Source organism: Falco peregrinus, chromosome 5 (genome assembly GCF_023634155.1).
Source record: "Falco peregrinus isolate bFalPer1 chromosome 5, bFalPer1.pri, whole genome shotgun sequence".
Lineage (NCBI taxonomy): Eukaryota > Metazoa > Chordata > Aves > Falconiformes > Falconidae > Falco > Falco peregrinus.
In genome coordinates this window covers 61,340,661-61,546,411 of record NC_073725.1, presented here as the reverse complement: position 1 = coordinate 61,546,411, position 205,751 = coordinate 61,340,661, and the positions used below count along the sequence as shown (strand labels likewise).

At 43.8% G+C, this 205,751-nt stretch overlaps 1 protein-coding gene across 1 annotated transcript; it reads left to right on the top strand.

The window, feature by feature from the left end:
* Positions 1 to 20,869: 20,869 nt before the first annotated feature.
* Positions 20,870 to 205,135, top strand: OBSCN (obscurin, cytoskeletal calmodulin and titin-interacting RhoGEF). Its single transcript, XM_055805894.1, has 118 exons — positions 20,870 to 21,989; positions 30,439 to 30,708; positions 32,977 to 33,237; positions 36,950 to 37,252; positions 38,294 to 38,560; positions 39,424 to 39,699; positions 43,270 to 43,542; positions 47,029 to 47,304; positions 48,008 to 48,283; positions 48,978 to 49,253; positions 53,760 to 54,035; positions 58,112 to 58,381; positions 59,473 to 59,748; positions 60,949 to 61,224; positions 62,365 to 62,640; positions 63,451 to 63,726; positions 64,848 to 65,114; positions 65,607 to 65,876; positions 66,110 to 66,373; positions 70,983 to 71,249; positions 71,619 to 71,731; positions 72,490 to 72,643; positions 74,047 to 74,208; positions 74,703 to 74,807; positions 75,482 to 75,748; positions 76,380 to 76,649; positions 77,481 to 77,747; positions 78,986 to 79,252; positions 81,744 to 82,010; positions 82,911 to 83,180; positions 83,980 to 84,246; positions 85,004 to 85,270; positions 86,855 to 87,127; positions 88,602 to 88,868; positions 91,132 to 91,398; positions 92,623 to 92,889; positions 94,353 to 94,619; positions 94,992 to 95,255; positions 96,184 to 96,450; positions 97,517 to 97,783; positions 99,165 to 99,428; positions 100,184 to 100,450; positions 101,312 to 101,575; positions 105,610 to 105,873; positions 106,213 to 106,476; positions 106,767 to 107,030; positions 107,557 to 107,820; positions 109,336 to 109,599; positions 110,950 to 111,216; positions 111,590 to 111,853; positions 112,449 to 112,715; positions 113,755 to 114,021; positions 114,716 to 114,982; positions 116,229 to 116,495; positions 117,667 to 117,939; positions 118,446 to 118,712; positions 120,631 to 120,897; positions 121,452 to 121,721; positions 122,254 to 122,520; positions 123,427 to 123,693; positions 124,558 to 124,824; positions 125,542 to 125,814; positions 129,280 to 129,546; positions 131,470 to 131,742; positions 132,334 to 132,606; positions 134,350 to 134,637; positions 136,095 to 136,367; positions 137,558 to 138,913; positions 139,522 to 139,800; positions 140,185 to 140,263; positions 140,634 to 140,752; positions 141,578 to 141,775; positions 142,214 to 142,246; positions 142,352 to 142,450; positions 142,906 to 143,124; positions 143,948 to 144,014; positions 145,609 to 145,637; positions 145,933 to 146,061; positions 146,877 to 147,016; positions 147,740 to 147,940; positions 148,265 to 148,347; positions 149,096 to 149,269; positions 150,720 to 150,879; positions 152,213 to 152,329; positions 153,595 to 153,759; positions 155,065 to 155,223; positions 156,457 to 156,634; positions 158,285 to 158,398; positions 159,111 to 159,278; positions 159,639 to 159,741; positions 160,294 to 160,423; positions 161,558 to 161,663; positions 177,964 to 178,212; positions 180,222 to 180,345; positions 180,678 to 180,820; positions 181,155 to 181,267; positions 183,136 to 183,304; positions 183,791 to 183,872; positions 184,494 to 184,694; positions 185,266 to 185,326; positions 186,411 to 186,488; positions 186,631 to 186,803; positions 187,349 to 187,375; positions 187,907 to 188,059; positions 188,810 to 188,855; positions 189,404 to 189,481; positions 190,352 to 194,006; positions 194,626 to 194,748; positions 195,857 to 195,967; positions 196,085 to 196,252; positions 196,720 to 196,842; positions 198,853 to 199,023; positions 200,311 to 200,431; positions 201,079 to 201,318; positions 201,984 to 202,207; positions 202,666 to 202,741; positions 203,159 to 203,308; positions 203,441 to 205,135. Exons 1-118 carry the CDS (start codon positions 20,870 to 20,872, stop codon positions 203,616 to 203,618), a joined length of 30,012 nt encoding a protein of 10,003 aa, XP_055661869.1. The 3' UTR covers positions 203,619 to 205,135.
* Positions 205,136 to 205,751: the final 616 nt, after the last annotated feature.

The following is a 205,751-nucleotide window of genomic DNA, read 5'->3' as shown; positions in this document are numbered from 1 at the left end:
AGTGTAGTCTCTACTGATTTTCACACCAGTGACAGGGAGAGAGATGCCTGTAGCGAGGGTATGTGGGCTCGAATTGCAAAAGCAGTGTTAAGAAAAAATTTGCTTGAATGTTTTAAAAGTTGTGTATGTTTTGAGTGCAACAGTGCATGTGTGTCAGAACAAATGTCAGCAACTGGCTACAAAGTGACTGACAGCTCACAAATACACCCCAAATCCACATTTGCTGTCAATTTTGCATACTCAAGCTTCAGGTTTCTCAAGGCAAAAGGTTTTCTCTCCTTTTCTGTTTCCTCCTTTACATGCATGATTGCATTAAAGCTCAGGTTTCCTGCTGCCTGTTCACTCACAGATGTTCATGTGCATTCTGATTTACAGAGAGAATTTATTATGACATAAGTTTTAATCTTGGTGACAAACTTGTTTTGAGAAATGTAGATGAGATTCAGAGCTACTAGAAGATGCTTGGTTATATTCCCATCAGTAATTAAAATATAGTGTGTCTTCTGTAGCTAGGAGTGAGTTTTGAATCTCACGTAGGCTATGTTGCATACATAGTCATTTAGCTAATCCTCTTCTATAAACCCCTACCTTGCTAGCTCTCAGGAACTATTTCTGATCTCTCTTGAATCTTGCTGTGCTACAGACATACTGAATGAGAGAGAGGTCATTCTGCTTTTTGTGGGGTTGAAGATGACTTGTCAGTTCTTGATGTGAATAAGGAAGAACTCAAGATCTGCTTGAGTTTAAGTCAATAGAGTTGTGTCAGTGTGGCACTAGAAGCTTGTGGATTATACCCAGTACAGGATGGACTATAATCACTTGGAGTGAAAAATAAAGACTGCTGAAGTTGTATCAGAACTTTAAGCAATGATGAGTGGGTTTAGAGGAGCAATCTAGCTGATTTGGTAGGGTAGTACTTAATTATTTGTGTGGTCTGCAAGTCCATTTTCAACATATGCATAACCTGTTAGCATTGAGATTGTAACGCAGAAGGTGATTTTTGCGTTATCCTGTTAGATCACTGGTATAGCAAAGCTTGTAGGGCAATTCCATCAAAACTCAATGTCCAAAAGAACAAACAACTTGTTAACGAGGGATTAGCCAAAAGAAGTCACAGGTATTAATGGGGGAAATAAAATCTGTCTTGCTCATGTCAGGGGTTTTTATCAGGATATGTGAATGAATGGTGCATTTTGATATGGTGACCACCTGAAAGAAACAGGGATGGAGGTGTGGCTAGAATTCACTCTGTGATTTACACAGCCTTCATGGCTTCTTTATAGAGTAAGCTACTACACTCTTCTTGCAGATCTTAGACCTGTGTTCATCCAACATAGTGCATGAGCAGCTTTTGGGAATGGTGTTCTTTTATTGTCTGGGCTACTGTTGCTTTCCAAACAGGACAGTTTGTGTCAGCTGAGACCACTATTAAGCTGAGAATGTATGGTAGCAACAGCTTCTGTTTTCCCTCTGTTCACTGTAGGCATCATTGATCAGTAAGCAAAGCTATATTCCATTTTAATTGGAATCACTTCAGAATTCAGTCTTACTATCCAATTTACGTTTTGAAGACAGTTGCCGGCAGCAATTGAGAAGAAAAGCTGGTCTGTAGATTTATAGGTGTGTAAGCGAAGGCCTTCCTGGATGCTTAATAACCCTGTAAATTATTGATCTGGGTTCCAGCTGAGGAGAATATAAGGACTGAATTCTGCTGTAATACGGAAAGAAATTGCCTTACTAGGATTATAAATCCTTTGTGCAGACACTATTTTTTTTTTCAAGTTTGGATGTGCATCCTGTTTTGACATAACCACACAAAAGCTCTGTAAGTGCCACTGACTACAACCAAGAGTTTTATCAATAATTTATGAATATATATATCATTAGATAACTTGCAAAAATATTGTCTCAGAGTTTAAGGAAACACTTAAGGTACAAAAGCCAAGCTTGCCCTGGCATGTAGATCAAATGACACAAAGTCACCCCCCAGGTATTTTAGGAGTGACTGCAGGAGTCTGTAAATCTGATGACACTCATCCATGTTCACCAGGGAGAAGAAGGAATACACTCTCCGAGATTTTTAAGCATTTAACACAGGAAGATTAAAGATTATCCTAATTCTTAATTTTTATAAGTTGTGCAATGTTAATGCCATTGCTATTTCAATACAAAGATATTCTTATGATTGAAATATGAAGTATTGCCACTGTTTAAGTGAAATTGCTCTTTTAATAGGTCCCTTTCGGGAGAGCAGATTTCAATTAAAACTTAGTGCTTGCTCTTTCCTTTTTTTCTGAGGCACCTTTGCCTGCCTTCCAGAGCATAATGGTAAAACCCAAACCCAATTATTTCTGCTTCCAAATAATTTAAAAAAATAAGGTAATTTTAATACAACTAAAATAATTAAGATAGCTTTTTTTTAAAAAAACACCACAACACCTGATTGTTGCCCTCTGATCTAAATCTTCCCTTACCTATCAACTGGTATATTTATAACCACTTTTCTTAATTCAGAGCTGAGAATGCCCCTTCTCTGCCAGGTTTGGCCTTTGACACAGGTAGTGGTCATAACTGGGTTGTACTTGGATAGCTTGAGAATAGCGGTGTTGGAAGAAATTAGAGGTTAGACGTCAGTATTGGCTTCTCCAACGTGTCCAAAATAAGTAATAGATAGGGCATGCACTCAGTTCGGTAATCCCTGGAAAGCAGAACTCACCTCATCCAATAATAATGTAGTCATGAAAGCTTTATTTTTGAGTAGAACATTCATTGTCATTGATCATAGGGCAGTGTCTTAACAGGAAGGAAAATGCTGTCTCTGAGGCTACAAGCACTGCTTGTGATAAAGAGAGGCAGAGAAAAGGCTGAGGTGACACTCAAGCATATTTTTTGGGTACCCGTCTATCCACAGCTGGACAGTGCTGATCTGTAGCCACTGGGATGAACTGAGTCACTGGGCAAGGTCTGCAGAAAGCTTGGGGTGAGGAAATAAAACAATTTTATCAATCCTGACAACTCTTCTGTAACTGAAACCACTACTAAGAGATTTTATGCATATGACTAGCTTAGAGCATCCATCTAATCCCATTGACATCAGTGGGTACTACCTGCGCACCTACAAATAGACATTACTTTTAGGTAACTTTCTGAAATGGATTTAACTTCTTGTGTAAAAGAAATTCTGTAAGGCAAATCAGCCTCTAACCTCTGAGGTTGTCTGCGTATTCACATACAAAAGCTTCTGACAGTCTCCCTGATCTCTTGTTGAGATTGCTGACTGTGTGTGATCCAAGGTAATTGTGTATTAAGATCTTCACTCAGCAAAGTTGTCCACAAACAAAAGAGTGCTTGCATCAGGATTAAATCCCAATTTATCCAGTGTAGTACCTTTTACAGCATGGTTAAAACCTTGCTGGGTAGCAAGGCAATAGCTAGCAAACTACTGTTGCTCAGCAATACAAAGCCTATGATGTAAATGCTTCTGGATCTAAACCTTCAGGAGGATGGTGGTTGGTCAGGGAGTGATACTGCTTGTTGCAAAACCCCCCTAGCACTTTAAGAATGTACGTGTTTTCAGAAAGGATGGGATATTTAAAGATGTGAAGTTGTAGCAGAGAGGAAGTGATGGAAAAGAAGAAATGCAAAGAAAGATATATGTGGGAGGCATGGCGAGAGCTTAAAAGCAATGGAAGAGTTTTTGAGAAACAGTTCTATGAAAAAAAAACAACACAGTGACTTGTTTGTACAAAGTATTATTTAGCTATGGCAGCTGCACTGTTCTCAGTGGAAAAGTAGTAAAGCTGGTATCTGTTGCTAGCAGCATGATTTTTTTCTTCACGGAGAGAATAAATCCATGGAGAAACTAGGGAAGCCTTATTCTCAGAGCAGGGAGGTTATTCTCTTTACATCAAAGGTGACCCACATAATATTCAGGAAGTACTAAGACAGCTTTCATGGACAGATTTAAAGGGGAAATCTCCAAGAAACATATTCTAAAAGAAGAGCTGGTAATGGTTTTAAACTGCAAGAGGGGAGATTCAGACTAGATGTAAGGAAGAAATCTTTTTTACAGTGCGGATTGGCGAGGCCCTGGCACAGGCTGCCCAGAGCAGCTGTGGGTGCCCCAGCCCTGGCAGTGCCCAAGGCCAGGCTGGACGGGGCTGGGAGCCACCGGGGCTGGGGGAAGGGGGCCCTGCGCGTGGCAGGGGTGGGACTGGGGGTTCTTTAAGGGCCCTTCCAACCCAAACTGTTCTGTGATATCTGATCAGCTCATAGGATCATAACATAAAATAACCAAGAGTGTAAGGGACTTCTGAAGTATCTCCTGTCCAGGCTCAAAGCAGGGCTGGTTTCACAGCTCAGAGCCTCATCCACTCCAATTCTGCCTACCTTGGGGTATCCCACTCTGGGCACGTGTTCCAGTGCTGCACCCCCCTCAAAAGGAACTTTTCCCCCCTTTGTACGCAGTTCAGGTACAGGTGAGTTTGAGTTGCACTCAGAGAAATGGTGATGCTCTTGTTTAGAGCGGAGCCGTGGTAATCAAGAAAAGTTTGTGTACTATTCAGAAAACATGGGTGTGACTGTGCTGTCCTAGCTGTAGATGCAAGTGCTCTAAAAGACAGTGTGTGCCTGCACAGAGCTGAGCACAGATACTCAAGCAAAGGCATGAAATAAAATCCAAATAGCAAGTGATTTAAGAATAAAAAAAAAAATAATTTTGAGGTTATATAAGGGATAGGAAAAGATTGATTAATGATTGGTTGAATGCTTGGTAAAGCAGGAGATCTGTTAAAAAATTTTGGGATTTATTTTTGCATGCTACAAAGCAGGCTGCAACCAGGTGTGTATCATAGTTAACGCCTGTAACAAAGGGATAAATACTTCTGTCTCTAACAGGTAAGAAATTAATTAGAAAGTGCAAAACCAAAAAATGTTTTAAGATGGGCTGGACCTCATGAAGTTTGTTGTAGAGTATTTGTGGTATTCCGGATGGTGAGGAGATCCGAGGCGATGGTAGTAATGAAACCCTTGATGGTGGCCAGCATGCCAGAGGATCGGTGAAAGGTAAGAGTACTTCTGTCTTGAAAATAGGAGAGAAAAAATAAAAAGGGGGGAGGGGGGGGGCGCAGAACCGAAGATAATTATAGACCAGGTATTTAGAATTCCAGTCCCAGAAAGATATTGGAACAAAAGTAAAAACCTTAAAAGTACTGAGAATGTGCTAAAGAGGAGAGCCACAGTTAACCTGTATGAAGCTTTGTCAGTCCAATCTAAGTCTCCTATATGGCAGCGTGTTAAACAGAAAGGAAACAAAATAATGCAAATTGAATTAAAAAATAAATAACTTGTCACTCTATGACAAGCTTGTAAACGGTTTAGGAACATCATCTAGAATTATGTGCTGTAGAATGGGTGCAGAGCTTTATTCAGTGTGTGGTTATTGAAGATTTAATGTCAAAATGGAAGGATTTATCAAGCAGAACCAGACAGGCTGTGCCATCAGTGCACTGATAATATTTTTACTGGAAATCTGACTTTGGCTGGGCCTCTTGAGACTTTGGTAAGTCAGGCTTAAAAGTTCCACAATCACAAATGTATGAATGAAAAAAATATATGAAGTTCTTTGAAAGGGTTAAAAAATATAGTGCTCAATGACAGCATAGGAAACTGCTGCTGATGACCAATTCTGTGAAGGATTTGGGGATTCTTGGGAAGCACAAGTGGATTTTGGATAAGCAACACCCGGCTGTTTTGAAATAGGCAAGAATCCATAATGGGATGTACCAGAGATGTGCTGCTGCCTAAGTAATCCTTCTGATCTTCCCTAGTAAGGCAGCAGCCGGAGGGCTGTGCCGGGGTTTGGTCCTTGCTCTTCTGGAGTTGGTCCAGCTGAAAGTGAGGGAAATGATCCGCAGGTCAGAAATGAATTAGGGGCATTCAGGGCAAAGAGGAGTGGAGATAGTGGTCTTCAGACATCTCTGGGCAACCAGCCAGAATGGAAGGGCACCGTGTGTCTTTCCTGTCCGGGGTATATGGTGTTAAACTACAAATTTTAAAATTTACGAATTTCGTTTAAATTAGCTACATAGAAGTTAAAAGCAGGAAAGCACACCAAAAAAAAAAAAAAAAAAAGAGATGTAAGAACCTTTACAAGGTTTTTGTAAGCCTCTAACACCAAGCCAGGTAAACGTGTCACTTCTGCTTTTTTGTTGTCTGTTCACAAATCAGTTTTTTCTAAAATTCTGAAAAGCTGCCTTTAAAAAACCAAATCAACCCAGCACCTCTGTTCTTTAACTCAATATAATACTTAGATTTTCCTTTTTAATATATTAATTTTCTGTCCCCCATGACTCTATTAATTGCCATTGCCAGGCATATTTAACCTTTTTGCGGGGGGGAATATGCTCCCTTACATTAGCAGTGCTTTAGGGAACTGCTAGTAATCTAGTGATGCTTAACACCGAATTAGGCAATCTTATCTATCAGAAATAGATGCAGTAAGAAAAATAGCTCATGTTGTCTGTGGGTTGTGTCTAAAATTTTTATTAGCATTGATTTTTATTTTCTGAATTAATGTTAGATGGGGAGACAAAATATCAGGATTTATTTTAGTTTTCTTCAAAAACTGAATAAATACACCAAGAAGAAGAAATGGTGTCAGCTCTTAAATTTTTGTGCATTATCATATGGGAAGAAAATTGAATTCTCCTGCAGGGAGAAGCAGGAATCCTTTTGACAAAATGCTCCCATTTTATGCAAAAAATGTAGAACTTAAGAGGAATATTGAAATAAGACCTAATGCCTCAGGCCTTGCTAGTTATAGTAATTCAAAGAATTTAATTGATTCCTGGAGTAAAATGAAGCACAGCTTGTTTCAGTGTCTGTAAACTATGGTTAAATCCATTTGGCATCATTTTACTTTTAAATTAAGAGTTTAGATGAACAATTTTGGAGCTCAAAAATACAGTTTTCCAAGTGCAAAGAAAGATTTTTCTGTATTTTAAAACTGCATGAGTATAAGTTGCTATTTAAAGCACATTTCCATGATGTTTGGAGTGGGAAGAAAAAAAATGTATGGCTTTCTGAAGTACAAGAAGGGACTAATATTGTGCCTGATGACATTTTATTAGTTTTCATTCAAATTCAGATTCCTTCAACCTTTTAATCATTCTCTCTGTAAATTCAAACTTTTATTAGCTCGTCATACACAGATTTTCCTCTCTCTTAAACCTGACATGTTGTAATTCCTGAGTAGATGAATAACTCATTGATACTGTAGATACTTCAGTTCACCTCATTTTGAGTGACCTTTCAGGGTATCTTGGACAGTCCAGTCATGTCAAGATCATAAGGACAAGTCACAGCATCCTAAAAGGGGTCGCTAGTGCGAGAACAGGGGTTGGTTATCGCTTGTCTGCTTGGTGCCTAGAGCGTGTAGTCCTGAGTAACGGCAGGCCCCCTAAGGTGAGCTGCAAGGAGCTTACAGTTAAATGATAGAATCCCAGAACGGTTTGGGTTGGAAGGGCCCTTAAAGAACCCCCAGTCCCACCCCTGCCACGCGCAGGGCCCCCTTCCCCCAGCCACGGTGGCTCCCAGCCCCGTCCAGCCTGGCCTTGGGCACTGCCAGGGCTGGGGCACCCACAGCTGCTCTGGGCAGCCCGTGCCGGCGCCTCGCCGCCCTCACAGGGAAGGATTTCTCCCTCAGCTCTGATCTCCATCTGCCCTCTCTCAGCGCAAAGCCGTTCCCCCTTGTCCTGGCGCTGCAGGCCCTTGGGAAAAGCCCCTCCCCAGCTTCCTCGCCGGCCCCTTTGGGTGCTGGAAGGTGCTCCAGGGTCTCCAGGAGCCTTCCCTTCTCCGGGCTCAACAGCCCCAGCGCTCCCAGCCCGGCTGCACAGCAGAGGGGCTCCAGCCCTCTGGCCATCTCCGTGGCCTCCTCTGGCCCCGCTCCAACAGGTCTGTGCCCTCCTTATGTTGGTGCCCCAGAGCTGGATGCAGCACTGCAGGGGGGGGTCTCACGAGAGTGGAGTAGAGGGGGAGAATCCCCTTCCTTCACCTGCCGGCCATGCTTCTTGTGAAGCATCCCAGGACTCAGGTAGTTAAATGATGAGATAAATGCTCCATGACAATATGCCAAGGGGGGGGGCGGGGAGGGGGGGCAATCTGGACAAGGGTCCTCTTTCCCATTAGGTAAAGAGGTGACAACGTGCCAGGACATTAAACCCAATTTGTGTTCTTTCTCCTCGTACCATGTGAAGCATTGTCCTCCCACTGTTTTGCACCATCTGCTGACCAAAGTATGTTTAAAAGCCTTCCTTAAAACAAGCACCAGCTTCCACATGTCTCACTTTCTGGCTAAAGGCAAAATAAAAAGATGGGGTTTGTTCATCTCTCTAAAAGGCACCAGATGAACCACGGAAACAAGCTGCACACCTGGAAGCCCTTCCAAAAATGTGCCTTTATTTCAAAAGTGAACAGGGTCAGAGATGGTGGTTTGGAAGCCAGGCTTTTGTCTCGTCATCACAGGGTTCCCAAGTGGAGTGGGTGCAGTTGCATTTGCCTTATAATTAGCATCTCCAGATAGTGATTACTGTGTATTAATTACTAACCCTTTTTCAAGGTTCTGGTGGTGGAGCCTGCATGGTGTTCATTCTTTATGTCTAGCTGTATGGTGGAGAATTTTTTCTAGGATTTGTTTTGTTTTTCAGAGAAGCTCAGCCATGTAAGTCCGGCCATCAGTTACCAATAGTCATTGAGCTGCTAATCACAGGGGTGAAAATGGAACTGTCCTGGCTTTGTAATTGTAGTGTGTGCAGGTGGACCCTTATACACATTACAAAAAAAAAAAAAAAAAAAAAAAAAGTGGCATGGGTAAAGTGTTGTTTTTGAAGCTCATTTTTGAGGACAGCAATGTGTTGTAAAGACAATGTTTGCTCATTTAATCCCGTAAGAATCCACCTCATGCCTCTGGCCATCAATGTGCCCTGTGGTTTGCTGGATCTTGTAGTGTGGGGAAGTGAAAGCAGGTGTCTGGGTTTTGCCTGGGGTAGGGTTAATGTTCTTCTCAGTAGCTGGTACAGTGCTGGGTTTGGGATTTAGTATGAAAATAATGTTGATAACACGCTGATGTTTCAGTTGTTGCTAAGTGATGTTTAGACTAAGTCATGGACTTTCCAGTTTCTCATGCCCTGCCAGTGAGGAGGCTGGGGGGGCACAAGAAGTTGAGAGGAGACACAGCCAGGACAGCTGTCCCAAACTAGCCAAGGGGATATTCCATGGCGTAGAATGTCGTGCTCAGTATATAAACTGGGGGGAGAAGAAGAAAGGGGGTGCACATTCAGAGTGATGGCGTTTGCCTTCCTAAGTCCCCATTACGCGTGCTGGAGCCCTGCTGTCCTGAGGAGGCTGAGCACCTGCCTGCCGATGGGACATGGTGATGAATTCCTTGGTTTGCTTTGCTCCTGTGTGCAGCTTTTGCTTTCCCTGTTAAACTGTCCTTACCCATGAGTTCTCGCACTGCTGCTCTTCCGATTCTCTCCCCCATCACGCTGGTGGGGAGCAAGTGAGCAGCTGTGTGGGGCTGAGCTGCTGGCTGGGATTAAACCCTGAAGCAAGGTTGCTTCATGGGGGCTGGAGAAAATTTAATTTGCTTTGGCTTGCTCCAGCTGGGACACTGATTTATTCTAAGTTTCACGTTGGGGATAGACCTTAAAGTGCAAAGCAGGACTTGATAGGAGATAACTTCTTTTAACGTTCAGCTGGTGAGCAAATCATCCTGTTTGGAAATGAAGTGACATTGATTCAAAGACGTGCTCAGTTTTGTTACTAACAAAACTTGGGCAGCCTTTCTGTGTCTTTGGGAGGTCTTTGTAGGTTTGTTGGTAGCTATCTGCTATTCCACCTGCAGCTGAAACTTTAAACTGTCTTCAAAACAGAGGGAAGAACTGAGCAGAATGGCCAGTATCTTTAAAAGGGGAGATGGGTTTCACAAGGCCGTCCCTAAACATCAAATAAAGTTACTCAGCCAATGCACAGGCAGTTCAGATGTCACCTGAGATCTAAGTATCTTCTTTTCCTATTGATCCTAAAACTTTATGGTTGGTTTTGACCCACTCTGGGTAAATTCTGACTCAAAAGGAGTGGGGAGCATGAGGCACTAGCATGCCACCTTTCTGCAGTGTCCCAAGTTTGGTCACCAGTGAGCAGCATGTTGCTTATGGTTAGATTTGAGAGGTGGTGGGTCCTTCTATCTTCCTCGTCAAAGAGCTGCCAGTGAACACTACCCTTTCTCTTCCGCCTTTGGAAGATGATGGTATATCACACTTGCTGTGGCTTTTTCTCTTCCATCCCTGGACCCATTGTCCAGCAGGTGACATCCCTGCTCTCAGCAGGTCACTGCATGGGATGAAAGATGAGCTGCTTCTAGACCAAACCACTGCCCAGCAAGAATCTGTGGAGAAACCAGCTCTAGGACAGCTTGAATGTCTCCTGCTAGCCAGTGTCCTTGTCCTTAATCATCCCGTTGTATTAAGTTAATGATGTCCTCCTGATCTTATTCATCCTCACCTTCTCCTCAAGCTCTGCTTTCAAGGAGATCCCACCAGCACTCAATTCATGCTGGATCTCTTCCACATTTCATTTTTCAGTAGCCAAATGCCCTGTGAACCCAATGCAAGACTCAGAGGCTTCAAGAGTTGAGATTCCTCCTGTGTGCAAGGCAGAAACGGCCCTTCCTCTGCCCTGATAATAGGACACCGTAGCTGCTGTGGTTCCCTGTTTGTTCCCTCTGATTCTTTTCACCCCCCTGCTTTCAAAATCTCGAATAAAATTGCCTTTTGCTCTCCTGCTGCTGTTTTTGTGCCACTGAAAAGTGGGTGAGCACAACATACTGTTGTATGCTGATCCACACCCTTGGACTGTGCAGCATGTTATCTGCTTTGTTTACTGCCAAAAATAAGCTTGCATTGTAGTTTACTCCTGATAGTCACGCAGAGGTAAAGTGGTTGTGGGGGAGCCTGCTGGACTCTGTTCTAGCTCCTGTATCGTTAGCAGGAATGACATTTAAATTCAAAATACTTGAGCCTCAGAGATGCGATGTATGTGCAACTCGTGCCATTTTTGCAGGCACTTCAGATTCATGTGGCAAAAAGGTAGGGAGAGATATTACATGCAGAAAGGGAGAGATAGACTAAGGTTTATTAACTTGCTGTTTGTTCACCATTGTAACAACTCTTGCCTGGGAGGTTATAAATAAACCTACTATTGATCTGATGCCTTTGGAAAAGAATTCCTGTCTAGCATGCGACGCTGATAAGTTGGCAGCAGCCTGTTCCTGAGTCCCCATGTCACATTTATCACTTGGCTTTGGGATGGACCCTTGAGGAGTGGTTCTGACCCACCCTGTCACCACAGCCTGTCGTGTCCCCCCCAAACATCCCAAACATACACACTTCTGATGGTTCCCCCCTGCCATCTCCTGCTGCTGGATGGTCCCAGTGAGTCCCTAAAACGATGCCCTTTCGCCTCTCTCCTGCAGGAAACCTAATCTCCCCAGCAAATGACACCCAGAGCTATTTTGGAGCTGGACTGCAGAGGGGAAAGCAAAGCACGTCAGCAATTTGACTGGAGGAGGACAACCCAGCAGAGGGGTGGGGAGCGGGGGCGGCACAGCCTAACCCTGAGCAGCAAAGCCACTGCCAGGGGACTTGGGGAGACCTTCCGCCGCACATCACTGCCATCGCTGGGGTTTCTGTTTTATTTTCCTGGAGGGGAAAGGGGGGGGGGAACAAAAACCAGCATGGTCTCCCCATGTCCCCTGATCCCTTTTTCCCCCTTCCCCCTTCTGTCATCTCAGTAGGAACTGGCTTTTTCCTTACCCTGCCCAGAGCTTTGTTTCTCCTCAGACTCAGACAAGACTCCAGGTAAGACCTAAAGAGAAGTGGACTTGGGGACGCTGGTATCCGGCAGAAAGCGGAGTGTTGTTTGTAGCTGAGGGAGGGATGAGGTTATTTCTGTGTCTGCTGGAGTGTGTCTTGCTTTGTGAAACCTGTGTGAAGACGGAGCTGAAGGTACAGGTAGTAAATCCATCCTTCTTCTCCTAACTGAATGTATATTGCTTTGCTTAATTACTTCTGGCCATGTTATCACAAGGGCAAAGATCAACCTCCAGAGAACAGGAGAAAAAAGAGGAAAATCAGATTTAAAGCTGTTGACTCTACTGAATACATTTTGTCCCCAAACTGGAGATGGCAGTATGCATGGAGAGCCTGGAAAAATCATGGTTCCTGTGGAGCGGTGGCACCAAGGAGTGTTTTCAAAGCTTTTATTTTCAGGGCATAATTTCAGTGCTACTTTTCTCTTCAGCAAGGGCTTCTTTACCTCTGAGCTTCTCTCCAGTGTCAATACCAATTGACACTGCAACCCCCCACTCTGCTCACTTTTCTACAAATGGCTCTGATGAGAGATGGAGCTCAACAGCTGAGGCTATTTTCAGCCCTACAGCTCAATGGGGTGGAGTGGCTGTAATGACAATGACGTCCACTTGTTAAAATACAAGGGCTTAGGTCAGAGCCTCGCTGCTAATTGCCACCAAGGGAATTCTTGGTCTCTATGGGAGTTGCGATCTTGCAACTCCCTTGCGTAGGAAATTACGTGCTAAAACTGGAGGCAGTGTTTCTAGCTTGATACAAGCAAATTTATTTTCCTGTTAATGTAAAGGATTGAAGAGTGGCAATGGTTTGCTTCGGTGCTGGTAGGAGCCTGTTTTATTTGTGCAAGGGAGAGAAACATACATGCACTTGTGCATGTCTGCACACAAGGAGGAAACGTGCTAGTGCAGCTGTAGCACAGTGCTGCCAGGTTCAGGCGTGTAAAGGATCTAGCTTCCTAAACCATGAGGCTGATAAAGTAAAATAAATCAGTGTGAAGCTGCTGTTTCTCTGAAACTGTAAAGCTCACCTGGCTCAAGCTGTCAATCTTTGTCATCCGAGCAAATGCTGGGGGGTACCTACAGCTGGGATTCTACCATAGCTGCTCCTCTCCAAGGGCTGTGTATAAAGCAAAATCCAGTTGGGTGAAATTTGTGATGAAATGGCTGGAATTTACATCACTCCTTTGCTGTCCCCAGGGTGGCAAACGCAGAATTTCTGTCTTTTCCCTCCATTTGTCTCCAGCCTTCTCACCCTCACAGAGCAGGAATGAGCACCACTGTGTGCCTGAGACCTCCACTATGCTGTAGCCTTTTCTTACACGTTGTCAGAGCAGCCTGGGTGCCTTTGGGCTCAGAAAAAGAAAAGGAAAAGATGCTGCCATGGAGTCTTGAGGGGCTGATCAGAGCAGGTTTAGCCCTCTGGAAGTTTCTGGGATTGTTTTGTAGCTCCATTTAGGTGGGAATATGAAATGAAACCCCTATGCTGCAGCAAAGATCAAGGAGGAAGAAGTTCCTTCCTTGCATGGAGCTTCTTGAAACTATTGATGTGTTGACAGAAATTGATTGCTGGCCATATGGTTAAAAGAGGAATGAGCTTTCTGAGCAATAGGTCTGTCTCTGATTCAAAGAGGAGAAATAAGTGCTTTAACCATATAAATCACCTAAGTGGCTTCAGTGTTCCATGTTTTACATGAGGTGTGTGCTTGCTTATGTGACTGGAAGGTGATCTGACTGCCTTGCCTGGTAGCATGCACAAGCCACGCAATTTGTTCTTGTTTCTTTTTGGAACTTTCTAGTGGTTTGTTTGACTTTTTTTGTTTGCTACCAGTCATTGGAAATGTTGATAGAGGTTTAATAGTGGGAGCATGAGGGGATGTAGGTCCCTTCCTAGTCAGTGGTGCGTATTTAGCCCTACCCTGAAGGTCAGAAATGTAAGATTGTCTTGCTTTGAGCTTAGCCATCTTTTTGCTGAGGGCTCCTCACCAAATTTAACACCATGTTACCCACTGACCTGTTGTGAAATTTCCCTTAACATCTCCTGTGGACTTTGACTTACTATGGAGGCAATAGGTGACAGGGAATGCAAACAAGTCTTACTGTGAACTGAGTTTGAACCTTATTGCAATAGGCTTAGTTTATTGCAGGTACTCCATGTCTGACATCTCCTACAGTGCATGGAGACCAATCCTGTAATCCACCGTGGAAAGCCCTTCCATCTGCTCATCAAATGACCTTTGAACATGCCAAAATCTGTTGTCCCTCACTGAAGTGGAAATCAGAGTAGCCCAAGCTAAGCTCTGAGTCCAGCTCCTGAGTGACAGATACCGTTCCTGCTCTGATGAAATGGGCATCAGATAAATTCTGCCATCTTGGATTAGTGCATTGGCGCTGTACTTACACCTGATTCAGAGATGTAACCGGCATGTAGCACTGGGTGTGCTGGTGTGCATTTCACCCCTAAAGCACGCTGTCTGGTATGATGGCTTGTAGGTATCCATCGGTGCCCATCTGATGTCACTAAGCTTGCAGCTGACACCGAATACTTGTGCTATTTCAAAGTTGTCCATTCGCTGGGAGGTTGTTGGAAGGAGCAGGGCAGCTGGGTTACTGCTGTTTTCCCTCAGCAGAACTTTAAATATCAAAGGAAATCCACACTTCCCATTTGATGACCCATCAATTTCCCTTCCCACCCACAGATTCTGTTTCCTGATGGGTTTAGGTGGAACAATACATGCAGCTTTGTCATGTAAACTACAGTAATACAGGTGCTGCCTTGATTTTTATCTGGAGCTTCTGTTTTAGTGATGTTCTTTGAAAGCTCAGGACCCAGAGGGGAGGTTCCCTGTGAATCTTGCCTTTCCCCTCAGGAAAGGAAGGAGTGCAAGGCATCGCTGCTGGCATTGCAGAGAATTCCAGGAAACAAACTCTAAAGGCAAGAAAAAGACCCCAAATCAACAGTTTGCTACTTGGGCAAAGAAAGGGTAAAAGGGGATTGAGAAAATGAGCAAGCAGGCATGTGGTGGGTCTTAACGTGGTGTTGAGAGAAACTCTGTGCTGATCTGTGCTTGGACTTTAGTGATCTTTTAGGTTTAGGTGCATGTCCTCTCCTGGGGTTTGCATTCTCAAAGTCTCAGAGTATGCAGGTGTGCTACTTGTGGCCACATTTGTCTTGGGAATATTTTATGGGCTGGATTGCACTGTGCTTTTGGCTCAGAGTCACGGTGAACAGGATTCCCTTTCCAACCCTTGAATTGAAAGATTTGGACAGAATAACCTTCCACCCCTGTCTTCTCTCATGCCAAAGAGCATCATTGCAGGCTTCTGACTGCTTGGGGGGGTCAGTATGCTGCAGTGTGGGACCCCTGTCTTCTCAGAGGCTGTTGAAGGCTCTCTAGATGCATCTTAATGTCGATGAAGCAATGTGAAGCCAACCCGTCAGCCAGTGCAGCGCAGTGAATCGCAGGAGGCCGAGAGAGTGATGGCAGCAGCATCAGGACTCCCCATCAGGACTTTCCATCTCCTGATGACTTTCCTGATAAGCACCACCTCAGACTACTCCAGCAGGAACTGGGGTAGTCTGTGGTTGTTCCCACTGCAAGGGGTTTGTTCGCTTGTCCGTGGGGAAGCAGCTGTAGGGCAGAGGCTGACAGCGGTGAGGACAGGAGTGGGTAGGAGGCTTTGCCCAGCTGCATGGCTGTGTGTTGGTTCCTGGGCAGTTTGATTCATTTGCGTTATCTGACAGGTCTGTGCACTTGTGCCTCTTTCCCCCAAACATAAAACAGTGAAAATTTGAATGAATAAAGACATAAGTAGAATTACAAGGGCTGCTGCTTTGCCTTCGGCATGCTCAGAAATACCCAGATGGGAATGTGCTCTCTGCTGCAAATGATTAATCACAGAGGGATTACAAGGGGAAATATGACACTGGTAAATGTCTGAGATTAATTGGAAAGGGCATCTGCGCTGACTAGGTTTATTCATTCTTTGTTGTCAGTCCCATCACTTCCAAGGGTGCTGTCCTGGCACTTGCAGAGAGTTACTATTTTTTTAAAAGTTTGAATGTACATATAAAGAATCTGAATTACTGTAATTGTTTACTAAAGTGACCAACAAGTTACACCATAGAAATACCACATCTTGCCCTTTCAGTATGTTCACAAGGCTATCCTCTCCCTCTTACTCCCAAAACTATTTATTGGCCTAATCTGGTGTGGTGCATTTTATCCCATTTAAACATATAAAATAGTTTATCTAGTGCAGCCTATCTAAACAGTTTGATCTGACTATTACTGATCTTCACCCTTGCTGTAGATGAGAGTTGCATGTCTGTTACTGGATTTTATGCTGTCAGCACCCATAAGGCAAGGTTTTTACCCCTCTTTTCAGAGGGGTATTGAAGATACGTGAGTCTGAGTGACTTTGTCATGATTATAGAAGTAAGCCAATGGCAGAGCAAGTAATAAACCCTGTTTTTCTTTCCTACCATGTCAGAAATTAATCTAAAATAATACTGATGAGCATGCACTGTTTTCACTGATCCCTGGATTTTCTTCTGGTGTCCTGGTCATTTGTAACAGTGTAAGAACGACAGACTGTGCGGCCACGTGGTGAAAGCTGGTAAAGAGCAGGCTGTAGGTGACAGCGTGGGATGCGGGGTCTTCACTTTGTACTAGCAGGTTTGTGGACCCAGTGGCTTGTACCTGATGGGAAGAAGTGAGTTGCAAACACCAGGCAAGTGTTTGGGAGCAGTGGGAGAGGGAGGCTGGACCTTGAGGCTGTGGCCACTGGAAAGCAGCATCTTGGATGGATTTGCTGCACCAGTCTGGCTCAGGAGCAAAAGCAGTAGGCACCTGATGCAGCAGCTTCCTATTCTTTTAACTCTTCTTAACTGTCAGAGATGCCAGTGAGCAGCTGGGTCTTGTTTGGGTGCTGTTAGCACAGGAGGGCAGGGGAGGAAGATGCACAAGAGCTTTAGGAAGTAAGCAGCATTCCTGCTCCCGCCCTTGTAAGAGCCAGGCTTTCAGAGCACCCACCATGCTCCCACAGAGCAGAGCTCTCCTCCAGGCACTGATGTGTCTCCTGGGGACCAGGCGAGGAAAACGACACACAGGTGGTTTGCGGGAAGCCAACTCTTTGCCGAAAGGTCACTGGCTGGCTCCCAAGCAGGCACCTCTTGTGTCTGTAGCCGTCTCTGTGCTCCAGGCACTTCTCCATGTTATGTAGAGCCCACTCTGAAGTGGAGTAACTTTATTTTATGCTCTATTTGATGCTATGGATTTGAAGCTGGAGATGAGTCAGTGTGACACATCTGTCAGGAACAGCTAGGGATCTAGGGAGGATGGGACATGGCAATGTCTTCTGAAGATGGATCCAAGTGCTTTAATGACATGGTGCATCCTGAAATTCAAGCTAATGGCTGGGAGGGATTAGGGCATGAGCTCTGAGTCTGTGTTGTGATTGTTAATTCTTGGTTAATGATACTACTGGATTCTCCAGAGTTGAATTTGAATGCCAGCATCCCCCTCTGAACATTTAAATGGTCCTTCCCCAAATTAGCAGAAGACTTTGATTGCCAATCAGTTGACTTCAGTGGAAATTTCCACTGACTTCAGTGTACTTTGGCTCAAGCCCAAGGCTCATCTCCTGCGTCTTCTAACCATTCATGCAGCTTCTTTGCTTGCAGCTTTGTAAGCGTTTACGGAAAATACATTTTAAAGCTGAAGTGAGGACAGAGGCTGAGGGTAGTAAGAGGGACTGAAGTGCAAACTGCTTCACAGACTTCTAGACCAGTTTGAGAACAAGGGAGAAATAGTTCTGTATATTCATTGCAACTAGTATTGAAGGTGGCTACTCAACAGAAAGCCAATTGATCTTAGCGCTAATGACTGCAAGTCAGTCATTCTTTGCACTCTTAGTGTTTACTAAGAACGACTTTTCCCCCCATTTTTTTTTCCAGAGTTAAGCTTTGAAAGAATTTTCTTTAATTTCTAAAGATTTGTGGTGGAATAATGAAATTTGCTTGATACCAGGAAAAAAAAGCAACCACAATTGAATTAGTTTAGAAATCTTTTGTTGAAAGAGAAAAGTTTTTGCCTTGTAAGTCTCCTATGTTCTTTGGAGGGGGAGAGACATCATAGGATAGGATGTAGTGCATTCTTCCTGTTAAATATAGAAAGAAGACTGGGGTTTTTTTGCCTTGGGTCTGTGGTCCAAATGAAGTTTGAAGGCTAGCTCAGCTATATCATCTTCAATGGTAATAATGATTATAATGAATACCATTTTGTGTTTTTGTGCCATCACTTTCAGAGTATTTAGTTTTAGTGGCAATTTGTGTCTTTCAATCCCCAGCAGCACAAATGGACTGACAAATTGTGATTTGTTATTGTTTTCATGCATGATTTGTCATATACTCCAGCAAGTGCATTGTCATATATGTCGTGCACATAATTATTTGTAAGACCATCCCTGTCTTGATATGACGAAGAAATGGGAGAGGAGCCAAGATACAGGGAAAATAAGGGATTTTCCCAAGGTCATGCAGTAGGTCAATCCAAGCCCTGCTCCCTGGTGCCATCAGTGATTTGCACATTAACGTTAATGCACTGCAACAGGAGCTGGAGGAGGATGGGAAAAAAAAATGACACCTCTGCTCGGATGGTGACTCAAGAAACGAAAGCATGTTTTTGGCCTGCTCCTCCTGATTTCTGCAGGGGGTGGGGGGAGATTGTGAGAGCATCTGCCATTGGGTGAGTGAGGGGGTGGATTTGTGGCCAGCGGGGAAGCCAAACTGCTGTAGGATTAAGAAGGATATTTCTGTCGCGGGGACTGGTTATTATTTCCTTTCTGAGTTACAGCGCAGAGAACCCTGGTAGTTTTGCTTTGTGTGGCACTTTGAAGGTGAAAAAGCACAGATGTGAGGGCAGCACCGCAGTCACCCCTGGGCAGAGACTGTTCATACAGCTTGGACAGGGCTGCACGAGCTTGCTAAGACAGCAGTGTCTGGCTTCATGAGGCCAAAGAGAGCGACTTGGAGAGAGATACTGTGCTCAGGTCTTCCAAGCAGGACTTCTAGAGAGGCCTGGAGCTGGGAAACTTGCTTTCCTTACAGAGCACTGTGGTCAGGCCTGATCCTGGTCCCAGGGAAAGTCAGCAGGCGCGTGGTTACTGCTGCTCATGGGTTTGAGACCAGCTCCTTAGCTGCGCTATACTTACATTCACAGAAAAGGTCTCCAGGGAGACCTTACAGCAGCCTTCCAATACTTCAAGGGGCTTATAAGAAAGACGGGGACAGACTTTTTATAAGGGCCGGTAGCAACAGGACAAGGGGGGATGACTTTAAACTGGGAGGGGGATTTAGATGAGATATTATGAAGAAATCCTTCCCTGTGAGGGCGGCGAGGCGCCGGCACGGGCTGCCCAGAGCAGCTGTGGGTGCCCCAGCCCTGGCAGTGCCCAAGGCCAGGCTGGACGGGGCTGGGAGCCACCGTGGCTGGGGGAAGGGGGCCCTGCGCGTGGCAGGGGTGGGACTGGGGGTTCTTTAAGGGTCCTTCCAACCCAAACCGTTCTGTGATTCTATGATTTGAAGTAGGCTCACTCCAGCAGAAGGGGAAGGACATCCAGGAGTCCATGTAAGGAGCAGTGAAGACACAAGACAAGTTTATATGCTATGTGGAATTTAGGAGGACCCTGAAGGTGGTGGTGTCTGTTGTATTGCTGTCCAGCTGCACAGGGATGCGTAGATTGTCTGTGTGCATGAACGTGGCTGTAAAGATTAGCGTCACCGATTACTTTTTACTTTCTCGGGACACAATGGCACCAAAATTGCTGTGAACTTTGGTTTTGGACACTGCTTAAGTCTCGTCTCCTTGGCTGGCCCGTGTCATCAGACAGCTGCAGGCTGGTCCACAGCTCTCTCTGAGAACAGCTGAGAATAAGCAGGCGATGAGACATCTTTCCTGTAAGTCCTAAGCCACGTGGGGCTTTTTTGGAGAAGGCTGGCACTGTCTGGATTGCTGCGTGCATTCCCCATGGCAGTTCCTTCACATGGCTTTGCAGTCCCATGAACGTGATGCACGTGCACCAAGCCATACATGTGCACAAACACCCATCCCCACTGCAGCTGTGTCTGGCCCCACACCACCTGGATGGGGCTGTATATAAGCCAGAGATACTCACTGGCTACCATTGCCAACAAAGTAGCTGTATCTCAGTGGTGGTGTTGAACAGAAGCTGGGAATAAAGAGAAATATAGTCAATAATACAAGAGGCATATCTGTGTGTCCTCCTAAAGGCTGGCCCCTACAAGAGAGGCGTTACCATAAGGTCTGTGTGAATGTGATTCAGAGAACAAGACATAGGGATGGGTGATGAACAGGGAGGATAAAAGGAGAGATGGAGCATGTTGTAGAAGCAGAATTAAAAAAAAAAAAGGAAGGAAAAAGAAAAAAGACAAGGAGAAAGAAAAATTAAAAAGAGCAAGGGCAATGAGACATAAAGAAAGAGATGAAAAGGAGATGAGCACGATGGAGGAGGTATCTTGACAGGTAGACACATCTCTCAGAATTCAATGCCCATTTGTTGCTCTGTGGCTACAGAAGTAGCCTGTATGTTGTACTGCATTAGTGCAGGTCACTTTGCTAGTGCCAAAGCTTAAAGGGACCATCATGTTATTTCTGTATGAACTGCCTGAAAACTTGTATTTTACCCAGTGCCCTCTGTGGGGAAGTGAGCTGCCGCCTTCATCAGGAGTTTGTTGAGCTCAAACTAAGAAATCTGCAAGACCTAAAATATTATGGGGGTGAGAAGGACTTGGAATGAGAAGGACAATGAGAATGTGACTCTTCCAGGTGCCAGACCGTGGAAGTGCAGCAATTCTTTGCCTGCACCATCTAATCTGCTCTCTCTTGATGCTTTTCTTTCTTGTCTTCTAGGAAATAAACCAACATGGATTACAGCTCGTTCAGTGGAGTCCCCCGGTTCTTGACCCGCCCTAAGGCGTTTATGGTGTCTGTGGGGAAGGATGCCACCTTGAGCTGCCAGATCATTGGAAACCCCGTCCCGGTTGTGAGCTGGGAAAAGGATAAACTTCCAGTCCAGTCTGGGGGAAGGTTTAAAACCACAGAAGATGGGGATCTCTATCGGTTAACGATCTATGATCTGAGCCTGGAAGATAGCGGCCAATATATCTGCCGGGCCAAGAACACCATCGGGGAAGCTTTTGCAGCTGTCAGCATCAAAGTTGGAGAGGAGACCACGGTAACGGAGTCAGCCCCATACTTCATCCAGAAACCCTCCTCCATCAAAGTAACACTGGGAGAAGATGTCATGTTCAAATGCAAAGTCCAGGGCAGCCCTCCCCTCTCTGTGAACTGGGAGAAGGATGGGAGACACCTACGGAACCGGGCTGATGCTGGACGCTTCCAGATTGAGTCTGCTGGGGAGTCAAACGCTCTCACCATCCAGCGTGCCCAGCTGGGGGACAGCGGCACCTACACCTGCCGGGCAGAGAACCCCATCGGCTCTGCCAGCGCTTCAGCTGCACTGGTGGTGGAAACGCAGGGCTCTTCCAACCCGGGCAGCAGCAGCCACTTTGATACCAGCTGCGGCAAGACAGCATCCTTGTTGTCTCACTTGCAGAAGAGGCGGGAGGAGATCAGGAAGATGGAAATCTCCCATGGGGCTCTTGATTTAACATCTGCCACAGCAGAAGGGTTGTCTGGCATTGGTTACAGCCTCTCCCGGGATTATGAGAGGGCAGCTGGACTTAGCACAAAAGGGGCCCACAACGCAACTTTTGGGACACTGACACGCATGTGCAGCGTGACAGAGGGGAAGCACGCCAAGCTGAGCTGCTATGTGACGGGCGAGCCCAAGCCAGAGATTGTGTGGAAGAAAGACAACGAGGTTATTACGGAAGGGCGGCGGTATGTCATCTATGAGGATGATCAGGAGAACTTTGTGCTGAAGATCCTCTTCTGCAAGCAGATAGACAACGGGCTGTACACCTGCACAGCCTCCAACCTGGCAGGCCAGACGTACAGCTCCGTGCTTGTCACAGTCAAAGGTGAGTGCTTATGTTTCTCACTGGGGTGGACATGTCTGCAAAGAGACAGCCAATGCACTTCTGAACTGGGGTGGGAGCGTGAACAAAACTTCTGCCACCAAAGTGCTGCAAAGGAGTGTGGGTTAGACATGAATAAAGCCCTCCAGCTGTAAAGGGGGTTAAACACTGGAATAGATGACCTGGGGAGAGCATCTCATCACTGGGGGGTTTTAGGAAGGTCAATAAACAGGCACCAGTCAGGGATGGATGGTGTAGAACTGGCTGGTTGTGAGGCAGCTGGGATGAACCAGATCTCTAAAGCTCCTATGCATCCTGGTTTTACTGTAATCTAAGAGATCTGTTACCATCCTCTGGACCAGTGACTGCTAAAGCCCCATCTTACCCTCTCGGCTTTAATCACATCTGGGTTTATATTCACCACAGGGTTTAATCAAACTGGCACACGCGTGCCATTTAAGCAGTAGTAAACTCCCCCCTGCAAGCTGAGTGCGTCAGGCTGCCGCAGATCCCTTGGGGGACCTACTCCAACTCTATTTACAGTCCATCTGGGCTTCCCTGTACAGGGTAACCCACCAGCAGCCTTGTTCTTGCCAGGTTCTTCAGCCTTTTCCCAGCTTGTGTTGCTGGACAGCCTATAGTCCTTGAATGCTCTCAGAACTCTACCAGGTCCAGGATTACTCTGTTTGCTGTGGTCAGTGGGGAAGAACTTGCCTTCAGAGGTTCCCTCACCCTCACTGCTGGTGGAGGTCAGACCAAGCTCTTCAGAATGGCAACAGAAAATGTGAACATATTTTCAGAAAGGAAGCTCTAAATTTTTGAGCTGCTCTCCCATTTGGCAGGGTTACAGCAGGCAGTTCACAGCCCAGGCAGCGCCTGTAAATTAACTTACAGATGCAAAAGGCTTTGCCACTTGAATGGCAAAATAGGTATTTTTGACTGGCAGCAAAATACATTAGAAATCCAAATAAGTAGGAAAGGTTCATGTTGATACCTGTCTTTAAGACTCTCAGCTTTTATCAGGTTTTCTGGTTTCCCTTTTCTGGACCTCTCCTTTCACACTCAACATCTTTCCCATCAGTAACTCAGTCTCTGTGTCCATCAGTGACACCTGCTCCGTGGAACTTGCTGCTGGCACTTGTCCCACCCATTGCTACCCCTTAGAGGTGCCGAGTGGTGTTGGGAAGGGTGTTTGTCCTCTTCCATAAAGCTGTGGTTACTTCATGAGTTGGGACTTGGAGCTGAAGACTGAGCCTGGCTCTCGGGTGAGTGTTCACTTTGAGGATGGCTCGAGTTCTTGCCTAAACACCTGTCTTGCAAAGACAAGCACCTTCCCCTCTGCCCATGGTTATTTGATTATTCTCAAAGGGTGCAAGCTGTTCCAAAAGAGATGGGGAAAGCAAGAAAAGCAGCAGGTCTGGGAGCCAGCACCATGGGAAAAGGTTATTGATCAATGTCCACTGTCAGGAGATGCCTGTGAGTCAGAGGGCTTAAGTGGAAATGTTTGTGGTCTGTTTCTTTGTTACGCTATACCATATTGGGCTTTCTGACCGGGCCAAAGCTGCCATGGAAAATCTACGTCTGTTGGTTATAATTAGGCCCTGAATAATGACTCTCCTTTGTGTCACCAGAAATCCTTCTCAGCCCTCCAAAGACAGCTCAAAATGATGTAGCAGTGTAGGGAGCTTTTAATTCTTTTTATGCCATCGGTGATGCCGTTAGCTCACCTGCCACTGGGTTTAGGGAGGTAGGTCATCTTCCCACACAACCTTCTTTTGGCTCAGTCGTGCAGAAGAGGTAAATTCTCCAAGCAGCCACCCATGGTAAACACCATGCTGCTGCGTTGGTCTTTCTGCAGGTAAGAGCCTATTTATAGAGCCTGTAACGCTGCACCCACACTGTGTGTCCATAGTCACATGTACCAGGAAAGACAGCTTCACGGGTTTAAATATGCTCTGGCATTTTGGTTCACAGAATGTCAACACAAGAATTTGAGTGAGGTTATTTATGGTTTTTTTTTAAAGGTAATAATAATAATAAAAAACCCTACCTAGCCCAGCATCCTGTCTGCCAGGTGTCTCTTAGCAGCTTCTCTGGGCATAGGACTGGGCACAAGTCAAACCTCTAGAAAGCCTTCTATGTGCTGTCAATCTCGATCCTAGACCTAAGGACCCAATGCATTTGAAGGCGCTTTGCTGAGCTCGTCCCTTTAAAGATCACTGAGCTTAAATAAAGATTTTTGAGCTGTTCATGAATGAGATGTCACGAATTGGATGTAAACCTCAACGGAAAAGTTACAGGCCAAGGACTTACTCTCACAATTAAGGAAAACCAAGAGTTGATTACTCTGATTCAGAAACGTGTCTGGAGCAAGGGTAAAATCAGAAGCTGTACACAAACACGAGCTGTAAAAGGAGTTAGGAAATACTTCCCAAGAGTGAACCTCTCTGACAAACCAAAAACCAGAGAGGATGGGAGGAACATGGATAACTGATTTGAATTTCCTGAAGGCTCTGGAGATGTCCCTATGCCGTGTGTAAAGTTAGCAAGAACAGCGTATAGGTCTCCATGTCAGGGCCGGGGCCAAGCTGTGTTCATCTGAGCCTCTGAGTACAGTAATTGGATACTGTATGGAAAGGTTAAAGGTTGCAACCCAAACAGGATCAAGACTGGAAAAACAGGCTGGTGCTGAGGCCACTTTATTCTCTCTCTGACCCTAAGTGATTTTGGGTGACTGCTATCACAGCAGTCCCTTTTGGGATCTCAAAGAGAGTTGCAACTTGAGAAACGGGGAGTTAGAAAGGGAACTTGGAAAGTATGGTAACTGGGAAGACCAAAGGCACAAGGTGGTAGAACCTTGTCCACGCACCTTTAGATAGCTTGTGTTGGGAGGATTTTCCATATTCTTACCCTCACTGGATCATTTTTGTTAGGCAGATTATTCCGTTGCCTCTGGAACTCCAAAATGCAGAATGTGTGAGAAGGCCAGGATAGGCAAGAGGGAAACGTAGGCAAGGGAGAAGACGAGGTCAAGCAGACAGATATGCCTTGAGAAGGTTAATGAAACATTGGCTCCTTTGCAGGCTGCACCTATTCTTAGCAAAATATGTGTTAGCAGGACCTGCTTTTGAAAAATAACATCATCTCATTGCTAGTTTGCTTGGTACGAACCAAACAAAAAAGCCCATGACACTCTGCAGAAATATGTTCTCAAGACAAGCAGCCAAATTCATAGCTGATCTAAGCTCTTGCAGTTTCCTGCTAACTTCATGAGCTGCTCTTGCTCCTGTGCTCCCCCAGGGTTTTGCTTTTCTGTTTCTATTTCACATTTTTCCCAGTAGGCAGGCTTTTGTAGCTCTTATATGATCTCTTATTTCTCCTTTAGAAATGTTCTTGCCTTTGTTATATGCCTTCATGGGTATTTCTGCTTTGGCTAAAATCAGATTAGTAGAAAAAACTGCACAGTCAAAAATAATTCTAAAAAATAATAGATCATCTTGATACCAGAGAGGAATTTGTGACCTTTCAGGGCACTGAAAATTAGCCATGACCTGGGAGTCCAGATGTAACAGGGACACAGCAGATTTGCTATTCCAATTCACACCACTGAGCTCTCACAGAAGTAAATGTTTCTAGATAACGGTTGATTTGAAGTGATCGGAAAAACAGTGTTTTGTAGTTTTGATTGGATTCTGTATGAAATGGCATCCACTTGAGCTGCTCTTCCAGCTTGCAAGACGTACAGTTGAGGTACCTCTTGCTTCTGCTCCCCCACTGCAGGCTGCACCAGCCGTGGCCACCCCATGTTTTGCACAGCGCACGGCGCTGGCTCTTCCCTTGTCCTGAGCTCTGATGACTTGAGCAGAGCTGAAAGTGCTTTGTGTTGTGGGGGACACAGCCCAGCTGCGAGAGCTTCCTTAGGAATCGATGTGCTCAGGAAATTTTGTATTGGTTTCCTTCTCTGTACTGCCTTACAGTACAACTGCACAATTAAGAGGATTTTTTACATCTTTTTGCTCAGATACACTTCTGCTAAGCAAGAGCGCTCACACTACTAACAGCAACACCAGGTACTACTGTAATTGGGAATTCATAGTTCACTGCCTTGCTGCATAATGGAATCTCATTCTTACCATAGAACTTTCATATTTTTGTAAAACATATTTTTTAAAAGATACTATTTCAATTGCTTTAAGCTTTTGTAGAAAAGCCAGAAAAAAATTGTGAAGTTTTCTTTTAAACTACTGCTACATAGCATAAACTGGTATTCCATGCATGTGAGGGGAAAAAAGATCATATTTATGTCTTAAAAGTACACAAAGGCTTTTTTTTAGTTTGGATTTTACATCCGTTCACAGAGATATTAACACAGTAAGTCTATTACCAAATGCAAGGGAATTTACAAAGTCAATTGTGGTGAGTAGTCCTATTTCAGCTTTATAGGACACTCTGCTCTAAAGAAAAAGATTATGGCTTTTCTTCTTGCTCTATTACCCAATTGGCATTTAAGTTGATCTGCTAAAAGTGTATCTGCTTCAGTGGCAGCTCAAATTAACCCATTAAAGGAATATGCAGATCTCTGAGAATTTTATTTATTTTTTTAATACTTCACATCAAACCGTGGCTTCCGAAAAGCACTGTGGCACATCACCTGGCCACAGGCAAATGTCAGACTGAAATGAAAAAAACAGGTTTTCTAGCACTCCTGAGTGTTTCCACTGCAGTCATTCTGACACAAACCACCTAGATATTCTCAAAGGACATTTGAATAATTGTTTTGAGCAAAATCAGCATTTTGCTGTGGAACTTGAGAGAGAGATCGGAAATCACCGTTTTGCTTAATGTTAAATAATTCCTAACCAGCTCTGATATTTACAGGAACTGGAGATGGGAATTAGTGGCACTTCATATCTGAAATGGAGGGTCCCTGGGAGGATTATGTCACATGTAACTCAGCTGAACATGCTTTTTGCTTACCTTACAAGGACATTTGCAGCTATTATTAACGTTTTGGATAGTAAGGAGAATGGTTGTTAGCCAAATGGTTTTCTCACACATTAGAGTCATATTTAACATGAGCTTGCACTGAGAATTACCCTGTGAAGGGGTAATACACTGCAAACAGGCACTGAGAAATGAGCAGTCAATATTTATAGACTTTATCAGATCAAACAAAGTTATCTGAAGCAGTCCTCCCCGACATGCCTATAGAAGTTACAGCCCAGAATATTTCTGAATTGTATTGGGTGCTGTATAGACAGGTAAGAGAGGATGCCTACGTTAGAGAATTTGCAATATAAATGTCAAAACCTGACAAGCTGCAGGCCAGTGTGGGGTGAAAGAGAGTAACAGAGGGCTCTGCTCGACTCACCGTGCTGGCCAGTGGAAGAGTAAGTGTATTTATTTGTTTTCACATTTAGCTGGTTAAGTGGTAAGTACACTGGAAGTCTGATGTAAAGTTTAGAGCTTCCTTCCTCAGAGTGAGTCTTTTTCGTACAAATACTATATGGTTATATATTCCAGTTGTCTTGATGAGTTTATTAACAAGGAAGATGAGCAGCTGCCTTTCACAGACCTTTCCTTGAGATCTGGGTGGCCTGTTGGTCAGCTGGAGACACTGTTCCCTCCTGGCTACCTCTCTGAGCGTCTCTCTGGGCAGGGGGCTGGTTATAGGCCAGGTGAATTGCTTGGGATGCTTACTCCCAAGAGACCTGTGGTCCTTCTGTAGTCCCCTGACCAAAATTAACCCCCCTCTGTCTGACCAGGTACGTGCTAGACCATGTAAGGAGCATGAAGTTATATTCAGGAAGAGGAGGCTGGTGGATTTTGGAGCCTCTCTTACATCTCCAAAGCAGAAAAAGCAGTGGGCTGGGTGAATCCTAGCCTTTGAGTCAGTTTATCAGCTGCTGTCTCTCTGAAGCCTTGTTCAGAGTGAGATAAGATGTGTGTGCACATGTCAGTAGGACAAAAAGCTGGTTTTTGAGGATATCTGTGACCCCAAGCTGCCAAAGATAGCCTTGCACCTACTTTCTTTGGCTGGAAAAGCTGTGCTGTTAACTGCAACATGTATGAAACAGTCAACCAACTCTTCTGTGTTTGTATATTTAAGAGCTTTTTCCTAGAGTAGCTTCTCTTCTTTTTTAACCTTAGCTACTGCTTAGTGAGTGTAAAGGGAGAGGGAGTGGTTAATGATATGGCCAGTTGCTCCAGGTATGTGCTTCTCAGGTGCATCTGGTATTTCTTTTTGGCCCTTGGACATGTATTTGTGTTCTCAGTGTCAGCTCCAGCCTCCCTCCTATCTCACACAGCAACACTGCATCCAGCTCCCGGAGGCTGGCATCCTTCTGATCCACGCTTTCTTGACCTCATCCTCTTGCTTGTTCCCGTGGCATGAGAATTATAACTGTTACATCCCCCCTGACTACAGGGGGTGTTCCCAGAGGTGATACATGGATTGCAGGTGCAGGAGTCTGAGTTGCCTGTTGGTTAAAGAAAAAAACATAATTAATATGTGGAGTGTGGGCAGAGCAGGTCTGTGTAACTGTACCTGAAGGCTTTCTAAGTCAAGGCTTTGACTTGCCTTGAACTGAGGTACAGTAGGGCAAAACAGTTTTTAAGAAAATAACCAAGCTGACATGGTGAGCTAGAGTCATCTTCCTGTTCCTAAAGGAATGATATGGGTTCCCAGCCAGGTTTTAATCAGGGTAACAACCAAGGTAGCAGATCGTATTGCTCCTTCCAGGTGTCCTGCCAAGCCCTGAGAGTCTGATATCTCTATCCAGGCTGTGCTCAGCTAGAAACCATTAGAGGGTTTTGGTATGTGACAGCTGCAACTGTGGCAGTGCCAGGGATTGAGTGAACAACCTGCAAAACTGGACGCATGTTTCCAGGGCTTGAGTTCAGAAAAGCACAAACCAGATGAAAGACAGCACTGCTCCTGTTGCAGCTCCAGTCCCAGTGGTGGGGCAGGAGGGGACAGGTAACAAACTCAGTTATATGCTGCGCTACCAGATCTGAATTTTACAAAATGAAGGCTCCTGGCCATCAAATTTTGGATGTGGGATGTTTGAGAGCATCAATGTGTGTTTTTCCATCTTCTAGACCATGGAGACTCTGAGTGGGGCGTGCCACCGTGGGCATGGGCTTATAAATCTAAGACAAGTCTACTCCTGCTTGAGTCCTAGATTCATGCTTGGCTGCTAGTGGCCACATGAAATTCCCAGCCTTGCGGGGGGGGGTGTGTGTGTGTGGTCAGGGAGAGGAAGAACGGAGCCACAAAAGAAGGCTGGGAGCTGGTGCAGCCGTTATTAGAGGATGACAGCACATGTCAAGACACAATGTCTCATGAATCGTGAGTGGTGATGCATCAGCAGTGGCTAATCCAAACCTGTGAAATGACTGTGGCACTAGTCCCCTGGCTGTGACCACCAGCTGTCCTCTTCAGTCCAATTCCCCTTTCTCCAGTTTAGTGCTGGGGTATCAGGGTGATTTCACAGCACAGCTGTCACTGGAATTAAACATTGTTCTCTTCATAAAATGTCTTCCCTCACTGCCATGCAGCTGTTTTGCGTGTTTGCTCTACACTTTGTTTTCTCCCTGAGCCAGAGCACTGCAGCCCCAGTGCTAGAGGAAAGCAGAGGCAGCTGGGACACTCGGGCTCTTTCTCTAGTTCTTTTATCATCATTGGCAAAAGCTGATACAGAGCCTTTGGTGCCAGCAGGGAGAGCAGCAAACTCCATCAGTTACTTCTGTGCTTTCCTCCCTGCTCTATCCTTCTGTGCACAGCCACCTCCCATCTTTCTGTGCCCTTGCAGATAGCTCCACTGAGCTCACTTCTGCTGCAAGACCCCTAAAATATTGGTTCTTGCCCCAGCTGACCAGCTTAGCTGTTCATGCATTTAGAATTGCTGCCCTGTGCCCTCTCCCTACGGAGATAGCTTGTTTGCTATTCGGCCACCTGTAGCATGATTGTGTTAGAGGTTTTTATTCTGACATGAAGTGGCTGTTGCTCAAGATAGGGTGAGACTGGGTGAGCCCTGCCTTTCATTCTGTTGGCATCACTAGGTGGCAAAGTGCAACAGAGACGTTCATGCTAGAGGATGAGCAGGTCACAGGAGGAGAATTTATTAACCTGATGCTTCAACAGCTTGTTCACATTTATTAGGATTGGAGCAAACTCCTCTGTCTGCTGCTGTAGTTCAGACTCGTACTGCTTTGTTTTTAGATAAGTCCTTAAAATACTCTTGCTGGGATTTAAGATTTTTTTTTCATGTGAGAGCAGAACACCTACTGTAGTAGGGCTTGATTATGGGTCTGGATGGAAGCTCAGGACAAACCAGCATCATTGATAAAATGTGTTATTACTTAATTTTTTTTCTATTGACTTTTTATTTGCACATTTCTTAGACAACCATAAACTTTTGCTTCTCCTTTCCGTTTTTCTCCTCTTAAGAACCTGCAATACCCTTCAAGGAAAAACTGAAGGATCTTGAAGTGAGGGAGAAGGAATCTGCCACCTTCCAATGTGAAGTGCCTGTTCCTAGTACAGAGACAGCTTGGTTCAAGGAGGAAACCAAACTCCGGCAGAGCAAGAAATACAACATTGAAGAAGAGGGCACTTATCGCCGGCTTACTGTTCAGAATGTCACCACGGATGATGATGCTGTCTATATCTGTGAGATGAAAGAAGGCAGCAGGACTGTCGCAGAGTTGGCTGTTCAAGGTAAGAAAGGTTCTTGCTACTTCAGATCAGCCAGGTCTCACCTACCAAGTGTGAGAGACTCGACCTTGTGAATGGCATTTGCTCCGTGAAGGTGTGCGGTGAAGAACAGCAGACTCCCTTACGGTGTGAGAGGAGAGCGACATGTGGTCAGTCAGTAGGTCTCAGGGTCTCCAGCCAGGGTGTATCTCTGGGACATAGGGTCAGAGATTGGGGAGAGATTGTGTTGCTGCACAAGATATGTCCCTTGGTGGGGACATACGCTTCAAGGGGCTTCCTAGAAGGCAAAGTCCTTGAGCTGTAGCCTAGCGCTGTAGACTTCCTATAACATGATCCCAAGCATCAGATGTGTTCTCTGGCACTGTCTCACACATGTCTTGTCTGGTGAACACAGTGGTGAATCTTGTCTGAGAGTGGTGCTGACTGCTGGGAAGCTGGCTTAGCAGCTGTGCTTTATGGTCCAACATGTGGTGCAGGTTGCAGTCGGTACCAGTACGTTTTCAGATTGGAAACTGGATCCATGCTTCAGATCCTGGACATCTGGAGCTGTTCTCTGGAGTTTGGAAAGTTGATGAGAAAGGTACAAAATGTGGATATAGATCCATGTCTTCTGAGTCTGGTGGTTTAGGGCTGAAGGGCTGGTAGGTGTGGAACCTGGTGTGGTGTGGAACCTGGTGTGGTGTGGGATGTGTCTCACCGTGAGTAGAGACATCAGAGATGCAGGCCTGGCTGCAGAAGGGACCATCTGTCCTGAGATCCCTGATTTGCTGTATGAGCAAGAATCTCCCCATGCAGCTCCAGGACATACAGTTTTGATTTTGATGATGCTTATGCTGGTGTCATTGACATGTCTCCTGTTGCATGAATTGGAGACCTGTTAGAGCTGCAGGATTCTACTTGTCCTGGCTCATTTGAAGCCTGACTTTACTCCCAATGAAACCAGAAGTTCTTTGCTACATAAATTGGTGCAAGATGTCTGGGTGAGGTGCATCCTTGTGCTAATTCCTTTTTGTATCATTAGCAAAGAGTTGAGAGTGCACACGAGTGGAGGCAGAAGGGAAAATTTAGTCGAGACGCAGGAGAGTTCAGGTGGACATCGTTTTGTTGCATCTTCTACTAGGTATAGACCAGCCAAACGCTGTGTGTTTGGTCCCAGCAGGACAGCTGGTGTTTTACTTGTTTGCTCTATGGTACTATGGCATGTTCCATTAAAAAGAGAGTGACTGAGCCAGGTGGAGCTCTCAGGAGGGAAAGGAGGCAGAGCCTTCCTGGGGAAGTCCTGTGCCTGCTCCGGGGGTGAGAAGATTCGAGAGAGCAGGGTGGTGGTGGGAAAATGTGAGAGCTTGGCAGGATGCAAAGGGCTGCAGTGCCATGGACGCTGCTGAGGGCAGTGAGGACAGACATGTGGCCAGGCTTTGGAGAGGGTGAGCAGAGAACTGAGGTCCTGTTGATGAAGTGTGTTCGATCTGTTGCTTTGTGAAGAAGCTCAGCATTGCTTCTCATTAAATAGCTGTAGGTGCTGTGCCTGGGTGAGGGCTTTTCTGCCTGACAGGGACTGCTCCAGGGCTGGGGCCAGTCACCATCTGTCAGGAGGGGTGGTCCCCTGATGTTTTGTTCAAGCTTTCCTGTGGATAGTCACATCTTGTAACTACGTGGTTATTCTAATAAGTGCTGATGATCGCAGTCACTGGGAAAGGAGACAGATGAGTGAAGTTCATTCCATGTGAATTTCTGGGTTGACTTTAAGGAGAAACCTGAATTTTTCAGTGTGTGTTCTATTAATTCAGCTGAACTGGTGTGTTTGCCGTCTTGGTTGTGTAACTTACTGGTAACTCTGATGGAGGCAAAATCCCGAAGACAGATGAGAGACCTGTCTGCTTTTAAGGCTGACCTACTTGAGCAAAGTTTTAATTTGAATTCCCATCATATGCAGGCAATGAAAGCTATATCACTGTCAGATCTCTTCTTGGCAAGGCCATGTACCTTGTGTTTACATAGCAGCAGACTCTGCATGGGTAGGCTAGAAAACACGAGCAACTGTAGTCAAACAAGATTACTTTTCTGTCTTTGAAAGCCGAAATGAGTCCTTGGGATTATCTGTCCTGTGTAACTCAGAGCCTTGGAATTCATTTAGGGGTGTCTGCATAGTGTCTATAATGTTTTGATTAGGTGAGAACTGTTGACTAGTCCTGTTGTAGTCTGGATGGTCTAGTGTTGCCAGAAACTTTAACATCTGCAATTTGCTGATCATAATTACTTTCTTCTTTAAAGGGAACATCATTAAAAAACTTCCACGAAAGACTGCGGTCTTCATAAACGATACAGCTATCTTCTGTGTGGAGCTGGACAATGACTGCCAGAACATCCGATGGCTGAAAAATAAAGAAGAAGTGAAATCCAGCGATCGAATCTCTATCACATGCTCTGGCAAGCAACACACCATGACTATCCGAGATTGTAAGATGGAAGATGCTGGTGAGATTGCCTTCCTGGCTGATGAAAGCAGGACTTCTACCCAGTTCACCGTGACCAGTAAGCTTCACTTTTATTTGGCCTTCGTTTTGTGTCTTCCCCAGCAAGCAGGTATTCCCTGCAGGTAGCACTGCTGTTTCAGGTACCACCATGGTAAGTTGGTTGTCCAAAGACAGCAGAAAGTTTGATGTCTGCCACAAAAAGTCAACAGCCTGACCGTGAGTGTTATGAGATGTTATGGAGAGCTCAAACCAGAGAGAGAAGAGGAGTCCTGGGGAAAGAGCACGGCACAAACATGTATCTTATCTGCACCATTCTCATTTTGTGCTGGCATGAATGTAGAATGATAACTCAGTAAGACATGGGCTAAGGGACATGTGTCTTCTCCCCTCTGGGAGATGCTTAGAAAACAATGTGTAAGTTGCGTACGTCACAGTTGCCTTGCTTCATTGTACACAGAGTGCTGCGGGTGCTCCATCTACACCCGTTTTCCAAAATCGTTAGTTTCTTTGAGGGGCATCTGTCAATTTTTGCTGTAGGGATAATACTATTTCTAGCAAATAGGGGCCACTTCTCTCTCCGTCTCTCTCTTCTGAGGATCTTGGGGGGTAGAGTCAGCCAGCATTCAATTCCTTCCTAGGTCTTGAGTCTACAGAGACATGAGGGTAGTTTGTGGGTATGCTGGCTCTTACTGGGAAGTAGATAGGTGCCTTAAACATTTTTGGCAGAGTATGAAGTTCATTTCGATTCTAGCAAGCAAAAACATCTGTGAAGGAACATCTACACACATGCAGATGAAGCATTTCAGGCGTAATCAAATGTTCATCAAACTTGAATTATCTTACTTTGATTTTAACTTCTTAAGCTGTTTGCATTAAAATAAATTATAAAATAAAAAGAAATAAAATTTAAAAAAACCCCAAACAACAAAAAACCTGCAAGCAAAAGGGGAAATGCTTCCCCCTGAAAACAGAGTTGCTTTTCTTTTGTGAAGCCCAGCAAAGCAGTGTCCTCTCTCATCCTCTTTGTCACGACCAAGCTGGGCAGACGCTGTGAATTGGTGGTAGCTCTGCTGAAAGAAGGGATCTGTGTCCTCTTCAGCTTTACTTGGGGAGACTGATGTAATACACAGGCGGGAGGATTCCTTCAGCTGGCACACCTGATCTGAGCAAGGATTTGGTTGACAGAGCAGTAGCAGCAGGTGCGATGTAGTTGAGATCGGATATGAAATGAAATTTTGGTGAAGTTGCGTAATTTTAGTTAGCTTTATTTTGATGGTGCTGCATTTCCCCCAGGCAAAAGCTGCTTCCTTTAAGACAGGGAAGTGCCTGTGGTTTCTGGCTCTGCTGCATTTCTGGTTTGCATGTGAACAAATTGCGCGCTGTAGTCCCTCTTTGGGAAGAATAATACTTTTCTCCCACCACCACCTCCAAAATGCAGTTACTCAGAGGTAAAAAGAAATCTTTAAATACAGGTTTGTAACTACTGTGTTATCTAAACTTCACTGCAGCATTTTGATGCTATTGAGCTAAAATGAGGTATTGTGTTTAGCATTGTGACAGTTTCTAAGATGTTTGGAAAACTGTAACATCCAACCAAGCACCTACTCAATGGGAACGACAAAGTTCAGTTTAATTTTGGACTCTGCTGTTTAAGTTATGACGAAAATGTTGATTCATGGAATAGAAAAAGGTAAGAAGCTGCCTTCCTGCAAACGGGTATCTCTGAAGAGAATATTACATTACCATTTCTGATGGTAAGGTCAAGTGATCCGATTCCAGGGTCTCTAGTATTCAGCTTAACGCTACACTAATGGGACCTTTGGCTTCTAGTTCTGACCAGCAGTAACTGACAGGCTGGTAACTGTGCACCCCACAGCACTTATGTGTCTATTTATGTAACGAAGGTAAACTATATCGCACTGAGATTTCCTATTTTTACACTTCACGCATATCTGATTAGCTGCTTGAAGAATCCTGTGTACTGTGTTCACATCTTTTGTAATTAGGTGGATGAGATTGGTGCTGGCTGTTCTAATAGCATTTATCAGGCAATCAATGTTTATATATTATTTGCTCAGTATCTTGCATTGTTACTATGCCTGTTTTAAAGATGGGTAAACTGAGGCAGAGAGAAGACTGGTTGTCCCAGGGTTCAGTTTTGGTCTAGGCTCGTTATACAGGCTCCCTCCATACTCATGAATACCTGAGTATTTGTAATGTGTGGTTCATTTCACCCGTCTCGCACACCTTCTTTAAGCTGGGATGAATTGCTCCTGAGTGTGCAGTTCTCCGTGGGATTACAGCTGGAGTCTGGTTGACTGATTTAAACCAGTCACCTTTCAGCCAAAATTAAACGAAATGAATCCTTTAGCACGTCATGAGATGTGTAACTAGAGCATATCAGATAATTCCTACCCCCTTGACCATATCAGTGGCAGCGCATAGTGAATAACCCTGATGGGACTTGAGCCTTCTCAAAAGGGTTCAAAAGGCTGAATGTAAATCTTCATTATACAAATATCTGCAGGGTTACATTGGTGACTTCAGGTACTGTAATACAGCCACATCTCCTCAATTGTAGGGGCTCATGATAGGGACATGTCTTTTGAAGTTAATTCCCCAACCGCAAAAAGCTGTCTCTGCATAAATTCCTAAACCAGAGACCCACTCACGGGACACAAAGTTATAATACACACCTTCTGCACTGGGAGAACATAAAATTCAGAAGCAGGACAGGTATCCAGCTGAAAGTGGCTGCAGAGAACAGCGAAGCCTGTGTAGCAAGCAACTGACATCTCCCTAACTCTAAAACCCGTGTGCTGTTTATTCATGTCTATCTTTTATTTTTGAAATATGCCAGCTGTACACTATTTAGCTGCTCTGTGTTGAAACCTGTCGAGGATCTGGGCTGAAATGTTTTAGTGTATGGTTAGAACAGATTCTCAAGAAGGAGGATGACATAGACTCCTGGCACAGGCTGCTTTTTACGGAGTAGATTTACACTGCTGCGCAGGACGCCACACCTGTGTGCAAAGCATTGCAAAATATCGCCGCGTTCTTCCTTGGTGCAATGGTGCCTTGCTACGCATCGATTCTCACAGGCACGCCTACGTTCCTGGCTGCGGGGATGTGTATGGTTGAAATTCTGACAGAAGATAAATACCAGCAGACTTACAGAATTAGTGCAACTGTCCCTGTGCAGTGATGTCTAGTAAGCAGGGCAAAATTGTGCCACCTTGCTAGGGTAATCCCATTAAGGTATTTTTGATTTTTGTTTTTTTATTGTTGTTGGTTTTTTGGGTTTTTAGTCTGGATTTACACTAGGGAAGTGGACTGGGAATTTGATGCATAGGATTTTGAACAAACTTTGGTGTTTTTACCCATCTTCTGGGTGAAAATAACAAGCTGATTGTTAGTCTGCTTTGCCCAGGAGTTGTATAGGAAGCAATGTGGGTCTGTATCTAGCACTGGGATTTTAAGCCTATGAACTGTTCATTGCAGATTCTTTGTGCAGACAATTGTAATAGTGTGTAGAAATCACATATGTTTAGCTGTGAAGGTAGGAGTATTATACATCTTTGCATAATACAGCCCCAAAAAGCACATTCTATCCATTCTCTTGCTTTTCCATCCTGCATCAATGTTTTATGGAGGTTTATTAAGCAAGAGTAGCTTTTAGTTCAGTGTAAGCTTTTCCAGTGAGGTACAGTGGCTTTTCCACTCTGACTTTTTTCTCTGCTTTTTTGCTTTTTTTTTTTCCCCTTGTGCAGCTCCCAAAAAACCTCCCACCCAACCCCCAGCTGACCCTGTGGTGAAAAATAAAACAGAAACCTCAGTGACGCTAGCATGGTCCCCTCCGAAGATGGACCGCCCCATTCCAATTGATGGCTACATCGTGGAACGCAAGAAACTGACTGGCTTTACCTGGGCGAGGTGCCATGAGTCTCATGTCCCTGTCCCAGAGTTCACGGTGAACAACCTGTCGGAAGAGGCTGACTATCAGTTCCGAGTGTCTGCAGTCAACTCCTATGGACAGAGCCCCTACCTGGAGTTCCCAGGGAGCATGCACCTTGGTGAGCTCAAAACCTTTGTAAAATGGGTCAGTCTGTGCTGCTCTGCCACATGGGTGCTCTAAAATGTTTCCCATGGCTTTGAGGAGGATAGAGCAATTGCACAGCAAAACCTTTTCCCCTTCACTGCTGGTTCTCCTATCTCATTTCAACCACTGACCACCTCCAAAGTGATGGTGGTTGGGTTTCTGCGATAGAGCTGTGAGTGTGCTTATATTCCAGTATCTCACATCGGGCTGTGTGAGAGGCAGAGCTCTCTGCAATGGACCTTAACCCTGTAAATACTTCTAGACCTGGTATGAAGTGAAAAATAGAGGTGGGCTTATAATAAAATTTTCAAGATTATTACCAAGCTTGCATCTAAAGAATATTTGTGGGTGATCATATTGTGATGAAAACCAAGTTCCAGTCAGTCTCTTTTTTAATCTTAGAGTTACTAGGAGAAATAATGGGGTTATTACTATATTTCTCAAGTGTCAGTGTGCCAATAGAATCATCGTGTGCAATGAGATTGCTTCTTCCTTTGATTCATTGCACTGGAAAATATCTGCACAGACTTTGATCATACTGTGTCTTGTTATTTTTGTCATCCTTTTCTCTAGCTGTCTAAACATGTCTGTGTTTTCCTAAGATATGTAAAAGTGACTTAAGGCTGGGTGGCCTCCTTATGATGCTTCTGAAATCTAAGAATAAAACTGGTTATATAAATAAATAGCTCGCTTGTTGGGGAACCTAGGTGTTTCGGGCTTTTTATGCCTTTAAACATCTTAGAGAAAAAAATATCAGTAAAATATGCCTGTTGTTCTTTCCTTGCAGAAACAGGGCTTACCCTAATGCCAGAGGTCAGTTACCTGCAGCTGTAGAAATCAAATCCTGTTGACCAACTGTGCATTGCCTTCGGTGCACAGAAATTGTATAAGGCTGCATGATTTTATTCTTACATCTTGATTATCTCAAGATCTTTGTTCTTAGGAAGACCTGTTCTCCAGCGTGGCAGTCTTGTGTCCTTTGGTCTCAGAGATACATGTTGTTCTTCTTCCCTAGAACCAGTCTTGGCTGTGAAAACCCCTCTGACAACTGTTGAAGCTGTACCTGGAGGGGATGCCCTGTTTACTGTTGACCTTACAACAACATGTTCCGGCACTTGGTACCTGAATGGTAAAGTCTTACATGAAAGTGAGACCTACATCATTAAGAGAACCCAAACTACTCACACCCTAATCATAAAGAATGTCACCAAGAACGATGATGGAGCAGAAGTGAAATTTGTTGCTAATAATGTTGACACCAGCACCACGATGAGAGTGAAAGGTATTTATTTTCATCTGTCCTTTCTTCTTCCAGTCAGGGGGCAGTTGCGGTGATGTGATGATTGGAACCAGGGCCGGAGGCTTTCACTGATGCCTGGTCTGTAGGCACTACTTGAAATTGCATCATACAAACTAACATGGGTCCTGGTAATGACCTCCCCGTGATAGCACAGGATTCAGTGAGTCAATCTGGCCAGCTAGTTGGTATCTGAACTAGACTGCTTAACTCAGCTTGCCATTTCTGCAGTCACAACTGTCACTGAGTGGATTCTGTCACCAGATCTGCCACTGAGTCACCTTAAGCCAGTAATTTCAAATCCAGGTTTAGCTAGTCTTTCTGACTGTAGTGGAGTCTTTCAAATGTAAAGGCGCATGAATTGCTAACAAAGTTTTTTTGCTTGGAAGTTTTTTAGCCTACCACAGTTGTGTGTGATGTGCAGGTTAATGTCGTGTAACTTGATTGAGCATTGAGAGTTGGGTGCTCCAGCTTTCCTCTATGAAATGTTGGCAACGTCTGTGTCTACCCATATTGCATGGCAAAAGGTAACGAATAGGCATTCATTCATTCTGGAAGGGTGTGTTTGACTTTGGGTGAAAGCCTTTGCAGAAGCATGTTTCTGGTATTATTTAATCAGTAGAAAGACATGCTTTTTTTTTTTTTTTTTTTTTTTTTTCTTAGTAACTCTGGCAATAAAAACAGATCAAGTCTCCTGAACTGGGAAAAAATGCTCTGTATTGACATGAATGTAAGGGCAGGAACAGGACCTAATACTCTTTATGAGATCTCACAGTCCACAACTGACTTATATCAGGGACATGTTTTCTTGATATAACTTGAAATAACGAAGGCTTTTTTCCTGCCAGGTGCTGCAGTGAGATTTACCAACAAGAGCAGAGATACAGAAAAAGTCTCTGTTCGGCTGCGGGAGGATGCCAAACTTCAGGCTGAGCTTTCGGATGCAGAGGTTACTGTGAAGTGGATGAAGGATGGGAAAGAGATCAAGGGCAGTGAAAAATATGAACTTCAAACCGTGGGGAAAAAGCACATCCTAAAAATCCGCAGCACTGCAGCAGAGGATGCTGGAGTTTATGAGTGCATCAGTGAAGGGGATAAAATGCTCTATCAGCTTTCAGTGAAAGGTATGTGACTGTCCGGGCTGCTTTGTGTTAATGGCCTGTTCCTGCCCTAAGCCAATAGATTGACCAAGGGACAGATGGGGAGTGCTCCAGAGGCAGTGTAGGGAGTTGTGGTACCTCCACATCAGCATCTAGTCTTGGCAGTGTCTGTGGTCCCAGAGTAGAGCGTGGAGTGAATACAAGATCTAACACTGTCTCAGTGGTACAAACTGTGCTTTCACTCAAATTGATGTCTTGATATTCCATGGAATGTCTTAGTGTTATTTCCTGAGATTAAATAGTGGGTAGTGAAAGGTGCTCTTGTGACAAAGAAATTCTTGTGACAAAGAAATTCACAGGGGCAGGGCATGGTGCATGTGATCTGCCCTATACTTGCTATGTGATATTGGACAAGTCACTGAAGAGTTCAGCTGTGATTCAAGTTCTGATGGACTGAGATCATCTTGGCATCACTGGATTTTTTTGTTTGTTTGGGGTTCTTTTTGTTTTCTGTCAGTACCCTGATGAATAAGAACAGACCTTTCAAGGGCACACTGGATAGCTCGGCTCATTGCTGTTTGCAGGGTATTCAGATGGAAGGCTGCATAGAACAAACAGTGAAATGCCACTTTCTTTTAATGGTTCCTGTTTGTCAGATTTGAACAAGTACTGTTTTACAGCTGCCCCGTTGTTTGGCTGTTCTTGTTTTCATGGCAGTCCCTTCCTGAGTGCCTGCTGCCTGGCTGGTGGGCACATCCACTCCCAGACCAAGGCTTGGAGTCTTGAACCTTTACCCTGCAACCAACAGCATTAAGCCTCCCTCTTGCAAGCCTTCCTGTCTGTGCAGGCTTTTAGGAACTAGTTCATGGGAGAGTTTCCTCTGCCTTGAACAGGACCAGGTTTTGGCTGAAAAGCCCCAGTGTATCCCCAGACCGTTCCTCATGGGATCATCTACATGTCTGCTAGGGTTCAGTATATACAGCCTGACTCCAGGACAGTCTAACCTGTTGTCACACATCATCCGGGGTGAGTTCAGTAGCTATATTGCTTTGAACTGTCAAGGTCACTCTGTAAAGCCATGTGATTTCTGTGTTCTGTCCCATAACTCACCACTTGCCTTCTTCCCAGCAAGGATCGCACTGTTCCTACACTAAGTATGAGGTGCTTCATCATCATGTTCTGCTGGCTTCTCACCTTCCTTGGTCTCTGTAGAAACTACAAAGCCACAGAGTAATGTCTGTGTTTTGCATTTGACAACTTGCATACTTGGTTATTCTCAAAGAGCAAATTCAAAAGAGAGGTGAAAAAATAATTTAAAAATGTGACTAAATCTGTGGAGGGAGGAATTGCTGTCTACACCTGGCAGCTGCTCTTAATTTTGGTTTTCTTCTCTCTCTTTCCACCTCTTCAGCATGATTTTTCATGCTGGCATGTCTACGCATAGATTTAATTGAATTAGCTGATGGACATCTCCATGTGCTTTTCACTGTAATGTGACTATGAGTAATCAATGCTATTATTTTCAAGTCTGTGTTGACAAGCTGTAACTTAAACGTCTGCCGTTGGTAGCTTGGTTCCTGGAGAATCAGCTTTGATACATCTCATCCTTGTAGGATGAGGCTCACAAGTGCTGTTCCAGTATTTTTCCTTTCAGTGTCACCAGCTTTTGTCCGTTCCTCCTGTAAATCAGACACAGCTAGCTGGTGAATCATCTGATGAGGAGGTCAGCTGTGTCTGGCACATGGGCATCACGTGGCTGCCGAGAGGCCACCGTGCCGAGCCGTGGCCAGAGGTGTGTCACTCGCTGGGCCTCCTGCCCAAATAAACCCTGCTAGAAAATGCACTGGCCATTTATCACTGCAGTCCCTCCAGTGCCGTGAGACTTCACATGTCAGGGGTTCTCTGACACGTGACCTCCTGCATCGAAATGGGACACCTGAGAAGTCTCCTTCGGACGGCTGTGGTTGTATTTCTCACTCTAGTTTCCTAAGGAAGTAAAAGGTCCATGAATGAACCCGTCACCCTCTTCCTCCCAAACCTTTAAACCTGTGGGCTGAGTCCTGGTAATGCTGGTGGAGAAGCAGAGGTCTCAGCAGTGTTCGGGCCCTGCAGGCTTCATGGGTGTAGGTGGTTCGGTACAGAAGAAGGACTGTGTGTTGTCCTACTGAAGGGAAAGCTCCACCACAATCAGTCGCTAGAGAAACAAATGGAAACAGAGGCCCTAAGAAAAAACAATTTAAAAAGGAAAAGGAGGTTTTCCCTGGATAAATGCTTCTGGTATGACTTCTTGACTCATAGATATTCTTCTAATAAGCAGACTTAGTAAACTCTAGAAAACTGGGCTGATAGGGACCTGGAAAGGTCAAATGCAAGCTCCGGTCCGTGCCAGAAGCTGGTGATTGCACAGAGACCCTTGGGGAGCAGAGCTTGAGAGGCCCTTGGCTGCACGGTCATGCCCTTCCCTTTCCCTGTTTATTTGCTTGCTGGGTATTTCTAAGTCTTAGGTTGGAGGAGATTTGGGTCTGGGGTTTTCTTTTCCTTTCTTACCTGTGCTCGGCAAGTCAATAATTCACTCTTCACTTTTAGGTCTCCAGACTGCCATCATATGAGCTGGTGAATGTTGTTTCCCTACCAAATAATTGCCTGTAATTAAAAGCACTACCACAGACTTGGAGAAATCTAAATATATTTAAAAGCAAAGAAACAAAATGCAAAATCCATCCCTGTGGCTAGGGTCTCTGAGCTAAAGGAGAAGCGCTGTGCGTTGCATCAGGACGTGGCACTGATTACACCGCCTTGGGAGCAGAAGTCTGGGAGTCACACTTAGCTGGTCCAGACCATGGACTGCACCTGCTTGTTATAGTGTCAGCAGTAAAAGCTAATAACTGCTTTTGCCACACGTTCCACAGGGAGTTGTTAATTTGTAAGCATTTTCTTGAAATTAAGGAAGAAACGTGTACATTGATTTTTAGTACGTTGACTGCACAGTCCCAACAAAGGACTTGGTTGTCTATGGTGTTTTAAAACAGTATGTTAAGAAGACATTTGAAAGTTAATTCCAATATCTAAAGTAAGACGGGACTGTGGTTTTAGGCTCATTTTTTTAGCTAGGATATTTGTGGGTTTTGAATCTTTGCTTTGGGGCAATTGGTGACTCAATTATTCCACTGCACGTTAATGTGGTGCCAGATCTATTGTTTATTTTCTATGCTGCAGTTAATTTCCAGGATTAAATTTATTTTCATTTCAGTTATATGTGATATCCGTATAGATTTTTAATTTAATATAATTTAATTTCTCTAGACTACATTTTCATCTCTTTTAGAGTTAAAGCCCTGTTGCCTAGGGCTTCCTCCTTCCTTGACTCAGCCTCCTGTTTTGTGTATCTACTGTTGTGTGATAATCCAGGTATATGGTTCATTAAGGACTGAAAATTTGGCTGCTTCTGCATTAGAATCTAGTAATGAGATCCATAATTAAACACACATATTTGATCTTATGATAAATGCGTATCTAATGTAGATGTAAGTGTACACATTTACTGATGTCCACACAATTCTTTACTGGCGGTGTGTGTGTCTGTATTTGTTTCAGCACTTGCTAACTTCATAAACAAAGAGAAGAGTGGAGGAGTTATTAGGGCCATTGCTGGAAAACAGGCTGAATTTGTTTCTGAGACCTCTGAGGCCAACGTCATGGTCAAGTGGTACAAAGATGGCAAAGAAATCACAGCCAGCAAGAAATTCACCATGGAAGATAAAGGAAAACTGCATAAGCTTGTGGCTTCAGCTGTGACGAAAGAAGATGAAGGAACATACACATGCAAAATTGGAGATGACACTCTTACTTTTGACTTAAAAGTCTCAGGTAAGTGATGCAACTATGGGATCAGAAGCTGTGTTAGAAACTCAGGACTTTGTTCATTTTACCTCGTAAATAGCCAGATTTTTGAGCCAAGATTGCACAGTCCTATTTCAGAAACTTTGACCCTGACTGTGGTCCTTATGCAAATCCACAATATGCCAAATAATATAGCGATGCTGTTCTGTATTCTAGTCAGTATGAGCTTTTAGTAGGCTTGGAGTCGTGACTCAAATACCATGCTGGCTGAATGGGCTGAGCACCACAGCTGGCCTTTATTCATTTTAGCTCAGCATGTACCTTGTCTTTGAACCTCCTGACCGAGGTGGTCCTAAAGTCTTACTGTGAAAGCCCTGTGTCCTACAACAAGTTTAACTCCTGATTTTTAGAGTCAAGCATCTCCTGCTATTCCCAAAGGACGCTGTGATCCCTGGGACATCTCCCTGCGGTACTGTAAATGAAGCTATTAGTTCATGGCACGTGCCTCTCAGCATAAACCACATGCTAAAGCACGTGGCTGTCAGGTCAAGCCCAGAAGAGAAATGTTTGTCACTGATGTGTTCCAGTCCAGGTTGGAGCCAGAGTATAAAATGACACAAGAATTTATCTGTGAAATTCAATATCTGTCAAATTCAACTGATTTAATTTGCATAGCCTGGTGAGAACCTTTCTTCTGAAAGTAGTTTCCTGGCTTATGTCTGTAGTCTGTCCTAAGCTACAAATTGAAACTCTACATCTACATACATGTATGTAACAGTACATCCATGTTACTAACATGAGGTTCATCAGCTAGCTAAAAACTCAGCAGAGATGATCAATCTAGTGCAGCAGTGGGCTTGAGGGGTTGCTACATGGTTTACTGAGCTAGAGGGATTGTGTGCAGTTTGTCGCAGCGCTCTCAAAACTATCAAGCTGCAACAAGGTCTTTTACCATCTCATACCAACACACCCTTCATGCCAGTCCCTCTGCTGCCTTCTCCTAGTCTCACCTCATCCAGGGCACGTGCTCTCTCTCTTCTCTCTACTTCTTCCTTGTGCCTCTTCCTTGGCTGCCCAACCACTTAGCAGGAACCAGCCACAGCTGCACCTAACCTACATCAACCAACCTGACGCCCCTGAAGCCAGCCCACAGCTGTGTGTTATCTATGATAATTAACCCTCCTTCATTCCTCTACAGCCGTTTACAACTGGTGTTTGCTCAGGTATTTACTCTGCATCTCACCTCCACTTTTCTTTGGTTGAGAATGCAACATTATGCAATTTAACTTTGAGTGTAATTCATAGTCCTGACCTCACCCATTGAAAAATTGGTCTAAAAGAGCCAACCAAGCTCTGAACTGACCCCTAAAGGGCAATTTATATCATCTGAGTTATACTGTCTAATGAAAGCTATCTAAGATGGATTTTAGAAGTGTCCTGGAGCTTTGTCTGAACACAAAGTACAGAGGAAGCCTGCATGACACATGAGACTGGATACCTAACCTTGTGATGGCCATGTGCCGGTTAGGGGAATCTCACCTGTAACTGCTATGACAAAACATCACAAGCTCAGGCAAGGAAAACATGTATCTGCTAAGTAACTGTGTATCCCCACAAACTTTCTGGTTAACAAGGATTTAATTACAACCTGTTAGTTAAGGCAACTTCTACCCTGTTTCACATGTCACCATAAAAACTTTCCAGAGTGATAAGAAGTAGTGCTGCACAGTGAGGGGATGGTCTCAGGCAGGGAAGTAATCTGTCTTCACGGTAATGAGATACCCCAATAATCTTAACAGCAGGGTTCTGGAGAGACTATCCTTCTTTGGTCACCTAAATTTTGAAGAAAAGATCAGTCCTAATGATTACAATTTTTAATGAACTATATGTTCTCTGATGCCGCAGATGTGGCTGGCATGAGTGTACCATAGCAATTGTCCTTGGACTACTCAGTGACTGAAAGCAACAGTTGCTGCTAAAAGAAATGCAATACTAAGCTAAGATCGGTTATAACTGACAGCCATCAGCTTTTTCTTCAGGCAAGGGCTGCCTTGGTGGAATGAAGGGTATGAAATACCTGACATGCTCATCAAATATTGCTTGTTAACTTAGGCACAGGGTGTGTTGAATAGGTTTGCTCACATTTTACACACAAGGTGCCTGTCTCCTCTTATTCAGTTGCCTTTGCTTTTACCTTTACAAATATGATTGCAACCCCCCTCGCCCCCGAGTTGATAAAATGCTGTATTGCTGCTGCATACATGGCACATGCTCTGTGTGTGTGCTTGCACAGTTCATACGTGTGGCTACCCGTGTGCGCAGTCAGCAGGGTCTAGGCTGAGGTATCAAAGCAGGAGCCTCTACCACTTGAGCTATGAGTTCTGAGCAGTGGTGAGTTCTCCTAACGTGAAAATCAGATTCAGTAGAAAGATGTGACACTATTGGCTCATATATTAACTTAGTCCTCTTGAAATTGGTGAGTATCTTATCAATGAGATTATCCCATATGTGGGATAATAGATCTGGTCTGGGGAAGAATTAGCCCAGTGGGACTGATATTGTGAACATGGGGCTGCAGGAATGGACTCGGCAACATTTAAAGGCAACTCCTCATCACTTCCAACAAGGTCTTCTGAGACTTCTTAGATCTTTTCAAAGCTGTTTGTGTACTCAGGCATCAATACATATTCCCTAGAGCTTACCTGAAATCAAAACAAGGACTGGTGATTAAAGTGTCAGCAACTTGAGAGCATCTCATCTTGATTTAAAAGATCCAGAAGGATGTAAGAGATGTGATTGCACTGTAACTGAGAGCAATTATCTGAAGATCAGAGAAGGAGTTTGCACCATCTGTCAGAAAGTCAGGCATCAACTTTCACGTGTGATGAGACAGGAGCTGTGAATTAAAGCACATGTCAGGCTTTATGGTCTCATGATGTTGGGCCAGGTTCTGCTCATGGCTGTGTGCACACGCAGCTCTGGTAATAGAAACCACTGCATCTGTGCTCAGGTAGACAGTTTTCATGCCTGGCTTCTGAAGGGGATGCAGAAGAAGGTTGCACATCAGTTAGGTGAATTTTGCTTTTGAATACAGGTAGGCATAGATCCATGTCCATCTAGAACTTAATAAGGCTAGTATTAATGCCACAGTGCAGACCTAATAGGCTGTTGTAATGTAAAGGATACATAAATACCCAGCTCCCAAAGTGGAGACTGCTATGTACTAACTCTCTGGATGATTTAAAACTTAGATGACGAGTTCCCCAGTAGAGAGAACACTGCTGTATCTCAGGAGGGACTTTTCTGACTCATAACCACAGTTTATTGGCATAACCATTAACACTCTATCATACATTCCAACAGTACCATGCACGCGTGCGTACATTTACACCTCCAGAGGTGAAACTTGATCAGCCAAATGTGACTAGCAATGAAATAATGAACAGTAATTACTTAATTTTGTGCTGATAAGCCAGAATCAAGGTATAAACCACTTTCTCTTTTGCTTTCCAGATGAAACTGTTAATTTTGTCAACAAGCCCAAAACAACTCCAGAAATATTAGTCAGTCCTTCTGAAAACCTTGAGCTGCTGTGTGAGGTGTCAGCTGCGAGTGGAGGCGTGGTATGGAGGAAGGATCAAACTGAGGTGAAGCAGGACCAGAGGACAACAGTCATCTCCCAAGGGACACACCGCAAGCTCATCATCAAGAAGGTGACAAAGCAAGACCAAGGGAGCTATACCTGTGAAACGAAGGACGACAAAGTAACATTCCAAGTCAAAGTCAGAGGTGAGAAAGTGCTAGAAATGCCAAAGGTAAAGGAGCATTCCAGTTAGGGTAGCATCTTATATTTGGAGGATCTCACAACCTCTCTGGGGTGAATTATTTCAGTCATAGGGCTTGATTTTTTTGGTTATCCAACATGCTTTTGCACCTGTGACTATTTGTAACTACAAAAAAATGGTGGGCAAGGATGAAAACTTCTGCACCGCTCACGATTACCTGGTGCGTCTGCAGAAAAACTGCAGAGTCATAATGTAAGGCCATGGCAGAGGGGCAGGGATAGCTAAAAAAGAACGGGGAGGTGTCTGAAGGGTTCTGATTAGATGGAGAATGACTGGAGTGACCCAAATAGGCAGAAAAAGAGCAACAGTTCCTGGATATGAAGATACAAGGGTTGTTCCCTCTGGTTCACTGGAAGCTTGGAGAGATGCAGGAAGAGAAAAAGAGAGAAGAGGGAGAAGGGTTCAGGCAGCTCATGATGGTGCTCTAAGTCCCAGGTTCAAATCTGTGCTCAGATTGTGAGTTTATTAACTTTATCCCAGAATTCTCATACAGCTATTCACTTCCTATCAGTAAAATAGAGTTGAAGGTGCTTTCTTGTGTTAAGGGGCCATCATGAGGCAAGTATAATCAAGTAGGATGAAGTTAGTTCGGCACTGGAGGAGACAACTGCAAAAATCTGTGTGTGCCTATTGTGGCTTTCTTACAGAGACAGAAGACGTGTTTACGAACAAGGACAAGGTACAAAAGGAAGCGAAGGCTGTACTGACACAAAACGCCACGCTGAGCTGCGAGGTGGCCCAGGAGAAGACTGATGTGAAATGGTACAAGGATGGGAAACTGATCACCTCCAGCAAGAAGTTCAAGGTGGAGTCGGAGGGCAAATTGCGTCGCCTGGTGGTGTGTCAGGTGGAGAAGAAAGATGCTGGGGAGTACACCTGCGAGGCTGCTGGCCAGAAACTGACCTTCAAGATTGATGTCACAGGTGGGATATTTGTCTGGTCTCATCTCAGAAAGGTCCATGAGTTCCTCTCACTACAGAGCAAAATGAATCACTCTACACTCCAGGGTTTGGGTAGCCTAGGTCTTCCTTGAGTAGTGAAGTTGGTCAGGTAACCACCTTGCATGCAGCCACTGTCACAGATGCCTATAGCTGGTTATTTTTATTTGTGAGATGCATCCTGCTCAGCATTGTTTTCCGATTTCCCAGTAAAGAAAAAAAATATGCAAGTTTACATGTGCTGTTACGATTTATATGGAAAAAGATAGGGTCAGCTCCTAGATGTGTAGGAAAATAAGCCTGGAAGTAGTAGGAAAACAGGTCTGCTCAAGAAGTACCTAGACTGGGCAAGGCTTACAATATGGGTCCCGATGGCAGGTGAGATTGAGAGATAAATTGTGCATGACATTATCAAACAAAAAGTTGGATTTCGGTGGAGATGGGAAGAAGCTGGACTCCTGAAGCACTGAATCATTTTGCTCAAAACCAGCTGATGTGTTGTCCTCGGGCCATACGGAGGGCCATGTCCTGTCTGAGCGTACCTTTGCTGTGAGTGGGACCATTGCATAATAACACAACTGTGGAAACTGGAAACTGTCATATTTTTCACCTGGGTTTGAACACTTTGGGCAGTGTAAACGTATATTTGATTTTTTTAATTTCCTCTCCCACCCCACAGAAGCAGAAGATGCCTTTATCAACAAGGACAAAGTGAAGAAGGAGGTGAAAGCTGCACTATCAGAAAATGCCACGCTGAGCTGCGAGGTGGCCCAGGAGAAGACTGACGTGAAATGGTACAAGGATGGGAAACTGATCACCTCCAGCAAGAAGTTCAAGGTGGAGTCGGAGGGCAAATTGCGTCGCCTGGTGGTGTGTCAGGTGGAGAAGAAAGATGCTGGGGAGTACACCTGCGAGGCTGCTGGCCAGAAACTGACCTTCAAAATTGTCATCACAGGTGGGAGGCAGATTTTTATTGGTATTTAATTGCATTTTCTTTGTGTCTGGGTGTTTTCTACCGTTTTCTCTGTCAAAACATTAGGAATGCTGTTAAAGTACTTCCTGATGTTGATCTAAGCTACCATTTCCGGGAGGTTGTGCAGGACTGGGCCGACCTAAAGGTTATGTGTAGGTATCCTGCTGTTGGCTCCTCAGCAACCTGTGCTGCTGCTTTAGGCTCAGTGATAGTGAATCACGAGTTTTCAGTAGCAGGCACTGTGTTGAAGGACCTCTTCCAATGTGGTCATCATCATTGGTATTCCTCCCTTTGTTACTGCTGTTCTTCCATGAAAGTCACTGTTTTCTTCCCTCTTTGTTTCATCTTTTCTGTACACAGTGTCCTCCCTCCCAAAACAGGGAATTGCTTCCATTATTCCACAGTCTGTTGGGGCAAAGATGTCTGTGAGCACAGCCTCGTAACTCCACACACAATGAAACTTTTGTGGATGATGAGCACAAGTGGATACAAATATGTGCAATTTGAATTACGATTTGTATTTAACAACCTTTCATTCAGCTCTTCCTCTGCCATTTTTTAATCTGTCATTGGATAGCTTTACAAATCACAATTAGCTATGAGAAGTGGTGCAAATACTTTTCTACCAAGCGATATTTAAACAGTAGTGTTTACACAATCCCTACTTTATTGTGGCTGCATCGAGAATCTTTGGGAGTTGGTGGCAGTGTATTGTCCTAAAAATTTTGTATCAGCTGCACTGCACATATCTGTGATCTGCTGAAACCAAAGGTGATGACTGATCTTTATGATTTCTACATCTGTAATGACCAGTCATAAGCCCAGAAATGTTTGTCTGTATTTTTCTCATTAACAACATGATTTGGAGTCTGAGGTTCTAATAATGAGGCTGTTCTTTCATCCTGACTACACTACAGATTTCTTTGGTCTCAGTATATTTTGCAAAAGGTCCAGTAAATTTTATCTCAAGCTCCAGGCAGCTATGGACTTGTCAGCTACATTCTGAGTGATCATTTCTGAATTGGATGACAAGAAAGGGTTTGGCTTGTTTTTGATTGCATGTATAACACTCCACTGTCTTTGCAGTCAAATGCCTCTCTGTTTTCTTGTCTCATATTCTGAGATCAGAACAGGGAATCTATTTTCTCCTTTGCTTTCTTACAGCATCAGACACACTGGAACCCTAATGCTGGCAGAGGCCTGGCATTTTATCAGCTATGTGCAAGAGCAACTGCATTAGGACTCTGACTTTTGTGCTCGCAGTTGTGCTGGAGACCTGAAGTCCTTGCAGGGCATAGCTCAAGTGCTGTTCCCTTGTAAAGCTTGCAGTCTTTACTGCTCTTCGCTGCTTTGGGGCATCCTGCTCCCTCCATCTTACGTGTGCGGTGTGCAACTGCTGCTACAGCATAAAGCCTTGCTGCTCCCCGCAGCACATACTGTAAGGCACTGGCTGTTACGTATCCTTGCTCTGCGTCGGGTACACAGGGTGTTCTTGGGGCACTTGGGCTCTTTGTCATGAATTGTGTAGCATGTGCCTTTGGCCAAGGGAACTTCCAGCTTCAGTGAAGGATGGGTTACAGTAAGGCTAGATTTGAGAAGCATCTTTCAGAGAAAATGCAACAAGGGCGTTGATAGAAAGACCACTGGTATAAACCACGTTCGTGCTCAGCTGGTGAAACTGGCTCATACACTACAGAGGTGTAGTCAGAAAGCACAGAAATTTAACACCTTTACAGTTGAATTTCTGTAGCTGAGGGCTATTCTTAGTTGTCTGCCTCAGAAACCAAAGGTTTTTAGTTCTCTTTCAAACTGGATGACTTCACTGCTGCATGGGGTAAGGTAACACCTTTCCCCCTCTGTCGCAAGCAGAGTGCTTGCCTAGCTACTGTTGCCGTATTTTTCATGTGTACGACTGTAACGTGACATGCAAGTCCAGCACCGTCTGGAAAATGATCTAGTGTGAAAGTCAGGAGGGATTATGAGTACTCTGAGTGGTTGGCTCTTTTGCTGCAGAAATCCTCATCTTACTAGATTATCCCAAAGTGCAGTGGCTTTCTGGGTCTTAATTTATCCTGTTACCATTGCCCTCAGAAAGTTTTTCAGGGTTCCTGTACTCCAGGGCTCCACTGGTAGCACAAAAACTTCCCTATTTATGGAAAGCTTGAAGGTTAGATGCTCCGTGTTGAGCATTGGGATGCAGCTATAGCTTTTGGCTTTATATAAAAAGAACCAGGTGCTGTACACCTTGGGACTGGGCTCCATGTGTAGCAAAAAGAGCTGATTCTGAAATCTCATTCTTTCAAGATTCGTGGTAAGCAGTGAAATCCTTATTTGAAGCTGGTGAAAGCTCCATGTCCTGAAAACATGGTTTTCCTCATTTTCAGTGGAATTTCACTAACTGGTTTCAGATGAGGTTGGAAATGTCATCTGCATGGAACACTTGTTTAACTTTAATTTTCTAAGGCAAATTACTGGCTAGTGTAAATCACTTTGTAAGCTGATTAAAAGTTCTAATCACATTTCCTACCACTATAAAAGTGGGTTTTATAAAGGGCAAGAATGCAGAGAACAAGCAAGTAAATCATCTGGAATATTCCTGCTCTGCTAATTTGAAATTTTAAATACAGCAGCCATTGACACGGTCTGGTTTGTAACTCCTTTAGTGCACCCAGCGTTCACAGCCCAAGTCATAGGTGGAAGTTGAAATGTTTATAATTTTGCATTTGGTTTTAAATGCAAACCGTGGTGTGTGCTCGAGCTCTTTTCAGTTACCCAAACGCTCCTTAATCTGCAGTGGGCTGACGCGTGCCTTTGAGGAGTTTTGCATCACCCAGCATAGGCTATGTGCGCTGCCTTGTTAATGACACCTTAGTGACAATGACACCTCCTTACACCCCTTCTACAGCCACTATGAACAGAGGAGCTCAAAATTAGAGCGTATAAGCTGTTTCCTGCTTTGGCTTGCTCCCTGCAGGATTTCTTTTTTTCCCTGGACCGTGCAATATTGACGGCAAGCCTATAATACGGCTCCCCAGCTTGCGTGTAGTGCCACGGTCAGCAGTGCAGGGACCTGACCTGAGCTTACCCCTACTCCTTACCCTCCCAGGCAGCTGCTGCTGCTCAGAGTACAGACATGACACAGACTGTATGTAGAGGAGAGAGACGTCAAGGCATAAAGGATGGCACTAGGAAGCTGCAGAGTGACTGGGGGGGAGAAAGGCAGTAGCGTGGGTTATGGAAGGGGTTCTCCATGACTGCCAGGGAGAATCAGGAGTCCCAGGTCACCTTACCCAGGCAACCCAGATGCCTGAACCTGGATGGATGAAGTATCTTCCATGCTTGCACTGCAACTGAGGGGCAACAGCAACCCCAGACCTTGTGAGTCGAGCATTTACCTTTGGAGCTTGTGCTTCTGTAGCAGTGAAATCATGGACTGCGATGCTCCAGTACGTACCTGGGACCCAAAGAGGCATAGGCTGCCTGTACTAAATGCTGGATGGCTGTTGCTATGTAATATCCATCATGTAGGCATATCAGCATATGCTATACTACTTGTGCAGTTACTTCTTAAGGTAAATAAGTGGGGGAAAAATGTCCATTTTTTTAGGGTCTTTTTGTCCTCCCACATCTCAGATGTACGCTAATATAGCAGCTGACAGTGACTATACCAGTTGTTGGTAAAAGGAGAACAAGGTCAAACAATCATTAAAGTAAATGGTAAAAGATGCAATTTATCAGTCAGGAGTACTTAGTAAGGTGACAAATTAATCTTTTCAATTAATATGGCTGGCTAACTACTGATCACACTAATTACCCTTTTGATGCCAACTGCACTTGTTGAGATGGAAGTTCTAAGTGATACTTGAGAAGAAAGTGATTTCAAACACTTAATCCTTGTTCCTTGTATATAGTATGAAGAGAAGGTTCCCTACAGCAAGTTTTCTGAAAAATTAGAGATTTCTGAGGAAAGAAAACCATACTTCAAATTTTATAGACCAGTTTTATGTATAATGTAGGCAAGAACCTTTCTGTATTAAGAACTGTACCTTTGTCATTTCATTGGGATTGAGTTACAAGGTATTTTCTGAACGACACCCAGTCTTAATCTAAAATACCAAGATGCTGGTAAATTCCTGTAAATAATGTGGTAGTGAAGGTGGCAACTCATAATTGTGTTATATTTGGCTAGTTCCAAATGTGTGGTGTAGAAATATCATCAAGACACAAAGAGGAAAAATTAACCTTATCATAATTATAAGAAATTTGAAAATGAGGCGATTGAGCCATTCCTTAAGACTAGTCAGAGAGGTATGGCTATATGGGCTACGTTTTGAGGATGCATTCACTGCTCTGTGTGATAAAAAGGACTGCAAAGCAATGTTACAAGGAGTGATCCTGTAGAGCACCTATGCAAAATACCTGTAATATCTTATTGCTGCAAGCTATTTATATCCAACGTATTTTTCCCCTAATATTTCCCTGTTTCAGAGGCAGAAGATGCTTTCATCAACAAGGAGAAGGTGCAGAAGGAGGTGAAAGCTGCACTATCAGAAAATGCCACGCTGAGCTGTGAGGTGGCCCAGGAGAAGACTGACGTGAAATGGTACAAGGATGGGAAACTGATCACCTCCAGCAAGAAGTTCAAGGTGGAGTCGGAGGGCAAATTGCGTCGCCTGGTGGTGTGTCAGGTGGAGAAGAAAGATGCTGGGGAGTACACCTGCGAGGCTGCTGGCCAGAAACTGACCTTCAAGATTGATGTCACAGGTGAGGGATGATCTGATAATGTATTTTTTGCTGTAGCTATAAAGAAAGCTTCCTAGTGACACAGATTTACTTCCAGCCATGGTCTATATGTGTCTCCAACAGAACTTAAGCAGTTATTCTTAAAGGTTGGTATTAAAGGCATGTGTGTGGATGCTTTGGGAAGGAGGAAAGTCCAGCTAGGCTGGTATTCTTTCCCTAATTTTGACCAGAAGTGATTATTAAGAAAAAGGATGTAAGAACAGGACAAGCATACAACAGTCCTTCCACTCTTTAGGAGTCTGCAGTTCCACTGTAAGAATCTTTAGTTTCCATCACTTCTAGGACAGTTTTTCTGCCCTATGAGACATGGCTTGGCTGGGAGAATTTGCCAATGTGACTTCATGAGGAACTGCACAACATATACAATTTCAAGTGTGAGTTCAGATCAGCATCCAGTAGTTTGTGATGCTGGTGAATCATCAATACATACATTTCTGTCCTTGCTGCTAGTTATTTTCATGGAAAATATTCCCCAGTATTTCTTTTCTCATCTTCCTTGCTTCTGTCTTGCCTGAAAGAGTTATGAGGGAAGAGTACTTACATTTGATGTAGATGTTTCTTTTCTGATTGTGGACCAGAAGAAAACTTTAAATATGCATCCAGTTAAAAGCGTATCCCAGGAAGTGATGTGGGACAATACAGCTGGGACTGGTGCAAACATTTGCCCTTTTCTGTTTCAGTGGATTCACCCAGTGCTAGAATCTAACAATGTCTGTTTAAAGGTGTGCGCATCTCCGCAGCCTGGTGCACTGGTCATGGCCCTGAGCTTTTTATTTTGGACTTGGCTATGAAGGTGGTTGTGTATTATCCACACTGGATGTGGTTTGTGGCTGGCCTGCTCCCAGTGTGGCCTGAGTAAAGCATGGTGTTACAGCACTGAGATCCTTGTGACTGCCAGTTGTGGGTCTTGTTGAGGTACAAACGGTGGGTTTCTTTCTGCTTGCTCTGCCCTGGCTGCCTACTGTGGTGTATGTTGGTGGGGACTGAGACCTTACAAGGAAACTGGGGGCAAATCTGCCTCATTCTCCATGGTGTTTGGCAACTCTCCTTTGTGCCAGAAAAGCTATGGTAATACTTATTCCATGGATTAATTATGTGACCTTTTTCTGTGGCTCTGTGTAGGTTGTAGGAGCAGCAGAGGGTAAGACTGAGATCATTATTTCAAACAATGAATGTTTGAATAGCAGAAGCTGTTAGAAAAATCATAGCAGATTATAAATGAAACTGTGAAAGGCAGAAATTAACAAAGGATCTTACCACACTCTTTGAAGGAAGAGCTCTTCTTAGCTTCTTGTGGAGGGATCTTCTCAACTGGGACCAGGAGATATTTATCCTCTGCTGGATGCAACGAGGCAGGGAAGTGCTCTCAGCAGTTGTTTGTGCTGGCAGCTAAGCAAGTGAGGGAAGCTGCTGACAGCAATAATGGAGGGTTGCATGAGACACTTGGATGAAAACTCAAGGATTGGCTTGACTTTTAGGGCTTCTGAGAAACAGCCATAATCATGAGAGAAAATCCCATGGCTCAGAGACCGGGGTTCAGGTTTTTGGGAAGTAGCACTGTCCTCTACAGGTTGATGTGGGGGAGACCTCACTATCACCAACCTTCTCTGCATCCCCCATCCTCTCCGTAAGCAGGGGTGAGAAGAGACAAGATAAGAATACTTCCTCATGGAGGTATTTTTCCTGTCACAGGCTTTGAGGTACTTGGGTGTCATGGAAAATGGGACAGGCATTTTGTCTGCAAGACACAGATGGGTGTTGCCCAAGCCCATTGCTACCAAAGAGAAGTCATTACATAGATTTTGCAAATGGCTAACTATTAGAATGGAGAAAAACAGGCTCTGTCTTGTCACTTTACTGGTCACTTTAAAGGCAGAAATGGTGGGACCCATTTGCATTCTCCTTCAAGACTGCTGGAGAAGTATGCTGTAGAACCAGAACTGGAAAACGGATCTTCTGACCCTCTGTGCTTCAACCCTAAATCACCATTTTTTTTACCTTCCTGTTGATCAAGGTACAACTGAACGATAGTACTTTGTGTAAGAAGTGCCTTTGCCCTGAGGGAAAGTCAAACATCCAAAAGTTTTCACTGAAGAGAGTTGCCTAGGGTAGAATATAAGGTGTGAGCTTAGGAGTTCCTCACTCGGTTTACCTCCTTGTGGAACCTCCATTGCTTTGTACTGAAGGGCAAAACATCTTCCTGGAGTGAGGGTAAGAACCCAAAAGAACAAATTAGCATGTAGAACACTTTCTAGGAACACTGGCTTGTTTTCTTCAGAAGTGTGATACAAAGAGCTTTGAAACATGAAACCCACACTGTGCATCCCCAGTGCTTCCCCTGTCTACATGTATTTCTGGTGCTAGAGTGCCCCTCGCTAGGTGTCTTAACCTCCTGCATGAGCTTGGATCCAGCCTGACTTCGGGCAAATCGTGCTGTTTTACTACAGTTACGGGTTCCAGAGACACAGCTTTCCAGCAGAGTTGTCCTTTTTTCCTTTTCTTGTATGTGCTCTGTCTTTTAAAGGATTAAAAAGTGTTTTGGTTTGTGTGGTGTTTTTTTTTTTTTTTTTTTTTTTTTAACCTGGCCTTGCTGATCCTTTCCTTCCTGTTTTTCTGCTGGGTGAAGTACAGATTCTGAACACTTTAGTGTGAAGATACCATGTTCCACACTGAGTCCTGAACAAATCGTTAATCTGTTCTTCATGAATCAGTTCTCATAATCCACACAAGTTTGGTAGCTTCAAATAAGTGTGTTACAGATATATTTTTGTTAATCCCTCTATTTACTGCAGACTAGATCATCTTGTGATCTCTACATCCAAAGTTACTTCCCATGCCCAGCTTCTAAAATGATATCCTTGCAATTTACCAAAAGCAAGCCTAAAATCAATTTACTTTTCTGAAGTCAGTGCCTGCTTGATTGGAGAATCTGACAGCTACTCCATCTGGAAATCCAAGTTGCTGTTGGCACATCTCCAGTGGAGGCAATGAGGATGATTAAGGGGCTGAAAAGCACATGTCATATGAGGAGAGGCTGAGGGAAGTGAATTTGTTCAGTCTAGAAAAGAAAAAAGGGAGGTATTATTGCTGCCTGCAGCTGTCTAATGGGAGGGTGTAGAGTCCACAGCTCCACATTCTTCTCAGAAATGCATGGTGACAGAAGAGGCAAAGCATACAAGCTGGAACGTGGGAAGTTCTGAAAAGAGACTAGGAAACACTTGCACCATGAGGGTGGTCAAGCTCTGGAACATGAGCCTTGAGACTGTGGGATCTCCATCACTGGAAATATTCAGAACTCAATGGGACATGGCCCTGAGTAACTTGATGTAATTTTATCTGCTCTGAGTGGGGAAGTGGGACTGGATGACCTCCAGAGATCACTCCTAACCTAAATTATTTTATGACTCTGATTTTGTACTATTAGTAGCACATGATCTGTAGAATATATCTGGGAAGTGATGCTGTTCCATGAGGACACAGGTCCATACAAATCTTTGAGGGTACTCCAGTTGTTACGCATCTATTTCATAACCCTTGTAAGCTTTGTTGTGGTTTTTTTTTTTCCCCTGAATATTCCTTGACCCACTTATGGGGCAGCATTGGCAAATGAAGGATCCTGCCTGGAGTATCTGCTGTTTACTCTGAATATGCAGCCTTGTCTTCTCTGCAAGTGGCCAAAACACACCTTCCCCAAGAGAGCCTGTCCTGCTTGGCCTGCAGGGAGTGACCCTACAGAATGTGTGCAGGAAAGCTGGTGTAAGCCTGAAGATCAGGCATGGCAGTTCTGGCTGCCCAAGCGAGCAGCAGCAAGAAACTAGGCTGTCTGGAAGAAAGGTGTCCCTGCCAGTGCTTCCTCAAGCATTTGCTTAACTGATTCTGTTAGCCTTTTTGATTTTACGGCTGCTTTATTTAAACTGTAATCTACCAGGTGGTCTCCCATTGAAAACCCAATACCCTGTGATCTTGGAGGCAAAGCTTTCATTTTTATGGGCTTTTTTTTTTTTCTTCTAAATTTTTTCTTCTTTCAAATCTTGCAGGTGATGTGTTTGAACACAAAGACAAAGTTCAAAAGGAGGTGAAGACAGTGCTGAAGGAGAATGCCACACTGAGCTGCGAGGTGGCCCAGGAGAAGACTGACGTGAAATGGTACAAGGATGGGAAACTGATCACCTCCAGCAAGAAGTTCAAGGTGGAGTCGGAGGGCAAATTGCGTCGCCTGGTGGTGTGTCAGGTGGAGAAGAAAGATGCTGGGGAGTACATCTGCGAGGCTGCTGGCCAGAAACTGACCTTCAAGATTGATGTCACAGGTGGGAGAATTTGCTGCATCCCTGTTGCACGAAAAATTGGAAGGAGAGGGAAGTTACGTGTCTTGGCAAATTCCATCTCAGCAGTCAGTGACTGAGCAAACATTTAGGTTTTGCTGGTTTACTTGAGCATTTGTGTTCATGCTATTAGATCTGTCTCCCTTCGTTTAAAACTAAGAGTGCAGTGGATTTCTGTAGCCCAAGCCTAGGGCAGGCTGAAGGTCATCAGGAAATTTTCCCAGGATCCTGGTGAAGATGTACTGATAGCAAAATGAGAGTTGAATGATTGCAGGAGGAATTAAAGGACACAGCACACCTTCTGAGCACATGTATTCTCTTGTGAATGCCCCTTCCTGAAATAAAGTCTCTGTTTATTATGGAGGAAACCTATTTATTACGGCCTCTGTCAACTGAAATACTGGAACTCTTCTCAGAAGTAGTAGCTGAGGAAACCAGGTCTTTTCACCATAATATTAACAAGGACCGGTTTTACTCTTGACAACCCTCAGCTGGATCTTGATGAACTTAAAGCAAATTGAGCAGTTCATGTATTGAATTGCTTTTTGATTCTGGTGCTGTGCAGTGCAAAGCAAATACCACGGGAGCTGGCTAGTTTTCATTCGTTAGAGAAGCACACTTCTGGGATGCCACAACTTTAGAATATTTGGGAAATAAAGATATAGGCGCAGAAAAGGCTCATGAAGTTTGTTTCCCGAGGCTAGCTTTGCTTTTGCTGGCAAAGCAAATTGCAGCTCTTGGGTGGTTTCGACAGTTCAACAGACTTCTTATAGACTGTGTGCCTGGTGTGCTGACGGACTTAGGCGTAGGTGAACTTCTTTTATGCAGATTTTGGAGAATGGTTGTGGTGGAAATGAAAGCATCTTTGGGGCTATGTATCTTTGGGACTACCAGTAAAGGAGTCCTGCACCAGGCACTTATGTAATTCAGAGATTAACAGTTCAGTTGATGGTGGTGACAGGCAATGTGAATGGGAAAGCCATTTTCAGCACCGCAATCCAGATGTGCATTTGGGAAGGGGTGTGTGTGTGTGAAAGCTTAACTTTCTGAATCTGCCCCTGTACCCTTAATTCCAGAGGCAGAAGATGCTTTCATCAACAAGGAGAAGGTGCAGAAGGAGGTGAAAGCTGCACTATCAGAAAACGCCACGCTGAGCTGCGAGGTGGCCCAGGAGAAGACTGACGTGAAATGGTACAAGGATGGGAAACTGATCACCTCCAGCAAGAAGTTCAAGGTGGAGTCGGAGGGCAAATTGCGTCGCCTGGTGGTGTGTCAGGTGGAGAAGAAAGATGCTGGGGAGTACACCTGCGAGGCTGCTGGCCAGAAACTGACCTTCAAGATTGGTGTCACAGGTAAGAGAAGATTTTGGCCTATCATTCCTATTTCTAGAATATTTGAAAAATTAATATAGTTTCATAAGTTTTTTTCCTGTTGCCCTTCAAATTTGTAGAGAACATCTTTGGAATGGCCTAACTCTGATGTGGAAATGGGACAAAGAGTTAGAAATACAGTTCTATTTATATCTTATATGTAAAACTTCATAAAACCCTTAAAACAGCAAGCTACATGCTTGGAAAGACTTCGGGAACTATCCGTCTCTGTAGGAAAAGGGCTGTGGGAAAGAAAGTACTGATTGCACATCTCCGTCCTCACATGTTGGTGCAACCAGAACAGCTCTGCACCACAGCTGATTCTCAGTGCATTTCAGAGCAAGGTCATGGTGGAGAGCAGGCTGGGTGTCTGCCCAACATCTGCACTCTTCTTCTTTCTCTTGGATGGGTTCGTTTCAGCCTTGGCAGAGAATGTGGCAGTAAGGCTTGATATATGTCAAGGTCTATCAAGATATATAAGGCAACTAGGGAAAGAAGGTGTCGTGGAGACTCATTCCAGATTCATCACCCTGCTGGGGCTGTAGAGTGGTAAAATGGATTCAGCTTTTTCCAACTCCCTCCCTGCTTCCTGATCCTCTTGCAAGTGGTATGACTGAGGTGTCTTCTGGACAACAAGGGGATTTCACCATTTGGATGTAAGATGAGCTGAGCTTTTCTCAAGGTCACATAAGAAGTAATAAGAGTCCTGAATGTATCAGTCCTGGTCTAGCATGCTTCTCACTTAACAAAATGACCTAAAAGGCAGCAGAGGCAGCTATTGAGAACTAAAGAAATCAACAATATGGGACCATGACAGCATGGGCCAGCTCCTGCCTCTAAAAAATTGTTACTTTGCACTCAACTTCAACAGAAATGTACCCTGCCTTGACTGGACCCTGCCACACAACGCTCTTATGAACCATCCAGATGATCTGTCTTACTGTTGTCGAAATGCTAATCTTTGTGTGATTTGTGACAAAGCAACAGAAAGCTTTAAAAAAAACAACAAACAAACACCCCCCCCCAGACCTCTACCACAAAGCGGTTTGCATGTTCTGCCAATATGTTTAAACACCTGTTGTCAAGTCAGAGATTTGGTTTCCAGTTTTACCTGTAAGCCACAAGAAGGGGATTGGGCAGCATCACATCTTGGAGACACTTTGAATTTCTCTCTCTTTTCAGAGCCAGAAGTTGTGTTTGCCAACAAGGAGAAGGTGCAGAAGGAGGTGAAAGCTGCACTATCAGAAAACGCCACGCTGAGCTGCGAGGTGGCCCAGGAGAAGACTGACGTGAAATGGTACAAGGATGGGAAACTGATCACCTCCAGCAAGAAGTTCAAGGTGGAGTCGGAGGGCAAATTGCGTCGCCTGGTGGTGTGTCAGGTGGAGAAGAAAGATGCTGGGGAGTACACCTGCGAGGCTGCTGGCCAGAAACTGACCTTCAAGATTGGTGTCACAGGTAAGACATACTTGTCTAGATTACAGGAGAGGATAATAAAGTAATAATTGCAATAACTCTTACACTATGGTGCAGTTGCAACGGTGTGGGCTTTGTTGCAGCCTGTAGGGTTCACCTGGTTTTCTGTACCTTGTTGCTTGGATTCTTAGAAAGTGGAATATTTGGCTTTAACATGGCACAAAGGCCTATCTCATTCTTAGCCTGTCTATGTAATAATAGTTACAGATACAAATATAATAGTAATAATAATCTACATTTTATTCAGATCTCTCCCATTCCTGGGATGCCAAAGGGCGATTCTTGTGCATTGAACCTCTTGGAAGGGAAGAGGCATTCAAAAATCCTTTTCTTGTTAGACTTCTAGTCCCATTTCTGAGAACTCTAAGGCTGGAATATGTTTTGTCATTTGGAATTTCAGCAGTGGCACACCTCAAGATGGGTTGAAAACTCAGCACTTTTTCTGAATTTGGGCTGTTGTGCGTAGGAGATCTCAGCCTTCTGAGATACCTTACTACTTCTACCAGGTGTTAAATGTCCCTTTGTTGTGAAAGATTCCCAGAGATTACTCTTTTGGAACAGGTTTCACAAGGTGCCCAAACCGCTTTAAGCATGTGATGCTAAAGGGAGTGTTGACATTGCAACAGTCTTGGGTACGTTGCTGTCCATGATCTTGACCTACCTGAGTACTGCAGGGAGTTCTACTGATGTAGAAATACAATTGCATTTCCTTTGTCTCTTTGACAGTCACATTTGTGACAGTGGAAGAAACCATGAAGAGTCTGTTCCAGAAGCTCTTAGTCCCGTATTTCTATCCTAGGTCTTAAGTAAAAGCAATGTGGGAGCTTTTGGTGATATGTGGGACAGATGTTCTTTGGGAATGCTTTAATTAAATATTTTATGTATGATGGCTTGCAACCATAGGATGATTTCAACAACCCTCTTGGTCCTTTCCATTCCTAGGCTCTTACCCAGTTTTCCACATGGCAGTTCAGTCACACAGAAGGGCAGATTTTGCCCACTGAAAGCAATCTGTTTTGGCAGTTGACAACCTAAACATTTTAAAACATGTGCACAGAAATTAGTACGATTTGATCTTATTTTAATCCCTTGATCAATATTTTCTTCTGTTTCTGCACTCAGAACCAAAACCTGCATTTATAAACCAGGAAAAGGTTCAGAAGGAGGTGAAAGCTGTCCTGACGGAAAGTGCCACCCTCAGCTGTGAGGTAGCAGAGGATGCAACTGAAGTAAAATGGTACAAGGATGGAAGGCTGCTTGTTTCCTCTAGGAAATTCAAAATAGAAACTGTGGGCAAAACCCGGCGCCTGGTTATAGACCAGCTGGAGAAGAAAGATGCTGGAGAATACATCTGTGAGGCTGCAGGCCAGAAGCTGACTTTCAAGTTGGAGATAACTGGTGAGTACTCACTTTGAGGGGCGAAGCAGCAATTTGTGTGGCTTTAGAGTAAAACTGAATATTCCCTACCCAGCAGCCATGGTGCAGCAACCATTTCCCCTGGAGCAACATCCGTGAACCACACCGCATGTTAATTTGGCCTTTTTCAATCTAGCAGTGTAGAGGTGAGGAACCTGGCTGAAGACTTTTTTTGGGCTATGTACATGCTATGCAGTTTTTGCTTATCTTCTTTGCACACCCCATTGATGAACCTGTTTCACTGGTGGGGAGCTGAAAGAAGTGGGAAGCTTTGAAGTGCAGCAATAGATTTATGGAGAAAGATGACCAAGAAAAGCTGGTCCGTGTCCCAAAACTTCCCAGTTTTGTGGCAAAGGGTTGTACAAGATGAAAAGAGACTAGGAGAAAGGTAATAGAGCAAAGAGAAAAGAAAACAGGCCATAAATTCAGGTTTTGCACTTTAATATTTTTTAATTGGACCTAAATTCCTAAAAATGGGAAAGGAAAGAATTATATAGGTCATTTTACTCCTAAGAAACAAGTTTTTTGTGAGCAGCAGATAAAAATGGGTATTCGCAATTCCTTTCCTTTGCTTCTTTTCTAAGAAGCAGCTCTGGGTTGCCTGACAGATCATTTTCTTTCTTCCTGCTCAGCAAAAGATTGTACCAGCCACAAATACTCAGACATTGCCTGGGTCACTGCAGATCATGAATGAGCTGGTGTTGTGAGTCACGAAGAGAGAGTAAGAGGAAATTACTGTGTTACAGATTTGAGCATTAAGTTTTTGGTTTCCTATTTCAATGTCTTTCCTAGAACCAGAGGCTAAATTTGAAAAGAAAGTTGTCCAGAAAGAGCCTCTCATTGTTCAGGAACATGAAAGCATCACACTGACTACTTCAGTAACACCTGAAACTGCTCCAGTGAAGTGGTTCAAGGATGGAACGGAAATCAAGGCAAGCAAGAAATACGAGGTCAAGAGTGAGGGGGCATGCAGGACCCTGACGGTGACCCTGGCTGAGAGCACAGACACTGCTGTGTACACATGCCAGACAAAGAACGACAAGCAGGAATTCAAAGTGCAGGTGAAAGGTGAGCAGAGAGCAGCACACAGGTCATGTCCCAACCCAACAGCTACACTTCTGTCATGGTAGGATGGAGGTGAAGTCCAAACTCTTTGTAAAAGTGTTCCAACCTCAAGGCTTGAACTGTTGTTGTAGCTGCTGTGGCTGCCCCACCATGGGTGAGCAAAGTTCTCCTGCTTCCAGATGCCCAGGTTTTCACCTTTTCTGTCCACTTGGAGGAATCAGGAAGCCTACGATGGCTGCTTCTCCTGGTGCCTGCTCCCCACTTGCATTATGCTCTTTCTGTCTCCGCCCAACCCCAGTAGCTGGGGCATGGCAGAGACCTAGCTCTTCCCCAGTCTGCTCACCAGCACAACAAAGCTGTTGAGGATGTCGGGGGATGTTGTGTGAGGAGAAGATCTGTGAGTTAGTCACATGGGGAAGCAGGACCTGAGTTAGATCCTCCTCTATCTGTCGGATGGTGGACCTGGGATGCTGTTCCCTAGTCAAGGCTAAGGCTATAAACTGACGAGAAGGATGAAATACCACAGGAGATGAGAGGGGAGATGTCCCAGAGCAAAGGCCTGCTCCTTCCTCTTCAGTCACACTGGAGATGTCTGCAGCTAAGATGCACTCCCTCGGCATCCTTTGGAGCCATTGCAGAGGGGTGGTTGCTAATAGATCATGATACACCTGATCTCTTCAATGTCCCCTTCAGGATGAGAGAAATCACACCCTGGGTTTCTCTGACTCCATTGCTTGTGTCTCCAGTAACAGGAGAGATGAAGGTGGCTGGGGCTTATGCATTCCTACAGGTTTTCAGACTCTGATGTAAAAACTCTACATGGTCCCATCAGGTAAAAGATGAGAAAGAAAGGAAAGCAATACCCAATCATGTTTTAAGATGCTGTTCTTGCTTTACAGAATGATAGTGATATTAAAATACCATGTCAAAGGAATCTCCCTAAATTTCCACCTTTCTGGTTTGTTTTTGTCTACCCTGATCCCCAAATATGTTCTGGTTTTGCTTGGTTTTTTACTTATTTATTTATCTATTTATTTATTTATGTAAGTTGGCCAGACCCAGTTTCTTGGAACGGGTTTCTTATAATTTTCTTTCTCATAATTTTTCCTTCTTCTGGATCTCAGAAATCCCAGTGAAGTTTGCCAAAAAACTTGAACCTGTTAATGCTGAGATTGGAGGCAGCGTCTCTTTGACCTGTGACGTGAGCCACGCCAAAGGGAAGGTGATGTGGTGCAGGAACGGAGTTGAGATCAAGCCCAGCAAGCGTTTCCAGATTCATGAAGAGGGGGTCAAACGAACCCTGACAATAACAGGCATCCGGGCTGAGGATGAGGGAGAGTACTCCTGTGAGTCCAGAGATGACAAGAGCAGCATTACCATCACCCCCAAAGGTATGTTTGTCGTGGTGGCAATGTGGCAGGATCCTTGGGTTTGGTTCTTAGCCATTACAATTCTGCAAAGCTGAGTTGTTCATGTATTTGTGCTGTGTCCTGGGTTGACAACAACATCCAAAACTCCATTTCCTCTCCCAATGTCAGTGGAACCTCTGTTTGTGAAGAATATAATGATTTTTGAGACCTGTTAAGCTCAGGTCTCTTAATATGTGGGCAAATTGACCTTCATATTACATTTGAGGCTGAAATTAAGTAACCCAAATATAAGATGGGACCTCCTCCCGCCCCCTCTTTCCCTTCCCCCCCCCAGCTTTCTTTGCCCCTCTCTTCTGGCATCTTTATACACAAAACTAAAACATGGGAAATGTGATGACCCAGTAATAAAAATTGCTGCTTCTGATAACATCATAGAAGCTTTTGGCTCTTTGAAGGTGCTTATGCTGTGTCTCGGAGAACAAAGCTGCTAAATATTTTATTCCTATCCACCAGCTCCCAGAGTGGTGAAATTCATTACAAGCCTCAACAGCGTGGTCTCTGAGGAAGGCAACGAGGCTGTGTTCAAGTGCACCGTCTCTCCCAGTGATGCCGTGGTCACTTGGCTCAGGAACGGTGTCAAGATTGAAGCCAGCAAGAAGTATGTGATCTCGCAGAAGGATACCAGCCACAGCCTCACCATCACTGATCTGACACTGGAAGATGCAGCTGAAATCTCCGCCAACGCTGAGGGTGTAGAAAGCAAAGCCAATCTCAGAGTCCGAGGTAAGAGGTCGTAATGCCCCTTCGACAGGCTGTCACTGATGCTGTGACCTGTGTTGTTTTATATAGCCTTCCCTCTGACTGATTATGTTAGCAGCAGGGAAATTCACATCATTAAACAGAGACCCCCAGAATATATTGGGATGGGAGGTATGTGAGCTACCGCTTCAATTTCGTCCGAAATCCTGTTTTCTGGATCCTCTACATTCTTACTAATATTTCTCCTCCTTTGGCAGAGGCCTCAGTTTCGTTCAAGAAGAAACTGGAGCCCAGAACGGTTCAAGAGAGGGACACAGTGACCTTGGAGGTAGAGCTGACCAAGCCTGCAGGGGTGAAGTGGATGAGGAACAGCATCGTATTGAAGCCCAGTGAAAAAATAGAGATCAAAGCTGAGGGGACAAAGCATACCTTGGTGGTTAAGGACATCTCCTTTGCAGACAGGGGCTTCTATTGCTGTGAGAGTCCTGATGACAAGACCCAAGCCAAGATCAATGTGGAAAGTAAGTTGAACGATCTCCAGTTCTATAAATACCTGGGACAGGGTTTGGAGGTAGATTCTGGTCTCTTCCATTATCATAATGGCTGCTGCCCCCCCTGCTCCCCCATGGGGACACAGGGACATAACCAGGGGCTTGGCCATCAGTCAAATGGCAAGAGGAGGTTAAAACAAGGGCAGTAAACAGAGAATGGCTGGCTGGTTCCTGTTGCCTCCATCTCATCCTGCCAGCTTTCAGTCATGCTGTTGACCGTTAGGCTTCTCAGCTGATTCTTCTCTTTCCTCTGAAATTTCTCACTCTTTGGTATACTCTGGTTTTTTTTCCTTTGTATGGCTTTTAGCAAACCATTCCCCCTTCAGCCATCCATTACCCTAATTCTTCTCTGCAGACCACCTCTTTCTAAATGTCTCTTCATATTCAGTCAGGGTTAAAAAAACTACAAGAGCAAATCTATCTGAGGGTGCTGCCCTTTCAAGCAAGCTAATGATGTCTCAGCTGTAGCCCTGTACTTCTGTCCTTTTTCCTCCATCCTTTTGTCGTGATTGTTACAGGATAGATGAAGATAGGATTTAAGCTCTTAAGGACTATCTAATTTTGTCTGTAAAGCCCCTGCCACCAATTGGTGCTGTGTAGGTCATAAATAATAGGTAAGGATGGACTCAATAACAGACTTCAAGTACATAAAAAGCTGTTGTGAAGTGGAAGGGAACAGTCTGTTCTCCATGTGGAAATAATGACAGGAAATAATGGACTTCAATCACAATGAGAAAGATCTGGGTTATACAATAAAAAAGCTTTTTAATGGTTGGATGACTGAGTAGGTTGTTTGGAGAGGTCCTGGAGCCTCCATCGTGTGTTTAAGAAAAGGTTAGCAAACTATCTGTCTGAGATGACATAAAGAGCTGAGCGTGTCTTAGAGGAGGAGAGAAGGACTAGATGATTTTTTCTAGGTCTTTCCAGCCTTATAATCTTGTGGTCTTCTGATGGAATTGAATATATAAAAATGATGACAGACTATCTCATACAGAACAGGGTCTTTCAAATCACTTCCACGCACTGCTAATTTCATTTTCAAAACCTTCCTGGCTGAGAGCTGTTAAAACCCCACTGCTTTAGCATCCCGATACGGGGCAGTTATCACTTCTGCTGGTGGTTGCTCATCTTTTTCTCTGAACTGAATAGCTCTAGAATAAAACAGACATTAGCAGTGACTAGCAGCTGGTAGATTCATCTCGGATTCATGAGGCCTCAATGTAGCACATTACTTTCAACTCCCTCTGTAGTTAACAGAGAGATGAAAAGACCTCCAAGGAGTGCTTAAAGTCTTAGATGCACTGAATTACCTTCTGGAGTGTCTTAAATATTCAAGGAACCATGGGTGACTATGATCCTGATTTAGAGGTAGATTCAGGTTTACTATCTCAGTTAAATCAGATGAACTGGGTCCATGGAAGTTAAAGAAACACAGCATTTCCACAGTCACAATGTGCTGGAAGAATGCAATGTGGTACAGTGCAGTTTTCTGCTCCATCCTCTTTCACATGTTGCACCCCAAGGCATTTTTTTCAGACTCTGGGTGATATTCATATTCCTTCCAGCAAGAATTTTTAGCAGTTGTTTGTAGATTGTTACACCTATTTTTAGGCACTGGACGTTGCTACAGCCAAGTAGTAAAAACAAAAATGATGGACCAGTCTTTATATAGGAGGTAACTGGGTAGTCCTGATAGCTGTCAAGAGTGTGTTGTGCAAGGTGAGTCATGCAAGCATAAATGTGTATGTGTGTCTCGTTCATGAACTTCCTATTGTGATGGAGAGAGAGGATTTTGCTTTGTGCTTCCCAGGCACGCAGCTGCATTCTCATCGCTTACACTTAGTGTCACTGTAGAAAGTAGCTCCTCTGTTGATGGATTGAGATAGTTCCATGCAGTGATGAAAACTCAAGGTGATCTGAGAAGAGACCGTGATAAAAAAGGGGAATCGACTCACTGTAGCAGGGAATTCTTTCTGCATATGATCATCTAAGCGTTAGTTATGAGACGTTGGAAGAAAGGGACCGTATACAAGTATCTCACTAGCCCGTATGTGTGCTGCCTCCAAGTCCTCCAGCTGAGATGGCACCGAGCTCTCACGCTGCTTTACAGCAAAAGCAAGACTCTAAAAGGAGAAGCCTAAATTATGCTCTATTTTTTTATGTTTAAGCAAATAAGCTCCTTTCAATAGAACGTGTTAGAGCTTACATTGAGGTCAGCAGTTCTTTAAATGCTCGCAGTCTGGGGAATTGAGCTACTGTTATTTGGTGCTCAGCTTTAGGCTAAGGCGATGGATTTCAGAGGGACTTTTTAAAAAAAAACCACTGAGCTGGACCAGTACTGTTTGGTTTGAGATTGCTTTTGGAGCAATGTAAAGAAGGAATAGCTATGTGAAAATCTGTTGATTTGCTCCACTATAAAAGCTGCTTCATCAAAAGATAAGCATCCGTTCTGATTTTAAGATGCCAGGAGATTGTAAAAACAACTGAGCTACTTGAAACAATGACATATCTGGCTGAATATCTATTTTCAGTTGTAACCAGGTGGAAACATTTGTGGAAGACTTAAATAAGTCAGTCATGGGTAATGACATGGGTAATACACCTCTAAGCTTTCAGCAGGGAAAAGCATAATTAGGTCAATTAATTATAGCAGAAATCATACTGGGAACACAAGTATGAAATTTCAAATCTCTTGACAGAAAATGTTGTCTATTTAAATAAATCCTGTAAAGTTCTACCATTCCCCAACTGTTGCTGCTTTATGACAAGACTTTTGAAAAAGTTTGGTTGTTGTTTTTTTTTTTTTTTTCCATCCTATGTACAACACCAGGTGAGGATATAGCCAGGAGGCCACTCACTGAGTTATTTGCTATGGTATTTAGTTAATGTTTTTGCAAGTCCCTTTTGTAATCTCCTTGGAATAACTTCAGTTTGGTCCTTGATCCATTCACTGTTTGAAGGGCTGGTATGTTAATAGACATCCTAGAAGAAGGTTAGACAGTAGTAGGTACACTGTTCAGAGCATGAGGTACGAGGGAATAGGGACTGGCCACAAAAATCAGATCAGAAATAGGGGACTGATGCAACCTCTAGCGAGCAAAGTCAGGGTTTCTGGTGTCTGTCTTTGGGAAGCAAAGAGCAAGTTCCTGTAAGTGTCTGCACTTCCCTCATTTGTCTGGTTTGAGATCTGTCCTTGGGGCAAACTCCTTTTATGTGGTCATGACCTTGGAGAAGACCATGAAAGAGGAATCAGTGTGGTTTCTTTGAAAGAGGAATTAGACAGGATCCTACAGTGTCTGTGCTGCTCTCTAACCCTGCTGTGAGGTGTGACAAGCGATAGGGTGGCAGGGAAGGTACAAGGAGATGGCATTGCATGGAGTCTGCTGCTGCCCTCCCGGGCAGAACCGTACTGTGCTTCTGCCCGGCTTGTTAGTAATGCTGTAGCATATTCATAACACCTCTGTGGGACCTTTGGAGAAATAGTTTATTCACTGTTGTCCCCCATGTGGTGTAAGGACAGGTGCTATCAGGAGATGTTTGAGCCTCAGGGAGGCTGTGGTGTCCTCAGCCCAGGAGCTGGGTCCAGCCCTTGACCACAGAACAGAGCCCACAGCCCGCTCCTGTCAAGTCTGCATTCGGATGCTGGCTGAACGTGGATTACCTCTACTAAACATGCACTAGGAAGGTCAAAATATTCCAGGAAACCCATAGAATTGAAGGTTTCTGTGAACAATTCATGACTTTTTAGAGGATTTTTTTTGTTTGCTTGTTGTTTTTAATTGACAATTTCTTTTAAGAATGTAACACGTTTAAACACTAAATCCATTTTACTGGCTGATAGGACACTGATGACTTGTCATAGAAACAGGTAATACCCACCCAAACCATGGATGCTTTTTCCCCCAGGCTGTGAGGTGCCAGTGTACATCACACCATGTCATGAGCTGTTTTTTTTTCTTTCCTTTTACTCAAAGCTTTTTCCTCTTCCTGCTACTTCCTTCCCTCCCTGGTTTTATCCTGGTTGAAGAATTGTACGATATTTTTTATTCCTTTATGCTCTATTAGTCTGTAGTGATAATTTTCTTTCTCTTGAATCATGCCTGAAGAACAAGAATTTTCAGCAACATTGCTCCTGTACAGCACAGGGAGCCTGATCCCAGTATAAATAACAGTGTTATCTTCTTGAGTGGTTCTTCCTGGTGGTTATTGGTGACTACCTCACCCAGCACAGGAATGTCTCTAGTCTTCTGTATGTGCATACAATTCCAAAGCTTATTTCTGTCCTAGACAGCGAGTGTGGTGGACCTTGATAGGAAAAGGGTCACATTACCCTTTTTCTGCAATGCTTGCTTGACTTGTTTGTCCCAGCTGAAAGCATCCACCTTAAGAACAGCAGCCATACTAGCAGTATGGTCATGGACAGGTTTTGTTCCCTACAAAGGTGTTCTTTTTAATTGTAAGATACCATTTAATTGGCAGGTACCTGAATGAGGAATAGGGAAATAATTATTTTGGAAGTCCTCGGGGTATTTCATAGCTGTCGGTGTGCAATCTCCAACTTGCCCTTCTTCTTTTCCAGTGAGGCAGATCAAGTTGGTGAAGGGTCTTCAGCCCCTCGAAGTCTCTGAGAAAGGGACTGTCACCTTTGAGGTGGAGGTGTCACATGAGGATGTGGAAGGCACCTGGCAGAAGGATGGTGTTCGCCTGAAGCCTGCATCAAATGTCAGTATTGGTGTCCTGGGGAAGAAACATTCACTGACTCTATCTTCGGTGACTCTTGAAGATGCAGGACTCATCTCCTTCAAAGCAGAGGGCATTCATTCATCAGGGAGGCTCACTGTGACAGGTACGCAGACCCAGAGGTCTCAGGTCCTGGTTGGTGTGGGATATGTGTCATGTCCTGACCCAGAGGGTGAGCTTTTAAGAGGGCAACAAGCTTTCCTTGTGACTGCAAGTGATGCTAAGCACCAGGCCATCATCGGTAACGCATCCTTCTAATGTCAACAGGATTATTATAACATCATTGTTCACAGAACAACTAATACCAATGTGCTCAAAACAATATGATTTTGTTGTCATAAGTTTTATTAAGCATGGAAGTTAGGCTCTACCTATTCATAATTGCGTGTGCCAGATGGTCTTGGAGACCTAATTCCCTAGTAACTGGACTTTCTCTTTTTTTTTTTTTTTTTTTTTTTTTTCTTTCTTTTTTCAGAACTGCCTGTGAGAATCAGCAAACCTTTGGTAGACATGGATGTAACTCAGAAGCTCAAGGTCACATTTGAGTGTGAGCTGTCCAGGCCCAACGTGGACGTTAAGTGGTTCAAGGTACAGCACTTAACAGATAGCAGTATTTTAATTTTTGACTTCGCTGGAAGGGAATAAGAGCCTTTAATATCATTTCCAGGGGATGCGAGTCTGAGCCTTTGGTATACAGCTCTTAGCATTGCTCTCTTGTCCTTACGTTCATCTACTTGCCTTTACTTTTCCTTTACTTCATCACTTTCTGTTATTTATTTGCTGGGTGTGTTTACAGGGTTGAAAGTTAAATGTTTCTGTTCTTACACAGAATGTGAGCACTGCAGACGACAGCAATGCGGTCTGCGGCTTTACTTCATGCCTAGCAGTTGTCACCCAGGATTTATAACCTCACTGGGAACTGTGATTTAAGACGAAATCTCAATTCCCTTTACACCTGACAGTCATGTTGGGGATCAGGCCAGGCATTTGATGTACCTTCCTTGGGGCTCAGCTGATACTCCCCTTAAATGGGGATAACAGCATTTCTTCAGGGTAATGTCTGAAGAACTATTCTTCAGATTAATTAATTAAAAAAAATTAAATGAATTGTTGCCAACCATGACAGTGCCTTAAGCCTTCAAGGAGGTGTCATCCAGAAGTTACGCCTGTTCTTCAGCCATTTGTGCTTCTTGAAAACTTTGCACTGTGCTTAAGTTTCAGCATATAAGCACGATTCTGTGAAATCCAGTGAGACAGGTGAATTAAGCACAGGTCTGAATGTTCATTTTGTTCACAGCAGATGTAGAAGACTTGATGGTGATTTGGTTTGGCCTTTTCCCTTCTAGGATGGGAAGGAGCTCCAGCAAAGTAAAAAAATTGGGATTATTTCCCAGGGAACTAAGAGAAGCCTCATTATTCACAAGTGTGAATATGAAGACCAGGGAACCTATACATGTGAAGCAGCTGAAGACAAGACATCAGCTACCCTAAAGGTTCATGGTATGTTTGACTGAAGTAGGAAATTACACGTGTTGCAGTATTTCTGACTACACAGCAAGAAATGCTTTGTGGCGAGTTGGAGTATTTTGCAATTAATTCATTTTGGTTAACTTTCTCTTCCTAGTGAGAAAGCGCTGGCACAGCTGTCCTGTGCTTGCTCTGTCCTTAGAGGAGTATTTTTGGAAGAGGTGCTAACTGAGCTTTCCATTTATAAGTGCTTTCTGTTCTCTGGAATACAAATTGTCTTTCTAGACTAGCGAGTTAGCAAATAGCGGACAGACTGGCACAAAGCAGGGGCTCAATGGCTGGTGCTGACGGGGTTTGGTTTAGCTTTTTGGTTTAGCCATTGTCACAGGGGGACTTTGCCTGAACAGGGACTGGACAAGTCTTGGATGTGACCTCAAGAAGTGCCCTACTTTTCGTATTGCAAATGCTAAGGAAAGGGTTGTGATTTCTGACTGCACCTCTCCTTTATGCTCAAGACCGTTTTCCCCCTCTGTGTGCTGCACTGTGCAGCTGGTCCAGCGCCAGGCGTGTTTTGTTGCCAGGCTCTGAAGCACCGGAGATAAGCTAGTGCTAAACTGCAGTTACTGGACTGAGAGGTCTGCTGTGCTCTCACAAATGTTATTTTCCAGAGGGACATCTGAAAAGACAGATCAGCTCTTTGCTTACTAGATGCTGTCCCCGTGTGGCCACTTCTGTTCAGCAGTATCTCCCTGAGCACCCGCGCTGTTCCTTTGCTCTGTTGAACCTGCCCTTTTCTCCCTGACTTTGTGGTTGGATGGGTTGTTGTTTGAAAGCTGGCTGGTTTGCATTTGCACTCTCAGGCTAATCCAAGGTGCATCAAGGCCTTCCCTTTCAAAAGGAAAGGGCTGCAGGAGCACAGAAATATGGGTCAGTTCTGACGTTACCTCTGCAGCTTTGCACTAATTTAAGAGGAATATACAGAGTTCAGGGGACTCTGAAGAAAAGGTGTCTCCTAGGTAAAAGATGTGGCTGATAGAGTCCAGACACACAGGCAGGGCAGTGAGAGGAGAGTGTGCAGAGAAAAAACATGTGAATGCGACAGATTTATAGTGACACAAGACATTGTAGGCTTGTGTTTAGTTTTCCTTGGCAGATTTCCTTTCGTTAATATGTTTAACTTCTTTTAAAACCTGTATGAAGTTCTGGCATCCAAAAAATCCTCTTGCAGTGAGCTCCACTGTAGCTGGTAAATTCTACCTGTAGGTTCAAACATAAAATGTATTTACAGTGTTGAAGAGAGAAACTACTCAGGAAGGGAGGCTGATCTAGAATAAAACACAATCCCATTTGTTTCCATGCAAGTATGCAGAAGGTAAACACACCACACTCAGTTATGGAGAAACTCTAAATAAGTATTTGTTTCTATCATTTCACAGCCCGAGATATCAAGATTGTTAAACCACTAGAAGATGTGGAAGTGAATGAATATGAGAGCGCGTCTTTCGTCTGTGAGATCTCACATGATGAGGTCCAAACCCAATGGTACAAAAATGACAACAAGCTGAAGGCTACCGACAATATTAGAATGCGTCAAGACGGTAGGGTGAAAAAGGATTCATTCTTGAGTGGGAGTGGGTTTGCATAGGTGGTGGTATGGGAGACTGGGCAGATGGGTCTGACCTCCAAAATCAAGTTAAGAAGGTTCAGCAGAGTTTCTTTTTTGTTTTGGGGCTGCAGCTAGGCTGGGACAGAGACATGGTAGGAACTTTAATAAACAAACTTGGTGTCATCCCACCATCCCATGCTGGCAGCGGTGGGTAGGAATTTGTATCATCTGACGGTGGGTGGGATCCTTCTGTTTCAGGTACTTTCCCGTTGGCTGTAGGGCCATGTTCCATCATTCCTCGGAGGAGCTGAGGTTAGGTTGTCCTTTGATACAGGGACATAGGCATAGGGGAATGGTTGGCCTTGCTGCCATGAGAGCAGGTGGTGATGCCCTGAAGCCAGGTGGGTGATGCTGTGCCTGGCAGAGTGCCTTGGAGAGTGAAGCTGTTTGCTGAGAGGGGCTATGTCTGGTTTTGTCTGTTCTCAGGAAAGACCTATTCGCTGACTTACGCGCGTGTCCAAGTTGAAGATGCAGCAGAGATCAAATTTGTAGCAGAAAAGGCAGAATCTCGTGCTCAGCTTACTGTAAAAGGTAATTATACTTTTCATGCTGATACTGCTCAAATTCTGTTATGTTACAAATGAACCAACTTCCCTCACTCTTAATGTGAAGAATGTTAAACACCACCAAGAGCTTTCGGGGAAAGAAAACCTCCTGCCTACCTTACTGCATGTTAAATACCAGCCTGGGAATTTACTTTTGCTAAATAACACAGTTTACTTTCTCAGGAGGTTGGTTTTGTACCATAAGACGTTAAAAGCCATGTTTGAACTTTGAGGCTATAGCCTGACTTTCTCCTGCATTTTCTCTTTCCGGTGTATGTTTAAAAAAATACAGCATTTTTTTGTGTTTGACTTAAACGGTGTGATAGAGCCAGAGAGAAGGAGACTTTTGAATTAGCACACTGATGAGGAGCTCAGGAAATCAGGGATCAGTCCCTGGCTTTGCCATAACACTGCTGTGTAATGTTGAGTGAATTACCTATTACCTCTGCAGTTCACCCATTCAAGTGGTAAAATATGGGTAAAAGGTTTTCCTTTAATTAACTAACGCACAGCAAGTGAAGAGCTGAGTGCTTAGCATAGTGGGGATGCCTGTCATTATCCAAATAACCGAACATAAAAGAAATATTGTTAGTGAGTTTTTAATTGGCATCTTTCATGGAAACTATACTGATTATTCCGTCTTTTTTTTACTCCTTTTAGAGCTGCCTGTAAAAATTGTGAAGCCTTTGAGAGATAAGATTGCTCTTGAAAAACATCGGGGGTTCCTGGAGTGCCAGGTGTCTCGTGCCAATGCCGAAGTTAAATGGTATAAAAAGGATGTTGAAATTCACCCTAGTGCCAAATACGAAATTGTGAGTGATGGTGTCTATCGGAAACTCATCATCAACGATGCAGATTATGAAGATGAGGACACATACACTTGTGATGCCTTTGATGACAAAAGCAGTGCTAATTTCTTTGTTGAAGGTAATAAACCATTCCCCCCTGCCCCGCCCCCCCCCCCCCCCCCCCCCCAGGATGCACTGGAAGGAAGACTGGGTGATTCAAAAAGCTGTTGTCATTTACTTTGAAAACACAATACCACTTAAAAAGTACTTTAATTCAATATTGATTTATTCTGAAGTCCATTGATATTGAATCCTCTTAGGACTGTAAGGGCAGGAAGATCCTGGAAAATTAATATATAATATGTTCTCCTAAGGAAAGTGGTGAAATTCCTGTTTCAGAGAAGTTTATCAGATATACTGGAGAAAGTTTGTTGTTCAGAGAAAAAGTTGCAATAACTTGTCCTATTATCAACATCGGTGTTTCAGTGCACCATTTTATAGTGCCAAGTGTTTGATATCAGAATAGGAAGCTGGCATTAGAAATAGGACTGGGAATCAGATCTGGACTCTCCTGAGGCAGTGTCACAGTCTCATTGTCTGACCTGTGACCAGCCATGTATGTTTGGCTTTATATAAAAAAGGGATGTTTGAAGGCCTTTTGAGCTAATAAGTGTGGTATTCAAGTGCAGAAAAGATGGCATGAGTGTGCAGGTTGACAATGTAAGAGTTCTTGCATGACTCCTAAATTCCTGCTTTCTCATTCCATCCAGAGCAATCCATTAATATTTTAAAGGAGTTGTGTGATGAGGATGTGACTGAGCCTGAAGAAGCCAAGTTTGAATGTGAGATATCCATTCCATCCGTGAAACCTCCCAAATGGTCTCTACGTGGGGAAATCTTACAGGCTGGCAGAAACATTATCATGCAGCAAGAAGGCACCATCCACAGGCTGACAATACTGAAGACTAGTGCCGATATGACAGGCACCATTCAGTTCTCCATTGGGAAATCAAAATCCACAGCAAACCTGCTAGTCAGAGGTAATGCAATATGTCCTGCCTTGAACTGGATCATGAGAGATCCTCCCTCTCACAGTCCGTGGAAAATAATTTTTCCTAAATACTGTCTAATGTGCAGGCTCCACTGGCTGGGGTCTTGGAAACATATGTATGCGTAGCTGGAAGATCTGTTGAGTTCCCAGTTAGAAGTTGTTGGGCACAGTGCTGGATGCACTAAATGAGACAGCAGTGCCTCAGGAAGGGATCTGATTAAATGACTTTGTGTCTGGTATTGAAACCTTGTATTCAAATCTATTGAGCCAAAATTGGGTTGGTTTTTCTTTCCTTTTTTTTCCTCCTGACTTCACTGAAGAGCACAAAACAGATGAAATTTGCCAGGAGAGTTTATTTGGTCCCATTTCTGAACTAGACAAGTTTGATAGCTTGATTACTTAATCCACTCTGTCACCTGTTTGTCATGGGACAAAGCTTCAAGGTTTTTTATCTCCTGCTGCCTTCATAGTAAATATCTCCAATCACATCCTGAAGTCCTTGTTTTGTCTTTAATTTGCTCTTACTTGAATAGAAACCTCAATTAGAGAGTAATTTGGTAAGCACTTAACCAGAACTGGACCATACATTTGGTAGTTAATATACAGTTTTATCTTACAGAAACCCACATTCCCTGTAGATCACCATGCCATTCTAGTTTCAAAGCACATCAGCTCTGTAACAGAAACTTGTAGCACCATCTGAGCAGTTCACATAACAGTTGAGAACAATGTACATGAAATTAATTGGCATGAAATGCAGATTAGAAACTTTCCACTTCTTCAGATCGATCCTTTCTTCTTTCCCAACCCTGCTTTGCAGATTACCACATACAGATCACCAGGAAGATGGAGGACAAGACCGTTCTGGAGCGCCATTCAGTCATCCTGTCCTGCGACTTCAGGCCTTCTCCAAAGATTGTGAAATGGTTCAAGGGCCACGTGCCCATTGAACCCTCCGAGAAGTACAAAATTAAGCGGGAGCAGCATTCGGCGGAGCTCAAGATTTTGAAGGTGAAGCCTGAAGATGCTGGCATGTACAAGTGCAGGGCTGGAAACGCGGAGACCGAAGCCACGCTGACTGTTGAAGGTACGAGTGGTTTGCAGCAGGGAGGCTAGCCTGTTGCATGTCTTTATGGTTTAGTATTTCACACTGGGTTTTTCTTCCTGAGCAGAGGTAGGTTCCCACAGTTATCTTCTGCTAATGTTACGTAAATGCAGTATCTTAAGCCAACCAACTGTGTTATGCACTGTGCTGCTGTTCCGTGACGCTGAAATCCAGCACTTGCCATAAAAGAGGTAATGCATGTGGAAGGGCACCATCTGGGTAAGGCAGAAATTCAGCCTCTTGCATGTCAAGGCACATTATTTTCCATTTCCCCTGAGGAACTAGAACTCTGGTACTTCTAGCTAAAAATGTCCTTTGTGTTAAATTGCTGCAGGCCTCTGATTCCAGTGGTCTTGTTTGTGGCTTTCATTTCCTGACCAACATAGACCAGTCAGCTTTTGTATCTGCTATCTGTTTGTTATTCATAACAATGTTCTACCTCATCCGGGTATGTAACTATTTTTAGCCAGTCTTTCACATCTGGTGAAACGGTAAGAAAAGATGTTCACTGTGTCACTTTCAGCAAGACTTGGAGGTGAGCCACAGAATCATTTCCAGAAGTCCCAATGAGCAGCTCTTGGCAACAGCTTAGCCTTGCAGAGGTTCATCCAAATGACAGAATTATTTAATACTCCCAAACCCTCCTCTGAGTTAGCTAGTCCTTGAGAAACAGCATTTCATGAGTGGAGAAGCTGCAAAGAGAAACCTCTGGTCAAGGACTGGGAAAGAAAATAATTAAATTCCTGTTGCTCTCGAAACCCGCGTGAGTTGCATAATCTCTTTGTATTTCCTTTTTGTGGCCAAAACCATTGTCTTCATCTCATCCTCTGTGTCACAGTTTCCCTGGAAGTGAGTCAGGGACAATGTATTTATAGTGTGTGTGTGTACAGTGACTAGCACACAGGGACTGAAGCTCTGTGGGATACTTAGGCATCACTGTAATGTCATTACCCTTTTAGAAAGACTTATTTATTTTTAAATTAAAAAGAAAATAAAGCACAACTGTTTTATGCCTAAAAGAAAAAAAAATAAATAATACAAAGTTGAGGGCTGTAGGCAACATAGTCTTTTTAACGGATGTTTTTTGTTGGACCAAATGTAGAACCAAGTAAACGAAATGTGATGACCCATGGTGTACATGAGACCAGATTAAATCATCTAATAAACTCTAAACGCTATGAAATCTCTATGTGGTATTTGTGTACCTTCGTTTCCTACAGCCCGCAATGTAGAAGTACTCAAACACCTACAGGACGTGGAAATTGAAGAAGAGAGTTCTGCTGTCTTTTCCTGCGAGCTGTCCCACGATGACGAGGATGTGGAATGGTTCCTCAACGGCATCCTCCTTTACACCAACAATTTCAATGACATCAGGAATGTTGGCAATTGCTACATGCTGACGATGAAGCAGGTCAAACCTGAGGATGCTGGCACAGTGACGATGAAGTCAGACAAAGTGACAGAAAGCGTGCGTCTGAAGGTGATAGGTGGGTCGTGATCACATTCCTCCTGAATGTAAATAAGAGATGCAAAGGAGCTATTATTTAGCATGTCTGTGTATCTGGGGACAGCATAAGTTTCTACTGTAGCTGATGATTTTTCTAAGGAAGATGGTTTTGGTGTTCTGCCAATACTTTCCATAGCTCCTTATCATCCTTGTACTTACCAGAGTATTCACAAGGACAACTTCCTTTACGTGTAGGTCTCTTCAATAGTATATAGTCTATAAACTGTTGCTTCTAAAGATCTTTGACTGTAGGAACCTGAGCTCTACAGTGTACCTCCAAGGGTAGGGCACAGCTTTAGTACACCAGTTCTGGAGCTGGACTGAATCAGAAGAGAGAAGGCAGTTTGCTGCTGTCCTTCATGTGTTTTAAAGTTCAGTCACACAACTGAGTTGCTGTGGTTTAACAAGTTCTTGTGCACCCTTAGTTTGCCAACACCACCAAGCTGAGTGCAGTTGATGCACCTCAGGGGCAGGATGCCATCCAGAGGGACCTGGACAAGCTGGAGAAGTGGGCCCATGGGAACCTTGTGAGGTTCAACAAGGCCAAGTGCAAGGTTCTGCGCCTGGTTCAGGGCAACCGTAGTATCAATACAGGCTGGGGGATGAAGGGATTGAGAGCAACCCTGAGGACAAGGGCTGGACGTGAGCTGGCAGTGTGTGTCTGCCGCCCAGAAAGCCAACTGTATCCTGGGCTGCATCAAAGAAACATGGCCAGCAGGTTGCGGGAGGGGACTGCTCTGCTTTGGTGGGACCCTTACTGGAGTACTGTGTCCAGCTCTGGAGTCCTCAGCACAGGAATGACATGGACCTGTTGGAGCGGGTCCAGAGGAGGCCACAAAAATAATCAGAGGGCTGGGGCACCTCTCCTACAAGAAAAGGCTGAGAAAGTTGGGGTTGTTCATCCTGGAGAAGAGAAGGCTCAGGGACCTTCCAGTACCTGAAGGTGGCTTAGAAAAGATGGGAACAAGCTTTTTAGCAGGGCTGCTGTGATAGGACAAGGATTTTTAACTAAAAGGGTTTTTTAAAGTTTAAGTTTAAAAGTTAAAAAAGGTTTTTACTTCATATTTTTTAACTACAAGAAGATAAATTCAGACTAGATGTAAGGAAGAAATTTTTTATGCTGAGGGTGGTGAGACACTGGCTCAGGCTGCCTAGAGAGGTGGTCAATGCTCCATCCCTGGAAACATTCAAGGTCAGGTTAGATGGGGCTCTGGGCAACCTGATCCAGCTGAATATGTCCCTTCTCCCTGCAGGGGGTTGGACGAGGTGACCTTTAAAGGCCCATTCCAACCCAACCCATTCTATGCGTCTATGATCAGCTAAGCCACAGTAAGTTGTGTAAATTATTTTAGACATGTTAGAAACATGAGGTAAGACTCTTACCAGAATTTCAAGATCACATTTTCTTTAGTGACACACCTGTACATACATGCTCAGGTAAATCATAGTGATTTGTTATCTTAAATTAACTCCATCATGTGTCTGGAAACATGAGTGGAAATGATCTGAGCCATTCTCTCAGAAAGTCAGTCTGACGTCCTCCATACCCTCTTGGAGAATCATCTCTTGGATTTCCTTTGCATTTTGTCTTCTGATCATGACTAATTTGTTCTTGCCAGAGTATGTGAATAATTCAGCTCTTCTACCCACTTAGAGGGCCTGAAGAACTTCCTCTTCTTTCTTTTATATCTGGTCAGAAATTTCCCCCTTTACAACTATCTTCTCTGTCAAATATGTTTTAAATTAGATAAAGGGATTCAATAAAAAGGCAAAAGTAAAAATGTTCAGGAGAGCGAGGAGAGTGTGCAACATACCCTTTTGTTGGTGCTTCTACTGCCTGAATCCTGCTTCGTGAAAAGGCAGTGCCAGATCTCTGGCTTTGGAAGACCAACATCCCGATTTACTTGTCTTCACACATTTTTCCTTTAACCTGGGCCCTTTCCACTTGCAGACTGCTGCAATGTGGAAGGATGTTCCCAGAGAACATTTTCTGTTCCTCCATGATGCAGACAAGGTCTTCCTTAAACTTAGTCTATCTTGTTGAGAAGCTATTCCATAGAAGCATGAAGCTGTCCCTCTGGCCTTCACTGGGGGCCCTACATGCCTGCTCCAAGCCCTGTTCCTTGTGATGGGATCTCCTGTGCCTGACAGATGCCCCAACATGGAGAAAAAGGAGTTCTTGCAACCTCATAGGTGTGCAGTCAAAAGAAAGAGCATGATTACAGCATGAATATCAGCACCCACCCATGGCAATGCAGGCTGCCTCTCTCCTTCCCTGCATCCTCCCCCTAATAAGTTCTGATTTCCCTAAAAGTCATTCCAGTCACGAGGTGTGAGACTACTTCAGGTTCTGCAGTGGTATCAGCAGCGTTGTCAAAGGTTTACTTAAGCTCTCTTTAAATATTTGGTAGCAACTGAAAATATCTTGACTTAAATATCCTGGTTGTTCTCTTTTGCCTGTTAACCTTCAGAGAAGCCTGCTGTCTTCATGAAGTCCTTGGACGATGTTTTTGGTGAGGAGCGGGGTGTGATTAAACTGGAATGTGAAGTCTCCAAAGAGAAGGTCAAACCTGTTTGGAAAAAGGATGGAGTGAAGCTCAGTTCTGGTAACAAGTATGAGCAGATACAGTCTGGGAAGACCCTGTGCCTCCTTATCCATGACCTTGAAAAGACAGATGCAGGTTTATACACCTGTGATATTGGCACTGATGTTGCCAAGTCAAAGGTCAGCATTCAGGGTAAGTATTGTAGATGATGGGCATTCAAGGGGTGCTGCAAATACGGGCGGTCTGGGTCACTGGCTCACATCTCACAGCTGTTCCTCCATAAGCCTCACATAACACCATGATGTCGGAACAGTCCCTGTTGCTCTTTGATGTACCCATATCTAGTATTTCGGTAAAAACCACGTGTCAAGAATGTAGTGACAATGCTTCCTTCATGAACATCCCTAAGGTGCAGAAATCCTCCCAGAAGAGCAAATACTTTCTCAAAACCCCCACCCCAAAACAAAGCCCAAAAAAGCCTCAGGCATCTTGTGTTTCACATTTTTGAGCTATTAATTCAGTGTCCACTGTGGGAACACAAAAGTAGGACAACACTGTCTGTTGGACAGCCCAGCAGTTCAGCCTGTCTTCTCATCCTTGTGGCTATTTGAAGGAAAAAGAATTGTTCATGGCTTTCAGACTCATATTGATAATGAGACAAATTCTGAATCTGATTTGAACACCAGGAGGGGTAGGATGGTGTCAAGTTAATGAATACAAACATCCCATTTCTCATATCAGCATGGAGGAAAAACCTCACACAACATCCCAGAGGCTTCTCATCCAATAGCTTTTCTCCACTCTAGCTCATTGAATCTAGACTCTTCTCCACAAAGTGAGCTGTTCTTCATTCAGTCCTTCCAGAGCAGAGCTGGGAGATTCACATTTCCCCTTTTCTATACCTTTGTGGTGATTCTGAGTGGATAATGTCTAAGAAATCCGTCCCATATCAAATACATCTGTAAGGAATGCAGTGGTGTCCTGAAAATCCGGTACATAAACCAGTCTGATGAACTAAAGATGTCAATGCTACTACTCATGTCAATCAGAAAAGCCTTTTCTCGTTTTATCAACCTACTTTTTGTCTTCCAGAACTGAACATTGGCATCACAAAACGTCTGAAGAATACTGAAATCCAGGAGGGAGAAGATTGCACTTTTGAGTGTATTTTGTCCCATGAAAGCATTGATGACTTCAACTGGACACTGAATGGGAGCAAACTGGAAAGTGGTGGGCGATTTAGAACCTCTAACATGGGTCGGAAATATATACTCAGTATCAAAAGTGTGATTCCTGATGATGCTGGGGAAATAATTTTCACTGCCCGTGGTCTAACCTCCAAAGCTGCTTTGGTTGTGAAAGGTAATGAGATCAGAAAGGTTCTGGGGTTTGATTTCTTGGGTGTCTTTTTATAAGGTCAGTAAACTATGTAACATGTAACAGTAAACATAGTAACAGTAAACATAGTAACCTATGAAGGCAAACTCTTGTTATGATCACAGTGATTCCCTGTGAGCCTTGAAGTGCTGAGATATTTCCTTAACAACAAGTGAAAGCCTGAACATTTTTATTCATATTTGAGAATTACAGGATGATACACTCGGTAGTGTATTTGTACAGATAATTACTACCCAGACTGCATGTATCAGAGATAATCACCCAAGGCTCCCTGGGTAGTCAGTGGAGAGAAGAAATAGTTTTCAGATATACTTTGCCATCCACTGTTAGACCTATTTAAGACAAAAAAAATTGTTCCTTGAAGTCTCTTGCCCGTGCTTAGCAGATCACTGCTGCTTGCAGAGCAGCCCTGGAGCGAGTGCCGCCTCTACACATCTCTGTGGCACAGATGTCTCTATTTAGGGAGACAGATCCCACCACAACTGCACACCTACAGTAACTTCAGTGATGACAAAATGACATCCCCTGAAAAGGATGCCATCAGGACAAGTTCTCAGTTCCTGTAAGCAATCATTCATATTTGCTGAGAGCCCAATTAATATGTACTAAAGAGCAAGACTATTTCCCCCTCCCTTCCCTAACATATTACAAATCATTCATTGGGGAATATGAAAACTTGCTAAATATTTTAATTGCAAACCCCCAATCATATAGCGATCATGATTTTTATTCAAAGTTCCCTTTCTGTTCCCCCTTTCTTCAGAAAAACCTACTGAAGTTATAAAACAGCTGGAGGATAAAACATCAGCAGCGGGGCAGGACATCAGCCTGAGCTGTGAGTTGTCAAAACCTGATGTGAGCATCAGGTGGTACAAGGATGGCAAAGCAATCCGAAAAAGCCAGAAATACGACTTGCACCAAGAGGGAACACGGGCCATACTGATCATCCATGATTCTACGGTCAAGGACAGTGGGGAATACACCTGTGAGACGGAGGTCTCTAAAACGAAAGCAAGGATCACAGTGCAAGGTCAGTTGAAGCATGCATAGGGGCTGGTGTGTACAGAAGTTGGGGTAAATATCTACAATCTGTGGGAAATGTTCTTCTCATCTCCCTAAACAGGATCAATTTTTAGTTTTCAAAAAACATTGTGGATTAAAAGCCTTTTTAAAAAAACCTGAAAATCCACCTAGTAGATACTGAAAAATCAATGTGCTATGTAATGAGCCAATCATAACTGGCAAATTGAATTAGTCTTTTTTGAACGTGGGTGATCAAAACTGTATGTGGTCTGCAAGATGAGACCTCACCAGTACCTGTACGATGCCGTTAAACTTTCCTGGAAATATCTTACCTGATATGTCCTGGGACAAGAGGTGGACCTGGTGATCTTCTTAGACCCATTCCATCTGATAGGATGAGAAGAAACAGCCTCAAGTTGTGCCAGGGGAGGTTTAGACTGGATATGAGGAAAACTTTCTTCCCTGAAAAGGTGGTCAAGCACTGGAACAGGCTGCCCAGGGAGGTGGTGGAGTCACCATCCCTAGGGGTATTTAAGAGATGTGTACATGTGGCAGTTAGGAACATGGTTTTAGTGGTGGACTTTGAACTTCATGATCTTGAGGGCCTTTATCAACTTAAATGATTGTCTGATTCAATGATTCTGTATTCTGTGATTATTTACAAATGGGGTGGAGGGGATTCAAAACCATTCTCTATGTGCAGCACTTGTTTACAAATCTGTGTGTGTCTTTTTTTTTTTTTTTCTTTTTTTTTTCCCTTCTAGAAAAACCGAATTATTTTGTCAAGGAACTTTCAGATCTGAAAGTCGATGAAAATGGAACTGCAGTTTTTATGTGCCAGAGTGAGAAAGCTGCATCCTCTGTGGTCTGGAGGAAAGGCATAGCTGAACTCAGGGCTAGCAAGAAATACGAGATTACACAGAAGGGACAAGTCCTCCAGCTGACCATAAAGAACTTGGAGAAAAGTGACAGTGACACTTACACTTGCGACATTGGTGATGCTCAGTCCAGAGCCAAGCTAGTTGTGCAAGGTATGCATGAGAGGGATATGGTTGTACAGCCTGTTTCTCCAGCAGGAAGCACTATATGCATAGGCAGATCTATCTCTCAGCAAATGGGTGCCAGATCCACCAGTTTCTGGCTCTGTCTCACTTGTGATGGACGTACGCAGCACAGGACATGTGGACAGAAGCCTAGCAACGTGGAGCTGGACGTGCAGAGCAATTTGTCAGTTTGAAGCAATTACACCTGGAGTACTTTGGGTATGATGTAAACCTCAAAATACTGATGTGAGGAGAGGCTGGTGTTCCTGTGTGAACAGACGATGGATATGGTTCAGGGGGCCTGCTATTAGACAAGGGAAAAATTATTCTGGCTCCAGGCTTTTCACCATGTCCCTTGATGTCTCGTTCTACTAGTGCTTTCTAAGAGGGGATGGGTGAATGAGTGGTCTAGGCGTCCTTAAGTGCTTAATGTCCTTTTGCTCCTTGGAGATGAAAGGTACAACCCAACCTCCAGCTGAAGAGTACAACCCAACAGCTTTTATTTGATGCTATGGACAGTAAATGAGCGGTGGTGGGCAATGTTAACAGCAGGGCAGTATTCAGGGGGAAGGAGTGAGGTCTGGTTGTTACTGTGCCTCACCAGTTCCCTCACTGATGCCCTGACTGGGAGAAACCCTTGAGCTAAAATTGATGAAACAACAAGAGAATGAGAGGAACAATTCAGAAATAGTCACGTGGAGATGCAGTGGTGGTGTCCACTTATTAATCATTATAGTTAGTCATTAAAGACTAGGGGGTAGTGTCAGACTCCTCCACCTCTGATCATCTGCTAGAGCAGCCTTGAGAAGCAAAGAAGTGTGCTTCATCCTCATTATGGCCTCAGGGTCTGAGCTACCTGAATTCACTCTGAGGTTTCTAACACCAATTTTTCAGTGTGAAAAAATACTTCTCTGTCACAAAGCTCAAGGTAAAAGTAAAAATTCCCTGTACTGGTTTTGTAAGTAGGAGCAACATTAGGTACATCTTTATGTACACAGATAACCTTATCTTATTTATTTATTTTTAGTTAGGTCTATATCTATGTAGGCAGTTTTTCAGGATTGTTGTTTTATTTCTTTTTACTAAAGCTGCAGTCAGACACTACCCACTGTGTTTAAGGTTGGACCAAGCTCAAAGAAGGTGGAGGCTGGGTGTTCCTGTCCCATAGAAAGCAAGTTATATTTGCTCTAGAAAAACAGAGGGGTTTTCGTGGGAGGGATCATCTGCTTAGTGACATCTACAGCCCAAATGATGCTGTCAAGAGACTTTCTAGGTAGTTTCATTATGTGAACCTTTATAACACCGGCTTTGCATTGTACTGGCTACTTGTTTTGCTGTATGTGTTCTGGTGCTTTGAAGTTGTCTTCATCCTAATTTGGTGTGTGTCCTGTATATCTTATCATCTTGGGTGGTTTTTGTGTTCAGTAACGGGGGAATTGCGTTTCAGTCTTCTGTATCATGAACATATTTCTTCCTTGAAATGCTCACGTGGGAAATCTTGGAGTTTTCCGTATCGATTTTCATGCTAGAACCAGAAGATTCCAGTAATTGATGTATCTATGTTCCTTTCAGGCCAGAAAGTGCTAATAACAGAAGACCTGGAAGATGTCACTGTGTTAGAAGGAGAATCTGCCATGTTCAGATGCAGAATCTCTCCTGTAGAGTATAGCAAAGTGCAGTGGTTTTTGGATAAAACCCCACTCCATACCAATGAACTTAATGAGATCCAGTCTCAGCCTGGTGGATATCACTTGCTAACGTTGAAAAAACTCTCACTGAAGGACTCGGGGGTCATTACATTTGAAGCTGGTGATAAGAAAACATCTGCCAGTTTGGTTGTTAAAGGTAATTCAATCATAAAGACTGCAGGAGAGGAAAGAACGTGTAGAAGTAAATAGGGGTTAATGTGGGTAGGTGAAAAAATAATAAAAATGCTACAAATTTGGCCCCACCATATGTATTTGTGCATATGCTCAAGAATAACATTGCCTATGTTATGACATTAGGGCTGGGGAATGAACACTTTGTAATCCTGGATAACTCTCAGAGCGTTTATTGGACCTTAGGTGGGAATGTTATACTGCAGTGATGGTACATTGGGTGCCTTGTCCAGTTTTCCTTAAGCCGAGCTGATAGGATGATGATAAAGGAGAAGAAATCAATTAGTTTGAGAAAAAAAAACAAACAACAAACACCAAACCCAAAGTGCAACAAATAGGTTTTTGATTTAGTTTTCATTGTTTGATAGGCAACGTTATGTGTGTTCTCTGCTATTCATTGTTGACAATGAATTGTTTTTTCTGGAGAAGTTAAACAGAGTTAAAACTGTAGTGTTAGTCTACTTCCATGGAGAGGGAGTAAAATGCATGTCAGACAGCCCAGGAGGGCAGGGTTGGAGAGGTGTTTTCTTACTGGAAACATAAATAGTTGTTATGGCCCACAGAAATAAAATACGGTCTCCACTGTGTCAGATCATATTCTCATTCTTTGCAGAATTGCCACATTTCCTGTGAAACTTTTTTTTTTTTTTTTTTTTCAAAATTTACCCAAATTTTGCCATGCTACAAAATGCAAACAGATATTTTGGTGGCTTTTTTTTTTTTTTTTTTCCTGAAGGCAAATTAAAGGTCCTTTTTTGAAAAAGGCTGACTCCTTTTGGTAGTGCTAATATATGGTGCTATACTACCAAACCCAAGTTTGATCTCCTGATTGATTGGATTTTTATGAATTAAAAACCATTAAGAGAGCAGTTCATCTTCTCTGTCCTAGTGGCCTGATTTGGAAGTGAATATTTGGTCTTTGGAGGTGTCATCTTCCAGCGGCTATAGAGACACCTTATGTGACCTATCTGAGCTATCTGCCTGGTTTTTAGAGGACTCATACTGATGAGATGAGACCTGCTTTAGGTGACTGGCTTTGAAAAACCTGTAATGTGCCTCACTTCGTGCAGATTTAGCTTTTCCACATTCAGTTAGAAGGTTCAAACTAATCAGCTCATGGGGAAAACGGCTTAGGAAAATCGTGCCTCTATCTTGTTCCTATTTGGAGAGATGTGAGAGAGATCTTACTTATGGTCTTCAACAGGCATGTTGTCTGCTCTGTTTCTCCCAGATGGCATTAGGTATTTACTAACAACACTTTATGGTATGACTGGTGCCTTCCCAAGGGCTTTATAGTCATGAACACAAAATTATTTGTCACTAACCTTGACCTGTAGTTTTGATACAGGTAGTCTTGGATGTAAATCTCACAGATTACTTGTGATCTGAAAATCCACACCTCTTCTGAAAGATCTCAGATGGTTTTTATGTGATTCTAGAGAAGCCCTGCATCTTCACAAAGGAGCTGGTTGATACTGAAGTCACTGAGGGAGAGGATGTGATCCTTCACTGTGAAACCTCCAAATCAGACAGCGCTGTAAAGTGGTGCAAAGATGGGAAGAGCCTTAGGAATTCTTCCAAGTATAACATCAGCCGGTCGGGATTTGAAGCCAAGCTTGTCATTCACAGGGCAGAAGAAAAGGACAGTGGCAGATATGAGTGTGAGGCTGGAGCAGCTAAAAGTAGTGCGGTTATTACTGTCAAGGGTAAGAACATTTGGAGTGATGGTTTGGGTCCTAACTCGTCATCTAACACCAAGGTCAGAGTAATAAACTGAAATGATAAAAATGTGGAACTATACTGAAAAGGAGCCTCGTGTCATTGCACCACAGTGCAGGAGAGCTTCTCATCAAGGCATCTGGAACAGCACCCAGAGAGGTGATAGAACGAAACAGGAAAATCCTTCATCTTATCTGTTTTAGCTCTGTGAAAATCAAGTGTCTAAGCTCTTTGGAGAAGAGAGCAATGGGTCGGTAAAGGACAGTGGGTATGTCTGTAGGAGATCCACCCAGCCTAAGATGTAATCTAGAGAAAGGATGAATCACCTTCTGAAGGTGTCTCCACTGATGGCCCTCTCCAAGGAGGGAGCTCCACCACCACGTTTGTCTGGGTAACTGCTTTAGGCAGCCAAATTTATTGAGAGGAATGCACCCAAAAACTGTGATCGAGCAGAAGGTGCTGTCTAAAGAGTTGCTGTCTGAGCTGAAGCAAAAGTTCTGTTCTTAGGCACGGGAGACCTTAGTGTCACTTCCCTGAACATGCTGGATAAGCACCGAGTACGTTAGGTCAGGGTTGGGTCTGAGCCGTGTCGGAACAGGGCTTATCTACTACCCGTGTTGTAATAACTCCTGCCTGCCTTGAGTGACTACCCCAGCCCACGGCTGAGGAGGAGCTTGGTATCTGTGAGCTAAATCACCCCTTCACATGGGCAGGTTTGAGCAGGTCCAGGTTGTTACTGGCACAGGCTATGTTTAGCCTGACCAGCGGATCTCCTGCATGCAAGGTGTATGTAACACACCTGGGAAGGGCAGGTTGGAAGCTGTACCTGGATTAGAGAAGTCAGTGTGACCAAAAAGCATTTGGGTTGTTGCAATAGTCAACCTGAACCTCAGAGCACGAAGAGGGAAGGCAAGATGCTCACAGTATTGATCTAGAGTGCAAAAAAGCCAGCTTAAGGCTGAGATCTGCTGTGCAGGGAAAGAGAAGACCTTGGTGGTGTAACGAAGAAGAGAGGTGATGGTTAATGGTCCTGATTTTCTATGTCTTTCTGTAGCACTAGGATGTTTTCCCAATACTCGTTACACACCAAAGAAAGATCTGTGCTGGCTTCAGCAGGACCTGGATCTCACCCGTGATGAACAATTTTCTATTAGCAGAAACCACATTTGTGATGCTACATAGCTGCCCTGTTTTTCCCTTCACACAGAAAGGTGTGATGGATGCAGGATTTAAACACACGGATTCAGACCACCAGTAGACCAGAAGACCACCAGAGTCAAGTCACAAGGGTGTCTACAAAAAATTACACTGTTGCACCTTTCGTTTATCTGTTAGGGTCAGATCAGAACAGCAGAATGCCAAAATAGCACAAAAAAAAAAAAAAAAAAAAAAAAAAAGGAGAGAAAAAATGCCAGTAGCCATGTGCCACTGAGTGTCCCAAAGTAGAAGTAGAAGGGGAGCAGAACAGTCTGTAGTATTTCAATTAGCCACAGGACAGCTGTATCATGAATCAGTAGCTGACTTGCATATTTATAAGACAGCAGAAGCTAGGAAGAAATTGGTTTTTTTTTTCATAAATGGAGGGGAAAACACTTCAGCTGAGGATTTTTTCCCAATAGGAGCCTTGCTTATGCTAGCTGACCTTAAAGCCTTGAATCCTAAGCTGATAGAGCCTGCACAGGGATCTCCACAGGGACCCTTTCACGTACAGCTGTGCTTTCCTCTCTGTTTGCTCTGTGCTGTTTCTAAGTCTGTATTCATGTCGGATAAAAACATGTTGTGGGTCTTTCTTATGAGAAATCAATACTGCTGGTCATGATAGAAAGTGCTTTGCCATTTCTCTGTGTCCTCTGTGTTACGTGTGAGCTGACCTCGGTAAAGTTTTACGGTTTTTGTGCCAGTTGTCCAGCTCTGACCACCCATCTGCAACACTGCAACACACTGTGTCATTAATGGCAGTGCAGCAGCTGCCACTAATTTGATAATGACAATTGTAATAGTAGCAACATCTTCAATGGTGTATATAGTGGTTAAAAGGAAAATAAGCAGATGGTCTCAAATATTTGTTATTTTTTTTTTCTGCTGTAGAGCGCTGGCAGCCAGATGTGAGTTGTCAGAATCTGTTTACTGTTCACTAGTGCTTTTCCATTCCTGTGGTTTTCTATCTCAGTAATGGAATCTGAAACAAAAAGGGGAAAGTGATTTCCAACCTCCTGTGTTTCCTTAAACATTTGCAATATTCTTTTTCAGAAATACCAGTTCTTTTCAAGAAAGAGCTCCAAAATGAAGAAGTTAAAGAAGGGAAACAAGTCAAGCTGACCTGTGAGCTCAGCAAACCTGATACCCCAGTGAAATGGATGAAGGGAAGCACTGTTCTCTATGCCAGTGAGAAGTATGAATTCAAGCAGCATGGTACTGTGGCAGAGCTCATTATTCGAGATGTCAAATCAATAGACTCTGGAGACTATACCTGCAGCACTGGAGAACTGAAGACCACGGCTCGGGTGAAAGTAAATGGTAGGCAGAGTTAGAAACATTGCCACAGTTGCTTAATGCATTGCTTAATAGATTAAAAAAAAAAACCAACCACATAACACTTCTTTTTTGTGGCAGTGCTATCTCCCACTGGGCAACAAATAAGTGCAGAGGATTCATTTTCTATACCCTATGTGCCATAGCTCCTGACCTATCAGCTATTTTACATGGCTGTGATCCAGACTTGAGTTAGAGATGAAGATGCAGAAGTGTCGGAGCACAAGAACATGAAAACAGAATTGCAGGCAATTTGCAAATGGCAAATTGCAGGTGTCCAACTGATGTTTAGAACCCCAAACTCCTGAAACCATCTTTTTTAAAGGCTCTCGGATGTCATCTGCACTCCCAAATGCCTTAAAAAATACAGTACCTTTAGTAGTATAGCAAATGTAGTTTATGCTGGGGCAGAAAGCAGGAGAGATACAGGACATGAACACTGTCTCGGAGCCCTGCAGCAGCAGGGAATTTGTTAGGTGAGGATTCCCAGAAGACTCAGTAGGGATCCTTATTAAAAGTGAGAGAAACTTCCCCCATACTCCTAGGAGTCCACAGTGAGATGATAACATTGCAGGGAGAGGTTTCATCCTGCTCCCAAGCAGAATCATTTTGATGCCACGCAGCCAAGGGAGGGTCTAGGGCTGCTCTGCTCATTTGGAAAATGACTGGTTTTAAGATGTGACAGCTGATTGCATTCAGCTCTTGGGCCCCCAACATAAGAAGGACATGGATCTGTTGGAGTGTTACGAGATGCTCAGAGGGCTGGAGCATCTCTCCAGTGCAGACAGGCTGGGAGAGCTGGGGTTGTACAGCCCGGAGATGGGAAGGCTCCGGGAGACATTGTTCCAGCCTTCTAGTACTTAAAGGGGCCAACAAGAAAGCTGGAGAGGGGCTTTTTACAAGGGCTTGTTGTAGCGATAGGATTTACATTAGCTATTAGGAAGAAATTCCCTGTGAGGGCAGCAAGGCGCCAGCACGGGCTGCCCAGAGTAGCTGTGGGTGCCCCAGCCCTGGCAGTGCCCAAGGCCAGGCTGGATGGGGCTGGGAGCCACCGGGGCTGGGGGAAGGGGTCTCTGCGTGTGGCGGGGGGGGGACCTGGGGGGTCTTTAAGGGCCCTTCCAACCCAAAACTTTCTAGGATTTTATGATCATGGGCCACTTGGACAGCAGGTCAAGAGGGCATGTCCTAATCCCTGGTTCTGTGTTCTAGCTGTGCCTGTCCTTTTTAAACAAGCCCTGGAGAACACAGAAATGGAAGAAGGGAAATCTGTCTCCTTGCGCTGCGAGCTCACAAAAGCTGATGCCACTGTGGTGTGGAAGAAGGGAGAAGCCACGCTCCAGGCAAGTGCCAAATATGAAATGAAGCAGAAGGGGACAGTGGCAGAGCTGGTGATTCATAATACAGAGCCAGAAGATGCAGGAAGATACACCTGTGACACTGGAGACCAGCAGAGTACAGCCCAAGTCAAAATCCATGGTAGGAATAAGACACCTGCTTGTGACCTTTTGTTGTTGTCCTGGCCATGGTCCTGCTAGCCCCTGCACATCTATAGTGAATGTTGAGAAAAAAAGGGATCAGTACAAACAAAAGGCAGCTTTGGCTGGGACCATTGTGTTCTCTGTTTTCTAGGACAATAACTTTATGCTAAAACATAATAATCAAATATACCTGATAATGAAATATCTTTTCTTCTCTCTGAAATAATTCTGCTTTCTGCTCTGGATAGAGGCATTTGTCTGAGCTCTAAGCCAGGAGGTAAGAAGGGCCTCAGCTATACATTTTGTTAAAAAATATGTGATTCTTTTCTACACTTCCTCAGCAAGTCCTTATGCACCTGTGACCAACAGCATTTGGGCAGCAGAATGGTAATTACTTTGATTTACTGATTATTAGAAAAAAATTGTTTTGGTTTTATTTCCTCCCAAACTCCTGGTGTGCTATTGTAAATGCAACTAGAGTCCTAGAAGTGCAGGTAGGTCAGAGCTTAACAGCTGTGCCAAGAGAGTTAGTTTTGGCTTTAAGTCCCATGTGAGGTCACCAGTTGGTAATGATTCTCCTAAAGCAAAACGAGAATGCTTCATTCCTCAGCTGTGTCTGTGCTCATCAAAGAAAAGCTGAAGAATGTGGAAGCTGTGGAAGGTGGGGCAGCCACCCTGCGATGCCAGCTGAGCGGAGAGGCTCCTGTGGAGTGGAGGAAGGGGCACACTCTTCTCCGGCCGAGTAAAAAGTACAAGATGAGGCAGGAGGGCACGGTGGCTGAGCTGCAGATCCATGATCTGGACCCAAAGGATGCTGGAGACTATACATGTGTAGTGGGGAACTAAAAAAACCACAGCAGCCTTGTCAGTGAATGGTAAAAAGTCAGAAATAACCTGTGAAACTCTGGAACATTTTGCCCCATCTTTTCCCTCCTCCTCTCTGTACATTCCCTCACACCACCTGCCGTCATGTCCTGCTTCTACTTTTTTCATCCTGCCACTCTTTCATGTTGCCCTGTCACTCCTTTCCCTGATCTCCATCCGTGATCAGCTTTCATTATGCCCAGTGTTGGATGTCTGTGTGTGTGTTGTGTTGTTGTCTTACCTTTCCTCAAGTGAAGGGTGCTGACATGCATGTAATTTTTCCTGAATTAGTATGGAAACATAAGATTCCTTGGAATTTTCAGTTAAGGAGGGTTCATCACTTTTCATGATGAGGATGAGTGTGTCGTTTGTATGCATGATCCCAATCAAGATCACGAATACTTTGATTCTGACAGAACAATTTAATAGGGATTTCTTTTTGCCATCCACAAAAAAAAAAAAGGGCATGATGTGCTCAAAGGTTAATGCTGTTACAGTAAGGCTTAGGTAGTCATATGATGAATCATGATTCAGCCTCTGACCAGAGATCTGGGCAGGGTCTTGCGTTGCAATCCCTTTTCATTCTGCATCTCTCAGCCCTGCCAGTCCGTTTCAAAAAAGAGCTGAGGAACGAGGAAGCCACCGAGAGCGGGACGGCCACACTGCAGTGCGAGCTGAGCCAGGCGGTGGGCTCGGTCGAGTGGAGGAAGGATGGGAAGGTGCTGATGCCAAACGACAAATACAAAATGAGACAGGAAGGGCGTTTTGTTGAGCTGGTTATCCAAGACCTAGACCTGACGGATGCTGGGAGCTATACCTGCGTGTGTGGAGACCAGAAGACAACAGCTGCTTTGAGAGTGAATGGTAACTTCCACCTGTGTTTCTCATTAAGCCCCAAACTTGGTATATTTGACAGCATTTGCTGGTCATCCGAAGTTTGGTTGGTGTGATTCTGTAGAGGTTCCATGTTCTTGGCCCTGTAGTGCCAAAGTTGCCCTATTAGAGAATATTCCCTTATGCTTTTTTTGCTGAAGACAGCATGGCTATGTTGTATATTGTTTTCTCTAATTTCTTTCTTTTTGCTCTAGGAGGTTTTACCCCCCCTTTCAACTGTACCCACCTAGCAGTAGGGCGGTTTTGGTTAAATGTATGCACTGCAGCCCAGTAACTCACAGCAGTGTCCAGTCCTTTTTGATCTGGTGCTGATTCCTTCTCTATTGGTATTGCATCCTTCAGCCTTGCCTGTCCTCTTCCAAGAAGAAATGTTGAACAAGGAAGCTACAGAGGGGGAGGCAGTCACTTTGCACTGTAAACTGAGCAAATCGGCCCCGGTTGAGTGGAGAAAGGGGAATACAGTCCTCAAGCCAAGTGAAAAATACAAAATAGAGCAGGAAGGTCCCTTTGCAGAGCTGATGATCCGGGATTTGGACTTGGCAGATGCTGGTGATTACAGCTGTGTATGTGGAGACCAACAGACTACAGCTGCTTTGACAGTAAATGGTAAAAAGAAATTCTCAGCACGTACCCCAAGTAAACTGGTATAATTCCAAGATCTCTTCCTCTTTTTCTCCTGTTTCTTCTGGTCCCTGTATACCTCTGTCCTCCCCCCTGCTGATTAATTTTTCTATCCTGTTTTCTTTCACTCTCTCCTTTCACCTGATGCCTCCTTGCTATGCTGTTTGCCTTCCTAGGGACTATGTTCAAATGACAAGTGGAGTACAGGTCCCCAAGTCAACACAATCTCCCTAGTCCTGTGTAGCTGCTTGTTTAAAAGTTTTCCCATAGGGATTGACCAAAAAGTGGGAATGATAATTTACCTTTTGTAACTTAGTAGACTGTTACACTTGTTGCTTCTAAAAGGAACATGTTTTCATCAGCGTAGGATGCTCCACAAGGACTGTCTTCATGAAAAATAGCCTTTTTATGCTCCTGCTATTCCCAGACCTTTTTAACCAATTTTGGCTTAACTCGTCCAAAGCATATACTTTATCTCTGCAGAAAGCTGACAGCATGTTTGTAACTGCTCTGTTTTAAGGAGCTCTATTTATAAAAATACAGACAGTGCCATGAATCAGGCACTTCTGTAGAACTACTGTTTTTCTCAAGGGAAACAAAAAGCTCTGGATCTCACGTTAAAACACAGCCTTTAATTTTATCCGTGTGATTTTATGGTATATGAAGTACAGGCTTGTCAACTAAGTTTGCCGATAAACGGGCTTGCTTTAAAAGCAAGTTCTGAAGTGTGAGGACCAAAAAATTAAAAATCAGACTGAAATGTCTTTTGAAATGTTAGAGATTGGAATGAAATCCTGGAGTGTGAAGGTCTTGTGGCTTCAGTGACGTGCAGGTTCAGGGAGATAAGAGGGTGAGCAGGTGGGTCAGGCTTTCTTGGTGTTGATGCTGTGTCCGTATTGCATTTACTCTGCAGTTCTGCCTGCTCTTTTCACCAAAGAACTGACAGATGAAGAAGCCACAGAAGGTAAAAGCGTGTCTCTGCAGTGTGAGCTGAATAAGGCTGCTGCTAACGTGGAGTGGAAGAAGGGATTCAAGACCCTCAAATCAAATGACAAATACAAAATGAAGCGCAAAGGTGTTGTTGCTGAGCTTATAGTCCAAAATCTAGAAATGACGGATGCTGGAAATTATTCCTGTGTGTGCGGAGACCAGCAGACTATGGCAGTTTTAACAGTACATGGTAAAACAAACAAAACAAGATACATACTAAAAGTAACTGTCCCATTTGCTCTGTTCATTTGAACAGATGCCTTGTTACCCTTCCATCTCCCTCCTTCTGTCAGACCCTTATCCACAGCCCGCTGATGCCGATGCTCCCATTGGCGTCAGTGCAGCCGGGGTGCATGGCACAAGAGAGGTATCAGTGTGCAAGCTCAGAGTATAAGCAGCCAGGGTTGCTGCTACTCTTTTAATTAGGGTCCATCATTTTGCTTTTTCTTTGAAAGTTCCTTTATTAGACTCCCCATTATGCTCACACCCATTCGAATGGGCTGCCTCAAAGGGATTGCGACTTAGGGATTTTAAGGTTTCATAAAATTCTGAAAGGTGAGGTTATTCCCTGGAATCTTATTCTTATACTCCATTCTTGGGACAATGGGATGCTTTTATACGTATGGGCCAGTTGTCATCGCATTCCGTTACTGTCCTGTGTAAAGCAAGGCCAGACCCTCCAAGGGATGACCATTCTCAGGGAGAACTTTGTTTTTTACTGCAACTGACATGTTTGAAAGGATATGTCTGTTCAGGTGAAAATGTTTGTTTCCTCACCATGTATTGAAATGAACAATTTCATTTCAAACTGACATTAAGAATGAAACTCCAGTGTTTCATTATTTTTAATGTACAGTATCTTTTTGTTTGTTTCAATGCGTAAAACCAGCAAACATCCTTCCATAATGGTTTTAAAAGTCATATAAGAAAACCAATTTTTTTCAGAAATTTCGAAGTAGTATCTATTCTTTTTGCTTGAAATTTCATAGGAAAAAATTGGACTTTCTACCTGTATTTGTATTGATTTGTTGACTCTGAGTACATGTGAAATACCTCTACGGATTATTGCAAGCACTGAATCCTTTGCTGGTGATGACATTTCTTTCCTCATACTGATTTGTGGAAACAGTTGAGAATCTATGTTCTTGTGTTGATAAATCAGCACAAGATAAGAGGGAAAAGGAAAATGAAACATCGATGTTTAATTTCAACTTTTTGGAGCATTACATCTCACTGCTCATGTTCCTGTCCTTCAGCTTTGCCTGCATTTTTCAAAGAAGGATTGAAGAACAGAGAAGCCACAGATGGTGCAACAGCCACTCTGCACTGTGAGCTGAGCAAGGTCGGTGTCCCGGTGGAGTGGAAAAAAGGGGACAAGACACTCAAACCGAGTGATAAGTATAGGATGAGACAAGAAGATTCTGCTGCAGAGCTGTTGATCCGAGATCTGGTGGTAGAAGATACAGGAGAATATACCTGTGTGTGCGGAGATCAGAAGACCTCGGCTGTCTTGACAGTCCATGGTAAAAAAGCCGTTCTCCGTTATGATAGCGGTATCTCAAGGACATCCCTTTTCTCTGAGAGGTTTCTTTCCCACTTGCTTTGATGTTTTGATTCTGTAGCATTTTCTTGGTCTGCTGGCTGTGTTTCTTCCCATCTCCCGCTCTCTGTTAGTTTGAAACTGATGGATTTAGGGCAAAGTAGAGTCATGAGAATTTCTCATCTTAGTCTTCAACTTTTAAGGGTGAAACAGGCACCTGTATGTAAGGCCAAGAGTGACCAGACCTCCAGCAGTGAGGTTATTCTCGGAGGGTTTGTCATTGTGTCTCACTGATGTCAGTGGGTTTCAGTGCTTAAATTGAAAGGAAGTTCTTTAAAAATGCTGAGCTCAGTTAGTGAGAGGTTTCTCCATTCAGGAATGACTGTCCACCTCTTTTGCAAGACTTTGATATATTCTGCCAAGGAAATGGTTCTTTCCAAAAAAACCCACCCCAAACTGTTATTCCAGAAGAAGCAGTTCACATACAGTCCCAATAGATCATAGAATCCTAGTGTGGTTTGGGTTGGAAGGGACTGTAAAGACCATCTAGTTCCAACCCCCTGCCACGGGCAGGGACACCTTCCCCCAGCCCAGGTGGCTCCCAGCCCCGTCCAGCCTGGCCTTGAACACTTCCAAGGATGGGGAAAGAATAGGTTTTATTTGAGTTGTATCTTAAGGATAAGATGCTTCTTAAGGACAGGGGCAAAACTGGGGAGGCAAAATGCTCTCCTCAGATTTTCTGCATGCTTTTACTTCCTCTTCGTTCTCCCAGCTGGAGGTACTTTTGTTACTCCTCTCCTCTGAGCTAGCGCTTTCTTCCTTGTGCAAGTCGCTTCCTTTTTACTTTAGTAAAAGCACCCCATGAGGCAACTTCTTGAATGCCGCTAACCCCCCCTGCCCCTCCCCGTATTCCTGCTATTACAGCCATTATGTTCTTGAAAATTGTGGCTTAAAGGTGCACTTGAAGCTACGTTACTAATTTGTTTCTGGCCCAGAAAGAAAAATGATGGTGTCAGGAAAGGTAGAGATCTCCAGCTAGCAGTGCTGACATCCAGGGTGATGAGTTTCAAGCAGAAGTCATGTCATTAACATTCAAGATAGATGATTTCAGACTGAAATAGGTAGGAGAGGATACTGGAATTAGCTGGGAAGTGATAAGCATGCTGCATAAGTCAATGTTAGAAGCAGGTCACGGTGGCAATTGTCCTTGTGAGATCCTGCAGTAGTTTTCTAGTAGATGCAGTTTTCAAGACTATGATTTGTTTCCCTGTAACAGGGAAGGGCTGGCCTCAGGACCTAGCTTTACATCCCTTGAGGTCCGATTAACAGTTTGACGTCCCCTCTGTTTATATTACATCCCGTAGCATTGCCTGCACTGTTCAAAAAAGAACTTGTCAGTATGGAAGCCACAGAAAATGGGACGGCTGTTCTGCAGTGTGAGCTAACTAAACCTGCTCCGGTGGAGTGGAGGAAAGGGCACAAGGTGCTCAAGCCTAGTGAGAAGTACAAAATGAGACTGAAGGATACCATTGCTGAGCTGACAGTCCACAGCCTGGAGGAACAAGATGCGGGAGATTACACATGTGTGTGTGGAGACAAGATGACTACTGCATCCCTGACGGTGCATGGTAAAATACATAAGTTTAATAGGAGTTTTCTGCTTTGACATTGGTGATCTCATGCAGGATCACAAACTGGTCTTGAGCCCATCTATTATTTTAAGTTGCTATGACAGCTGTATCAACCACTGGGATTATCTTTCACTGAAAATCCTTTGCTTAGGACTGATAAATAGTATCATACACTCTTTACAGCCCCTGCCCTTCCCTGTTAATGGAATATGGAAGTGGATAATGAAGCCCTTGGTGAAGTCCAGTCATAAATAGCACTTGTAGTATTTCCATTAATTAATTTCTTTAGGTCACGTCACTGAGATTTCACTTGTTGTTCTTGAATGGAATTGAAGGGTGCTGTGGTATGACAACAAATGAGAAAGGCAGGCGAGAACGATACGTTGCAGCCTGTAATTTTAAACAACATAGCATTCATTTTAATTGTTAATCTAATCTTAAAACAGAAGTGTGCATAGTTCTTTGAAAGCTTGGGATCAGCTTTCTGTTGTTATGTCTTAAAATGCCTTTAAAGCATACCTTCTAGTACTGAAATTATAGTTTTACAATGTTGATTTCCAAATCAGTTGTGGCATGCTGAAGGTGCTGTGTTGCAAAGCATAAGGCAGGGATGCCCCTGAAACCATCGTTTACCTCTTGGGTACTGTGTATTCTAAAACTTTTAGAGATTAAAGGGGTTTAATCCAGTGGAGCAGTCAAGACACAGTATTTCCCCGATTTTAAAGTGCTCTCTCTTCACCTGTGATCTTCAGCCCTTCCCCCGCATTTTACAAAAGAGTTGAAGAATGTGGAAGCCACAGAAAATGGCACGGCCACTTTCTGCTGTGAACTGAACAAGCCCACAGCTGCTGTGGAGTGGAGGAAAGGAGACAGAGCCCTGGGGACAGGTGACAAGTTCACCATGAGATGCGAGGGCACAACTGCTGAGCTGGTGATCCGTGATTTAGATCTGACAGATGCTGGAGATTACACATGCTGTTATGGAGATCAGAAAACCACTGCTGCACTAAAAGTGAATGGTAAAAAAAAAAAACCAACAAAAAAAACCAAAACCCCAAAAAACCCCCAACCTACCCCCCCCCCCCCCCCCGAAAACCCAAACCAACAACAAATTAAGTGGATTATTTTCAACCAGCTGGTTGGTTTTTTTTTAAGAGCATAGTGGTATCAGCTTCGAAATTACAGCACTGTTTCTGATGAACGTAGCAACATGTGGCTGGACGTGGGCATAAATGCCTGAACGCACTTGTCATATCAGGCACAGATCAGGTGTTCATAGCAAAAAATTCAGATGTTAATTTCTTCGATGCTCATATTCAGTAATAGTTGCTAAAAAAGGAAAATTGTATTTGTGATGTTGGTTGTAAAGATGTTACAATCATAAAGTTGAGAATATTGCAGTTTGGTGATGAGATTTTTGATACAGTTTTCAGTGTTTCAGAATAATTTGATGGTTGAGTTTTGCTGAACCACTATCTAAGAAGAAATCTCATGGAATAGTGAGATTGATGCCTCAGTTATAGTTTCATTTATGAACTTTTTCAGTAATGATTTGACTTAGACACTCTACTTAGGCTTTATTTTCCACTGTGTCAGGCAATACTCAAAGTAAGGCTGAGCTCAGTCTTGCGGAGTCTGAAGAAGTTGGCTGATATGGTTCTCCATTTCATGCCTTAGACTGTACCATAAAAAAAGCTCTGACTTATAAATAAGGTGTTGTCCAGCTTTCCAAAGTCACTGTTTTATGGTTCTCAGAGTGGTTATCAATCCTACTTGATTAGGGAAGGCTTTGTTCGTCACATGTGGTTGACAGACCACAGATAAATGGTTGCTTGAATAGCTGCCGTGGTCATACATTCTGCTCATTTTGAACTCCTCAGCCTTGCCTGCGCACTTCAAGAAAGAGATGGAGAATGAAGAAGCCACAGAAGGTGAAACAGCCACTCTGCAGTGTGAGCTATCTAAGGCTGCCTCGGTGGAGTGGAAAAAGAAACATAAAGTGCTCAAATCGAGTGAAAAATATACTATGAGACAGGAAGGTACTACAGCACAACTGCTAATCCATGCTTTAGAAGTCAAGGATGCTGGGGAGTACACCTGTGTGTGTGGAGACAAGAAGACTACTGCAGCACTGACAGTGCATGGTAAAGAAAACAAAAATGGGACATTTTTGTGTGATGTTTCTCCTGCCTCCTCTGCAAACCTCAGTACTGACACACAATCAGTTCTTTTTCTAATCTTGCCATCGTTAATTATGTTAGTAACAGAGTTTCTTGATTTATGGTGATTTTTATCTAATTCTAAGTAGAATTGCAGTCCCATTGATTATACTAACATTTTCCCTGTTTTCTTCTCCTTGCTCTTGTTGGTGCACGGCTGTACTGCTTTGCACCACACTGAAGGATGCCACATGCTTGCATTCTTTGTTCTACTTTTGATTTGAGCCTAGAGAGATGGAGCAGCAGGAACATTCATACTTCCTAAAAAAAAGCAATCTTAGATTTCAAGTTACCTTAGGATTTGACAGGTGATTTTAAATAATGCAAACAAAACTGGAGTCAGTGCAACTTTTCTATATGACTCCGACCAAGGCTCATGTAGGTTTGTACTCTGGTATTGCAGAATACTCAGCATTATAGTGTGAGTACTTCATGGTCCTCAGTCAACTCCATCAGCAGAATTCCCTTGGAGGAGAGGGAAACATTTCCACTGTTCATACAGGCCAGTAAGGAGTAGTTTCAGCCCTCTCTCTCACCTGGAAATTCAATAGGTCAATGAGTCAATTGCTTTGCTTTACTGCCCAGAATTTATCTTCATATTTACCAATTAAAGAAGGATGATTTGTCTTGAATTTCCAATTTAACCATGGAAAATAGAATTGTAAAGGACCTCTACACGTCTTCTAGTCCACCTTTGAGTCCCAAGTTGCCATCACCTCTATCTAGCCAGCCTGCACTTAAACACCTTCAGTGGTGAAGAATCTGCAGTTCCCTTGGATGCTCATTCCACTGCCTAGCTGTCATTACTGCCAGAAAGTTCTTCCTAATTTCAACAGAAGTCTTTTTCAAGCTGGCTTAAGTCATTACTTCTTGTTCCATATCCTGTAGAAATGGAGAAATACTTGCATTTTTCATCTTTGTGAAACTATTTTACAGATTTTAAAACTTTCATCATGTCCCCTTCTGTCACCTCATTTCTGGACTAAGCATCTTCATTCCTTTTTCTCTTTCTTCACTAGTGATGTTTGCTAGATTTCAGATCATCTTTGCTGCTTTCTGGAACATCTTCAGTTAATCCACATCTTTCTAGAACTGTGGTGGCCAAAAGCAGACACAGCGCTCCATTTGAGGCTTTGCCAGAGTGGAGTAGGATGGAAGGACTTCATGTGTCTTGCCTATGACGCTCCATTTTATACATCCCTATTATGGTGATTGCTCTATTCACCTCAGACTTGCATTTTTCTACTTGCATTTGGTCCATGATCTCTTGTAACCCCAAATACATCTCTGCAGATCTGCTGCCTGTTGTTCTCCATCTAGTATTTGTTGTTGGTTGTTCCTGAATAGTGTTTTGTACCTGCTTTTGCTGAATTGCAGCCTATTTTTTCATCACTACTTATCAAGATCTCCCATATCCTAATCTAGTCTAACAAAGCGCCCTCACCTTCTTTCCCTTCCCACCCTGAGATCATTTTCAAAGGTAATGACAACTCTGCCTTTCATTGTCAAGTCACTAAAGAAAATGCTGAATAATACTGGACTCCAGAGTACCAAGGAGTTCTGTTCAACTCATTCTTTCATTGTGAGTGTAAATCACAATTGAATATTCTTTGACTGTGGTTTTCAAATCAATGCTTCCTACTATAGTTCCTCCTATACTAAGTTAAAGTAAGCTTTACCAAAATAAGTGAGTGTACAGCATCTACTGTGTCTCTCTATCAGTGAAGCTTATTAATCTATGTCAAGAAAAATTACACTGGTCCACTTCTTCATAAAAAGAAACCCTCTTGGCAAGTCCAAGTGTATTGCTACAATATTTTCCAAAGAATTACAGTTAAGCTGAAATGGCCATAATTCCTTGGATCCTCTCTTGGCCACCCCCCTCTTCTCTGTTTGTCCAAGACAAGCACTGTGAATGGGATTCAGCTTGTAGATCAAGGCTGGTGAGTATTCCTAAATTCACATTTTTGTCAATGGAGACCTAGTCAACACAGCCGATGGAAGTCAGGGAGACAGCCAGTTCACCTTACAGTAGACATCCACTTTTGATCAGCAGATAGCTCTCTTGGCTCCATTGACTTTACCTGGACCTTTCTTCACTGCCTAGCAGCTTAGACTCTTGGTTTACATGGTAAGAACTAAATGTGAATATTTCAATATGTAAGACTTTTTCTATTTTTTTTCTGTGCTTGTAGAGTATCACTCATTCTCTTTGATTTCTCCAGTGTAACTGTTAATGTCTGATATCGATTGAGCCTGTAGCTTAAGTATTCCAGGACAAATTTCATCACACCAAGGTGCTTCAAGAATATTCAGTTTACTTAAATATTTTCTAATAATTTTTTCCCCTGATTCTAGCCAGAATTCCTGTTACTTCCTTAGCTGTCATTAACCTTTACTATTAAAGAAGAAAAAGGTATTAAGCGCTTCAGCTTCCTCATGTGTCTCACCAACAATTTCCATTCCTGAAAGAGAGACAGACCAACTTCTCCCTTGTTTTTATTCCTTCTAATCTACTTACAGAATGTCATTGTATTATTTCTGGGTTTCTGGTTCAGGCTGGCCAGGTTTCCTGGGTTTTGCATCCTAATATTCTGATGCAGAGAGCCACAAGTAGGACTGTGAGGAAAGAACACAGAAAGCTCCTGGCCTAGTGACGTGTCACCCAGTTGCTGGATATGACTACATACAGCTGTGTCTGGAGATACTTGATATCAGCATCATTTTGCAGATTACCTTTCAGCCCCTCTTTCATGGTGGTCTCTTTGTCCATGGGGTGATGGAGTCCAGGAATGGGGAACTGCCCTTGACCTTCTTAAGACATGCAGGGAGCCTGGCCTTTCTGGGTTTGCCTCTACATTCTGTAGTATTTCTTTCGCATTCATCTAAACCTCCTGTATTTGATAGGTCTCTGGAGTTTCAGGAGAAACGCAAACTGAAGAATTTGTGATTTAGGCAGGCTATTCCTGATGATCCTTGTGAAGTAGTCTTTGTAATTATGCCCTTAATATTGTTTCTTTGAGGATTTTTCCACTGTCTCGAACTACCTTGTTCTTTGTTTGCTTCAGCTTGATCATAAGTAACAATTCTTGACTCATTATAGCTTCCTTTCTTGTTGCCTGCATAATTTCCTTTTGCTTTTCTCCATCATTACTTCTTCTAAAATTGATGAACTTTCCTGCTTCATAATTGGTGACTGCCCCATCATCCTCCACATCCGTTATCTCAAATACTTATTTCTTGCTGGTCAGTCAGGAATTGGAGATCCTCCCCTCCTGCTCTTTCATCTCTATTCTATATGCAAAAGTGGTTCCCACCCCATTCCCAAGGCTTAGCAGACATTGCCCCATCCTGCTGCTCCCACAGTACATATGACCACGTGACCGTCCAGTCTTATGCTCTGAATGATCCTATTAGTTGTTCCAAAAGGGATGGGGCGTTAGGATGCACCGGAAGTTGCTGATGGGAGGTGTTATCACAGATTCCCACAATGGAGACATCGTCCTTCTTTTTGCTTTTTAGTGTTACCCAAGCACTTTCAAGAGGTCTCTCCGATTCTGCTCTTCACCCTCATTTTAGCTCTCAGGCTAGGTCTGTAAGCATCCTTAACACGTAAGGTAAAACTTTTTCATTTTTTTCCTTTAGGTTTTTTTTCCCTGAACACGGTGTAACCTTCTATATCAATTTCCCAGGCTGAATTATACCAAGAAAGTTAGTTTTGACCATACATGAAGCTTTCCCATTCCTGCTGTGTATTCTCTATACATACCTAAACAAATCGGCAAATTTACCCACTGTATAAGACCCTCTTGTGTCTATGATACAAAGGAGTATCTTCCTTCTGTGAGATAATCCTCATGTCAATAACTAGGTGTGGATAGATACTGATAAACATCAGGTTCATTTTTTTGGTGGCCAAAACCCGCTTATTCTGAAAATGTTTGCTCCTCTGTTCTCAGCCCTTCCTGCTCTCTTCAAAGAAGAGTTAAGACATGAGGAAGCCATGGAGGGTAAAGCAGTCACCCTGCGCTGTGAGCTGACCAAGACCGCTTCAGTGGAGTGGAAAAAGGGACACACAGTACTCAAACCTAGCGAGAAATACAAAATGAGGCAGAAGGATGTCACTGCAGAACTGGTGATCCATGATCTAAATGAGTGTGATGCTGGTGATTATACCTGTGTGTGTGGGGATAAGCAGTCCACAGCTTCCTTAGTAGTACACGGTAATAACCCATTTCATCTAGATGTCCTCATTAGCAAGCTTATGGTTTGGATTCATTTTTTTCTCTGTGTTCATTGTTATCTCGGCATAGTTCCTCTGAGTCTGACTTTGCATGTCATAGTCATGAGATTAATTCACATTTTGTGGTTTAAAGGAAAAAACCTTCACCCCAGTTCCGTATACTAAATGGTTTTTAGGACCTGGTCCCTAAAACAGATGCAAGATCAGGCCCAAAGACAGCTCTTCAGTGATACCCTTGCCTTTCCTTCCCCACCCCTGCCCTTCACCAGGAGGCTGTGTTTGCTGCTCCGTGTTAACCCTCTGCCCATTGCATCCTCAGCGCTGCCTGCACGCATCAAGGAGAGTCTGAAGGAGGAGGAGGTAACCGAAGGTCAAGCAGCCACTCTGCGCTGTGAGCTGACCAAGGTTGCTCACGTAGAGTGGAGAAAGGGCAGCAGTTTGCTCAAAGTCAGCGACAAATACAAAATGAGGCAGGAGGGCACGGTCATGAAGCTGCTTATCCATGACGTAGAACTGAAAGATGCTGGAGAATACACTTGTGTGTGTGGAGAACACGAGACAACAGCTGCCTTGATAGTGCATGGTAAAAACATATATCTGTATTATTGTGTGTTTCTCTGCCGGGTCATCGGTGTTGGTTGTGTGTTCACCTGTGGCTGGATTTGGTTCTTTAAATTTGTAAGCTGTCTCTAAGACCTGGTTGCATCCAGGCTGCTTTTTTCTTTCTGTCTGTTGGTTTGTCCAGTGTCCCAGAATTAGGAGGAAAGGAAACGTTTCACCCTAAAATGTTCTCTGCTGTACCGCCCCATCCCTCCAGTCACCTGTGTGCCACGTGTCATTTTTGATGTTCTTTATCTGTTTTGTGACCTTCAGCCCTGCCTGTGCTTTTCAAAGAAGAACTGAAGGACCTGCAAGCCATGGAAAGCCAAACAGCCACCCTGCGCTGTGAGCTGACCAAGGCTGCTGCTGTGTCATGGAAGAAAGAAAACAAAATACTCAGGGCAAGTGAAAAATACGTCATGCGGCAGGATAATGCCCTTGCTGAGCTGGAGATTTGTGATCTAGAGCTGCAAGATGCGGGAGATTACACCTGTGTGTGTGGAGACCAACACACCACAGCTTCTCTGACAGTGAATGGTAAATTCATCTTGCAGATGACTGTTTATTTCTCTGAAACATCCTGTTGCTGTACAAATTGTTCACCTATCAGCCCTTTCCTAGGAATTAATTTGTGTTCAGGAAAGGAGAACTTCTCATTCTGACATTTAATTTGGGTCTGATTTTCCTGAAAAGGGAGCTGAGCACATGACTGTTTCTCCATGCAGACTAACTGCTCTGTTGTAAGTTTAAGGGAATGGGGCCTAGGAAATGCTCCTGTTAGACCAGCTGAGATGTCCTGCCCCCATGAAGGCTGGCCCTGTGAGAAATTCCTTAGATTGCATCTTGAATCCATCCAGCCTCTTGTACTTTGTCAGCTCAGCACTACTTTTCTTACTGTCATAGCTAGATTTAGTTTCCCAGGTCATCATAGCGATAACCTCAACCTCAGTGGCCAAAGACCACAACTTGGCCAGATTTGAACTTCAGATGAGAATTCACGATGCTGATCACAAATGCAGAGGTCTTGGTTTAAATACACTGTCTACTGACTTTCCATTCCCAGCCCTGCCGGTGCTTTTCAAGGAAGAACTGAAGAATGAAGAAGTCCAGGAAGGAGCATCAGTCTGTCTGTGTTGTGAATTAACCAAAACAGCTCCAGTGCAGTGGAAAACAGGATCCAAAGTGCTCAAAGCAAGTGGCAAATATCAAATGAGACAGCTTGGCACCACTGCAGAGCTGGTCATTCATGACCTAGAAGTAAAAGATACTGGAGATTATATCTGTGTGTGTGGTGACCAGAAGACAACAGCAACCTTAACAGTTCATGGTAAAAAGACCTTATTAAAATTGATAAATAGCTCTGTAGATAGACATCACTGAAATTCAGCTGTTTCTGCCTGGGTCAGTAACTTGTCTTTGATTTTATCCCTTTCTCTTCTTTCATTCTATGTAGAGCTCATTTTTTACTCAGAATAACTCAGGGCAAATTTTTGGATCACTATTAATCTGTCCTCCTTGAAAAGGACAAAACGAGATGTTCCTTTTTGTCTATATCTCCTCTTCTTGGACATTTATATTTTCCAGCTCTTTTCCACACCTCATTCCCCTGGTTCACTTCAGCCAACCACAGTTTTCTCCCAAACACACACTTAGGGTCCATCAGGCCCTCTGCTCCCCGAGCTCTGCTCAAAGGAGAAAGGGCGTGGGGGGGGGGAGCGGAGAAGGGGAGGAGGAGGAGAAGGAGGAGGAGATGTGGCTCTGCTGCGTGACCTGGCCACGGTTGCTCTGAGGATACCAGAACCTTTAACCAAGTCAGACAGGCAGAATGAGATACCAGTTACCATTCCAGAGCTCCTTACCCCTAACCTAGATCTGAAGGATGCCAGGGTCTGCACCTCTACATGGGGGCCAGGGCTACCTCGACATTTAGGGGTTAAAAAAAACCCAACACACTAACACAGGTTATTAGAAGTTATACTCTTTATCCTGCTAGCTCCCAATAAACCAACCCATACATAAATCCTTGTGTTATGTTAATGATCTCATTACCTGATCTTCTGCTTCCCTCTGATTAATGAGCATCCATCTTAATGGACTAACAGTCCTTAGCTCTGAGTGGCTTACTTGGTCAGGGATCCAGTTCTGTTCCCTCAGCTTTTTCCAGAAAACTTCTGACCCTCCCCTGGGCTTTCCTGAGACTCAGGTATTTTCTGAGGCATCTGGGGAGCCCTGTTTGCATTCCATACCCTCTTACAGTAGCTGTGCACAAGGCACTTTTGTGGGTGACCATTAAAAATTCATTTTCCTGAAGGTTATTTCCTGCAGATTATTCTGTCTTTGGGTGTTACAGTTTTCAAAATGGAAACCAGTAAGGATCTCAAATTCTTATTACATGTAATGGCCCTTCAAACTTCAATTTAAAACTGGAAGTCATTTTATTTTGAAATCTGGCTGCTTTCATGTAGGTGGAGCTGTAAGTTTTTAGTAAAAACAAACCATAAGATAAGAAAACCCACCTCCAAGAAAATCATACCTGAATAGGTAAAATAGTACTGTATCCAGCAGTGGTGTTTGACCCAAGATCTGGATCTTTCTGTATTGTTCTTTTACCATGAAAACCAGCAGACGCCCAGGGGACTGGTCCCTGATGGTAAGTGAAACCCCGTCACACCTGAATAAGGATGCTTTCAGAGTTCCTGAACGTTGCTACAGCTGAGCATGCCTATAATGGGTTGAGAAAAGGAGGAATGAAGGGAAGTAATCCCAAGCATTTAAAAAAAAAAAAAATAGGGATTTTAATTCTGGTTTTCTGATGACCATTTGTCCATGTTGCATCCTTCAGCTCTGCCACCACTCTTTAAGGAAGAGCTGAAGAACAAGAAAGCAGAAGAAGGTGGAGAAGTCACCCTGCACTGTGAGCTCACCAAGGCTGCTCTGGTGGAGTGGTGGAAGGACCAGAGGATTCTTAAAGCGAGTGATAAATACGAAATGAGGCAGGAAGGGACCAAGGCAGAGCTGGTGATTCATGAAATAGCTGAGGAGGATGCAGGAGACTACACCTGTATGTGTGGAGAGCACCAGACTACAGCTGTCTTAACAGTACAGGGTAAAAAAACTACCTTGACCTCCTAACTGGAAACATCTGTCCACTACTAGAAGGTGTTTGATTTGCCGTGTCTGTCTTTCCAACCTCATTTACTGTCCATTCCTTTGAAAGCATTCCCTGCCCTTGACCTGCAGGCTGTGTATCTCGGAAAATACTGGTCTGCATTTTTCTGTGCCATCCTTCTGTCTTTTCCTTTTCTTAAACACAATCCTGGTATCCCTTCATCTTTCCCTTCTGGCATTCCTTTCCTGGTATATAAACTCACTGTTCTTTTGTCTTTGCTTTCCTTTATTTATTCTCCAAACCACAAATCTTTTTTTTTCTTCGCCATCTCTTTCTGGCATTTTTAATACCTATCATTTTAATGTAGTACAGGGTATAAAAAGCAATATCCAGAATAAGGCTGTGTTATTATTTCTTCTGTACTGAGTTATGTTTATATTGGGGTTTGTGCCCATAACCTCCGTCTTCATTGCACAAAGCTAGATTTGCATTGGAGACTGATTTTCTAAGAAGGAAAGAATAAATTCCTTCTGTGACCTCCTCCTGGTTTTGTTTGGTTGCAAGAACTGGTTGCTGTGCAAACAGAACTGGTGTTTCAGCTTGACACTGCTGGAGATGGGAAATGTGCCAGATCAAGGAGGCTAGCTTTGGTTTCTAGCCTGGATATTTTAACTTGGAGGTACTACGATGGAGTGAGACGCTAATTTGGGATCTGAGATACCCAGCCTTCTTAAACAGGTGGAATATCCCATTATCCCACCAAGTTAATAGAGGGATATATGTGAAAGTCACCAAACCTATGTCAAGGACACAAATTGCAATGGGTACTAGAATTAAGTGGGGAAAATACGTTTTGAGACAAGAACACAGGCTGGGATTCAGCATCTGGAGGTTTTATTTGTCATCAAGAAGAATCAGCGAGCCCTGGCTGCATCTTTGCAAGGGTATCTCAAGGCAGAAGGAATAATGATGAGTAAGGAGCTGTGCCAATACCTCAGCACAGCTGCTCTGTAAGTAGGAAGGAGGAGTACAAAGGCAGGACGTTTGTGGAAGACACCAACACGTGTGAACTAAGGAGCTCGGAGATTATATTCTTAGTTTCCCTCGTGTGGAATCTGGTAGAAAGCAAGTGTAAATCTTTTGAGGACAGTGCAAGTTACTAGTAGGAAGCCAACATAAACCCAAAAGGGTTAGGGTATGTTCCCACTAGGAGGTTTTCATTTCTCTTTCCTCTATTGCTAATGCTTGCCCTTCCATAACCTTCACAACTTTCCCCTGTCACTTCCTACTCTCTCCCATTCCCGGAGATATCCTCAGCTTGTAATACTTTTTACCTGCATCCTTCAGCCGTGCCTCCGTTTTTCCAAGAGGAAATGACCAGCAAGGAAGCAGTAGAAGGTGGAACGGCCACGTTGCACTGTGAGCTCAGCAAGGCGTCTGCCCGTGTTCGGTGGAAGAAGGGCCATTGCGCCCTCACCTCGGACAACAAGTACAGCGTGAGACAGGAGGGCTGTGTAGTGGAGCTGGTCATTCATGATTTAGACTTGAGTGATACTGGAGATTATACCTGTGTGTGTGGAGACAAGACCACCACAGCTGCCTTAAGAGTGCATGGTAAAGTAATCCTTAGGGCTGAGGTCTTCCAGCCCTTAGACCTGCCCAAGTCTCTGTTGCTATTGTCCGTTCCCATTCCCCTTCCGTTTGCTTGGGCTTTTGTCTTCCTCCGGGCTTTGCTTGTGTGCTTCCTCCTTGTGTTAGAATTGGGAAAAGATCGTTGGTGTTTGCCCTCCTCCACTGTTCTCGTTCTTACCACTCTCCTTGCCCTGATGCAGTGTCCAGGGAAGTCAGGGGAGATTTTACCACTGTGTTCCACTGACCTGGATCAGGGCTCAGCGGCGCACCATGCATCCTCTCCCCCAGGACCTCATCCAGCTGCTTTTTAAGGGATATTCATTCTCTCTGTGGTAACAACTCCTTTACTCTTCAGCACTGCCTCCAGAATTCAAAAAACCCCTGAAGGACCTAGAAGCTGTAGAAAGTGGGACAGCTGCCCTGCACTGCGAGCTGACTAAACCTGCTGCGGTGGAGTGGAAGAAAGGGCAGGAAGTGCTCAAAGCAAGCAGCAAATATAAAATGAGTCAAGATGGTGCTGTTGCAAAGCTGATTATCCATGAGCTGGATGTGGAGGACACTGGAGACTACACTTGTGTGTGTGGAGATCAGCAGACAACTGCCACTTTGACAGTCAATGGTAAAAAAAATATTAAAAAATGAAAAGTTTATAGTATTTTCTGAAAATAAAACCTGTGGCTTAGTGTCACTTACGGAGAAGAGCAGACTACAATTGATAAGGTGTGCAGAATAGCACGGTCTGTACAGCCTAATGGAGTGACCAGGTAGAAAATGGGAATTGCAATGCAGAACCAAGTGCATTTTCTCAGTATGTTGCTGTCAGGATAATAGTAATCTCTCTTGCAAGTGGCCTGCCTAAAGAGGGACTCTGAACTCTTACAACTCCCTGCTGACCTTCAGAATACCTCTTCAGTGATCAGGGCAACATGTTGGCTAGTTTTATAGTAGGAAAAATATTCTGCCATGTGTAGATCATAAATTAGATTAAGCTTCTGTGTACTTCATGCCAAATGTAACTTCTTGAAATCGATTTCTTCTTGTTCTGCAAGTATTCCTATTACTTCTCTGGGGAATTAGCCTTGTGCTTTGAATCTAGAGCATTGAGGTTTAGAGAGATCTGCAAAAAAGCTCTTCTGGTGCTTTCATTTTCTTTCTTATCTGTCTTTCCTAAACCCCAATTGCAGTATGTTGCAAGTTATGTTTCTATTTTATAGCCCTACCAGCACTTTTTAAACAAGAGCTTCAGAATACAGAGGCAAAAGAAGGTGGTACAGCAACACTGAGGTGTGAGCTTACCAAGCCCAAGGCTCCGGTAGGGTGGAGGAAAGGAGATACTACTCTCTACCCTGGTTTGAAATATGAGATGAAGCAGGAGGGCTCCACTGCTGAACTAGTCATTTATGACTTAGAACTGGATGATTCAGGAAAGTACATCTGCGACTCTGGACACCAGCAGACAACGGCTGTGGTAACCGTGCATGGTAGGCAGAGTATTGTCCCTTGGCTCAATAGCGATGAAGTGAAAGGAGCATCTCTCAGTGTTCCCTACAGTCGTTTATTTGTTCTGCTGCTGGTCCCTGCCAGCATCCATATTCTACTTCAGCATGACACTTGGTCAAGTTAGAAAGGTTCTCCTTGCAGTATCTGGAGTGATAAATCAGCATCTAAGCGATTAAATGTTGTCATGATGTCAAATTATGATAAGCCCTCCTGCCCTCTGAGCACAGGGAGTGTGGCTGCATCTGGGAATGGGATAACAGAAAATAAGCCAGGCAGGCTGATGGTTATTTTGGGTTGTTGAGTGCTTCAGTGGGCATAAGGAATGCCTAATTGGATGTAATGCCTGACTGGGACAATAAGAGATGCAACAGTTGGGGGATAATAGGTTTCTACAACATGTGAGTGTGCTATATTATTACTTGAGGCTTTGAGCCTCAGGTGTAAACTCTGACTGCAGACCACTGCATCCACATCTGTTTTCCTCCACTCCTTCCACCATCTAGAGCAAGACCTTGCCTGAAATCTGAATTTCCTCTCCCATTTATCACTTTATTAGTCATCTTTTACTTTACTGCCTCTCCTTGCGTTTTGAATGGTAACTTGATCTTTTATATGTTGATAGAAGCTTTATCTGGGGGGAAAATACTCCTGGCTTAATACTGAAAACTTGCAGACCTTTATTAAGGAGCAAGGGTCCGTGTAAGAGAGAGCATGTCCCAGTCATCTTTAACTAAAGCCTCCATAGTTGTCATGGAGACACTTCCACAGGAAAGTCCAACTCCAGATCACAAATCAGGCCGTTCTATGGAGCACTCTTTAAGACCAGCTCTTTCCTAACTTCACCATCTGTCCTTAGCTCTTGGTTCACATAATGGTTCAAGAAAGATGCTACCAAGATAGAGGCTGGCAGCCCAAGGAGTATGGAATCACTAGAATAGGCCGTTTCCAAAGAATGATGGTAGGATTGTGTCCTTTTCGGACCAAAACACTCTTAAAACATTTCCCTCTCAAATTTTGCAGCACTGCCTGTCACATTTAAGCAACACCTACAAAATAAGGAATCAGAGGAAGGAAGTACAGCTACGTTCCGCTGTGAGCTGTCGAAACCCAATGCTGCAGTGGAATGGAGGAAAGGAGGAGTGGGGCTGCAGCCCAGCCAGAAATATGAAATGAGGCAGAGGGAATGCCTGGTAGAGCTCTTAATACATAATCTTAAGTTAGAAGATACAGGAGAATACAGCTGTGATACTGGGGATCAGGAAACCAAGGCATCTTTAAATGTGAGAGGTAGGTGGTGTGAGCTGACTCCTAAAGCAATAGATTCCATCTGACATGCAAAGCAACAGTTTGAATGTGAATGTTTTTAAGTACATGATTTTCCCCCCTATAAATACTTTCCCTTTCATCTGATATACTAGATTTTTTTTTTTTAAATGAGAATGGAAGAGGATGGTACTTTGTTCTTCCAGTGTTACAATTCAGTTTGGGGTTCTAAGAAGAAATAACTTTCTTTAATTTCTCCCCAGCCATAAAGCTAGAAAGGGCAATGCTTTACTGTAATGTTTGGACATTTCACATGACATGCGGCTTAAGTATTTAAAAAAAAAAGATTTTCTTCCAAATCTCAGAAGACTTGACAATAACCTTTGCGATCAGTCAAGGCTGTCCATGGAACTCTGAACTTCTTTACTCTTGAGATCACTGTTAGGTGAACTGAAGGATAAATTCATTCAAAGGATTCAGCCTGGGAAGGATTTGAGTCAAGAAATGAAGTAAATATTGTAAGTGCAGATGGCTGCTTCTGATGCAGCAAGATCTCCCAGTAGTTGCAGGCAAATTGGAAAACCTGGATCCTGCCTAGGAATATAGCACTTGCAAAGCACAATATCTTGTTCTCCAAAATGTCGGTCTAACTGTGTTAACCAGGACTTGACTCTGGCTTCAATAAAAGCTCCTGTTGCTTCTTTTTTTCCCCCTTTAGCTCTGCCAGTTCTTTTCAAAAAGGAGCTCAAAGACAAGGAGGCAGAAGAAGGAGCTGCAGTGAAATTCCAGTGCGAGCTGACAAAAGATAATGCAACAGTCGAATGGAGGAAAGGCACCATGGAGCTCTTCCCGTGCGCCAAATACGAAATGAAATTAAGTGGTTGCACAGCTGAACTTGTAATTCATAATGTAGAACCAGAAGATGCCTCTGATTACACGTGTGATACAGGAGACCAGCAGAGCACAGCAGTCCTCAGAGTGAATGGTTAGCGTTGCACCAAAGTGGAACAGAGGATGAAGGAGATTTGTGAAATTGTGTGAATGATACTCTTTTATTTATTGGTGAATAACCTCCTCCAAAAGTTAAGCTAACGAGGAAAGCAGGTGCCCAGTCATAAACCAGAATATAGAAAAGTAGATCTTGTGGGACAGGGTTTGTAGAACGGCTGTTTAAGCCTATAAAGCAGACAGTACAGTGTATTGACTCCTTCCTGTGATGTGAGGAAAGCAAGAAACTCTGCCACATGGGGGGTCTGAAATTCTCATAGATCTTTACTTTTGGCACTTTGCATTAATTGCTGATTCAGTGGAATCAATAACTAATCGTAAGTAATTTACAAAAGCACTTCAAAAATTCACTGTTTTCAATTTTTGCAATGCCTTCCTGTGAAGGTCTTGAGAACGCTATGTTTAAACAACCCAGGAATAATATCTGTGGTTAATCACCATCTGTGTAATGTTTGTGGTCCTCTCGAACTGTTGGGTGGAACTTGTGGCTTTGATCTAAGCCACAGCCTTTCAAACCACATCCTCTTGGCTGATCCTGACCCACAAAGCAGCCACTGGGTCAGCTCCGAGGGAGGGAGCCCTGTGCTTGCTTTACGTATCACGATGGGGTCTGGACAGGAGGCACAAGCACTGAGATTCCTGTTTCCACAGCTGCTCACACATGCACATGATGGATATTCCCTTCTTGTTTTCATCAGTTACAAGCTGTCGCCTGAGCTGTTCCATGCCCAGCTTTTATAAATGTAGTCCATTTGTGCGTCATCTGGGAGGACTCACACTTGATAGTCTAGGGTCTTGAAAAGATAGCAGAGAAATCAGAAATGGATTTAGAGTGTTACATCATTTATGGTGTTGGAAGTCATGGGTATTTCTATAAAAATGAACAGATTCACACTACTTTCATTCAGAAAGTACCAGGTTTTGCTTAGCCAAAATCTTGATGCATGTTGCAGTTTCCACTATCCAGAGCAGATGCATAAAAGGCATGTCAATGCCCTTGGCGCTACACGAAACAAACGTATTTAGGGGATTTTCTGATCCTCCTCTATGTCTGGATATACAGAATACAGGTCTGCTCATAGAGAAAAAAGGGTTGTTGTTACCATATAGCGACTTAACGCAAATTTGTTCTGCAGCATCCAACACCAGGTGTCTCGTGCAGAGTTGTGCAGAGCTGGCATTTGAGTGAACGGATCATGTATTAATTGTTTTCCATTTTGCAGCCATCAAACCCCAGCTGAAGCAGCACCTGAAGAACGAAGAAGCGGAAGTGGGAGGAACAGCCAGGCTGCGCTGTGAGATTTCCATTAGCAAAGCAGAGGTGGAGTGGAGGAAAGATGGGGCCATTCTTCACTCCAGCTCCAAGTACGAAATGTGGCAGGACGGCACCCTCCGCGAGCTGCGCATTCACCGCCTGGAGCCTAGCGATGCAGGGGAGTATTCCTGCAAGGCTGGAGATGAGACGAGCTCTGCAAAACTGACTGTCAAAGGCAAGACCCATTTGTTGGGGCAAGGGGATTTATCACTTTAGGATGTTTAGATTTTGCGATATAACCGTTGCTATTGTGATAGACAACTGTGCTAAACACAGAGCGTAGGAAGGGTATCATGGTCAATGGTGCACCTAAGCAAAGATTCATTTGGTGGACAGCAGACAAAAAGGTAGCTGTAATTTTTGACTCATGGCTTGAAATATTTGCTTGACATCATACTCGTGTGAGTGAACAGATGGTTCATCCCCAGCTTCCAGTCACATGGCAGCTGCATCTGGCCTTAATGTCATTACAGACAGAGCTTCCTTTCAGGTTGGCCCACGAGTGTGGAATGATCACCACTAGCATCTCTACAGGCTACTCAATATTGTAGATATTATGCCTCACTGCACCATTTTTCATGCAGATGGTGACCTCAGTTGTATGAATATGTACTGTGTGTGCTCAGGTGAAGATGGCACTGCTTTTCCTTTGGTATCCTCCAGCAGATTCAGGGTGCACACAGCCTCTGCCTGTTGCAGGCTGTCTGGATGATCTCTGCACAGATATGCAGGTGCCCAGCCGTGCTAGAAGCAGGGCTCAAGCAAACTGAAGCGCAAATACCCTGTGCTCACACTAATCCAGTAAGTCCTGCTGTGAGCACAGAGTCAAGCAGATCCTCAACCAATTTGGAGCACTGGCATGGAATATATGCGAGTCTCTTTGCAAAACAACAGTAGAGGGGAGCAGGTTCTAATGTTTTTATGTGAAGATACCCAAGTCCAAATGTAACAAATTTCAAATTCCTGATTTCGGCATTATTCACCCAGCATCAATTACAGTATCATACATGTAATTAAAAAAATCAGTATGTAACATATCTCTGAGAAAAAGGGCAAGTGATAAAACACCAGCTGAAAGGTATTGGCTGTGATACCAAGTATGGTGAAAGTATGAACCAGCAGGGTTTGAAACATGATTTAAGAGGCTGTGCTATCTCCATCCTTGGAGGTACCTAAAGCTCAGCTGGACAAGGTGCCCAGTAGCCTGCTGTAAGCTGGCCCTGCTTTGAGCAGTGGTGGGGCCAGATGACTTCCAGCCATCCACTCCACCCTGTATTATTTGATAATTCTGTTATTTGATCCTTGTTTTCCCTTTCATGGCTTGACTACTGATGGACTGTTTGCAGAGCCTGACGTGACCATTGTGAGTGGCCTGAAGGACATGGTGGTGGTTGAAGGCGATGATGTCACGTTTCGGTGCCAGGTTTCTCATGAGAATGCAAGAGATGTTGAATGGAAGCTACAGGATGTTGCTCTGCAAAATAATGAAATGAATGAGATCTCAGTGGAAAAAGGAAAAATTCACACCCTGACATTAAGGAAGGTGACTGAGCAGGACATTGGCACCATCACTTTCCGAGTGGGACCCCACACGTCAACGGCAGAGCTCACAGTAAAAGGTGAGGGCTTTCTGTGATGTGGGAAAGACACAGGACTGGTGAGAACAGGTGATGTTTTGCCTATGCTGGTAGTAAATGCAAGGCCATCATTCATCCCTTGTTAGCAGGGTGCATGTGCTTCAGAACATGTGTGATGTACTGATGCAGTCTCAGAGACTGTCTTCACCATGGATAGACTGGATGTGTCACCAGGGTCCCAAAGCTCACTGGTTGCTGAAGAAATTACTAGGTTGACTCCAGTAGCTGTATTGATAGAGCTGTAATTTTCATTGCTTCCACTCTCTCTTTCCTTTTTTGCTTTTTGTTCTTTGGAGTCTTTCTTTCTCTAACCATTGCTTTGAAGAAATTCTTAATCAAGCATCCTCCTCCTTCCCTCTTTGAAGCTTGTTTTAACCCCCCCAATACATAACACAGGAGTTAAAGTAACCGTTCAGCTGTAGCTTTAACACTGCAGGGAAACAAGATGAGGGTGACTGTAAATGCCTTCGCTGTGTTTGTCATTTCAGTGCCACCTCCAGTCTTCAAGGAGAAATTACAGAGCACAGAGCGGCAGGAGGAAGAAACAGCCATCCTCCGCTGCGAGGTCTCCCAACCCAACGCCACAGTGAAGTGGAAGAAGGGTGCCCAGGTGATCTCCCCGAGCTCCAAGTATGAAATCAGGCAGGAAGGAACAATCCATACTTTAAAGATTTATCACTTAAAACCAGAAGACTCGGGCAAATACACCTGTGATAATGGAAACGAACAAACGACAGCCACCTTAACTGTTAAAGGTAGGTTTAAGATGAGAAACTTGTTCCACTTCCTTAGCTTGGCCCTAGCAAGAGGGTGCTGTCTGCTGTCCTCGACTCCAGATGTACTTTGCTGGCATAAATTAGCTGAGTCCTTTTGCTTTCAGAGGTTAAGCCTGTGGTGTCCTGAGCAATGAACATGGACGAACCCATGTGCAGTAACTGCTTCCACAATTCTACACCCCAAGGACCTCTTTCTGGTCACTCAGAACTAAAGTTAGAATGAGACCAATTTTGATGCTTAACCATCCTTTGAACTGCAGCTCCACCTGGAAAAATGGTACTCGAGTCCAAGTGCTCAGACTTGGGCACTCAGCTCCAGCTGACAAGTAAGGCACCTAAACACTCCTAGTGCCTCGGGTCTTAAAAATAGCTGTAATGTGCCAATATATCAATTGTTAAAAATCTGCTCTGGTGCAAATACAATTATAAGGTGATTCTTTCTGAAATAGATCAGCAAAAATGAAAAGGAACCAGGATATTCTTGTAAAATGCCATGTTTTGATAAACACCTTGATGGCTTTTCCATGAAGGGCATGCACCTGCCTGCTATCACACCAAGTCCGGGACTCAGTGATACCAGGATATCTGTACTGTAAGCAGATCCTCTGGTGGTGGCTGGCTGTTTGTGTCTCTGTGTGGTCCCACCTACTCCAGCACTCTGAAAAAAACCTCCAAAACCACGAAGCTGCCGAAGGCTCTGTGGTCACCCTTCATGCTAAGCTCTTTGAACACAATGCACCAGTGAAGCAGGTAAAAAAGGCCAGTCTTGCTCCAAGTAAGAGATGGGTTCTGCTGTGGAGCTACTTATCCACAATCTACAGCTGAAGGATGCTGGAGACTACATCTGCTATTCTGGTGATGAGCAAACTCTAGCATCTTTGGTAGTGAAAGGGCACAAAAAGCTTTCACTTCATCTTTTAAGGAGCTCTAGGTTAGTTTAGCTGTTTCATGGGTACGATTCAGGGACACTGGCAGTCTGATCCTTTTTTGTGATGAGGATTTCTGAATCAACAGTGATGCATTCTGACAGAGTAGGTCTTCACAGAGACTTTATATCTCTCTCTTTCTTATTCCTTTGCTGGCTCCTAAGACTCATAGGGCTGCAGGACTTAGCTGCACAACAGGATGCCTTCACTGCAAATGCAACTGTACAAAAGCCTTGACCCCAGGCATTCCCCAGCTGTCCCACAAAATACACCATCCATTCCTACATCACCTGCAAGAACCTTCAGGTCTGTCTCCTTTTATACACATCTGCTCTCTGGTTCCTGTGAATGCACCCTGATTTCTGGAACCCCACCTCCTGCCCTTGTACATACCAGTTCAGCCATAACTGTGGAGCCACCAAGGTTCTTCTAGGGAACTGGACTTGAGGAGTTGAACTTCTACATGTGGCTCATTGTAAACCCACCCATCAAGACCCCATCTTGACCCATCACTGATACACACTAGTGCAGAGACTTCCACAGTTCCTCTCTCTTCTGGGTCCAGTTTTCAAATGAGAGGCATTATTTAATGATGTTTCTCCACGCACTTTTCCCAAATACCCAAGAACTTAGCTATCAGGTGTAGGCTTTTGAGTTGTGACTTTGGTACCCATTTGGAGATACTGCACTTAGATGCTCAAGAGTCCATATCCATGACTGCTCCTGGGTAAGAAGGAACTCATTTCCAGAGGTGCTCGGTGTGTGCAGTGCCCAGTGACTCTTGGGGAGTGCAGAGTAGTTAGCGCTCCCGGAGTTCCAGCACTTTCTGTCATTCCTTGTTTGGGTTTTAAAGTAATTTTGGAACTGAGTTTGAACCAAATTTGGAATGGCACCACAGTTCCATTAAACACAAGGCTTAGTGAGATCAGCAATGAAACATAATTGTTTTCCTCTGATTTATATTTGTTTAGCTTTGCCAGTAACCTTCATACAACCACTCCAGAACCAGCAAGCTGAAGAAGGCGGCACCATCACTTTGAGCTGTGAAATCTCAAAATCAAATGCCACTGTGCAGTGGAAGAAGGCCGGCAGAGTGCTGCGACCAAGTGACAAATACAAGATGCGTCAAGCTGGATCTGTGGCTGAGCTGACAATTCACAATCTGAGTGAAGCTGATGCTGGGGAATATGTGTGCGACACAGGGGACCAGCAAACCACTGCAGCTGTGCTCGTGAAAGGTGGGGCTTTGTGTGGGGAAGGGTTGAACAGAGTTTGCTGCCGTGGCAAGGGCACATGATTAAGTAATTTGACAGCTAGACATGGTCCTGTGCCCAAACTGAATCATGAGGATGCTGGAGATAAGAGTGACTTCAGAGGGATAAGAGCTGGCTCATTTACCTCTAGGGAATCGGAAGTGGGTCTTTAGTCAATGATTCTGTGGTTTAATGTTAATGTCTCCCATTAAAATCTGTCAACAATATTTTCATGATACATAGTTTGCATTATAAATATATGCTATATATAAAAAATACAAAAAATACAGTATAACATGCATGCTTTATAGACTATCATATATATGTGCATAATATATATGCACACATACATACATTATGTGTCTGTAAGTACATAATGTGTTGCTACATGCCCCTGTAACTATGTTTCCGTGCATTTAGTGCTTTGTGGTCATTCTTTCAAATAATGTAGTACTGTCAGGAGAGAACATAATGAAATGTTTAACCCAGAAAGCATCACTTGAAAGTAGATATCAAACTCTGTTGGCCTTTCCATAAAGAACCAGCAGCAACCATAGTGGAGACACTGAAGGACATCACTTCATACGAAGGAGAAGACGCAGTGTTCGAATGCCGATTGTCCCGGGAAACAACTCAGGACACCCAATGGTTCCTGGGGGATGTTCCCCTACAATCCAATGAAATGAATGAGATCAGAGTCCATGGGACACATCACACTTTGATCTTGAGGAAGGTGACAGTAGAAGACTGTGGGCCCATCAGTTTCAAGGTTGGGCAGCATACCTCAGCAGCACAGCTGACAGTCCAAGGTGAGCAGCCTCCTGGGAAGAGGGATTGAGGGGGTACTGGTAAGCACTGTCAACATTGCTTTATCTTCTGGAGAGTTTTATTTGGGAGGAGGGGACCTTATTGATTTTGGGAGATTCTGCTAACCTAATTCAGGCATTTAAGAGTTAGATATGTACGTCTGAGCTAGTCATTTCAGTCCTTTTTATAGTTCATGGAGTGAAGCAAACACCCTTTGAAGACCATCCAACCTATCCTGAAACAAGCAGCTCAGATATGTCAGAACCAATGCTGAAGAATATCAAGAATATGCTCTGAGTTAATCTCCTACTTATGATGGTTTTAGATCATGTTTACTCCAAAAAACATCCAAAACCACTAGAAAAACTTTTTCATTAAGTTATATAGAATGATTTTGAAAGATGGGCTGTGTCAATAACTTTTGTTTGCTCCTCTTTGATCTGGTTCAAACTGTAACTGTAACCAGCCAGCTGTGACCTGGGGGCAATGCTGGGTTAGGGGCTTGCAGCAGCGTTGGTATCCTCTTCCCCACAGTTGCCCCGGTCACCTTTGTAAAGGCGCTCCACAGCTTGGAGCTCCAGGAGGGTGGCACAGCTCACCTGTCCTGCGAGGTGTCCAAACCTGATGTCCCGGTGGAGTGGATGAAAGGCACGTCCGTGATCCGCTCTGGCCAGAAGTGCAGCATCAAGCAGGAGGGGAACGTGCACACACTGGTCATTCATGATCTGAACCGTGGGGACTCAGGGGAATACAGCTGCCACACAGCTGATGAGAAGACCACTGCCAGGCTGGAGGTTAAAGGTACGGCTTCCTCTGCTCAGCAGCAGTGAGAGGTGCATGTATCTGTGTTGGAGCTCTCTAGTACCAAGGCAGATGGTGAGGTAGTGGAGCAAGTGCATCAGAGGTCACTATGTTGGTCAGGGGGCTGGAGCATGGGAGGTATAAGGAGAGGCAGGGGCAGCTGGGTTTGTTCAGCCTGGCAAAGAAAAGTTGAGGGGGGACCTCGTTGCTGTCTGCAGCTTCCCCATGGGGGTCTACAGAAGGAGAGAGACAGACTTTCCTTGGGGTGCTCAGTAAACAGATGAGAGGCAACAAGTGCAAGCTGCAGCAAGAGAAATTCCAATTAGGAAAAAAACCCAGCAACTTTTCACAGTGAAAGGGTGGTGGCTGTTGAACTGGGACCTAGAAGGGTGGAGGAATCTCCATCCACAGAGGACCTCCAGAGGTCCCTTCAGCCTTAATTATTCTGTAATTGATCACTGGCTGTATTATCTGATGCCTCAGGTCTGCAGGTATATGTTCTTTGAGTGCTTTTATCCTATTCTGTCATTTTATTTTGGGGATGAAAACCCACCTGAGCTTCAGAAATTCAGTGTAGCTGGGAATTCTTTGGGAAACGAAGTCCAGGATATGGGGGTGAAATGCACTCCTATAGAACTGGAATTTTTCCTGCTGCTTAACACCTCTCCCCACTCTTCCTCCTCTTTATGTAGTGAGGATATTTCAAGCTGTAGCCCTATATATAGTACCAAGGCATCTCTGCCTGTGGCAGCTCTCCTTAGGTAAATGCAGCTGGAATCGTCCGTGAACTTCATGGATTGCATTATCAGTTGCCTTGCCTTTTATAACCTTAACAATAAAACGTTCCTCCATTTTCCATTTTTCCTTCACCTGTTTCTTCCTCTTTGCACCGTTCCCCTTGTCAAGCCCTGCCCGCGCTTTTCAAACACTGGCTGAAAAATGAGGAGGTGGGGGAAGGGGGCACAGCCATGCTGCACTGCGAGCTGACGAGACCCAGCGCACACGTGGAGTGGAGGAAAGGAGACACGGTGCTGCAGCCAGGCGACAAGTATGAGATGCGGCAAGAGGGGACGCGTGTTGAGCTTTTCATCTATGATGCTGAGGCTCAGGATGCTGGTGATTATACGTGCGACTCAGGGGATCAGCAGACCACTGCATCATTGCAAGTTAAAGGTAGGAGAAGCCTTGCTTGAAGGCAGAGAAGTTACGGCTGTGGCTGTCCTCCATGGAGGTGATATGGAAGTTTTAGCACTGAATTACCGTTAGGGCTCTGTATCTGTGCATTACAGCTGCAGGAAAGGGTCTGATCTGCAGTCTGTTCTTCAAAGAAGAATTTAGTGCCTTTTAATTCTATTTCTGCAGTTGCAATTTTGGTCCCACTGAGGGGGAGGGCTGGGAGCAAAACTACAGCTGCTGCTCGTGAAGGGTATGTACAAGAACAGGGCAAAAACTTGCCTGCTACCTGCCGATGAGCAGCTGGAGTATTTCACCATACCTAGAGCAGGCCCACGTTAAATTGAGCCATTATACCTGTCGGTGCCTGAACGGCCCAAGAATTGTGGCTCTTTGCCTTTTTCTACTGGCTGTTTTTGGATTTTATAATTTTATTAATTTAGAACTAAGTGCTGTGTCTTTTGACTTGAGCAACCAGTTCATGCTTTTAAATCCTGAGTTTAGCCACCATAACCAGCTCCTGCTCTGTGTGGTTTCAGCAATTCACGGTCCAAATGCTGTGACTGGTGCTGTTGTGTTCTTAACTTCTCATACTGAAAATTGTGAGTACGCCCACATGAAGCCCCTTAAAGGTCGTGTGACCTATGGCAATCCTTTATGGAGCAGCAGTGGACACCTCACAGTATCTGTGGCTGATGCCCATGAGCATCTGGTTATGGCACAACTCAGAGTCCTGCTCTGGGCTTGGCATTGCCAGCAGGCAAGTTGGGGTTCGGAAAGAAGGGAACTGCCAAGCTGGAGAAGTTGCAAGCAAGTTTCTTGCCTCTGAGCACTGTCACTGATGCAGTTGCCTCTCTACCACAGTACTGCCCGTGCTGTTTAACAAAGAGCTGCAAAACGTGGAGTCTGAGGAAGGGGGAACAGCTGTCTTGCACTGTGAGATCTCCAAGCCAGATGCTCCCGTTGAGTGGAGAAAAGGAGGGGTGGTCATTCAGCCCAGTGACAAGTACGAGATGAAGCTGAAAGGCAGCGTTGCTGAGCTGATCATCCATGGCGTCGAGCCCGATGACTGCGGGGATTATACCTGTAGCACCGGATACGAGATCACCACAGGTTCTGTGTATGTGCAAGGTAAGGTGCACAGCGGTGGAAGTGCTCCAATTCTGCCACCTGGATGTCTTATTCCAAAATCTTTGACATTAACTGGCCAACCTTGTCCCAGGTGCAAACAGTTGAAAGTCCACTCATTTCTTTCCTGATTTTGGGAAAGATACAAACACCTGCCTCCAGGCTGAGGTTGGACCAATGTTTGTAAGCGAAGGTAGTTCCAAGTAGTGACCATACTGTGTACTGTAGCAGAAGGCGGTACTGCTGACAAACTATTTGCTTGGAGCAATGGTTGTAAGAAGTACTGAAATTCTTGATATTACTGATTACGGCTTCTGTCCTTGTTGATATTCTTATTACTCTTTTAAAGGACTGTTAAGTAAACATTTAAATCTTAAGCAGCCTCTCTCCCTCCCACCTTGTACAATGTCAGTGCAGGTGGCTGCAACATAAAGGAGAGCCAGTCATGGGCTGGTCACGGAGCAGAGTCTCCTCCTAGTGAAACAGTGTCTGCAGACACACACTGTGCTTGCAAGCGGGCGAAGGATCGAAGGTGGTTTCTAAATCTCCTAAAGAAAATTTTAGCTCTTTTTTTTTTTTTTTTTTTCCCTGGAATATCATCACAGAATTTGACTTTCCTGGACAACTTGCACTGTTGCTTGAGCTAGTTCTGCAGGAAGCAATGTGTATATGTTTATGCTTTTGTTTTCCTTTGGCACCTTCTCTTGCTCTGTTATACAGAAGAAGCAGCAGTCATAGTTTCTGGTTTAAAGAACACAGACGTCTTTGCGGGTGAGTCAGCCACGTTCACCTGCGAGCTCTCGTACCCGGGTGTGAAGAACGTGCAGTGGTGGCTCGATGGAACTCCACTTCACAACAACTTTGTGACTGAAATCTCTGAGCAGGACGGGATGATCCACACTTTAATCCTAAATGATGTGGCGTGCCATGACTCGGGCACTGTCACCTTCAGAGCTGGGTCCCTTATATCTTCAGCTAAATTATTAGTCAAAGGTATTTCATTGTTAGAAAGAAACACACAGCCAACTCTGGACTTGCTCAGTGCGCTAGTGCTTCTGCCTTCCAGGCTACCCTTACTAAATCCCTTCACAGTTCTTCTGGGTCCTGCAACCCTCCACTTCTGCAAGTTGCACATACTGACTCCAGAAGTCTTACAGGTATAACCACATCGATTTTTTTCAGTGGTTCAGGTGAGGAAGGGTTGCAGGGTCAGGGCTGCTGCTTTCACCTGATGCCTAAAGTAGAGCTGAATATAAACCACTGTGGTAGCACCTGATTATTTTTTTTTTTATTCCCCCTTCAAATGTTTTTATAATACCACAAAATATTATGTAGCTGGAAATATACCACTGTGCTGCTCTGTAGTGAGGCTACTGGTGCTGAGCCCAGTGTGTTCCCAAGGCAAGCCTTTGGGCTCTTGATGGTTCCTGGAAACCAAAGGGTATGTGACATTGCAGTAATACAGTGACAAAATGAGCCTCGTGTGTTGACTGCCGGAATATTATGGGTCATCACAGCACTAGCAAAGCTTTCTGGTCCGTTGAATAGATATTCTTCTCATTTAGTAAGGGTAGCCACAAACCGCAAATAACACTGAGCTCCAGACTTGATTAAAGCAAGCTCCTTCACATCCAGTCCTTCTATAGCAACTGGGAAAAGCTGTTGTTTTTCAGACAAAAGTAACACTTACTCCTCGCTTGGAAAAGGGATTTGTGTATATGGAGATATAAAGGGTTAAAAGTTCTTTATTCAGATCAACCCCCATGCTATAGCTGTCAACCGTAAAAGGAATGATCCACAATATTTAGTTGTTGTAAGTAGCTGATGTCTCCTTTTCTGTATAATGTGTCCCTTGCACATTCAGAAAATTTAACTCTGCAGAGCTAAAAAGCCAAATCACTTCTTCCTAGTATCAGAACGATGCAGCAACAACATCCTGTGCAAACCCCACAAATCCCATGTTCATTTGTGTCAGTTTTGATTTTCACATTTTCAGAGGCAGAACCTGGTTCTGAGCTCTCTAGGCAAAGAACTCCTGTTGTGGGACTAAAACATATATTAAAAATAAACGCATTGTTAGGTATTCTTCTCAGTCAGATAATAGGCTCCTGAGAAGTTTTGATTTCACAGAATCACAGCATCGTTGATGTTGGAAGGGACCTCTGGAGATCTAGTCTGACCCCACAGCTCATGCTAGTATACATACGTATGCGCATATTTTATGCTTCTATTAAGACAAGATTTCTTTAAGGTGAGCCTGAATCACAGTAGTACATGACTATAATTGGATTAGGATGAGAAAGGTATTTAGAAAACACCACAGTTACACTGTGCTTAATAACACTTGATTTAATAGGAAGGTCAAACACTAGTAAAATTCTAACTGTGTTTGTATTAATAGCAATTTCAAGTACTTTATTTTGTCCAGAAATTTAAAAATAGATATGTTTTTGAACTAGGTGTATTTCAGTCTGTCTTGCTATCCACGGCTTGTTCTTTGTCAAGGAATAAGTTGTTTCTGTTCCTTCCCATTCTCCTGGTATTAAGGCACGCTTGAAACTGGATATATTCTATAAGTGACATGTCATGACAGCTTTTCTTGTTGGGCCTTCACAATATCCTCGCCCTACAAGTGCCTTCATTCAGTGGTCCAACATGATGGCACCTTCATACATGGGTGGAGGTAAAATGGAAAAGGTTGAAGGAGCTGCTACCTTCTTCCAGCCCCTTTGGGCAGGGTGGGAATTACAGGCCCCACTATACACCTTGGCTCCTAAGTCCCGAGGAACTTTCTCCCATCCTGTGGGGGCGAGCAGGGCCACCAAGGTCTTAGCCTAGCAGTGGCAAAGAGCAATGGGGCAGTGGAACGAGGATGCCTTCCTTCTCCAAGACCAGACGTGATCCTTGCTGTGAGAAGCACGTCTGCATCTTATGAAAGGTGACAGTATTGTACTCCCCAGCTCCACAGATCCCTTCTTGTTTCTTCGGTCCTGGTGTAACAAAACCATCTCCATGATTTGCCATTGATGTCTCCTCCCCATAAACACACGTGCAGTCACACAGAGTGGTAGGAGGAGCCTTAGAGAGTGGATTAAGCCTTGCCACAAGTTTCCAAAAGACATTTGCAAGACTATCTTTGCTTACCAAGATCTGCTAGTAGCATCCCAAATCCTTGACCTGATGTACTGGTTCAAGAGTAGCATTCTGGACAGAGGTCCAGCATAGTTTATTCTGGCTGGCTTATGATCAGTACAACTATCTGAAAGATAAGGACATGTGTCATCTTTCTATGGCTGTCATCTTTTTAGGTCCCATCATAGCCCTGTCATTTTTGGGGGGGAAGTTGACATATTTCTGCTGAGAAGGATGTTGCAGAGAGACTTCTATTTTCAGATTTCTTTGAGGATTTTCTTTTTAGTGTATATATTGCAGCTACATGCAAGTGGTCCAGTTTGACATATCAGGAGGGACTCCTTGACTGCTTTGGAAACTCACAATATTTTGAGGTGACATATATTTACTGTGCCCTACTGTGCCGCTTCCCAGGAAGCAGAACTAGTATGTTAAAAGGAAGACTGGATGCTTACAAGCAGCCTCGTGGAGCTTACCTTCTTCAGAGAAGCTGCATATCCAGCTGCTCTCAGCATTTTATGGGCTCTCCATCTGATATTGCGATGGTTCATGCTGCATCTCTAGATTAGCTACTGTAAAGGAAATAATATTTTTCCCCAAACTATGTCTCTGCTGCAGAGGAACACATGGTTAATAAAAACAGTAAGTGCCTGTCTCCTGGGAAGTGACCTTTTTTGTTGCAGTTCGCCTGGACCTCTGCTCCTCATGCTGCCAGTGCGTCCCGACGCGTAGCCATCGCTACCACAGGAGAGGAGTGACTATTTGTGTTTGAGTACAGCATTTCTTTCCAATGAGTGGTTGCAGTTTGCTCATACAAGGAGCCTCTGGTAGAGTTTTTGGCCTTCTCCTGTTGCTGCGTGAGGTTGAGAGTTTACCAGGATCCACTCACAGCAGCCTGGCCATTGCAGTCCTCTTGTTCTCACACTTGCGCTCCTGCCACATTCTGGGAAGCAGAAGTGTTTCACATCCAGTGCTTCCTAGTCTAGAAGATTTCAACAATGCTGGGAGAAAAACTAAGCCTGGAGGGAATCCAGATGTTCTGCACAGAAGTTTATATTCAGGACCGTTAAAGCACAAACCTGAATTGCTGGTGGTCCATTTTCCAGTGTGATAGCTTTGTTCTAATGTACCAGTTTTGCTTCGATGCTGCTTGATGCTGACACAAGCACTAACTAAACTGCTAATCCCCAGCGTGCCCAGTCAGCTTGCTGCTCGCATTGTCACTCTGCTTGCTCCGCACAGGCTCTGTGCTTGTCAAAAATCTCTAAGTCGTGATTTCCATGAGGATCCACTAACGCATGTCCTTCCTGACGTGTTGGTTAACAGATCCAACCATTGAAGTGGTCAGTCCCATGCAGGATATAACTGTTGATGAAGATGGCACAGCAGAGTTCATATGCCAGTATTCTAGGCCAGTACACGCCATATGGAAGAAAAATGATCAGGAAATACATGCAGATGGGCAGCGAGTGATTATCATTCAGGACTGGAATGTAAGCATGCTAAAAATTAAACCTACGGTACCAGAAGACACTGGCATCTATTCTTGTGAAGCTGAAGGCACTAAAGTGATGGCTACACTTGATGTTCAAGGTGAGGTCTTCCAGCCAAAGAGGAAGACTATCATGGGTTCCAAATAAAAGAGGTGGAAAAATCATGGCAGCACCTCACAATAAGTGATGCATCAGATACTGGCTCTTTGGTGCTCACTCCAGTACTGACAACGATGATAAAAGTAGTTGGGAATTAATGGGAGTTGAATATGAAACTGCAACATTTCACTGGAGCTTGCTCGCTTACTATGCCACTTATACATCATACCTCTTCTACAGTGAGCTGGAGCATCAGTGCAATGGGATGTGTCCTGCTCAATTACTGTAAAATCACAGATATAATGTTGGTCCAGAGGAATAGTAAGAGTACTTTTCTCCTGATCGAGTACTTTTTACACACAGTGTGCCCTAAAACCAGTAGCTAATCAAAAGTGTGGAATTTAATTTTATTTTCAGCTAAGTTAAGGTAGCTTGGTATTTTATTTGTTTCAAATACTGATCACTCAGGAATTACCTTCTCATTGGCATCAGCATTTGTGAGGTGCCTGAGAAAGAGTAAATAAAAATATTAACAATAGATTTAGGATTTTATATTGATGTTTCTTATTTTTTTCTGCTGTGTATGAAATTACTGGTTTTGGTCACCACGTGAGTTAGCTTGATCAGCAAGAGCAATGGTTCTGAATTGCTTTCTGAATATTTGTGGCAATTATGCCTTCTTGCTTAAAAAAAGCAAGGCATTATTTATTATAAGATTTTCTACATTGATAAATACTTTCCATAATAAACATAATCCAATAGCATCCCAGAGGAGGCAGGATCTGTAGTTGGCTGCTTTTTGTAGTTAGGGAACCCAGCACAAATAAACAGCTTGGATTTGTTCTAACAAAATTAAATGTTCTCCAAGGATTTACAAACTCCTTATAGTTTTCATAAGCATGAATATTGTAAAAATCTGAATTATTTTAGTAACTTTTTTTTGCTATTACAAAAATTGTTCAGTTGTTGGGATTTTTGCTTAAAACAGTGCCAGAAAATGGTTTCAGAGATTTAAACGGGAATGTCTCAGATTATTGGTTTATGTTATAGATCATGCTGACCATTGTATGGTATTTGTGTAAACTGTATTTACTCAGCTGTGTGTTCCCACTGTTGTGCATGTAATTTGTCCGTGTAGCTGGTCTAACACACGTTATATTCACATGCAGCAGCCCACGTTTAATTTTGCATCAGGCTGATTGCTTACATACAAAAACTAACCGATGCATGACTCGGCGGGCGAATGCAGTGTGTAGACACGTGTGTTTCTGACTACGCAATTCACTACACATGTATACAAAAATAAACTGAGTACGTTATCACAGAGCTGCTGTAATAATTCAGAAATTTGCTGTTCACAGTACTGTTAACACAGATTTTAACTTTGTGTGTGTTTCCTAGAGGCAGACTTGTTAACTCAGATGACAGTTGCTGTAGCTTTGCTAGCAATAATATTCTCTCATATTTGCTTTGCAAGTAGAGGTAGTAAGATATTATCGTGAGCTACCCGTAGATTTGCATCTCCCTAATTATGATGATAATTGTGCTGCCTGGGAGATCTGCGGGAAGTGTTACCTGCTGTGGGACAGAAGGAATTTGATTATACTTCATCTTCCTGAATTATCTCTTCCTATCGACTACTGGCCTAATTCATATAAACACCAACACTTTTTTTTCTTTATTTGTAAAAACAGAAGTCAGGTTTATTATTATTTTTAAACAATCTCACTACGTAAAATGTTTTTTAACATAGTATTGTGTTAGAGCGTGGTTGAAATGAACAATTAAACTTACAAGCACCGTTTATCACATCCACAACCTTTCCATCAGCTTTCCAGCAGTGGGAATCATTCAGCGCTCCAAGGCTGGTTACCACACAGATGTGCATGGCCAAATGATTAATACTGCTGTCCTTCTTTGCCAGCCAAGAACAGCATTGTCCAGGGCTTGGAGAACGTGGAAGCGGTGGAAGGAGGGGAAGCCCTGTTTGAATGCTATCTTTCCAAGCCCGAGTGCTACAATTACAACTGGCTGATTGATGATGAACCTGCCCAAACTACAGAAAACACTGAGATGGTTTACTTTGAAAATGGGCGCCGGCATCTGCTGCTGCTGAAGAACCTAACTCCCCAGGACAGCTGCAGGGTGACTTTTATGTGCAACAACGCAGTGAGCTCAGCCTTCCTGACGGTGAAAGGTAATTGTGCCACTCCTGCATGGGGAGTCGGAAATGGCTGGTTGGAAAGGGAAAATGAACCAGTAAAATATGATGAGTAGCACAGAGGAAAAGTTGCATTTGTTGCTTGCTTCTTACCTAAATCTTCTTCCCAGACAACAAATGGATGATATTTTATGATTGCTTTTTTTGTTGTCGTTATTGTTTTGAGTTGGGTCGTGTTTATAGGTACTTCAGAGCTTTAGACATGTGAGTTATATCAGCAACAATATTATCTCTGCATCATTGTATTGTATGTTATTCCTGGAGATGCCTGCAGGGATCAGAACCCCTCACATGAACAGCCATCCTCGGTCATAGCATCGTTTCTCCATCAGGGTTTTCTGCTACCTGTGAAAGACATTGCTAGGCTGGTTTTTGCTCAGGAAAGTTTTGGAAAGTTTCAGTCCTCAATGATACCTTCTGTTCTAGTGCTACACACAACCTCCCTTTCAATCATCTCCTTCGTCTCCAAGGTCTGAATGTGCAGAGCTTCAGCGTAGATACTCACAAAATCTTTTGCTTGTGTTTGTTTCTGTAACTGAGGGCTTCGTTGCCTGTTTTTATCTACAGGATGGCGCCTGCAGATCTTGCAGCCTCTCACAGATGTGGAAGTCTCTCCAGGGGAGAAAGCTACGTTTAGCTGTGTTCTAAGTGAAGCTGTGCCAATTACTGAAGTTGCCTGGTATAGTAATGACACAGAGATCCAGTCAGGTGATGACTGGGAGATGCAAGCAGAAGGAAACAAGTACAAACTTATTCTGAAAAAAGCCCAATCGCATCATTCTGGAGAGGTGACCTTTGCTTCCAGGGAAGCAATAGCATCAGCCAAGTTATCTGTGCTAGGTAAGTGTCTGTCATTCTGGCCCAGCAGCACTTGAAATCTCAGACTTTGGCATTGAGCATTGAATTTTCTAATCTTTATGCTGGTTCTTTTCTCTTTGCCTTGCATGTCCCAAGCTAGTGTTCTTGGTCTGAGAAGGTGCTACTGGGCCACTTGTTCTTTGACCAGAAATGGTCCACCTCATCAGGAGAAAATTATACCAGGCTAGCGATGGTAGAGATGTTCACCAGCCCTCTCTAGCTGCAGTCTTTTGTAAAATGTAACATGGAGCCTAGTGGAAACCAATTTACTCAGAGTTCAACGTCACCCTCGGCAAACATGGACATGGGAGGGAGCTGACCTAGAGTGCACGTGGAAAATTTATCCCGGGCAGCAGAGAACCATTTGAAATCTGCTGATCTGCTCAAGTGCAGGGCAACCAGTTTGCCAGATTAATGAGTTACCTATTAAAATCTTCCTGTGGGTGGGATCCATGAAACATACACCTTGTACTTCAGAGATACAAGAGTTAATAGGTCTTGGAGTACTTCACAAGTAGAAAAGATGACAGTTCCCTAATTCCCTCATTGAGCAGATTAGACCAATGAATTGTCAATGTCCATTCCAGCGCCCAAGGTCTGGCTCCTTCCCACACCGGGATAGGAGGGTCACCCAGCAGTGGTTGCACCAGCACAACCCCAGTGATGGGTATGAGATAATGTGATGTATTTCAGCTGTACGTTGTGGCTGAGATGTTCAAGAGCCACTGATTGATGAACCATCCATTCTTTAAATTTTTATGGGTAGTCTGTCTGTCTAATGATTTCTGAGGCTTGAGAGACCTCTGATACATTCTGGTCATTTCCACCAAAAAATTGGTTAACACTGTTTTAAATCTGTCATCTTATTTTGGGCGCCTGCATTTTGGGAACCGCAAAATACTGTTGTCATGAACTCCTTCTGTTGACAGGTATTCTGTATGAAATTTGGCTGAAAATAGAGGAAAGAAGCTTTTATATTATATTTGTAGTGTCCAGAATTAAAGAACAGGCTGTTGACTGTTTTGCCTTTAATTTGTTGCATTGGTACGTCGCAGCAGGTCATTTACTTGGCAAATGCCTTGAACTTGAAGACAAAAAGAATTATTTCTGTTTTCTAAGCCAAAGTGTAAATTAAGTGAGGAACATTTTCCAATGTACTGAGTGTGATCATCAGTAGCCAGTCTGGTAGAACACCAGACCATTCCCGGTATATATGTATTTGTTACTGCCTCATGCTGTGACATATATAACAATTACACAGAAATTGAGTGACTTGCCATTAAATTGCTAGAGTTACTCTGTAGTCCAACAATAATTTGATTTCTATTAAGGCCAGACCTGAAATAAAAAATTATCAAGGCCCAAATGTACCCAAACTTTTAAGCTAATTGCCTTAATAACATGGACAGTGTAGATCATCTTTATTTTGAGCTGCGTGGGACAGAGCAGCAGGAAAAAATCACAATATGTGACATTAAGTACGTGAGATGACAGCTGGAAATTAGATGTTTGTCATTAGCAGGGTAGGTCAGGGCAGACAAAGGAAAACTCAGCAGTGCATAGGTATGTCTCATGGTCATGGGCACGTACCCACTCAACTTTTCAATAAGACAAACACTAAATCCGTTGCGTTTCTTCTCATTGCTTGTAGAAGGCTCTTGGTTGTTTTAGTATAAAGCATTATTGCTCATGTCGTACATCACGGGACCTCTGTTGTGCCTTCAGCCCACCCTGATCCACCTGAAGAACCCGAAGTTTTAAGTAAGAACAGCAACTCTGTAACTCTGTCTTGGTACAAGCCGTTGAGCGATGGTGGTTGTGACATCCTAGGCTACAACGTGGAGAGGAAAATCCCAGGGGTTGGCTGGCAGTCATGCAGCAAGGGCATTATTCAAAAAACGGAGTTTATGGTGGACGATCTCACTCCAGGTGAACCCTACAGATTCCGTGTCTCAGCTATAAACAAAGTTGGGGCCAGCGAGCCGGTGCACTTCCCTCAGACGGTGTGGCTAGGTGAGAATGGAGAGGTGCCCCCATGGAGGACTGCAAGCTGCTGTGGACCCTGTGTTTTGCATGGCATGCCTGCTTCACCTGTTCCAGGCATCTCCTGGCAGAGTTCACTCTGCAGCATCTTTCAGTGCTTTGCTGCCAGCACAGTAGAGGAGAAAAAGCTTGGAAAAGTTGTTGTGGGCTCCTGCGAACAAAACCTGCTGCGTTGTTAGTACTCAGCACTTGTTTTCTCCAAGCTGCATCAAGCTGCCTTGCAGCCTGCGCTGCATCCATGTGTTGTGCAGTCACCATGAGTTTCTTCTCCACTGGAGTTAGGATGGAATGAGTCAAAAGGGGCATGCTGGAATGCGTTTGGGGTAACCAAGACCCTGGTACTGATGCAGTGGATTGGCAGTGTTGTCGTCTTCACCCATCTTTCTCTCGTTATATTATTTGCTTATCTTTTTCAATAACCCCCACAAAGAAATGCTGGAGTATACTCTTTCTTTGCTGTCTGTTGGTGAAACTTTGGAAGCTACAGTGGGATGGAGAGCCTCCCTCAATCTTCCTTTTCTTGCAACTCTTTCTGTGATAGCTGAATGCCTGGCAAATCCCTCAAAGTGAGAATAATAATAATAAAAAAATCCTCTTTTACTTAAGGCTCAGACACACAATGATGCTGGTGCTGGACCCTGATAACTCTGCATTTGCTGACTTTGTCTACAACAAACCCAAGGCATTTTGGGCAGTGATTCCCTCCCCGTGGTGAGACATGCAGAGGGGGCAGATGACACTCAGGAGCGTGCTGCTTTTGGAACTCAGCTGTGTGCTTTACATCCCAGTCAATGTCTCCCTGTTTGATGCGTTTCTTCTCACTTCATTTTGAGTATCGCTGTCTTACAAACAGCATGCCATTGGCAGGCCTCCTTCCAAAGTAAAGATAAAGAGAATTTTTATTTTTAATGTCTTCATGCTTTTTGAGAATTTTTACTCTTCCTAAGCTAACGTCATTACACACACACACACACACATATTTACTTTCAAGACTGGGATGAATGCCACTTTTAATAATCTCTTTTCTTTTTTTTATTTTTTTTATTGCTGCTTTTTTGTTTCACTTCAGAACTGCTTCACTTCTAAACATTAAGATCTTCCAGAACCTGTAGAACTGCTTGAATGCTGGCGATGGGTAAATGAAGATCAGCCAATAAATATAGGAACTCAAAAAATGCAACCACTTTTGCATGTATATATTTAAATGGAGCTGGTTTCACTGCTGAGAGAGCTTGTAAAGTTATTTTGATCTTATTTTTGGAAGTGCAAAACCATGGATGCTGCCCGTCATTATTTTCCCCTGTTAGTTGTCTACAACAGCTAAAGAATCTGTAAATGAAGGCTGGGATGCTTGGATATTTTATAGAGTGCCTTAAAGCCAGATTATGATATGTTCTTTGTATCAATTCACTTTTTTGTGATTCCAGAGCCTCCAGTAACAGTCACCCAGCCTTTGGTGGGAGGATCAGTCTTAGAAGGGGAGGTGGCTCGCTTGGAGTGCAGATTATCAAGTGAAACTCAAGAGACTGTGACATGGTTCAAAGGAAAAGAAAAAATACAAGCTGGAGGGAGATACGAGATCCTCTCTGATGGAAAAAAACAGATACTCATTATTCATTCATTTAAACCTGAAGACCAGGACACTTATACCTGCATGGTTTCTCCAGATGTCAAATCTGTTGCCAGCTTGTGTCTCGAAGGTACAGAGAGCTTGCTCCTGTGATGTAAATCAGTTCTCTGTATAGACATCCAGGGGCACCTCCACAGCTTGGACTGGAATTTGTTTTATTTTACAAGCTGTGATAACAACTCACAAAGAACTGTTATCTTCCTATTCGGTATTGCCCAGTATATTTCCAAATCCCTAACAGCTCTGAGCTGCTCAGATCAGATTTTCCAGAGTCAGACAGTTAAGGTGTGATACAGTTGTTGTCTCTACGTGGGTTTCTGGTACCTTTTGAGATGCTTGAGGGTATTCTGCCTGGCCTTCAGCTGCCACTTCAGAAAGTGAGGGCTCGTTTGTATATATATTCTGCATTGTATCTGCCAGCCCCTTGTCCTAGACACCCCAACTGGCTTTGGGTCCCAGTGCTCAGGAAGCTGAGTTGTGCCCCTATGGTGGGATTCAGTGGCCCACATGTGGGCTTTTAGTGCTATTGAGGCACTTCAGGATATCACTCCTGACCTCCATCTCCTTCTCCAGAGGGACACAGAGCATTCATAGATCCTGTGTTGTATCTGAGAACCTCAGGTGGATCTCCCAGACAGCCTGGAGCACCTCAAAAGGCACCAGGCACTATGCAGAGGCAAGTCAACGTGTCCCAGAGGGTGTGTCACAACCTTCAGCCTTAGACATGTCTAAACAGGCACGTACCTCCATGTGGGCTGGGTGTCCCTGCTCCCGTTAGAGCCAGTTCAAGACAGTCAGTGAAGTCCTGTCTAGCTGTGAAACAGGAGGAGCCTGAACAGCTTTCCAGGTGCTACTGGCAGTCTTAACTAAACACTCAACTGCAACATTTTAAAAGGGAAGAAATGTATTTATTGGGTTCAAACGTGCAAGGACTAAAAAAGCTGTTGCTTGGCCATGTTTTAAATGAATGCATCGAATCACAGGGTAGTTGAGGTTGGAAAGGACTTCTGAAGATGGTGTAGTCCCATCCCCCTGTTCGGAGCAGGGTCACCTAGAACAAACTGCCCAGGACTATGTCCAGTTATATCAAATTCCCATTGTGTTCTCAACAGAATGCTTAGTTAAATGCTGCTGATACTCTCCTGCCTTTAGAATAACATTCTAATATATATATATAATAGAATAACGTTCCCACGTGCTCTCTCAAAGCTTATTCACAGATTTTGTCTGTTAATAACTTATCAATTTCATTCTCATCAGTTCCTGCAGTGACAATGCTAAAAGAGATTGCCAGGGAAGAAGCCCCTGCTAGCCAGCCAGAAGAGCTGGTGGATGGCCACGTCCAGCCCAGCTTGCCCCCTGAGGCTGCTCAGGAGGGAGATCTTCACCTCCTGTGGGAAGCCCTGGCCAAGAAACGCCGGATGAGCCGGGAGCCCACCTTGGATTCCATCAGCGAAGTGCCTGAAGAGGATGAGAAGCTTCAGAAGCTGAGGAAGGAGGAAGCAGAGATGTCTCACTATTACTCTGAGGAGTACTCCACATGTGATGAGCTGGCTAGGACAGGAGAAGCAGATTTCTCTTTCACAAGCTCAGATGATGAGTCTAGAGCTGGGACTCCTTCACTAGTAAACTACCTCAAGAAAGCTGGGAAGGCAAGTGTCAGTGTTACTAGCAAGGTTCAGTCCACCTCCACAGGCAAATTATGGAAACAGTGGGAGAAATCCAATGTGGAGACTGTTGCGGCTGCCCCAGCTGCTAAGCCAACCGAACCAGAAACACCAGATTTAGATGATCCTTCCATGAACAAGGCTGCTGTGAAGATCCAAGCTGCTTTTAAAGGCTACAAAGTCAGGAAAGAGATCAAGCAACAAGAATGCCCCGTGTTTACTGAGACCTTCAAAGATTTCTCGGGTGAGCCTGGAAGCACTCTCCACCTTGAGTGTGTGGCCCACAGCAAAACCGATATGAAAGTCCGTTGGCTGAAAGACGGGGAAGAGCTCTCAGATGGTCGCTACTATCACATAGACAATTACAGTGATGGGACCTGCTCTTTGATTATCACCGGCCTGGACAGGAAAGATGCGGGTAAATACACCTGTGAGGCATCCAATAAATTTGGCAAGGTTTCACACAGTGCAAAGGTGGTTATTGGCACTCAGGAACCTCAGGTTCTTCATAAGGAGAAGCGGGTTAAACAAAGCACTGACAGCGAGACGGAGAGCTCGTCGGGCAGCGAGCTGGATGATGCTTTCCGTAAAGCAGGAAGGAGACTTCATAGACTCTTCAGGGCCAAGATCTCAACAGAGATCTCTGATGTGGAGGAAGAGCTCTTTGTCAGTGCAGATGAAGGCGACATAGAGGTGGTCGACCATCAGACATATCGTGAGGATGACCAGTACATCTACATCAAGTTTGAAATCTTGTCTGAGGCAAAAAATGCCGCCACTCGATTCAGAGAGATGTTTGGTGCTCTGGGAATTCCTGTGGAGATTGATATTTTGGAGCAAGGCCCTAAAAAAATTGAATTGCGTATTGGTAAAGCAACACCACCCGCCCACGGGAAGTTTGCATCACCAGTCGTGAGACCTCCACCACCTTTGCTGACTTCTGATACAGGTAGGTGAAGCAAACCCATTTATTCTTTGGAAAGAACAGCTAGAGCAGGTCACAATGTTATCTTTTCACTCATGAATAACTTCCAAAAAGCCTTCTGTTTTCATTTGGTGCAGATACTTTTCTGGAAACTTTGCACTTTTAGAAAAACTGATGAATTTTTATTTGTTTTCATTTTGAGGGCGAGGAAGGAGGTTAATGTTGAAAGAAGGGGTTGCAAAGTACAGATTTATCTACAAAGCTGCTTTTCACAATATAGATGTCCCCTGCTACAATATTATGTCTATAAATGCTCTGATATTATGCGTAAAGAAATTAATCAGTTTTCAGAACAGTCCCGAGGGAGACAAGCTATTTTGACAAGGAGAGGAACAGAGGCAATGTGTAGTTTGCAGCTGTGGTATTGCAATGCTTACGGCATTACAGAATATCTTTGTAGTCTTTGTCAAGAAATTTCCTCTTGACTATTTTCATAGCGAAAAGATATCACTTTGCAATTAAAAAACCTAGAAACAAGGAGTCTTCAGGCACTGGATAGCAGTGCTCTTGAAATACATCTTCTAATACAACCAAGTTTTATCTCTCTTCTTTCCTAACTACCCTGACTTTAGCTCCCATGTTCATGACTGAGCTCCAAAACCAAGAGGTGCAAGATGGATATCCAGTCAGCTTCGACTGCATTGTCGTTGGCAAACCGCTCCCCACAGTTCGCTGGTTCAAGGACGGGAAAGCTATTGAAGAAAACGATCATTACATGATCAATGAGGACCAGGAAGGGTGCCATCAGCTGATCATCACAGCTGTGGTCCCCACTGACATGGGTGTTTACCGTTGCCTTGCTGAAAACAACATGGGAGTTGCTTCAACCAAGGCTGAGCTTCGAGTGGACTGTAAGTCTTAAAATCACTGTAGAAAAACCAGGGGATGGGGTGCTGCTGAGAGGTGGATACATTTGGTTGTTGTGGGGTTTTTTTTTCAGGAAAAACACCATTTACACTAAAAAAAATAATGTTTGCGTTGCCCTTAAAACATTTCACTTGCACACCTCTTGGGTTCAGTTGGGTTTTGCCAACCCCAAGGCAAGGCTCAGAGCAAAGCTTTCCAGATAAACAGAGGTGTTTTCCATGATTCAGGGATGTGTGGGATCCTGCTGCAGCAGCAGTGTGAGATCAACCTGCCAGTCATGCAAATTAGTAGAGAAACGACAATTAGATTAAAAAAAAAATAGTTTCAAAGCTCAGAATATAGAAAACAATTCCTTTTCCACTTAACAGTGACCAGCACTGACTATGAGACGGCAGCAGATGCCACAGAGACATCTTCTTACTACAGTGCCAAAGAATATATTTCAAGGTAAAATACTGAACTCTCGCTCTTTTCGATTTCTGTCTTGGTAAGATCAATACGTTTATTTATGTCAAGCCTGGCCTTGCTATAGCTAGCAGGGCTGGTTTAATGTCATAAAGGAACAGCCAGATCAGCTGAGATGCAATAACTGCAACAGCCGGACATTTATTGTGTGCAAACTTGCTCTGGCTGGCCTCAGGCTAGCCGGGATGTTTCTGCACGGTATCACTCCCTTACTTTTGATGTCACGTGGTGCTGAATTTGTTATCATGATGACAAAACCCACAGGCTGAATTCACCTAAAATAAGTGATGCTGATTCCTAACTCTCCTCTGGCTTGCTGACTTTCTTCTTTCTGATTCTACTTCCTTCTTAGCCGAGAACAGGAGGAATCTACCACTGAGGAGGAGCAGTTACCCCAGATCTTTGATGAGCTTCATGATATTCATGTGGCACCTGGAGCATCACTGGCTAAATTTCACCTGAAGGTGAAAGGTGAGAGGAGCCCACAGCACTGTCAGTTGTTCCAGGTTTGCTGCCAGGTCGAAGTGCTGGACAAGGTTTTCCAATGTGCTTTTCTGTAGCTGTGACCCCACTCCCTGCGTCTTGCACCATCTTTGCACAAACCAGCTGGAAGAGTGTGTTCGTGCTGATGAACGTTGCCTTTTGCAGCAGACTCAGGCAGATGAATTGTCTCATTCTGAGTCCAGGTCTCCAGGCGTAATTCTAGACATCTGCTTCTGAAAACTGAGTCCTGCAATTCTCTGAGCACATTAGTTTTAGAGGAGCAATAAGGAATAATTAAAAAAAAAAAAAAAAGATATTGAGGGTGTCCTTTATTCTCTTTAATAAATGAAACAGTCCTGGGCTTGCCTTACTCTATGAGGACGTTGCTGCTACAACCTAAAACCGGTAAAATCATCCTCCTGATGTTGACTGTGTGTGATAGGGAGAGGTAGGGATCCTCCTGTTTTCTCTGATAGCTGCCTATAAACCGATGAGAACTGTCTGGGCTTCAATTTTCTCTTTGTGTATGTTGCAAACCAGACCTAGGTGTTACCTTTCCAACTTGGAAGGCATTTGCACATGCAGCCAATATGGGGAGGGCCAGAAACTGATGAGACAGGAAAAAACGTGAACAGTTCTTCTGAAATTCTAAGTGGAATTTCATGAGTTTGCAGCTATTCCTAATTGTGTAAATCCTTCAAGGAGAGCCCTGGGCAGAGCTGAGGATTCCTTGGCTCCTGCTTAGAAGCAGATGTTCCCAAATCAGTGTTGCCAATGCATTCCATTCTCTGTGTCTGTGACTGCTCCTCGCAGGGTACCCGCAGCCTCGTCTCTACTGGTTCAAAAATGGACAGCCGTTAAAGGCCTCCGACCGCATCCTGAAGACTGATAAAAATGAATTCCACTCGCTGGAAATCCGTGACGTCACTAAGGCAGATGCTGGCCAGTACTCAATATTTGTCATCAACTCCGCTGGTTCTGCATATTCATCGGCCAGGCTGGTAGTCAAAGGTAGCTATTGCACTCTTTTTGGCATCTGCTTTTCTCTATTCCAGGGGCTCTTCCCACTGTATATAGCTGTTTTTCTTGAGAAAGCCTACCAAGGTTAAGTTGAGTGAGATGGGGAAGTCTGTAGATAAAAGCTGATGTGCTTTAATCTCGGTTCACCTATACATTACTGTGTGTCCCGAAGATGGGACATGTCACTTCTCTAGGGTCTGACTGTTATTTCATAAACAGACGTTGAATTCCTGCCCAACCTCATTATCTTTAATGCTTCACTTTATTAAAACTGCAGGCCTCTCGTAAATCATATTAACATTTCTGTGTAATCTCTCCTGTAAGGAGTGATCTCCTGCAGCCACTTCCCGCCCCGCCCCCCCCCCCCCCCCGTTCAACTCACAGACAGAAAGGCATTTGCATTTGTCATTTTTTTCCCTTGTGTTACAGATCATGATGAGAAAGAAGAGCCATCAGAAACAGGTGAGAGAAGCCATAGCAGGTGATAACAGAACCTCTAGGAATTTTTCAGCAGTCTAAACTCACAGAGGCAGTGTCACCATATTTCATCAATGATGTCACTTTCAGATTCCCATGAGCAGCTGATACCGCCAAGGTTCCTGGAAAGATTTACCAATAAAAAGGTGAAAAAAGGTGCAAGCATCACATTGTCTGTGAAAGTTGAAGGTAAGTGGATAGATAGCTTGCCTCTCTGCATAGCACTTAAATTGCATAACTTCATAACACATTCTGACTCTGCCTGGCCCAAGCCATTGTAACCTTGTCTTCTGTACCTGAAGTCTGGGACTTGACTTCCAACTTTGTAGAAGACTTTACGTGCTTTACAGAAAAGCATCTTACTCATCCTCACCTCCATTGTCCTGTTTTCAAAAATGGGGATAGTAACACTTAGTAGTCTTATGAAGATGTGTTGATTTACAGTTTTGGTTTTAAAAAAATGTTTAGCATCCTTGTGAGTGTGCTGTAGAAAGGTTTATGTTCCTTTGTTATATATTATGCCTGTCATTGTTGGAAAAGTATCAGGAAACAGATCAAAATAGCATTTATTCACAGCAAGGCTGTGTGAATTAGGAATTAGTGAATTAGGAAAATCAGAGCTCGTTGCGTTGGTTCTCCTTTAGGACATCCACCACCAACTATTACTTGGCTGAAAGAAGAGTCTCAGGAAGACATCCTGTGGATCAAACCAGAAACTCCTGGCTATAAACTTGCCAGTTCAAATATGCATCACAGTCTAATCCTGTTGGATGTTAAAAAGAAGTACAGTGGAGCTTACACATGCATTGCTACCAACAAGGCTGGCCAGTCCATCTGCACGGCCACCGTGGAAGTTGCAGATGGTAAGTCTTTGTTGCAATACAAACACATTCTCCATGTTGCTGTTTATACAGTGCCTAAGAGAAAAACAACTATGACTGATAAGGAAATTAATCAAATTACAACTGAAAAAAAAAGCATTTTGCCAAGCTTAGCCATGACTTCGCTTGCCTTGCAAATGATTATACTCTTTGCTTCCACAATGCTTTAGATTTCTGACCCTATCTTGGATTAACAGCAGCATCTTTTCTGTATAAACAGAAGACAAGTGTAAGAAACAACCAAATTAAGCACAGAAGAAAAGGAAAGGAAGAAAGGCAATGCTAAGTAATTCTAGTAATGCTAGAAAAAGTCAGCATTTCAAAAATTATTTTGAGTGCTTCACTCTGCTAAGGTAATTTGCGCTGGAGAATTGCCTTAAGGCAGCTAGAGTTCCTTGATTTCCCCTTTTGCAGACCTTTCCAGGGGCTCTCTTGGCACAATTCCTTTATTAAGATGGGGGAAAAGCAAACATAGGCTGGGAGTAGGGGCGGCACTGTGAAGGGCTCCATTTTTCTGTTATCCTTCCTTGCATCCCATATTTTTGCTGTAGCAAGCGCTACAGGAGCATAGCTTGAGCAGTGTAGAGAAATGGGCTAATCATACATCTATGTGAACAGGAAGAGGAGCAAACTATTTGCATCATATGAGTGGGAGTATGTATCCCAGGTCAGGAGCTGCTAACAGGGCAGATTCAGTATTCCAGTGTTCCCAGTAATCCGTGTCTAGAAAACATGCCTACATTAAATACATTCAAAAGGACTTTATCTGCCTTCTGTCCTCTAATGATAAACTCTAATCTTGCAGTGAAAGAGGCTGAAGTTCTGACCCAGGAGCGCGTGATGGTGTCGGAAGCCATCATGACCACACTGGGGTAAGTGGTCAGCCCCCCATGCCGAAGGGCAGCAGTGCAGGTACCACCCTGCAGAAGTTCCCGTGAGTCACTTTTGGGCAGTGTTCACTTTGGACATCTTATTTTCATGTCTTAGCACCAGAGGTAAAATAGTTTGAGGTCCTAGGATGGAAAATGCTGTAAATACTCTAGCACCAGTGTCAGCCATTTATGCTTGATTATCAGGGAGGATAGGAACAAGGAGGGAAAAAAAATATCAAATTGGGTAGGTCATATAAAACTCTTGCTACTTTTCCATCTCCTAAGCAGAATGCCAAAAAAAATCACAGGGTCAAGGTCTGACTGCTACCTGCCAACACTGAAATATACTGGTGCTTCACCAAAAAAGATGATGATGGAAAGGGTCTGCTCCCAAACTTCTTGTTTACAAATGCACCTGGCGAATAATCTGCACGATTCATGCCTTGGGTACTAGGTAGATAAAATCTGAAAAGCGGTACCCACCTGGACACACATTAGCTTCTGGAGTGTGTCTAGCCTAAAAGGCTTGACCAGTCTTCCTCTGAAGTGTGAAGAAAGTGAAGAAGGGTGCAGTCTGAATTCAGCTGTTCCACTGCTACCTGTCCCAAGGATGTGCCCAGGCTCTGTTAAGCATCCTTAGTGATAATATGGCTTATCATATATCGAGTGGAGCGAGCTTCCTCGTGCTTCCTATGTACTAACAGAGAATTAGGGAAGAGCAGCTTGTGCAATGAACATTTATATCCTGCTTCCCACAGGAATGGCAGAGATGTTGCCTTCAGGGTATTAGTATTGTGACAGCTGTAGTTTTTGGGAAACACCACATGTGGTCTTCATCACAGGCAAGTACATGCTGGTAGCTCTTCACGTCTGTGAAAACATGTCTGTTTTCACTCAGTGTTGACAAGAGAAACTCCTGTCCCTTTCCTGCTGGCATGAATGGATTTGGAGCTGGCAAAAGCTGTCAGTGTAGCAAGGGTCTCCTTGGACCTCAAAGCCACTGCAGTGCCAGCAGTCGGCTTGTGTCCCAACACACAGGCATCCTGCTGTGGTGGGAGCAGACCTCTTGGCAGGACCACAGCATCTGCTTATTCTCCAGTCCTTGGTTTCCTGGTGAGACCACTGGAAATTGGTGAGCATCAGTTCACTGAGAAGTGACTGAGACCACAGATCCCACTGGACATAATGTCTCCAACTGTAACGGTTTTATTTCAGTGTTAGCTGGGAATAAAGTCCCAGTGGCACCAGGGAGATGGAGGCTGCTCCATTCTGCAACCTACTCGCTAAGCAGCCAGGTCTTCTCATGAAACAGTTTGAAATAAAAGTCAGGAATAAGGAGAATTCTCAGATGGGATTTGGCTCAAAGATTAGGACACCCAAGTGTTTCTGTGCCCATATGAGCCAGGTGCCCCAGTTCTCATTTCATACAGGGGCCCTGGTGAGTATCACCTGCCAGCACCTGCAGCCCAGACCAGAGTCCCACCTTCGGTATTCCCAGCCTGCACGTATGAGGTGTGAGGAGGGTCTGTTTCTCCTTTAGTTCTCCTTACTTCACATTTTATTTTAACTTTTAACTCTGCTTTTTCTTTTTCAGAGCTATTCATCCCTCTGAAACAAGAGAAGGTAAGAGAAGCTGTTTTCTCTCTCCTACTCCTGCCGTGCATGTCTGCAGCTGAGAACATGAGTTTCAAGATTGCCAACTACTGTTGTCCAGTTTTCTTGAAGCTGTCTGATATGTTGGAACTTTTCAGGACTGGTCTCCGTTCAAGGGTGAATTATTTAGATGAAATATGAGCAAGCACAGTTTTAAAAACGGGGAAGTAAAGAAAATCAGACCTTCCACAGAAGCTTTTGTTACTCAAAAAAGATGACTGTCCAGTGCTATTGCCTGCTTAATACAAAATTCTCTCTTTTCTAGGAGACCTTGAAGCTGGTAGAGAAGGTGTACCCAAAAGCCCTATTTCATTAGCTGATGTTGGCTCAGAAGAGTTCTTCCAGAAACTCACCTCACGTATCTCAGAAATGGTATCTGCAAAAATAAGTCAGGGTAAGGAACTTGGCAAACACAATTTAATCAATGTAGAAAAATATGCATTTTTTTTTTTAAAGATATCATTTGGACTTAAATATCAGTGAGATTTATGAAGATTTGAGACAGTCATCCTCATAAGCGTATGAACATTGGTAAATGCTTAGGACTAAGAATTTAAGAGTCCATCCAAACTACATGTCTTAATTTACGGTTTTGAACTAGAAAAAAAAATACAGTAAACTAAGATGGCTAGTCTCCATTTTATGCATAGTGTTTATGCAGGAATAACTTTAAGCTTTAGAGTGGAGGGCAGGTTGTAAAATGGAAGTGTATTTTGAACATCTTGGGTATTTTGAGCTCCTCAGATACTCATCACTCTGGAGTCTGAAAGCAATCCTGTTTTGAAGACTTCCCACGTCCTCAAATTTTAGCCCTCAGTGGGGTTTTAACATCAAGTTGAGGCTGAAAACTGTGCATAGCTGTGCAGTAATCCAATGAGTTGCTGAATGACACAAAAAAAAATCCTGGTTTGTGCATCATATACTGATTGTCGTGTAGTAAAATTTTGTCTTGAAGCAAAAATAGAGGAATTACCTCTCCTACAAAAGTTCTTGCAGTGCAGCAGCAATATTTGTAGGCATGCAACCTCCTGTATTAAAACGTCTCAATAATTTATTTAATCCTAAGTATCAATAGGAGACCACACTAAATACTACAAATGCTCTTCCCAGGGAATATTTGATTTTATGAAATTGAGAATTATTATAGGTTTGATTCTTGTTCAAATTGGGGATCTTTATTTCATACTTTGCTGTTCCTCTGCTTTTTAGCTACGCTTCGAGTGCCAGGTGCAGAAAGTGATGATGAATCAAAAACGCCCTCTGCATCTCCTCGCCATGGACGATCCAGACCTTCATCCATTGCTCAGGAGTCCTCCTCTGAATCTGAAGATGGTGATTCCAGAGGAGAGGTATATCTTTATAGACAAGTTTGACGCAAGGAGAAAACTTCACTTAGAATGATCCATCTCCTATAGTTTAAGGATCTCTGTTGCCTTTAGGGATGTACTTCACTTTAGTAGTTACACTTAGTAGTGAAGTATCGAGTCTGTGATATAAAGCACAGAGAATCAAATTCTGATGCTTGCTGTGGGATCTTGAACAGGTTGTTCAAGTCAACATGGTCCAAATATATCCATTATTTGGCATCTTTCGCTTTCATGGCTGAGCTTCAGAAACTCAGAGGTTGATTTTCTGCAACCTTGGACAGAGTTGGTCAGAAGAATTTTGTTGAGAAATTTTTAATGAGAAAAATGTGAATTTTGTGAAAATTGGAAAACTTCAGGGTATTCATTTCAAACACTTCCTAAAAATAAAATAAAATAAAATAAAATTGAAACTTTGGAATTGTTACCTTACTTGACATTTTCAGGACCACTCTTTGTGTTTTGCCTTGGAAGAAAAATCCACTGTTTCATGATGTAAATCCAAACCACCTCAAATAGATATTTTTGAAAATATGGCCTGAGCCTCCTAGAGCTTTAGTCTTCCACTTGCAAAAAGCAAACACTGATTCTTTTTGCTGTACAAGGGCTGGACAATGAAACATTAGACACAGTTAAGCACTTACATTCTGCTGGTGTTACTGCATTCTATTTTCAGAGCACAAAATGACTGTCACTTTATGCCTGCAGATCTTTGACGTCTACATGGTCACAGCTGACTACATACCTGCTGCACCTGACAGAGAGACCATCACTTTGAAAGAAGGCCAATATGTGGAGGTCCTTGATTCAGCTCATCCTCTGAAATGGCTGGTCAGAACTAAACCCACTAAATCTAGCCCCTCTCGACAGGGATGGGTATCTCCAGCTTATCTGGACAAGAAATTAAAGGTGACTGATCATATGATGGGTTTTTTTAATGTAAAATTACCTGCTCTTGTTGCAGTTTAGAGCCATCCCTTTTGCAAGGAGTGGTGGATGAGGACATTGTTGAAGGGGTCTGTGACATGATGGACTTTTTAGTGTTTTGATTAGACAGTATTTCTGTACGTGTGCAGGGGTGCCTGGGTTTGAAAGACCTAATCATCCTCCAGCAAGAAAGAAATTCCACACTGGTTTAGGAATTGTTGAAAGGGACTGTGAATACATGAGGGATATTCCTCAGCATGCACTGTTAGCTTAAAAGAATAACATTTATTTTTTGTTGTATTTTAGTTGTCACCAGAGTGGGGAACAACAGAAGCTCCCGAGTTCCCTGGGGAATTTGTTTCTGAAGATGAATATAAAAGGAAGCTGAGGTGAGCCCGTGTCATTTGGTATTTGCACCTTTGATTTTCCCTGCCTCTTGAACTGACATGAGTGTTGACATCTAGGTCCCTCCTGCCAGAGTCACTGGTTTTGTTCTGTTGAGTCCTGCCACCTCCCTTTCCCCAGAATCAAGCAAACCCATGACTCTCAGACTGGTCATTAGTGGTCTTTGGTTGGGTTTTGTTGTTGATTTCAGCCTACGAGAAGTCCAGGCAATCTAAATCATACTGGATGACTTGAAAGGAGAGCTTTACAGGATGCAGATTCTGGAAGCTCTCAGATTTCACAAAATCCTAAGCTACAGTACCTCTGTGCTTTGGGGTGCCCTGTATCTGAGGGTGATGTCTAAAGAGGGAGTGAAAGCACTCAACCTTGAGTGCTCCCTTGCAGTGCACACACTACTGAGCGTGCTGTCATGGAGATACTTGCTTTCTTGATTGCATCAAGTGGCGTTGAAATTGCTACTGTCTACTTCACATAGATCCTTTTGTTACTCACGCTCTGTTTTATCTGCCCTAGGAGCAGATGTCTGTAAGAGAGAGGTAGATGTCACTCCATGAGTAGGGTGTCCAAGTTCCTCTGATGGTCAGAGAGGATCTAGCCAACACACTCCAGGGAGTCTGTTCCTCCGATCATGTATCTCTACTTTAGAGCCTAAAAGTCTCTCAGCATGTCAAGGATTGATGAGTTGTGATAATTTTTCTGTGATTTCTTTTTGCTTATTTGTCTTCCCTTCAGTGTTCTTATTCAAGAGCTGCTGATCTCGGAAGAGGATTACATTCAGGATCTCCAGTTCCTCCAGACTCATCACCTTAAGTACACTGAGACCTGTTCCAATGTCCCAGGAGCTGTCGCTAGTCAGAAATCCACCATCTTCAGAAATGTTGATGACATTGCTCGCTTCCATTCCAGGTGGGCATTTCCACATGCCTTCATTCGAGACCAAATTGTCTGTTCAGGCTGACATACCTGGTGTGAGAGCCACAGTACTATTATTACTGTGAAGGATGTGGAGCACTGGCAGTGCTAAAGTGCAAGGGAATCAATGGTCCTTTTGGGATGATAGATGATGGCATAGCACAAGGCTGGGACTCCTGTAATACCCTTCAGAGCTATAAGGCTTCATATGTCTAGCTTATTTCTTACCCTTTTAAGCGAATTTGACAGAGAAACAGTGAATTATTACAAAAAGGCAGCATGGTTTTTGTAAAAAGCACTTCAGTGGTGTCTTCATAGAGATGCACATTCATCTAAAACTGATGCCAGCCTCTATGCATTCAAAACACACCCAGCTGAAGCAGGCTGCCCAGGCACAGCACCTTGGCGCAATGCCTCTGCCTGCTCCAAGAAAGGATTTACTGCAGATCTGCTGCTCACAAAGCAACTTCCCAAAGTCCAGGCTGAAATACTTTTACTCACCAGGAAGAAGAGGTGTTGTACAATGTCTTATGTGCCTTAGGTTTTCCACTTCTAAGGGGCTTGCTTTTACACCTTGAGACCCTTGCTGTCGTGGAAAGACCCTGCCAAAAGCATGAGAATCACCCTTTCTTCCCCATTTTCCTACTCTGTGGTCCTAACTTTTGGCTTACATTGGGTCGGGGGTGTCAATAATACTCACACACAAAGCTCAATGATCAGTGAGCACGCAGCATCTTCCCTGATCAGCGTGTGCTCCCACTGGTGCTGGTAGCATTGGAAGCAGGAGCAGCCAGTAAGGAGTTTGAGCAGTCTATGATGAAACGTATATAATTACCCTGGGAAAAGCATTACGGGGGACACCGCTTCTGCAATGGGGAAGATGCTTACGTGGGCCATCTGGCAGTTTTCCTGGCTGGGTCACGAGGAAAGATTTTTCTTCTCTTTTCTACCCCCTCCTCTCTCTTCTACCTGCCTCTCTGCTTGTTTTTCCCCAAAAGTAACTTCAGCTGCAAGAGGTGATGCATGTCATCAGCTGCCAACACTGCTAAAAATCTTCATGCATGTGAACCTGTCTCAACACCCTTTGTGAAGCCGTGGGGATCTCTGTCTTCACTCATGTGGGTGGCTCCTTGATCCTTAGACTGAGGCATAAGGATCTGGGGAAGGGTTAACTTCCCAGCTTGAGCTAAGCCCTGGAAAGTTACCCCTACCTTCCTTGCAGGGCATTTCATACATCCGAATTATGAGGGACAGCACCATGCTGGATGAAGAGGCAGTGAGAAGTTTAATGCTAATGTGGCAGCACCCCTCGTTTCCCCCAGTCATTCCCTTTAATCTCTCTGAACCTGAAATTGCCTGATTTAAAAGCCTGGCTGCCAGGGCTGTGTTCCAGCCTCACTCCATCACCTTCTCCTCAAATGTCCTTTATTCTTTGTCTCCGCAGTGTCTTCCTCCGAGGCTTGCAGAAATGTGACACTGATGATGATGTGGCCATGTGCTTTATCAAGCACGAAACAGATTTTAATAAGTACATCCAGTACCTGGTGGGGAGGGTACAGGCTGAGTCGATTGTGGTCAGCAAAGCTGTCCAGGAATTCTACAAGGTAAAACATTAGCCAAAGTACCTGCGGAACATGCACCCTATAACCCACTGCAGCAAGAAATGTAGTTATTAATCAAATGTGATCCTGAAAAGGATTTTTTTTTTTTTTGTGGGAAATCTTGGCCAAATATAATAATTCTGCGTTCACTCTCTAGCTCTTCCTGGTAGGTGCAACCAAGATGGGAGCATAATTACATACGCTTATCCATTTATGAATATTATAAAGTTTATACAGCTATGAATATGGTTGTAATTAAGGGATGTTTTGAGACAGTATAAAACCAAGCAAACTCACATAAATCGTAGGTATAGATAGGCAAATCCTGTTTCTCTGCTCCAGCTGCTCAGGAGTGAAGTTCACTAGTGAAAATGGGTACACACAACGCTCCAGATCCATGAGCACATGCATATTTGTGGACCCTTTGAGTAGCAAGCATGGCCCCTCTGTCCAATACCTGTGTGCTGAGCCTGAGTGCTTTTACCCTCTCCATGAGCCTCCTACTCAGCAGCTAGTCCAACCTGATGTTTGCTAGAAAAGAAATGCACATGTTCACACTCGCCCCACATTCACAGATCCTTCAAGTTACCAGCACAAGCTCTCAGCCTCCCTAATGTCCATGCCTGGACCCTGGGTCTCCTGCATCTATCCAGATGGAAGTTTGCTGGTGAGTTGTACGCATTTTCACCTGTGGCAAATTTATTTTTAAAATATAATATATATTTAAAATATAATTAATATTTTATTTATAAAGGATTATCCTTTCCAACTGATGTGGTGCTCATGGGTGCAAATGCGTCCAGCTGGGGCTGATATCCCAGCCTGCAGAGCCTGTGACCTGTGCTTACCGCTCCAGGTGCCAGTGCTGAGACCCTCACTGGCTCCGGTTGCTGGCATCTGGAGTGGGAAGCACAGGTCACAGGCTCCATGTGCTGGGATATCTGGTCGCTGGCATTGCAAACACACGGACCACTCTCGACCAAGATCTGGCACTGAGCTCACCCACTCCTGCCCTCCCACCCGCTGACAGCACTGGTCTCTCCTGTCCCTCCATCTGGTTCTGCAAGCTTTGGATCACATTTCCCCAGTGTCAGCCCTGCACTGGAAAAGCAGACAAATTCAGCGTTTTGGACATTGTGCAATCTGAAATGATAACTGTCTGGTAAAGGCTGGGGGATGGTTGCAGATGTCCAAACTACGGGCTAGTAAGGTCCAGCAGAGCTGCCCAGCTTTGGCTGAGTTAAGTCTATGAACCAGCATCATATGAGCATTTCCAGGGAGCAATCTTTTCTGTTTTCTTTATAACCTTTCTTCATTCTTCTATGCATTTTTTCAGAGATACACAGATGAAATTTTAACTAATGAAGACCCTTCACAGCCACTTATCCCACCACTGCAGCACTACCTGGAAAAACCCATAAACAGGATCCAGCAGTATCAGACTATAATCAAGGTGAAGAGTTTCTTTTATACGCTTATATCAGATATGTTTATGTTCTTTGTGTAGCTTGTGCAGGAAAATATTTCATATTTCTTGGCTTCCTTCTGATGCAACATACAATTGAAAGCTGCTTGAGTAGGACAGTCAGTAATCACCACCAGTGAGGGTGCTCTCGGAATACTTTTCTAAATGTAAATCCAGGTAGATGTTCAGTCTCCAACCCCATAAAGTTCAGCCAGCTTTATCTGAGGGGTCTTTAGATATGTGCGTATGCGTATATAAAAAGTATGCTTATATGCGCATATATATATATATGGATACATGTATGTATGTATGCATGACAAGTATGAATTTGCTTCACGCTCAGCAACCATTATTTGTAAAAATAAGCAGTTTCCAGTGTGTAAGATACTGACTTACCACTTTCTCTCCTTGTATTTCATACTGATGTTTAGTAAGATGAAATTTATGTTTTCTGAAAAGCTTTGTCCCATTCTACAATCCTGAAATGTTTCATCTTTCGAGTCTTCATCTGTCCTGCTATCCCAGGTTCTAGCCCAGACCACAAATGTTTCAGAGTGGCATTTTAAATAGTATTTTTCATGAGAAATAGCACTAGGATACCCAGGAAGATGGGTATATTTCATGCTGAAATATTTCTGTATTCTAGTGTTACGTAAGTGAGCAGTTTGAATAGTTTGAAGAACATTAACTTTCTAATTTTAAACACATGCCTGCACACAAACAACAAAATTTTGAAGGTTCTCTTGGAACAGAGAGCAACCACAGGGACTTTCCATGCCTTCATTGCTAGAAGGAACAGGAACAAATATGAGCGGAACAGGATAACTGCCATTTTGTGTTTTTTCCAACCTCTCTCTTTATTAATCTGGTACTGACTTGTAGTTTAGCACTACCATGTGAACTGCTCGGCTTGTGGCATCGTCAGGGCAAGCGTGAGAGAAATGCATTGGATACATTTAGGATTGCTTTGGGTTTTTTTGGTGTTGAATCACAGAATTATATCTGGTATTTCCTTAAGCTTTATCTTTGTTTAATATCAGTTGATGTAAGGAAAAGCCAGACTCATTGACATTAAGGCTGCAGAATGGGTAGGAAAGAAGTGACTTTAGTAGCTAAGCAGCATATGGTAAAAGAACGGCATAAAGTTGCTCAGATTAAAGAGCTGGAACAGGTACCGAGAAACTCTGACTATCAAGGAAATGTTGAGGGTCTTTTTCTGACTGCCCAGTAACATTTTCTTCATTGCTCTACAGGAATTAATCCGAAACAAAGCAAGAAATAGCCAAAACTGCACGTTGCTGGAGCAGGCTTATGCCATTGTGTCTGCACTCACCCGAAGAGCAGAAAACAACCTCCATGTCTCACTCATTGAGAATTATCCTGGGACCTTGGAAAGCCTTGGTGAACCCATCCGACAGGTAACTGGAATTTCTCAGTCAGGGTTAGGGCTATGCCTGCCTTCAATAGTTTCTAAGTAGCCTTAGGTCCTACAAGAAGCTCCTTTAGAAATCATATCTGAGAGTGAGTATTTGCTTATTGCCTTTCGTACTGTTCAGAGAGGTGGATGTCCTGGCTTGATTAAGGTTTGAAGCACTAGATCATAGATGCTTATAGAGCAATTCATACATAATATAGTCATTTGCCTTTCCAAGCCACTCATCAAACAGAAACAGATTTGTTCTGGGCCCCCACATTTTAAGCATTTTATATTTTTCTCCTCCTCTCTCACTATTGGCAAGCTCCTGAAATTACTGGCATCAGTGGGTTTTTCCTGCTGATTCATCAGGTGTTAGAAGCTCACTGAGCCTTTTCATCTACATGTTTTCAAATTTACACTGTTCTTTCAAAGAGCTTAATGGGCTGGGCAACTTAATACAAGGGAGCGCAGCATACATACATTGGATGTACTCCATGTGAAAACATTGTGTCAGCCTATGGACGTTTCTCCCACAGCTGTTCATAGATCTTCGGAAGACCTGTGTGCTCCTCCAGGTGTCTCTCATGAAATAGATGTGTGGTTTAGGGGCACAGAGGAAAGATGACGCAGCTATTAGGACACCAGTCTAAGACTTTCAACACCCTTACTCAAATTCCTGCTTCTTTGTAGACTTACTGTGTCATGCTGGGCAAGACATTTACTCTGCCTGTTTGTATCCTATTGGGAATCGCAGTGTATGGCTGAGCAAAGTTGTAAGGCTAAATAACAGTAGCACTTGGATGGGCTTGCGTCTATCCACATCTAGACATCTGATCACACCCCAAGAGTGCTTACTTCTCCCTAATGATGCCAGGGGGGAGCCCACATCACGAACTGAGCTGTGTGTGTCTGGATGCATGTGAAATGAATGTCCTGCTCTGGTGAAGGAGACCAAGTAAACATATAAAGTGTCCGCCTAACACACAAAATACAGTTTTCCATTAGCATTGCCATTTCCAAGAGTGTGCCTGCCTGACAAGAGCTCTGTGTTTCTCTGGCAATAAGTAATACTATTTAAAGGAGAATGCAATGACAACTGCTGTGTGCACCACTGTTGGTGCTGTCAGTCTAATGCATTGCTTTCAGCATTAGAAACAATCTTCTGTGCTGTAATAAAACAGATACATAAGGTGACGATGTGATGGTAAACATTGATTATCTGTTCGCTGAAAAATGATGGTGAGACATCATTGTGCTAATGATTCCAGATTTATCACTATGCGCTCTTCCTTCTTTTTCCTATCAGGGCCACTTCATTGTGTGGGAAGGAGCTCCAGGAGCTAGGATGGCTTGGAAAGGACACAAAAGACATGTCTTCCTCTTCAAAAACTATATTGTGATCTGCAAACCAAAGCGAGACACAAAGACAGACACCTACAGTTACATCTTCAAGAACATCATGAAGGTCTGATCATTATGCCCTCACCTAGAGCATTTCTTTGTCATTTAGAACTTAACATTTATATCCAGCTTGGACATTTCACTAATCCTTTTGAGCAGTTCCTTTGTTTCTAAAAGTCTTTGAAGCACAAGTAGAATCTACGTCTATCCCAACATCTCTCTGTTAAACCTGTCAGAAACATGTCAGAAACTATCAGGAGCATGGGTGGGTTTTTACTGGGAAGCAATGGGATGACATGTACAAGTGTTCAGTCATCTCTTACCTCATCGAGTTAACTGCATAAGCACATGATATTGATGTGAATTTTTCTGTCTATAGTGTTTGCTAGCATTTGTAGATTTTTGGTTTTGGCAGTTGTAGTAAATTTAGTTGTATATTCCCAGTGGTTCTCTCCGCTGGTTATGTCCTTTTCTGACACCAATTCCTGTTTAAAAATGAAAAATTCAGAGGATTTGATCAGCTCATCTTCAGACATTCAAGGCTCAGGTTAAAATTGCAAGAAATTGCAGAAGGAGTTCTCACAAGGCAGTAGATGCTCAACTCCAGTAAAAATCAACCAACCAAACAAAAAAGTTTGTGAACAAGCCCATTTGAGGCTTTCTGAAAAACCTTATCTCTTTCTTTACCAATATTCATAGGTGGATTTTATTTTCCAAGAAAAAAAATGGTGCTTTGTCCAGAGAGTGGCTGTTCTATAATTTCTTTTCATGTAGTCCTTAGTTGTGCTACTCCTGGGCCCAACAGCGCTGCAGTTGTGCATGGCAGTGTGTCCCACCTTGGGATACCCTTTAATGCTGGATAGTATTTCCCTGAAATGTGATAATTACTCCCAGGAAAATTTATATCTGGTAACCAGAAAGTCAGGTGTACTGGAGAAAGGTTTGCAAAGTGATCCTGATTGCTGTTCAGCCAAAGCCATGTTGCATTGCTCATGCAATATGAAAACTCTTTAAAAGTGATGTAAATTATCCCTTTGCTGTTGGAGCATCTAATATTGCTGTAATGGGAATGGCACAACTTAGATCCGCTAAAGAGAGTACATGCTGGCAGCAGACTTGCTGGTCGATATTTTTTTCCATTTTGAACCTTGATTGAAGATGGTTCTGGTTCACACAAGCTAAGTTCAGATATGAACTGTCCTAAACTCTGGGATTCAGCTGTGGGAAAGGTCCTGGCTGAAATTCAGCCCTAAGAACACTGACTGTGTGTTGACTCTCTGGTCCTTCTGTCGCGCAGCTGAACAACATAGATGTGAACGACCTTGTGGAAGGGGATGACCGGGCATTTGAGATCTGGCATGAACGGGAAGACTTGGTCCGCAAGTACCTCCTTCAGGCACGTACAGTGAATATCAAGAACTCCTGGGTGAAGGAGATCTGTGGCATACAGCAGCGGATCAGCGAGCCGGTCTGGAGTGAGTATGGCCCGAGATAGCCCAAACCTCCTGTATTTTTTTTGCGTGGTCTCCCTGATTCAGGAACGAGATTAGCAAAAGAGGGAGAGAAACCATTTAGGGTTATCTGCCACCTCTTAAACTGAGCTAGGGTTGGAGGTTTTCCTTTAATCACATCGCAGAGTGTTGTAAATAACAGCTCGCATGACTTGACAGCAAGCAGTGAGCTTTAACTGGAGTGGTTATAGCAGCGTTAGGTCCTCCACCTGAGCTAGGGAGGGCATCTTTAGCACAGTGGGACAGTGGTGTTTGACTCTCTCCATTTACCATCAAGGGAAACAAGACTGTATAGCACTGAAGCGATTAAGTTTACATGACAGAGGTCCCACAGGACCTGTATAGGTTTTTAGGCAATAGCAGGCCAGGCGAGTGACTTTCCAATTACTCTTCAAAGTCCATAATCCCAGCGTGGAAAATACAGGCTGATGAGCTGAGAAGAGCTGGCTATCCCTGGCTATTTCCACTGATGTGGATTCGATGGAGGATCAGACAGTGGTTGCTCAGTTGCCTGTCATCATATTCATACATTTTTTTGTCAATAATCAGAGGATGTTGTTTTCCAGCAAAATAGCCCAGAAAATGTGCATCACTGGAGAAGAGAAACACATTATTGAAACTTCTAAAACACAAATTGCAGAGCTGGCACTGGAGAGGCATCTGATCTGGCAGGGATTGTGGAAGGGTAGATGACCACAGAATCTGGTGACAAGGGCCCTGGCCTGCTGCATGAAAAGGATCAGACTCCAGCGGGTAGTTTTCTCAGGACCTGACCCAGAGTCCTACTCATACCAGTCTCAACCCCCCTGTGACTTTGTTGGGTACCGAATCCTCCATTCAACTGCTGGCTTATGTTGCTGAATCCGGCCACATGTGTTTCCTTTGGATTTTTATCTCGTCATTCAGGCTGCTTCATCCTCACTGTCATTTGAGATTCCACTGGTTTTTCTATCCACAAATTTATCAGCAGGGATATCAGGTCTTTATTGTCCAGGTATAAGCTACAAATGGTGTCCTTTACAGTGTCTTTTTGGTGTCTTAAAATGCCAGAACAGAATTTGTTTTAGTGTATATACACTGAAAACAAGTCTGGATATTTAATTTTTTTTTTATTTTAGTGAAGTGTTCTAATGAGGAAGACTATCAGAATAATTTTGCGTAGTTTCATATGGTAGTAGTAAATTAAAATAAAAGTCCCTTAACAAAGCACAGAAGTCATTGTACGGAGACTAACAGAATACTAGTTTGGATATCAAGGGTGCATTTTAATTGGGGAAATATCTTAACTGTGGTAGCTGTGTGGTGTATGAATAATGGATGGGCTTATTAAAATTATGACATAAAATACTTCCAGATAAGCAACAAACCCCTTTTTTTCTATGGCCCATCTTTATAGCCAACAACAGGTATTTGACAGACTGAATTTAGTCTCGGATAAGCAAGGACAGCATGCCACCTGGAAAGTCATTAGCTGCTAAAATTCCCTGTTTAGCTTTCCATTCTGAACCTCACAGATCTTCAAAAATGATACCTATCCTTACCTTACTTTGCAGCCGCCACCCTATGGACAGAGCTCCCCTCCTCCAGACTAACATGCTCATTCTGGTGTTTCAGTACCTCCAGACTTTGAGGAAGAGCTGGCAGACTGTACAGCTGAGCTGGGAGAGACGGTCAAGCTGGCTTGCAAAGTTACAGGAGCTCCCAAGCCATCTGTCAGCTGGTACAAAGGTATGAGCAGCAAGTCACGAAATGCACCATCCACAGTTGTTCTTCAACTGTATTGCTTTGTGCTAATCGGGTAGCAGGGAATCTAAAAGCTGACCACCTAGAGATACCCAAGTCTAGTCTTAAAGTTAGCTACTAAGCAACCCAAGTAACTTAGATCTTCCTATGAGCTAATATACCCTGCTTTTTCAGGTTAGCCTGCATAGAGCCACAACCTGTGGCAGTTAGACAGCTTCTAGTAAATGAACAACTTATTTGAACTAGCTCAGATGTTTCCATGTCACAGCCCAGGCAGCTGTGTGGGCATAGTCTTTTCCCTGGCATTACTTGGCACTACTGTATTGCAGAGGAAACAGCTTTGCTCTAAGTTGATGCCTTGTAAAGATCTGTTCTGCATGTTTACAGTCACTTTGGAGGTGTTCCTTTGGCTAGCAAATCAGAGCTATAACTGCACAGCACATATTCTGGGAGAATTTCACTTTTAAATGAGGATTGGTGATGTATAAGGTCCCTCAACAGTGCTTTGCCCAGAAGATACTTTGTAGAGAGCTGGATGAAGATGAAAAGTTCATTCCTCAACTGCCAACATCAACTGCAATAAAGCAAATGCAGCTCTTGGTCCTCTCAAGCTGAAAAGCTGGACGAAATTCCCAGGGAGAAAATATAACTGCTACTAAGCTATTTTAAAAAAATAATAATTCCCTTTATCTTTAAGATGGAAAGCCTGTGGAGGTGGATCCCCATCACATTATAATAGAAGATCCCGATGGTTCCTGCACATTGATCTTGGACAACCTAACAGGTGTTGACTCAGGACAGTACATGTGCTTTGCTTCCAGTCCTGCTGGAAACGCCAGTACCTTGGGAAAGATCCTTGTTCAAGGTAAAGTTCTGCACAGATGCATTGTTTTAAAGGGGTCTGCTGTGTAATACCTTCCACGTAAATACTAAGACAATCCAGAAGGTCTGTATAACATCTACCGGATAATACTAAAAAAAATAATTTTGATGTACAGGTGCAGTCAATTGCTCTTGGGTCAAAAAATTTGGTCTTTAGTGCCTTGTGTGCGGACAGCGTGAGAATTATCTGGTCAGGGACACATCCTGCATATCTGGTCTTATTTTCTGTTACTAGTTACATTTATCCTGTGTGCAGACATCATGAGAATTATCTGGCCAGGGACACATCCTTCATATCTGGTCATATTTTCTGCTACTGGTTACGTTTATCTTTGCTTTGCAGTGCCACCACGGTTTGTGAACAAGGTTAGAAATGCTTATTTTGTCGAGGGTGAAGATGCTCAGTTTACCTGTACTATTGAAGGAGCACCTAGGCCTCAAATCAGGTCAGTTCTTCAAGTCACACTGGAACAAATCCTCTTTTTCCCATTTTGCATGGACAGAAGTCTCCTGTCTTTACTTTCAACGTTATGACTCCTTCTTCTCTCTGTCTTCCACCTTAACGCCATCCCAATGCTTGCTTTTCCTCATCCCAATGTTCCTGGGATTCTCCTGTTTGTTCTGGCTAGAATCTGAAAAGAACTACCTACAGATAACCCCTGACAGGACTGTATCAGACCTAGTACCCTGACAACAATTTTATCATTTCTTTATCCTCCCTGCCTTATACCTGAATAGATTTTATCAGCGACCAGTCTGGGGTATTCAGACAAACACCTCAGCATACATTCTCATGATTTGAAGCCCTTTTCCCTGCATTGACTGGTGAGATTTCCTGAGAAGAATCTCATAAACCTGAGCAGTTTAGTATCCATGTGTGCTCTACCCCCCTGTAGACCTATCTTGAGCTGTTTGCCTGCTGGTCTGATAGATGGATCAGTGAGCTGAGGACTTCATTATTTTTTTCCTGGCTTATGCTCAGTGTTTTCCACATGCAGGTGGTACAAAGATGGTGTAATGTTGAAGGACACAACTAAATACCAGACTTTCAGTGAACCACGGAGTGGCATGGTAGTCTTGGTGGTCAAGAACCCTTCCAATGAAGATATGGGACACTATGAATGTGAGGTAAGTTTGGAGAGATTTAAAGATCTGCTGTCTGACTTGACACAGGAGAATTAATTTTACTAGGAGAGATCCATGCATGAGATTAGTGACTGAGTAATTGCTACCACGTGCCGTATAAAAAATGTTTATAAAAAAAGTCAGGCTCTTCTGAAGTAGAACTGGATTGTGAACATCCAAAAGCTTCAGAATATTATGATCTGAGAGTTTAGGGGTTTAAATAATAATTGAGTGAGCTTTCTCTGTGGATTTGATTTAGATCCAGATCTCTAGAGGTACCTCTTACAAAGTTCAGGGCCGTTCTGACATAACATGTTGTTTCTGGAATGTCTTTAAATTAGGACAGATTCATTCTGCTACACAGAAACCATTCAAAGCCAAAAGAAAGAAATTAAGTGTAAATAGAAGTAAAAACCACTGACATTTCTGTTTGTTTAGCAAGCATAGGTGGAAGTACCTGATAAGTTAAAATAAAAGTACTGTAAAATATTTTCTAAAAATGAGTCATATTTTATGTATTCATTGTAATAAAATAGTAATAAGCTCTCAGGGCTCAACTAAAAACAGTTGACTTTGGTTCAGGAAATTAGGATGAGTCAGCAGACCCATGGTAAACAACTCGGCTCACAGCAACTTCACAGTTATTTCACAGAAGTGTTTAGGAAGTTTGAAATAATTTAGAGACTTATACTACAGTTTTAGCAACATCAGATTACCTTGCATTACCATTAGCTAAGATCCCAAGGTCCGGTATTCCCTTGGCTGATTAAGACTCAGTAGGTTAACTGATGCTAACCAAAGAAACCCCCTCCAGTGACCACCTGAACAGCCCACAGCAGGAATGTGCGCCTGTTGGTAGAGAAAGAGCTACCCCAGGACAAGCCACAGGCTGCAGAGCAAACTGCAGCTAACTGTAAATTAACTGATGTGCTGTAACTTGTCTGTACAAGTAATTTATGGTAAAGTGTTATTGTGAACTCCACCGAGCAGCAATGTGTTCAAACCCTAGCTTAGGTTTGGGGTTACATCTTCATTTCTGTTGTCATGTAATTGCAATGAATTTGTAATGTAGTATAGGAAGGTTTTATTATAAAAAAACACCCTGCATTTCATTTGGTACTGCATGATTCTCTTTAGCTGGTGAACAGATTAGGGTCTGCAAAAAGTGGAGCAGAACTTTACCATCACAGTGCTGCAGCCCTGACCCAGGAGAGGAGAGGAGACCAAGCCATTACCATAGAAGGTATGATCCTTGACCAGCTCCGTAAGTATGTCAGTGAATTGCTCTAAAACCACCTCATTGAGGATCGAATATATTTGCCATCTTATCCATGTCGATTGTTGGTGTACTTGTATCTGTATGTCTATCAAGATGTGCATGGGTATACTGCATCTCAGCTCTATACCCATCACCATCTGTTGATTGCCAAATCTGGCAAATCAACTTCATCATATAATGCTCGTAAAGGCATTATATGGAAAAGGAGGAGCAAATGAAGGGTACATCTCACCACCACTAGTGCAAGAAAAATGTTTCTGTCCCTGTTCGAATACATGCAAATGTGTGTCAGCCTGGCAGAATGTGAGTAACGTATGGCTGAGAAAAAACAGGGCCAGTCGGTAAAGCTGCAGGCATGTCATGCTCATTGCTGAAATACCACTGAAGACCATCTGGAATGACAGAGAAAGCAGCAGTGACAGCAGCATAGCCTGGGTAGTATTAGTTGATCCATTATCTAGGACTGTTCAGGGAGTACACACCATATAGCCACAGCTTCCTTTTTCTGCGTGTTTCACCTGAATTGGCAGGGTGATAGGAACTGATTTGACGCCCATCCAACAACACATCTCTTTCTTAACACCTTTAGGATGTGACTGCCTACAGTTACCTTCTTATCAAAGGGATTTCCGCAGGCAGTGTGTTTGACGTGCTTGCTATAAACCCATCACAACCAAGTATAAATCAGCGACTACATCTGCGTAAGGAACATCTCCTGGCATAGGGGACCCATTCTTCGTACATCTTAGAAGTGTCCTGGGCTGGCTGAGCATGGCCAGCCAGTGCTGTCTCTCTCAAACAGTTCCCAGCAGTGGTTCAGGAGATAATACAGCCGAGGGACCATCTATAATAGATAACGTAGTTATCTATTTATCTAGTTAATAGGGTAAGAAAGAGGACCAGGACTGGCACAGGCCATTCTATTCCAGCAGACCTTCGTGTCAGAGAGCTGTCCCAGATGTGGTTAGTGGAGACGCAGCCAAGAAAAGCCAGGGGTTTGCCAACAGCTGTAGAGCCTTCTTTCCTCATCAGTGTTTTCACATTGTCTTGCAGTAATAACAGGGGTTTAAGGGTGCTTTTGACGGGATAATTATTATTATTATCAACATTCACTAAGAGCCATCAAATACAAAGGCATCCTGACTTGAGAAGCTGCTGGGCAGCAAATGACTGGAGTGTGGAAAAATATTCAGGGACAATGGTACTCCACATATGTATTTTTTCCCCCCCATCATTTTCTATAGGTCTGTGCTGTTGGCTCTGTCTGAGACGGGGTCCTGGATGGCTGGACCCTTTAGCCAGCCCCCTGTAGATACTAATATATTATGACATTAAGAGGATTCAGACACAATGGGCTACTAAGATTAATATTGTGATCTATGTACTTGCTTGTCTTCCCTTTATGCTTGCTTTCCTTTTAGTCCTTTCCCAAAGAACCATCAAATCATTTGCAAGCATTACAGGGAGAATGGTGTTAGTAAGGCAACATCAGAATTGTTTCAGCACAATAAACCTTGCAGTACTGGAAGCTTTGCCCTTCCTGTACCCTAAAGAGAGAGAAAAAGAGTTGTACGCAGGGTGGAGAGGGACACAAACAAATCACGGTTAGAGTGGCATATCTTGATAAAGTTCCCTTGTACCAAGGCAGATGATGTTATAAAAACAAGGGTTGTAAAACAGTGTTAAGGGCGTTGTTCAGCTCTTGGGGTTGTAAATGTCTATGTTCAGCCTTGCATTACTCATCTGCTTTTATTCCTGCAGTCAAACCCAAAAAATTTTGTGAGCTTGGTTGAAGAAATATAATTGGGGTTTGCCTGGAAGCTTCAGAAATGTTATGAAATAGGTTTTGGTCTGTGATGTGCAATTGCTTGAACTTGGTAATAGGGATGGAAATTGATTCCCAAGTCACCTCTGAGGAGAAGCAGAGGGAGAGCTGCTTCAGGCCAAGGGAGCAAAGAGCAGGCTTATCCATGGAGCAAGAGGATTGTTCTGAGCAGAATCGCATCAGGGATGCACTTGGCATAATGCACTGGGCCGAGGAGGGAATTTGTTGCTTTCTTGAGAATCAATAACCAGCCTTGGTCTGCCTATGGAAAAATCAGGTTCATCCGGCAAGGAACTGGAGGACGGATGGCTCTCATGAAGGCTTTCTTTTTCCGTCCTTACCATCCTTTCTATTTGTGAAAATGGCATTATTTGTTACTTCACCAAGAGGACAACGTCACTGTTGTGTGGTACTATTACAACAGAAAAGAGATGCTGTGTCTGTTTCCTAGCTTACCTGCGCAGTGGGCCTCTTTTACCCGATTTATCGTTGGTTCTGCAAAACAACAATTGTCAGAGCCTCCTGAGGCACCCAAGGGGCTTTAGCTGCAGCTGTTCCGGTTGTTATCCTCCTGCCTTTCTGTACTGTTCATTATACTGAACCAAACCTACTGTCACCATTTGGGATACCGTTAGTACAGTGGTTTAGGAGCCCTGACCGGCAGTCAGCGGTGGCCCACAGTCTGACACCGTGGGTCTCCAAACAAACTTCTTGTCGTTAGGTTTAAATTCACACTGTGGGAATCTGCAGATCCATTGGAAGGGACAGATCCAAAAAGGATGGAAACCACTGGACTAAGGGGTCCCCTTGCAAGCAGCCGCAGCTTGGGCTGCCAGCCTGAATCGCTGAGATCTGCCTTCAGCTACACCTGGTTGCTGCGCTGAAGTCAATGGAGGGTTGCTTTCAAAATCCTTTTTCTGTGGATATGGGAAGAATTTTAAATACATTTAAAAAAAAAGAAAAGTGTCACTGAAAGAAAATCCTTCTCTTTGACTTCAAGTTGACTGTCTGCTTTGCACCTTGCTGCTTAACCTACCCACGGCAGATCTGGGCTGGTGTGCTCTGGCATCCCTTTCTAATGTGTTCCTATGGCGATTCATTCATCCCAGGCTCACTAACTTGTTTGTTTTTGAAGAAAAACAAAGCTCAGCATTTTTGGAAGGTGTTGCATTTTCATATGGGTGTGCAGATTCAGGACATATAACGAGACAGGCAATAACAGGGGAAGGAGTCAGCTATGCAAGCGGAGATAAGCAAAACGGTAAAGACAAACGCCTGGCGTGGTTACAGCCGGGCCACGGGAACCTCTCCAGTTTGCCTTGGATCTCATGCAGAGCTTTGGGCAAGTCGTTTAATTGCCTTGTTTGGTAACACCCACCTTGCAGGAAAAAGCTAAATATTCTGAGGCTCTCAAACGGAAGATTGCTTTAAAACACAGAGGAGCATTTGGATCTGTTAGCACCACATTTTACTGAAGAAATAGAGCAGAGGAATTTGTCCCCTGACTTTTTTGAAGTTCCCTGGTTAGGGTGATGATTAAAATATTTGTGTTGTTATTTTTATTCTGTTGGCATCGCCATTTTGGGGCTGGCCATGTGGTTTTCAGCACAAATTCAAGAGAGTACAATCTGCCTTTACAACATCTCAGTCCCTGCAGGAGTGGAGCCTTTTTTTTTTTTTTTTTTTTTTTTTTTTGAGAGAGAGAGAGAGAAAGCAAAACACATTTCATTCACACAATTTAGGAAACTCCGTTATGTCCACGAATTGCTCATTTTAAGATTAGCTTTAGCAGATTTGTGCATCCCCTGGTTGCAGATTGGCCTCTGAAGCGTAGCAGAAGAGGGTGAATGCAGAGCAGAGCTCCTGTGGTTTATGCCAGCAGCATGTACTGTGCAGGAAAAACAGGTTTATGCTTCTGGGAGTGAAGAAAGCAGACATAAAGTTTGTAATAAAGGCCATAAACCACCTTTTATCCATTCAGTGTGAGAAGAACTGACTTATCCTAAATGTTTCATCACTTGTAAGTCAATGATTTCATGTATTAACCAGAGAGGAGTCTAGTCTTATAGAAGCACTGGCTGATCCTAATGCTTACAGCTTTTAACCTGCTTACCAGGGGCTCCTGCTTTGTGAAGCTGTTTTCCTAAAATGCTATTGAACAAGTTGAAATGATAAATCTAGTGCTAAAACAGATGCAGAATATTTTCCCTCTTGGGGAAAAATTAAAAAAAAAAAAAAAAAAAAAACCCAAATTTTCTCATCCTACTTTCATGTGGTTCTATCCTTCGTATAGGATTGCTGAAATCCTCCCTCACACCTTGGATAGCACATATAAGATCGATCTGTCACGCACAAAACTGCAAGTCATCAGGACCCGTTTATGTCATTTACAGCTTCCTCATCCCAGGCCTGCTAAACTTTTGAATACTGAATCCCTTTGACATCTGCGACATAAAAATATTGTGTTTGATGTCATTTGGGAGGACTGCAAGAACAGACATTAATAAACATTTAAGAGACTTCCTCTTACAGACATTGGGAGATTTCATTAAATACATGTTTAAGTATCATCTAAATACAGTTGCTGTTAAAATAATTGTATAAAACATCTATGTTTAGGTGTATAATCAAATTAATTCCTATTTACATCAGAACTTACACTCTTCTGTTTATGGGTTAATCTCATGATACTACTTGATGAGGTTCTCTAAAAGTTATGTAAAAGTTGCACAATATTGATTTAAAGGGCTTAAAATTTCACTGAACGTTTCTAACCCGGGTGCAGTAAATTCTTCAAGCACTCAGTTCATCTTCCATCATTGTATAATTATCATTCCACCATTTTAAAAAGGGTTTGAATTATTTAAAAAAATATTAAGTAAGGGTAGGTAAACAGTTACGTTGTAATTGTGTTCATAGATAAACATTTGAAAATAATTTTGCCCTTTACTGACTCAGTAAGCTATAAACTCTAATTTCCAAGCAGACCTTGTTTAAACCCACCTAATTCTGCAGTAACTCCTTTGACTTTATTGGAAATTATTCTAGATTTTTACATGGATAAATGAGACAAGGCTCTGGAAAGAAAATATAGAACTCTAGGTCGGATATTAAGATCAACATTTGCACAAAATTCTTTTTCATTATGGTGGGTTTTGGTGTTTCAGCTGGTGGCAGAAGGAAGCCCTTGGAAGTGAAGTGGAAGGAAAATTAGTTTAAACTATTCCATCTAATATTGTAGGTGTATTTTTAATTTTCAGTCAGTGCAGGTTTTGGACACTGTTGAAAACATCAGCGCTAATCATAAGTTATTTAACAAATAATACAGACACTACGAGTTCCCTGGGCAAGGACTGTTTGTGATTTTATAGACATATTTTTAAGTTGCCGTTCACTTTCAATTCTACCAACTGAAAATTACCAGAGCTTATTTATTATAGGCTGGCTGGAAAACTGAAAACCAATTTCTGGACAAATTACTTTGAGATTAAATTAAGGGTTTTTTTAGAAACTTTACTAGTTTATTAAATAAGAAATGGGGCTTGGTGTTGTTTTTTCTAGATCTCAAATAGGTTCAGCAGTTCAGAACGTGTTCCAAACAGTCTGGTTCAAACTGTGTCTTAATTTTATTCCAGCAGATAGGATGGAAACTTCTATTAGCTCTTCAAATGGTATCTTCCTTATTTTTAAAAATGTCAATTCTAAGAAATATTTGCAAAATAATTAAATCATTACTTTTCTTTTGATCTTGATATACATCAATAGTTTCTTGTTTGTTAGGGGACAAGGGTGAGGAAAAATTGCAAATTATAGCAAAAAGAAGATGGAGCAGGCTTAGATGTATTACAGGGCTCTCTTGGGTTTCCTGGGGTTCTTTTTTTGATGTACCTGATGATAACGATTGTAGTTTTCATTGTTATCAGCTTGGATTTTGCCTCTAATCCACAAAAGCTTGGACATTGTTCAGTGTTTGGGGAGACTCTTTGTTTAGTAAGTGAAATCAAAATTTAAAGACGTTCAGCTCTCCAGGATTTTCCAGGTCAAGGCATTTTCATGTTTCTCACACCATCACTACCTTATAGAAAAAAAACCCCAAACAACCAAACAGAAACAAGAACAACAACAAAATAAAAAAAAGGACCTTGTTTTCTGGCTTTGACCTGCTAAACAAAAATGTCACAATCTCATGGTAGAATAAACAGATTTTGCAATAATGTTCTCCACAAAATATTTAATTTCTAAGCTAAACCTTTCACTGTTCAGAGAGCACTCTGAATTCTCCTTGGTCAGAAACACTAAAGGTGACTCTGGAAATAACCACAGAAAGCATGGATGGGATGGTACAGTTGTTTTTTTCATTCATTCCAGTTTATTTTTATTAACTGAGCAAAGTTAATTTAATCATTTCAGCTTTTGCCTTTCTTTAACCCCATGCTGTTCATACTGTTTTCTTTGTAGTCACTGAACAAGAGACTAAAGTGCCCAAGAAAACCATCATCATGTAAGTGCTGATTTTTTTTTTTAAATAACATTTGTGTTTTGCCTTGCTGCCTATGCATGATCCAATAACAAGCTTGTGTTTATTGGCCATGCAAGTGTGTTCATTCCCATCCCACCAGATCTCATGGCATTCTGGGCTATGCAAAGTGACCACCTGAAAAAAGATCTTACTATCCCTTTCAAAAAATAGCAACAATGGTGTTAGACACAGCCTGGGTCAGTTTGTTTATTAGATTACATGTGAAAAAAAATTCCATGGAAGACTGCCAGAATTGTGCAAGAGTTCAAGAAGGTAGAGTCTTGAGTCTCAATGTTGACAAGAAACCAGCTTTGAAAAAATGTACAAACTTAACAAGTATCTCATAGTTTATGATGATTTCTTCTGGCTTTCTATTTTAAATTCATCAGGAAAGCCTCTTATGATGAAGTAGAAGGAAGATGCATATTTTTATCCCCTTCTGTCTCACTATGAATTTTTGTCCCAGTAATGACTTGGTCTGTTTGGATACTTTGAGCCTGATTTATATTGGGTTCCTATAACACATAAAGATTAATTGCAGCAAAAAGCAGTACTTTGTCAGTCATATGTACACCAGAAGCTCATCAGCCATTAAAATCTTAATGTGTCTTTTCCTTTTTTAAGTAACAAAACCAAATACATAACCAAATTGTTCCATGTGCTGGAAGGGGGACATTGTCCTTCTGTGGTAGGCCTTCAGAGCACCTCCAAGCTGTTCAAATCATGTCCTAATGGTAGTACGTGACAACACAATGGATATTTTGGGGCAGTGTGTTCCCTCAAGGGTTGTCCTGTTGCTCTAATCAGTCCTTGACTTGGACATGATGCCAAAGTTGACTTCTTTTACTTGGGTGAGGAGAACGTGTGAAATGACAACTAAAATATGGTTAAGTGTTGCTTACCTTTTATCTCTTTTATTATTTTCTTTGGTGACTATTCCTTATGACCCATGCATTTAGCACATGCGGAGCATAAGAAGACATGTCCCCCCTCCTAGCAGCTTCCACCTTGAATAGGCAGTGAGCAGACAGGAGAGGCAGGAAGGGGTTCTGCTGTGCCCCTCTCTCTTGCACATCAGTTCAGTTAACCTCTCCAGTCCTTAGACTGTTTTACCCTCCAAAGACCAGAAGACGAAGGTGTTTCTGCCTGCACCTTCTCAAGGACCAAGGATTCAGATACCAGTGGGATGGCTAAACAGAGAAATATTTTTTGGTACCACATTCAAAAACATCCTGAGAAAGTCATGACCAGGAAGGAATCACTCAGTCAGACTACATCTAAAGCTTAGTAAATCTCATCTATCTACATGTCTGCAAATCACCTGGAGAGATGCTTTTATTTTACATCTCTCCTCAGTCAGCTGGTAGTCCTTTTCCCTTCATGATTTCAGATCACAAGCAGCAGCATTAATACTGGTTGATTAAATAATATTAAACTAATGCAAAATACCATCAGTTATGCTGATTTCTGAATTTCTGACATGTAAATTCCAAAGACTGTTGCTTTGGACAACTCAAGAAGTGATTCCCAAATTAAGGGCTGCAGCCCCAAAGGAGGTCGGTACATTTATGAGTGGGATCTCAGAACAACAGAAATCCCCCTCCTTTTGCTAGTGGAGGCAGTCATGAACTCATTAGAGTGGACTTCAGCTGGAATTAAGCCAGTGATGGGGTAAAGTTTGGGAACGACTATCTAAGGGCACACTCCAGCTCTCCTTAATTTGCAGCAAGCTGAGGAAAGAAGTAGCTTGGAAACAACTAGCAGAAAATAACAGATAATTTAGAGATGGGATTGAACAGTGTCAATATATGCAAATCCCAGACCAAAAACACATTTTAACCTTGCAATGTAGAGCAAAGTCGAGTGAAAGCCCACAGGGATTTGTTCTTGTCTTTATCTAGAATGATTTCATTTAGTGTAATTTAGAAAGGCACCATGGCCGTTATGAAAGGTTCACATAAGCCTTAAAGCTCTATAGCAAAACTATAGACAATTTGGGGGAAAAGGGGGGGGGGGGGGGGGATGGGCAGTAGGAGACAGGGTGCTCTGAAAGAAAAGAAATCTCACTGTAGCTGATCCCATCCTGAACTTCGCTGCATCCTTTAAGGGGAGAGATTGATGTGGAAAGAAATCTGATCTCCATAGCAGAACGCAATATACCAGTCTCTAAAAACGAGATGAGTAAATGACAAAGGCCACAATATATCTAAAAGGATTAGTTTTCCACGATGGTTAGACAAATGCAACAGGAGAAACTGCCTCTCCTTTCACAAGGACTCCTTCCCCCCTTCACCGTATCTCAGTGCAAAAGCCAGAGCAGAGACGGCTGGAGAGCGGAGCTGGTGACTTCCAGCCCTGTGTGGCTGTGACTAGGAGCTGGCGAGGAGAAAGAAATGAAAAAGCTATCATCTTGATCCATAACCCCAGTCCAGGCCACTGTCTTTACCCTTCAGTTAATTCTTTTTTTTTTTTTTTTTTTTTATCCCATTGTTTGGAGGTAGGGACAGAATCTCAACTCTTGTTTGATCCAGTTTCATCTGTAGCTCATTTAAACTTGATGCTTGTCCTGGCATGTGAGCAGAGAAGATTGTTTTGACACAAGCTGCGTATTTATACGGGGATGCTGAAAAGTCCCAACTGCTTTCGATATGTCCAAAAAATCTAAAGTAAGGCCAGCAGAAACATGCTGAGAAATTATAATCATGCATCCCAGATTGGTTTGGTGCTCCCCTGTCAATTGGTGGTAGCAGGATCAGGCTGTGTCTGCAAGAATGATATTGTGAAAAGCAAAAATAAGTACATTTTGGGGTAGATGACTTGTGCAGGAAATGTTCTAATTTCTTTTCCTGGTCTCCAGATGTTTAATGCCCTTTTAACGTAACTGTTCTGCATGTAAAAATGCATATCTCTGATCTCAATAGAGTCTTCAATAAAAAAGAGATATGTTACAATTATTAAAAAAGAGGAACCTACTGACCCTACTCTAATAAAGGGCATTTTGCCACTGAGTTTGATGAAGCCAGGATTTTAGCCAAGGATACCCAGGAAAAGGTTAAACTCCTTGAGTGTTAAAATCTTTGGGTGAAACTGCTATATGGGTCTAAAGTAGCAGAGTAGGTGGTCAACACAAGCCCGTGAAATATAGCAGCATCCAGAAGAACATTTCTCAGTGAACATACCTCTGTGGTCTTGCGCTCAAGGAGGTTAATGGAGCTAGGGCCCACCTGGGGGAAGGGGAACAGAGGGCTTCCCTGGCTCAGAAAGTAGGGGGTGATGGGCATGTGGGTGTGTGCGTTGCGTGTGTATCCCTTCCGAAATGACACGCTTCACCAAAAGCTGGCGTTCTCACAAAACTAACCCCACTGTAGCGCCTTGACCGACATTGGCATGTGCTGATGGAGTGTGGCTCCCCGAAAAGTCTCGTCTTCCTGCCAACTCCCAACCCTTTCTGTCATCAGAGAGGAAACAATAACCACTGTGGTGAAGAACCCAAGACAAAGGGGAAGGGTTTCTCCAGCACGTTCTTCTTCAGGCCACTCGCCTTCCCGCTCCCCCAGAGCAGAGCCAGCTCCAGAGCCAGTGTATGTCTCAAAGATCAGGCAGCCTGTCCACAGACACGAGCAGGAGGTGACACCAAAGTCTGCTGTTCCCGTGCTTTTTGTCACAGAACCAGAGGACAGGCAAGGAGCAGCAGCCAGAGATGTCCTCTTAGAGACCAAGGTGGAAGAGAAAAAGCCAAAATGGGTTGAAGTGGAGGAAATAATTGAATTCAAGGTGAAAAAAACGCCAAAACCTGCAAGGAAAAGAGGCTCTTCCCCAGCAAAACAAGAAAAAGATGACTCGGGGGTGTTAACATTCACATTTCCCAGCTCGAGGCCTAGGCGTTCCCCAGAAGATGATCCAAACACCAACAACTCCAACAATAAATTGGTAGAACAGTCCAAATCTTTGCCTAATGACAGTCTCTCTGAAGCTGATATCCAGCCCCTGGTGTACATCACTGAGCAGGAAGGAGCTCAAGTCAGCAACGAAGACAGAAGCTCCCCGACTGGGTCCGAACAACTAGAAAATCATTTATTTATGGATTATGGAACCGAGGAAAAAAGCTTCCCACAGGAAACAAGTGCTCACTATGAGTCAGACGTGGCTTCCCCGCTGCTTGCCTGTGGGGGTGAGCCTTTGGTCTTCAGTTTTGAGACAGCTGGTGCAGACCAGCAGGAGCTTCTGTTCTCACTAGCGAGTCCAGAGGTTAAGGAAGAGGTAGATGAATCAAATGTATCTTGGCCTGTGGAAGAGGGGGTACCTGAAGCAATGCAAGATGCTCTTCCAGAAGAGCATGATGTCGTGATAGTTGACGAACCAGAGGAACTACAGACCGACGACCTTAGCACCCGGGATCGCAAAATCTTAACCCACAATGGCAAAGTATTAACTCTGGAGGATCTTGAAGATTATGTTCCTGAAGAAGGGGAGACCTATGGGTGTGATGATCAGAACCATACAGCAGAGAAACCCTGCGAGATCTCTGTGCTCCAGACAGAGATTAACGAGCCAACAATTGGGAAGCCGGTGCTGCTGAATCTGGTGAGGCCTGTTGTGTCCCAGCCCAGGCAAACATTTTTCAGCCAGTTTGAGGAGCATGTTCCTGCAAGCATGTTCATGTCAGCATCTAGGATAACCGGTGTGCAGTCTGTGGGACCTTCAAACATCTCTTTCCACGTGAGCGATGCCTGCATGGCAGTGACGCCTGGAATGCATGCAGCAACAGCGGCAGCTTCTCCTGGTCCCTCCTTCACAGTAAAACCATCTTTCTGCACCGAAGTCCAGCTCTCAGCAGACAACGGACAGTCAAGCTTTAAAACTGAAGTTTCCACAAGAACCCTCAACTATGGGACTGTCGGCGAGCCTGTTACCTTGCACATCAGCACAGAAGACCTCTCCCAAAGCTGAGCAGATGCAAGCATAATTTTCAACACAAAAGAAAGCAGCATTTTAGAAAAAAAAAACCAACTAATTACAATTGTTGTAGGTGAGGGGAATTGGTGATGAAGATCACAAGGTAACATGTACAAGGGAATACCTTTGAGGAAAATATATTTAAATACGATATGTTGAGCTTTTCCAGTCTTAAAGGGAACACGTCTGTCAGAAAAGTTTGAAATTTTAAAAGCTTTGATCAAGGTGAACATATATCATTCCATAGTGGAGTAGTGTTGGTAGATTTAGGAAAAGCCTGATTCTCCTGCCTATGACAGAAATATGAATGAATAAGTGCATTTTTGCCCATGAACTTAAAAATTACTTCAAGTGCCCATTTGTACATTACAGTGTGGCAAGAAGTTGAAAGTATCTAAGCTTTTCAGCATCCTTCAGCAGCCCAGGACAGGAGGACTATTTCCAGCTAAAGCGACCTCCTGTCACTGTATGTGCCTGAAAGTCATGAAGCATCACACTGCTTTGACTCTGCTATACACTCTGGACACCAATTAGCTCTCAAAATTTCTTCATAAACCTTTCAACATGCACAGTCTGGTTCCATTTTAAACTTCTGCCACAAAATGAAACATACAGAAATTATTGCCTTTACTAGGGATGCAAAGGCCTGCTCAGACCCTTTGGTTGAAATCTGAATTTGACTATTGAGAATCACACTGACTTGAGGAGGCAAGAGTTTCATTGTTCTCTTCTGCTTTAAGTTAAAAAGACCATCTTTTTTAAATGACTGCTATTTTCAAGTCCACTTCCTAGTTGTCTAAAGATACAGGTTTTATTAATCTGTTTTCTAGTGCAGTGGATTTATAAACCATATCTTTTAAAATATAGATTTACTTAACGTGCACCAAAAGATTAAGGTGCTGCACAAAATGACTTCTGCATCTATAATCAAACACTAACACATACAAAGAACCACAGATGTGGTCTTTGTCAATAAGTATTACTGGAAGAACATTTGGTCTCCTGTACGTGCCAGTGTTGAAACATTACTCTGAATAGATTGATGTGTGATGTCTCCTGTATGTGCTAACAGGAATTCACTGCAGAGCTACAGCAAAGTAGCAGGAGCACAAAGACAGTTTAAAAAAAAAAACAACCAAACATAAAGAAAAGAGGTCTTTACCATAAGTGCCTGGTTGAAAAATACATCTGTTGAAAATGTATTGGGCTGCTTGGAAGCACTGCCCGTTGCAATTGCATCATGTTACTGTAGACATGTATGTTGAGCTGTCTTGTAGAGGTGCTACCTTCTGTGGAGTTTCTCTGGAGCTTTACAGGGGGAGCGCTGATCAAGGGGAAGGCTAAGATGCGCTGAGCATGGCCCACTTCTGTTGGCTTCACCAAAAATCAATGTTTGCACAGACCTTCAACAGGTTGCTCAGCCCTGGAAAGAATTGAGCTCATAGGCTGAAATATTGGTCCCAGTTGAAGTCAGCTGGAGTTTGTAATTGATCTCAGTAGGACCAAGCACTGGCCCTTGGCAGAGATACGGGGTGAAAAGTCCCGACACCTCGTCCTGGCTGAGTTGTGTAGAAGTGTTGCAATAGAAAATGTTTTCATTTAGGTGGTGCAGGGAAACGAGAAATGCTCAGACGCAGCTGAATTTCTAACTAGCATGAAGAGAAAGAACAGAGTGAGTTTCTGCCTTGGAAATGTGCGTGTGATGTTGTCTCAGTGTTTCCCAGTGAGGTAATACTGTGGAGCTTGTTCTGGAGCCCCCCCGACAATATTGCCGCTAACAGGGACTGGATTCACAAAAGGTGCTGGCACAGAAGAGTAGATTTTTCCTTCTGTGGTTGCACCTTGATCATGTGCTCCCTAAAACGAATGTATTGATTTCAGAGCCTTTTACTTTCGGTATCCAAACAGGATGTTATGTGTAATATCATGTGCCCTACCCTCAGAATATAGGATGCTTTTCCAGTGATTACATGTGGTAAAATAAATCAAGCCTCTTTTATGTTACTCTCCCATTTTTTATAACATCTCCTTGCTTTATACTGTTTGTTTTATTATTAAGTGATAGGAAGGATATACATTAGTGCCTTTTTCATATATTGCACTGTACGTTGGAAAGTAGCAGACATGCCACAAGGAAATACTTTCAAAACTAAAATTATTTCTTTTCCATTGGGTCTGATTCTGATCTCAGTTATTCCAGTATCAATCTAGAGTAACTCCACAGAAGGAAGGTAATTTGATTCACATTTGCAAAGATACTACTGAGAAGAGAATTCGCCCTATGGTAGTCTTCAAAAATATAATATTAATCCAAAAGATAATAAAGTGGGGGAAAAAATAAAAGTGGAGGTTTCCTCCTGTTGTAGTTGATGCTCAGGTTTTTCTAAAGGAGCTAAAAGGTTGCAGTTCAGATGGTTGTAGAAAAAATAACTATACTTTGATTCATTAACTCAAAGCAATTAACATCTGTTTACATTTTCTTTTGCAATTTAAGTAAAAGAGAATCAATTGAAAGGAATTTTTAAAATTCTATGCAGGACTGTTCAAAAAGTGAAAGGTTCATGACAAGTCAATTACATATACTTTCAAAATATTTTCCTAGAGGTTAAAAATTATGCTTGTGATTACACTATGTAGATAACTAATGAGACGTGTGGGGGTTTATTTCTTGTAGGTGAAAACATACAGCTGTATTAAAAATTTTAATACAAAGAATGTTTTACTAAAATTCCTGCAGATAAATGGGTATTAATAAAGTGGAAACTTCAGTTTGCTTGAGGTACAAAAAGAAAAAAACATACCAGAAATAGTCAAATGCAAGAGATACTGTTAGATGCTGAGTTTATATCAATAAATGTCTTGCATCAGCTGTCACTGAACTCACTGGGTTTCTGTGTTCTTCTCTGTTAACGGCACTTGATGGTCCATCAGCTCCAATTGACTTCAGCAGGAGCTGGGTTGCAACCCAAGAAGATTAATGCAGTTGGGCTCTGACTCCTTTTTTTTGTGGACGGTTTCAGAGGTGTTGAAGTGGCAGAGCCTGTTTTTAGGGATACCTACAACTCAGATCTGTGAGTCGATAATTTTGAACAATGCTCATCCTCTTTGGTCCTTCTCTGAGGCTGAATTAGGTCTTCAAAATATGTGTCAGTTTGGTGTTCTTGGTTATTGGCTGAAGGAGATGTGGGGTGGGAAGGTTTGCGGCTGAGGTATTAGAACTGGGAAACAGGCTGTCCATCACTGCGATGATGACGTACCTCAGCTAATATTAAAGTTCCTCGGGTCAGCAGGATCATAGTGTGTAACAACCCTGAACAGGGAGGAAAGGGGTGGTATTAGCAGCATGGGGGAGACTTGTCATACATCACCTGTGTGCATGTACCTGTGAATATATTTTCTCTTTGAGAGATACTAAGAATGGTTCATGCCTTTCCAAACAGTTCACTCGTTAGCAGCTCTCCAACTCATAGGACAGCACCAATTGACCGCAATCACAACAGGAACACCAGAGAATCAGTTTATCTAGGAAAACATTTAAAGATCTTCCACCCGGCACAGTGCTGATGAACACTGAGGGGCAGTCTGGGACATGGTGTGAGCAAAACTTGCTTTTTCCATCAACAAACCCAGAACTGAAATATTTCATAACCAGTATGGTTATGGGGAGGACACTGAAAACAAAAATCAAGTGAGATGTCTTCACAGGGGGCTGATCCAAACATGGCCTTCAGCTTTACCTGCTGAGGTCTGCCATGGGGACGTAGCTCCATAAGGCCAGGAAAGGGGTCGAATCCAAACAGCTGGACGTGCTCCTGTGCCAATGGCTTTGAACTAGTCAGAACCGTTTGTGTGCAAGTGCTCTTACTATCTGCTTGAACCACATGTCATTTCACGTTTGCACTCTTGCTTGGCAAGCAATCACATCATGAACATGATGAATTGTCTTAATCTGACATGCATTTTGTCTGGCTTTATGGTTACTGGAGCGTTTCCTTAGGTATCGGGTGCCCCTTTGTGGCACCTCGTCAAGATTTGTGGAAGGTATATTGGGCAGGAGATTGGATGAGATGAACTCCTGAGGTCCTATGATCCCATCCTAGCCTAGCTGCTTCTACCAGCGCTGACCAGGGATGAAACCACAGTATTTGTCTCCTGGGTGGCCATTCCACAAAGGCATATGTTTGAAAATCCATTTTTCTGTTTGCAAAGGCTTTTGTTTTCTCTGTCTTCAGAAGCATGAGTTTCTTGAAGCAGAAGCTATATCTTCATTTGTTTAATGCTTCCCTATACACTGTGCATTACTAGGCCAGGTGATTTTGCTTCTAGATTATCTTCCAAAGGCATAGGCCAGTACAAATTTGAAAGCCTCAGGTACCTTCTAGCGCAAAGCCCAGCAAAAATATTGAGATATTGCAAAGCAGGACAAATATGTTATTTTAGAGCAAGGAGTAGCTTCTCTGCCATTCTCTCAAAGCTCATGAAGCTGAACATCTCTCCCTTCTTTCCCCTGCCCTTCTCCAGAGTCATCGATGAGGCTAGTGCCTGCTCACTCCTCCTCCTCCCCTGGGAGAATAACCTCCTCCTTGCACGCAGGGTCTGTGCCAGTGCAATGGGGTCACCATTGGCTTCATGTCATTGATCTTAACGAAGGTGTTTTTGACAGAGCAGCCAACGTAGGGTTGAGCTGGGAGATGGATCCTTTGTTCCACTGTCTGGGGAGAGGCCATGTGTGTGCAGTGTGGCGCAGTGTCCTCAGCCTGGTGAGATATGTCTTTCTGAAGCGTGTTGTGCGAACCTTATTATGTTAAGTCTTAGCTATGTTCCTTCTTCTGGAATAACGCACTGTTGCATCAGCTGTCTGCTCTCGGAGGGGAAAATGGTAGAATTGCAAATATTTCCATGGGTTGGATGCTGCTATTTTCTTTTTACCCTGAAGAGAGAAAAGCTGTTGTTCTTGTCTGTAGGATTGACTTCCCCAAAGTCAGAGATGGAGACCACTGTCCAGGCCTCACTTCAGCGTGCTGATAAGGAGATCAAGACAGCTCTAAAGAAACTGGTGGACTCAGCGTCACTGCTGGTGACTCTTCCCCCAGGCATGCGAGGAGGAGCCGGTGGCCTTGGCCTCCCTGGGTCCGTTCCTTCAGACCCAGCAGCCGGGCCCTCTGTGCTGGTCCAGGAAGCCGGTACCCAAACCCAGGCAGCGGGAGGGCATGGTACGTTTGGTGTGGGTCTAGAAAAGGTCCCATGGGAGTCAAGAGGGAAACAAGTATCGAGCACACCACTAATGATGTTTTTTCCCCTTATTTTTCTGATTCACTGTGTTTTGAGCAGTGGAAGATTAAGAGAGGGCATTCAGGCCCAAAGAACATGGGGCTGTGGGTCGGGGTTAGGTCGGACACAAGTTTGGGGCAGACCTTTCTGGAAACAGGAGGTGTTTGAAAACTGTGTCTGAAGTAGAGTTTGGTTCATCACCTGCCCAAAATGGATGGATAGAGGATTTTTTTTCCACCTCTGGGCTTTTGACCTTAGACTTGCTTCGGGTTTTTTTCTGGGGGGGGAGAAGGGTGGGTGGGATCCCTTTACATTTTTTAGAAACCATTTGTTTTTTGATTTGGTGGGATGGGTAAGAGAGGTGGCTTTACTTCTATTGTTTGCCATAAACAAGCTGAAAATGCATTGAACACCCCTGTATCAACTGTCAGAGACTTTCTGGGATGTTGAGTGCATCCAGTTCACCTGCATTTCACTGGCCCTGAAGCCTTGACAGACTCCTTAGCAGTTTCTGTGTGATTAGAATCAATGCGTGTGACTGTGTCTTGCCAGGAGAATGAGTCTTTCGTCTTTGCATTGTTTGTAAAAGAAACATGAAAAAGCAGAAAACCTTCCACTCTTCCTTCTCCTTCTGCCATACCAACTTGTCTGAGCTGTCGCTGTGTCAAGTCAAAGTAACTGTCCTCCACTAGTGTTAACTTAAAAGGACAATGTCAAGGAGCCTTCAGCCCTCAAACTCCAGGTGCTGTTTGAAAAAAAAAAATATATTCTTGTCCATCCACAAGGATGGAAACATTTCATGGAATCAGACCCAAACTAACTGCATAAAAAAATGACAGGGTTTTAAAACCTTTTTTCCTTTTTAGTAGGACATCATCTGGGAAAATAATCCTCCGGTGAAGCAGGATGACTTAAAAATCATAAGTAAAATGTTATAACTACAATGATAATACAACAGGGAATGAGATGGTTTTGCAGTCCTTTCGTGTGAGAAAATGAAACGTGTTATTAATATGGGGAATTATTTTAAGAAGATGGAGACTTGACAACTGTCCCTATAAGCACATGATTTGAATAAAAAGAAGGCAAATATTTTGATAGTGCTGACAACAGGAAAGCACAATCCCACCTGCCTGGAGTCTCTGACCCTGCCAATAATGCCTTGAATAACCATGTTTTCCATCCCAATGAGCTGTCTGATGTGATTTCTAGAAAATGTTGCTTCTTTCCAAACCCAGCCAGCACCAAACATCCCCAGAGTGCTCCCCAAAAGGTCCTTCCTGCTGGGGAGAAGGTCCTCTTGATTTAACCTTTTCTTCTCAGATGCAAAAGGAGATGATGTACTTTATGCTATGGGGTGAATCCAGTGGTCAATATCAAAAGACAGTCTGTACTTTTGGAATGGAACATCAAACCATTTTTTTAAGATATATTTGGTAAAATAATCATAATTTAGCGGCAGATAATAATGGTTTAGTGGTGGACTTTGTAGTGTTAGGTTAACAGTTGGACTTGATGGTCCTAAAAGTCTTTTCCAACCCAAATAATTCTGTGATTTCATCATAGCCAAGAGCTGTAACTCACACTTAAATAATGTCCTATAAAGGATGTACTGAATTCATGCTATCCTTCCATCATCCAATTTCTTCCTGTCCCTACTGACTGCCTTTCCTATTTTGGTCTGTGTGTGTTTCCGTACAGAAAAGTTAGTTTTGCCCAGTCAGCGATGTGCCGCTGGTCAGTCTCTCTGATGTTATCCAAGCCCTTTGCTTCATGTGGTCTTCTTAAAAGGGTCAAATTCTTCTCTTAGCTTCAGTGGTTGCACTCAGCTGAGGTCAGAGGGACTAGGTTCTGACACAAGGCAGACTAGAGAAGGCTCCAAAGGTTTGCTCTGGCTTTCAGGTGTGTTGTCACAGGTGATGTGTCTAACTTGCCCTATTTCTGCTGCCAGACGAAGCCCAAAGGCAGATTCCCCCTGAAGAACCAAGTGTGCCAAAGCCCAGCCCCAGTCCTGGCCATGAAGGGGCAGCTGCTGGAGATGAAAGCGTGCAGGAACACACTGTTCCTATTACCAGGTAAATACCCATCGCAATATACAGAATCCCAAATGTGGCAGACTTTGCTGCAAGAAAAGCAACTCCTCCGTGGTGGAGGAAGCAGTTGGCGACTTGAACTAATTCTTGTAGGCTTGTTAGTATTTATAGAATCCTGTTTACACACGCATTGTGCAAGGTTAGGAAGGGTTGGAGAGAAATTAGTTCCCCCAGAACAAAATTCTTCTTGTATTAACATTAAGTAAATAATTATTTGTCTGGTGGTTAAACACACAGGTCAGTGGCAGGGTGTAATCCTCTTTCTCTCTACTATGTGACTATGTAATGATCTTTTCTCTTGGGCTTCCTGAAAGAACATCACCAGCCACAGGGGCAGGAGACTGGTACAGAAGAGAAGGAGATGTGGTCTGGGATGTACACAGTGAAGTTTATATTGAGACCACAGAAAGAACTTGTGTGTATAAGACTGAGGAGAAGACCCCAAAGACCCCAACAAGTAAGAATGAACCTTGTTTCCCTTTCCCACATCCCATGATTGCCATTGTCTTATCTTTTGGTAATAACCGTATTTTTAAATAGTTCATTTCTTGAGCAGCAACTTCTTATTGAACAAAAAGTAACAGATAAGCAAGAAGACAAGAAGGCTGAAAGTAATGTCAGTATAAGAAATCTGAATATATTCCTGTGGTATCTCTTGATTTGACATTAAGCTAATGTTATATCCTAAATGGCCAGTCCTATACATCCCATTTGAGTAACTCAACTTACATCAGCACACTATGAATAAATTTATGGTATTGTGCATGCAGCAAACCCTTGTGTCTCACCAGGTCCTCCCTATATGCAAGTGACAATAGAGGATGTGCAGGTGAATTCTGGGGAGCGTGCCAAATTTCAGGCAGTCATTGAAGGAACCCCTCAGCCTACTGTTTTGTGGTTTAAGGTAAGTGCAGGCTTGTCTCTGGCTGAAGGGAGGACTGCAGTGCCGTACTTCTGGGGGGCTTTTCTTTTGCTTTTTCATCCCACACCCCTTACACTGATTCTGGGTCATATCTGTAGGCTTTGTTGAACCATCCACAGTTCTCGCTGGAACCACCAACCATGCATCTCGCCCTGTGTTGTCTTCAGTGTTACTGTGGCTCCTTTTGCAGAGAGGGCAAGCAAGATGGTTTTGGGGCCAAGATGGGCCGGAGGGGAGCCTGGGTCCTTCCTGAGAGCCACCAAGATGTATGCTGTAGTTTTGGGGTCAGGGGTGGGATTAAGAGTGGTTTATTCCAATTGTCAGTGTGACTTCCAGGCTTTGTTGTCTTTTCTGCAGCGAACTGGTAAAATGTGTGTGACTAAGGACAAATATCCCATAGAAAGGAAGGAGAAATAATTTATTATTCCTCAGAATATTGTCATGCCCCTGAACTATGACAGTGTTCTACAGTGATTATCTGTAACTCTTCTGTCTGACTAAGTATTTTGTGCGCACAAGTTTTACTCCTTTTTTTTTTTTTTTCTTATGGGAAGTGCAAGGATGAGCTACTCAGACAAATATAAGAACCATAAAAAACAAGCAAAAATGCAAAGAACCCCTCCCACGCACACACACATGTGCACGTGTGCACACCTGAACACCTCAAAAAGAATAAGAACAAGGCAAGAATACAATACATCCTGCTCATATTCTTGCAATCTCTGGCATTTGCAACTCAGGGCTACCACAAGCTAGCTGAACTGATACCTACTTACGAACCCACGGTGAAGCTCTCCGCGTGCTTATCTAGCCTCCTCTTGCCCCCGTGCAAACATCTTGCGCGTACAATGGGGTTTGCCAGTGACTCCGGCCCGATGACAGTATGTTGCCTGAGGTGCCACCCCTTTGGGGCTGTTCTGCACGTATTTACCACGAGCTTCATGTGTTGGCTCTTACATCTTCTGCAAGGAGAAGTTAATCCCTGCCCACTCAGTGGCTATTTATAATTCTTACAGCTCTGCCATGTTGCATTGTTAGAGCCCCCACTCCAGGCTGAAGAGCCCCAACTTGCTCTGTCAATCCTCACCTGGAAGCTGTTACAGAAAGAGCGTTGCTGCAACAGCACCACCCCCTGGGCAAACCCAGGGTTTATAAGATGATGCTTTCTGTCTTACTCTTCATTTCTTCCCTAAGAATTTCTAACATCTGGTACTTTTTGACTGCCACCAGGCACTGAGCTGGTGCTGCTATGGAGTGATCTACTGTAAGTCGAAGATTTGCTCTGGTGTAATAAGGAACAGCTCAGAGGCTGATATTTCATGGGGGGGAATAGGGCCGCATCACTTTACATTTATTGTATTATATATGTTTATCTGGCATTTTGCTGCCCAGACAGGTGGCCTCATAAGGTACTTTTGCCAGTCTTCATTATCTGCTCTCTGTGTCACACACAGTCCCTCCTGTCCCTTTTTTTAATAGTATTTCTGAATATATTAAACAGCACAAGTGCCAGCACAAGCTGGAGACCAGGCAGGAGCAAGGTGCTCCCTGAGCTGACCGCTCAGGCATGGTCTGCTGGGAGACCTGAAGAATAAACCACACAGCCCTGGTGATCCTGCCCAGGCCTGTATTCCCACAATGCGTTATGATATAAAAATGTTACTGGGTGGCGTGGAAGCAGAGAAGCAGTTAGATATGGGGGACTGCTTCAGCCAGCATTTTGTTCATGAGACTTTGCTAGCCTAAACAGTGTGTTGTAGCTCTGCTCCTCTAGCTTGTTTCTTGAAGAGAGGAAACATCTGTTTCCATCTTGTTTTTTCCTGCGCCAAAATGTCATTTCATTCTTTCAGGGCACTTCATTGCTGACGGACAGCGACAGGGTCCATCAAGGGAAGGAAGGAACAACGTATTTCTTAGTCGTGGACGATGCTGTCTCAGAAGATGGTGGTGTTTATACCTGCGTTGCCAAAAATGCAGGAGGGGAGGTTTTGTGCAAAGCAGAGCTTATTGTACATGAAGGTAATGTCGTTCTTTCAGCTGCAGGAGTTGCTTCCATAGCCATTGCAATGTGTATTCTGCTGCAGTCGTCTTCTGGTGCCCACATGGTATCTGCTCTGTATTCGTGTGTAGCATTTGTGTATTACCAGTACAGCAGGATCCAGTGTAAGAGCAAGTGATCTAATGACCTACTATATATACACAAATGAGATAATTTTTTTCTGTACTTCAGACTACTACACAAACATACAATGCCACAGAAATAAGTGAGGCCATGTCTTTGGTGCTGTTCTGCTCTTGAGCTTGGCTCTTCTGATTCATGTCAGGTGAAGATGCAGCCCCAAAGTTCATATTGATGGGTTCTGTCACTGAACAGCTCCACTGAATTCTGTACAGACATTTAGAGCCCTGTAATTATTCCTGCCTTGTCCTGTAATAACTTTGCACACTATTAGCAAAGCACTGTTGTGTGATTATTAACACTGATCTTTTCCTTCATTTCCAAAGCTAAGAAAGACCAAGCAGCAAAGAAAGTGGCCACCAGGAGAAAGCTCCATTCCCTTTATGAGGTTAAGCAGGAGATTGGAAGGTAAATGAATTTTCCAGCTTTATAGCAGCACTCCAGATAATAACTGACTGCCCATCTGAGTCGCTGAGCCTGTGTAACCAGAGGCAGGGGTGGGCTCAACTGTGGAAGAGTCTGAAAAGGTGAAAGTAATGGTAGAAGTAGGAGGTCACCCCATTGCAGATGTGCTGGAAAAACTTTCCAGAGGTTTCTGACAGAGGATGGAGGTGTCCATACAGCCCATAGGTCCAGGTAGCGCCCACCAGAAAAACCACCAGCCAGAGGCTGGCAGGATAGGTGCCAGGCATGGCTCCTGGGCAGTGTCAGCATCCCAAGCCCATCGCGATGTATGCCCAGGCACCGTGTCTGACCACGGATGGGATCCAAGAGCTTCTCAGCCTTCAGCACGAGGCTGTCATCACCTGAAAGGGCTTTTCCCTTGATGTGCACTTGTTGGTGTTGTGGAGACAGCCAGGAGAGGGCAACAGCACCTCACACACGGGAGAATGAGCTTTTCCTGTCGGAGACCTCAAGCCTTGAGTAGCAGGAGCTGGCAAAGGCTGGGACGTGGAATAGTCTGTACCTGCTGTGCAAGGGAGCTTGGAATCAAGTCTGACCAGGGCTCGTCCTTTCTTTTGTACACAGGGGTTGCTTCAGCTTTGTGAAACGAGTTGTGCACAAAGGGAACAGAGTGTCTTGTGCTGCCAAGTTCATACCTCTGCGAAGCAAAACGAAGGCTCGAGCGCATCAAGAGAGGGATATTCTTGCCTCTCTGTCCCATGACAGAATTACCAGGCTCCTGGATCAGTTTGAAACACGGAAAACACTGATTTTGATTCTGGAGTTGTATCCTTGTCTATGCTGCTTGCCTGGGAAGTATTAGGTAGAGGTCATTTATTAAATAACTAAGCAATTAACCAGTTTTAGAGTTTGCCTGAGATAAAAGGACATGCACAACCTTTCTCTGTGCTGCAGGGTGGCACAGCTCTGTGAGCTCTTCACTGAAGTACTATGTTTCTGCTGGTTTAGGAAAAATCATGGTACTTGTATATACAAATATGAATGAGTTGTCAAGCACCAAAATGCTTTTATGAAATATTTGGAAGTTAAGGACTCCGTTTCCATGAGATCCAGTCTGAGTGAGCACCAGGAAAGTGCAGTGCAGAGCAGAAAAGCCCATAGCCAACACGTAGGTTTTAGTACAAATGATACCGTGCTCCTGCTTGTAGGGAGCACAGGTTTAGAGCAGCCAATTCTGCAGGAAGGATGCTGCTGCAATAGAGACTTTAACAAATTGCATACACATCACATTGCCTGAGATCACCCTGTGAATTCTGCTGTTAGCTGGATAGCAGTGGTTACAAAGTAAAAATAAGCTTTGAACTGTAGTTCAGTTTTCCCTTAATGCCCTTGTCAGATGCTCCAGCGAAGAGCTCCTTGACCGTTTATTCAAGAAGAGTGTTGTCACTGAAGCAGAGGTAATCTTTCTTTCTCATTTGAAAGTCCAGAGCTGGTGGGTACCACCAGAGTATCTTCCAGCTGCATTTTCCTTTATGAATATGAGGAACGTTTTTCAACCAGTGATAACCAGTCAAAACAGAAACAGGTTTTAAATTGTGCTCCCATCAGCTTTCATTACTAAGTTGAGTTTCTTTGGGGAATAACTGGAACCAGCTAGTGGTGTTGATCACCAGCACTGCATCCAGCCTAATGCAGATTATATTCACTCTATTACCGTAATTTCTTTGCTGTTACCTGGCGCTTCTGTGTCTCCACTTGCTTAATAACATTTTATCCTCTCACAACTGTACTTCTATCCCCTCCCTTTCAGTCTCCAAATCAAGGGCTGAAATTATGGTTTCTAAGGGCTTTTTTGAATCCTTGGTGCTCAAAGTTCAAGATGTTTCACATTTCCCATCTAGCAGCCAGGTGTCCTGTCCCATATTTATTGGTAAAATCGATTTTTCTTAGAAACACTCAGAGGGAAGCATCATAAAATGATAGAATGGTTTGGGTTGGAAGGGACCTTTAAAGATCAAATGTCAACTAACACTATAAAATGCCAAAGGCAGAGAACTTCCAAAGCTGAAGCTAACTGTAAATCTTCACTCTTTATTCAGTCATAGTCAGATTTGATTAACATATGGTCAAGAAAATAGGTTTACTGTACAGTTTCTAAATGTATTTGTGTTTTAAATGTGTTTGCCTGATTTATACCAAGCCAGAATGGAGTTTGAGTTAGATAACTTAGTTGATGCAGTTCATCAGACTTGAGGATTTAGATATCTTTTTTTTGCATGTTTGTAGGGTTGTTATTTTTAAAGGGCTTTTTGACCTATAGAAGGCTCCAGCAAGGCAATGTGGTCACACATTCCACAGGGTAATGTTTGGCTCACATCTTATTTCAACTGCAAGACTAATATAAGAAGTTCAGTCTAGTTTTAAAAGTATTTCTAGTTCATACTCTTCCTCTCTCATATATTACAAATGCTGGTGGAATCAGGGACCCTCTTATTTACTATTAATGTTTAATAACTGTTTAATAATTGATGTAATTTTTAGGTCAAATTGTATATCAAGCAAATCTTGGAAGGAATCAGATATCTTCATGACAACAACATCCTTCATTTGGACATTAAGGTAATGCGCAATGGCAGGTCTAGCTTATCAAAGCCTCCTGTTGGTCAGGGAATGAGCATTCTCTATTCAAATCATTCTTACTTACAACTGAAAATAGTGCCTGCTTTCAAGAAAAGTTTCTCCCTTGTATTTCATTTGCTAGCCGCTGAATATCCTCATGGTTTATCCTGAAAGGGAAGACCTTAAGCTCTGTGACTTTGGATTTGCTCAGAAGATCACACCGTACGAGCCTCAGTTCAGCAAATACGGGTCTCCAGAGTTCGTTGCCCCAGAAATTGTTTCTCAGTCACCAGTGTCAAAAGCAACTGATATATGGTAACCTGCCATCTTTCTAAAAAGCATTTGCCCTAGACAGCCTGCATTTCCATTTATTTGTTAATAAGTAAATGGAGTATTGATAACAGCACAGGAAACTGAAAGTGAACACTGAGAATGCAAAGCCCATTAGGGCTCTTTAAAGCTCCTTCTATCTATTTTGTTCAACTACAGTTGAACTCTGACAGCTAATTAATGCAAAGGAGCATCTTAGCGAGGATTATCTTTATTGGAGGATTAGGGACGATGATCCTAAGGGGCTTTCTAGAAAAGGTAAACAAACTTTAAAAAAGTATTTTGGGTCTTCTCCTCTTTCTGTGCTTTAAAAATGGAGGATTACTTGAGAACAATTTTAAAAGATTTTGAAGGGAAAATAATTGGAGGGTGAACACAATAGGTTTGGGGATTTATTTACCTTGGAAAGGTGAGGAGAATAAGGTGATCCTACTGTGCCAGGGTGTCTAGTGGCAGGAAGAGGGGCTGTGTGCTTGAGAAATGGAGAAACAGTGATGAACACCTGACATTCATGTCCCCTCTTTCCTCAGGGCCGTTGGAGTCATCACATATTTAAGGTAAATAAATTTTGGAAAGACTCATTTAATATCCATTTGTCAGTCAGAGCCCTCCAGTACCTTCAAGTGAGGGATCTGAGTGAAACATTGAGCCCTTCTATAATGAGGGCAAGTTCTTTTGTGGTTTTCTCCTTTCCTTGCTCTTTCCTGGTTGCTCAGAGCTTTGGTCATTATGCCTGCTTGAAGACCTGACAGCTGTCCTCCTTGCAGTTAGCAATGAGAGCGGTGGATGAGCTTCAGTCTTCCCCTTACCTGGTTTAGCCAACACCCTGCTGTAGCTGTGCAAAATCAAACCCTTAATTCCTTATCTGTGAAACAAAGTGTGAAAATAATTCAGTTAAGTGCCACGTAATGCTGGGGTGAAAGATGCTCTGTTAGTGGATGCACTGCTCATAAGCATTGCAAGTCCCACGCACGGAGTCCCTCAAGCATTTTAAAGCCCCATGTTAAGTGTTTATGTTTCTGTCATTTGAACAGCAAATAAAAGTCTAAACTCTGTCTCCTTTTATTTTATGGTGTTCAATAAATAAGCCTAACGTGCAAGTCTCCATTCGCTGGGGAGAACGACAGAGGAACTCTTCTAAATATCCAAAATGGGGAAATTTCATGGACCATTCCTGATTTTGTTCACTTGAGTGAAGATGCAAAGGACTTTATGAAAAGGATCCTGCAGCAGCACTGCGAGTGAGTGCCCTTCTGTGCTTCCTACAGCCAGTGTGAAAAGATGCTGGCATCTCAGCAAGCAGATCTCAGCTCATCAGAGCTGCGGGTGTTTTGAAAAGTAGAAAGCTGAGTGAGATGTGGTGCTTTATGCCCTAATTCTGCTCTGTTATTCCCCATTACCCAAAACGCAACTTGGCAATTTGCCGAATGGACCTGTTTCTGGTGTGTTTATGTCCTTACTCCCTGATTCTGCCAGGCAGACGAGTTTCTGAAATGATGTAGAGAAGTGGGAAGAACAAGGATTGATATAGAGGGAGTTATGCAAGAATTAAATAATATTAACCATATTTATTAAGCAATTTCAAGTACAAAAGGTGACTTGAAGGCATGTTTGCAGGGGCTTAATTTCATTTCTATTCTTTCTGCTTGCTGCCAAAGCTATTTTTGCTCTGGCCACCTAGAGAGTCAAAGTCAGTCTTAGGGCTGCTCTCGCCACCCGTGAGCAGGCTCCCTGCAGAGTGCCATGGGGTCTTCCAAGGATCTGCAGGGAGTCTCAGGCTGAAAATGGAGGATCGTTTCACCTCAGGGGAAGGAAACCTTGGGCTGAAAGCCTCTGTCTGTCTGTTGGGCTTCTCAGCTGTGAAACAGCAGCCTAAGGACATACACAAAAGTGTAGGTGCGTGCCCACGTGAAGCAGGCACCTTCAGGAAGACCTTGTGGTTGCTGTTGGAAGCACCCTGTTACTAAAACAGTGATCTTTTCTCTTATCAGAGACAGGCCTAGTGCTTCGGACTGTCTTTCCCACACGTGGTTCATGGTAAGTTTGTTCTGGTTCTTTATTAGAATCATTGAAAAGATTTTGAGGTTGGAAGAGATCTTTGGAGGGGCATCTCGTAAAGCTGCTTGATGTTATTTGCTGGTTTATTTTTTCTCTTGGTCTCCTACTTTCTGTCCTATAAAGAAGCTCAGACATGGCTCTCTAGAAAGAGGAGAAACATGATGTTTACATGCCAAGATACCTTTCCTCTCAAAAGACAAAGATTACTACTGACATGAGCAGATATGACATGTCTGTACAGAAAGGGAACTATGACTTTGCAGAACAAAGTTAGGGTTTGTATTCCAATGCCTTAAATTGCTAAGGAGAAGAGCTAAAAATTAACAAAAATAAAAAAAGGGGGGGGGGTAATGAAAATAGGGCTTTCTTTTATCATTGAAAAGCCGATATAATCTACAATTTAGCATTTGGTCTATTTTAACTTTCCTAAATGAAACAATTCTGGAAGGAGGGAATCCTAAACACTTCTCAGGAGATAAAGTCAGGATTTTTTAACCAATGATTTTTCCTCTCATTCCACCTGGCAGCATAATGTCCCCCTCGAAGAAGCTCATTTCATTAATACCAAACAGCTCAAATTCATTGTGGCTCGGAGCAAGTGGCAGGTGAGTTGGCCTTAATCTACATTTGTTATTTTTAGTTACATATATTTTTAGTTACATTTGCAGCTTTTAAGATCCATCAGGCTGGGACAGTGAGCACAGCAGAGATCTCAGCTTGGTTATGAATGGGGAATAAGCCCAGGAGAGGGCGGTTGATGGATGTGGCAGAAATAAGTTATCTAGGCTTTTACTACCTGGAAATCACCTGGTCTCATGCAGGTGCCTGGGAGACGTGTGGTTGTGTCTAAGCAAGGTACCCTCAGCATCCTTTGCAATTGGTACTGAATTACAGACAGGTCCCAAGAAGATTCCTCTTTACCTGAAGTGCTCTAAAATGATCAGATTGATTGCCTTCTGAAGATGCCTGTTTCTCTGTTGGCTGTAAGGGGAGGCCAGCTGCTCAACTGCAAAGGAGATGTCTCACATGGCAGGAGTTAGAGCAGATGAATCCCACCTCCTACAGTATGGTAGGTCTTCTGTTGGCCTAAGCGTCTGCTGGCTGTACTGCAGTTGACAGATTTAAGACCATTTACTCCAGCTAGGCTCTCATCTAGTGTGTTCTGTGAAAAGCTCCTTTTCCATCTGCTTTGAGTGGCCAGATTGGCTCGGAAAATCTCAAGCAGGGTCCTGCTTCCCCATGCCAAACAGCAAGTATGTCCCTTGAAGTCAGGGTAGTTTCACCTCTGTGAATAAGAGAAGAGGAAGACCTGGAGAGCAAATGAGGCCTGGATTGATGTACAAAAGGGTGGCAATGTGTTACTAAACTAGTATGTGTGGTATGTAAGAGTGCAGGCATTCATTTTGGTATGCTTGCTTTGCCATACTTCCACCATGTTTCCATCTGATCGTGCTGTATTTTGCTTTGCTTTTCAGCGGTCTTTGATGTGCTATAAATCCATACTGGTGATGAGGTCTATCCCAGAAATCCTAGAAAGGACTCATGACAACACCTCTCTGGCCATCTCCCGACACCTTGTTGAAGAAAGCACTTCATCCAGTACCAGCGGCTCCTCTTCAGACAACGAGAACTCACATTTCCCCAAGAAGAGGCACTTTGGCTCTACCCCTGAACTGCACTTGTCGGTTTTTGATGCACTGAGCCATCAGGAACCTCCAAAACATGCAAGTGAAGACAAGCACTCCAAAATCTCAGTCCCTCCAGTAAAACCCATGAGGAGGAAGTATGCTTCAATGAAAGCTGAGGTGGGGGACAAATCACCTATGGAAAGCACAGAGCTCATGGCAAGTATCTTAATGGAGAAAGAGGAGGGGCTCCATCCCAGACTTCAAGATGAAAGAGCAGAGCAGTCCCAAAGAGGCAATGCTGCTGAGTCTTCATCAGTGAGGACCTCCACAGAAAGCACATCACAGCTGTGTCAGAAAGAAAAAACAGACACATTTTTGTCTGTTAAGGACAGAATTGAAAAAGCTGGGGATGGGACAGAAAAGCCACCTGTCTGTGTTCCTAGACAGAGTGTCATTAAAAGCACGTTCTACAGCCAAGCAGCTGAGCTACCTGCAAGGGGGCCTTCCTCACCAGGCAGGGAGTTCAGAAGACACCTGGACAGAGCCAGAAGGACCTTCCAGAAAGCTGGATATTCAAAGGTGCCCATCAGTGGTCTCCGTGAACCCCTTCTAGAGCAGTTTGAACTGGAAGAAGAAGAAGGGAAGTGTGGCAATGGAGATGATCACAGGGAAAGTCTGCTTGGTTCCTTGACCAAATCGGCTTCATTTGATACGGCAAGGAAACCACCACACCCTGCCATTGCTGGTGCTAGCCGAAGCCGTTCCCTGGATGACTACAGGCTGAGAGCCTCAAGATCAGTGAGGGAACAAGATATTTTGGAAGAAGATTGTGATATATTGTCACAGGAAAGTTGCCCTGAAGGCAGTGACCATTGTGACAGCTCTACGGGGCCTGGCAAGGAATGTTCTGTAGACACTTCAAAGCAAGAGGACTTCAGGAAAGCCAGCAAGGATTGTTCCGAAGAGCAGCCCCCTCCTTCCACACAGTGTGAGGGTAACAGGTGCTCGGCTCTTCTTGTGCAACCGCTGGAGTCACTTCCAGTGACACCTCATAGGAGTGAGAATAGGAAACATTTACTGAAGAAGTCAAAAGCTACTTACAATGAGGAGGAAGCTGATAATCTGGAAGGCAAAAGCCCCGTTCTAACTGCCCAACGCTCAGATGTAACTGCATCATCAGCCCCAAAACAGGAAAGCATGGAAGATAAACCCTCCCCTGGCCATGCCTCTGATATTGTTTTTCAGGAGGGCAAGGAGTCCGTTTCGACTCCCACAGAGCCAGAGGTCACCTCCAAGGCATCCCCTACAAGTAAGGGAGGCATGTGTCTGCCCAAGGAGCCTGCTCTCAGTACCGACAGCCATCTGGATCTAAGAGGTGGAAGCCTGCTTAGCAAAAGGACAGCCCCAGTGCCACCTTGGAAAGACAAAAGGCAGAAACATTCACTTGAGAAGACTTCTGCTCATAGTGTTACCAAACCTGATCTCACAGAGCATGAAAGCTCTGCTGTTTTAATGGGCCCACAAAGAGAAACAGATTCACTTCAGGTATGTAAAGCCAAAAGTCAGGAACTTCCTGGTCAAAGTGTTCCAGCAACTACTGTCTTGGTGGACAAACAGCCAGGTACCCTAACTGCTCTGTACGCGGCTGATGAAGGTGCTTATCAGAAGCTGAAGACCTATGAAGAAGTGAAATCTGCTGTCCTGGAGGATGAAGGACAAGGTATTACAGGAACCACTCCACTGTCAGCCCATGACGGTGAAAGCCAAGCACACAAGAGGGCTCCTGTTCACGCAGACACAGCATCAGCTGTCCTGAAGGGAAAGCATCTCATCATTCCAAAAGTCCCACCACCAAAATCCATGCCCATTTTGGTCTCTGATGGAGCAGGGCAGGCTGGAAGGGACTGGCCGGCCCATAGCCAGGAGAGGCTTGCTGCTCCGAGGAGTGAAAGCTCAGCTGTTGCAGCAGTTGTTCCCAGTTCGGTCCATGAGGCTGAAATTGAGGGAGCTGAACCCCAGAAGGTTTCTGAAGGCAGTGGCATGGTGCCTGCTGTTCTGGAGAGCAGACACCCAGCTAGAACTGTGTCCTCCCAAAATACTGGCCTCCCTTTGGCCTGTGAGAGTGAAAAGCAAGAATACCCAAAGACATCACCTCCCAGTGAGGTGGGATCTGCTGTGACAGCAAGTGAAAGCCAAGCAGCTGGACAGACTACGCCTGCTCCTTTCCCCAAGGCTGGACGTCAGGTGTTTGAGCAGCACAGGGCTGCCTATCCCTGTGGCAGAGTTTCTGCTGATCTGGAGGGTGAGCCTCCAGGTGTCTTAACTGCTTCACCACCAGAAGCTGCTCCAGCTTCAGTCTATGAGCTAGAACATGAGGAACATCCAAAGGTTCATGGTGACGGTAGAGGCATTGCTTTAGACAGCAGAAGCTGTGATGTTGGAAAAACTGTCCCATCACTCCACAGGGATCAAAGTCAGGAGCTCTCACATCACAGATCTTCTTTTTACAGTGATGAGGAGTCTGCTGTGCTGGAGGGCTTAGTGGATGAGATGGTTTCACTCTCTGAAGAGATGAATGTTTGGGCAGAGTCAGTTTCTGGTGAGGAGGAATACAGAAAACACACCTCTCGTCCCACAGAGGTGTTCTACAAAGGCCTAGGTAGCCAAGCACCCATGGACACCTCCTTCCCTTCTGTACAAGGGGGTAAAAAAGGGGAAGCCTCTGAGCTGGATGACCTTGCAGAACCTTCTCTTGTCGTGAGTGAGGAGTCGGTGGAAGGGCAGAGAGCACAGATGGTTCCTCAGGAATGTGAGCATCTGGAGGACTTAGCATTTGAGAGCCCCACTTCCAGCCAAGTGAGTGTTTCCTCAACAGACAGCTTGGATACTGGAAAAAAACCTGGTCAAGTGTCAGTGAGCAAGGACGCTGGTAAACACCCAGAAGTTTCTTTAGTGAAAATCAAAGACCTGTCGGATGAAACACCCAGTCTTGGCAGTGGAACTCCAAAATTTGACATATCAGAGGTAGAGCCTGCCTATTTGAATTTCTCTGACTTGTATGACATTGTCTATTTTCCATTTGAATTCATGAACTATAGGAAGCCTCCACCCAAACCAACTGGCAGACGGTTTATACCTTTTGGTGAAAGGGCAAGGCCACCTCCTGCAGGACATTTGCATAAAGATAAAAGACTATGCATCCGAGAAGAGGCACGGGACAAGAACAGGAAGAACCATTTGGAAATATCTGAGGATTCAAAAGCAACTAACTTATTAGCCACGGGGAAAGGGTCAGAGAGTCATAAAGAGATGTATGGCACCCAAAAGGACTCAAGTGGTAAGCAGAAAAGCTCCTTCTACAAGCCAGGACTCTTTAAGCCGTATGCACGGTCTCATTCAGTGGAGCAGTCAGTGGAGCAGAGTCTGAAGAAGAAAGTAAAAGCTTCTGTTGCCCATATTTCAAGAATCCTAAAAGGAAAGACATCTCCTGAGCCAGAGGAAGGTAAGTGCCTCTGTGCCTTCATAGCTTTGCTACTGTAACTGAGATATGCTAAATCTGCCTTTTCCTCTTCCCCAGTATATCTGAGGCTGTGGTTAGACCGTCATTGCAAAACTGGCAGTGGCAGGTTATGAAATTAGTGGTCTTCAGCTCCACCACTAGCTCTGTTACTGGCCCACTTCAGTGCAGAGTCAGCTGGGATAATCTGCTGATGGAAGTGTCTTAAATTCCCCTGTCTGGGTTTGCAGAAGAGCAGATCAGGGCTAGATGATGCTTTCCTCGCTGCAGTTTCTTCTGCAATTATCATCTGACTATGGTAAATCTTTAAAGCTAAAGTGACTGGGAGAAGTTGGTGAAGTCACCCCGGCTACCTAAGTTGATGACACTGGACAGCAGAATCTGTCCTTTCTTCCCTGCCATTCCTAGATATACCCTGTTCTGCCAGGAAGTCATTCCGTTTGTAATAGCTGTCACAGCTTTCCCTGTTGACTGAAGGCTCATTAATAAAGAAAACTGTGACTGCTGAGCTATTTATGTGTGAACAGCAGAACTGCTTTGCTGTAAATGGATGTCACAGGGACAAGAATGGCCTTGAATGACTTCTCATCCTTTCCCAAAACAGAGTTTGGTGAGCTGAGAAGTGAGGCAGTAGAAGAAGAGCTGTTAACAGGAGCTGAAGGATCTCTGAAGAAGAAATCAGCACTCCCTTCATTCAAGTTTTCAAGCCTTATGCCAAAGGAGAAAGGTATTGCTATTGCACGAGTCCTGAGTTTTGTCACAAACTATCACTACTGAGTGTGACAGTGCTGTGTGAGGCCAGTTTCTAAGGATGGATCTGCAATGATTATCTTGAGATGGCCTGGATACACTTATGCAATATGAGCCAGCCTCCTCTGTTTACATCGTAACTATGTCCTTGTTAAAATAATCTTGTCTTGGTATCGCTTGCAAATTGGAATCACTCTAGGAAGCCACTGCAAAGGAATAAAATTGCATATAAGCTACAAAGAGAGTGAATGGACTATCCAAAGGTGGGATGGCAGAAGCAAGGAATTGTGAGTTCCTACACTCCAGTCCTGCATGCCATGTAAGGGCCAGACACGCTGCTATAGAGCTATGAAATGAAAAATGGTGGGGCAGCCCGAAAGAGCATGTCAGCAAAGCTGAACTTGCTTTTGCCCAGGCAAATTTCCCCTTCACTCTGGGAGGAGCATTTTCTGAGGTCAGGTTAATGCCCCAGTGTTCAGCAGAGCCCAGACAAGCACTGGGAAGGGCAGGTGTGTGAGGCTGGCAGCTCGTGCCCACTGTGCAGAAAAAAACCTGGAGAAACACAAAAGAAAACCTGAGCTCCCCCTTTCTCATGGAGACAGCAGCAGATTTGATGCTCTATAGTTCTTTTCCTCCTTCCATATCCATATTTTATCTCTTCTCTCTTCTTGTGCTGTCTTGATCTGATCCCCTTTTCCTTGAAATACCATCATTTAGCTTTGCCCCCACATTGAAGCTAGGCCAGAAGAGGAATCCTGCTGTGACATGCTCGCTCTCCTCTGAGCTGTTCTGCTGCCCCAGCTGTACCAGCAGGGCTGGGCAATGTGTATGTTTCCATGGACCTTCCAAGATCCGTCTGGATTATCATGTATGAGCAGTCACACTGCATCCATGAGGCTGAACAGGGCTCCTGCACCTGTCTGCCCAGTGCCTAGGGGATTCACCAGCTGGTGGCTAAAGGTGTGCCAGAGCATGAAGCAAAAATGGTCTGGAACCAAAAATGCTTTCTGATGTCCTGTGTGCACTTTGTTTTCCACATAGCCCTCCTGGTCACCCTGAATCGCTGCTTTTCCTCTTCTTTGCAGCACCTTTGTTCATTGAGGAGCTCATCGATCAGGCTGCTGCCGTCGGACAGTGTGTGACATTGTCGTGCCGGACGGCAGCTCACTCCTCCCTGCACATTGACTGGTTCAGAGGTGACATCGGCATCCCTCAAGGGAGTCCCTAACCTCTGGGACAGGGTGCGGGGAGGGGTTTAGACACCTTGGTATAAATGTGCAGGGTCTTTATCTCTCCTATCTTCTGCTTTTCAGATGGGATACCTGTCCACAGCAGCAGCCGGATCCTCATCTCAGCCACGCTCAAAAATTTCCAGCTGTTAACTATTCTCTCTGTTAGTGCTGATGATTTTGGTATTTACACTTGTGTGGCCACAAACTCCCTGGGCTCAGCATCCACCTCTTGCATCATAAGAAAAGCAGGTAAGAGATGAGGCAGCTACAGAAGTAGGTATTACAAGTACTTCTGCCCCAAAATGCGATACAGATATAACTGTAAATACCTGTGAGGTGGGATTTCTGCCGAAAGGTTCAGGGGACAATCTCTCCCTTGCCTGCTCTAGTCCACAGCCACAGCCCTTGCTGTCTGGTAGCATGGCACATTTTGCAGGGTTCATTCCCTCTTCTGGATTCAGAGCCACTCTAGTAACCATGTGGTTCTAGAACCAGACTTCAAAATCTTAATAATGAGTTTAAGTTGGGCACAGCTAAATTGCTATTCCACTGGATGTGTGTATATATAAAACATTTTATATATATATATACACACACAAATATATATTTAAACCCTAATATCTCTTAAGTGAGAAATGCTGAGTGTAGAGGTATGTATCACAGCCGTGCTATTGGTAACCATCGCTCTCTCTGGTAACCATAACTCCTCTCAACAGAGGTGCCTCCCAGCCCTCCGCCCCCTGACATCGTGGAGGTCTATGAGGATGGAGTGCAGGTGGCCTGGAAACCTGTGGAAACCAACATCCCTGTCCACTATAGCGTCCAGTGCAAGAGCGAAGGTAAGGTGGAGTGCTGCCCTTACACCTTGCAAGGAACGTCTCGGTATGTATGATCTCTTTACCAGCTGGATATTTTATTTTTGTTCAGAAACAGCCTGATTTTAGCTGTCTAGTTTAGGGTTAGGAATGAAATTCATATAGTCATCATTTAGCCATCTAAAAGTTAGATGTTATGCTGGCTAAATCAGCCTGGAATATGCATACTTATACAAAGGCTTTGCTAAAATGTGAATCAGACTAGGTCACATGGAAGCTCTAACAGCTACAGAAAACATGCAGGGCTGGTGCCAGATACACAGTCCTGAGTAATCCTCTCAAATCACAGTTCAGACAACATTATACACTAGTAACGCCCAGCAACAATGATCAGCAGGCAATGTCACCCCGTACCCAGGCTTCCTGTGCAGTCTGTGGGGAAAGATGGTCTATCAAAAAGCCATTTCATCCTGTACCAAACAGCCATGATTTCTTTTTCCATTGATTATGCAGGAAGCTTAGGGCAAACAGCCAGGACATGATAACAAAAGTTTAGTAAAACTGCATCATCCCTTTGATGTCCTCTTCCAAGACTTGGTCCGGAGACTGATGAAGTCAGTGGATGTTTTCTTGTTTAATTCCACAAACTTTGAATCATATCCCCAAGCCTGTTCAGACTCTCTTGGGACTGCTTTTGCTGTTATTATGAATGCTGTGTCTCATAGTAATTTCTATTGCAGTCACACATACACAGCCCTTTGGATTCAGCTGCTCCATGTTCCTTCTTTTAATTCTCCAAACATACATGCATTCCTTTCTGGATTAGCACGAGCATGGGCTGCAGCTTTCTGCCTTTTCACTCTGGAGCTGGTGTCAGTCACTTTTCCTCCAGCGCAGCTTTCTTTTTTGTAGTTCCTTTTGACACAGCTGTAGGTGAGACTTTGGGAGGATACAAATGCAAGTTGTTCTATTTAGGAAGAAAACCAGGAAGCGGCACCTACAATCTTCCATTGCATTCTGTACATTTGTTAGGAACATGCAAAGTCCTGCTTTCCTGAACACAGGAGGATTAAGATGATCAGAAAAAAAATACTTCTTTTATTCCCAGTTTGACAGTAGGCTTTTGCGCACTGCTTCTGCAGACACTTTTCTATTTGTAAGCTGTATCTGCTCCTCCTTCACACACCCTAATTCAACCCATACCCTAAAAAGTCATTGATACTTTTGTTTTGGGGGGTGAATTATTGTTTGCCCTGTGGTTTGAGGCTCTCTACTAGTGTTTATTTGAATGAAAGGATGAATTTAATCTCAGGCAGTCTCAGGGAGTTGAGTTCAGCCTCGAGCACAGCAGCAATGGCAAAATATGGGACACATCATCATGTGAATTGAATGACCATTAAATGTTTGCTGCTGATTTTCTACTTCACACCTTAGTCCCATAAATAATGAGTCCAGAACATACCAACAATTGCAGTTCCCTGAGAAATCATCTGAGGTCCATAAAAGCTGAGTAAACCTGCCCGAGTTTCAAACACTTGTTTTGCTGGGAGGGTGTCAGCACATAGTTCTGTCCTGAAATCCTGCATCACATGGTTTTAATTTGATTCAAGACAGGGCCAAAGGGAAAAAAACCCAGTGATTTTACTAGGCTTTTGAGCTCTTGATGTAGATTTGCACTAGAGATTAGTGGTATGAATTAAATAAACAGAAACTAAACAGGAAAGTTTCAGCATTCCTCTGAAACAATATTGCGCCACCTTGGACTGATTAGATATAAACCAGCTGATGGCAGAAAAGATGAGTTTGGCACATGTACAGTGAGTGGCACCACGCACAAAACTTGGCCATAGCAAACACAGCAAGTTTTTCCTTCACCCTGCAAGATTCCACTGTTTCTCCATGTTCCCAGCACATAAGTAAAGTTGATGGGAAAAAAAACACCAAAACAACAAAACCCCAAAACTCAAAAAAAACCCCAACCCTGGTGTGACCATCTTAAGAGTCCTATCTCTTTCCTGTCTTTCCTTGGTTAAGATGGGGAATGGACGAATCTTGCTTCTAACATCGCTGACTGCTGCTACTATGCCAAAAATCTCTCCAAGGGGTTTATCTACTGCTTCAGGATAGCCTGCACCAGCAAAGCAGGAATGGGCCCATACAGCAACCCATCTGCCAAAGTGAAAATCGCTGAGAAGGATCAAATGGGTAAGATCAAATGCCAAGAAAGCACTGTGGTTTTCCTCCATCAAAACAATTGCACCCTTTTGGATGCGGGTCCAGAAGCCAAGAGCGAATGACTCAAGACCAATTCCACTTGGCTCAGGGTGGCTTAGGGCTTCCTCCTCTTCGGCTTTCTTGTTTCAAAGTCAATTATTTTCTAATTTTGGACACAGTTCGGAGAATATGTATACATGTATAACAAATAAGTAATAAAATAATAACAATATGTAAGCGTTTACAGAAATACAGTAATAAAATAAAAATCTGGAAACTGTAGACTACCCACTAAAAACACACAGTTTTTGATGTGAGATCATGAGGAAGCAGGTCTGGGAGGATGAACGTGTTACTGGAGGCATTGATCTGTTGGTGTAGAACTGACACTGGTAAAAGCCCTGGACCTACTCTTTGTTAGAACTCTGAGTCAGAACTCAGTCCTAAATTCAGTAGTTAATTTGTGTGTTCTAGTGTTTGCTACTGGGAATGATTGCCCTGTTGTGGTGCTTTTTTTAGCTGTGTTTTGTCTCTGAAGTAAAGAAAGCTCGATTTACTATTTTTTTCCACCTGTTTGAATGCTTTGTACTATTAACGTGTTTTTAAAATGAAGAAATCCATAACTCCACAGCAACTATATCCTTGTAGCAAACAAAGTATCTGAAGTGGAAGGATGGTCTAACTGGAATTTCCTCCCAATGGAGAGGATTAGTCTGTAAAAATCAGTTTACAGAGATATTTTTAACTCACCCTAAATCCTCTTCTTTCCCTTGGCCTGGGATTCATTAACATATGGCAATATGCTCAGTGTTTCCAAGCAGATGTTTTCATGTGTCAAGGGATGCTCTAATATTTCAGGGAGCACTAAGGCACAACCACATACCAGAACCAAAGCAACAAGCTTCAGCTGCTGCCCTCAAATAGCCAACTAAAAGACAATTCTAATTCTTTGTCAGTGTCTTACTGTGCCCTGATGACTCATTATAGGAGATGAGAACCAGTGGGTAAGATGTTTGATACCATAACACACAACATACAACCCTTCTCATATAGTCTGGAGTTGGTCCCACCAGGGGATTACTGGGTGGGCAGTCCAGAATCTGTTGCATTCAAACAGCGTTGGGTGCCACAGCTGGGGGGCAACATGCAGGTTCACCTGGAGGAAGTTCTGCTGTTGCCGTTGTCATTGTTCATAGACAACAGAGGGTGGATCAGGGAGGCTCTAGCTGCCACACAGAAGCATTTTCCTGTGTAATCCCTGTTCCTTTTTCTCTCCAGAGCTTCATGCTGCAATGCAGAACTTCCCATCATCTGCTACTGAAGAAGAGAGTGAAATAATGGCACCATCCGAGCCTTTCCCAACATACCAGACCTATGCCTTCCAAACAGAGATCAAAAGGTAGTGAATCCAGCTGAGCTCTCAACCAGCCAGAGGGAAATGCTGTGTGTGGCTGGAGTTGAGAAAAGTCACTTTTATAAATGCACTGCACACCTAGTGTCACAGTGTTTTGTTGGAAACTTAGAATACTTAGAAACCTGAGTTGGCTCAGCAATTCTCATCTTAGTTTGGTAGGAGTCAGGTGTGGATTTTCTGAGAGAGCAAAAGGGTCTGTTTCAAGCACAATGTGCTGGGCAGCAGGAAAGCCCCTCCGTATATTGTGAAGTGAGCCCTGGGCTAACAAAGGCTCCCCTCCTTGCTGCATCAACCTTTGCAGCTTCCAGTTTCAGATGTGGGGTTGGGATACAACTTGCCCTGCCTAGAAGAACTTCTGTCACCCACAGGGGGTTAGTTCTCTTGCTCAAGACAGGATGAACCACCTGCTCTCTCTCCAAAGGAGTTAAGCTCTCACTCCTGCAATTTAAAGTGACGGTACCATTTAGAGATACAGGAGGATGTGCAAACTGTGACAATAGATGTAGTAACTCCACATCGGGCACAGATGAAAAACACAGCGTGGGAGCCTGGTGGGTTTAAAGAACAGAAGCTCCTAGCTCTTCCAGGAGTAGCAGAGAAGCTTAACTGGCCTTTGTGTTCCTTTGTACCAGGGGGCGTTTCAGCATCGTCCGGCAGTGCAGGGAAAAAGTCAGTGGCAAGACTTTAGCTGCTAAAATTATCCCTTACTGGCAAGAGGACAAACAGACTGTGCTCCTGGAGTACCAAGTCCTGAGGAAGCTTCATCACACGAACATAGCTCATCTGAAGGGAGCCTACATCAGCCCACGACACTTAGTGTTGATCCAGGAGATGTGCGTGGGACCAGAGCTACTCCACTCTTTGGCATTACGGTAATAACAAGCAGAGGGAAGGGTTTTCCAGTCAGAGCTGATGTAAGGAGCAAAGACACTTACTGCTTTCCGCTGAGAAACTGAATTAACTCTCTCCAGCTGTCCCTGTGTACTGCCATTGCACACAGGCTTTGTGATGTATTTGTTCTGCAACTTCTTACAACATAAAAATATTACTTAAGTTCCTCACCGGGTTGGGCTGGGGGACAATTCAGGGCCACCCTGTTGAGATGTTGAAAGCAGTTTACAGTATTTGATACAAAATCCCCTCCCATAAGATGGAGATTACTGTGGCCCAGGAAGCCTCATTTCTCCTCCACATTGTTTCTCATGATGGCAGAAAATGCATCTGCTGAAATCCTCTGATTAAAGGAAAGGGAATGGTGGGTATCAAATCTGCATTTTTTATTTCTGCACAACCCTTGCTTTCTGTGACATGCAGCTCTACAACCTCCTGAACTTCTTGAATCTGTAAACCTGACTCACAGTATGAACCAGCTACTCCACATACAATAGATTTGCTAAATGAATAAACCAGGTTGTTTGGTTTTGAGTCTCAAAGGCCTCGTGGGTTTAGACATCCACGGGAGAATGACAGTGGGTGTAGAATGGCACTCGGGCATGCAGGTAGGACACCCCTGGTTTCATTCCCTTTCTTCTACCAGGACATCATACTCAGAAGTGGAGGTCCGAGATTACCTGTGGCAGATCCTCAGTGCCATTGAGTACCTCCATGCACACAACATCCTGCACTTGGATCTCAGGTCTGAAAACATGATCATCACTGAGCCCAACCTGCTGAAGCTCCTGGATTTTGGCAACGCACAGTTCTACACACCAGACAAAGTTATTACCATGGACAAGTGTATGGACTATGTTGAAACCATGGGTGAGTACAGAGTTCAGTTACAGTGACCTTGGCCTCATACGCAATCTGTGGTAAACAGAAAGAGCCATCAGGCGGCAGTTGGCCCCAGCAAGCAAAGTCTCCCAGGTGCTGCCCTCCAGTAACAGCGTGAGTTTGCAGGAGCAGCTAGTGGTGACAGCTGTCCCACTTGTAGATCACAGTGGACAGAGCCAGAGGTCATGGCCAGTAGTACCACTCTGGCTGGCATCCACGTGTCCAGAGCTCAGCGGTACAGCACTACTGCCGTTCGGCCTGATGTTCTCAAGGTTTCATTGCAGTCATCATCCACGAGGGTGGCTTACCTCAAACAGCTCCCTCTACTAGAAGCTTTTTCTTCTTCACTGTTGGGAAGGTAGCAAAGCACAGGAGTGCCCACTGCTTTTGTTCTGGTCTCAGTGCATTGGAGGGAAGCTTGGCTCACACCAGTTTGCTTTTTCTAGCTCCAGAACTACTGACAGAGCAAGGAGCCCTCCCGCAGACTGATATCTGGTCCGTCGGCATCACAGCCTTCATCATGTAAGTCAGTCTGTTCTTCCCTGCCCTATGAGCAGCTTTAAAAGTGCAATTTCAGAGTCATCAGCCAGGGAAGATGCATTGACTCAGAGTTAACCTCAGCTCTGCCCCCTCTCCATATGGAGGTGTCTCTGCATAGAATAAGGGGCTGTTATACATCACAGCAGCTGCTGCTGTTTCTGACTCAGCCTGGTCTGAAAAGCCCCAACTTTACCAAGAAAGTTCAAATTACATCAAGTGGAAAAGCAGCCAAAGTCATGAAACCCACTGAAGAACATTGGCCTCTGAGGTTTTGTTTTCCCATATGATATTTCTGTGCATCGTTGTGATCCTGCTTTCACTGCTGGGTGGGAATTCCTGGGAGAAGAAGCATCTTGAGCAATGCCCTTCATGCTGATCCATTCTCTTCTTTTGGAGCAGGTTGAGTGCCAACTACCCCGTCAGCTCTGACGTAGCCTGCGAGTTCCTGAGAACAACCAGGAAGGGTAAAGTGAAGCTGACACGGTGCTATGCGGGTCTCTCTGGGGGAGCGGTGTCCTTTCTCCAGAGCACACTGTGTGCAAACCCCTGGTAAGATGATGTCCGCTCTCCCAACAGCACAGCTGGTGCAGATTGTGGCTATTGCCTCTTCTTCCCCTTCATTGGCAAGGAGCCTCCTCACCCAGCACGGATCCCCAACTGACCACCTCACCTTTGTTCTAGGGGAAGGCCATCAGCCTCGGAGTGCCTTCAGAGCCCGTGGCTCCAGGAGACAGGTTTGGACAACAGGCAACAAGCACTGGTTACCTTCCCCACCACCAAACTGAGGAATTTCCTCACTGAAAGGGAAAAGAAAAGGGGCCTGCTGTGCTCCAAGTATGGCCTCATGATTGCACAGTGACATGGCTGCAGTGACAGACGGGAATTGTCTCCCTCCCCCTTTCTGCACTTAGTGTTTGGTACCAGATAGTCCTGCCAAGTTGCTGTGCATCAGCTGAGCTGGGGTAACTGCTCTCTGTGAATGCAATTTAGCATAACTGAGCAAATTAATCCATGTATATGCATTACCACAAGGCAAGAACAGAAATATAGGCTGTTAACATGGCTCAGCTGACCAACAGTAATTTGACAGTATGTGTGTCACTTGGCTGCACATTCCCTGGAATAACGAGGAAAGATTTCTGATTGGGACTAGCTACCAGCCCCAGCTTTGCAAATCTTTCCTTGAGGTCAGAAAGACACCATGCATGCAAATGCTGGGCACTGACTTCTGCCCCTGGCCCTAGGACGTGATAACCAGACACGCTTACAGATGTCACTGCACTGCGCATCCTACAGTCACCACTGCAGCAAGGTGTGACTGGTGGGTTTCTCACCTGCCTTCAATCCAAAATAATTCAACAACCAGTTATGAAGAGATGAGTGAAGCACTTTTGAGGGGCTAATATTAGACAGCAATGTGTCTTCAGGCTTTGGATGTAGAGGTCCAACTAGATAAAGCCCTGAGCAACCTGGCCTGAGCTGATAGCTGACCTTGCTTTGAGCAGAAGGTTGGTCTAGAGACCTTCTGAGCTCCCTCCCAACCTGACTTGTTCGGTGACCCCATCTCTTTGCCAAGTGCCAAACACAAGGCTGGAGTGGTGGGACTCTGCTAGCACCCATTAGCAGCCAGGCTCAGCATGTTGCTTTCCTGGCCAAGTACCCCACCATCCCCATGGGCCTGACCTGAGATTAAGCACGGGGTGAGAGGAGGGCAACAAGAGGCTGCAAAGGATGGAGGTGTTACCTGTGTAACAGTGGTACCAAAGAGGAGATTGTAACCAAGGCCTTTCATACGCTGTGAGGAAACTCTTTCCTGCCCAATTCATGAGAAACAAGCAGGGACAGTCTCTGTGAAAGCAGCCTTGTAGCTTGACTGTAGCACGAGGTGTGCTGGGGAGCATAACGGCAATGGGGGTTTCCAGTAACTGATAAATCGCACATCCTGCTCCTGCAAGAGGCCATAGCTTGCATAGCTTTGAGAAGAACTACCGTCCTACCTGGGGCCCAAGTTGACCCTCCATATGCCACTCCACTTGGGCAGCCTGGCTCCTGCTCTCTTAGAGCCCAGTCCCATGCTCAGTGAGCTGTGTGGCTCCACGGCGGGTCACCTGCTCTCCATGGGCACCTGCACTGTCATGTCTGCAGAGCTGACCAGGCTCCTCAAAGTTTTCAAGGTTTGAAAACACCACAAAACTTGTTTTTTGGAGCATGTATTTGAAGTCTCCCATTAGACTTAGGTGACAGTTACCCATCACATAGGATCCTACAGTAACACCTCACCTGCCTGACTATATCTGCATCAATTATCTTAAAAATGTGTTAAAGAACGAATGTACAGAAACAACTCTTGAATAAACCAAGATGTGACTTGCTGTATGGGCATCTCTGGGGAAGATGTTCCCTAAGGCCAGGATGCTGGCATGTGGAGCATTTAGTTGTATGGCTTTCCCCACAAGCAGGGCCAAAACTGGCTTGTGCAGAAAGCCTTTTCAAAGCACACCCGAGCTGTCAGGCAGTGTGTGAGTGGTTCATTGCAGCCTGCCCTTGCTCCCCATCAAAAACACTCCCCCATTCTGCCTGACTTCAGTGCGTTTGTATTGCTGTGTCCTGCCTGCCACAGGGTATTTCTGCAGATGCTGTGATTTGTGGGAATAACTTGGCCACTGGACAGTAAAGGCAGCAAACACAATGGTGACTGTGACCTTGTGACACACAGATGTTGTACCACTAAGAGACTTTGCTGCTTTGAAGCTGGGCTGCTCTCCTCTGGGGAGTGCACAGGCACATCTACCAGGAGATGTGGCAGCAGTGTCACCGGCAAATGCTCTGTATGTTTCAGTTCTTAAAAAAAATCCTGAAGTTTCATGTTCCTCTTTCTCCTTCAAAATCTGCTTTCCTTTGCAATGGATGGTGTTAGCTGTGTCATTGCTTTGTATTTATAACCTCAGTGTTCCTTTGAGATTCTCTGAAGTGTATGATGGATCTGTCAGCG

Excerpts from the sequence above, each read along its gene's own strand:
- OBSCN (XM_055805894.1), top strand. The coding sequence starts at position 20,870 with ATGGATTACAGCTCGTTCAGTGGAGTCCCCCGGTTCTTGACCCGCCCT. Across the intron at positions 94,620-94,991 it reads AGCTGCTTTGAGAGTGAATG|CCTTGCCTGTCCTCTTCCAA; the intron begins GTAACTTCCACC and ends TGCATCCTTCAG. Across the intron at positions 201,319-201,983 it reads CTCCACTCTTTGGCATTACG|GACATCATACTCAGAAGTGG; the intron begins GTAATAACAAGC and ends TTCTTCTACCAG.